The sequence below is a fragment of the Salvia splendens genome, chromosome 17, assembly GCF_004379255.2.
Source record: "Salvia splendens isolate huo1 chromosome 17, SspV2, whole genome shotgun sequence".
In the NCBI taxonomy this organism is placed as follows: domain Eukaryota; kingdom Viridiplantae; phylum Streptophyta; class Magnoliopsida; order Lamiales; family Lamiaceae; genus Salvia; species Salvia splendens.
The window spans coordinates 796,343-1,039,406 of NC_056048.1; the positions used below are offsets into that span (position 1 = coordinate 796,343).

At 38.3% G+C, this 243,064-nt stretch overlaps 32 protein-coding genes, 2 long non-coding RNA genes, 3 other non-coding genes and 2 pseudogenes across 61 annotated transcripts in view; 20 read left to right on the forward strand and 19 right to left on the reverse strand.

The window, feature by feature from the left end:
* Window positions 1-5,481, reverse strand: part of LOC121774084 (endonuclease MutS2-like) — an 8,075-nt gene extending 2,594 nt beyond the window's left edge. For 11 of the 13 annotated variants that reach the window (XM_042171002.1, XM_042171001.1, XM_042171009.1 and 8 more), the window contains exons 1-5: window positions 4,952-5,481; window positions 3,912-4,848; window positions 3,281-3,805; window positions 2,374-2,829; window positions 1-2,034 (exon numbers count right to left, since the gene is read on the reverse strand). The exon at window positions 1-2,034 is cut by the window's left edge. In XM_042171002.1, the coding sequence (XP_042026936.1) occupies window positions 1,714-2,034; window positions 2,374-2,829; window positions 3,281-3,805; window positions 3,912-4,848; window positions 4,952-5,400 (2,688 nt within the window). In that variant the 5' untranslated portion in view covers window positions 5,401-5,481 and the 3' untranslated portion in view covers window positions 1-1,713. The remainder of the gene's footprint in view (window positions 2,035-2,373; window positions 2,830-3,280; window positions 3,806-3,911; window positions 4,849-4,951) is intronic. The other 2 variants (XM_042171011.1, XM_042171003.1) reach the window with 2 other exon arrangements.
* A 4,723-nt stretch (window positions 5,482-10,204) lies between these two features.
* Window positions 10,205-13,680, reverse strand: LOC121773311. 2 transcript variants are annotated; one of them, XR_006044740.1, is made up of 2 exons: window positions 13,538-13,680; window positions 10,205-13,012 (listed from the first exon to the last, which is right to left on the reverse strand). It is a non-coding gene; the product is annotated as an uncharacterized LOC121773311 (long non-coding RNA). The 2 variants fall into 2 exon arrangements; XR_006044739.1 differs by having other exon boundaries at window positions 10,248-13,372.
* An 11,177-nt stretch (window positions 13,681-24,857) lies between these two features.
* LOC121775197 (60S ribosomal protein L8-like) lies at window positions 24,858-26,435 on the forward strand. The gene is made up of 2 exons (XM_042172230.1): window positions 24,858-25,340; window positions 25,955-26,435. Exons 1-2 carry the CDS (start codon window positions 24,901-24,903, stop codon window positions 26,295-26,297), a joined length of 783 nt encoding a protein of 260 aa, XP_042028164.1. The 5' UTR covers window positions 24,858-24,900; the 3' UTR covers window positions 26,298-26,435.
* A 171-nt stretch (window positions 26,436-26,606) lies between these two features.
* Window positions 26,607-30,557, reverse strand: LOC121773900 (organic cation/carnitine transporter 4-like). Its single transcript, XM_042170823.1, has 2 exons — window positions 30,088-30,557; window positions 26,607-27,814 (listed from the first exon to the last, which is right to left on the reverse strand). The coding sequence occupies exons 1-2, from the start codon at window positions 30,464-30,466 to the stop codon at window positions 26,655-26,657; spliced, it is 1,539 nt and encodes a 512-aa protein (XP_042026757.1). The 5' UTR covers window positions 30,467-30,557; the 3' UTR covers window positions 26,607-26,654.
* A 2,680-nt stretch (window positions 30,558-33,237) lies between these two features.
* LOC121774910 (chitin-inducible gibberellin-responsive protein 1-like) lies at window positions 33,238-35,714 on the reverse strand. Its single transcript, XM_042171814.1, has 2 exons — window positions 35,634-35,714; window positions 33,238-35,240 (listed from the first exon to the last, which is right to left on the reverse strand). Exon 2 carries the CDS (start codon window positions 35,138-35,140, stop codon window positions 33,398-33,400), a length of 1,743 nt encoding a protein of 580 aa, XP_042027748.1. The 5' UTR covers window positions 35,141-35,240; window positions 35,634-35,714; the 3' UTR covers window positions 33,238-33,397.
* Window positions 35,715-52,736: 17,022 nt separating this feature from the next.
* Window positions 52,737-55,055, reverse strand: LOC121775315. 2 transcript variants are annotated; one of them, XM_042172391.1, is made up of 3 exons: window positions 54,791-55,055; window positions 53,856-54,528; window positions 52,737-53,522 (listed from the first exon to the last, which is right to left on the reverse strand). In XM_042172391.1, exons 2-3 carry the CDS (start codon window positions 54,484-54,486, stop codon window positions 52,891-52,893), a joined length of 1,263 nt encoding a protein of 420 aa, XP_042028325.1. In that variant the 5' UTR covers window positions 54,487-54,528; window positions 54,791-55,055; the 3' UTR covers window positions 52,737-52,890. The 2 variants fall into 2 exon arrangements, with proteins under 2 accessions (XP_042028325.1, XP_042028324.1); XM_042172390.1 differs by lacking the exon at window positions 54,791-55,055 and having other exon boundaries at window positions 53,856-54,784.
* Window positions 55,056-64,837: 9,782 nt separating this feature from the next.
* Window positions 64,838-65,999, forward strand: LOC121775051 (probable histone H2A.1). Its single transcript, XM_042172006.1, has 2 exons — window positions 64,838-65,124; window positions 65,563-65,999. The coding sequence occupies exons 1-2, from the start codon at window positions 64,936-64,938 to the stop codon at window positions 65,773-65,775; spliced, it is 402 nt and encodes a 133-aa protein (XP_042027940.1). The 5' UTR covers window positions 64,838-64,935; the 3' UTR covers window positions 65,776-65,999.
* A 1,736-nt stretch (window positions 66,000-67,735) lies between these two features.
* Window positions 67,736-72,992, reverse strand: LOC121774933 (formin-like protein 5). The gene is made up of 6 exons (XM_042171845.1): window positions 72,405-72,992; window positions 70,654-71,308; window positions 69,897-70,566; window positions 69,610-69,809; window positions 68,874-69,109; window positions 67,736-68,788 (listed from the first exon to the last, which is right to left on the reverse strand). The coding sequence occupies exons 1-6, from the start codon at window positions 72,549-72,551 to the stop codon at window positions 67,934-67,936; spliced, it is 2,763 nt and encodes a 920-aa protein (XP_042027779.1). The 5' UTR covers window positions 72,552-72,992; the 3' UTR covers window positions 67,736-67,933.
* A 616-nt stretch (window positions 72,993-73,608) lies between these two features.
* TRNAA-AGC lies at window positions 73,609-73,681 on the forward strand. Its single transcript has one exon. It is a non-coding gene; the product is annotated as a tRNA-Ala (tRNA).
* A 3,542-nt stretch (window positions 73,682-77,223) lies between these two features.
* LOC121775083 (kinesin-like protein KIN-14N) lies at window positions 77,224-82,156 on the forward strand. Its single transcript, XM_042172052.1, has 17 exons — window positions 77,224-77,429; window positions 77,803-78,063; window positions 78,179-78,323; window positions 78,431-78,540; window positions 78,625-78,744; window positions 78,837-79,040; window positions 79,253-79,462; window positions 79,548-79,622; window positions 79,738-79,884; window positions 80,008-80,146; window positions 80,240-80,349; window positions 80,459-80,620; window positions 80,703-80,911; window positions 81,007-81,088; window positions 81,180-81,284; window positions 81,373-81,477; window positions 81,850-82,156. The coding sequence occupies exons 1-17, from the start codon at window positions 77,385-77,387 to the stop codon at window positions 82,030-82,032; spliced, it is 2,412 nt and encodes an 803-aa protein (XP_042027986.1). The 5' UTR covers window positions 77,224-77,384; the 3' UTR covers window positions 82,033-82,156.
* Window positions 82,157-83,038: 882 nt separating this feature from the next.
* On the reverse strand, window positions 83,039-83,698 carry LOC121775372 (protein NDR1-like). The gene is made up of 2 exons (XM_042172453.1): window positions 83,148-83,698; window positions 83,039-83,066 (listed from the first exon to the last, which is right to left on the reverse strand). Exons 1-2 carry the CDS (start codon window positions 83,696-83,698, stop codon window positions 83,039-83,041), a joined length of 579 nt encoding a protein of 192 aa, XP_042028387.1.
* LOC121775330 (ribosome biogenesis protein BOP1 homolog) lies at window positions 83,549-90,178 on the forward strand. The gene is made up of 19 exons (XM_042172406.1): window positions 83,549-83,822; window positions 84,815-85,144; window positions 85,450-85,524; window positions 85,802-85,963; window positions 86,327-86,481; window positions 86,620-86,737; window positions 86,868-86,969; window positions 87,142-87,295; window positions 87,399-87,507; window positions 87,605-87,707; window positions 87,815-87,965; window positions 88,045-88,171; window positions 88,244-88,350; window positions 88,433-88,503; window positions 88,626-88,686; window positions 88,921-89,148; window positions 89,231-89,315; window positions 89,611-89,789; window positions 89,872-90,178. Exons 1-19 carry the CDS (start codon window positions 83,697-83,699, stop codon window positions 89,955-89,957), a joined length of 2,529 nt encoding a protein of 842 aa, XP_042028340.1. The 5' UTR covers window positions 83,549-83,696; the 3' UTR covers window positions 89,958-90,178.
* Window positions 90,179-101,618: 11,440 nt separating this feature from the next.
* On the forward strand, window positions 101,619-104,181 carry LOC121773508. The gene is made up of 8 exons (XM_042170384.1): window positions 101,619-101,743; window positions 101,973-102,045; window positions 102,410-102,492; window positions 102,609-102,647; window positions 103,262-103,332; window positions 103,401-103,515; window positions 103,610-103,713; window positions 103,954-104,181. Exons 3-7 carry the CDS (start codon window positions 102,412-102,414, stop codon window positions 103,676-103,678), a joined length of 375 nt encoding a protein of 124 aa, XP_042026318.1. The 5' UTR covers window positions 101,619-101,743; window positions 101,973-102,045; window positions 102,410-102,411; the 3' UTR covers window positions 103,679-103,713; window positions 103,954-104,181.
* A 675-nt stretch (window positions 104,182-104,856) lies between these two features.
* LOC121773307 (polyubiquitin-like) lies at window positions 104,857-107,712 on the forward strand. Its single transcript, XM_042170136.1, has 2 exons — window positions 104,857-105,009; window positions 105,734-107,712. The coding sequence occupies exon 2, from the start codon at window positions 105,734-105,736 to the stop codon at window positions 107,561-107,563; it is 1,830 nt and encodes a 609-aa protein (XP_042026070.1). The 5' UTR covers window positions 104,857-105,009; the 3' UTR covers window positions 107,564-107,712.
* Window positions 107,713-109,110: 1,398 nt separating this feature from the next.
* Window positions 109,111-111,720, forward strand: LOC121773306 (COBRA-like protein 10). Its single transcript, XM_042170135.1, has 2 exons — window positions 109,111-109,804; window positions 110,192-111,720. The coding sequence occupies exons 1-2, from the start codon at window positions 109,225-109,227 to the stop codon at window positions 111,598-111,600; spliced, it is 1,989 nt and encodes a 662-aa protein (XP_042026069.1). The 5' UTR covers window positions 109,111-109,224; the 3' UTR covers window positions 111,601-111,720.
* A 3,386-nt stretch (window positions 111,721-115,106) lies between these two features.
* Window positions 115,107-129,073, forward strand: LOC121774701 (DNA-directed RNA polymerase III subunit 2). The gene is made up of 38 exons (XM_042171574.1): window positions 115,107-115,282; window positions 115,606-115,724; window positions 115,832-115,913; window positions 116,364-116,485; window positions 116,619-116,711; window positions 117,395-117,461; window positions 117,545-117,635; window positions 117,754-117,806; window positions 117,912-117,976; window positions 118,602-118,707; window positions 118,793-118,903; window positions 119,116-119,175; window positions 120,036-120,071; window positions 120,161-120,211; window positions 120,315-120,413; window positions 121,061-121,120; window positions 121,202-121,294; window positions 122,029-122,130; window positions 122,220-122,330; window positions 122,414-122,530; window positions 123,341-123,457; window positions 123,568-123,648; window positions 123,913-124,017; window positions 124,091-124,171; window positions 124,255-124,386; window positions 124,487-124,531; window positions 125,371-125,448; window positions 125,517-125,656; window positions 125,765-125,855; window positions 126,170-126,300; window positions 126,390-126,525; window positions 126,611-126,741; window positions 127,355-127,480; window positions 127,587-127,642; window positions 128,089-128,159; window positions 128,374-128,562; window positions 128,671-128,799; window positions 128,892-129,073. Exons 2-38 carry the CDS (start codon window positions 115,672-115,674, stop codon window positions 128,940-128,942), a joined length of 3,462 nt encoding a protein of 1,153 aa, XP_042027508.1. The 5' UTR covers window positions 115,107-115,282; window positions 115,606-115,671; the 3' UTR covers window positions 128,943-129,073.
* A 555-nt stretch (window positions 129,074-129,628) lies between these two features.
* On the forward strand, window positions 129,629-129,700 carry TRNAC-GCA. The gene has a single exon. It is a non-coding gene; the product is annotated as a tRNA-Cys (tRNA).
* A 624-nt stretch (window positions 129,701-130,324) lies between these two features.
* Window positions 130,325-136,629, reverse strand: LOC121774704 (TBC1 domain family member 16-like). Of its 3 annotated transcripts, XR_006044984.1 has the most exons (14): window positions 136,410-136,628; window positions 136,190-136,310; window positions 134,985-135,080; window positions 134,777-134,880; window positions 134,011-134,183; window positions 133,804-133,899; window positions 133,541-133,663; window positions 133,048-133,136; window positions 132,787-132,892; window positions 132,069-132,166; window positions 131,627-131,884; window positions 131,387-131,470; window positions 130,998-131,209; window positions 130,325-130,718 (listed from the first exon to the last, which is right to left on the reverse strand). XR_006044984.1 is itself a non-coding variant. In XM_042171577.1 (13 exons), the coding sequence occupies exons 1-13, from the start codon at window positions 136,412-136,414 to the stop codon at window positions 131,195-131,197; spliced, it is 1,365 nt and encodes a 454-aa protein (XP_042027511.1). In that variant the 5' UTR covers window positions 136,415-136,629; the 3' UTR covers window positions 130,885-131,194. The 3 variants fall into 3 exon arrangements, 2 of the variants coding, with proteins under 2 accessions (XP_042027511.1, XP_042027510.1); XM_042171577.1 differs by lacking the exon at window positions 130,325-130,718 and having other exon boundaries at window positions 130,885-131,209; window positions 133,804-133,896; window positions 136,410-136,629; XM_042171576.1 differs by lacking the exon at window positions 130,325-130,718 and having other exon boundaries at window positions 130,885-131,209.
* A 127-nt stretch (window positions 136,630-136,756) lies between these two features.
* On the forward strand, window positions 136,757-138,596 carry LOC121775373 (annotated as a pseudogene).
* Window positions 138,597-138,701: 105 nt separating this feature from the next.
* LOC121774702 (protein disulfide isomerase-like 5-4) lies at window positions 138,702-143,431 on the reverse strand. The gene is made up of 15 exons (XM_042171575.1): window positions 143,217-143,431; window positions 142,470-142,560; window positions 142,154-142,248; window positions 141,967-142,024; window positions 141,587-141,771; window positions 141,426-141,483; window positions 141,240-141,280; window positions 141,032-141,106; window positions 140,633-140,689; window positions 140,434-140,500; window positions 140,090-140,233; window positions 139,705-139,929; window positions 139,202-139,351; window positions 139,037-139,114; window positions 138,702-138,942 (listed from the first exon to the last, which is right to left on the reverse strand). The coding sequence occupies exons 1-15, from the start codon at window positions 143,255-143,257 to the stop codon at window positions 138,865-138,867; spliced, it is 1,443 nt and encodes a 480-aa protein (XP_042027509.1). The 5' UTR covers window positions 143,258-143,431; the 3' UTR covers window positions 138,702-138,864.
* A 509-nt stretch (window positions 143,432-143,940) lies between these two features.
* LOC121773722 (AP-5 complex subunit zeta-1-like) lies at window positions 143,941-150,589 on the reverse strand. 2 transcript variants are annotated; one of them, XM_042170638.1, is made up of 16 exons: window positions 150,347-150,589; window positions 150,109-150,249; window positions 149,565-149,656; window positions 148,637-148,733; window positions 147,902-147,945; window positions 147,721-147,809; window positions 147,123-147,214; window positions 146,905-147,051; window positions 146,531-146,678; window positions 146,321-146,397; window positions 145,934-146,005; window positions 145,430-145,477; window positions 145,215-145,342; window positions 144,962-145,118; window positions 144,653-144,860; window positions 143,941-144,328 (listed from the first exon to the last, which is right to left on the reverse strand). In XM_042170638.1, exons 1-16 carry the CDS (start codon window positions 150,446-150,448, stop codon window positions 144,279-144,281), a joined length of 1,692 nt encoding a protein of 563 aa, XP_042026572.1. In that variant the 5' UTR covers window positions 150,449-150,589; the 3' UTR covers window positions 143,941-144,278. The 2 variants fall into 2 exon arrangements, with proteins under 2 accessions (XP_042026572.1, XP_042026573.1); XM_042170639.1 differs by lacking the exon at window positions 143,941-144,328 and having other exon boundaries at window positions 144,743-144,881.
* A 768-nt stretch (window positions 150,590-151,357) lies between these two features.
* LOC121773270 (eukaryotic translation initiation factor 6-2) lies at window positions 151,358-153,436 on the reverse strand. Its single transcript, XM_042170084.1, has 8 exons — window positions 153,299-153,436; window positions 152,936-152,988; window positions 152,767-152,863; window positions 152,604-152,689; window positions 152,470-152,514; window positions 152,083-152,213; window positions 151,850-151,960; window positions 151,358-151,762 (listed from the first exon to the last, which is right to left on the reverse strand). The coding sequence occupies exons 2-8, from the start codon at window positions 152,943-152,945 to the stop codon at window positions 151,505-151,507; spliced, it is 738 nt and encodes a 245-aa protein (XP_042026018.1). The 5' UTR covers window positions 152,946-152,988; window positions 153,299-153,436; the 3' UTR covers window positions 151,358-151,504.
* Window positions 153,437-159,460: 6,024 nt separating this feature from the next.
* Window positions 159,461-159,925, forward strand: LOC121775374 (protein GRIM REAPER-like). Its single transcript, XM_042172454.1, has one exon. The coding sequence runs from the start codon at window positions 159,461-159,463 to the stop codon at window positions 159,923-159,925; it is 465 nt and encodes a 154-aa protein (XP_042028388.1).
* A 2,441-nt stretch (window positions 159,926-162,366) lies between these two features.
* LOC121774658 (protein CUP-SHAPED COTYLEDON 2-like) lies at window positions 162,367-166,267 on the reverse strand. Its single transcript, XM_042171512.1, has 3 exons — window positions 164,389-166,267; window positions 164,022-164,305; window positions 162,367-163,086 (listed from the first exon to the last, which is right to left on the reverse strand). Exons 1-3 carry the CDS (start codon window positions 164,546-164,548, stop codon window positions 162,649-162,651), a joined length of 882 nt encoding a protein of 293 aa, XP_042027446.1. The 5' UTR covers window positions 164,549-166,267; the 3' UTR covers window positions 162,367-162,648.
* On the forward strand, window positions 164,750-166,701 carry LOC121774659. The gene is made up of 2 exons (XR_006044972.1): window positions 164,750-164,874; window positions 166,266-166,701. It is a non-coding gene; the product is annotated as an uncharacterized LOC121774659 (long non-coding RNA).
* Window positions 166,702-172,237: 5,536 nt separating this feature from the next.
* On the forward strand, window positions 172,238-173,904 carry LOC121774025 (homeobox-leucine zipper protein ATHB-52-like). Its single transcript, XM_042170940.1, has one exon. It carries the CDS (start codon window positions 172,376-172,378, stop codon window positions 172,907-172,909), a length of 534 nt encoding a protein of 177 aa, XP_042026874.1. The 5' UTR covers window positions 172,238-172,375; the 3' UTR covers window positions 172,910-173,904.
* Window positions 173,905-177,070: 3,166 nt separating this feature from the next.
* LOC121774913 (uncharacterized exonuclease domain-containing protein At3g15140-like) lies at window positions 177,071-180,362 on the forward strand. Its single transcript, XM_042171819.1, has 6 exons — window positions 177,071-177,349; window positions 177,427-177,629; window positions 178,577-178,657; window positions 179,129-179,269; window positions 179,569-179,692; window positions 180,011-180,362. The coding sequence occupies exons 1-6, from the start codon at window positions 177,098-177,100 to the stop codon at window positions 180,206-180,208; spliced, it is 999 nt and encodes a 332-aa protein (XP_042027753.1). The 5' UTR covers window positions 177,071-177,097; the 3' UTR covers window positions 180,209-180,362.
* On the forward strand, window positions 180,077-183,071 carry LOC121774914. 2 transcript variants are annotated; one of them, XR_006045066.1, is made up of 6 exons: window positions 180,077-180,215; window positions 180,764-181,143; window positions 181,545-181,763; window positions 181,868-181,893; window positions 181,970-182,241; window positions 182,400-183,071. XR_006045066.1 is itself a non-coding variant. In XM_042171820.1 (4 exons), the coding sequence occupies exons 1-4, from the start codon at window positions 180,799-180,801 to the stop codon at window positions 182,169-182,171; spliced, it is 792 nt and encodes a 263-aa protein (XP_042027754.1). In that variant the 5' UTR covers window positions 180,243-180,798; the 3' UTR covers window positions 182,172-182,343. The 2 variants fall into 2 exon arrangements, 1 of the variants encoding a protein (XP_042027754.1); XM_042171820.1 differs by lacking the exons at window positions 180,077-180,215; window positions 182,400-183,071 and having other exon boundaries at window positions 180,243-181,143; window positions 181,970-182,343.
* LOC121774915 lies at window positions 182,297-183,716 on the reverse strand. Its single transcript, XM_042171821.1, has 2 exons — window positions 183,499-183,716; window positions 182,297-182,984 (listed from the first exon to the last, which is right to left on the reverse strand). Exons 1-2 carry the CDS (start codon window positions 183,670-183,672, stop codon window positions 182,451-182,453), a joined length of 708 nt encoding a protein of 235 aa, XP_042027755.1. The 5' UTR covers window positions 183,673-183,716; the 3' UTR covers window positions 182,297-182,450.
* Window positions 183,717-186,296: 2,580 nt separating this feature from the next.
* On the reverse strand, window positions 186,297-188,353 carry LOC121773977 (glutamate receptor 2.3-like). The gene is made up of 4 exons (XM_042170887.1): window positions 188,026-188,353; window positions 187,390-187,928; window positions 186,997-187,309; window positions 186,297-186,725 (listed from the first exon to the last, which is right to left on the reverse strand). The coding sequence occupies exons 1-4, from the start codon at window positions 188,258-188,260 to the stop codon at window positions 186,520-186,522; spliced, it is 1,293 nt and encodes a 430-aa protein (XP_042026821.1). The 5' UTR covers window positions 188,261-188,353; the 3' UTR covers window positions 186,297-186,519.
* A 2,365-nt stretch (window positions 188,354-190,718) lies between these two features.
* Window positions 190,719-192,947, forward strand: LOC121774183 (probable E3 ubiquitin-protein ligase ZFP1). Of its 3 annotated transcripts, none has more exons than XM_042171097.1 (6): window positions 190,719-190,772; window positions 190,957-191,028; window positions 191,765-192,156; window positions 192,295-192,393; window positions 192,507-192,635; window positions 192,749-192,947. In XM_042171097.1, the coding sequence occupies exons 3-6, from the start codon at window positions 191,779-191,781 to the stop codon at window positions 192,881-192,883; spliced, it is 741 nt and encodes a 246-aa protein (XP_042027031.1). In that variant the 5' UTR covers window positions 190,719-190,772; window positions 190,957-191,028; window positions 191,765-191,778; the 3' UTR covers window positions 192,884-192,947. The 3 variants fall into 3 exon arrangements, with proteins under 3 accessions (XP_042027031.1, XP_042027033.1, XP_042027032.1); XM_042171099.1 differs by having other exon boundaries at window positions 190,724-190,772; window positions 192,507-192,584; XM_042171098.1 differs by lacking the exon at window positions 190,719-190,772 and adding an exon at window positions 190,809-190,827.
* Window positions 192,948-193,068: 121 nt separating this feature from the next.
* LOC121774184 (ras-related protein Rab11B-like) lies at window positions 193,069-194,960 on the reverse strand. Its single transcript, XM_042171100.1, has 2 exons — window positions 194,394-194,960; window positions 193,069-193,612 (listed from the first exon to the last, which is right to left on the reverse strand). Exons 1-2 carry the CDS (start codon window positions 194,618-194,620, stop codon window positions 193,192-193,194), a joined length of 648 nt encoding a protein of 215 aa, XP_042027034.1. The 5' UTR covers window positions 194,621-194,960; the 3' UTR covers window positions 193,069-193,191.
* Window positions 194,961-195,611: 651 nt separating this feature from the next.
* LOC121775375 (basic leucine zipper 61-like) lies at window positions 195,612-197,438 on the forward strand. The gene is made up of 5 exons (XM_042172455.1): window positions 195,612-195,716; window positions 195,893-195,921; window positions 196,697-196,787; window positions 196,898-197,085; window positions 197,420-197,438. Exons 1-5 carry the CDS (start codon window positions 195,612-195,614, stop codon window positions 197,436-197,438), a joined length of 432 nt encoding a protein of 143 aa, XP_042028389.1.
* A 303-nt stretch (window positions 197,439-197,741) lies between these two features.
* LOC121773735 (30S ribosomal protein S6 alpha, chloroplastic-like) lies at window positions 197,742-199,246 on the reverse strand. Its single transcript, XM_042170650.1, has 2 exons — window positions 198,896-199,246; window positions 197,742-198,109 (listed from the first exon to the last, which is right to left on the reverse strand). Exons 1-2 carry the CDS (start codon window positions 199,208-199,210, stop codon window positions 197,867-197,869), a joined length of 558 nt encoding a protein of 185 aa, XP_042026584.1. The 5' UTR covers window positions 199,211-199,246; the 3' UTR covers window positions 197,742-197,866.
* A 486-nt stretch (window positions 199,247-199,732) lies between these two features.
* TRNAI-UAU lies at window positions 199,733-199,806 on the forward strand. The gene has a single exon. It is a non-coding gene; the product is annotated as a tRNA-Ile (tRNA).
* Window positions 199,807-201,183: 1,377 nt separating this feature from the next.
* Window positions 201,184-202,389, reverse strand: LOC121773814 (transcription factor TCP4-like). 2 transcript variants are annotated; one of them, XM_042170727.1, is made up of 2 exons: window positions 201,564-202,389; window positions 201,184-201,446 (listed from the first exon to the last, which is right to left on the reverse strand). In XM_042170727.1, the coding sequence occupies exon 1, from the start codon at window positions 202,336-202,338 to the stop codon at window positions 201,571-201,573; it is 768 nt and encodes a 255-aa protein (XP_042026661.1). In that variant the 5' UTR covers window positions 202,339-202,389; the 3' UTR covers window positions 201,184-201,446; window positions 201,564-201,570. The 2 variants fall into 2 exon arrangements, with proteins under 2 accessions (XP_042026661.1, XP_042026660.1); XM_042170726.1 differs by having other exon boundaries at window positions 201,568-202,381.
* Window positions 202,390-210,006: 7,617 nt separating this feature from the next.
* Window positions 210,007-210,702, reverse strand: LOC121775377 (phenolic glucoside malonyltransferase 1-like). Its single transcript, XM_042172457.1, has one exon. The coding sequence runs from the start codon at window positions 210,700-210,702 to the stop codon at window positions 210,007-210,009; it is 696 nt and encodes a 231-aa protein (XP_042028391.1).
* Window positions 210,703-224,864: 14,162 nt separating this feature from the next.
* Window positions 224,865-226,518, reverse strand: LOC121775383 (annotated as a pseudogene).
* A 2,084-nt stretch (window positions 226,519-228,602) lies between these two features.
* On the forward strand, window positions 228,603-233,374 carry LOC121773588 (ATG8-interacting protein 1-like). Of its 4 annotated transcripts, none has more exons than XM_042170480.1 (4): window positions 228,603-228,879; window positions 229,989-230,406; window positions 230,551-230,834; window positions 231,346-231,691. In XM_042170480.1, exons 2-4 carry the CDS (start codon window positions 230,022-230,024, stop codon window positions 231,448-231,450), a joined length of 774 nt encoding a protein of 257 aa, XP_042026414.1. In that variant the 5' UTR covers window positions 228,603-228,879; window positions 229,989-230,021; the 3' UTR covers window positions 231,451-231,691. The 4 variants fall into 4 exon arrangements, with proteins under 4 accessions (XP_042026414.1, XP_042026413.1, XP_042026412.1 ...); XM_042170479.1 differs by adding an exon at window positions 229,122-229,381 and having other exon boundaries at window positions 228,604-228,879; window positions 229,989-230,834; XM_042170478.1 differs by adding an exon at window positions 233,083-233,374 and having other exon boundaries at window positions 228,605-228,879; window positions 229,989-230,834; window positions 231,346-231,476.
* Window positions 233,375-243,064: the final 9,690 nt, after the last annotated feature.

Consider the following 243,064-nt stretch of genomic DNA (forward strand, 5'->3'; position numbering starts at 1 on the left):
CTGTTCTTCAGCTTCAACCTATAGCAATATCAGAAAATTGTGCCAGGCAGGAATGAAATAGCTTCTCAAATCTCAAGAGTATTTTTTGGCTATAAAGAGACCAAGGTGCAACAAGATGAATAAGTAAAAGAACACATTATCATGACAATTACATAAAAGACAATATCAACCTTCTTTTTACCAATACAACCAAGGCCATTTACACTGTATCTTTCAGTTTCTAACTCCAAGGGCTCTCATGAATATGATGATCGCCTCTGTTCATCTTCCATTTAGGTGTATCGGTTTTCAGACTAGCACTACAAACATGAACCATATGATTCGTCTCTCTCTCTCTCTCTCTCTCTCTCTCTCTCTTTTGTGTTTTATTGGAGAATAAAAAGAAAGATGTTGAAAGAGGAGCATTGGAATAATTGTAGAGCTTTACAAATTTTCTTGCTTCCAATTTGATTCTCTACACGAGATATGGCATCACGCATCCCATATCCCTTCACTTCATGGAAAAAGAACGATTATGGAAAGGGTTTGTTTTCTCTCGTGAATTAATATTTTAATATACATAATATTATAAATGTATCATATGTTATTTCATGCAGTAAATTTGAAGAGGTGCATGAATCATGTTGGATCTAGTTACAAGTAAGAACAAATTAATATCCAGTTATTGAGATAGTAGGAGGATCAACAACCCTTGCTAGAAAAAGGGTTGGGCTTTGGAATCGAACAGGAAAGCAAATTTCCCTTCCAGTTACTTAACGACGTGGTCAGGAGGCTAGGGTGCACGATCATGTAATAATTTTATAGGCCTCAACTATGGTCATGGCTTCTGTATCCTGCCTTGACAACCGTCTCATGTTAAAAGTGTTGCACAGTGCTCTGCAGAGTATGCAGAAGACATCATCCATGACTACAACAGACCTGAGCTTATTCCACAGACAAACGATCATGAAGATTACTGATATTTGAACACTGAGAGTGGAGAGCACCGAGTTACCATGGAATTTCTGGGTTTTCATCTTGATGCGACAAAGCCAAGGAAGTTGCATCCTGAGAGGTGTAAGAAGGTGCTCCATGATCGAAAGATTTCTATAATTTCTTTCGATATGTTCAAGCAGTTCCTCACTGGAAGGCACAGCTCTTCGGGTGGCTTGACTTCAAAACTGATTTCTCAAAAACTGCCAACATTCTGCTATGACAAAGAAAAGACGCACTAACCTGAATCAAGATCAAGATAATGATGGTTGCAACAATCTTTATCCAAATGGGGAGGGTGATGCAGTCAGTGTAGGTGGCAGCACCTCACAGCCTCTGCTCATCTGTATATTATGCTGTGCGTGTGCTAACAGGAGAAAAACTGATGCAATCATCAAGAGAAATGAGTCTTATCCAGTATAAGAATCTGCAACTAATATGTCCACGCTCTTCAAGAAAAATGAACTCTTCTGTGTCATTGCCGCAAGCAAAATAAATAAATACTAATATGAAACCATGCTCTACTGACTGGTTATCACACGGATTCACTCTCTTAATGCCGAAGCCAGTTCACCGGAAGGCATCACTCGTCTAAGGGCATCCAAACCAAATAAAAACTTGAGAGAAACTTATTTCTGAGTGTCAAATAAAAGATTTGGATATATTTAATGATATATACACACATGTGGTCGAAATTGCAATAAAGTTGAGGCTTTCCTTTGTGGCTAGACTGAAGCACTGTCACTTGATGAAGGCGACTGTACAGCCATAGTTCATAGGGCTCTCCTGTTCAAATTTTTCTATACAAGGATGTTTCTTTAGTACTTCATAAACACGCTCCTTCAATACCCCAGTGCCCATTCCGTGTATTATGAAGAGAACTGAATTAGGCCCTCTGGAATTAATGGCCATCTCAATATTGAAAGTAGCTTCCTCGAATCTCATTCCCCGCAGGTCCACGGTGTTCTTCAATGTCTGCACAACAGGACTATAAGAAACCTTCTCATCTTTCATGGAATCTGAAATATTTTTCAGATTCTCGAGTCTCTTTGTCTGCCGACCCTACAGTATCAATTACAAGAATCCTTTACGCATGAGATACATTCATTCTCAGAAATAAAAAAGTAAAACACAAAAGAGTATGACATGTATGACTCTTTAGTTATTAAAGCATTGAAAATTAGAAAAGGAGAAAGCATTGAAGATTAGAAAAATGACACAAGTATTTCTGGAGAAAACTATTCCTTTGTCGTCCACACTAACAATTATTCCTACGAGCATCAAGTATTATTGGAGAGTGACTGAGCGGATGAGGAGTAGCCGCAGTTACAACAAGGACTCAACCAAAATAGACGGAAATTGAAAATAAAAGATAAAAAAGTTAGCTTAATCCTAGCATACCTTTCTCCTCGGTTGTGGGGCTGATGCCAGGGCACCATTAGCTGCAACAGCATTTATACTACTTAAGTTTACACGGACTCTGATTTTTCCATATTGGACAAGGACTGTGTTATCCGCACTTGGTGCTTCAATTACTGTAGCCACCTTATCCCCTAAATCCTTTATCACGATTTGCTCTCCAATCTGTGGTACATAAAAACTACTAGTAGCATTTCTATCTACAAAATCATCACCAGAAGGCTGATGAGCTTGAACAATGGATGCAATGGCAGATTCTGATTCCTTCAAAAGAATATTGAAGTCCTTTGGCTCAGTAATTTTCAGTTGCTTCTCAAACTCTTGCACTACAGTATCAACTTCAGCCTTCACAACCTTCAATTCCTTTTGAATCATCTTGGTCTCATTTGCCTTAAGAGCTGCTTCACGCACATCAAGATCAACTGCCTCGTCATGAATCTTCAATAGGAGAAAGGAAATTGAGATGAAGGGATGCAATGCAGAATGATAAAATTGATCATGAATTAAAGCACATAATGATGAGCAAACAGAGCATTTGATTCTGTAGAGAAGAATGAATTTCTCACAATATGGAGCCAAGATACAAAATATTTACTATCATCCTAACTCAGCTATTACACGTAATTAATAAACAGCCCACAGGGGTATGGTTGACAAAAAAATCTGAAACTTCCAGCAGCATGCCAAAAACTAGTTACATATATTGAGTATGATGCATCAAATAACTTCTATGTAGAAGATGCAGACAATGTATCAGCATAGTTATTGGGCTAAGTCACTACAATTTACCATAGAAGCTTCAGAACACTGTCAGAATATTTATATACATATACCCACACATATAGAGATCTATAAGGGTTCAGTGCTAAAATTAATTATGAACTCTTACCTCATGATAAAGTCTCAGTACATCAGAATGTAGAGAGGCAGTTTTTTTTTCTTGAATTTCTAGCTTATTTCTCTCCTCAAGTAGAGACTGATACAACAATGTATTAAGCTTCTGCATCTTCTCTGGTGTTAGCTTCTTTACCCAAGATTGTGCCCGCTCAATGATTCTTCCATCAAAGCCTATTGTTTTTGCAATACTTAATGCATTTGACTCACCCATGCTTCCCCAAAGAATCCGATAAGTAGGCTGTAGACTCTCCAGGGAGAACTCCATAGCTGCATTCTCAAACTTTGCATCCTTCTCTTTTAACCGAGTTAAATCTGCATAATGGGTTGTCACAACAGCCAAGTTTACTCTTTCCTTGAGATAATGCATTATGCTAGCTGATAGAGCCACACCTTCTGATGGATCAGTTCCACTTCCAAGTTCATCAAGAAGGACAAGAGATCTTTCAGTGGCCACTTTCAGGATGTTACAAATTCGAGAGATGTGTCCGCTAAAGGTTGAAAGACTCTGCTCCAGAGACTTCAGTTGGAATCAATAAACTTTATATCAATAGGCATTCTATATCACCAAAGAAACAAGAAATACTGCACCAATACAAAAAGGTGCGGTGAGAAAATCAAATTACCTGATGGTCACCAATATCTGCAAGAACAAGATCAAACCATGGCAGCTGTGGATGATTTTGTGCAGGGAGGTACATTCCAGCTTTTAACATTATAGAAACCAATCCTAGAGTTTTCATGGAAGCGGTTTTACCTCCTGTATTAGGTCCTGAGATAACAATCACCCTTACTCCACTTCCAATTTTAATATCAATAGGCACAGGAAAATCAAGATCACCAGGCAGCATGCCAGATTTTCTTACACCGGTTTCCTGATTTGAAGAAGAGGACCTACTTGTTGAATGAGTAGATATATTTCTCAACGAAGACTCAAGAAGCAAAGGATGACGAATGCTGCTTACATTTACTAATAATGAGTTATGCTCAGAATTCTGACAACCTACAGCACTAAAATTTGGACAGACCCCATTCATCCACTGAGCATGAGCAGCTCTTGCAAAAGCGAGATCTACCTCCAACACTTTATCCAACAAATACTTTATCTGTACACTGGCTTCTGAAATTTCAGAACTAAGGTAACTTAAAATGGCTTGCTCCTCCATTTTTTCTGAATTTGATAGACTCACTTCCAGATTATTCAACTCTACAGCCTCCCTAGGTTCTATGAAGTAAGTAGCTCCAGAGCTGCTAGTGTCTAAAACTACACCATCACGAAGTAGATATCTATGTGTAGTTCTGATAGCAACACACATCCGTGACCTACGTTTGGTAACCAGAGGTCTATCGATTCCACCCGCCTGAAAAACTTGAGATGATATTTTCTTCAGCATTGCCTCTAGATTTTCCATGTTTAACTTCCTCTCTGACCTTATCATTTCTAGTTCTTCACTAGCTTGGCCGAGGACTAGAGAAAAATTACAGTCCACACAAAATTCTATCCTTCGCTCCAATTCGACCAGAAAATCACAGTCACGAAGAATTTCAAGCAGTGGCCAGCACCTGATTGGATGCAATAGGGCAGAAATAATTAAATGAAGCAGCCAATCACTAGTTCACAAAGCAAAGTCTCACTCAATCAACAACTAATAACTTACAGACTGACCTATGGTACGAGCTACTATGAGAAGCAATCTCCTCCAACTGTTGGATCAAAGATCTAGCCGACCTCAGCGTCCTACGCACGGAACAAAGCTCACCGATCATGAGCATCGTACCTGCGACGGACGCATCAACAATCTGAGAAACGTCTTGGATTCCGGAGAAATCCAAGGGGCGGGGCATCGTGAGGGCGGCGGAGGTCTGGTCGAGGAGACGGCGGGTTTCGGTTGGGGTCCGGCCAAGAGGAATCCGTGCAGATTGGGCAGCTGCGAGACCCATGGAGGTGGAGGTGAAGGCGGAGAGCTGGTTGCAGAGGGATGGCCATTCGAGGATTTTGAGAGCCTCCGATTGAAGTGAGTCCGCTAAACGGGGGTCAGGGGAAGCGGTGGCGCGTGAGAGATTCCGTAAGGGCGGAGGCGAGTTGGAGCGAAAGAAGGATTGGGTGAGTATCATGGAATTCGATTTGAATTTCTTTTCCTATCCACAAATAATTGGTGGGAAAACTTCCTACCTCTCTCAGTACCAGCAAAATGCTAGCTAGTACCAAAATGTTTACGGATATACATACAAACAACATCCACAACGCATCTAGTCGCCAGCTCTACCTCGTCCCGCTGAGACGAGACGGCGACGAGATAGCGTTGCAACCTCCATCTCGTCCCGGAGAGACAACCCAACTCGTCGCGTGTCTCGCGCAGAAGGGCATCGCGACGAGACAGGGCGTCACGCGCCAGCACCACGTGGCGCGCACTGGCGCTAGGCGGGACGCCGGAAGGGATCACCTCATACTTTGCATAATACATTTTATAATACACCATTAAATAGTTAACAAGTGGAACCTATTTTATGGTTAAAAAAGTTATTTCTAGAAATTATTCCCTTCACTTTCTTGCTACCATATTTAATCAAAATAATTTTGTTACTCTTGTTAAGCAAATATCATAAGTCAAATTCTACTTTTTTAAAAAGATTTATATGAGAAAATGTAACTTTTACGTGCTCTGAAAAATATAAAAATGTCAAAAATTTCCCTTTTTATTTTACTTTGATGATTTACCTTTTAATATCACTAAAAGAATGTCGCTCTTATATAAAATTGTGAATAAACTAAAGCTTGATCAAATTTTATGTTTTATATAGCTATTATCTCAATATAAAATTTATTATATATATTCTATAAAAATAACTGTAAATTTTTATTAAGTTAAAAAAGGTTGACATAATTAGTTGACTATATTTTTTAAAAAAATTCGGTTTCATTATAATAGAATCAACTAATTATATATAAAAAATTAATTAATTAAAATTTTGCAATTATTTTTATGGAGTACTATATTTTTTATATTATTTTGTATTTCGATAATAGCTATATAAAACATGATATTTGGTCAAATTCTAGTTAATTGCATTTTTATATAAGATCGACATCTTTTACCTATATTAAAAATTATATAATCTCAATAAAATTAGAAAAGAAATAAAAAAGAAATTTTAAATTTGATAGAATACATAAAAAAATTAATCTTTTTATATAAATATTTTGAAGTAAATAAAATTTGACTTATTAAATATTTTTAACAATTTACGTAGCTTCTTTGATTAAATATAATAAGCAAAAGTGCATGAAATAACAAAACTAGGGAATAATTTCCAAAAATAACTTTTTTACCCATAAAATAGTTCCACTTGTCAACTATTTAATGGTGTATTATAAAATGTATTATGTAAGGTATGAGGTGATCCCTTCCGGCGTGACGCCCACTCGCCGGCCTGCGAGTGGGCGTCGTAATTATGACGTCATATTTTGATCGACACTAGTAATAATGTAAGATGGAACAACTATAATTTTCAAACTTGAAATTTGTAGTTTTATTTTTAAAAAATCTCACATAAACCAAAATTAAACTAAATATCGTCATTATTTAGTACTTTGTCAGTAGGTTCACTAGCATTGATCCAATAAGGGCCCAACATATGTTATAAAACACATCCTCATAGGCTAAAGAGTGAACTACATAAGAAACACGGCCCAATAAGGGCCCAAAAAACATGTACGTCAATGGGGAAAAGAGAGTTTAACATAAAAATCCAATAAATAAAATAGATACTGACCAAATTGATATACTAGAAATACACTTCAAAAATAACACATTTTAAGTTCACAACATTCTATTAAATCTGGCCATCCAATATTAGAGACGTGTGCATGATATTATGCCACATAATCAGCAAAAATGTAAATTAAAAATCATTTCATATTTTGAAAAGGGTATTATTGGAAGTCACAGTTGGTTCAGTTATATTAAATCTCAAAACTGCCGTTTTTTTATGTGTGATAAATAGAAAGTTATAATCTCCCTACTTTTATGATTGTATTTTTCATTATTTTTCTCATTTGGAGAATATAGATTCAATCTTCTTCTGACTTGGGAAATACAGATTTTTCCAATCTTCAAGTATCTTCTCAACCAATAAATCATATACACTGGTTATTTTTATATATTATTCAGTAATACGAATTTGATATGATTTTGTATGCTTCTTTTTGGATGAACTTGAACTGTCAGTATATGTTTTTTTACGATATGAGTATCTTCGACATCAGGCGCTGGGGTGTTCAAAATGTTGGGGTTTGTATACTAAAAGATGTTTCGAGTGTACAAGCCTTTGTACAATTAGCTTGTGCATGTATACGAGAAACGCCACATCCACTTGTTTACCTAATTATGAGAATAAATAATATAATATAATGATTTATTATTGAAATATAATAAACAAGTCTAAGGCTTCTTACTAAGAAGATCAAGTAGGGAAATTCGATGAATCTCCTCATGAGTTTTCCAGTAGGGGACTTGGCCAGATCTAGTAAGAAGAAAAACGTTTTCACAACTTAGATAGGCTTTGGCTACCTATTGGTATGGTTGCGGTGTTTGTGATAATTCTCTCTTACCTAAGATGAGATTAGTAACACCGGTGTGGTAAAGCATTGAAAGGATCTAATACGAAATGTATTCTTTATTGCTATCTATTGTAATAATATATTTCAGAAATTTTAGTATTTTCTAGTCTATGGAATTAATATCAATATTGTTTATTCAGTCATACGCCACTTTGACTTATCAATATGTGAGAGTTTGTATTGGAATATTATTCCATAGAATTCGCGTGCCCAGTGTGGTATGATTAAATCCCCAAGAGATGTTTGAAAAAGGAATTTATTATTCAGAAATATGCGCAGTTGGAATTTATTCCACGAATAATAAATAAAGTTTCAAACTAGAAAACTGTTTGGAGAATTAATTTAATTCACGTCATATAGCAGACAAAGAATTAAATTGATGGATTAAGATAATCTTAAACTCGGGAAATATTATAAAATAAAATGGACTCAAGTTATTTGTAATTTGGTGATTTGGATGGGAGTGCAATATTATTCTTTAGTGGAACAAAATAATATTACATTGATAATATATTAAATCATGGGTCATTTGATTTAATTATATATTTATCTAATGGGTGAGCCCAACATCTAAGTCATTCCATGGATCCACATCCTAGCCTAACAAGTCCAAGTCTATAAATAGTGAAGAAATGGGAAACCCTAACACACCACAACAATACACAACACACACAAAACCCTAACCCTAGCCGCCTAGAAATCGGCGCCTCTCTCTCTCCCTCTTGGTTTTGATTTTCGTGCCTAGCACGTGGGAGAATTAGAGTTTTGATCTTTGTTCTTGTTTTATCCTAATTCATAGGATTTGATCAAGGCAATCTCGTGTTTGTGGTTGGTTTTCCCTAGATCTCATATCACTTTTATTTGGTTGTTCGAGAGCCGCCCACACGGATGAATAATCAAGGACAATGGAATAGTATGGAAGATTCGTGGTCGATAAATTAAGGATCTCTGGGTGGTACAACAAGCGACGTCGATCCTATGATGGATCAAGAGGTAACAATCAAGTTTACATCAAATAAGCATGATTATGTGTTATTGATGTGTTATATCTATAGATCTAGTATGTTTGCATGAAATTGGAATCGAATGCATAATCACCCAAATAGATCTGTTAAGGACCTGTTTGTTTTCCGTGTCTTCCGCTGAGGTAACAATCAAGTTTACATCAAATCCTCAAAACAAATGGAGCAAACTTTAGCAAGATATAAGCAATCTTTCAAACAAAACATGCAAACTATTAATGCAAAATTTTAAACAAAGTAAGAAAATTTTCGCTCAAATTAAGCAATCTTTCCAACAACTTCAGCAAATTCTTGCCTAAAATAAGCAATCTTTTAAATAAATTAAGCAAACTAATGACAAAATTAAGCAACCTTTCCAACAACTTAAGCAAATTCTTGCCCAAATTAAGTAATATTTCGAAGCTCCGTCGGCCTCGCCGAGGTGTACGAACTTTCGGGTCGTTTACCCATTTCGCGAATTCCCTGAGCAAAAACGTCGCGACCATAGCAGGCCTAACGTCGACCGCACCAGTCATTTCGTCGCTTCTTGGTGGATTAGTTTCTCGTTTAGTTAGAACAAAATAGACTTTTGGTGGAAGGAGATGTGTAGATTGCCGCTGCAATTTTCTAGGGTTCAAAAACTGAGTTGACTAAATTTAGAGAGAGAAGGAATGAGTTAGTGTGAGAAGAGAGATCATGGAATGACCGCTGAAATTTTGTGCTACTAAATCCGCTTAGATTGAATAATAATTGAATATATTCAAAAGAAATTTTTGAAAAAATTGAAATTATATGAAAGATGTTTTTTAGACTTATTTACCACTAATAGTTTTTTTCCTAATTTCATATAGTTTTCCATTACTTTTAATATTTGATTATTACTTTTTATAACAATATTTTTTGCTTATATGTAATAAGACAATTTTTAGTAAAGAATGTGAGTTCTCAAATTGTTATAAAAAATGAATTTTATATACTAGCTTTAATAGTTAAGCTGCATAATTATAACAAAATAATAGTTTAAAAATCAGAAAAATCAATAATTTAGTAACCACGAAGTTTAAATTAGTATGTAACCAAAATTTAGCATGTCACACTTTCATACAAATTACTTTCTTTTTTTCTTATGTTTGTGAGAACGAGAAACGGGTTATGAATACATGTCGAAAAGTATAATAATAGGACAAATGTTGACTTTCTCACTTTTGATTTATCTACTCAAGTTGTTATGTATAGATTTTTTCGGTGTACTTTGTTTCATTTTACGTTAAACTAAAGAGACATAAATAATATAACATTTAATTATTCAGGAAGAAACACTAATTAGATAGATGGTAAAATAATTGAACAACAAAAATTTATTAATGAAGTAGGTTCAATAATTGCAGCATAATAATCATAAAAATTAACCATCTTGAGATTATCATGCTCGAATTTCACAGTATCACTTATAACAGGAAACCCCCACCTCCCCTCTTGATCTCACTGTCATGATGAAAATACTTGAGATTTATTTTTCAAAAGAAAACTATAGTGAAATTGTAAAGATAGAGTCGATGTGGATTACCAATTCAACCACGAACACCTGTGACAAAAATGAAAACGACACATAGCACTCTCAAGATGAGAACATAACATACAAGAGTTCATTCCAATTATAATCACTGCACCAGATTATCTATGAGGCTAATACAGTATACCTGTGATGTTTGAGAAAAGGCTCCAAAAGAATGAAAGCAGAGCACCCCAAATCATATCAACACTAAGCAGTTGAAAACATCAGCCAGAAAACTCACCACAATCACAAACTCGCATAATTGTGGAGATGCCTTGATCAACGATGTGAAGAAGAGGAGGCTTTGACGGCAACGAATTATGCTAATTAGTTTCAGGGGAAACTGAAGTCTAGTGGAAATGGCACTTTCGATAAACTGCCTTATGAGTTGCTTATTAAGATGCATTCTGAGATGAATGTTAAAGAAGCGATCAAGATGAGTGTCCTTGCGCATAGGTGGGAACATTTGTGGAAGGATGCCCAAGACTCTTAGGTTTGATCCTAGGGATGCTGAAAAGGAAATTTTCTTTGCAAGTGTGTATGCTGTGGTGAAGCATCATAAAGGTAGTATTGAGGGCATGACTATCGTGCATCATTTGGGAGAAGAATTTGAAGTTTACGATCCGAGCTCTGCTAAGTGCAGTTGACAGGTTGGTCCGCTTTGCTGTTCATAGGGAAGTGCAGAGGTTTATGTTGAAAATTTCTTTTCCTTGTCAACATACATTCCTAGAACATGACACTTTACCACCTTCAATTGGCGGCCACCTTCCTTTTTACCATCTGAGAGACATCAGATTGGTTTATGTTAATGTCAAAGATGAGTTCACAAAATACATTCTTGAATCGTGTCCTAGTTTGGAGGAGTTGCTCATACATTGCTCTTTTAGGGTTGAGGGTTTTGGGTATAGAAAGTTGCCTTAATCTCGAGAGTCTGGAGAAATCGGCTGCTAAGCTTGTCTCATTGTTATTTTTGGGTATCGATGACATTTTGGTATTGAATGGAGTTCCGAGTCTTCGTGATTTACTTATTGGTGGTGAAACCTGTATCTCCTTTCTTTCACAGCCTAAACTGCACTCGAGTTATTCTGCTCAGCTTGAAAAGCTCGTATTGTATTTCTCCCCTCGGGAATACAGGGTACCAAATGTTGCTTTTGATTTTCCCCAGTTATGCTCCCTCAAACGGCTGGATGTGCATGTTCACACCGAAGGCCGTCAAAGCCTCCTCTTCTTGTCATCGTTGATCAAGGCATCTCCACAATTATGCGAGTTTGTGATTGTGGTGAGTTTTATGGCTGATGTTTTCAACTGCTTAGTGTTGATATGATTTGGGGTGCTCTGCACTCGAGTTTTCATTCTTCACATCGTTGATCAAGGCAACAAACATTAGATTAGTACAGTGTCATCCCACTGTTGACTCCAAAAGAATGAAAGCAGAGCATCCCAAATCATATCAACACTAACAGTTGAAAACATCAGCCAGAAAACTCACCACAATCACAAACTCGCATAATTGTGGAGATGCCTTGATCAACGATGTCAAGAAGAGTAGGCTTTGACGGCCTTCGGTGTGAACATGCACATCCAGCCGAAACTCACCACAATCACAAACTCGCATAATTGTGGAGATGCCTTGATCAACGATGGCAAGAAGAGGAGGCTTTGACGGCCTTCGGTGTGAACATGCACATCCAGCCGTTTGAGGGAGCATAACTGGGGAAAATCAAAAGCAACATTTGGTACCCTGTATTCCCGAGGGGAGAAATACAATACGAGCTTTTCAAGCTGAGCAGAATAACTCGAGTGCAGTTTAGGCTGTGAAAGAAAGGAGATACAGGTTTCACCACCAATAAGTAAATCACGAAGACCCGGAACTCCATTCAATACCAAAATGTCATCGATACCCAAAAATAACAATGAGACAAGCTTAGCAGCCGATATCTCCAGACTCTCGAGATTAAGGCAACTTTCTATATCCAAAACCCTCAACTTTGATACCTATGTTGGTAAAAGAGCGATGTATGTGCAACTCCTCCAAACTAGGACACGATTCAAGAATGTATTTTGTGAACTCATCTTTGACATTAACAGAAACCAATCTGATGTCTCTCAGATGGTAAAAAGGAAGGTGGCCGCCAATTGAAGGTGGTAAAGTGCCATGTTCTAGGAATGTATGTTGACAAGGAAAAGAAATTTTCCATAAACCTCTGCACTTCCCTATGAACAGCAAAGCGGACCAACCTGTCAACTGCACTTAGCAGAGCTCGGATCGTAAACTTCAAATTCTTCTCCCAAATGATGCACGATAGTCATGCCCTCAATACTACCTTTATGATGCTTCACCACAGCATACACACTTGCAAAGAAAATTTCCTTTTCAGCATCCCTAAGATCAAACCTAAGAGTCTTGGCATCCTTACACAAATGTTCCCACATATGCGCAAGGACACTCATCTTGATCGCCTCTTTAACATTCATCTTAGAATGCATCTTAATAAGCAACTCATCAGGCAGTGTATCAAAAGCACCATTTCCACTAGACTTCAGTTTAGTCTGAAACCAATTAGCATAATTCGTTAATAACAAGACAAAATTTATCCACAAAATATACAATAGGATACATAATTATTAAATTCAAATTAATCCAAATAGGACAGTTAAAACACAAATTAATACAAATGAAACAGCCAAATTCTCAAAATATAAGGCGAATATCCATTGAATTTCAGTTTCCCCTGAAATTACAGGCAGTTACATTTTACATTTAACCTAAACATTTATCGTTAAAATTCATATTAAACCTAAACACAAATCAATACAAATGAAACAACCAAATCCTCAAAATATTCGGCGAATGACCAATCTATAATTCAAAATACACAAACCGCCATTTCCATTGAATATCACTTTCACCTGAAATTGCACACACATCATGAATTACACACAGTTACGTATTTAACCTAGTAATAACTAGAATTGCGTTTTTGAAGAAAAACGAACAGGCAACTGCAGATTATAAACCCTACATTTATTCAAAGGCATAATCTTTGCAAGGTAAATGAATAAACCAGCCGCTACCTTGACTCTTGATCCATCGATTTGATACTCATCAAAAAGCAAAAGAGATTGACAGTAAACACTCAGCGAGGCGTCTCGATTTTTCTTGCTTTGCGCTTCTATTTCTGCCAAACAAAAAAACAAAAATGGTTAAAATTGGCAGATTAACCCCCTCAATTTTTTAGGTCTCTTTTCATGTGGGCTTTTGGGCCTCAAATAGTTGAATCGTAAATTTGTTAATATACAGCATTATCAATTTGGAGGGATTAATTTAATAATTTGATTAAAAAAATAGGTCAATAGTCAATATGATAGCTCCGTCAAAGAAGAGTGTCAAATAAAAAAGTTCTAGATTAAAAATCATATAACATGCTTAAGACCAGAAATGGACTTTAGTGTTTCCTAAATGTATAATTTATCTATACATGAAGAATGTATTTCAATATACTGATATATTTGTTTTCAAGAATAGAAATGGCAATATAGTTATACACTATAAATAAATATAAAATCATGGCATTAATTTAAAGAAAAAAGAAAAAATAAGTTGCGGCCGGAAAATGTGAAATGGTATCTTTCGAGACCATAGAATTAATAAAAATTGCATCCAACTAAACCATTAGCGAGTGCATCCATTCCATTAGATAAGATTGAATACAAGCATTTGAACAATAGAGATTCGTGGTTGATAAATCAAGGATTATCGGGAGGTTCTGCGAGCAACGTCAATCCTTCAATGGATCGAAAGGTAACAAAATAATACACATCGAATATGCATGATTATGTGATTATTTGATGTGTAATCTATAGATCTAGTATATTTGCATGAAATTGGAATCGAATGCATAATCACCTAAATAGATCCGTTAAGGACCTGTTTGTTTTCCGCGTCTTCCGCTGCGGTAGTCTCAACAATTGGTATCAGAGCCAATTTTTAGGCTCTGATTATGTATTTGATTAATTGAATTTTTCGAAAATTGTAGTGTGAAAACTTGGGATTTTCGAAAATAATGCAATCACATGTTATATGTTTATAATATGTGTTGGATCTATGTTTTTCTTGATTACATTTCCGGATCCATGATATGATGTTCTAGATCGATGATTGAATATTGAGATTATTGGATTTAAATCCTAAGATCTACAAAATATTCTAGATCTATGATGAACATCATTAGATCTATATATTCTAAGTAATATATACTAGATTACATGTTTGATTGTTGCATATATGTATATGTTTAAGTGAATATATATGTTTGAATCAAGAAATAGAGTAATCCATGATTGAATACTTAGATCGATGAAAGAATATTATGAATCTTGAATCTAATTCAAGTTTTTCATAAGAATATTCTAGATCTAAGCAAGTATATAGTTTTTATGTTCTAGAACAATTTAAATCGCTAAAAGCTAGATTATATGTTTGATTGTTACAATTGAGAAACGATTAATTTAAGATTTAAGATCGCAACTTATTTCTATCAGGGGAAGTATTACATATGTAGGGGTACGACGACGCACACCCAAACTTCACATTGGTATGATAGGTCACCACAAGTTTTGGTCGAGCTCACACAGAGACATCGGAGAACTTGCAAGCAATCGACCGAACCCCGAGCCACACAGGCCCGCCTTGTACTAAATTGGGGCTCAATTTAATAAGTAAAAGTCCAACAGGTTTGGCCCAAGTCCAACTTCCCTGGATCCCTAATTTGGCCCATCAAAACTATATATAAAGGAGACTAAATACAAGGCTAATTTAATAATTTTTTAGCTTAAAATTTCGTGCCCCCTCTCTCCAGAGGAGACGGAAATTTTCATCCCCTTATGGTGGGAATTCTGTCTTCTATTTAGTAAGTCATTTTCGATTCTGACAAGCTTTGTTCACTCAAAGGTCATTATCTGAGTTCGGGATACAGATTAGAAGATTTGTGGTCAAGTATGAAGATCTTTATGTGGAGAAGGAGAAAGCAATCGTCGATTCTTTGGAGAATCAAATCGGTAACCCTAGACCATGAATTAGGTTTTAATTCCTTAATCATGATTTATGTGCGTTCTTGTAAGCAATTCAATGTTTAACATGTGATTAATTGATCCTATAATCAGTCAAATAGATCTGTATGCATGATTTATTTGTTTATGTGTGTCTTCCGCTGTGCAAGGGGCACCAAATCCCAACATTTAAGAGGTTCAATTATCATTGGTTAAAAAATTATAGTAGTAGTATATGTTTTCATTCTTTTCTCCCTGGTGCGTGTCGAGTAAAATGCATTTCAGATTCCGGCTTCTTCGTACAAGGGTAAGATTCGAATGAAGACTCTATATAAACTTGAATTAAATCGATGAACACTTTTAACTACTGTATCTTTAATTTGTTGTGTTGGAACCTATAGGAATGATCTCCCTGGTGCCCAGGACATTGCCAAAGACTATTTTACAAGTGTAGTTAAATTCATGTAAGGATTTTTTGTTTATGTGACAATAGTACAAAGAATAACTATTTATATTATGTTTTATGGAGTATTATACATGGAACATTCTTTATTATAGAGTTTTCTCTCATTTGATACATGATTAAATCATCATCATTTTTTTTCAGGAATTTGGCAAATATTTGCCCGAGTCATGCACACAGAGATTGGCTCCAAAATTGGTAATTTATATATACTCCATATTAAGTTTTTTTGCTCTCATTATTATATTCGAAACATCACTAACTAAATAGGCTTTCATAAAAATTGTCAGTGCTAGCTTTATCCCGGGAAATGTCATTGAAGATATCTAGACGCAGTTGTTTTTGATACATTCGGATTTCGACTTATACCTAGGGGTAGGTCGATACGATATATCGTATCGAAAACGTTGTATCGTATATCGTATCGAAAATATCGATATGAAAGAATATCATATCGTTATCGTATCGAAAGTTTCGATATATCGAACTTTCGATATGGAGGATATCTATATCGTTATCGTATCGATATTTCGATATATCGTACCGAAATTCGATATATCGAAAATATCGATATATATCGTATATTCGATATAAACGATATATCGTACCGAAATTCGATATATCGAAAATATCGATATATATCGTATATTCGATATAAAACGATATATCGCGATATAAGAAAATTCATATCGTTATCGTATCGAAAACTTACGATACGGTATCGTTTCGTATCGAAAACTACGATATATCAAAAATTCGATAATTTTTCGATATTTTTCAATACGATACGAGCGATATATCATTTTTTCGATATTTTTCCCCAGCCCTACTTATACCAAGTAAGTTATTTCAATTGCAAAGATAAGAAAAGATAAAAAGGAATATACTTATATATAGATCCCATCCTACAATATGCACATAAATTATATGCATGTTTATAAAATTTAATTAGTTTGAGATTAAGTTCATATGAAAATTTTATTAGGAGTATTAATTATGTAATACTCCGTATTCAATACCAAAAAAAAGTAGTACTAATAGTTTTGAATAGGTAGATATTTAGTAAAGAATAAAGATAAATGTGTGTTCAGTTTTTTTCAAACTTAACGAATAACATAACATAAGTAACAACTCAGTATTTATTATAAGCAGCTAAGAATTATGATTTGTTTGTGTAATTTTCCAGATTTCTAAACTTGCAATACCAAATCATCCAAATAATGAAGGCTGGGAAAATTGCACGAAAAATTTTAGCAGCCTTCAGAGTTGCACATCCCATGGGTAATTTAATCCTTAATAGTATTTCAATTTTCAATTATAACTATATCTTCTAAAATTTAATTTTTGATTAATATTATCCTGCATAATTATTTGAATTTAATTTCAGATATTCATAAATTATTACTGAAGATATTGGAGGGATTAGATGATAATCCATCGAGAGGATTATTTATCATTGCGTGTTATATTCACGATATTAGTACTAATCTACCCAGTTGGCAAGGGACACCCACTTTGCAAAATAAGGCAAGTTTGGTTGATATTATTTGTTTTTTTGTTTCAAATTTTATACTAGCAAACTCGCTTTTTATTTAGATCTTGAATTAAATTATTCAGTTATTATGATATTTTTTGTTATGCTTTGGATTTATAGACAATTCAACAAGTAGCGGGTGATTGGTATTATGATCGAAGTATTGCTCAACTCATAGACACTCAACATTCATGTCCTATTAACTGCGACAAAACAATGTAGGCTTAAACGAATAATGAGCTATCAAGTCCGAATCCATTAATTTGATCTACAAATGTATATTGAAAGTATATTTGAATGTCAATTTGTGAAAGTTACCAAAAATGTTATCTAGCAAGTTAATATTCTCGCCTGATTAGAAGATTTAATTGTATTATAATCAAAGATTATAATAAAAATTTGAACTTGAGTTTAGGGATTTTTTTTTCAAACACCATAATGGCGAGTTTAGGGTTTAGGGTTTTTTTTATTAAGGGGACCTGGGTATCCAGCGCCTATTTTTGCCCATGGGGCAGTTAGGTTGGATGGGACCGGGGTGTCCAGCGTTCATTGCCACTAGGGCAGCTAGGCTGGATGGGAGACCTCCCCGTATGGGGTACGTCCCCGAGTCCAGCGCCCATTGCCACATGGAAACTAGACTGGATGGGATACACCCCCCCTCGCCGCAAGGGCAGGGGGAAGCACTTCATGGAAATTAAATTCCACAAACTGCACCTTGGGAGGATCGAACACGCAACCTCCAGGATGAGGGACCTGGGTATCCAGCGCCCATTGCCACTGGGGCAACTAGGCTGGATGGTTTAGGGTTTAGGGTTTTTTTTTTATTTTTATTAAGAGGGACCCGAGTGTCCAGCGCCCAGTGCCACTGGGGGCAACTAGGTTGGATGGGACCGGGGTATCCAGCGCCCATTGCCACTGGGGCACCCGTGTCCAGCGCCCATTGTCACATAGGTAACTAGGCTGGGTGGGGTACGTCCTCGTATCCAGCGCCCATTGCCACAGAGGCAACTAGACTAGATGGGAAACACCTCCCGCCGCAAGGCCAGGGGGAAACACTTCATGGAAAATTAATTCCACAAACTGCGCCCTGGGAGGATCGAACACGCGACCTCCAGGATGATGGACCTGGGTATCCAGGGTTTTTTTTTAAAGGAGGATCGACGATGGTTCCCCATCTACCTCCCGAAGTGACTCGGACCCCCGGGCTAACGGTCGGAGGTGAAGCGTCTTACCACCGAGCTGCGCTTCGTTGTCGAGATGGGAAGGAACGAGTCAGCCAACCTTTCCCCAAGCACGGTTCGAAACCAGTTAACCTATCAACCCAATCAAGGGGACGTCGTTAACCTATCTCCCCCAGCGCCTGGGTCCAGGCCAGGACTCAAGAACCCCCCAGAGGAAATTAATCCCCAAGATGCGCTTCCCAGGGGTCGAACTTGTGACCTCTAAGATGGCGTGGTATCCTTGCCTCCCTCCTCAACCACTTGAGCTAAGGGTTGAGGGTTTAGGGTTTTTTTTTAAAAAAATAACTCCTATATAAGGGAGGAAATTACAAATAAACTCTTATACTATAGATAGGAGGAAATTACAACTGATGTCAAGAGGGCTCGAACTCGGCACCTCATGCAAGAATGTCTAAGCTCCTTGCCGCTAGGACAAAGGCTCTGGACGGTTTAGGGTTTAGGGTTTTTTTTAAAAAAAATTAACTCCTATATAAGGGAGGAAATTACAAATAAACTCATATACTATAGATATGAGGAAATTACAAATAAACTCATATACTATAGATATGAGGGTTTAGGGTTTAGCGTTTAGGTTTTTTTTAAAGAGGATCGACGATGGTTCCCCATCTACCCTCCGAAGTGACTTGGACCCCCGGCCTAACGGTCGGAGGTGAAGCGTCTTACCACCGAGCTGCGCTTCATTGTCGGGATGGGAAGGAACGAGTCAGCCAACCTTTCCCCAAGCACGGGTCCAGACCAGTTAACCTATCAACCCAATCAAGGGGACGTCGTTAACCTATCTCCCCCAGCGCCTGGGTTCAGGCCAGGACTCAAGAACCCCCCAGGGAAAATTAATCCCCAGGATGCGCCTCCCAGGGGTCGAACTCGTGACCTCTAGGATGGCGCGGTATCCTTACCTCCCTCATCAACCACTTTAGCTAAGGGGATTGGATGGTTTAGCGTTTAGGGTTTTGGGTTCAGGGTTCAGGGTTTAGGGTTTTTTTTCCTCAAACACCATAATGGCCGGGGGTTAGGCGGACCGCCAACCTGTCCATATCAAAACATCAAAGTGTCATACATTGACCAAGCCCAAAAGTGACTTGGTCCACAAAGAGGATACATATCAGAAAGACTATCAAAACTACAAGGATATCCCCACGGACCGGGCACTATCCAACAGTGAAACAAAGGTATAAACACAAGTAAAACATGGGTGATGACCAAGAGGTGGCCAAGCCCAAAGAAAAAACAATGAGTACAAATCATGAAACAAAATAAAATGTATAGATCATCCATCTCGATTTCTGAATCTGAAGTTCGGATAGCCCAACTAGTCCATCACAAGTGACTTCAAATACCGAGGCGCTGTATCTGCATCATAGAAAATGATGGCAGGGGTCTGGACCCCCTACCTGCTAGAAAGTCAGCTGCCCGGTTACCCTCTCGGTGGATGTGAGAGAACCTAACATGCAACTGTGAAAGCAAGATGAGAATGCGAGCCATATGATGTCTCACATCCGCTGCTCCCCCGCGTCATGAAGTGAACACCGCGACCATTACTGCTGCATCCATCTCAACCCAAACCTGTGATGAGAACTCCATAGCCATCGCCAACCCGTGAAGAAGAGCAAAGCTCCGCCTCGAAGGCCGACGCAGCTACAAGGGGCGTGCAAAAGGCCCTCAGAAGAGAACCGTCTGAACCACGAACCACTCCCCCACCACCTGCCTGTCCCGTCGAGAAAGTAAAGGCGCTGTCAGTGTTCAGCTTCACCCAAGGATCATCGGGTGGATGCCAAAGCACACTCAAGGACCTGAGAACTCGCCGGCGAGGAGGAACTGAAGGCATGAAGTCGACAGCCGAGGTGCAACTGCGCCAATGAAGGGGGAGTAGCACACCCGCCGCCACCAAGATCCGCAAATGCCGTATCACCTGCCAAATAACATGGGAGGAACAAAAAGAAATGTTGCGATGCTTGCAGCTATTCCTCTTCGTCCAAACGAACTAATATACCAAGCAAGGAATGAGGAAACTGATGTGCAAGATGGGAGCCCTTCAGAGGACCTCCACCAGTAACCTAATCTAAGTGCAATGTCAGTGCACGTGTGAATGTGTGTGCTAATATCAGGGAACCAGCCATCGAAATAATCCCAAACAGATCTCGCCAACGGACTCAACACAAACAAATGCTGACACGACTCGACTGAGAAAGAAGAGACACAACACAGACACTTGGATGCGAGAGAGATACCACGAGACTGAACAACACACTCAACAGGGACCTTCTGAAGGAGGAGGCGCCAAATGAAGACAGAGACTCGCCATCACCAGTCAGGCTCCATCGCATCACATCCCGCCTGCCCCACCTCAATCGGAACAGCCCTGATAAGATCCAAAACATGCAAAGGCACATCATACAAAGCCAAATAATCATGCAATTTATCAACATGCCAAGTATGATCATGCCAAAACCTAGAGACCTCAGCGGCAGGAAGATCAGTCCCAGACGGGCAATAGGTCCTAAGGGGGCGATCCCCGACCCACACATCATCCCAGAAACTAATCCTCCCATCACCAAGGGACCACCTAATGTATGTGTGTACCTGACCCCTAATGCGAGTAAGACGATGCCATGTAGGACTGTCATGTGAAGAGTAAGGAGAAATAAAAACACGACCAGCATGGAAACAATACTTGCGCATAGTAAACTGCGCCCATAACAAATCATGTGCAAGAAATCTCCACCAGAGCTTGATGCTGAAAGCTTTGACGAGCTCGCGAAAACGACGGATGCCAAAGCCCCCATCGTCCAACGGTAAACAAATGTATTGATAATTAAATGCCCCACATCAAGCCTAAATGGAGATATACCAGATAATAGGTGGTTTGGCAGACAGTGTAGTTATGGAAATCTAAGGACTTTTGGCTGCAAGGCTTTTGCACATATTAGGCAGGGAAAGCTTGAGCCTAGAGCTATAAAGTGCATCATGTTTGGCTACCAACCGCGCGTAAAAGGGTATAGGCTCTGGTGCACTGAGCCTGGAAATGGAAAGATAGTTATCTCCAGAGATGTTGTATTTTGGGAGCATGATCTACCATTCAAGAAAAGGCCAAGTACAACCAATTCTGATGATGTTGCAAGAATAATTAGTCCTGAGATTACTAGAGTTGAGGTGGAACATCTGGGGACTCAAGAAATTGTGGAAGATGATATCACTGATGTAGGAAACAATCCACAATCACCTCAGCAGATGCAGCAGCCAAACTCTGATGTTGAAGGCAGTTGGAAGTTAGCCCGAGATAGGGTGAGAAGGAATGTGAAACCATCCAACAAGTATTCTGATACTGAGTACTTGTTTTTCTGTTTAATAGCTGCAGATGAAGTGGAATATTCTGAACCCAACAGTTATGAAGAGGCAGCTGACAGCAAGAACTGGGAGCTAGAGCAACTAGATGTTAAAACAGCTTTCTTACATGGTGAGCTCAAGGAGACTATCTATATGGCTCAACCAAAAGGCTTTGTGAAGCCTGGAGATGAGGACAAGGTTTGCTTGTAGAAAAAGAGCATTTATGGGTTGAAACAAGCAAGCCGTCAGTGGCACATGATGTTCAATGAACATATGATGAAATCTGGATTTCTGAGATCATCTTATGATGAATGTGTCTATATTAAGAATATAGATGGAGCTGCGGTTGCTTATCTACTCTTGTATGTAGATGACATGTTATTGGCTGGGGCCGATGTGAATGAGGTCCAAAAGGTTAAATGTGATCTCAGTAATGCTTTTGAAATGAAAGACTTGGGACCTGCCAGAATGATATGGCTTACTCAAGCTGATTATGTATCCAGGTTATTGAAGACGTTCAAGATGGATAGCATTAAGGAAGTAGTTGTACCAATGGGGCAACACTACAAATTGATAGCAGAACAGAAGCCAAAAACAGAGACTGAAGTGAAAGAGATGCAAAAGATACCTTATGCAAATATCATTGGTAGCATTATGTATGCCATGATATGTACACGGCCAGATATAGCACAGGCCATATCAGTGACCAACATGTACATGACTAACTATGGAAGAGAACATTGGTCTGCATTGAAGTGGCTAGTGAGATATTTGAAGGGGGCCACTGATTATGGGATCATGTTTGATGGTGATAGTGAGTATAAGGGAGATGCTTTGGTGGGATGGAGTGACTCTGATTTTGCTGGAAACTTGGATACAAGATGATCCCAATCAGGCTTACTTGTTCACATTATATGGCTCAGTCATCAGCTGGAAAAGTAGTCTGCAATCAGTGGTTGCATTGTCTACTACCGAGGCTGAGTTCATGGCATTAACCTCAGCGGTGAAGGAGAGTTCGTGGCTCAGAGGCATATTGAAAGATTTTGGTATACTTCAAGAATCAGTGAGCATAGGTTGTGATAATAATAGTGCCTTGTGCTTGGCAAAACATCAGGTATACCATGAACGAAGTAAACACATTGATGTGCGATTACACTTCATTCGGGAAAGAATAGAAGAAGGAGAGATAATGGTGTTCAAGGTTGACACATCTGAAAATCCAGCCGATATGTTAACCAAGCCTTTACCGAGGGCAAAACTGGAGTTATGTATGAAGCTAGTGAAGCTTGGAAAGGCTGGATGATTAGCAGTTGAATCATCAAGGTGGAGTTTGTGGAATGGATTGATGAATCAACTGCATTGAACCGTATATTACTTCATAGAGCTGAAATGGTTCAGCAACCGTTGGATCATGTTCATCATGCGGGATTAAAACACAACCGTTCGATTAGATTCGACCGTTGGAAAGTAGATGCTTTAAATAGTTTGTTAAAGTAGTTGTAACAGTAGCTTAGCTGAATTCATTAGTCTTCTTTGACGAGTTCTGAATAAAATCTTCTCTCAAGAATTCTCCAAACACCTTCTTCGATTAAACACTCAAACACACGCACACACACACGCAAGATTCATAATCAAAAGTTTACAATAATGAATTTTGAATTTTGGAGGTTTATTAAAGTTTAGTAACTTTGGTTTAATTTCTGTATTGCTGTTAATAATAACTTTGCTAAGAAAGTTGTGAAAGTGTCTTTTTTGGGTCTTTGCACATGAAATGTCGACCAACGTCATTGCACAAGTTTTAAAAAGTTTTATTTTTAAAAGTAAATTTACTAAATTTTAGTATCATTTTCCACACAAAATTCAACTTTCTTAATTTACGTATAAAAAACATGCCACTTCTAGTGGAATGAGAAAGTACGTTTTTTATGAGAAATAATTTATCGTACACAAAATTAAAAGCAAATAGTTATTATTGTTGTTGTTGTCGGTATTGGTATTATGTGTAAAGGTCTTCTAGTTTTTTATTATGTCGAATCTTCAATTCGCTAACTGGTTGGTTTTGAGCTTTTTAAACATAAAACAAACTGCTTAATTACAAAATATCGCCTTTTAAAATATGAAAAAGAAAGGAAAAGAAATTGAAATTTCCAATGTTCTGATTTCTATATATAGTTGTCATTTATGAGTGAAAATGAAAATTGATACGGTTAATGTGAGACAAAGAAGAGACGTTGTTACATACAATATTGATTGATTAGGCATATTGTTTTTCTCGAGAGGGCATATTGAAAATTAATAACGGGAAATGCATGTTTTTATATTACATATATTGCCTACTTTGTATTTTTTTTTTTGGCCAAATGCTTGCGTATTCAATTTGTTACCAAAGTTTTAGTTCAACATCACATTGAGAATGTGATTTGTATGGAAAGTTAGATTGGTGATATGGATTAAATTACACTTTATATGATTGGTAAGTTAATGAAATAAGATATACCTTGTCGATTTAAACTATAATTTAAATTTTTCTTCAATATTTTATATATTGCCTAAAGATAATGATTTAAATTTATGGACAGAATATCATAAATTGGTTTGTTAATGATCGAATTATCCTAATCTTTTAAAATTCATCAATTCAATACATAACAATTGCTTAACTATAGCACGAGCCCAATTCAAACAAAACATTGGGCTAGGCCCAAATGTGACCATCTCCCAAAACGAAGCAATTGGGAAACCCTAATTTCACCCAAACCCTAAATCCCTATATCTATATCCACCACACCGCTCTCCTCCTCCCTTCACACACTCATACACCAGCACAATGGGACGTGTGATCAGAGCTCAGCGTAAGGGAGCTGGCTCCGTCTTCAAATCCCACACGCACCACCGCAAGGGCCCGGCGCGCTTCCGCTCCCTCGACTTCGGCGAGCGCAACGGCTACCTCAAGGGCGTCGTCACCGAAATAATCCACGATCCCGGCCGCGGCGCGCCCCTCGCTCGCGTGACCTTCCGCCACCCCTTCCGGTTCCAGCACCAGAAGGAGCTCTTCGTCGCCGCCGAGGGCATGTACACCGGTCAGTTCGTGTACTGCGGGAAGAAGGCGAATCTCGTCGTCGGAAACGTGTTGCCTCTCAGATCCATTCCCGAGGGAGCTGTCGTTTGCAACGTGGAACATCACGTTGGAGATCGCGGCGTTTTCGCTAGGGCTTCTGGGGATTATGCGATTGTCATCTCTCACAACCTCGATAACGGAACCACAAGGTAAATTTCTCGCCGATTGTTTGATTTGGCTCAGCTATTGACAAGTATCAGTATGATGCCCTTTAAAAAACTGATTTGCTTTCTATTTTCCAATGATTCAATCCGTTGTTGTGAAGATTTCTCTATGTTTTTTTGTTTATATATCTGTTCACCTTGCTATTACTGATTTATTAAGCTGGAATTGATACTAAGGTGTGATATTAATGCAGAATTGATTAGCTTGCTATTATTGATTTTGCTGTAATTGGATACTTGGGTATGCTGTTGTTTTCAAGTTTATATCTTCAAGTGGTTATGTCATCATCAGTTTGAGATTTTGAAGGTTTTGACATTTTGATTTCATTAGATTTGGTAATGTTAATTTAATATGCATTAGATGTTGTAACAATCAAGTTTCATTTGTACTCTACAAAATGCTATATTATGATTGGTATCATTACTGAATTCATAGTTTGGCTGTTTATTTTAGTTTATACTCAATTATTGTTCCTGTTTTCTGTTTAGTTCTTATGAATCTTGCTTTGTAATCGTCATTTGTCACCCAATTCTCCTAATGTGTTGTTGGTGCTCGCATTAAAAGATCCACTTCATTGAGAAATCTGTTATTCCTGCAGGGTGAAGCTCCCTTCCGGAGCAAAGAAGATTGTGCCAAGTGGCTGCCGTGCCATGGTTGGGCAGGTTGCCGGAGGTGGGAGAACTGAGAAGCCGATGTTGAAGGCTGGAAACGCCTATCACAAGTTCAGAGTGAAGAGAAATTCATGGCCCAAGGTTCGTGGTGTTGCTATGAATCCCGTGGAGCATCCTCATGGTGGAGGTAACCATCAACATATTGGTCACGCCAGTACTGTTCGTCGTGATGCACCACCCGGCCAAAAGGTTGGTCTTATTGCTGCCAGAAGAACTGGTCGTCTCAGAGGGCAAGCTGCTGCTACAGCTGCTAAGGCTGATAAGGCTTAAGTATTTTAATCTTGTTTTCTTTTTTATCTATATTGAATTTGAATCGGAATTTGGTTGTTGAAATGCAACGTTTTGTTTATGGCATACTAAATTTTGTTTGGATTATTGAGTTCTATTATTCTAATAATTGCTCCTTTATTTGGTTGGATTTCATTTATTCTGTTTAATTTTGTTTGCATTATTCAGTTCTGTATCAATTAATACAAATAAGTATAGTCCTCAAAATTAATCAATGTCAATATTAAAGCCATAGCTTGTAAAGAAGTGATCTTTTTTATAACGCAAAAAACCTCATTCTTCGTTCCCAAAATGAATACTTGAAATTAATTATCATCCAAAGCATATATTTAAACAAAATCAACTCAATAGAGCGGCACCTTCTCCCTCTTCCATCCCGGCCATGGTATCATACAACGGCCGATTCAAAGTCTCCGGCAACAAAAACGCCAGCGTCCCTCCTGCCAACCCGCACACTCCGAACACTAGAAACGGCACCCTCTCCCCCATCACCACCACGAATGGTGCCAGTATCGCCCCCATCTGCGCCGCCTGCGTCGCGCACCCCAGCGCCGCGTTCCTCACCACCGTCGGAAACAGCTCCACCGTGTAGATAAACAGCAAGTTATATGTTCCCGCCATCCCGAATATCCCGAGAATCCCACACACCATCCTCACCGTCTTCCACGCGCCGTACGCCGTCATCATCCCCCCCACAAGGCAGAACGCGCCGCTGAACCACTGCGTCCCGATGCTCAGTGGCTTCCGGCCGAAAGTGTCGAGTAACAACGCCGTGAGGAGGAACGCCGGGATCTCCGCCACCGCGTTGAGGAACACGTTGAGGTGGAGGTTGGTGCCGAGGTTCACCACGTTGAGGCTCAGCCCGTAGTACACGACGGAGCAGAAGAAGTTGATCGCTACGGCGAGGAAGAGGCGGGCCCGCGTTAGTGGGGTCCGCAGCACGTCCACTAAGGATCCTGTGATTATGGCAGCTTCCTTAGTGGACGTGCACTTATGTTGACCGGTCTCCTCGTCCAAGGCGAGGAGGGCCGTCTTGGGCAGGTCCCGCCCGTTGGACCGCGCGATGGCGCGCATGGTCTGCATGGCAGGCCCAACCTCGCCCCGGACGAGGTGCCAGCGCGGGGACTCAGAGACAAAGGGGAGGACGAAGACGAGGAATAGGACGGAGGGGACGGACGTGGCAATGTAGAGGGCCCGCCACGTCGGGAAGATGTAGGCGATGCCGGCGAGGGCGGCGATCCCGCCCGAGAAGAAGTAGAAGGTGGACATGCCGGCAGCGCCGCGGCGGGTGGGGCCCACGGGCTCGGTGGCGAGGACGAAGGCGCAGAGGCCAACCCCGCCCGTGCTGAAACCCGTGAGGAGGCGGAAGGCCGCGTAGACGGGGTAGGTCGGGGAGAGGGCGGTCAGGCAACCGGAGATGGCATTCAGTATGCAAACAATTACTAAGGAGCCTTTCCTTCCCAATCTTGAGTCGGAGAGGTGTCCAAATACTCCAGCACCTGACCAAATTAAATTCACATTGTAATTAATACACTATAGTTGCAAAATAATAGTAGTAAATTTTCACTAGATTTAGTTATGGCGGAGGTATACACAAGCTCTCTCCAAAAAACAAATATGGGATAATTTAATTGATTATGAATACGTTCCATATACGGAGTATATTGCTACTATACTCAGCACTACTTTCCACATCCATATATATTTTACCTTGATAAAAATCAATAAAAAGTCGAAATAAATAGCAATATTAAAGTAGTAAAGTAAGGTCACATAATTAAATATCCTATGTAAGAAAAAGCAAAAGTTAGAATATACTACTAGTATTAGTACAAAGTGAGAAGCTTTAAAGATGAACACTACTAAAGCTATTCAATTTCTACACGCTAGCTATAATTTCGATTTAAATTTTCACGTGGAAAAGGGATTACCTGATCTAACTTTGCTACATGAATTCACTTGGCGAATTTTATTTTTCAATACTATGATAGGTGTCACAATTTCGAAAATTGGGTCCAATAAAATGAGGACAGTCGTTACAGAGGGATATGGATGCCTTCATCAAAAGCCTCGATTTACTTTTTCATTTATTTTACTGCTATTATTATATTGAATGAGATTAATATGCAAATTAATTTAATATTTACCGAAAGATTAATATGAAAATAATCTATACTAAGTCAAACTATTATGGACATCTCTTCCAATTGTTAAACATAATCTATACTATCAATAAATTGATTGCATAAAATGCCAAAATATGAAACATATCTCTAGATTCCTACCGTTTGTCAATCGGGTCAGTCCGTCGGGTTTCGGGTCAACCCTATTCGGGTTGCGGGTCAATCGGGTTGCGGGCTAATCGGGTTGTGATTTCTTTCGGGTTATAAAAGTTCAACCCTAACCCTAAAAGCTCGGGTTTCGGGCTAGCTCAGCGGGTTAATTGGGTTACTGTCGATAATATTAACATGCGATCAATCCAATAAATAACTATTAATATTATTTATATTTATACAATGGAAAACATTTAATTATGATATATTTGAGATATATGCTTAAACTCAATCATAAACAAGATCAAATACTAATATTTTAGATATTTCATGAAATTTTAATGCATGTTTTAGAAATTTAAATATTTTTTTTAGTGAATTTGAATTTTTTTAATGTATTTATCAATTAATATATTAATAAAAATTCAATATATAATTTGTATATTTAATATAAAATTGAATGTTATTTTTTTAGTTAAAAAATAGAATAATAAAAATTTTATCGGGTTTTCGGGTCTGTCGCTAACGGGTTGCGGGTTAATCGGGAGCAGGGTAATCGGGTTTTGATTTTATCAGGTTAGAAATTTCCAACCCTAACCCTATAAATTTGGCGGGTTATTCAGACCAGCCCACGGGTTGCAGACTATATTGACATCCCTACCCTTCACACATTTATTGTGCATAATTAAGCATTATATCTTCTATTTTACACATTTATCTTGAATCTATTATCTCATAAATTAATACATTAACAACCTTTTGAGTTTCACTAATATACCTAAGATAGACTAGAAAACAAACTTAAAATCTTAACATTATTAGAACGTTATAAGCAATTGTTAATCAACCTAAATATATAAATATTCCAAGAAATGACTTTCCAAAGAGATAACCTTTTTTAACAAAGCACCAAACCCAACACATTAAATAAAATTTCCCCTACACATGATGACATGATTCACTTGTCCATCGAGTACCAAACTCTGACCATGTCAATTAAATACAATAGAGTACTCTTACTACAAATCTATATAGTACTAATACTATTTTCTTAATGTAGCTATTTCATCACAAACTTAATCAATTTTTTATTAATAAAACAAAATGTAAAATCAAATAATATTAAATGGAGTACTGAATACTCGTCACTTCATCATGTTGGTATAGCTATTTCATCTCAAACTTAATCAATTTTTTATTAATAAAACCAAATGTAAAATCAAATATATTAAATGGAGTACTGAATACTAGTCACTTCACCGTTAATATGTCATATAAAGGACGTTTTTAAGTAAAAGTTAACGCATTTCTTTCTTGCCTATTTCTGACCTTTTTTTTTCCAGTCTTTCTATCTTCTTCATATCCTATTACTTATTTTATTTTATATAATTTTTTTAAATCTCGTGCCTAAAAGAAACATCGCCACTCCTATAAAACGGAGAAAGTACTATATATAAATCATCATTACCAAATAAAAAAAAACAGCCGGAAAAACATACCGATCATACATCCGGCGAAGAACAAGGCCTGAACCAACCCCACCTTATACTTCTCCCCACAAATCAATCCAAACTCCGCCACCGTCGAGCTCCCCTTCCCCTCCACCCACTCCCACGTGCCACCCTCCATCCCGCACACGTCGCAATCCCCGCTGCCGCCGACGCACCGCCACACCGGCTCGCGGTCGGCGAATATCACCACCATGGTGTGGAACGCCTCCAGCGCCCACGCCATGCTGGTTAAGACAAAGTGCCGCAGCTGCCACCGCCCGAACTCGCCGCAGTGCTTTTTCAGCATATCGTCCATGCATAATCTCTCCGTCTCCGCCGCCAGCAACGGCGACTGAAGCCCCGCCTCCGGTGCCGAGTTTTTTGACATTTTTTTTATTTTGATTTTGAGTTTAGGAGCGGTGGCTGTGGATAGGAATTGAGATTTTGAATGTGGGAATATACTATAAGAAAGATACTAATTGTACGTGTATCCCATCACAGTTGTAAATAGATATATACTCCCTCCCTTACACTTTAAGAGTTTCAGTCATTTTTCTCCGTTCATTTTATAAAAATAATAATAAATAGTTAAACTAAAAAAATAATAAAATAAAAGAAAATAATATTAAAAAGAATTATCATTTTTATAAAATGAGTATAGAAAAGTGATTGAGACTCCTAAAATAAGATAAAGGGAGTGATTAATATATGAGTAGTAAATTGGATCTCGACGATAGATTGGAATAAAAATTTGATGGTCAGGATAATTATCTAGTTAATAACAATTGTAAAAATTTGTATTTTTTTATTATTTTATCTCATTTTTGCAAATTGTGATTAGCTACTGACTGTCAAATTTTACCAATCAAACAAAATCAAGTGATTCACAAATAATAGGAGTATCACTATCAACTAATAACAATTGCGTGACATTTTTTTTCGGCTCGTTTTTTTTTCACCAATGGGATGTCATTAGATTAATATGGATGGCTATAATGGACACGTGGAGGGATCATAGCAGTTCGATTTGCTAATTTTGTTTAAAGAAAATCTTGACCGCCTACTTTACCTGTCATGGATGTGTACAAACTCTATTAAAGTCAAAATTGGTTATGGATTAAAACAAAATGCAGTAAGAATGGAGATAAAGTTGAGTACTTCATACCGAATATTCCACATTTGATTGGGAAAAGGGATGTATCAATTTGATATCTTAGTTTGTCAATTGGCAAGTGGGGGACTTTCATTATAGATCACAAATTATATTCATAGATCATATTATAAGACAACTAAAAAGTGTCAAAAAGAAACTATCCAAAATATTTAATTCTATACAAAAGAAAATGATTTGAATAAAGGAATACTCCCTTGGTCTCCCGAGAATATGTATTTTGGGTTCAGCACGAATTTTAATGTAAATTAGTAAAGTAAGAGAGATATAGAGAGAAAAAATAATTAAAGTATTGTTAGTGTAGAATGAGTTAATCCTCATTAGAGAAAAATACTTTCCAAAATTAGATAATGCATATTCTTGCGGGATGGATAAAAAAGGAAAAAAAATACATTCTTGTGGGTCCCACTATCGACCATCTGCCCCATTCCAACACTATGCAACCCATATCTCCATCTAACCCGCAACCAAGCAGGACCCAAAACCCGAAGTCCAGCACATAGCTCGAGGAAGCCCTCGCCCTCTTCGGCAATCAATCCGCCAGCCAAACTCTTGTATTCTATCTCATTCACAACATATTTTATCTATGTCTTTAGAATAGAATAATCTCGGGATTTCTTTGTCGCTTCTATTCTAAATGGATAAGGTTTCGTATATACTGAATTCAGGGGCGGACGCAGAAAATTTTTTCTGTAAGAGCTCCACGATATATAGATTTTGTATTATACTCTCTCTGTTCTAACTAAGTTGATATATAACTTTTGGGCACGTAGATAGTGGAACAAAGTATGAATGTTTGGATGTTTTAATTTTTGTTAAGGAAATTACTCAACTTAATTGGAACATCCCAAAGAGTAATACGACTCAACTTAGTTGAGACGGAGGGAGTATTATATTATAAATATGAAAAACAACAATCGTGCAAAAAAATCAATAACTATAAAAAGCATAAATATTTTATACATGAAACTAAACCAATGCATAAATTAAAATATTGCAATGCAATAGCTATAGACGCAGACAAATAGCATGGAAAACAAATTCAAGTTATTTAACTCAAACGGTTCAAACTCAAAGTTCAAAAAAAATTCTCTACTCCAAATATCTTAAACTCAAATGGAGTTGACAAAATTCAATTATTTTATCACAAAATCATATATATATTTAACAATACAAACCGTGTTTTTTTCATATTTACAATTTTTCAACGCAACGAATTGTAAACAAAAATTAAGATTTTGCATTATTGAACTAAAGAGAAAAGAATAATACGTAGCGAAAACTTATCTAACGAATTAATACGCTGCAAAATAGACTAAGTTATTGAGATTCTTTTTAGAAAATTAAGTTATGAATTTAATTTTGCCGACGCAAATTACATGCCTCTATTAGTGCAGTACTTAACATAATCAATGCAATTCTATTTTGAAATAATAAAAGGGTCTTGGCACGCTTTTTAAAGTATAAGTACTCAGCACTTTTGTGAGTATTTATAATATAATAATGTTATATAAGTAACATTTTCTAAGTCAGTCTTCTTCCTAAGAAGCATGACAGTCATAATTTTTTATTTTGCTCTGTAACTTTTTAATTTTAGCCCCTCTATTCATTCAACTTTTAGTAATTTATCTTCAAAAGCAATCACTTAGTAAGGGCTTAAGATAATTTTAAAATTTAAAAAAAAAACGGTAGTAGAAAAAATAAAAAATATCCTTTTTCGTTAAGGGCTTAAGCCCTACCCTCTCCTTGTGTGTGTCCGTCCATGTACTGAATCACTTGTAGTTATTCATAGTCAATGTAGTTATTCATAGCTAATCAATCAGCTATCAATTGTTGCTTCCATTGTGATTTCTTCCTCCGTTTACCATGGAAATGGAACTGGAACCGCTGATCAACTGCTGGTTCAAACATAAAAAGAATAAAACTCACATCAAAATCGAAACTTGGTGAAGAATCTATACATAAAAATATAAAATGAGACGATAAAATTATTAAAAAGAATGAACTCACTATAGAATTGAAAAAATATTACAAGTACACATATTATTGATGTATCATTAACTAAGACCACAACATCATCATCCAAATCCTAGAAAACGAAACCTTCGTAATTTTCGTAGAGGATCAATAATGGTTTCCCATTCATTCTCAGTGCCAAGCCGACGCCGACACTAAATTCCGGTCTTTCCACCCTAACAACATAGCTCCATCCTTCTCCACTAAAGTGTAATGCTCCGAGTAGCATCTCAACAATCCCCTAATCACAGAATTCACATAAGAGCTCAGCGGATACTGCCGGAATCCGGCCATCGTAAACCGCAGCCTCCACTTCCCGAACAGCTCGTGCCGCTCCACCCGCTCCCTCCCCTCGCACGCCACAATGTTCACGATGTCCCTCGCCAGGCACTGCTGCTCCACGTTGATCCGCTCCCTCCTGTCCCTCGGCATCGTCACGTCTATCGACTCGAACATGGCCGAGTAGTAGTCGAGCGTCTCCTTGAACCTCGTCGGGAACGAGGCCGTGTTCGTGTTCGACTCCTGCTCCACCAGAGTCACCACCTTCGGGTTCAGTGACCTCACCATCCTCAGCAGCCCGTCCCTCGGGTTCGACACGTCGACACTCTCGTCGGGAGTGTGGTGGAGCTGCAGCGGGAAGTTCACCGCGAGGCCTTCCCCGGGCCGGACGTCCAGCATCTCTTTCGTGATGTCCGGGGCGAAAACCGGGACCGCGTGGAACTCGACAGGGATGTTGAACTTCTCCGAGATGGCGGCGAGGCGCCTCTCCACCGCGGATAGACCATCCCCACGGGCGTGCTTCGAGACCGGATCGTCTATCCCGGTGATACGGATGTGCGGAGGGCCGCTAGGCCGGGCAGCAAGCGCTTGCAAGAGAGTCATCCACTGTGTGCCTTGCGAGATCTGGAAATCGATAATGTGGATACGATCCTCGTTCTTGCACGCCTTGGCTATCGCCCCGTTCGCGGCCATGTACCCGAATTTCAGATACGGGCATATCTCGTACAGAATGTGCATATACGAGAGCAAGTCCTTGCTCTCCGGCTCGTTGCATTTCAGGGCGCGGTAGATGTTCGTGCCAGATGACTCTCTCCGTGCGACCAGCCCTTCCACCAAGTACGCGCCTAGGCGCTGTATCGGCTCTCCGCTGATCGACACAGCACCACGAGCACGCTCCACGAGCTTCTCAAAGTCCTCCAATCTGTTCTCATGGAGTGCTCTGGCACATGCCATCAACAGCCCTTTCAGATCATTCGGGGGAAACCCTTGCAACGCGAAATCCTCCATCCCTCTCCCCGTACGATTCTCTTCGTAAACGCCATCATTCACCGAGGCAGCCATCCAAGAATCACGAGGCGATCCAGACACATACGAACGAGACCCCTGCGCCTCCTCCTGCCATGATCCCGCCCTCTGCTCGGGCGTCTGCGACTGCCGGTTACTGTTTCCCCCCAAACACGGCTCTGATTTCACAACCTCCTCGTCCATAAGAGCGCTCTCCAGTTCCAGCAACGCGTGTTCTATGCTGCGATTGCTACTTGCATTTGAGTGGAAAGCCGAGGCAACGGACGGGCTCTCCTGGTGGCCGGAGGGAAAGGGCCTCGAGTGATGCAAGTTGACGCAGTAATCCACTGAAGAGTCGGACGAATGAGTGGCCTCAGAGAGGTAACCTGACGGACTAAACCGCTCCTGACTATCACTATACCCGGTGGCGACAGAGTCGGCCTCGACGAGAGAGGCTAAAGGCGAGTTGGGCGAGCTTCGTGACTCGAACTTCAGAGATTCGAACAGCCTTGTTGGTATAGAGGAACCAGTAGGATATGAAGAGTAGGATGATAAGTCTGCTTCACTATATCCATGATAACCAGAGCCCATTCTCAACAACAAGCATTTGCTTCTAAAATCTCAAGCAGATTTCCAACTCTTTACCAAAAATACAACTTTAAAAGGTAATTAATTCCCTCAAATTATCCACCTGAAAAAGAAGAGAACCCATAAATATCATTCACATGAAAAAGGAAATGACTTAAATCCCAATTTTATCTACACAAAATCCCAACAAAATTCCTCTTCATAAATCAACACAAGATTCAAACTTTCTACTAATTGAGTGAAAAAATAGAGACCCCATATCAGAAAAACACCAAACCCCAAATCAAAAACATCATTAATTTATTACACAAAACATGTAATTGAAGATCTAGAAAAGCTCCAATCAAATCAAAAACACAATATCCCTTCTTGTTTTTCGTTCTCCTCAAACAAAAAAAAAAGCGAAACGTAAAAAAAAAAACTACAATTGATGATGAAATTGAATCAAACAGCGAGCAAATGAAACAACAAATGCGAGAAAATGTGTGAAGGTTACCTGATATTGTGTGTGGAGATGGGATTTTAGAAATTTTCAGTTGACGGGAGTTTGAAGAAGAGAGAAAATGTTTTAAGATAGAGTCGAAAGAATGAGCTGACGGGAGGAGGAGAGTATATATATAGGAGTAGGAGAGATGGTGAGCGGAAACAAGGAAGAAGTTAACGGTGACGGTAACGGTGGCTGACTGGGAGTGTCGGATTCGGATTTATGTTGACGGCATGGCTGACGAATTATGGATGGCGTTCTCGCCGTCCACACGTTCAACGTTTAGTCAACTAACGTGTTCTTCCACTCTCCTTTGCTTATAGCTTTGTTACTACTAGTATTTATTACTCCTATGTCTTTTAATTAGTACTACTACTACTATTATTTTAAATACAAGATATATAGAGTAATTAATAAATACTCTCCACAACATACATGGAGTATATATATATATATATATATATAGGGATGTATTCATTTCCTTTTCCTATATTTCCTCCTTTTTCCTTCTTAATATCAGCCATTAGATTAGAGAAATGGACGGTCAAGATCAACATTGGGTAATTAATCCCGTGTTGCATTATTTGTCCTATTTTGTGCATTATAAGGGTACAATAGTAATCTAATAATGGCTGGAAACCGCTACGAATAATGCACCACATGGTCACGAGTAATGCATATAATTGCCTATATAATGCACAATATGTGAACTGCAATGCATACGAACAAGATGTGTTGTGTTATGATGTTTGACACACGTTTCTTGTTTCCCCTAAGGGTTTAATAAGCTTAGGGGCTAGGGTATAGTACGTAGACATGTATGTAATCTTCACATGGTAACGAGTAATGGATATATTTGACTATATAATGCACAATTTGTGAACTGCAATGCATACGAACAAGATGTGTTGTGTTATGATGTTTGACACACGTTTCTTGTTTCCCCTAAGGGTTTAATAAGCTTAGGGGCTAGGGTATAGTACGTACGCATTAATAACAAATTATAAAACGATACGAATAATTCACCAAATTGTCACGAGTAATGGATGTTATTAACTATATAATGCACAATATGTGAACTGCAATGCATACGAATAAGATGTACCATGTTATGATGTTTGACACACGTTTCTTGTTTCCCCTAAGGGTTTAATAAGCTTAGGGGCTAGGGTATAGTACGTAGACATTACTAAATGCACGTATGTAATCTTCAATCCGTTGATTAACCCATATACACAATACCTCTAATAATGCATAATATACTGAGATAATGACAATTAACAGCTACATAATGCACTACCTAAACCAAATAATGCACATACGTATATTCCAATAACAACAATTTGTTAGTAATGTCTACGTACTATACCCTAGCCCCTAAGCTTATTAAACCCTTAGGGGAAACAAGAAACGTGTGTCAAACATCATAACATGGTACTTCTTATTCGTATGCATTGCAGTTCACATATTGTGCATAATATAGTTAATAACATCCATTACTCGTGACAATTTGGTGAATTATTCGTATCGTTTTATAATTTGTTATTAATGCGTACGTACTATACCCTAGCCCCTAAGCTTATTAAACCCTTAGGGGAAACAAGAAACGTGTGTCAAACATCATAACACATCACATCTTGTTCGTATGCATTGCAGTTCACAAATTGTGCATTATATAGTCAATTATATCCATTACTCGTTATCATGTGAAGATTACATACGTGTCTACGTACTATACCCTAGCCCCTAAGCTTATTAAACCCTTAGGGGAAACAAGAAACGTGTGTCCAAACATCATAACATGGTACATCTTATTCGTATGCATTGCAGTTCACATATTGTGCATTATATAGTCAATTATATGCATTACTCGTGACCATGTGGTGCATTATTCGCAGATACCAAAATGTGGCAGTTACTTTTCCGTCAAATGTCAATAATAACCCTGTAATGCATACAACCACCTTCTATAATGCAACACGGAACCAGTTTTATAGAATCAATCTGATCCATTGATGCCTTAGATCTAATGCGTAATATTAAGAAGGAAAAAGGATCCGTTGAATAATGCACACTGACTAATAATGCACCATTATTGTGTAATAATGCATATTTTCAGTTGAATAATGCACACCGACTAATAATGCACCATTATAGTGTAATAATGCAGATCATCTGGATCGTTGATGAATGAGATCTAACGGCTCATATTAAGAAGAATAAAGGATCTAAAGGATGAATAGGAGAATAACGCTCCCATATATATATATATATATATATATATATATATATATATCAAGAATGTTAGGAATTCTTGTAAATTATAATCCTATAATGAGCGCAGTTGAAATAGCATACAATAATAACAGATCTAGATTTATAACCATATTGCAAGTTGAGCATGTAAAACACAACGAAACAAAATCTTACTTGTTGTGTTGTTTTCTTCGATTGATTGAATCCTGCAGATTGAATCCACTACTATCGAGTTCCACGTACAATTCAATCCGATGCAGGAACTATCCTAGTACAATTGCTATGTAGAAGAAAACTAGGAAATCTCTCTACAAAACTTTACGTAGTATTTGTATTGTGACTCTTCTGTTCTTTCTAATTTCACTTAATCACCTCTTCTCTTATTCTCCACAATGAAGAATAAATAGTTATTATCAAGTAGAAGAAGAGTCAGGCAATTGAAAAGTCACTTGTGTTCTATGATTGTTGGGCTCATGAATTAATGCAATTGTAGTCCAACTATAATTACTTAATTCATATTAATCTAATTCTAACTCATTTCCTTTTAAAGAATTAATTATAAGTAGTATTTCTGTTGCAATGGTTGGAATTAGCATTTGTATAGGACGCTCTTATTTTCGAGTTTAATGATAAGTTGTGGATTTTCCCCTTTTTTATATGGGTTCATGGTAAATAAAATTATCTTGCAAAAGATGGAACTATATTGAAATATTGAGAAAAAAACTTATTTTTTAAGACTGGATCGATTTGCAGAAAAAAGAATGGTGCCCAAAATTTTATTATTTACTGAAACACTATAGAGTTAGAGAGTGGTAAAGAAGTAATAGAAGAATTTGTCGGTCGGTGCACATGTGATGTTAGAGCATTCGCAATGGCGGACTTCCCGCCGGACCGTCGGACCGGCGTGCCAGATGTCCACGCGGGACGTCCGCCATTAGGCGAGAAGAGACGGATGCGGACGTCCACTGCCTTCCAGCGACGTCCGTCGGGACGTCCGCCATTGAGGTGCCACGACGGATGTCCCGATTTTTTATTTTTTTAACTCTATATATACGGCTCGTTGAACTTCATTTCATTCGCACTACTTGTTTTAACGAGTTTCTCTCTCTACTTTCATTTCTTTTGAAGATAAATGGAGCATGACAGTGATTCTCCCGCCACGAGCGAGTCACAAACACAGGCGTTTCCCGTTGGAGGTGGGGGAAACGCCGGCAGAACTGCAGGAATGTCTGGGATGATGCCCGTAATGGCGCCGATGATGCCCCAACCTCAAATGGCGGGGATGATGACCGGGTACTACAGTATGTACCCTTGCTATGCAAGGATGGGTGGGATGGTGCCCCAGATGCCCGGGGTGAGTGGAGGGATGACGAGGATGGCGCCAGGGATGATGGGGGGAATGATGCCCGGAATGGCGGCGGGGATAGGGGGAATGATGCCCGGTATGATGCAGGGCATGTCTGCCACTGCGGGGGGTAGCAGACTGGGGGGTCCCCCAATCACCTGGGGACAATGTCTATCGCCCCTACATGGATTTATTGTCTAGCGATTCCTAGAGTACTCCTCTGGAGACTCAGTTCACCTGCATTGAGACTTTCTCTTTTGAGGAGTTGGGGATATCTCCGATCAGGGAGTCTCCCACTGAGATATGACCGGCGGTAGGGAGGTCGAAGAAGAAGGCAAAGGGAAGGGCAAGGGCAAGGGCACTACCTCGTCCTCGCGTGCGGGGGACGAGGGTGGGGCAGGGGACGGGACTGGCCACGGGGATGACGAGGAGTGAGACGGGGGTCGCGTTTGTCGAAGCTTTGGGTTGTAATTTTTTTTAACTATGTATTTTTTTAAAATAATTATGTATGCTTTTTACTATTTGAATAAAATCGTTGCAATTTTTCCATATTCGTGTCGAAATTTTAATTCCGTAAATTGCATATTTGTGAATTTGTGAATTTTTATTATTGTGGATGTCCGTCGGGATTTCCTTGGAGATGTCCGACATTGTGCAGTGGGATGTCCTTATGACAAGGTAGTGCAGTGGGATGTCCTTATGGCGTGGCAGGAGGTGTTTTTGGGATGTCCGCCGGAACATCCGCCCCATTGTTGATGCTATTACTCTCACTTATGTGATTATCCTGTGATGTTTTATAAAGGAAATGTTGATTGTTGTATTTTTTTTTTTTTTTGCATTGCTGCCTAAATTGTTCTTGTTATGTATATTATCTTTTTTTGTTCTTTTGCTACCTCAAATTTGTAGCGCAAACTAATTAATTTGCAAAAATGGAAAATAAATTATCGTTATACGGAGTATAATTTAGGTGATAAAAAATATACGTATTGCATTAATACATATGACAAGAACTTAGTTGGATAATGAAATTTTGTGATTTTTGCAAATTAAATTTGTTAGTAATATTTAAACGAAAAATATTACTCCCCAAAGCCGAGGGAAATGACGGTAACGTGACGGTTGGATGTTGTACAACTCACGAAAAAGTTGACGGGTGTACCCGACAGTTTGGACACGTCAGCCTTAAATCTCTTCAACGTTGACCATTTTGACCTGACATGGCAACGCGGTATGACTTGTCTTTCTCTCTCCTCTTTGTGGGTCCCACAAAGCATGAACCCTACTTCGAAACCACTTGACCCCTCAACGTGATATTATTCTTCTGAATCCAAATCCAGACAAAAACAAAGTTGCTTTTGATTTTTTTGATTTACAATATCAGTATTTTTTTGAATAATTCAGTGTACAAGTATACCACTCAGGAGTTTGGACCTAACATATTTATATTACTATACATTAATTTAAATTGATCACCTTAAGTGCATCCACAACGGTGGCCGTCCCGTTATTTTTTTTAACTATGTATTTTTTTTAACTATGTATTTTTTTTAATAATTATGTATGTTTTTTGTTTTAAATAAAATGGTTGCATTTTCTCCGAATTTGTGTCGAAATTTTAATTCCGTAAATTGTTTAATTTGGTGAATTTGTGAATTTTTTTTATTGTGGGATGTCCGTCATTGTGCAGTGGGATGTCCTTATGACGTGGCAGAAGGTATTTTTGAAAAGTCCGTCAGGACATCCGTCCCACTGTCGAAAAGTAATGAGAATATTGCTTTTTTGTCTAATTTTCAGATTCGGAATATGGAATATTATTATTAGAAAGAAGTAAGAAAATAAGAAAAATAAGTGTTCACATTGTTGCAAGCATATAGATCAAACCGCCTAACTTTATTATTATCGGATAAGGGTTGTTTAATTTTTATATTAAGTGTATCCGGTTGTATCAGAACTACTAGGATTTTTTAAGTGCGACATATAATTACGTGACACGCAAAAAGACTCGCTTGTCAACGAGATATATGAATAAAATGGATGTGTGCGGCGCGGCGCGGAAATGACAGCGTCATGGCGGAGTGGCCATCGTCGAGTCAACAGCGGAACATTAGCGTGAGTGTCGATTCATTTTTTTCGTACGCACCTCTACTTTTAATAGAGTTGTGCAAAAGTATGAATAAATAATTTATCTAGAGTATGAAAATTAGATTAAGAGTTATGGATAATAGGGGAGTGATCAATTGCTAACTAATTAGCGATCACAAATTAAAATCAAATCTTAGCCATTAGATTAGGAGATCTAGTGGTTAAAATAATGTCACATGGATTATATTTTAAATTAAAAAAAATATTAAATAAACTTAAAGGATATTAATGTCAATTCTCTATCATCAAAATCATTTTAAAACTTTAAATTTACGTAACTCTCTCGATTTAAATTATTTTTTAGCAAAAAATATATCAAATTAAAGATAATTTTATAAGGATTCCAACGAGATCTCAATTGCATATGTTCCGACGATGTTCGGGTGATGAAATTTGATAAATTCTATTTCAATTTTCGTACATGATGATAAACAAATTTTATCAACAAATGCAAAAAAAATCTTAATATAATGTAGGCAAAATAACAATAAAACTGTGTTGATATTTTATTGTACTTGTGTTGAGATTCTTATGTCATATTGTTGATATTTGTAATACACTATGTTGATATAAAAAAACACACACGAAAATTACCATATGATAACATAATGACGATATTGCCATTTTGTTGAAATTTTGTCTACTATTTATTGAAATTTGTGAGCTTTAATCTTATCCACTCATTTCAAAATCTATGGGTGTAGATTTAGTCTAAGTTTTGGATTATGGTATTATAAACATTAGAAGAGGACATATGGATAATAAACTTTATAGTTGATGTAGAGTATAAAATTTTACTCGTACGTTCTCTTTTGTTTGCTAAATAAAAAAAAATTAAGTACATTATATAGAAGTTCCATAATTATTGTTGCCAGGTTATGAAATATGCTATCAGAAAATATACCGTTGCATAGAATAATTATATGATTAAATGTTGTTGAAGCATCCATTGATAATGGTGATAATTATTAATGTTGGTTGAGTAGATAACAATCAAGTATGATTGAGAAAATGAGTATTGAGTAGTCATAGAAGTGAAAATTAACATTTAGATTATAATTTTTTGTTGATTTTTAAGCCAATCCAATAAACTTTAAATTAAAAATTACAGTTATAACATTTTAATTTTTCTCAAATTTCTCATAATAGTAAAAATAAAACTACTGTAACAAAAGCAAAACGACATCGTTTCGGATATATCGCCATCCTTTAATTACTCCCTCCGCCCATGAAAGTTTGTCACACTTATTTTCTGCACTAATTTTATAAAAATAATACTAATAAATAGTTAAAGTGAAAGAAGAACAAAATAAGAGAGATAATAATGTAGAAAAAAAAGTGTGACAAACTTTTATAAAACGAGTGCAGAAAAGAAGTGTGACAAACTTTCAGGGATGGGGTGAATAAATTTAAAATACAATAACGTCATTTAATAAAAAAAAATAATGTCGTTTTTTTGTCGTATCATATGATATTGTCATGTTAGTTTCGATTGTTGACAATTTTATGACAAAGGAGAAAAATTTTAAAGATTATGAGATTTATCAAAAGTTAATGAAAAATAATTTAAATGATAACTATTCCAAAAAGAAATTACAATGTACGATTTCATGATATTCATCATAATATGTCTATTTTAACAAAAGGAAAAAGAATAAATGGAGAAAATGCAGTTTCTTGATAGAGACAAAAGTAATGTAGAGTAACTTGACTAACTAAATGTGTACAAATTGTAATTAGTTGCACTTACATGAATCTGTGGGTATATATGAATTATGGTTTAATGTCTTAGCTGTAATTGGGTGCCCCAAATATGCAAGTGTAAACAGTGGCGGATCCAGGATCCGAAAATGGAGGGGGCGGAATATATAGTATTAGCTTGGTTTAGTGCGGACATGGCTATTTTTTTTGTTGTTCGGGGCGACGCCGGAGGCAAACGGAGGGGGCGGACATGGTAAATTTACATCCCGATAAGGGAAAAATAGTCGCACGGAGGGGGCGACCGCCCCCTCCTGCCCCCCAGATCCGCCACTGAGTGTAAATAAATCCATCATTTCAAACACAAAATGGTGTATATTTGGGGCTGTAAATCCATCATTTCAGACTCAAAAATGTTTTAAGTCATACATCAGTACCTAAGTATTCCAAAAAAAATTTCTTCAATTCATCTTTCTATCCCTTTTATTCATTTTAATTTGAGGCAAATTCGACCCCAAAATTATCCAAATTAAATTACGTATATATATTTGATCAAAGCTAGAGCATTTAATCAATTTTTTGTGATAAGCTTTTCCATTTCATTATAAAAGGGTATTTTAGTGTATCACATTAGTTTTCCTATGGTTGAAAAGTTTTAGTAGTTCTATTACTATACTAATATTAACGAAAACTAGCATTATTGCAGATTGAGTTGAGATTAGCATTTGTAAATTACGCCTTAATTTCTTTCTTTCTTGACTTCTTTATATTTCCGTACATATTTAGGTAGGCTTGATTTGAACTTTTTGAAGTTGGTGGACAAAGAATGAATTTATAAAATAAATTGATTTGTATTATATATATATTGTTTGTTTAAAAGCGAACAAGTCCACTAAGTTGCTAGTCGTAATTCTTTGGAAATTGCCATAAATATTTTATCTTTCGAGTTTGAATTATCTTTCTTAGTGGACGGTATCACTTCGTAAAAACAATAATCCAAATGCGTGATCCAATAATTCTATATTTTCTTAAGCTCTCAAAAAAAATTCCTCTTGTATCAGTTGATGTTATTTGACGGATCGAATAAAACTGAATCGTATGATTTATATAATCACAGTTAATTTCATATTAATTCAGTTTTCCGTAATTTCTAAACAATTTAATTTTAATAATGTGTTATTGTGACACAAGTGGGTGACATATTAGAGAGAGGAAAATCTTGACCCTATTTGAAATTTAAATATTTGAAATAAAAAGTCCTTGTTCTATTATATTTATTCTTAAAATTATTTCATGACAATTACTATATATTCTAGTAATAAATTAAAGATGGATACCCACAGTTTTTCCTATTAAAGCTGAGGAATTAAGATGGAAATTGTAGTTTCAACCTATTTAGAGTCTTAAAGTTTGACGTTTGACGTTTGACATTTGACCAAAATTAAATAAAATTCCTAAGTTCACTACTGCACTAGCAATGATATATATACTCCACATAATAAATTATTTTCATCGAGACCAAATGCACTACGACAAAATATGCTGTTTGATATCGATATGACTGGTCAACACAACTTGGGAACAAGTGTTAGGGAGTAGGAGTACTACTATTATTTAATGTTTTTAATAATATATTTTTGAGAAACATGTATGCTTATACTACAGTATAATAGTTGTAGGTCATGTGATGCACGTAAAAATAATAAATTAATCATATATATTGACTCAAATTAATCTTGGTACCACAATCTTATGTAAAAAAATGTGTGAAAAATGGCAAAAGTGTAGACTTTTTGTATTTTTCATTTGCACTTCATTGTCACTGATTATAAGAAATTACCATGTGAATTCTAAGAATACTCCACGAATTGCAATAATTGGTCACAAGTCGCGTAGTAGGTTTCACCAAAATACAACGACACAACTGAGATAAATCGAATTAATTTAAATAACTAAATAAATGTTATTAAACTTACTATAGGACTATATATATAATAGTAGTAACTAATGTTATGGAGTACTAATTATTCTATAACTATATATTAATTACATTTTGTAATTATATTACATATAATGGATTATTCTAAAATATTTAAGGCAAAAAAAATTTGGTCATACTAATAGTATAACCAAAAATGGTCCGATTGACTTTTTTCATAAAAAGTGGGATTTTAGTGGGTCAACTACTTAAAACATCTTTATCGATTTATAATCTGAAATTAAACTGACAAATATAGTGGGAATATGTGGTCATATCCATCAGATTGTCATATTCTATGATCAAAGTTTGGTCTTGGTTTTGCATTATGATATTATTAGTATATAGTTATGAGTCTTATAACCATATTGTTTGGAAAAATTAAATATTACTCCGTACTTAATTACTCCCCTCATCAGGCATGTGTACCATTTAGAATTATAGTGCTCCATGAGTTTTAATAGAATAAGATCCAATAAAAAGTTTGAGAGTGAATAAAGTGTGGATTAAGATTATTGGCCATAAAGATATTTGTTAAATAATGAGTACTATGAGTGTAAATATGAAAACTCGGACTATTGCATATATTTATTTTGAACACCAAATAAAATAGAGTGAACTACATAAAAAAATGGTATATGATCTTTCACTTTCGCACATAAATGGTACCTGATCTTTATTTTATATCGTTTTTTGTACCTATAAATCACATTTTTTGTACCTGATGCAATTTTCACCAAAAATACCCTCTAAACAAATTCATTTTTCCATTTGTGTCATAAAGGATATTTTGGGCATTAACAAAACTAGTACCAAAAGTGATATTATAATATCTTCTCTCATTCTCCTCACTCTTTATACTATTATTATTAATCAATATTAATATTATTATTTTGTTTTTATTGATTAATAATTTATTTATTTTTCATATCATTTAAATATACTTAATCATAATTATAGTTATAATTATATTTAATTATTATAATAATATTATTGTTATAATAGTAAAAAATAAATAATTATTATTATTTTATATTAAATTAATAACTAATCAATATAGTCTTAATCAAGTCTTAATCAAAATTTAAAATTGTGAATTGTATTTATAATGATAAAGAGTTTGAATATTTTTAGTTAGGTGTTTCAACCCTAAAATAAGTATAAATAATTTAATTAAAAATATTCAATTGATTTAATTACTTTAAATAATTAATTTAATTAGGTGTTTTGTTATTGATTTATATTATGAATGTAATTATATGTATAAAATACTAAAAGGAAAGAAGAAAAAGAAGTCAAAAGAAAAAAAGAGGAAACATAAACTAAGGAGAAAAAAGAAAGAAGAAAGGAAGATAAAATACTAAAAAGAAAGAAGAATAAACTAAAGAAGAAAAAAGGAAATAAGAAAGGAAGAAAAAAATCACATATTTGGTTCTATTTAAATGAAATTTTCAAAAATATTCTCCATAACAAAAAAACACATGTTTGGTACCTAGGGTTATTTTTGTTATAGTGTACCAAAAATGATATAAAATAAATATCATGTATCATTTATGTGCGAAACTGAAAGATCAGGTATATTTATGTAGTTCACTCGATAAAATAATTGTTGCACGTTCCGAAATTGACATGTCAACTCTCATTATGTATTGATTTCACAAGCATTATCGAATACTGATGACTATTAGCACGTGATAAGCATGAGTAATTGCATAATTAACACATGTGAACATTTAATTACATATAAATATATATACGATTAATCACGTCGGCAAGAAACAATATTTCCAGAAAGTTCTTGGTCAAACCCAACCATGTCAAAATACAACCAATATATTTCCAGGTTGGGAACTCAATTAATTAATAAAATATATTGCGTTCACACACAAACAAATCTATTTTTTTGTTGTTTATGAATTACAAGTATTAATTACTATAAGTATATATTTGACTAATCACAACCACATGTATTAACCAAAACTTGAATGGATAAGGAAAAGTAGAAAAAGATAATGTCATGAATATATTGAAAGTAACTAACGGGGTCGCAGCGCAGTTGGCTGCGCGGAGCTGTGGTAACCTTGAGGTCACGGATTCAAACCCCGCCACTCCTGGGATACTTTCGGCCTTAATCCGCAAGCCCGATCGAAAAGGATTACTCGGATTCTACCAAAAGGCGGATTCGGTATCCATGTGGTTAAACAAGATATATATATATATATATATATATATATATATATATATATATATATATATATATATATATATATATATATATATATATATATATATATATATATTGAAAGTAGGCAATCAAATCACTTTGCATTTTTCCCAAGACTAGACTATTCGAGAAGTCGGATTCTAATATATCTATGTCACATACTTCATAGTTTCTAGATTGATTTCCCACTATCATGTGGAGTATAACTTATAGATGATCCTTTTATGTTTTTATGAGTTTTGATTGTTTTTATAATTAGAAATTTAGAACATACGAAATACTAGTATGTTCATTATTTAAAATAGTGAAGGCTTCAATGATGAATGTAAATTAATCAAACAACTTTGCTTAATGGGAGAATCAATTATGACTTTCTATATTTCTATAAAAATGCGAAATTATGATAGTATTTGATATGATATTTGAAAATATTGGATTAAAAATTTACATTCAAATACTTATTGGGTATTTGATCTACTAAAGGAAAGGCCCAAAGTATAGCCATAATAAAGCCCAATAATAAATTTTATTTGTGACCTAAGCGTTTAGCTCATCGGGCTTATTGATTTCGTATTGAACTTTTGTAAAATAGTTAAATCCAAACTGAATAAACAAATCGAAAAGTTTGAATATAAATCCAAAACCGAAAAAACAAATTTGGCTCTTTTTTCGATTAAAAAAACAAATCTGAACCAAACCAAAAAATCATATTTCAAATAAATAAAATTTGATCTCATCATCACTATGATATATAGTAGTACATCATAAGTCACACCCTTATTAAAATGATATATGCATCGATAGAAGTCAGCAATATATAAAATTATTAAACAATTATCTTGGTCTATATTATAATAATGTTCCAATAGTGAGGATTTCAGAGGTGTTCCAATTATCTTGGTCTATATTATTAAACAATTATCTTGATCTATATTATTAAACAATTATCTGAGTCTATATTATAAAATTATCTTGTTTTATTACAACTATCAAATCATGTCTGAAACTGAGGATTTCAGAGGTGTTTCTTGGATTGTGATTTATGGCATTCAAGTGTGATATGTGTTCATGACTTGTAATCATCATCTCTTTTTGGAGTATGGATTTGGATGTATTTTAGGCTATAGTTGTTCTCTCATTGTAACCTTCAGTGGGAAATTATAGTAAATTTTCTGGCTTGGTAACGCTCTGAGACGTAGATATACATAGTATTGAACTGGGTAAACAATTTATGTGTTTGTTTTGTTTATGTTTGTGATTGCTTGTGTGTTTATTTCCTAACATCTCTATATTATATACTTTTCTATTATTTCAAAATGTGTGTTATGCAAAATTAAAATGTGTTTCATCTTAAATAAAAGTGGAGAAGATTAACAATTGTGTAAGAGGTGATGTAACATTGAGACATTCATTATGTAATACTAGAAACTACTACTATCATTTGTTAGGTTTAAAGGTTTGATTTTTGGCAATTTTGATGTTCTCTTTGTAGAAAAGGTATCCCATTTCTTGAAGGTGTGGCCAAGCAGGGAGAGGTTGAGGCTCTTCAGGGCTGATTTGCAGGAGGATGGCAGTTTTGATGAGGCGATACGAGGCTGTGATGGCGTGTTTCATGTCTCAGCCTCGATGGAGTTTGGGGTGTCGTCTGCTACAAAAGATCTCGGTAATGTCTATCTGCCCCGTCCCGCCCTGTTTGGAGGCGTTTACTTTCGATTGACAATACATAGATTGAGTATGTGATGTATTACTTGTTCAATCAAGCTTAGAATTGTTCAATGGGGTGTGGACGCCCTTGTAGCTAGTCTCTACGTTGCTCGTACTTTTTAGACATACTTCATGACGCGTACACAACGCTGCATTGTTTCGTTCTTACAGATAACCATGTCAAGACACAGATCACAGATCCAGCTATTGGAGGGGCTCTCAATGTACTAAAATCTTGCTTAAAACCCTCTGCTACCGTTAAGATTCTAACTAGGCTTTGAGATTCTCATGAAAACTTTACAATAGCATATCTAAGAGTTACTATATTGAGTTTCTCAACTTGTTCTTGTTATCGATAATATGTCGACACGATTCTAAGGGTGCGTTCTCTTTCGTAGCGAATTTATCATAAGAAAATATGGAAAATTTTATGACATTTTAGTTTTTCCTATCACCTTTACTATCTCATGTTCTATGTTGTGGAAAAATTACAAAAGTGGGGAATACGAGAAACGAAATGGAAAAGAGTACAATAAATGAAATTATTTAATTTTGTACTAGTATAATACTACGTTGTTTCGCTACCTACAACGTGGGGGTCTTTTAGTTAACGTCCAACGGTACTTCCACATAAATAAATCACCATGTCATACATGTGTCAGAATCTTTTCATTGGTTGATGAATCGGAATAAGTCAATAAACCAATAGTTCAATAATTATATGCAAATTATAAAGTTTGCAAAATCAGAATTTAATGAAATTTTTGGAATATATAGACAAATATCCCATACAAAAATAATTATTATATTAAAAGCAGTTGTTCATGTAAAAACAAATTCTGTTTAAAAATGTATAAATAAAAAATTTAGACCGGTGGTTCGATTTGCCTGAATTGACCGAACAACGCATCGGCTCACGGAATCGACGGGTCTGGTCGATATATGTGTGTGAGAGAGAAAGGGTAAATAGGGTGAGAGTTCAAAAAGGGTGAGTGAGACAAAAACAACATTGCATATAGATAAGGGCCACGTGGCAATACTTGGTTCTTTTCTAGATTTTTGGTTCTATATTTCGAACTCGACCACCCAACTAATTCTACAAGGACCACATGCCTTTGCAATAACTATTTCATTTCCCTTTCCCCAATGCATTTGTTGGTCTATAGTCACTACAAACACATGACAAAAAATTAATTCTCATCGTTTTCAAGAGACACCTATTTAATTATTAATCACATGGACTAACATCCAAAATTATATACGTCTCAAACTCTCAAGTAACGAGAGGGACAATGACTTGACTAGGCCAAGTTGGTTGGTGTACATGTATAAAAGCTACATTAACTTTATGGATTTTTAGTACCTATGTTCATCCAATTTGTCTTCCTATTGTAAATGGTGTGTAATTTTCTTGGTAGGAAGAACTAGATTGGTGCTCACCTAGCTACTGGACTTAGGCAATTCAATTCGGATTTACTTCAGAGGTTGTTTTATACTTCTGCCGTCCGCAAATAGAAGTCTCATTTTTTTATACGCAAATAGAAGTGCTTGTTAGGTTATTCAGTATATGCAAAATTGGAATTTCATAAAAGTTCGTCAATTTCGAGGCAATTATTGAAAAAAAAACACCAAAGGTAAGGGTGTCCACTATAAGGTGGACACGCCCAATAGCCCCGCCCCAGTTTTTGTCTATAGCCCCAGTTTTGTTGTCCATAGCCCCAAAATTCTATTTCCGCCACTATAGTGGACACCTCCAATAGCCCCAAAATTTTATAAATAAAATAATCGCATTATAAATAAATAGAAAACTAGGTAATTATTAGGGCCGAATATTCGTTGTATTTCAAACCGGTAAAATGTTACAACGAATATGTAAAATAAAATACAACTAAAAATTCCGCCACCGCCTACTCGGTGTCAGAGTCGGCTTCCTCGTCGTCGTCTTCTTCTCCTTCTCCTCCTTCTCCTCCTTCTCTCTCGCTGCTGCCGGCCGCGGTTTCCCCAGGAGCATTATCAACAGACCCCAGTCGACTCTCAATCCGAGTGATGAGCCGCTTGTAGACGTTCCTGAGGTACGGGTCAGTTTCCCCTGCGTATTTGCTGCATACGTCTTGCAGTTGTTGCATCAACTGCACGTCTATGGTATTGGCCAATACCTCGTGGGGTTGCACCGTGGGCAGTGGGATTGGGGCAGACTGGGGGAAGCGCGATCCGGACGCGGCCGCCGATATGTGGGAGGCACTTCTACCCCCTCTGGCGCTGCGGATAGAGGCTTGTTGTCCCGGGGGCCGTCGTCGCCTTATGTGAGTCGCGGCTGGCTCTTCTACTTGCTCGTCGGACTGCTCGAACTCGTGCGAGCCGCTCCCACTGCTGTATTGCCCGGCAAGGTTGTGCCTTGTGCGCTTCGGGCCAGGAGCTGTGCCCACCTCTTGCGCGACGATCGACCTGAATTTCGGACAATCCGCGAGGACAAGATACTCCTCCCACAAGGTGAACTTCGGCTGGCCCGTCTTGCGGTATTGGCCCTCCGACAGGGTCTTCACATCAGCTGCGCTTCGGCCACTCTCGGCGTGGCGAAGGTTGTTCTCGTAGATGGACGCGAACAGCTTGGTAGCCCGCAGAATCCTACCGACCTTTTTTCGGATCTGTTCTGGGTCGCGCTTCTCAGCGCCGTCGGGCTTGAATTCCTCGTATGCCCCACTGACGCGCCTCCAAAAGCTCCCCGAATCCTGATCGGTGCCCACCACGGGGTCCGAAGTGATAGAATCCCACGCCTTCGCCACGGCAATGCTCTCGGCTTTGGTGTATGGCTTGCCGCGGCTGGACCCCTCGCCACGGCTAACGCCGGCGTCACTGCCCGAGCTACTCGCAATGCCGGCCCAGCTGCCCGAGCGTCCACGACTGCCGCCGGTGCCACGACTGCCGCCTCCGCCCCTAAGGCCTCCGCCCCTACCGCCACCAGGGCCCCGACTGCCGCTACCTCCTCGGGTCGGAACGGGCGTTTCCACCCGCGCGGCCGGCGTGTCTGGGATGCCGCCAGAACTGAGCAGACCCATCATAGTATCAAATGCGTCTTGATCTGCTTCGGTGATCGGAGATTGGCTGGCTTGGAAAGGGGAACCCGGCCGCGGCTGGTGAAGCGCGTCTAGGTTGGGTCTGTAATCCCCAAATGCGGAACGACTCAGATTCCGCTGTAAAGGAGGCGGCGTTGGAGAAGACCTCCACGGCTGAGATGGAGGAATGGGTGGACTCGATGCCCACGGTGGGGGAGATTGATTCCAATTCCAATACTGGGACGGAGTCCCGCCATATCCGGCAAAACCCGACGGCTGTGATGGATTGGTGTCATATCCCGATTCCTCAGAGTCGGGTGAGTCGTCGTTTCCTCGATTCATTTTTTTAGAGAGTAGTTGTGTGGATAGTGAGTGGATGGATTTTGTGAAAATGGTGAAAAATAAGTAGAGGGGGTGTGGTATTTATAGAGGGGATGGTGGAAAAACGTCAAATTTCTCGTTGCCGGCGAAATCGCCGCGGCGGTTCAATCCACTATAGCCGCCGCGCCTATAGGCGCGGCTATACACCCCTCGGCGCGACATCGCCCCGCACACGGCGATCGCGCGTCCGCCGCTTCTCCCACCCCTCGCCGCGTCCAGCCCGCGGCTATCGACCTTCTCCACTATAATCCGCCGCCCCACCGCCGCCGCCGCGCGGCTACCGCCGCACCTAACCATAGTGGACGCTCTAACAATCCCACCTAGTTAGAAAGGCTTTTCAATGCAAGTGAATCCAATAATCATAACACAAGCTGCTGTTCATCACAACTATAAGCAGAATGCTATACACACATCATCAAACAATCCAACAAACCTCAAAACCAAAATCTTTCCTTACAACAATGTCAATTATGATGTTTTGGGATTGCTCAGGTCTTGCAAATAACCACAAAACAAGGCAGAAGAGCCTTGTGATTGAGCAAGTAAAGCTCCTCAATGTTGGAGTAGAGACCAACTTTCCCAGCCAGCGAGTCGAACCCCGTCTGCCCGGCTATGTCCCCGATGTTCTCCAGAGGGCGGTGCACCCTCCCCGCGATCACCCTGCACACGATCAACGCCTTCCTAACACCTGGATCCTCGTTCGGGATCTCAATGGACTCGAACGCCCTCCCACTCGTGGAGGTCGTGAACACTCCCACCCCGCCCTTGAGCTCCCTCTTGGTCGAGAACCCCTCCCGGATGATGCGACACACGCTGCACTTCTCGGAGATGCAGAGGCTCGACGAGCCGCTCAGGCCGAGGGAGCAAGTTAGTGTGGTGCCGTGGAACCTCAGGAGCTCGTTCCCGTCGGCTAGGCAGCGAGGGTGCTTCTTCGGGAGCTTGCTCGCCTTCGCCTTGACGCTCTCCCGGTAGTCCTCGAATCGAGCTAGGGTTTTCTGCATATTGTGGACTTTCAAAACCCTGTCGATTCTTACGCAGTGGCTCTCTGTTTTTAGCCAGCTTGATCTGCAGATTATCTCTACTATCTTCCTTGATGAATCTCCCTCAATTAGCTCTGTCACTGTACAAACACCATAGGTTTCAGGTTATTGGAAAAAAAATCTAGGGTTCTTACTTTTAACGCAGACCTCTGCCTATTCTTCAAAATTGAGAGCTAATTGAACAAAAGTTTAACCGCAATCGTTAACATTCTCTGCGTTTTCTTTAAATTGAGGGCTAATTGAACAAAATTGTAACCAAAATTTGGAACATTCTCTGCCTTTTCATAAAAATTGAGGGCTAAATCTTCAGTTCTCCAGCAAAAAGCAGAAACACTTTTTGGGAGAGAATGAAGAAAAAGAAAGCAGAAAAGAATTTAATAAAACACAGATTCGAAGGAGGAAAAAGGAATTACCAGCATGGTTGGAAAGGTGATGCGACTCAAGAGCTTCCCACTTTGAAAAATGCTCTCCACATTTGTGACATGTCACGCCATTTCCGCCGTTGCCGCCGTCTTTCTCAAAAGAGGGGCGTTTCTGCGGCGGAAGCCCTTCCCTCTCCGCCGCCTTCCTCGGCGGCGTTGCGGAGTTCCTAAACGAAGGGTTGAAGTAATGCATCGTGGGGTGGCCTCCGGGGCCAGGCGTCCCGGGCCTCAGCGTCCCAACATACGTCGATCCACCGCCATTTTCTCCGGCGGCGGCGCCTCCACCGCCGCCGCCGAAGCCGGTGATCTTCAGCTCGCACCTCGTGTTGCTCAGAATGACCTCGTGAGCTATCGGGTTGAGAAACTCGCTGCTCCCGATGGATCTAGGGCTGCAGCTGGGAGGGCGGTCGAGGTGCCTCTTGCTGCCGTGAATCACATCCTTCAAATTCGCAATCGACCTCGAGCAGCCCGATCTGCCGGATTTCCTCGTCAGGATTGAGCTCAGCTGCTTCTTCGTCTTCGGATTGTGGACATCCGACGGCTCCGATTTGCAGTGGAGCGACTTTTTCAGCGAGAACCAGACCGTCGCCGGCGTATCCTTCTTCTTCTTCTTCTCCCCCATTCCGAAGACTAATTCAATTCAATTCATCGCCATTGCTGCGTACTAGTACAAAACAAAGCGCAATTCACACAAAATCACACGAAATTGAGCTGACCTAGAATTGAATTTGGGGGAAAATAGAGGAGAGAAATGAGAATCTTTGTAGATGATGACAGATGAATAAAAAGGGTTGGGCGCGGCGCAGTTAATAACTGGATTGCAGAAAGAAGAGGTGCAGATACTACCTATGGTGGTGGGGGAGGGGGGGTCAGTGATGCAGGGTGGTGGTTGAAGTAGACTGTGGATTGTCTTTAATGCAGCTCACCTCAAATTTGAATTCAATGGCTGAGTGTAATGAATCCACTCTTGCTTTTGAAGAAGCAGTTACCAGTTTTGGATTTGCATGGTGGGAGCATCTTTGTCGTCGTCTGGCCGGTCCGGTTCTCGTTTTCAAAAATTTCTAACCGTCGCGGTCAATATTAGTTACCGGCGGTTTATATGTTGAGCTATATGGGGTGTTTTATCTAGGTTGGTTTTGTCGGAGCGTTCTTGACTTTCGATGTTTAGTGGGAAAATATATATCTAGTTTGTGTTTGATTTTACGAATAAGTTGGTTTATGTCGTGCTTTAACATGTTGTGGCGGTGGAATACTGAGTTATCTCGATTTAATGTTTAGTTGATAACACAAAAGTTGATGTGTTATCTACCCGAATTGGCATGTAAATACTTGGAATTTGGCAAGCCAACTTAGATGTTGTACAGATATGTAAACAAGTTTCGTTGTAGAAACTAGTCATCTGCAGCGCATCTCTTAGCCGTCTCTTATCTCGTCCCAGAGAGACGAGACGGATAAGAGACGGTGTTGCAGCCTTCCGTCTCCATCTCGTCTCAGAGAGACGCCCGTCCTGGAGGAACAGCTTGCGAGACGTCTCGCAACACGCGTTGGCGACGTGGCGAGCTTCGGTTCGTCCGTGACGCCCACTCGCCAACCGCGAGTGGGCGTCGTTTTTATCCTAAAAAATGTTTTTTTTAATTTTTTTAAAAAAATTCATGAAAAATTAAAAAATTTTAAAAAAAAAATCCCAAAAAATATACTAGTCGTTTATAGGAGTTTTTGCAAATTTTTATTTTTTTTTTATTTTTTAAGCCTCCAATCACTTCTATAAATATCAAATCATTCCCACAAATTAATCCACCATAAAAAATATGTTTTTTTATTTAAATTATGTAATTTTAATTTTTTTAGGATTTTATTAATGAGGTTTTTAATTTTTTTAGAATTTTAAGTTGTAATTTTATTTTATTTAATGAAGTGTGTTTTTATTAATTGAATTTGTTGGAATTAAAAATAAAAAATGAAATTGAATGAATAGTTAAGGTATCAGATAGTTAAGGGATGGATAAGAGATGGAGGGATGCAGGTGCTGTCTCTTAGTAAGAGACGGAAAAAAAGTACATTGGGGCCCATGAATAGTTAAGAGACGGATAAGAGACAGCGTTGCGGATGGCCTAATATAACAATAAATAGGTATGAGGCCACCCGCAACGCGTCACGCGGGTGGCCCGTATTCCGTCACTAAGGGACGAGATGGCGGCGTGACGCGTTGCAGCGCCCAGTCTCGTCCCCAGCCCGCTCTGCGTTTCTTCCCGCCGTGACGAATGGCGAGACGTCTCGCCACGCGCCGAGGCGACGTGGCGCGCTCCGGCACCATGCGTGATGCCCACTCGCCGGCCCGCGAGTGGGCATCGTCACGCTGATGCAATAAATCATTTTTAAAAAAAATTCAAATTAAAAAAAATTAATAATAAAAATAAAAAATGAAAAACGGTAATATTACCGTTATATTACCGTTTTTTCCCTTTTTTCCTTTTTTATTTTTTTACTCTGTAAATACTCCTAATTCATCCTCATTTCACACACAAATACACATCTATTCTTCTCAAATCATCTACATTTCAACTCCAATTTTCATCTAACCTCTCATCACAAAAATTCCGGCGATGAAAACTCGGGCGGTGGCGGCTCCGGCGGGTTCGACATCAACGCGTTCGGCGACTGGTGGGCTGATGCGAAGCATTTTTCCTATACTTTTCCCCCGTAGACTAAACATTTCTATGTTAATTATAACTCACCAAGTCGTGCTTTGAGTGTAGTTTCGGGTGTTAGAAGCTGGAAGTTCGTCGGAAATGCATAGCTGAGATTCCAGAGAGTTCGCCCGGTCGGGCGATTCTGAGCTTCTAAAACGCCCGGTCGGGCGTTACGCATGAGGATTCCAGAAAGTTCGCCCGGTCGGGCGATTATTGACGACACAAAACGCCCGGTCGGGCGTTTCCCCACGATACCTCCAGAAGCCTTTCGCCCGGTCGGGCGATTATCCAATTTCGCCCGGTCGGGCGTTTGGTGGTTCAACTGTATTTCAGCAGTTTTCTCGGCAGTTTTGCGGGGGAAATAAAAAGAGAAAGGACGGATTTTACAAAAAAGAAAAAAGGGGGGGAAGACAGAAGGGAGAAGAAGGAAGAAGAGAAGAGAAGGAGGAAAATCTACCCGACACTCCGACGATCCGACTCCGCCATCCAATTCTACTCCGAAAGAGCATGCCTTCTACGGTTTTAATCATTGAATTTATCATGTATCAAGGCTAGGCTCATTTGTTGCTCCAAGTTGTGAATTAGACTCGTTAGAATGCTTCTACACTTTTGAACTCACGTTTGATATCATTGATTGTGTTTAATGCGTAATTCTATTACTTTAGAGGCATCTGTTGTGATAGATATCTAATCCTTGTTTATTGTCTCTTTAACATAGACATGGATGGATTAATCAATTGTTATGCTATCAAATTAAAATTGTTCAGAGGATAATTTGATAGTGGATTAGGTAAGCTCGTATAGTAGTTGATGTTAGATTCCCGCGCTTCCGCAGGAGTTGAATGCCTTCGAAAATTAATTCATGGAACAAGTGTTCAGCTGACTGTGAATTATACGTCGCAAACATGTTCAGTGCAAGCGATTAGGTTGATAAGTTAATCCCAAATTTGTGTGTGATAAATGTGTAGAATGATTCGAGTCTAAGGAGCAACTTGGAGTGACCTGTTTTTCTCGTGTTTAAAATCCTTGCGTAGTTAGTTTGTTAACTTAGTGTCATTAATCATCAAAACCAAAAATCGAACCTTTTTATGCTTTGTTTAGTGTTAAGTTTTAATAATCATTCCCTTCCCTGTGGATCGACACCTAAAATACTACACACGAAGCTGTATTCTTGCAGTTAGTGATAATATTTGGGTAATTAAATTGAACTTGCGTGCGAAATTGATCTGTTTTACAAACCAGTATTATCCACATCATGGGCATGTACAATGTCCATGGTGGTGGATCCAGTTCGTCGACGCCGGGCACCCAGGGTTCGTCGACGCCGGGGGGGTACCAACCACCCCATTTTGATGTGGATGCATACGCTCGTCCCTCCGCCCCGAGGTATTCGCAGGGATTATCCCAGATTCGGGAGGATTATTCCGTTGAACCCACTCCGGAAGCAGGCTGAGGCGGGGGAAGCTCCAGAGCGGAGGCGTAGGCGGACGAGGAGGAGGAGGATCTAGGTCGGCATCCGTACAGCCCCAAAGAAACGCTGGCGGTGTACAATGTCTGGATCAACGTCTCATACGATCCCATCGTCGGGAATCAACAACCACAAAAGTGCTTTTGGGAAAAGGTCAGCGAGGCCTACCACGAGATTAAGCCGAATGGGTCCCGCCGCCGCACATATAAGATGCTCAGCGCTCACTTTGACCGCGTCGACAGAGAGGTCAAAAAATTATGTGCCATCTACAAGAGTGAAGCGGCTCATTACCAAAGCGGAGCCACGGGAGCCGACATTCTGAGGTTGGCTTTGTGAGTCTACTACGATGACACCGCCAAACAATTCAAATATGTCGATGTTTGGGAGGTCGTCAAAGACGAGGAACGGTGGGTCGGCGGTGTCCGGTCCACCTCGAGCTCGACCTCAAAGAGCACGAAACACACGACAGGTGGCCAATACTCATCTAGTGAGGGCGGTTCGGGCAGCGCCGTACAAGAGTTTGCCTCGCTAGAGGTTGAGGGCACGGCAGACGATGTCGGGGGTTCCTCCCGTGGGCGTCGTCGGTTGCAAGGGAGAAATGCGGCGAAGGCGGCTAGAGGGAGGAGGGGTCGAGCCGAATCAAGCCAGGCGGGCTCGGGCTCGGGGGCACCCTCGAACTCCCTAATGTCCATGTACATGACCGCCACAATGGCGAACACTTCCCGCATGACGCCTCCCCAATACCAAGCCTACATTGCCGGAATTGAGTTTATGGCAAGACAACTTGGTATTCCGCCTCCAGGTGGCTTCAGTGCACCTCCACCGCCTTCGGGGGATGATTCGTCGGCGGAGTAGTTTTTTTTATTTTCTATAAAATGGTATTTTAAATTATGTAATTTTTATTTTTTTTAGGATTTTAATTATGTCTTTTTTTTTTTTGAATTCTAAGTTGTATTTTTATTTTATGTTGTAGTTTCATTTTATTTTTAATGAAGTGCGTTTTTATTAATTGAATTTGTTAGAAATAAAAATAAAAAATGAAATTGAATGAATAGTAATTTAAGGGACTGTTAAGGGACGGATAAAGGATGAAGGGTTGCAGGTTCCGTCCCTTAGTTAAGAAATGGAGTAAAAAAGCACAGTGAGCCCATGAATGGTAATTTAAGAAACGGATAAGTGACAACGTTGCGGATGGTCTGAGACGGTATGCTAAAATTACGCTATATCGATATAGAAAAGGTTCTACTATCGAAAAAACGATATGATATATCTCACCGTATATTATGTTTCATACTTTCATACAATACTACTATAAATTTGGTATGCTAATTTTTTGTATGTTGAATAATTCACTACAATATCATTTTTAATTACTCCTAATATCGATCGAATAGCATGCTAGGAGGGGGCAGATGCCCGCACTCACCACTCACCCGTCATCATTCTACATTTGCATATAAATTTTCCTCACTGATTTGCCCTTTTTCAAATTTGAAAAATATATATACTTATATTTTTGTTTCTTTCAAATAGTACTCCATGATTTGCCCGTGAGGATCGGCGTCGGAACCGGCGTCAGCGCGGGAATCGGCATGGCGACGCCGATTTTGACGCCGATTTCGCCCACGCCGGTTCCAATGGTTCGGCGTCAAACCGGCGTGGGCGAAAAATCGGCGTGGCGGTGGTGACGCCGGTTATTGTGGATGCTCTAACATCAGAGACTCCGATAAATTAAGTTCATATATATATTAATTGTAATAAATAAGCTAAAATTGGAATTTAAGCAATACTTAATTCAAACTCTAATGATTAAATTAATCATATTCAAACTTATTATATCTATGACATATCATTGAAGACACTATGTGATGCATTGCTTCATCAAGTGGTCCATATATACGAGAATATGGTAGTACTACAGATAGAATAGCTCATGAGTTATTTTCTTTTATCTAATTTGAGTCTATTAATTTTACCTCAAAATTTCCTAGTATGGCATTGCCAATTGTAATCACCGTCTTAGAAAATATGTCACTTAAAAGAAAATGTCATATTTTTATATTTAATTATTTCACAGAAAATATCACATTTTTATTTTTTAAACAAGTAAAGAATTATTAAAAATATATCACTTAGAGAATATATCTATTTTTATTTATTTTACACAAAATATTACATTTTCAGTTTTGAAATTAAGTACAGAATTATTAATGCAACCAACCAAATTTTCACACTCCATTGATACATATATTCAACTAAGGTGTGTATATCTCTATTTAATGAATAAAGAATAAAATTTTAATGGTGTGTCTAGTCAATTTGCAGAAATAGTAGCTATCCTTTTTTTGTCATTTTCTACTGTGGTGATTGACTAGATATACTGTGTCACAATGTAAACACTATCTCCACTGAATCTATAAAAAATTAAATTGAAAAAAAATACTCCATCAAATATATCAATTTGAGATTTTAAAAAAAATAACATAATGAAAATACTATTTAGTCGATCCAAATTAGAGCATAAATTGTCGAGCTTCGGTGGAAAAGAATAATAGAATACCAAACTCCAAAAACAAATCGAAATGTGTGAAAAGGAAGAACTAATAATAACATTTGATTTGAACACCGATTTCCATGTAACTTTTTCAACTTTGGGGTAAAAGAAAGAGTAAAAGTGGCAATGAAATTAATGGAGATAATAATATACTAAATTTACTGGTCCCACGCTCATCGATTAAAGTTGGGATATTACATTAAATATTTTTTTTTCTTGGGTTTCTTGCATTAAATTTATAAGAAGTACTACAAAAGATGGGCAAATACGTGAGTCATAAATGTAAGAACATTGCATGAATAGTTATTGCTGATAAAAAGATGATAAAAATGAGGTGAATTTTATGATTTTCGCATCTCAATAAAAAAGTGATATCTTTCATGTCCACATTAATCATTAACACGGAAAATATCGGTTATAAGAATAACTTATTGGGAAATGCTACGTGGCCACACTATGGTTGGCCATAATAGGATATTTTGGTCAATATACATAATAAATAATTAATAAATTAATAAGTTTATTTATTATTTATGTGTCTTTACAAAATAACTCTTTACTAATAAAATTAATGGAGTATTAAATTCTTCAATGGAGTTTGAGTAATGGGAAATGGTGTGTGGGGAATGGGTCCGAGTGGGGATTTGACGGCATAAGTTTAACCATTATTTAGCCTAATTTATTTATTTTTAGGCACTTCACAGTACCGTTTAAAATTGAAATAATTTATAAATTATGTTATAATATTTGGATAAATTAGAATATGGTAATTAACCTTCAATAATTAAGTAAAGGCAAATAAAGAGGTGGACCATTGTGGTTTTGGGTTCAGCTAGCCAAAATTACACTTGAAACTCCTGCGTCTGCATGTTAGCAAGGGTAAAGTGTGGATAATATATTCTACTCACTAATTAATTGCTCTTATTTATTACTCCTTCAATTATATACCAACTAATTCAATAATGGTCCTAGCTTATTCTATGATTCCAGATATAATCTCACAATATTAAATGAAATAAAGGTATAGGAGCTTAATATTAATTATAAACCTAAAAGCATGTTTATAATAATTTTCTGGTATAAGTCAAAAATGGAGAATTGAGTTTAAAGTCTGAATTATCATATTGTTAGTTAGATACAAATGCATTTTATATGAAAATACAAAAACAATATTAAGATGGAGTATTGTATATTTAAGGGTAAATTAGTCTTTAAAATATTGATACTTTTTAGATGCACTAACTTCATTGATTTAGCATTAATTGTACAATATTTTATTATTTTTTTAGTTTTATGGCTGGCCATAAGGCCATATTATGGCCGTTTAGCATCACCCTAACTTATTTGCTTCCTCTTCAATAAAAATGCAAACTGATTATTCTTCAAATCAAAACTAACCATAATCACCAAAGTGTTGGAAAAAATATCTTGTTATTCACATCTTGAAATGTTTAAATCATCGTATAAGAATGTATGAATTTTTTTTAGACCCCAACAATTATAGTATGTTTGACTATCATTAAATGTTTCATTTTGTCATTTTAAATGGTATATTATTATATGTTTCATCAACTTTTTCTTAAAATACATTTCGATTCTAAATGGGACAGTTAATAATGGCGAACACAAAGGATTAGTAAGTTAGTGTTGGGCTGAAGGCATAGTTTGCGTTAGGCCCAAAATTGGGAGTTCATTTTATTAGGAGTGTTTCTGTTTGGGCCTTAAAAGTAATAAAACTTGGGCTAAGAGTGGACTGACCGAGATGAACAAAAATACTTAAATAAGTTTTAATTTATAAACTGAGGGTCAACTAATGAATAAAAATATCAATATTTATATCTATTTTAAGAAACTAATTTTTATGGATGAACTAGATTGAAAAAGTAAGAGTAGGAGTAATACTAATAGGTAGAGCATGCCCATCCATGCTCTCGGACCCACTTTTATTCATTTTTTACTCTATGCTCTTCCCCAAGAGCACAACACACACATCCATGTTCTTCCGCAAGGACATGCTCAAGGGTCCCACCATTTTATTATTCAATTTAAATGAAAACATTTCCACAATATTAGAATGCATTAAAAATACCCGGAATACTATTACAAATTACTAAAAAAATTAAAAATTACATAATTAAAGTCCTAAAAATTAAAAATTACATAATTAAATTCATAAAATAAAAAAAACCCACTACTCGTCGCCGAATTTCGCCCAAATGTGTTTGATTAGGTCTTCTTGTAGCTCAATGTGGGCTTTGGTATCGCGCGTTGTGTGTCTTGTTTCGATCCTCTCTCGCACCGTCGTATGCACACTTCGGCGTGGGGGAGACCTTGCGGTTGAACTTCCGGCTTCATCCTCGTCGTAAAAGTTAGCATTTTTATATTTAGTACTAGAGAGAAAGATAAAGAAAATATCAAATCTAGTACCTAGATATGAAAGTCCAAAAATGCTCTTCATGCCTTTGGACATTTTTGGTGCAAAATTATGATGAATAATGAAAAAAGTATAAAAATGTGATTACACTTTAGTTAAGGGACTACCAACGATATTTTTAAAGTTTAGGTATTATTTGCGTGCAAAACGCGTAGTTCAGGAATCATTTGCGTAGTTAACTCTTGAATCTAACAATAGATTGAACTTTTGGACTATTGGCATTTGTATTTTGTTGGGATTGACATCCAATACCATAAAATAATGAAACCTCGCGACACAGTTGAAGGAATATTGCTGTTCCCCTTCGGTCAATGAACTTTGTCGGTGCTACGTAAGGCCATCCACAATAGGCGCCCAGCGACCGCCCAGCCGAGCGCCGGCGCTGGGCGGTTCGCTGGGCGATCTATTGCAGCCGCCCAGCGGGCGATTGGAGAGAGAAACCGCGCAGCGCTGGGCGGTGCGCTGAACGGTCCGTTCGGCGCTATTGCAGCGCCCGGATCGCCCAGCGCACCGCCTAGCGCGAAAAATTAATTTTTTTTTTCGAAACACTATATATACGCGCTTTGTTCGTCATTTTCATTCGCACCACTTGTTTTATCATGCACAACATGATTGTCGAAGATGATGGGCGGCAATTAAGGGTCCAACGCGTTTGTGGGAAGTCCAATGCATTGCTGATATAATGTACGCATGTATTATCATGCACAACATGATTGTCGAAGATGAAGGTGGCGAACTGACCAATTGGGTCAACGACGATAATGAAGCCGGTCCAAGCCACGGCGTGGCCGCCCCCAACATACGGAGTGGGGTACCTCACGATGAAGCCGGCCTCTTACAAGCACACGCCGACATGCGCCAAACGGCGGCTCATATTCGACTCCAAAAGGATTTAATTGAAGAGTTATGGGCACGGAGGATTGACCGCCGTTAGTTTTTTTTAATTATGTAATTTTTTTTAATTAATGTACTTTTTATATTTTATTAATATTAGTGAATTTTCTCGTTTTTGTGTCGTAAATTTAATTCCGTATATTGTGTGATTTTTAATTATTTCGTTTTGTATATATTTGTTAATAATGATGTGGATAGTATGTGGTTGGGCTATGGCTGAGCTATTGCTGGGCTATTTGCTTGTTTTGATGATGTGGCAGAAGGATTTTTAGTGCTGATGATGTGGCAGTGGCTGGGCTATTGCTGGGCTATTCCTATTGTGGATGGCCTAAAAAGATAAATCAAACGACGAAAGAGAAAATATATTTATTATTTTGCTGCGCAAGATCTAATTGGATGAAAAAACATTGTACGTGATTTTTTATGCCTAGATATTTTCCACGTATTGTCACGTGTCAAAAATATACAAGATGATATCATTGCTCAGACAGTTAGATAATAATGATCACCAACAATATTCTAAAAAGTACTATTATGTTTTAATATCATAAATGAGACAAATGAAAACAACTTAATCAAACCAACAAGTAAATCTAATTATACATTTCATCCAACACTTCCTTTGTTTCATAAATACAATTCTTTCTATTTATATAATCATAAAACTATACATAAAATTTATTTAAACTATTCTATTTTTAAACGGTTGAGGCCTGAGGGCATCCCGCAGATAGTAAACGCAAATCCAAATTTTGAAAAAATACCAAATAAATTTATTCCAAAGGCGGTTAAATTTATCCTGCGCACCAACCATCTCCATATCCATCCGTCCACCCGCACGCTTATCGACGGTCACAATTCACGATCCGCTCACAGCTGATTGATTGGCTCATATGCATTCCCCCATCACTATATAAACCACTCACAGACCATAAATTCAACGTCATCGATTGGCTGAATCTCTTCTCCTCCGCCTAACAAATATCTCTCTCCATCTATCCAATTCTCTCTCAAAGCTCCAAGATATTGCAATGGCGGGTCGTGGAAAGACGCTGGGATCCGGAGCGGCCAAGAAGGCCACATCTCGAAGCAGCAAGGCCGGCCTTCAGTTTCCGGTCGGCCGTATCGCTCGGTTTCTCAAGGCTGGAAAATACGCCGAGCGTGTCGGCGCCGGCGCTCCTGTCTACCTCGCCGCCGTCCTCGAGTACCTCGCAGCTGAGGTGATTATCTTTAATTTTCGATTCACCTCTGTTTCTTAATCTAGGGCTTTGAATTTTTATTTCCCCCCCTTTTCTCCCAGTTTTTTGCTGAAATTGATGTACTCCGGTTGAAAATTTGGCTTCTGGATCCTTCGATTTCATGATTTTTGTTACTCACCGTCTTTCCAGTGCAATCAATTTTCTCGATTTTTGAAAATCCCCAAATTTTAGGGTTTGAATTATGTTTTACCTTCTTTTACCCGGTTTCAAATTTGGCCTCTGGATCTTTCGAATTCATGATTTTTGCTACTCAACGTCTTTTCAGTGCAATCAATTTTCTCGATCTGTGAAATTCCCCAAATTTTAGGGTTTGAAACCGTCCCTAGCTTAACACCCTTCAAAATCCACGGTTTGGAACATTTGTGACGTGATTTATGAATAATTTGCATTCGATTTCAGGTTCTTGAATTGGCCGGAAACGCCGCGAGGGACAACAAGAAGACGAGGATTGTCCCGAGACACATTCAGCTGGCTGTGAGGAACGACGAGGAGCTGAGCAAGCTTCTTGGAGATGTCACCATCGCCAACGGCGGAGTTATGCCCAACATCCACAACCTGCTGCTCCCAAAGAAGACAGGATCGTCGAAGCCGTCTGCTGCCGATGAGGATTAAGCTGGAGATGAGTCGGAATTAGTTTAGTAGCATTCTACAGTTTGTTGGGTTTTGTGTTTAGATGCAGTTGGTAGGGAGTGAACTGACCGGAGCTTTCTTTACATTCAGTCTTTGTAAATGGGTGGCTGGAATCCCAATCCCTTCTTTTGTTGGTTTAGCTAATAGTAATGGAAAAAGGTTACATTCTTGAGCGTTTATGAAATCAAATTCTGCTAAATTTTTAATCCTCTTTTGGTTTGTTTTGTTTTGGTTTTATTTCGACATGGGCTCTTATAAAGTGGGATGGATTTGATTATTATAATGTTTTCGGTGTTAGCATTTTTGAATGAATTTGGAATATATCAAAATCAACTAAATATTCGAAATTAAATGTGTCAAAGTCCTAATCTTTGTTATCTTTCTAAATATATTTGAATGATATAAATGTAAGTGCCATTCAATGATCACTCTTTTGTAGTACAAACTTATATTTTGAAATTGAGAATTATCATTAAAATAGTTAATAAGTTGTCGAAGTGTGTGAATAATTGAATATACAGGACATCATAGAGAATTAACTCAATTAAGAGTTGGAGATAAAATTATCGAAGAGAATTAAGAGCTAGAGATATATACTTATAAATTATTGAAGAGAATTTAGGCCATGTTTGGTTGTCAGGATTCTGCTTGGGAAAGTAATCTGATTCCTTAAATTTTAAAATCCTGTGTTTGTTTCGATTTTTAATCAAACTGGGAAAGTAATCAAAATCCCAAGAACAAGGAAAGTTAGTACAACTTTCCAGAATTCTGAATCCTCACTTTTTTTAGGTATTCTTTTTCCCAGTTTTAGGATTATTACATATTTAATTATTATTATTATTATTATTATTACAATGTTTTAAAAATAATTTTAAATTACAAACCATACTTAATTTCAGAATAATAAATAACTATAATTAAAATGATCATAATTATAACATTGTATTATAATATTTATATATAATTTTATTATCATAATAATAATTAATAACTTATTAAAAAATTAAAATATAATTATATAATATAAATTATATTGTAATAAATACTAATTATTATTTTAGAAATAAATAATTAATAAAATCGTAGTGAAATTCTAAATTATAAAATTTATTTAATTATAATATCCTTAAATATTATAATAGTAATAGTAGTAGTAGTAATAATAATAATAATAATAATTATTATTATTATATTATTATTATAATCATTTATGATTATAATACTCCATGTAACTATAATTATACTTGTATTATTATATATTGTGATGAATGATTCATATTTAAACTATCCATCATAATAATATATATAATAATAATATAATTGTCGTCATTTGTAATTAATAATTTATTAAAAAAATTATTATTCTTTTTAAAAATAAAATAATAATAAGTTTATCTTTAGTTTGGTGTTTAAATGAAATACAAAATTTAAAATCTTGGTATTCTCCAAACACAAGAAAGTAAAGTTATTAGGAATTATATTCTAGAGATTCATTTTCCTAGGAATCATATTCCTTGCCAACTTTACTTTCCCGCCAACCAAACATGGCCTTAGAGTTAGAGATATACTATAATTATTTTGTAAATTTACTGATAGCTTAGAAGTTGGATTAGAATAAACTATTTTTAGAACGTTTATAAATGTTGGAGCTTATTTTGATAGCTTAGAAGTTTGTGTTCCAAATACTTATGAAGAATTCATAATCTCCTAAATAACCTATAAACTACTTAAACTTAAAGAGCTTATAAAATCAACCAAATACTGTATATTTAACCCATATTATTAGGATGTCTCAAACTATTATTGAAAAGAGATAGTACTACTATGAATAAATAAAAATAAACTGACCATCTATTTAATCCATTATACTCCGTATTTCACATTCTTCAGTAAACAAACATATTAAACTGAGAAATATTCACTGTCTAAAAAAAATAGCAAGTTTGTAGAATAATTTACTGGCTAGTACTTCAGAATAATCAAAGTCAATAACAAATCATAAGGAAGAACTATAAACAAAACAGATAAAGTAACAAAGAATAATGAGTAGTTAAAAAGAGGTGTAGATCATATATTTCCAACTCCAACCTTGCCCAAAAACATGGTAGAGTGCCAATGCTCAGAGCTCGTACCTACATTTCTACGCTTCGTCCTCTGAACTCGACGTATCTACTCGCCTATCAGCGATGGCTGGGAAGAGTTGCTGTCGAGGATCCGCTGTAGCAGCCTGTCGCGGATCAGGAGCAGCTGCCGTTGCATCTCCATTCTTAGGCGCTCTGCTCGGCTTGAGCGGCGCAGCTTTCACTTCTCTGCATACTTTATCCAAAATTATGAGGAAATCGCGAACAATGACGAATAGCCTCAGGCCCTCATCCTTCCCGGAGTTCCCATGGAAGTAGTCCGCAGTGCTCTTCACTAACGCCATTATCCGCTTCTCTTCCTCGCGCGACCAAGTCACGTCAACCTCGGCGTTCTGCACGAAGCTCCTCAGCGTCTGATGGAAGCCATTTTCTGGAGGTATGTTCTTCAGTTCGGATTTCAGGATGTTACGAGCTTTATCCAGCGCGTGGTTGAGCTTGGAAACCGTTCCTGTTAAGCTGTCGGAGTCGAGTAGGGCGGCCCTCCTGACATTCTCGAGCTCGTTGCTCAGGCCGGAGACCACCTGGAGGCCGAGGCTCCTCAAATGCTCGTCCGAGGGTTCGCTAGAGGGGTCCTCAGCCGAGTCATCAGAGTTGACGCTTGACATGCTCCTTGTCTCTTTCGCTGCTCGTGCAGCTCTTGCGCCTTCGGAACGGATTATTTCCTGGACGACAAAGTGTAAAAGTGTAGTTTTTCCGTCTGTTCCTTTCACGTCTGCTAACTTGAGAAGCGTGTCGAGCTTGAATGCTTGTGCACCGCCACGAAAAGTCCCATCATTCATACGATTCCCGGTTTTGAGAACGGCCTCCAGGAGCTTGAAAAATAATCTGTTTTGTCGCAGCTCGGAACTAGCAGCCTGTACACGCGAACAAATATACACGATGATTTGATGAATATGATCAATAAAGTGTAGCAATCGAGATTTGACTTATTTTTCTCACCTCCAAAACCGCAAAAGATTCTTTTAGTGTCGTCATCTCTTCTTGAAGAGTGCTCATGAAAAGCAAGCATTCTAGCCTCTTAAATGCAAATGGAATATCAACCAACACTTTCAGAAACCGCTCTGCGGGACCCAGCATAGAAAGCTCACCAGCATAGAACCTCAGTTTCAGTTCTTCGTCGGATGTAGGTGTCATTCTTAGTAGATTTTGAACTAGTTCCGAAGGAAGCTCGTGACCTGTTCAGTCAAAAAGGTCAGCAATACTTTTGATGATGTGGAATAAGTCACAGAAATCCATACATCAAGAAACAACATCTTCGTTGTGATCATGTGCTACCTAGCTATATACTAATAAATTCACGCGATCGACCTCCAAGAGAACTGAACGACTACAATTTGCAAGCTCTGACCTAAGTTCATATGCATCTAATCAATATTATTACTTGGCGAAATAACACATAAATTGAAGCATGTGGTAACTAAGGATAGATTTTAATGAAGTGATCATTTCAAGTATCATGATAAATCCTAAACATGATGACAAAAAAATGTAGAAAGGGCTCGATTTTCTACAAGGCCATAATATAAGCAAAACTTCTTGTCTTCAGAGTTTCTAGATTTTATAATAATGTCAGGAGTCCCCGTTTGTTGAGTGCCGAGATATTGCCAAAATTAGACGATACGTCTTAGGCAGACAAAAAAATCAAATTAAGTAGAATGGCAAGGGAAAAAAATACCTTCTTCTAGTGCATCGCAAACTTCTTCTGTAGTAACATTCAACGCTTTAAGTAGAATTGCCAGATTCTGTGCCTTCTTGGGGTCAATTAATTGAATATATTGTGGTGCAGCATCTTGGGACGAGGACTCTTTCTTTGCTCCATTCTTGTTATTTGCGGGAGCATAACCAAATAGATTTTCTATCATCTCTTCACTGAACCTGCTCGTAACGAAATTTACATTTATAAGATGGGCCTAGCATGAAATAATCAATAATGTGAGTAACGAGGGAGGAAACTACACTTACTGGAAGGAACCGGATTTTATCTGATGCCAAACCATCGAATGATCAGGGTTGGCCAGCACTTTGTCCCAGAAGAACGGCTTCAGTTTAGTTTTACTACTACCAGCCTCGGGTTCTTGAGTTGAAACTGATGGAGGATTTGGTCCGGGAGGTTCAGGTCGAGGGGGTTTGAAGCCAATAGGTGGTGGCCGAGGTGGAGGGCCACCAGGACCTGGAGGTGGTGGTGGAGGTGGACCAGCCTTGGCACCAGACGGAATAGGAGGTGGAGGTGGAGGACGGGGGCCAGCGTTTGCACCATGAGCTAACGGAGGTGGAGGAGGTGGTCCAGGTGGTGGAGGAGGTGCTCCAGCAGTGGACTTCATCGGTGGGACGGTGAGTGGTGGAGGAGCTGGAGCAGCACTATTGGCCGGATGTCGTTTAGAATCTCGCCTTCCGGGGGGTGGCCTCAATGGAAGCAAATCAGGTTCATACATCAAAGAGTTTCCAGCTAAGTTGGTAGCAGCCCCATTCCTGACTTCCAATGGGATCTCGAATTTCGAATTGCTTAGTGTATGTGATTCTCCATAGTAGTTTCCACCAACTCTGTTATGGTTAACTTTAGTATTGAATGACTGATTACCGAGCTTTTGTTCATCCACGGAACTTCCTAGACCGAATGACATCTGTGGAGAGGCTGCAGAAGTCGAAAGCAAATGAGTAAACAACGAGCGAGTGCAATACGAGACTTAAAATGATGTAGTAAATAAACAAGGTATCGTACAAATAGAGTAATCGCTTATGCTTAAGCTGAGAAGAGGCCTCTCGTCATTTTTACCCCGCCCAGGACCAATCCCGCAGCATCTGCGACAGAAGATAAAGAGCACCACAACAATGACAAGCGTCACAGAAGCTGTTACCACGACGGCTATAACAACAGTTCTGTTGTGGGATTTATCATTGCTCGACTGTTGGTTAGAAGCACCTGGAGAAGTTTGTTCATCCAAAGCTGGCGGTGAACTGGAGTTTACATCCGGATGGAAAAATGGAAATACGGGAGGAGGACTGGATGGAATAATAGTAGGAGGTAGAGGAACTGAAGGTGCTGGACTTGGTGCTAAACTTGTTGGCGATGGAGCGGGTGCTTCTCCAGGAGTCTGAGCTAGCTTGCGTCTACTAGAAGACCAGGGCAGGTCGAACATGAATTTTAAGTACCTGGTATACCGAGAACCAAAACTCTTTTCTCCTTCCACATTACGAAGCACGAAACTTTTCCCTCTTGCACAATCTATAAGGAGTTGATGAACCTGAGGTAATAAGATACTGACAGATTGGTGCATTTCCGTTCTCGAAGATTTACCACTCACAAGTTCAAGATCTTGTAAAGTTTTTTGTGCTAGTTTCAACTGAGGCCGACAATTTTCGTTCAGTAATTCACCCTGCAGTACAAATACCATCAGATATTGCATATTGGATGTGCAGTATGTGTTATAAACAAGTAAACTTCTTGTGGAAACTAGAATAAACGACCCATAGGAAACGCTGAAGAAGATGAAAGTTCAATGCTCGAGTAACAGTTTAGCATAGATGCTATACTCATAAAAAACGATCAAAAGCTTCTAAAAAGAGATTAGTATTATCCAAACGTTCCTTATAATTGGAATAGGAACCAAGCAAAAATAGTTAAATTATAGAGATTTTCAAAGTTGCAATCTATTTTAGTAACAATGGATTAGGCTTTAGTATTATCTATGTATCTAGGCAAATATTCAAAAGTAAATGCCCCCACGGAGGTTACGTAGGTCCAAACGACAGTGAAGCATTACAACACCAACAAGATAACAAAGTAACATTTCCATAATCACCAGAAAAACTGACCACAGCACTATTGCACATTTCACAAAGAACTCAAAAGCCACAACATATCTTCTCAAAACAATTTTAAAACCATATCACATACATGTTACGTATAAACATGAACTTTGTATAGATATCCCAACTGAAGTTAGAGGTGAGGTAAAGGGATAATTTAGAAAGCTTTCACTCATTAAACCAGTGTGCTTACATTGATAAACACCCCACTCCCTTCACAAAAAACCCCCTTGATTACACATTAACATCCATAGGGGGTGTTTACTTTTCATGATTGAGTCTTTTTATATTATCCAAGCCTACCTTCTAATGGGATATTAATCCAGCCAAATTAGCTCAAATAAAAGAAATTATAGCACTGAGACATCCCAAAGTTGCAATCCATTTTAGTAACAATGGATTAGGCTATAGTATAATCTATCAATCAAGGCTAATTTTCAAAAGTAACGCGGTCCAAACAACAGTGAAGTATTACAACACCAATAAGATCATAAAGTAACACTCCATAATCACCAGAAAAAAAGGACCACAACACTTGCGCACATTTCAAAGAACTCTAAAGCCACAACATATCTTTTCACAACAATTTAAAAACCATATATCACACATGTTATGTATAAACACTAAACCAAACTCGAAGAAGAGCATGAGCTATATATATACCATTTCCAGATTTAAGAGCCCTGATTCTACTAAATAGGCCACCAAAGGATCTTCTTCTTCCTCCATCCTGCTTTGAGCTACAACCACAGCTGAAAGCACAGCAAAAGCCACAAACCAAAACACCCATTTCCTTTCTTGAATCTTCATCTCTCCAGCTACACACAATCCTTCTCATAACACATTCCCAACTAAGAAACAAAAGGGAGAAAACGAGCCTTTTTTCTATTTAAAACTGCCAAACTCCGCAGGAAACACTTCAAAGGTCGAATCTTTGCAACAGTTACACCAACCCAACTCAATATTTCTCAACGATTCCGATGCCACACCTCAAAGATTCCACAAAGATAAGCTCAAATCGCACTGGGGAAAGGCGGCGCAATCTAACAAGGCTGACAGGATATAAAAACAAGAAAAGGGACTCCTTGAAACAATCAAAAGATGGTAAAAAGTTGAATCGAATAAGAAAAAATCCTTGGTTTTTACATCGGATCTGCGTTATAATGTGAAGGGAAAGAGAAAGAAAAGGAAGGAGAAATGGGCAGACTACCGCGTGAGTTGACCTGGAGAATTCTTTCCACCAAAGATTAATTTAATTCTTTAATTAGATCTTTTAGAATATTTTGTCATTCATGTCTAATTCATTTCGTTACTTTTATTTTCTACTATATATAGAGTATTTATAATGGCAAGGACTAGTATTGATCTTTGTTCCTCTCTAGAATGCCATGTACTTCTGTTTTGACTTATAATTATAACTGAATTTATAGAAATAAAGTTTATATACTCCTAAATATGAGTACTGATAGTACTTGTTAGCCGAACTACGATAAGTAATTAATTATAAGTAATATGGACAAATCATGCAAGTTATATTGTTATCGCATCGATTGAAAACAACTTAGTCAAACATATATCTGATTCGTTAAGAAAACTCTTAACTTGAAACAATCGAAAAGATTATTTGCATATAATACGGAATTGTTAGCGATAAGAAAACGAACAGACATGTTATGGAGGAGATATGACCCGACAAGTGAACTAAAGTCTAGCAATTGAAGCACCATAGACTTTCAAGATTGACAAAGAAGATGGAGAATACAATAGATACACTATACAAATTGAGAAACTAAAAACATAATTGTAATAATAGTACAGTAAGAACAATATTATAAGTATAATGTAACAAAAAACTTTTACACAACAAGGGGATGTAGCTCAGATGGTAGAGCGCTCGCTTAGCATGCGAGAGGTACGGGGATCGATACCCCGCATCTCCATCTCAACATTTTAGTTTTTTAAAGGGTTATTTATTTCTATTATTAATTGTTTTAGGTTTTTAGTGTTATCATTGAGTCATCTAAATTTAATCTTCATATATGTTAATTATTAAGTGCGTATTGCACAATGCGATACATGTTTTAATTAAAATTTAAATGTATCAATGCTGGTATTTTACTTCCAAACTATGACAATCTCGTACAAAGTACTATGATTATTAGTACTTAGTATTAAACAAGCTGATTATAGGGTTTCAACTTCGGTCTTACCCTTAAATCTAGATATTAAAAGTAAAATGACTAGTTTTTGGATGTTCCGCAAACCTAAGAATCGTAACTAAAAAAATTATGATAAAAAGAAATTGACGGAAGAATCTCGATAGAAAAAATTGAAAGATTCACAAGTGGTCGTTGCCCCGCTTCCCCTTCCCTTCCCCATCTCCCTCGTTGTACTGCAAGATCGGGATATAACAAATCACATGTAAAGATTACGACAGATAAGTTGAAGAACAACGAACGTCGACTTCCTTTGCCCCTTCTATTTTTTGTCATTGTGATGTAGCATTGTGATATGAATACCAACAATCACATAGGATTTGAAGAGAATCATACCATAATTACCAAACACTAAGTTTAATCTATTAGTAATTTTATTTTGGGCTAAATTTGACCTATCAAACATGGCATTTTTATGTGCTCTTCAACTAGGACTAACAAAATAAGAGGGTTGAATTGTTATTGTATTAACTTGCCAAGGATCCAACTAGTCAGAGCATCCCCTTTCATGCCATTGCCAAAGAGCATGGAAGTGAGGCCTGGATCCACTTTTATTATTTTTTTATTCTCTGCTCTTCTCGAAGAGCACAACACCTACATCCATACACCTCCGCAAGGACATGCTCAATGATCCCACCATTCTATTATTCAATTTAAATAAAAAATATTTCCACAATATTAAAATGCATTAAAAATACCCGAAATACTATTACAAATTACTAAAAAATTAAAAATTACATAATTAAAATCATAAAAACTAAAAATTACATAATTAAAGTCCTAAAAGTTAAAAAGTACATAATTAAATTCATAAAATTAAAAAACCCACTACTCGTGGTCGAATTTCGCCCAAATGTGTTTGATTAGGTCTTCTTGTAGCTCAATGTGGGTTCTGGTATCGCGCATTGTGTGTCTTGTTTCGATCCTCTCGCGCACAGTTGTATGCACACCTCGGCGTGTGGGAGACCTCGCGGCTGAGCTTCCGACTTCATCCTCATCGTAAAAGTTAGCCGTCCTCGGCCCTTCGTCAGCTATATTCATGTTGTGCAAGATAATACACGTGTACATGATGTCGGCAATATTATTAGCGTACCACAGCTGAGACGGAGCCTTCACAATGTTGAATCGGCCTTGAAGGACCCAAAAGCTCTTTCGACGTCTTTTCGAGCAGATTCTTGACACTGCGGATAAAGAACCCGTCTCGGGTCTTGCGGATTGCTGGGCATCTTCATGAATGTCGACCACCTTGGGTAGATACCATCAGGGGCGTATCTAGATACAAGAAGAGAGGGGCAATTGCCCCACCTCACATTTTCATATTCATATATATATATATTGTGTATTTTACAATTTATTTTTTTCAATTTCTTCTTAAATGCCCCTCCTCAAATTCTTAAAATTCTCTCATATGTAAACTTGCCTCTCTCCCTACAAATTCCTAGCTCTGCCCCTGGATACCATCGGGAAGATAGTAACCCATGTGATATGAATTTCTGTTGACGGTGAAGTCGATCACCGGTGATACACCATTCAAAACATCATTGAAGAGTGGTGAAGAATAGAGCACGTTCAAGTCGTTGTTGGATCTGGCAACGCCGAAATATGCATGCCAAATCCATAGGCGGTAGTCGGCGACCGCTTCAAGCATAAGCATTGGGCCGCCGCCTTTGTGGCAGTTTAAGTGTTTCCCACTCCAAGCATTCGGGCAATTCTTCCACTTCCAATGCATGCAGTCAATGCTGCCAAGCATACTGGGAAAACCATGGACTGTTTCGTGAAGATGAAGCAACCGTTGACAATCTTCGGTGGTGGGTGCCCGAAAGAATTCCTCACCGAAAGCAGAACGAACGTCGGCGCAAAAATTTTTGAGGCATGAGATTCCAGTTGACTCACCCACATGCAAATACTCGTCGAAGAGGTTAGCCGTTTGCCCAGTAACAAGTTGTCGGAGGGCACAAGTACACTTCTGCAACGCCGAGATACTTTGCCGACCGATTGCGTCTCTACGTGATTGAAAGTATTCAACACGGGCGGACAATGTGTTGACAATACTCATAAACGACCGTTTTGACGTGCGAAAACAGCACCGGAAGTAATCTTCCGGAAATTGCGGCTGGTCGAAAAAATAGTCGGCAGCGAGCCTTTCGTGGGCTCCCTCCCGGTTACGTGGGATGTAGCAGCGATTTGATCTAGTTGGTCGAGGAGGAGGGGAGGGGCGGGGGGTAGCGGCGGCGACATAGGCTTCATAGGCGACACGATATTGTTCATAGTATTCTTGTTCTTCGCGCTCCGCTTCCGCAATGATATAGTTGAAATCCAATTTTGAATTTAGAGAGAGTTTGAATGAGAGAGGAAGATGTAGATGTGTTGTATGAAAAAATATGAATGAGAGATAATTTGATGTGAAAAATGGATGATGAATGTATGTATTTATAGATGATTTTGAGATTAAAATTTTTAAAAAAAATTCAAAAAACGTTAATAAAACAACTATATTTTTGGGAATTCGATTTTTTTGGGGGGGTATTATTTTCGATTTTTTTTAAAAATATTGAAAATCCAACGGCTAAGCCGTTGGCGAATAGAACACGCCACGTCGCACTGCTCAACGGCACGGACGTGCTCGATGCATCGAGCAGCGCCGTGCCGTCAGCAAGAGCACAACGGCGAACAGGGGGTGCCGCGCCAGCGGCGCGGCGCCGTCCTCCGCATCGAGCACTGATGCGGATGCTCTTAAAGCTAAGCCCTGACACAACAAGTAAACAAAATCCTTAAGCCAAATACAAACCTGACATGACACCATAATGACACAAACCAAACATGACAATCAAGCGATGATGACACGAAACAATTCAAACGTGATGCGATTGAGTATGACCAAACGACGACATGGTAGTGGAGGTTATGGCTGTGTGAAGGCAATGAATGAATGACGACGAGATATGAAAAGTGAACAAATGATAAAGTATAATATTAACCCAATCATAAAAAAATTTAAAGTAATTAATTATTAGCTAGTTATCCGAATCCGACCTGAATTTTATCATATATTTACCGGGTTGACCCGATAGGGCACAAACACGGTAAAGCTTGACACTATTTCATTAATTTCGCACCTATTCGTTGCATGTCAAAAATTTTCAATCATTTTATTCAACCACCACGCTTCAGTCACTTTGAAATAAAAATAAAAATGAATTAATATATAAAAAATTCTTGAAAAAACTTATTTGAAGTTCAATTTATAACGGATATTTCCTCTTGTTGCAAACTACCGCCACACTCAATTTTGAATTCCATTTCAAAATCTGACCCTCACTTTATCTTTGTCCATACGCTCTTCTCAATCCGGATCTCTTCTTCTTCAGCTCCCAATTTCCTGCTCTAGAGAGAGAGAGCTCCGTTAACCCCCCCTTCCCCCCTGCGTATGGCTTCCAAGAACCAGAACAAGCCTCCTCCCGCTCTTTCACATGTGAGTGCCGTTTCACTATCAATTATTCTTGATTTTAGGTCACTTTGGATTCGTTTATTGCCTCAATGTTCCTATTTCTTTAGATGCGTGTACATGATTAAGCTAATTCGGGGTGGTGGTTCTGTATTTGTGCGGTGTTTGTGCAAAATTAGGGTTTAAAATTATGCCTTTAAGAAATCCCTCATGTTTTTTTTTTAATTGTGCAGTGAAGACTGCCGGTATGTCTGATTGGATAATCTCTGGGGATAGTTTTGATTGAATTACTTTTCATTTTCGATGAGGGAGCTAAGACACAGTTGTTTCCCTCGGTAGTTTCGAGGGTGTGTGGTTTAAATTTCTGATTTTGAATTGGGGTTGCTATTGGTTTATGCAGAGTAAGCCCAGTGGCGATGAGGCTACGGTGGATAAGAGGCGGCGGATTGGAGGCACTAAAGTGACCTCTGGCACTGTGGGAAGGCCACAAGCTCGGCAAGCATTTTCGGTGGTGAATGGGGGACAGGATCCACCTCCTAACAGTAAGCTGTCGAGCAGCTCGGGTGCAGACTGTGGAGTTATTGAGTTCACCAAGGAGGACGTAGAGGCCTTGCTCAGCGAGAAACCAGCAAGTAAAAATAAATTCAACTACAACTTCAAGGTATTTTGAGTGGGATTTGTCTTTTAAATTTTTAATTGATCAGTTGGGTCACAGTTGGGTATGAGGTTGAATCTGTTGATTATATGTTGATTCGGGGCACTTCTGTTTTTTTCAGGAAAAGAAAGAACAAATGGAGGACTGCATAAAGAGGCTTAAGCAGTGTGTTAGGTGGTTCCGACATCTGGAAGGGAATTATGTAACCGAGCAGGAGAAGCTCAAGAATTTGTTGGAAGTTTCAGAAAAGAAATGCAGTGATGTGGGTAAGGATTAACTTTTTTCAGGTTTTTTGAACTTTCGATTATAGGGCTTATGCTGAAATTGTTTTTGCTAACATGAATTTTCTTTTAACTTTTGCGAACACTGTCAGAACGGCTGATGAAAGAGAAGGATAATGAATTGAATTCGATTATCATGGAGTTGCGGCAAAACCTAGACACACTGCAAGAAAATCATACTAAAGTGCAGCTAGAGAAATCGGTATGAAACTGCCATGACACATTAAACACAGTTTTGGGTAGCTAATGTTCCAGCCACTGCAAAGAACTAACTGTTAAAATACAGGAAGCATTGGATTCTTTAGAACAAGAAAGAGAGGCCAAACTTGCTGCTGAGAAAGTGCAAGCTTCCCTTCTAGAAGAGCTTAAGCGAACTCAAGAAGACAATGCTAGTAACATCCAGAAGGTATTTAGATGATACATAGGAGCATATTGGTAAGGATTGTTTATAAATTGTCCATCTAATGTGTTCTTCTGGGTGTTTAATGTCTCGTGCAGATACAATCACAAAATGATATGTACAAGAGGTTACAAGAGTACAACACAAGCTTACAACAATATAATAGTAGACTGCAGTCTGAACTTCATGAAACTAATGAGACACTAAAACATGTTGAGAAAGAGAAGGCGGCAGTTGTGGAAAACCTTAGTACACTGAGAGGCCATCATAGTTCTCTGCAAGAGCAACTTGCAACCTCAAGGGTGCGTTTTTTGTTTCAGTTTGTGACCTTTTACACTGAATTCAAACTGAAAGAACATAAGCTATCTTAAATATGCTATGTGAATGCGATTGGTTTATTTACTAGATCTTTGTGTTTCTTGAATATGCTAAAGGAAATGCTAGATGCTATTTGCTATGCTGATACATTTTCATCATATAATTATTTATGCTTGTATATGCTTGATCTTAAAAGGATTCGCAAAATGAAGCTATAAAACAAAAGGAGGCACTGGCTAGTGAAGTTACCAGCTTGAAAGGTGATTTGCTAAAAATAAGAGATGATCGTGATCGACAGCTGTTTCAAGTTCATGCTCTATCAGCTGAAGTAGTGAAGTACAGAGAATCCACTGGAAAGTTTGTTGCTGAGTTAGAGAGCGTCAGTGGCAAAATGGACGAGCTGGAGGTTTGTTTTTTTGTCGCTTGATATAAAATTGACGATTGGGAAGCATTGGAAGCATCTTCTGATAGCCATTCTTTTCCTTTGTCAGTCAACGTGTTGTAGTCAAACAGTGCAAATTAGACAACTGCAGGAGCAGCTGGCGTATGCAGAAAAGAAGCTAAAGGTTCTTCGTTGTTGATTTGGAATGTCTTTGGCATATATATATTTTATAATTAAATTAAGAAAATGGAGTTTTTTATTATTCTGGATTCACAACCGTGCTTTGTATATTGTGCCAGCTATCAGACATGTCAGCAACGGAGACAAGATCTGAATTCGAGGAACAAAATATATTTATTCATGAGTTACAAGACCGATTGGCTGATGCAGAGTTCAAAATCGCAGAAGGAGAAAAGCTTCGCAAAAAACTGCACAACACTATCTTGGTAGTATCAGTACCTACACTTTATCATTTTTCAGTATTTAAAAAAAAAATATTTTTGTCTATCTTAATTTTTGTAGTAGATTTTTCTATGTAATTTGTTCCTGAGATCAATTTGTCAATGCAGGAGTTGAAAGGGAACATCCGCGTCTTTTGTAGAGTGAGGCCCTTTTTGTCTGATGATGGAGTTGGAGCTGACACAAAAGTTATCTCTTTCCCAACAGCTACAGAAACAATGGGTCGAGGCATTGATGTAACTCAAAATGGTGAGCTTACTTGTTTAGTTTGAAGATTGACATTTTCGGTGGATTTATATTCTCTTGTTCCATTTCTCATCCATTTTTAATTCTTCTTGTCAGGGCAAAAGCTTTCTTTCACTTTTGACAAAGCATTCGTGCCTGATACGTCCCAACAAGAAGTTTTTGTGGAGATATCACAGCTTGTACAAAGTGCACTCGATGGCTATAAGGTGAGTCTATTATGCGCAATGTTCTTTGAGATAATGAATAGTTCATATTTGTAGACTTTTAATTTGCTGATAACTCAAACTGTTACTAAAAGCATGAGTGCATAATCAGGTTTGTATCTTTGCCTATGGGCAAACCGGTTCTGGCAAGACGTATACCATGATGGGCAAGCCAGAATCACCTGATCAAAGAGGTTTGATTCCGAGAACATTGGAACAGGTATTTGAGACGCGACAAATTCTGCAGGCCCAAGGATGGAAATATGAAATGCAGGTGACTGTTGCATCATCTCTTGTTTACTTCAAACATTTTTCTCTTCGTTGGCTTCAACTTATCACTATAATCAACTTTTCAGGTTTCAATGCTTGAAATATATAATGAAACAATCCGTGATCTGTTAGCCCCAAACAAATCAATCTCTGATGCATCTCGGCCAGAAAATGGGAAGCAATACACTATCAAACATGATGCAAATGGAAACACTCACGTTTCTGATCTTACAATCATGGATGTTCGTAGTAGCAAGGAGGTTTCGTACCTCTTAGATCGGGCAGCGCAGAGTAGGTAATAATATTCATGCTACCTTTATCCTTTTCTTTCAAGCATGAGCAGTTTTCAGTATCAAATTTATTTACATTTTCGTTATACTTGAATTTTAGGTCCGTAGGAAAGACACAAATGAATGAACAATCTTCAAGGAGCCATTTTGTCTTCACCTTGCGAATCATGGGTTTTAATGAGGTATTGCTCTTCAAATATCTTGTGACGATTCCAAACTTAGCATTCATACAACTGAACACGTATGGATATCTCTTTCTACTTGTGTTACTAGAGTACCGACCAACAAGTACAAGGTGTTCTGAATCTGATCGACCTTGCTGGTAGTGAGAGGTTATCCAAGAGTGGCGCTACTGGAGATCGGTTGAAAGAAACCCAGGTATCAGAATGACAACCATCTTTGTTTTTCTCAAAGCAAATCTAGCATTTCGACTCTGTTACAATCTGTTATCACCACCCTTACTCAGGCCATTAATAAAAGCTTATCGTCTCTAAGCGATGTTATATTTGCCTTGGCCAAGAAGGAGGAGCATGTGCCTTATAGGAACTCCAAGTTAACCTATCTTCTCCAGGTGATTGTTCAACCAAACACTGTTTCTCTGTCATATGTGTTATGAAAGCATTCATTCCACCTTTTATTAGACATAGGGCTAAAGAGAGAGCCAAAAAAGGATCTTTCGTGTCTATTCCTGCATTATCTTGAATATTATCAGTTTCAGTATGTAGACCAAATAAAACAATGCAAGCAAAAACTCCTAGATTCATACGGGGTGAATATGAAACTCTTCCGTTGTCATTTAGATTATTGAAGATTTAATTGGTTTCACTGTCATTAGATACAAACTGTTTTAGGCCCAACAGTATAAACCATTGAGCTTATATCTGCTTTGGCAACACAAATGAATCTCTAAATACGCCCTCTGGTTTTTTCTTGTCTGCTGCAGCCTTGTTTAGGTGGAGACTCAAAGACGTTGATGTTTGTGAACGTGTCGCCGGATCCTTCATCAGTAGGTGAATCAATTTGTTCACTGAGGTTTGCTGCAAGGGTCAATGCTTGTGAAATAGGCGTGCCGAGGCGCCAAACAAGCCTCAAGTCTTATTCGGATTCTCGTCTGAGCATTGGCTGATCTGATATTCACAAACTGTGTTTATTTTTTACAAGTACTAACCTAAAGAATCTTGTGTGATTTTGTGTTGTATAAGGTGTCATTACATTCTCATTGATAATATATGATCAAATCTTACCACAAATTCAGTTTCTCTCTCATATTATACATGATTTAGGCCGTTTGAATCATGACCTCTTAGAGTAGTGTGGTTGCTTCATAACAAACATTCTGCTTTCTTACTGCTTCTAGAAGCTGTCCAGAACAATAACAACAATTATGCTTCCTTATATTGAGCCTATGTACAAACTTTTTCCATAATCACAAGCTTTTAATTATGCTTCCTTATATAAGTAGTACTCCCTCCGTCCCGGACTACTCGCACAATTCTTTTTCGGCACGGAGATTAAGGAATGAGTGTATAGCAAAGTCAACAATTGCGGCTGTAGGTGATAATTTTTACTAAAAATGGAAAGAGTGCACATAACTTGGGACGCCTAGAAAGGAAATAAGTGCAAGTAGTCCGAGACGGAGGGAGTATTAAACTTCCTTTACCAAAAGGGTTATCTCTCTGTCTTTATGTAGTTGAGTCGTATTCCTTTTTGGATTGTCTCATTAGTCGAGTCATTTCTTTTGATTGAAAAAGCAAACATATTTCTTCTCTCTTACTTTATTTTTTATTTTTTAATTTTCTCTTCATCTCTCTATTTTTTTTTCTTCCTACTTTATTCTCCTTTCACTCAATTCAATTGTAACACAATTTCTTAAATCATGTATCAAAAAGAAACTCCTCTATTGAGGACAGATAGAACATTTTTTTAATACATGTGTCTTTTCCTCCATATCATATTATTGACATGTACTAAGGGTAAATTACTATAAAGATCATAACATTTTATCAAATTTTAATTTATGTTGCAACTTTGAAAACAAAAAGATCATTAAGTTTAGACTTATTAAAAAAGTCAAAGAACAAAATAATCAAATTAAGAAAAAGCAAATTGTTAACCAAAATAGAAAATGAATATCACAAACCACATTCCACAAATCTTGAACTACAAATCATCCAAAAAAAATCCATCACTAATTAACACTAATTCAAATGAAAAATCAACACAACAAAACAACATACAAACCAAAAACAACCACGGGCACCACCGCCACCCAGCCCCGCCGCTGACTTAAGCTTCACACCCTTCTTGCCTACCTTCCCACCGGTGGCGTCGACTTGAACATCTCCGGCAACCTCCAGCCTATGCCTCTTAGTATACCAAAACATAATCTTGAACTTGACCCTCGTCGCCACCCTCACCCGAAACCCCACCCCCTCCCCGCCCGCGACCGCGTCCCGGGCCTCGGCCCACGGCACCCCCGCCGCGCCCACCAGGGCGCGGCGGCGCGTGCTCTTCTTGTGGCCCTGGTGGAACCCCGGCCACGCGTAGTCGCCGACGGCGATCAAACCATCATCGGAGGAGGAAGAAGAAGAGTTGCGGCGGCGGCGGTAGAATGATAGGGTTAAAGTGGTGTTGGCGTAGTGGACGCCCTTGTCCTTCATGCTGTTGGCGAGCTTGACGTCGAGGAACACGGTGCGGTTGCCCCGGGCGGCGGCGTCGGAGGCGTTGAGGGCGGCGGCGTAGAAGCTCTCGACGGAGAGGGTCGGGTTGGAGGTGCGGAGGCTGAGCCACATGAAGAGGGCGGTGAGGCCGGAGGTGATTATGAAGCTGCAGCAGCAGCGGCAGCACCCGCCGCCGGCGCCGGAATCTGTCATCCTTTCGCCGGAGATATTTTTTTTTGGTATGATTGATGATTGGGTAAGTTTTGGATTTTTTTGAGTCTTGGTCTTTGGTATAAATATAAAGTGGAATAGTGGGGAAAGCCAATTGGGAGTACATGGATTTCCATCTCTTTCTAAGCAATTTCTTGAAAAAGCCAATTTGGCTTTAGCGTGAGAGAAGCATTCGAATGATGGTACGAATAAATCGGACTATTCGAGTTGGCCTTTTTAATGCAAAATGGAATAACACTCTCAATCTGTATAACTTTCTTTGAGTTTTAAAATAAACATAAAAAAATGAATTTAAAAAGTTAAATGGAATATGAGTTTCAATTTTTTTAAAATAAAATGTACGTAAAATAAGTTAGTATAATGTGAAACATAAATGAAAATGAATTTTTAATAAAGACATACTAAATGGACCTAGAAGTACTCGAAATGCTACCAAGATATTAATATCTTTTGTTTTGTATTCATGAGTATAACAAATTAATTTGTGCTTTTTCTTGCATTCATTCAAAGGCTAGGGTTAGGTTAGTGCACAAATGGAGACTTAGGGAGATAGAGATAATACATTTTTGGTGGCGTTCGGTTGCCATGACTAATATCATGAGACTATCCATCTAGGATTAAATGGTGAGATTATTTTAGTTGGAGGGGGAGGCTATGACTAATTAACATGAGACTATCCATCTAAGATTAATTTGAAGAGTTCAATCTTATGAACCAAACATGATATATATTTAATCATGAGATTTAATCTTGACAACCGAACACCCCATGGAGTATTTTTTTTTGAATGACTCATTTTTTGAATATACAACTTTGGTGGTTTTATAAAAATATCCCTAACAAAATGGAATATAAATCAATTTTTTTTACAGAGTAAAAATTGGGAACACAAAATATGGTTATTAAAAACTATTTTAACATTGTTAGTACTACAACTAACTATCATAATTTATTTATTAATAAATAAATTCTGCTATCAATATACCAAAAATCTAAAACCCTACACTACCTCTCCAGGAAGCCTCCGCCAAAAAACAGCTTGCTCTCTACCGGAAGCCTCCGCCACCGGTGTCAAAATCCTCCCTCCGTCCTAACCGCAGCCTAAAACTCAGATTTCTCTCTCTTTTCTCGGCGGCACGGCAACTCCTGCGACTGTTGTCAAGCTCTCAAACCACTAAAAAAATGAGGTCGAAGAGGAATCTCAACGGCTCAGACGAGAAAGACTTGCAGAAACGGAAGGAGAGTAATTTGGTTGAAATTGAGAAGAGGATTGAAGAAGCGGAAACGAGTTCTGATGATTCACCTTTTGTTTCGGACTTCGAAGATAGTGAAAATGACGATGATGAAGTACGTTTCTAGTCATGCTCACACCTAGTTCTGCTTTCATCAATTAGTTTTCGTGTTTTCATTATGATTGGGATTTAAATGGCTTTCAAACTTTTGTCATAACTTTCATTTTGCTCATAAAATTGACGCACCTGCTCACTAAATGGACTCTTAGGTTTTATGGAACCAAATGTCTATTGTTGAGCTATAGGAACTTCGGCGTTTCATATGTGTTGGATTGTGTTTGCTTTAGTAATTAGTATGCATAAATAGAATATCCAGTATTCCAGTTCATTGATGTAATCTTGCATTTGTAAATTTTGTAGACTCTGATGGGGGGTGAAGGCTCAAGTGATGAATCTGGATCCCAAGAAAGTGATCTCTCTGTCTCAGAGGATGAGGTACACAGTTTTTGGCAAATAGGAGTATTTGATACTTTGGGTCTTATCTATTTCTTAAGTTGTTGGAGCTGGTTTTTATTGTGAAGATATGTTTAGATCTCTGCTTGTCCACAACGTTTTTCAACAACGATGTCTAGATATTGTTGGAGACATGGTTTTTTGTTAAGTTGCATGTATACTGTATAGTTAAATTTGCAGCATCAATATGAGGAAAATCAGGCTATCCATTAAGTTCCTGCTTTGTGTACTTATATAAATATGAGTTTTGCTGTTACAGGATACTTTTCAATCCAGGTATGATGATGAGGACGATGATAATGCAGTCTCTCCCCACGGTGACAAAGCTGATGAACATGATAATGATGGGGTTGAAGACAACACTGGCGGGAGTGATGATTCACGTGAAATAGTTGAGGAGAGTGACTCGTCTGAAGATGAGGTATATTCACGACTTCACGTACCAGTTTTATTTTGATATCACAAACATCCCTTCTATCTTCTGAATTCCTTACATCCCCAAGTACCCAAAGGGGAAAAGAATAAGTAATTTGTCTATAAGAAAAGGAAAAGAAACTCCAATTCTTTATAGGTGTAAGACCATAAGTTTATGCTGACCTATTTTACAAAGTCCTTGCCAATCAAAATTGGTCTTTGTTCCTTTTTTTTTGCAATTTAGCATGCTTGAATATTTAATCAGCCTAACTTAGTTTGTTAGGTGACTGATGAAAAAACTGTCTGAGAAACTGAGAGTCATACAAACTGTTTGAAATGTGTTGCTTATGAGTTTACTTCTTCAAATCAGGTTGCACCTCGCAATACTATTGGAGATGTTCCTTTGAAATGGTACAAGGATGAAGAACATATTGGATATGATCTATCTGGAAAGAAGATCAAGAAAAAAGAGAAAAAGAGCAAGCTCGATTCTTTTCTTGCAAGGACTGATGATGCAAAGAGTTGGTGAGTCCATATCTGAAACCAGTGTTCTGTTATAAAGTGCAGAGTGCCTATAGTCTATTCCTACATTGTGTTTCTATGCATATGTACTCCTAGCAAGATGCATTGTGGTGATTAGTTTGTGTTTTGCATGGCATTCAGGCGTAAGATAATTGATGAGTACAATGACGAGGAAGTGGAGTTGACAAAAGAAGAGATCAATCTCATCCGGAGAATGATGGATTCAAAGGCACCTCATGCTGATTTTGATCCATATCCTGTGCGTAATATTCTCATTTTGATGATCAAATTTATTGGTTTTGTACTTAGGCATTTGCTACTCTCACTTCAATTGATTATGTATGTTTTGTTGATTGTGGAATCTGATTATTCTTTGTCTTGCTCTGCAGTCTTATATTGACTGGTTCACTTGGGATGGTGCCAAGCATCCACTATCAAATGCACCAGAACCAAAGAGACGTTTCATTCCTTCTAAGTGGGATGCTAAAAAGGTATGTGGTTTCATGCTTGTTAGTTCTACTACTCCATATCTACTTTCTGATCTTGTGGTGATTTGTTGCTTTCCATATTATCATCCTGTCATGCTTTGAGCAAACAGATGCAGTTACGAGCTGCACTTCCAAAACTTTTTGATTTTGTGTGTAACCTTTTTTAATATTATAGGTTGTCAAGTATGTCCGGGCCATCAGGAATGGGCAGATTAAGCTTGATGACAAACCAAAGGAAGAGCCCAAATTTTATGATTTGTGGGGTGAAGCCAGTTCTGCTGATAGACAGGGATTGGCATATATTCCTGCTCCAAAACCTAAGCTGCCGGGTTTGTTGGCTATCTGAATTTTGAAATGAGTGGATATTCTTAATTAACTAGTATTTCTTCAAGTTTTCACGATCTCAAGATGGATTGTGTTATATATTTTCAGGTCACGAGGAGTCTTATAATCCCTCTTTAGAATACATCCCGACACAAGAAGAAATTAATGCTTACCAGCTCATGTTTGAGGAGGACAGGCCTAAGTTTATACCAAAACAGTAATTTTTCCGTTCTATGTTCCAGTAGATGATCTTTACTTCTGTCAGAAGCGTTGTGCCAGGAGTTCTAATTATATTGTTTCGATGTGAAATTTAGATATACTTCCTTGAGAAGTGTTCCTGCATATGAGAAAGCTGTCCAAGAGACGTTCGATCGATGTTTGGATCTCTATCTATGTCCAAGAGTTCATAAGAAACGTGTACGTATTACTTACATACTTAGATGAATTCTGAATTTAGTTTGGAAAATAATATTTGATGGTAAATGTGAGATTAATCACATATTATTTCCTGCTCAAATTTCCAGATTAATATTGATCCTGAATCTTTGAAACCAAAGCTGCCAAGCCCTAGAAATCTTAAACCGTATCCAACAACTTGTTATCTCGAGTACAGAGGTCATAAGGGCCCAGTGGTGACTATTTCTGCAGAGGCCACAGGACAGTGGCTTGCTTCTGGTTCGATCTCTAATGAGCTTCAAGTCTAAAATATAAGTATTTAGAACTGGTATCTAAACGAACTTTTTCGTTGATTAAGGTTCAAAAGATGGGACTGTCCGCATTTGGGAAGTTGAAACTGGCAGGTGTCTCCAGATCTGGGATATAGGTGAACCTATCAACGAGGTTGAATGGAATCCTGAGCTTCCTATATTAGCTGTAGCAGCGTAAGAAATATCTGAGAGCCTTAACTTAACTTCCATTTGATGGTATATATCAGTAACTTACTCAATCTTCAGGGGCCAAGATGTGTTCATTTTGAAAACCAGTTGTGGAAGTGATGAACATCAGAAAAAGATCGAAGATCTTCTCCATGTTCAACCGCAGGTGGAGGCTGATGACTCCAGTAAGTATAATGAGTGAACTCGTCAATTTTTATGCACAGCAGCACAGTGCCTTTTTCCACACACTAACAACTTTTTATTCAGATACAAATGAATCTATTGTCAACTGGCTTCAGGACGATACACATGGAGGAATCAGACTGAAGCATTTTAAGGTGCTTTTTTTGCTTTATTGCTTTCCACATCTCAACTTATATTTGTCTCATGCTTCTCCGCAATCTGTCATTTATCAACGTTTTCTATTACGGGATAATGACGCATTGTTGCTCAATTGCAGACTGTTACTAAAGTGGAATGGCATCGTAAAGGAGACTATCTTTCAACTCTCATGCCATCTGATATCCTTTTCCCGGCTATATATATGCAGTAGTTGTTTCAGTATGTTTTAATTTTTGAAAATTAGGTCTCCAATAATAGTAACTAACATATACTAGAGTGAATTAGAAGAGCTTGTTATATATACAAATAGTTATATGCGTTACAAATGCAAGAATTTGTAGTTTGCTTGCATCCCGGTTTTGTAATGGTAGCTATATGCTTGCTCAGATTGATATTCCTTAACTTAAATGTACGCGAATCAAGATCAGTGTTAGTTCACCAACTCTCCAAAAAACTTACACAACGGATTCCATTCAAGACAAAAGGAATTCATGTTGCAAGTGCTTTCCATCCTACACGCTCCATGTTCTTTGCTGCGACGAAAAAGGATGTCCGCGTCTATGATCTGTTGAAGCAAAAACTTGTCAAAAAACTTGAACCTGGTGTCCGTGAAATTTCTTCCCTAGCTATCCACCCTGGTGGTATGTCTTTCTCTTTCTGACTGACCCCCCGCCCCCCCAACACGTGTTCGAGTACACAATGGTCTGATCCCTTATAATGCAGGTGATAATGCCATTGTTGGAAGCAAAGATGGAAAATTGTGTTGGTTTGACATGGACCTTTCATCCAAACCTTATAAAGTCCTTAGGTAATGACTCTGAGATGAGTTTGGTTATGGTTATTTGACTCTTTTTCACTCTTTGCTATGCAGTCCCGTATTGTATTTCATGATAGGGCCGCCTAGTATTTCTCCTCGTTGTCCTGCTCCAAACTCTAATTATCTATACCTTCAATTTCTATCTATCGTGCAGCCTTCTTTTTTATGACCATTTTCATCGTTTTGAAAGATTGAAATCTATTTTTAGCCTGCTTGCTTGTTAATAATCACAAAAAAAGCTGGATCCAGATTCTTGCCTGCTTATCGTGCCTGTCCAATTTTGCAGATGCCATGGAAAGGATATCACCAGTGTTGCCTACCATCGTTCCTACCCTTTATTTGTGTCGAGCTCAGATGATTGCACAGCATACGTTTTCCATGGGATGGTGTATTCGGATCTTAATCAAAACCCACTGATAGTTCCCCTGGAGATTCTTCGAGGGCATTCCAGTTTCGATGGAAGAGGTAACTAGCGGATTTTTATATTGGTAGGGAGGATGTTTTACATGTTAATAATCGTTGTACTCGGCTCGGGTGGTTTGTGCAGGAGTTATGGACTGTAAGTTCCATCCAAGGCAACCTTGGCTGTTCACCGCCGGCGCAGATTCCTTGATTAAGCTCTATTGCCATTAGCTCTTCATACACCATTCATACCCTAGGCTGCTAAGCTCCCTTCACACCTCTCTTGAGGTTGAGGACAAGTTTTGATTCGATTTGATGAGGTTGTTTGACGGTTATTAACTTCAGATTGTAGCATTTTAATATATTGGCATTTAAAGATGTAACTTATATAGCAAATATGTCGATTGTATCTCGGTATTTAGAATTTATCAATTTGATCGCAAGTTTTCAAATTTCGTACTACATGAAATTTCACTAACCATTGTGTCGTGACATCATCTGATCTGAGGGTAATATTATTTTGCAAGTTATATATGAAGATTAATATTTCAAATTAAATTGATTACTTATAAACAATAATTACTAAAATTTGTACAAATTAGAAAGTTTGTAATAGAATCAATAAGTAGAAAATCTTGATATGTTAACTTTTTATATTCAAGGCTTCCTATTTATCGTTTAATTTATTTCATTTTTTATAATTCAGCCAAAAGACCAAAAATAGGCGCAATACTCTTCATTAATTAACAACCATTCATTTATTAGTATTTCTCACTTCAACACAGCTCATCTCTAAATCTCAATAATCTTCTATTTTTCTGGCTATAGTCGTTCGCCACTTCATCTGATCCAAGGTAACTACTTTGTTTTCTGTTTTGTTTCAGTGTTTTCTAATACAATTAATTGAATTCGTTCTGATCGATGATTCTATTCCTGTTTTTAATGTGTAATTTATTGGATTTTTGTGTTTGTGTAATTTATCGAATTTTCGAGGTTAATTTCTGTGCGTTTGCAGTTATGGAGCTCGCTCTTTGCTGGCCTTCTTCTTCTTCCTTCGTTTCTGCACTGATGGGGTACGAACTAAACCCTAATGGCAAGCCCAATAACAGTGACGGCCCATCAGCCCAGAGCCCAAGAAAGAGTATCTGTTCGGCACCAAAGAGTTCGGCTCGACCAAAGAGTTCGGACTCAGCCTACAGCTCGGTAAAAGCCGACCAGTCAAGCTCTCCTCTCAGATCGGCAAGAGCTGATCGGTAAAGTCCAGCAGTTCGGTCTCAGCATTCGACCGAACTAGGAGTTAGTGGACTCATGAAAGGCCTCCACGACCTCCGCTATACCCACGATCTATTTAGTGGTACGAAGCAGTTATTGAGCAGTTATTGCTCACCCACGATCTTGTTAGTGGGGCTGCAAACCACGACCTTAGTTCAATGTATAAATAGAACTTAGATCAGATAGTAAAGGGTTAAGCTCTCTAGAGATAAAATACCATATAGCAAGTCTGTGTAGTAAGCTGTAATCCCAGATCAAGCAATACAATCTTGCCCTCCCTTCTTCCCGTGGACGTAGATTTACTTCAGTAAATCGAACCACGTAAATTCTTTGTATCGTAATCTTCATTCTCTACCAGCATTTACTAACATCAGAAATTCGCGGATCCATCACTGGCGCCGTCTGTGGGAACAGAGAACAAAATTTGTGATAAAGCGAATTTTTGATCCATTTTTTCCACCCAAAAAATGCATACCAGATCGCAGAGTACCCGTATTCCTGCCCGTGAGAACCAGGAGGAAGCCAATCCATCCCACAGGTCTGGAAAACAGCCTAGGGATAAATCCACCACCAGTTCTCATGGCGAAGGAACAAGCCGCTCCAAAAATCGTCCCACTGAGTCTTCCCAGCAGCCCGATTTGAATGAGGCTGTCAAGCAGTTTTTGGAGGCGAAGCAGGAGGAATTCTTAACCTTCCTGCGAAAAAGCCAAAAGCAGCCGGAGACGAAAACGGCGGATTCTCCTTCTCCCTCCGCACAAGAAAGTCACTACCGCAGTAGTGTCGCATCTCCCAGGAGAAAGAATCCCCGTCCCCCACATATTCCAGTTCCTCCTCGGTACCGGAATCACAGGAGAACTCAATCTCCTCCATACCGACGAGATATCGGATTCGCCGTGTACGGAGCACTGAAGACTCCGTTCTCGGACGACATCACCCGAACTCCCCTACCACAGAACTACCGAACTCCGTCGATGACTTACGACGGGCTCGTGGACCCTCACGATTTCTTGGGGCGCTATCAATATAACATGGCGAACCAGGGTCTCAACGAGGTCCACATGTGCAAGCTGTTTCCCGAGCTGCTCATCGGGAACGCGAGAAGGTGGTTCGATAGCCTCCCCCAGGGCAGCATCAGATCTTACCGAGATCTAATGGATGCCTTCCACAGGAGGTTCTTTCAGAAAGCGGAAGCCCGAATCACTTCGGCTCAGCTGCTTTCCATTCGTCAAGGTCGCGACGAAAAAATCAGCGACTTTATGACAAGATTCCACAAGGAATGCCTGCAAGTAGACGATCTCAACGATCTGCTTGTCATCTCGGCATTCCAAAATGGAATCCTGCCCGGAGCTCTCTACAGGAAGCTCGTTGAGTGCGGTCCGCAGACAGCTCAGGAAATGTGGGACATTGCGGACCAGTACTCCCGGGCCGATGAGGCAGACCGTCGCAAACGGTCGTTAGACAGCTCATCGACCCGAGGAGACAGAAGGAAGCCCGATCATAGCGATCAGGGGCATCCTCGCCGGACTCCATTTGAAAGAATTCAAAGGGCTCCGGTGCAAGACAGATTGGGACCTCGTCTCAATCCCGAGAAGCCGCCCGCTCAGTTCGTACCGCTGAACAAGCCGAGAGCGGAAATTTTCGAACTGCACTCTGACCTGTTCGAAAAGCCAAAGCGGATGACGAAATCAGCCGCGCGCCGACCCCAGGATAACTACTGCTCCTACCATCAAGACCACGGTCACGATACCGAGGAGTGCAGAAACTTGGCTGCAGGTATCGATGTTCTTGTGAGGGCAGGGACATTGAAAAAATACCAAAGCAAGCAGTCAAAGAAGAATAAAAAGCAGAGTGGTGCGAACTGCGCTCCTCAGGATCCGAAAAGGCAGCCGGATCCCGAAGACGATGACGAGCCGCAATATGATGGAGTAATCCAGACTATTGACGCGCTCCCTGCCGGGAAGACCAAGTCGTCCCTAAAGTCAGAACGCAGAGGCTCCAATCGAGAGGAGCCAACGCATAAAAGGCTGAAGCAGGACGAAGTGATTACGTTCTCGGCTGCTGATCCCGTCCCGGCCATCTCTCCTCACCAAGACGCCATTGTCATCCAAGCCGGAGTGGCAAACAAACTGATCCACAGGGTGTTTGTGGATACAGGAGCGTCGGTTAGCATTCTTTTTAAAGAGTGCTTCGACAAGCTAGAAGTGGACCCAGCTCGGCTCAGTCCGGCTCCGCTTCCCCTGAAGAGCTTCACCCAGGAGGACACCCGCCCTGAAGGTATTATCAGCCTTCCGATCACGGTGGGGAAAGCGCCTACTAGCTCCAGTACGATGATTGAGTTTTTCGTGGTGAAAGCTCGGTCCCCGTACAACGTCATCCTGGGAAGAGACTGGCTCAACACAGTTCGGGCCGTTTGCTCCACCTATCACCTCACCATCAAGATCCCTACTAAAGGAGGGATAGCGGTCATCCGAGGTGACCAAAAGAGAGCAAAGGAATGTCTGCAAATTGCGCTTAGAAGTGCCGAACAGTCAGATCGGCACCACCAAGCATAGCAATCACAGCAGCCGGAGTCAGAGGCGATGACCGAAGTCATACCGGAGCCGAACTCGATGACAGTTCAGCTGTACGAAGACGATCCATCCAGAACGGTTAAGATCGGCTTCGCGGGAACGCCCCTACTTCGGGAAAAAACCATCCAGCTCCTCAAGGAGTATAAAGACGTCTTTGCATGGTCTCCGTTGGACATGACCGGAGTGCCCCCCGAGGTAATCACTCATCGGTTAAATATTGATCCTTCAGTCCGGCCGATAAAACAGAAGCAAAGACTCTTTGCGGCAGAACGAAGTCAAGTCATCCATGACGAAGTCCGTCAATTATTGAAGGCGGATGTGTTATTCGAAGTGAAGTATCCTTCGTGGGTGGCCAATCCTGTCATGATCAAGAAAAAGGAAGGAGGATGGCGGATGTGCATAGATTTCACCGATCTAAATAAGCACTGTCCCAAAGATTGCTATCCCCTTCCGAACATAGATAAAAAAGTAGAAGCTTTGATAGGCTTTGAAATTTTTTGTTTTCTTGATCTGTACAAAGGATACCATCAAGTTTTAATGGATGAGATTGACGCTTCAAAAACGGCCTTCATTACTGATTTCGGCATTTTCGCTTATAAAAAGATGCCATTCGGTTTAAAGAATGCCGGAGCCACTTATCAAAGGATGGTAGACAAGCTTTTTCGGCACCTGATTGGAAAGGAGGTCGAAGTGTATGTTGACGATATAGTCGTCAAAAGCAAAAGCACTTCGGAGTACGAGCACAACCTCAAGTCCACTCTCAACGTGCTCAAGAAAGCCAACCTCAAACTTAATCCCCAAAAGTGTACCTTTTTGGTAGATTCGGGAAAGTTTTTGGGTTGTTGGGTTTCAAAGGACGGACTCAAGGCAAACCCCTCAAAAGTTCAAATCGTTCAGAACATGGCAATGCCGAAGTCCATACATGACGTGCAAAGGCTAACCGGATGTCTAGCCGCACTGAATCGATTCCTTTCCCAAGCAGCCGAAAAGCAACTGCCGTTCTTCAAGGTGTTGAAAAAGGCACCAAAGTTCGAGTGGGGAGCCGAGCAGAAAAAGGCCTTTGACGAGCTCAAAAGTTATCTAGCCGAGCTTCCTCTTCTCTCTGCTCCAACCGAAGCCGAAGTAATATTCTTATACTTAGCGGCATCGGATCAAACCATCAGCGCGGTGCTTGTACGAGAAGAAGGCCTAAAGCAGCTTCCCATCTATTTTACAAGCCGAGCATTAAGAGGTCCAGAAACCAGGTATCAACCTCTGGAAAAGATTGCTCTGGCATTAGTAAATGCAGCAAGGAGACTGCGGCCATACTTCTATGCTCACAAGGTATGCGTCTTAACTGATCTGCCACTTCGGCAAGTGTTGACCAAACCAGAAGCATCAGGCAGAATCGCCAAGTGGGCTATAGAGTTGGGAGAGCACACAATTGAATATCTACCTCGGAAAGCCATCAAGGGACAAGCCTTGGCAGATTTTCTTGCAGAAGCAAAGTTCGATCAAGCAATTCCTGTTATTGCCGAACAGAAGAATTCTGCCAATGCCGAACTGGCACAGCCCTTGGAATCCGAAGTAGAGCCGCCGGACTGCTGGAGCGGATTCGTAGATGGAGCTTCAAACAAGATGGGAAGTGGAGCTGGTATTTTACTTGTCGCTCCCGACGGACACGAGGTAACCTACTCACTTCGGTTCCTATTCCCCACTACTAATAATGAAGCCGAGTACGAAGCCCTCCTGGCCGGACTCCAGTTAGCGCAAAGTCTGCTCGTCAAATCTCTCAAAGTCCATTGTGATTCACAAGTCATAGTAAATCACATGTTGGGTACAAGTGAAGCTCGTGACGAGAGAATGAAGAAGTATTTGGACAAAGCGCAAAGCATCAGCCGAAGTTTCTCCTATTTTCGGATAATCCGCATTCCCAGAGCGGAAAATAGCCGAGCAGATACCTTAAGTAAGTTGGCCTCAGATCCGAACTCAAAGGCGGAAGAATTAATGCATCGAAGCATTGATGAAGCCGAGGTACATTCAGTATCCAGCTCGCCGAACTGGATGACGCCGATCTTGCAGTATCTGGATCAAGGACAATTGCCCGAGGATAAGAGAGAAGCTCGGAAGATCACATGCCGAGCACTTCGGTACGAACTTCATGAAGGAGTCCTCTTTAGAAAGTCTTACCTCCAGCCGTTATTGCGGTGCGTAGGACCAGAAGAGACGGACTACATCCTCAGAGAAGTTCATGAAGGATCGTGCGGTAGCCACATCGGAGCCAGAGCTTTAGCTAAAAAAGTTCTGAGATGGGGATATTATTGGCCAACCATGGTACAAGAGGCAGTGCAGCTCGTCAAGAAGTGTACGAAGTGCCAAATTCATGCAAATGTCCCAAGGATGCCGCAGACCGATCTATACACTATGCAAAGCCCTTGGCCTTTCATGCAATGGGGCATAGACATAGTGGGACCACTTCCTCAAGCTCCTCGGCAAATGAAATTCCTTATCGTTGCCGTGGACTACTTCACGAAGTGGGTGGAGGCTGAACCATTAGCTACGATAACGAGCTCAAAGGCATTGGACTTCGTCTGGAAGAACATAGTGTGCCGATTTGGCATACCCCACATCCTCATCTCGGATAATGGGACTCAGTTCACCGACAAGACGTTCAAGAATTGGTGCCAAGAGCTGAACATTCAACAGCGGTTCACTTCGGTCTCCCATCCCCAAGCAAACGGACAAACGGAAGTAACGAACCGGATTCTGGTGAAAGGGTTAAAAGCTCGGTTAGAACAAGCCAAAGGACAATGGGTAGAAAATCTCCCTCAAGTCCTATGGTCCTACCGAACTACGCCCAAAACCTCCAACGGTGAAACTCCGTATAGTCTGGTGTACGGCACTGAAGCCGTAATTCCGGTGGAGATCGGCGTACCCAGTCCCCGAACTCTAAATTTCTCCTCAGAAATGAATGACGACGGACTGAGAGCAGAACTAGATCTCGCCGAAGAAAGAAGAGAATTGGCGTGCATAAAAGCAGCCAAGTATAAGGAGCAAGTAGCCCGGTATTATAACCAAAGGGTGAAAAAGCTTCAATTTCAAGTGGGAGATCTCGTCTTGAGAAACAACGAAGTAAGCCGAGCAGAAAAGCTGGGCAAACTCGAGCCCACATGGGAGGGTCCGTATCGGGTGTCAGAAGTCCTCGGCAAAGGGTCTTATAAATTGACTCACATGTCAGGAGAACAAGTACCCCGAACATGGCACGTCTCCAACCTCAAGAAGTTCCACTTGTAAGAGACAAGATCGATTATTAAAGACTATTGTGAGTCCAAGCTTCTAAGGAGGATATAAGACCACAATTCAGCTTAACAAGCAGTCCGTCTGAAACGAACTGCAATAAGCCAACGATTGTGAGTCCAAGCTTCTCAGGAAGATACAAGACCACAATTCGGCTTAAGAAATAAGCACTTCGTCTGAAACGAACTGCAATAAGGGAAAGTCCGATCCACGCGATAAACCTCGCCGAATTAGGACGACCAAGTTCGGTCAAAGAAGTTTACCTCATAAGACCGGGGACGACCACGTCTAGTCAAAGAGGTTTACTGCATAAGACCACTTCGGTTAACTGGGAAAGTCCGATCCACGCGATAAAACTCGCCGAATTAGGACAAGGGAAAGTTCGATCCCGGCGACAAAAATCGCCAAATTAGAACACAAAGACGAGTCCGGTCAAAGATGTTTATTTCATCAGACCAAAGACGAGTCCGGTCAAAGATGTTTATTTCGTCAGACCAAAGACGAGTCCGGTCAAAGATGTTTATTTCATCAGACCAAAGACGAGTCCGGTCAAAGATGTTTATTTCATCGGACCAAAGACGAGTCCGGTCAAAGATGTTTATTTCATCAGACCAAAGACGAGTCCGGTCAAAGATGTTTATTTCATCAGACCAAAGACGAGTCCGGTCAAAGATGTTTATTTCATCAGACCAAAGACGAGTCCGGTCAAAGAAGTCTACTTCATAAGACCAAGGACCAAGTCCGGTCAAAGAAGTTTACTTCATAAGACCGAGGACAAGTACGATGAAATTTTTTCGCTAAGCTGTAAATACAGTGTTAGAAGCGAAAACAAAATTTCATTTTTCAAATCTTGTTCGGCATACAACTCCGCTACCCTACAAAATGGCATTACGCTATTACAAAGGACTATTCTACTGTCCAGGGTTGCTGAAGCTAAGCCACCTATCTGCAAAATCCTCTGGAAGCCGAGTTCGGTTGTTCCGAGCAGATGAAGAATAAGCAGGTCGACGAGATGCTATCCTCGACCCAACGCCTCTTCCCCGAGCCCGAGAAGTCCTAACACCTCGGCGATGAAGAGTCTCTGCAATAATCATCTGCTGATCTTGCTCGCTCATAGTCACAACTCCTCGGCGAATTTCAGTCCGTCCCTGTCTTGACGATTCCGGTTGCTCCTGAGCCCGTTCTCGTCTTGACGTTTCCGGCTGTTCCGGAGTTCGTTGTTGACTGGAAGTAGGATTTTGAACAAGGGAACCAGAGGCTTGATCTGGAGTGCGAGCATCTGTTGGCACGATATGCCGAAGGAATCTTTCTATGGAGGGGCGCCGAGAAAGAACAATGTCGTACCGAGAAGCCCAGCGCCGTAATGATTTCACAACTTGTTGGCAAGCCGAGCTCTCCAGCGCATTGCTCCTCCGGAGTACATGATATTCCTCCCACAGTTCGTCAACTCGACTCTGAACATCTGATATGGTCAAGCCCCCGCGCACACGGATATAATCCTCGTACGCAGTCCTCTCAGCAATGGTCGTATTCAGCTCGGCCTCCAGATCCTTCTTATCGGACTCTAAGTCCTTATTATCGGCCTCCAGCTTCACTAAACGAGCCAGAAGCTCGTCATTCTTCGTCTGATCGGCTATAGCTCTTTTCTCAGCTTCGTCTAAAGCCGAAGAGTACAGCCGTTTCCAGTGAAGTATCTCCATCTCCTTGAGTACAAAGCAGCTATATTAGTTCGGCAGCTGTACCGAGCAGATAGTAAAATACAACAGGAATAAAGGCAAGTACGAAAAGCTATACGAAGACAAGTGTAGAGAATTTTTCATTCACAAGGAAAATTTTTTACACTAGGAGGGCTTCAAGGCCATTTTACAAGGAAGAAACTAGACTAAGAGAAGGGAGACGAAATCATACTCCACCAGCTTCGTCTCCGGCTCCTTGGTCCGGTTCAGCTTCTTTCTCCTGAGCTACCTCAGCCTCGGCCTCGCCTCCTGCCGGCCTCGCCTCCGCCTCCTGATCGGCTTCCTTCTCCGGATGCCCGGCCCGCTCGATTTCGGCCTCCAGCTCCAGCGGCTCGGCCTCACCCTCTCCGTTGTAAGTCGAAGCGGGTGAAACGGGTCCCACGGAGGCAAAGATAGCCTCCAGGTTCTCGTCCCGATCAGCTCGACAACTCCGGACTCGGTCTGCAGAAAGCAGGACCGAGGATGAAGCGAGCTCCTCAAGAAGCGGCAGATTCTGAAGCCGAGCTGCTATCTCTCGGCTGTACAGAGGCAGCACGACGTCGGCCCCCTGCTCGCCCTTATCGGCAATTAGCCTTACCAGACTACCGACAAAGGCCGAGAACTGGCTGCTCAAAAAGAGTTTCTCCGTGTAAACACGGAGAGCCTCCCCCTGGGCAGCCACGGCGGCAGCATCCCTCCGTTTCGTCTGCTCTCGCTGGATGACGAGCTGGTTTTTGGCAAACTGAGCTTCATCCTGGGCCGAAATCCTAGCAGCTCTGGCTTTCTCAAAGTTAGCCTCAGCCTGTTCGGCCCGATGACAAGCAGCCGCCAACTTCCTCTGCATCTCAGCATAGTCATTGGACGCTTTGGAGAGTTCGACGGCGACGAGCTTGGAGAGCATATCGTTCCTCTAAAAATGGATTAAGAAAAAAGTCAACAAAGGGGCCACAAAAAATACAGGAAAAAAGCAAGGCCAGAAAATCAAGAAGAGAATTCACCTCGGCGAAGTCCGTGGGCCATAAAAACGGCTCACAGATATGTTCCGAAGGAGGCGCCAAGACCACATCTTTCTCTGGCGCTCTCGGGGGCTTCTGGGCCTTCCCCTTCCCCTTTGCCGAAGTCGACTCCGGCTTCTTCGGATCCGAAAAGGTTTTTTGCCTTTTCGGAGTCCTCTCGGCATCAGACGCCGAGCTGGTGGTTTTCGGCCTCTCCGGCTCCTTGGGCTCCGAAGATTTGCGGCTAGCCTTACTCAGCATGTACACTGCCAAAAAGCAAGAAAGCAAAGTCAGGTTTTCTTCGTTAAAGCAGTAGAGCATAAAGATAAAGAGAAATCCTCACCCTCGGCCTCTTCGTCCGAAGACGAGATGTCGAACACGACGTCGCCCTTGACGAGCTCAGACTCCGTGTATTGTTTCCTAACTATGGGAATCTTGTTGAGCTCGCCATCGAGCTCGTCCAACGGTTCAGGCCGAGGATGACGGATAACGGACTCCGGCCCTCTCCAGGGAAAACTAGGAGCCGCGGTCCTATCATAGTAGAAGAAGCGATTTTGCCACTTCGGCCACTTCGTTTTACAAAAGGCCCTAAAGGGCTGTAAAGGGATCAAGTAAAACCAAGACCCCTTCCTCTTAAATTGAAAGAATTTAAGGATCGCCTTCAAAGACAAATCCCTTCCTAACCTACGGAGTTCGGCAGCGAAGGCCGACAAGTGCCTCCAAGAGTTCGGAGTCACTTGGCCTAAAGGAAGCTGAAAAAAATCTAGTAAATCTATAAAGGCAGAAGGGAGGGGGAAACGAAGCCCGCATTCTAAGCAGGCCTCGTACACGGTGGCGTACCCCTCCGGCGGGGAGTCAGCCCTATGATCACCGTCAGGTACCACCGCCTTCCCCCCAGGAAAAAAGTATTTTTCGGGTAGGGATATCACAGTATCCTTACTCAAAATACTATGGAAATACTCTACGGTCTTCTCCCCGGACTCTTTCCGGCCAGAAGACCCCTTATCCCCTTTCCTACCGCTACCCGACTCCGAAGAAGAAGAAGACATTTTTCTTACTTTTTGAAGGTGAAGAAAGTCTGAAGAAGCTCTTGAAAGCGGAAGAAAATTTCTCGAGAAAGAGAGAGTACAGAAGACGCAACAGCAAAGGTGTTCAAATGAGGAAGAAAGAGCATATTTATCAGATTCGGGAAAGATTTCGAGATCGTTGCGCCGTTTCGAATCCCACCTTTTCAGGATTCAACGGCCGGATTTTACTGTCGCATTTAATGCAGGCACGCGCAAGGCACGTCCCCTGACGTCAGCCTCCCCCTTACCATTATCCAGAATGCCGAAGTGACTCACCTCGCCGAAGTGATTCACTTCGCTTTTCGGGGGGGGGTAGTGATGGGGTACGAACTAAACCCTAATGGCAAGCCCAATAACAGTGACGGCCCATCAGCCCAGAGCCCAAGAAAGAGTATCTGTTCGGCACCAAAGAGTTCGGCTCGACCAAAGAGTTCGGACTCAGCCTACAGCTCGGTAAAAGCCGACCAGTCAAGCTCTCCTCTCAGATCGGCAAGAGCTGATCGGTAAAGTCCAGCAGTTCGGTCTCAGCATTCGACCGAACTAGGAGTTAGTGGACTCATGAAAGGCCTCCACGACCTCCGCTATACCCACGATCTATTTAGTGGTACGAAGCAGTTATTGAGCAGTTATTGCTCACCCACGATCTTGTTAGTGGGGCTGCAAACCACGACCTTAGTTCAATGTATAAATAGAACTTAGATCAGATAGAAAAGGGTTAAGCTCTCTAGAGATAAAATACCATATAGCAAGTCTGTGTAGTAAGCTGTAATCCCAGATCAAGCAATACAATCTTGCCCTCCCTTCTTCCCGTGGACGTAGATTTACTTCAGTAAATCGAACCACGTAAATTCTTTGTATCGTAATCTTCATTCTCTACCAGCATTTACTAACATCAGAAATTCGCGGATCCATCATGCACGTTGTGAGCTTTGCGCGATAAAATAATTCGACATATTCTATCGAATAACTAACTCTTCACAATTCCTATCAGATCACAACAAAGGCGATGCTTTCAAAAGCAAATTTCCAAGTTCGTTTACTGGAAAGTTGCTGTACAGCAATTCCATTTCCACCAGGAATGCAGGAACAACACCAACACGGCGTGCCCTTATTTCTTCCGTGGTTCGAGATTCTCTACTTTTTTAGTTAGTCTGTTTCCGTTGATAATAGTATCTCTTTTGTTTGATATGAATGGAATTAGGTGTTTGTTATTAATTTAGAACAAGTTTCTTCATTTCTCTTTGGGAGCATTTGCTTGCAGGCTGCACCGTTTAGGTTTAGGTAAACATTATTCGATGAATTAAATTAAGTAGAATGCAAATATAATTCAGTGTCAAATTTTATGGTGCAGCTTGGTCGGAAGGCGGAGAAAGGGACTACTGTTATTCCTGACCCTGATTATCGAATTCCAGTTGTGGTTTTTGGTGGGTTTTGATGGTTGGAAGTGACAAATTATAAATGCTTTTGCAATCTGCTACACAATTTGAATCATGTATTATAGCACCTTGTGTTGCTTGTCATTAACAGAGAGAGAAAAAAAAGATATACGAAGCTCCTGCATTAGGATATTTGAGACGGTTGTTGATAGGATGTATAGATAATAATATGGGCTAATCCATTCATGGATTGATTAATTTGAACTTGCTTCTTGATTTCATCCTTCACATACTCAATCATATATTTTTATCTATGTATCCTAATCCTACCACACAGTAAAGCCCCCTTAAGGAATATAAGTTCTTGTATGATGGTTACAGTCTGAAAGTTTGAGTCTCTGAACTTGAGCAGGAATGGCTGGTGGTTTTGTTTATGCTGATAATTTAGTAGCAGCAGTACCTGTTGGCCTTCTGGGGTTGCTCCTACTAGTCCAGGTAGTGTCAAGTTCCTTAGCTAATTAATTAGTCTAATGTTATTGCTAGATTAGAAACATATATTCGTATAAGTCTGTCATGTGATATGTTTTACCTCTAGATAACTCTTCTTTCAGGCAACAAGAGTGAGATTCGTCTTTGATAATGAAGCCCTGGTTTGTTCTCTTATTCTTAATAACTTACTTCATTTGTAACTCATATATTCATTTTGTCTTGCTTTGTGTTAGTATTGTTCTTGATGGTTGGAATAGAGTTCTCCCTTTGATCTATGTTGTATACCGGTTAATAGGACTTTTGTCAAACTATGCTTCTATCCAGAGTCTAGAGACTCTAGACTACAGACCAACTTATTTGTATTGAGACGATTTTTCAAAAGATGCCAATGTCCTGTCTGTCATATTATATTTTCTACTAATGGTAGAGTGGTTCAGTTGAACTATGAGCCTCAAATTGAGTGTGATATATGTGTTTATGACTTGCAGTTGTGATGTTATGAATTTAGCTGTCTCATAATTTGGAAAGTAAGTAATATACTAGTAGCAAAGGTAGCAAATTCAAATGTCTGGCACATTTGAACCCAAAAAAAGGGAAATGACTCTACAATGGTTGAACTTCCCAAAAATTGAAAAACGACTCAACTACCGTAGAACGGAGGGAGTAGCTGTTTTCTCAGCGACACAGAGAAAAAAACCATCCTTTACATTTTGACCATAGTCCATATCATTCTGGTTTGCTATATATCAATCGCTTATACCAAACCTCATTACAGGAAGTAAAAGTTGGAGATCAGCTTCAAGAGTCGGGTGAAAATGTTTTTGTAGGTGGAAAAAACCGGTGGAAGTGAGTGGAACTTTTCTTTAGCTGATTTTCTCATGAGATCAATTTGATTTATCTCAATAAATGATCAGGTATTCAACATTTGTAAACTGGGAGCTCTGGTGGCCATCGTTCCCAATCCTGGTTTATTTCAAAGAGACACAGACAAAACCTGAAGGACAAATCCATTTTTTCCCTGTAATATTTGTAAGTGTTCTGTATGTGGTAAAGAGGCAATTTTGTTTTGAAGCATGAAAATTTGTATCCAACTTCACCTCACCATCCTTTTGGTTTCGTGTAGAATGGGAAACAACTCTATAATGCTTTAGTGGAAAGATGTGGTCCTTCAAAAACTAGCGGACCCAGCTGAAATGAGATGGGCAACTGTGTTCAAACAATAGCAAGGTATGAAATGTTACACTTTCACATTCAACCACTCTTTTTTGCCAATGATAGTATATCTTCATCAAACCATCCCAAATTTTGCAAATAGAATAGGGAAGTAATTATCAAAATAAAAGGGGCATGCCAAAATTGATAAAAACAAGTACTAAAACTCACATAATCTATTGTGCCCTAATATACAGTATGTGCCTTCTCTCTCATGTTTTTATTTCTGATGATGTGATGGAATTTTGTGGACAGAGTGGAAGCTGAGATTTGCAAAGTTGAAGCAAACAGAAGAAATGAACCAAGAAGAGGAATGTATCATGTTGCTACTGTGTTTATATGCATATAGAGGAATGTTATGTTGTAATTCTAATATCTTATGTGGAAGGATCAATTGGAAAAAAGAAAAAAAAAAGTTATGTATAATACAAAAGGATAGATAATTGCTTGAAAATTATCACAATGATTGAAACTTTGCCGCTACGTCGCTTTAAAAATGCATATCCACAATAACTACATTGGTTTCGTCTATCCTAAGTTGTTGAATGTCCAATTGTTTTTAGTTCAAGTTGCCTCTACTAAACAATTATTGGATAACAGTTATGTGATCCAAATTTTGCTGAATCATAAATAGAGGTCTAAGATGATTTTATACATTAAAATGGATGCAAAATACATAAAGTTAATTGTCAAATATGCACCTTAGTAGGATTTTATAAAATGTACTATAATACAGTAATATTGAAATATTTAACTCAACCACTTAAAGTGGTGAAGATTATTTCAAATTATTGGGCACACCAATTCAAACATATAAAAATAAGCATATTGTCAAATGTAAAAATGTTGTGTGGCAAATTAGGTAATTACTTGTTTTTTCATTAATGAATTTGCATTTTCTCTAACAAAAGAAAATGAAGTGTAGAAAATTGGGTCGCAATGAATTAGGTATAATAATCACAAATATATGGTCATAATTGGATGACATATATGATATTCCTATTAATTGATTAGATACATTTGAATATTGAAAAGGTCTTATTCGCCGCCTCCAATTTCGATAAGTTTGTTTCCTTTTCTTGAGAATATTATTTTAACAACCGTTCAATTATTAGTATTCCTCAAATATCTATTAAAAATTTTAAAAAAATTGGTCAACCGGTTGATTCGGTGACCGGTTTGAGTCGGTCTCCTGCATATATATAGATGAGCTCCGATCCCTCTTCCTCATATCATCATTCAGCTCATCTCTAAATCTCAATATTCCTCCATTTTCTGGTTATAGTCGTTCGTCAATTCATTTGATCCAAGGTAATTACCTTGTTTCCTGTTTTAGATCCGTGTATTATCAATTCAATTGAACTCGTTCTTATCGCTGATTCTATTCATCTTTTTAATGTGTAATTTATCGGATTTTTGTGTTTCTGGATCTGCGAACGAGATTATCGTATGCAAATGAATATGATCCGTCGCATATGTTGACTTCGTTGTTAATTTTAGTTTGATTCGTATGTTTGATTTTAGTTGACTGATTCGCATATTTTGGGGATTTTTGGGGGAAATAGACGAATCTGTTCGTCTTCGGTTGTTTTCTTTGGTTTCTGTTGATTTTTAGGTTTTTGTTTAGCTGCTGTTGTTTAAAATACAGTTGATTTTTGTCTGGATAAATCTGTACATGATCGTATCTAGCTTTCTATTTTGTGTCAAGAAAAATGTGCAAATGATTTGTATGGTCCATTTCTGATAAGGCTCCATGTGTTTCTATGCAAACGTATTTGATACGTCGCTTGTCCATCATGTTGATTTTGTTAATTTTTGTTTGTGGTTGATGAATCCACTGGTTCTGCGGTTGTTTTCTTTGGTTTCTGTTGTTTTTTTTTTGGATTTTTGTTTAACCACTGTTGTTTTTTGACTCAATTGATTGTTGTCTGGATAATTCTGTACATAATCTTATCTAGCTTTCTATGCGTAAGAAAAAAGGTACAAAAAGTTTGTATGATCAGTTTCTGATGAGATTTGTATTTGAATTATACAGATGCAGATCTTTGTGAAAACCCTAACTGGTAAGACAATCACCCTCGAAGTTGAGAGCTCAGACACCATTGACAACGTCAAGGCAAAGATCCAAGACAAGGAGGGGATCCCCCCAGACCAGCAGAGGTTGATATTTGCCGGCAAGCAGCTTGAGGATGGCCGGACTCTTGCAGATTACAACATCCAAAAGGAGTCCACCCTTCACTTGGTCCTCCGCCTCCGTGGAGGCATGCAGATCTTTGTTAAGACCTTGACCGGAAAGACTATCACCCTTGAGGTCGAGAGCTCAGACACCATAGACAATGTCAAGGCGAAGATACAAGACAAGGAGGGGATCCCCCCAGACCAGCAGAGGTTGATCTTTGCTGGCAAGCAGCTCGAGGATGGCCGTACTCTTGCTGATTATAACATCCAAAAGGAGTCCACCCTTCACTTGGTCCTCCGCCTCCGTGGTGGCATGCAAATCTTTGTTAAGACCTTGACCGGAAAGACTATCACCCTTGAGGTCGATAGCTCAGACACCATTGACAACGTCAAGGCAAAGATCCAAGACAAGGAGGGCATCCCCCCTGACCAGCAGAGGTTGATCTTTGCTGGCAAGCAGCTCGAGGATGGGCGAACACTTGCTGACTACAACATTCAAAAGGAGAGCACTCTTCACTTGGTGCTCCGCCTCCGTGGTGGTATGCAAATCTTCGTTAAGACCTTGACTGGAAAGACCATCACCCTTGAGGTCGAGAGCTCAGACACCATAGACAATGTCAAGGCGAAAATCCAAGACAAGGAGGGCATCCCCCCAGATCAGCAGAGGTTGATCTTTGCTGGCAAGCAGCTCGAGGATGGGCGAACACTTGCTGACTACAACATTCAAAAGGAAAGCACTCTTCACTTGGTGCTCCGCCTCCGTGGTGGTATGCAAATCTTCGTTAAGACCTTGACTGGAAAGACCATCACCCTTGAGGTCGAGAGCTCAGACACCATAGACAATGTCAAGGCGAAGATCCAAGACAAGGAGGGCATCCCCCCAGATCAGCAGAGGTTGATCTTTGCTGGCAAGCAGCTCGAGGATGGGCGAACACTTGCTGACTACAACATTCAAAAGGAGAGCACTCTTCACTTGGTGCTCAGGCTGAGGGGTGGCATGCAAATCTTTGTGAAGACTCTGACTGGTAAGACGATCACGTTGGAGGTGGAGAGTTCGGACACCATAGACAATGTCAAGGCTAAGATCCAAGACAAGGAGGGCATCCCTCCAGACCAGCAGAGATTGATCTTTGCTGGCAAGCAGCTCGAGGATGGACGAACGCTTGCTGACTACAACATTCAAAAGGAGAGCACGCTTCACTTGGTCCTCCGCCTCCGTGGTGGAATGCAAATCTTTGTCAAGACGCTTACTGGGAAAACCATCACTTTGGAGGTTGAGAGTTCGGACACGATTGACAACGTGAAAGCAAAGATCCAGGACAAAGAGGGCATCCCACCAGACCAGCAGAGGCTCATCTTTGCAGGGAAGCAGCTTGAGGATGGTCGCACGTTGGCGGACTACAATATCCAGAAGGAGTCCACCCTACATCTGGTGCTGAGGTTGCGCGGAGGGATGCAGATCTTTGTGAAGACTCTGACCGGGAAGACAATCACGCTGGAGGTGGAGAGTTCGGACACGATTGACAACGTGAAAGCAAAGATCCAGGACAAGGAGGGCATCCCGCCGGACCAGCAGAGGCTGATCTTTGCTGGGAAGCAGCTGGAAGATGGAAGGACTCTAGCAGACTATAACATACAGAAGGAGTCCACCCTCCACCTTGTCCTGCGCCTTCGTGGTGGTTTCTAAAATGGTGGCTTTGCCTTTGTCTGATTTGTTTGCTTCTTTTGATGTTGGGAGTTTCAGTTTCTAAAATGGTGGCTTCTGCCTGTGTGATTTGTTTGCTTTTTGGATTATAATGTTTTGTTTCAGTGAATGCTATATGCCTATATTACTTTCGTCTTCTTTGCAATTATGCATATCAATATCTTTGGATTTTCATTGTCTTTAATAGGAGTATATTTACTACAGTACTGTATCTATTTTCTCACTTATAATATCCTATGGTAGGTGAGGTTATTTTTTAAATGTGTCAACCGCTTTTGTTAAATCATGTTATTAAGGAATAATATGACTAGTTCTTAACTCATAAATTATTTATTAATTATTACTAATAATATTACTCCATAAGGTCAGACTATTTGTTCACTTTATCCAATATTAAAATATGTTTCCATACTACCCAAGAGTAGTAGTAAAATTATCAAGAATTCTTTATTTTGCTTCTGCAATTTTAAAAATTAAGCAAGAGAGACAAAGTTGGCGCAACCATTTTACAACATATGTGTGAGCTGGAAATTGTTATGTTTAATGATATCGTCGATATCTGTTAATTGAAAAACAGAAACATTATATTTCACGTATGCGTTCATTTAATTATGAACAAATTCAAATTACATAATTTTCGATTATTTTTAAAAATTGCATATCTCAATTCTCAAACTTGAATTTGATCATATTTTTCCGATATTGGGCAATAATTTAACACCATAGTTGAGATTATTAAAATTTATGCTTCATCTGCGAATGAAACAAATACACATCCTGCAAAAGTAAAACCATCAATTCATCACCACGACTCTCAACGAACACCATGCCCAAACTCACCGGCACCGCTCTCCTCCTCCTCCTCGCCGCCACTGCCACCAAAGAGGTTCAGCTCCGGCTGCCGCTGCGAGGCCCTGAGGATGAAGCGGATGGCCTGCTCCCTCCCCAACAAGTGCGGCAGATTCTACTGATTAATCATCACATTACGATACTAGACATGCCGTTTGTTCAAAAACCGTCGATTCCGATCTGAAACTAGCCCAATAAGAATTGAGGTGGTTTCAATTTAAAATCAACAATTTGCTTTTCCGATAGTTGAGTTGAATTGATGATTTTTTTGTAAAAAATTGCTTTCCGATATCACTCTACAAGTACAATTACAGTTCCTAAACTAAAACCGTCATTCAAATTCCAAACTAAACCAACAATTATGATTTAACCAATAGTTGATTATGAGAAATCCCAATCAAGAGGGAGCCAAGTAACATTTTATTTGCTAATGAATACTTTTGTCTTTTTTTATTGGACAATACGATCAATCAATTTGGATACAAGATTATATAAAGAGTGATTAAAAAGAAAGGTATGTACTAGAAATAAATAAGAAGCAAGAAATACCGAAGAAATAGTTAAAATAGAAAATCCTATATCCTCTCGTGACCTCGCAACATAAAAGAGGGCCATACTTGAATATAGCCGCCCACAAATTTCTACCTCTATTCCAATCCTTTCCTTAACAAACTCTCTCATCCTACTCTCATCACTTTTCATTTCCCCCCTCCTCTCCAACGGGGCATTAAAGCCATCGTCGGCACCGTGCCGCGCCCCGTTCTAGACAAATCAAATAAAATCAAATCAAATCGATGTTCATAACACGATCCCGCGCCAGGATCCCATGGCCCCTCCTCTTCCTCGTCCTCTGGGGCGTCGCAGTGGCGCAGGACTACGACGTCCCAGGCACCCCAGGCATCCATGAGGGCCCCCCTCCCCCACCCCCAGAGATCAAGAAGTGCAATGGGATATTCTTGTCGTACATGTTCGAGGGGCGGGAGAAGGAGTACCCGCATGTGAAGAACGCAACGGCCCAGGCATGGGCGTTCAAGGCCACGGCCGCGATCCTGAACGCCGGGGCCCAGGAGCTCAAGTCATGGAAGATGTTTGTGGGCTTCCAGCACGACGAGCTCCTAGTGGCCGCGGAGGGGGCCATTGTGGTGAACGGCGAGGGGTTCCCTATCCGTGTGGGGAAGAACGGGACCGTGCTGGCCGGGTACCCACAGGCGGACCTCAAGACCGCCATCGAGACGGCATCGGATTTCGGGCAAATGCAGGTGCAAGTCACCCTTAAGGGGACCCAGTTCGGGGTGGCCGAAAAGGCCACCCCTATGCCTAAGTCCTTGAAGCTTGTTAATGAAGGTTACAAATGCCCCGCCGTCACTCGCAAAGGTGCCTTCATTTACACGACATTTTTCAGTAGTCAAAATTCATGACTATATTACTATACTACCTCCATCCTATAACAAGGGTCACATTTTGCTATTTCGGTTCGTCCCACCATAAGAGTTATATTTCACTTTTACCATAAATGGCAAGCAGACTCCACATTCCATCAACTTATTCCACTCATATTTTATTATAAAATAATTATATATAAGTGTGACCCTTAGTCCACTAACTTATTCAACTCACTTTTCTTTCCATTTTTTAAAATATGTGCCCACACCAAATGTGATTCCTATTGTGGCACAGAGGTAGTAATTATTAGCAAAGTATAAATTTTTAAAAATATAGCCCATACTAATTATTTTTTCTGCGTCTGCCCTTGCTCGCCAGACAAGTACATGCACGTGTGTTGCAAAAAGGATCCGAAGTTCAAGAACAAGAAGCAGAAGACGAAGTACACCCCGCGCACGTACGGTGACCTCCACTTCACCTACGACGTCCTCAGCGCCTACGAGAACAAGTACCAAGCGCAGGTGACGATCGACAACGTCCACCCACTTGGCCGCGTCGACCAGTGGAACCTCACGTGGGAGTGGATGCGTAACGAGTTCATCTACGACATGCGCGGCGCCTTCACCCACCGCAAGGACCCATCGGAATGCATCTTCGGCCCACAAGGCCAGTACTACAAAGACTTCGATTTCTCGACCGTCATGAACTGTCAGAAGAAGCCGGTCATCTCCGACCTCCCCCCAGAGCTCGAGAACGACGACAAAGTCGGAAAACTCCCATATTGTTGTAAAGACGGTCTCCTCCTCCCCATCACCATGAACAAGACCAAAGCCAGAGCCATTTTCCAGATGGAGGTTTTCAAACTCCCACCCGATTTGAACCGGACCGCAATCAGCCCGCCTCAGAACTGGAAGATCACGGGCCGGTTGAACCCGAACTATGAATGTGGACCGCCGGTCCGGGTCGAACCGTCCGAGTTCCCTGACCCGCGGGGGATCGAGTCAACCGGGTCCGCCATCGCCAGCTGGCAAATCAACTGCAACATGAGCCGGCCGAAGCCGAAGCAGAACCGATGCTGCGTCTCCTACTCTGCTTTTTATGCGGACGGGGCCATCCCGTGCAACACGTGCGCGTGCGGGTGCGACGACGAGAACCCGCGGTGCGACAGGAACGCGGCAGCGCTTCCTGTCCCACCCAGCAGCTTACTGGTTCCCTTCTCGAACAGGACAGAGAAGACTGTCGCGTTCGCGAAGATCAACCATGAGAAGCTGCCGAGGAAGCTGCCCTGCCCCGACAACTGCGGGGTGAGCATCAACTGGCACGTCGACTCCGACTACAAGACGGGGTGGACGGTCAGGATGACGGTGTTTAACTGGGAGGAGGACGCGTTCGTCGACTGGTACTCGGCCGTGGAGATGAAACGGGCATTCCCCGGGTTCGAGAAGTCGTACTCATTCAACGGAAGTGTGATGCGCGGAGTGAAAAACACGATATTCATGCAGGGCTTGCCCGGGCTGAACTACCTTGTCGGGGAGGTCAACGGGACCCACCCCGGGAAGGATCTGCCCGTGCCGGGGAAGCAGCAGTCAGTGTTGTCGTTCTCGAAGAAGCATATCCATGGATTGAAGATAGCGCACGGGGACGGGTTCCCGACGAAGCTTTATTTCAACGGGGAGGAGTGCGCGCTTCCGAAGGTGTTGCCGAAGGCTGCTGCCCCGGGCTTGACGCCCGCGACGGCTGTTTCGGCGCTCTTGCTTGCTGTGGTTGCTTTGCTTCTTCTTTTTTAGCTAGCCGTGATTTATTCCGTTGATTTGTTCATCTAATTATATTAAACCTAATTAATTTCGCTGTAAATGCAGTCGGATGTTTATTATGTTGTGAGATTTATGTTACGTTCTCATAATATTCTCTCTGTTTCAAAATAGTAGAATAAATAGTTAATTTGAAAAAATAATAATGTAAGAGAAAAAAATCATGTAGATAAGGGTCTATCTATATTCTTCTTCTCTTTGTTTATTCTCTTTCCACTTTAACTATTTATAATCATTTTAGTAAAACTGATGAAAAAAAAAGAAACAACACAACTACCTTGGACCATATTGAAATGTGAACCTTATTTGAAAAAATATACAAATGATTAAGATAAACTCAAAATGGCATTGGATAGCTAATCAAAATCTACCCACAAATTGCTAGTTGGGCCTACATAAATATGACCCAGTTTTATATCCAAATTGGGCCTCTACTTAACTACTTTGGCCCAATATCGACTTAGCTAGGTAATGCACAACTTAGCTCATGAGCAGGCCCAATAACTAATCAAATTATGAAATTAATCACTCTTAGAATGCAAATAAACCACATAAGTATATTGTAACGTTTTCCATAACTTTGATTGTGTTTGAGATTTCTCGCAATTGTCAATCCCGAATAAATCGAATCATATACAGCTTGTCGGGGGATAGGAATAATAGGATCATCTGAGGAAACACAGTACCCTACCGTGCAAATAAAACGACGTCGCTTTACTCTTTCATACTATTTTTTTCCTTTTTATATTTCCTTTCTATCTATATATAGTAATTTAATATACTAATTGTGATTCTTAATAACTATAATTAATCAACTATGCTGCATTCTTTTTTTATGTGTTTCATTTCTTCCTTTTTATATTTCTGTTTCATTGATAATTAAAGTTGTGAATCTTGTGATGTACTATTTGTTACAAGGAAATGAAAGCTTGTTTAGTAATACGTGCATAATAATATCTTCTCTTGATTATACTATATGTTTACAATATTTAAGTTTAATCAACCATTTTACAACATTTGTTTACAATAGAGAAATGCAAGCTTGCAAAGTAGTTTTTTTAATATATTAAATTACTAATCTGAAATTTCAATTTAATAAAATAAAATCACAGAAAAAGAATTGGATCCCCTAATTCCATAATTGCTTTTTACTTTTAAATTCAGTTCAGTTTTTTGGTATATTAAAAAAAATACTATTATCACCGATAGTGCTGAGCTGTGGAGACCTTAGGATCACGGGTCAAACCAACCACCCGCTAGAAAACTTTTGGCCTTAATCCGTAAATCCGATCGAGCAGAATTAGTTGGATTCCGCCAAAGGCGAGTTTAGTACACATGTGATTAAACCCAAAAAAAACTAATATTTCGTAGATATTACTATTAAACTAACTTTTGTTTATGTGTTACAAAATATATTAAAATAACTAATTAAAATATTAATTATCAAAGAATCACTAATTAACTATTAGTATAATACACTAAACTAACTTTGATTAATTCAAGTTACCGAGAATCGCTACTAAAGTACTGTATATAGAAAGAAAATGTAAAAAGCAACAAAAAAACATGGAAGAGTAAAGCGGCGTCGTTTTATTTGCACAGCAGGGTGCTGTGTTTCCTCCCGCTGCAGAGGATCCTATACCGCTTGTCGGATTTATACGTGGCTCCTCGAATAATTTAGGTGGACGCTGATTAATTTCACACTACTTGCATTGAAATCCCATTCCAAATAAAATTAGGGTCTAACATCTAAATATTTTTAAGAGGGAACATCATTTTAGGTCCACAAACTTTGTCAAAGTATCATTTTAGGTCCGTGAACTTTGAAAATCTTATTTTAGGTCCGTGAACTTTGAGTTAGTATCATTTTAGGTCATTTTTACTATTTCCAAGTTTTTTTTTACGAAAATACACTCAATACATTAAAATGTATATATTTTTAATAAATTTATCATATACTCATATTTTTTTGTAAATATCTTTACAATATATTTTTGACAAATTTTATAAATATAATTTGACCTTAAATATTATCACTTAATTTTGTGACATGCAAGTAAAATTGCTTCTTCAATTTTTAATATTAATTTTTTTTAAAATTAAATAAAGAACTTTTCTTTAATAATAAAAAAATTGAATAAAGATCTTTTTATAAATATCTTTACAATATATTTTTGACAAATTTTCTAAATATAATTTGACCTTCAATATTATCATTTACTTTTGTGACATGCAAGAAAAGATCTTTATTCAATTTTTTATTATTAGAGAAAAGTTCTTTATTCAATTTTAAAAAAAATTAATATAAAAAATTGAAGAAGCAATTTTACTTGCATGTCATAAAATTAAGTGATAATATTTAAGGTCAAATTAAATTTAGAAAATGTGTCAAAAATATATTGTAAAGATATTTATAAAAAAATATGAGTATATGATAAATTTATTTAAAATATATACATTTTAAGGTATTGAGGGTATTTTCGTCCAAAAAAATTTGGAAATAGTAAAAAGGACCTAAAATGATACTAACTCAAAGTTCACGGACCTAAAATGAGATTTTCAAAGTTCACGGACCTAAAATGATACTTTGTCAAAGTTCATGGACCTAAAATGATGTTCTCTCTTTCTCTTTTAAGACGAAATTTAGGTTTGAGTGTTTTGTGTTCAAGTTTGTTAGTCATATTCATCGAATTTTCTCGTTTAAGACGAATGTATTGATTGTCAATTGCGGGAAGTCCAAAATACAAACAAAGTTTGTAAATTTTACAACCTAATTTTAAAATTTATGAACCCGTGCAATGCACGACTCAGGTGATTTTTCACAATAATTTGATATTATCAACGAGCAAATGAGATTACCAAGCAAGTATCAAAATATTACTCCATCCGTCCCATTTAAGATGACAAGTTTTACTTTTTGTTTTGTCCCAACTAAGATGCCACATTTTTTGGAAAACTTTATCTCCCCAATTAACATATCCAACCACTTTTTCTCACTCATATTAAAATATTCATCTTTTTTTTTTCTATTTTAATACTTACACCCACATTTTTCTCTTTAATTAAACATATTAACCAATAACTCCTAAAATCTCGTGCCGGCCAAAAAATGTGTCATCTTAGTCGGGACGGAGGGAGTAGTTTTCACAATTCGTCTTTGCCGAATTTAAATTCAATACAACAATATATAAACACGTTTCAAGATTTTGAGATTCATAAAACAAGATAAAGGGATCAAAGTCTTAAACAACAATATATTATCTCAAAAAAATTAAAATTACTTCAATTTTAACTACGTACGCCGTTTAGTAATTTGAATATAACTATATTCATAAATTATAGTACAACTTGTGTATCTAATAGAAATAAATAAATTCATTTATAAATATAAACTTTAAATAATTTCTACTAAGGAAAATATATACCTAAATTATTTACTTAAATAAAAAAGAATTTAATTCGTAAAAGCCCAAACTGATGAAAGTTACGCCTCCATATACTTCTTCTCTCCCCGTTACCTGCGAAACCCCCCCTCTCCTACTCTCTCACCTGCGCCTCCCTCCGCCGCCGCCGTCTCCTCTCCCAGCGCCGGCCGCAACGAGCTCTCCTCTCCCAGCGCCGCCGCCCTCTACCCACGTCAGCTCGTCCAGCAGGGAAGGTTAACATGTGATCATTTTTTGTTTGCAGGAATACTTAACACATTATTCTCGTAATTTGGATTATGAGCATTGTTTATACATGCCGCAAATATACTAAGTTCCTGCTTCATTGTGTTTCTTCACAATCACAGCAGCTTTTGTCTAGCCAATTTAGAATATGTCTAACTCCACTTTTGATAAATCTGTGGCTAACTCTACTGTTGTTAAATCTACGTTTTGAATTTGAAATAATTTTTTACAATATGCTTCAAATACAATATAACCAAGCTTTTTGAAGAATTTCTGAATATAGTCCCAAAGCCCTCTCTTTATATTTGTATAGATTTCGACTATTGGAGGCGATTTCAAGCTTCAAATTCGAGCGTAGATTCACCCCGAGAAGTACAAGATGGTAGTGAGAGAAGACGATGCTGATTTGTTCAATGGTTTACATGAGAAAGGGTATGCATATTCAGTCAATATATGAAAATATGCCTAATTTATATAGGCAGTTGATATACAAAGATGGGCGTTTTTAATATTATGATCACTTTAATTTGTGTAAGTAGACTGAATATCGACAAACAAGCTCTTGCTGCCCCGGTGAAGAAGGCCGTGGACAAATTCAAATTAGTCCCCGAGTTTTTGAAGGTATGATCTTCTTTGTCATTGTTTATGTTTGTAGTTGCTGTGCTTATAATATTTTTTCCTAATTGTATGAGGAAGTCAAGTGTATTGGACATTGGTTCATATAAAATAGGTGAAAGTATTTGTTTTTTTACTTTATAGTGATCTGCTGTTCAATTTATTGATGATTCCTCCGGTTGAAAATGCTTCTGAATATCCTTTTTTTTTCCTTCTTGTTCATGCACTCATAGGGTATCACTTGTTTTGTTTATAATTATTTTGTACTAGCTCTACATAAGAACATGATACGATTAGGATGATGATACAATGATAAATAACCGGGGAGGAGGGGAGGGGGAATTATTGCTAATTCCATGTGAGACGGCTCGTGAAACAACATTTCGACTCATTAAATTACTTCTGAATGAATTATTTCTCACTATGTTTCGGCTGCTGGTTTATGTGTTTATGTAGGTGAGAGGTCTCGTCAAACAACATTTGGATTCCTTTAATTTCTTTGCACGGATTGGCATAATGAAGATTGTTCAAGCCAATAATCTCATCACCCATAGCCGAGACCAAAATATTTTTTTGAGGTGAATAAGTTTATATTGGTAGTTTTATTTGCACTATGCTACATGGAAATATGCATATCAGGACATAGATTTACTAAAGTTTGTTGTTCTTTACATTATATTTAACAACCTTTTACTATTAACTTTGTTGCAGATACAAAGAAGTAATGGTTGGTAAACCATTACTGATGGGTGACTCTGTCACTGATATGCTTACCCCCCAGAAGTGTCGTCTGTACGACATCACGTGAGTCCCATTCGTCATAATTTTCTACCTCATATGTGACAGAGTGAAGATAAAGTTATCAATAAGTGTTAACTTTCAATTTTTGACATGCCCGTTAAATAACTTAATGAGTCTTAAAACACTCCTTTTTTATTGAAAGAAGACATGATAAAACATAAGATTTCGTGCTTATATGAAAGATAGTTTGATGTTTATCAAATGCAGATAGGTATATGCATCTTCTCAAAGTTACTTTTACTTTTTTTTTATCTTGCAACGTAATCGAAAAGGTGTGTCCCAGACTCCTAGTACGGAACTTTTGGGAAATTGCATGTTTATAAATTATGAGAGTGATATCTTTGTTATTAGTAACAAAGAACTAGTTATCACGTTATTCCTTTTGGTATTCTGCTTGTAGCTCATCGCTAAAGTTTATGCAGAAAATTTGAAGTAGAAGTTTCTTTATGCAAAGCTCAATTACTCAACTATTACACCTCGAAGCTACCTTTTCGTTGCTGCGACATAGTCATGTGCACTATTAACTGCTCTTATGCAACTTGAACGTAGCATCCATGATTCTCTGCTCTATCATTTCTCTGCTCTTAAGTCATTCTTTTGATATGCTTTTTCACAAACTTAAAAGCCAATTGTCATTAGAACACACAACAATTCTCAACTTATGCATTTTTTCTCTATTTTGTCAGCTATGCAGCTCCAATATATGTGAACATAGAGTATTCGAATGGAGGCAATGAAGGGGTTCAAAGGAAGGTGATTTCACGCTTTATGATTGTGAAATGTGATTTTTGGATCAATAGTATATGCACACTAACTATTTATGCTAAATTTTACAGAAAGATGTCGTTATCGGGAGATTGCCTATCATGCTAAAAAGTTCCTCTTGTGTATTGTATGAGAGGGATGAAGAAGAACTTGCCAGATATGGTATAATATCCTATGGTTTCGTGATTTGATTTTTATTTATTTATTTCAAAATTCATATTATATCCAAGAGCTAGAACTATTTTCTTTACTTCTTTGCTTGTCTGCATCTGTTTCTCAGGTGAATGCCCACTTGATCCTGGAGGATATTTCATAGTTAAAGGGACAGAGAAGGTGACATTTATTTATCACATCATGGCATTTCTATTTTGATGCCCAAGATATTTTTCTAAGATCATCAAATTTTGAACTGTGTTTATTTTCCATCTATTCTTTCAGGTGATTTTGATGCAAGAACAACTTTCAAAGAACAGAATAATCATTGATACTGATCAAAAAGGATGGTGAGATGTTTTTTTTTTTAATTTGAGAGGGGATAGTGAAATGTTTGGTGTTTATCTTTCTTAAAGCACCGGCAGTTTATAAATGCATACTGTAGTTGTTTAAAGCAATAAGCATAATGTTTCTGAATTCAGATTCCCTAAGAAGTTAACGCTGGGATAATAGCTAGAAGAGTCCCTGTATATTGGAGAATGGGCAACATGCTCAATTCCGTCAGTCGTACAAGAAGATCCATTTCATTGAATCATATATGGAATAAAATTTGATATCCATCTGTTCCACCCTTTTTATCATATACTTGAGACAAAAGTAGACAAGTTGCAACGGGAAATAGATCTTGGCTGCGGACTGCACTTAGCTTCTTCCACAGAAATCAGCATAGTTCTCAGTGCTTGTTAATGGCATTGTCTAATTACTATCACATATTTTGAAGTAATTTGTTATCATGGGGACTTTATTGTTGGATGTTCTAAAAAATAGTTAAATGAGATCACATAGCCTAGCGGCTGGATTAAGGAAATTCAAAAGACAAGAAAAATCAGAACAACTTAGCTTTGTGATAACTTTGATTTCCATCTTGTGATTGTTGTGTTCTCTTACTGAATTCCTAGCTCCTTTTCATTTCAGTGTGCAAGCATCTGTTACAAGCAGTTCAGAGGCCAGAAAAAGTAAGACTGTCATAAGGATTGAGAAAGAGAAGATATATCTTCACCTGAATGGGTTTACAAGCAAGGTTGGCATTACTCTTTGAATGTTGCATTTGAAATATCTGAATCTTATTGAGTGTTGCACTTCCTATTTCCTGATCATAATTGTAGGTTCCAATCATGATAGTCCTGAAAGCTATGGGTATGGAAAGTGATCAGGAGGTTGTCCAGATGATTGGAAGAGACCCTCGATACAGTGAATTGCTATTGCCTTCAATTGAGGTATAGACTGAAGTACTCTTCTGATAATTTTTTTCTTTCTTTGCTTAATAAAACTCCGATGGACCTCTTAAACAAGAGCCTGGATTATTTCCAATGCAACAGAAATTGGCTTTACGAGAGCCTTAACTGCTAAGATAAGCTCCAGAGTAATGTTGTTTGTACCGTCTACAGTCTGAATATGTACTTACATAAGTATCTTGTCTTGATTTCAGGATAGCGTGAAGGAAGGTGTACATACACAATCTCAGGCCCTGGAATTTCTTGACCGAAAGGTTTTGATCACTGAAATGTTCACTTGGTTCTTTTCTTTTTCCAAATAACTGAGAGGAGAAAAATTTGAACTGATAGGCTATTGCTATATAAAGATAATCAAGCAATTATATGAATTAATTAGAGTACGAAACTGCCAATGTCTAGATTGATCATTTCATTTGAATTATGTTTGCAACATAAAGCTCTTGAAGAAGTTATACTGTAAGTTATTCCGATACAATGACTTTTTATTCTTTTGATGAGCCTTTTCTTTTCTTTTTTTTTTGAGATATTTGGGAGAACCTTTGGGTAGCTACTAAAGGTTAAAACATAACGAGATGAATATAAATATGTGAATTGCCTTGACACACCTTAATTGCTCTATTCTTATTTGGTTCATCTAGCTGGTGGCTCGGTTAGAGTTGTAGATATATATTTATAATATTGAATATAATGGTGGGCAGATGTAAAAACAAATTCAGGGTGCCACATGTGCATGTATCATGTATGTAAATTGTGCATTCATAGTCATGTATTGCATGTAAACCTAAGTCTTGGAAATTAAAACGTGAAGATCTGACATTCTTAACCCTAGGCCATTGTTATAACTGACTTTGAAATGTATGGGTTTATGTAAATGCTTACTCCTTTACTAAGGGGATGTTTACTTTAAACCATATGATGAATCGTTAAAAAATAATTGAAGTTAATCTATCATTTACTTTGATAATTGATTATTTTTTAAACTTGTTTTGACCATCTTATCCTTCAAATACTCAATCATATATTTTTTTATCAATTCATGATACCATTCAAGTAAAAGCACTCCTAGAAGTATTATCTCGATATTTAACACTAATGTTATTGTTTACTGTTGTAGGTTCAGAAGTCCCAATTTTATACACCAATAGTCAAGGTTGGCTTAGTCATATCATAATCCTACTTCTGCCGACAATTTTCTCTTTAAATTCTAAACACTTTTAGGATTCTTCTTTTGCCATACAGGAAGGGCGTGCTCTAAAAATTCTTCAGGAAACATTTCTTGCCAATGTTCCTGTAAGCTCATTTGAATATTCTTTTGCCATTGACTTATTAAATATAGTAATACGAGACCCACTCACTTCCATACCTCTCCAACCCAAAATACCCCATCTCACAGGTGCATGAAAACAATTTACGTCCAAAATGCATATATGTTGCTGTAATGCTGAGACGCATGATTGAAGCAATATTAAACAAGGATACATTGGATGATAAGGTACTCTATCCATCCATACTAATATTTCTTCACATAATGACCATCAATCTACAGTCTTATGGTTTTGACTAACTTAAGCTGTCAAAAATAATGCTTGGGTGTATTCAAAGTTATTGTATCCTAGTTACTGCCACAAAATTCCCGGAAGCAAGAGAAGAAATCTTGGTAGCCAACAAGATGTGGCTATTTTCTGTTCTACTAGTTTGGGGGAATAACAAATTATTTTGTTCGTATTTTAGCTTAAATTCTAATTACTGAATTGGACATTCAATCTTTGCTCAAACATTTCATGATTGAGAGACATCAGTGCATATTTAGGCTATCATATTATCCACCTTTCTCGTGCACTCCTTTGGACATTTTCGTAGAGACTTCTTGAGCAATTTTCTGTGATAATCTTTAGAAAGAACCAACTAACCCAGAGGAGCAATCAAGATTTTTCTGTTTCTTGTGTAGTTGTTTGTAATCACACATTGTTAGTGACTGGACTCTGACCATCTTGCTTTTCTGTTTTTCTTTGTTTTGTTGGAGCGGAAATATATTTAAGGAATTTAACCTCTATATTATTGTTCAATTGTACGTTGTACTTCAGAAGAACCTCTTTGTGCCATTTTTTAGCATTGTCATTTGTTCATCATTCATTCCAGGATTATGTGGGCAATAAAAGGGTGGAGCTATCTGGCCAATTGCTGGCACTACTTTTTGAGGTATGTAAGTGGTCTTATCTTTAAAATATTCCACTTATATGATAAATCTGGTAATCTCTCTTTCTTTGATTTGTATTCTAGGACTTATTCAAGACAATGAATGAAATGGCCCAACAAAAGATTGAAGCCCTCCTAAATAAGACAGCACGTACTTCTCGGTTTGACATTTCCCAGGTTTGTCCTAATGGCTTTAGTTAAGATATCATTACATTGTAGAAATGTCTTCATAAATGTTAGTATTACTTTACTTCTAATTTCTAACCATTATATGCATCTAATGTTCTTTCATACCTTAATAGGAGGTATGAATCTTTCACGAGTTAGGCAACTGTTGGTGTTCATTTGCACAATTATGCTGTATCTCATATATTGCTCTCAATAAGCCATGTCCATAATTAACAAAGCGAAAATCATGCTGTAATCTGATAACGATACCCGTATTCGCCTATGTGATCTCAATCTTTGTTAGATCAGTTTTGTCTTTTCTAGAGCAGTGGACCCAATTCCTCCATCCCATTTGGTATGTTTAAGGGGGGGTGTGGGTGGGAACCAATAAACCCCAGACATCAAGTTAGAAAAACCTGTCTTTGTAAGGTAGCTACCCACTACTACTTGAAGTAAAAAATCTCGCTTCTTCCTCCCTTGTTGTGCACTGCATTCCCTTTTTCACTTTCTTCTGTTTGGTAGACTTAGCAATCTCGCTCCTGTCTCTCTACTATCCCTTTACCAGTTGGAAGATTTCTTATTACAATCGCTCCATTTTCCGTAAATGTCTGTTCTGCTTCTTTCTATTAAGGCAAACTTCTTTCTGTAATCATCATTATGTATGTCCTCAATTACTACAACAAAGTACACATCTGAACCTCATTCCTCTTTTATTCATTTGGTAATTTGTTGCGTGCTTCCAGCATATAAGGAATGACTGCATTACTAATGGTCTAGAAAGAGCTCTCTCTACCGGGAATTGGGATATCAAAAGATTCAGGATGAACAGGAAAGGCATGTCACAGGTGTGTATGACATTGGATGTTTATCCATCTTCCTCTCAAGTGATTGTAATTATTATCGATTTCTTTGTTTCCTTTGCTTGCTTTTACAGGTTTTAGGTAGACTCTCATACATAGGAACTGTAGGGCACATGACAAGGATCGCTCCACAGTTTGAAAAATCTAGAAAAGTCAGCGGCCCTAGAGCTTTACAGCCTAGTCAGGTGAACTGATAACATTCTCAGAGTCATTATTTATTTTAATCATTTAATATATTGTTTGAGACACCGAACAACTTCGTCTGCAGTGGGGAATGTTGTGCCCTTGTGATACTCCAGAAGGTGAAGCTTGTGGGTTGGTGAAAAATCTGGCACTGATGGCGCATGTTACAACTGATGAAGATGAACGCCCTCTCATTGCTCTGGTACTCAGCTTTAACTTGGCCTGAGATTCAGCTTGGAGTTTATTGTCGTCAAAGTCACATCATATTCAGGCCCCTCGCCCCACCTAAACAATCATGGATAATTATCCTTTGGCACGTTACACGTGAAATAATTTATTAGAACTAGGGGTATCTACAGTCCCCGACTTATAAAGTGTCTTGCATTTTGATCTGTCGTTGATTGAGGGAATTTTGATTCTGAAAACCAGGCTAGCACTACTATCCTAAACTTAGCAAACTATATGGTGACAGAACCTAGAGTTATTAGATATTAGTTTTACAGAGATCAAAATTCTAATTTAAGCTATACTTTAGGAAGATGTCTCTGACATTTCTTTCAAGTATATCTATTGATTTGAAATTTGTTACTTGTATGTAGTTACTATAATGCAGGCAGAATATATCAACACAAACTGTACAATTTTGCTTCAATTTTTCTCTTTTATCCTCTCTTCCTGGGCAATGGAGAAAGACTCTTGCTCTAAGTCTCTAACTAGAACATTTTCAAAATAAAAGGAGAAAAGCATGACTGTGATCTAATTTTTGGGTTAAAGAGAGTGAAAATGAAGGATTTGATAAGTAAGAGGCACACACTAATTTGCTAAGTCAAAATGTATGTCTTCTTTACATGCTTTTGTTTTCACCCTTCGAATTGGCAACTATGCTCATTGCAATATGTCAACTTTGCTTCCATACTGCTATTGTTGGATGACAAATCATATTGTTGGCTTTATGTTCCAAACTATTATGATGGTGCCGTGACTTGATAACACATACATGCTCATGTGATAGTGCTACGCTCTTGGGGTGGAAGATTTGGAATTGCTCTCTGCCGAAGAGCTTCACATGCCAGATTCGTATTTAGTTATCTTCAATGGACTTATTCTTGGAAAGCACAAAATGCCACAAGTATGATTCTACAAGCAAAAAGTCCTTATATTCTATGTTCAACTGCACATATTGTCATAATCTTTTCTTGCCTTTTGGTGTTCATTTTTAATATTCACTCTCTTTATCAGACATTCGCCAATTCAATGAGAAAACTGCGAAGGGCTGGGAAAATTGGCGAGTTTGTAAGCATTTTCGTTAATGAAAAGCAGGTTAGTCTTTATCCTTTCGAATCCAAATTAATATACACGAGAACCGAGCATCCTGACGTTGATCTAGCTGTCAATTGTATTTCAACATTGATCCTAAACCTCAAAATCAGTTTTACTGCTTGTTTCACTCTTTTCTTATTTTGGAGCAGTTGCTCCCAAAATGTGCTAGAGATTTCTCATGTGTTGATCACATATGAAAAAGTTTAACCGTGCCAAATTTTAACAATTACTGCCTTGGGATCAATAGAATATATGCTCTTGCAGCGCTGTGTTTACCTTGCTTCCGATGGTAGTCGTGTTTGTCGTCCACTTGTAATTGCCGACAAAGGTGTATCAAGAATTAAGGAGCACCATATGAAAGAGCTGAGGGTAACACTACCGATGTTCTGTATTTTTCTTATATGACTTCGACCACTGTGCTGAAAAATTTGTTTGCATGAAGGATGGAGTCCGCAACTTTCAGAGTTTCCTGAAAGAAGGCTTGATTGAATACCTTGATGTAAATGAGGAGAACAATGCTTTGGTACGCACCTGTCTCTTATTATTAGACTTGTTTAGTTATTAGATTCCCCATCATAGCATATCTTACCTATACATCATTGTTAGATCGCCTTATATGAAGAGAATGCTAGAGAAGAAACGACTCATATTGAAATAGAGCCGTTTACCATATTGGGCGTGATTGCCGGGTTGATACCTTATCCTCATCATAACCAGTCACCAAGAAATACATATCAGGTACTTTTCGTTCTTTCTTTCTTTTGTTCATTCGTTCTTTCATACCTTGAACTTCCCCAAGTTTCCTATCTAATAATTCTGTGCATTGTTACATTTGAAGTGTGCTATGGGGAAGCAAGCTATGGGCAATATTGCATATAATCAGGCAAGTTACTTAACATGACTCGTCTTGTTAGTTAAGCTGTATAGTGTTTGTTTGAACTTTAAATTTTTAGTGATTTAGTGTTTTGACTGCTTTATAGAATATACATGGCTTTCTCTTTTTTGTTATTTTGGCACATAATGGCCAGATTCTTGATGGATGTTGTTGGTTTACTTGAAACTTGTCATGCTCAGATTTACTGGCGCTTGTTCGGAAAATGAAATAAGTGAGTAGATTACAATTTCTGCTTGTGTAACAACATGGTCTCCAAACTGCTTGTATATGGCTTAAATTGGTCTATGTGATCTATGGACTAGAGAAGATTTCCAAATGTTGAACTTTTGCTACTATATTTTAGACAACTGAGAAATGTATTTAAGGACTCCTACCGTCCAAATTTAAGGACTCCTACTGTCCAATTTATAATTTAAATCCTGATTTTTTGCATTTCAGCACAGACTTCATCATGATCTTTTGCTTAACGATATACTCCCTCCATCCGCCGTTAGGAGTCCCATTTTGCCATTTCGTTCCCTCCGCAATTAGGAGTCCCGGTTCACTTTTACTATAAAAAATGGTATATGGGACCCACATTCCATTATCTTTTTCCACCCATTTTCCTTTATATTTCTAAAAACCTGTGCCGAACTCAACCGGGACTCCTAATCACGGACATGTGGAGTATTTCTAAGTTTTACCATTAGTCAGAATTCCTGATTAATACTAGTATTCATTTGATATTTTAGTTTTGTTTTCTGTTGCTGTACATTTTCAGTGAGCTATCTTCCTGATTTATATGTCCTCTCTTCTCCAACCTATCTTGAAATTGTTTGTCTTTGCAGTTGTGTAGGTTTGACAGTTTAATCTACCTCTTAGTTTATCCACAACGGCCATTACTAACTACACGAACAATTGAGCTGGTTAGTGGATCCTATTTTCCTTTTGTAATACGGAAGTCGTGAGCACACAACTAATGATTTCTTCTCAGGTCTCCTATGATAAACTAGGAGCTGGACAGAATGCTAGTGTTGCAGTTATGAGCTATAGTGGATATGACATAGAGGATGCAATTGTAATGAATAAGTCATCATTGGATCGTGGTTTTGGTCGATGCATTGTAATGAAAAAGTACGTGCGCATCTCCATAATTAATTTTTAGCTATCAGTTGAAAGGGTATTTCCTGTGCTTTGTGTAGACAATTCTGATATATGTTTGGAATGTGTTCTGGCCAACAGACTGGTTGCAATTAACCAGAAGTATGCAAATGGCACATCTGATCGCATTATTAGACCCCAAAGAGATGGACATGATGCAGAACAAACACAGGTATAACGTCAAATGACGATTGCTCTGTAAATTGAACTACAGAATACGAAAGTAGGTTAATGCTATATGCTTTATAGTTTAGTGTCATCTCTCGAAAAAGGTTAGTTGGGAGGTCCAATGACTGTATGAGTAAAATGTGGTATAAAATCCGGTAACTGAGCATGATTAGGATGCTAGTAGTCCCATAATTAATTAAACTAATCACACATAGTATGTTCTGTGGTTTGAGAGCTTAAGGGACTTTATCTTATCACACTGATTCAGTAGCAGTTCATGATATTTTTCCGACTTCAGTTCATATTCTTCTTGTGCAGATTTTGGATGATGACGGATTAGCATCTCCTGGAGAAATAATTCGTCCCCGTGATATCTATATCAACAAGCAGTCCCCCATAGACACAAAAAGCGGAGGCAGTATCAGCAACACCGTAAAGCTTAAGGATAGGTTCATTCGTAGCTCTCAGTCAATATGTCATGATTTCTTCAGTAGAAAGTAGAAACCTGCAAACTTATTTTGCATATTGGTAATTTCAGTCAATATAAGTCAAGTAAACAAACATACAAAGGTACTGAAGGAGATACAGCTGTCGTGGATAGAGTGGCACTCTGCACTGACAAGAATAGCAACTTATGTATCAAATATATGATTCGTTCTACTCGTAGGCCAGAGGTAGTAAATTTTTTTTGGATTGGTGATTTTTTAATTCTCCAAGTGCTTTCAAGTATCTTCACTAAATAAAAAATCTTTTACATAGGTTGGTGACAAGTTTAGTAGCCGTCATGGACAAAAAGGAGTTTGTGGCACCATTGTTCAGCAGGAAGATTTCCCATTTTCTGAACGTGGAGTATGTCCAGATTTAATCATGAATCCTCATGGATTTCCAAGGTAAGAAATTACTATCTGCTTGAGCTCTTAAATCTTGTACTTGAGTGTGTCGACTGCTGAAGTTAAGCTTGCTCCATACTTACCTCAGTCCTCAAATAAAAGCAAAGACGTTAATAAATTAAGCCTAGGTGCTGTGGAGGGTTACCATTGGAATGAAAAATTCTGGTTGGATATGGATATGGTTACTATTAAGGCCTTTTCCCAAGAATGGAATGCTACCAATTGGGTCAAGGCTGTCAAAGACACGAGGCACACTAAAGTTGCAGTGTCTTCCATGCATCCTGAGGTGTAAGGTGCAAAAAAGTGGTTGACTACTGGAACATGGCATAAGATTTTTAAAATTATTAGTAATTTATTTATTCTTTTTAATTCAAGGGTCTGGTTCCATCTGAAGAAGAAACATAATGGTAATTTGAGGTGATGTAGTTGCAAATTTGTCAGTTTTCTCGAAAGAGATAATGGTCTACTGTTAGAGACATAAAATGTGCAAATATCTAGAGGATGTTAAATCCTACACTATATATTGTGTGATTATCTTGTTTTAGATAGCTTGGTGATAGAAAATCAGTCTCTAACAATGTAATAATCCACATTATTATGCTGTGTACTACAGCCGTATGACTGTCGGGAAGATGATAGAACTTCTTGGTAGCAAGGCTGGCGTTTCTTGTGGTAGGTTTCACTATGGCAGTGCATTTGGGGAGCCTAGTGGTCACGCAGATAAAGTTGAGACTATAAGGTACAAAATGCTGCTTTACCTATTAGACCTCCGTTTTTTCTTATCTTCGGATGTCTGCATTTTCATTCTTTTTCTCTTGTTTCACTCGCCTCTTCTAATTTGTCAGTGAAACCCTTGTGAAGCATGGTTTCAGCTACAATGGGAAGGACTTTCTCTACTCAGGTTTTTCTATTGTACATTTTTACTTACGTGAAAGAACTTCTCATATGACTTTATCTAATCAATACATGTATTGTGTTGCAACTTGTTTGGAGGCAGAAAAGTACATACTTTACGATGCATGCATAGTCTAACTTCTTTTAACTTATTTGGTAGAAGAAGAAGAATGCATACTATAATGATTGTTAACGTAGTTTATGAAATATTAATGTGAATGTGATATTTTATGTCCATGACTGAATGCTAACGAAGTTAAAGAAGAAAATATTAAATTTTATCCAAAGTATTAGGATCGATATTCTACTTGCAATTTCTAGTATTTGTAGGTCTTAAATAAGCACATTTTTGTATGAATGTTCTTCGCTTATGGATCAACTGTCTGTTGTTTATAATAGTTCACCTTTACTAGTTCTTGAGTTGCTTTGGTAAATGTTATATTTCTTTTACAGGCATCACCGGCGAGCCGCTGCAAGCATATATTTTCATGGGCCCCATCTACTACCAAAAGTTGAAACACATGGTAATGATTGTTTTCTCAAAGTGTGCATATAGAAAAAGATCCTCAAGGATAGCATATTTGAAAATTTTTTGTTGGCTAGAAATGTGTGAAATAATAGAAGAAATTTCATGTGTTTCACAAAGAGCAATTCAAGAAGACACTTCCTAAGTGCATTGTTTGTTTGTTTATGACGTTCTGTTTATTAGCTACCTATAACTTCAAATTTTTTTGAAAGGTCCTAGATAAAATGCATGCTCGAGGCAATGGGCCACGTGTTATGATGACTAGACAACCCACAGAAGGGAGGAGTAAAAATGGAGGCCTGAGGGTGGGTGAAATGGAACGTGATTGCTTAATTGCGTATGGAGCGAGTATGTTAATACACGAGCGCTTGATGCTCTCAAGTGATCCTTTCGAAGTTCAGGTAAGCTTTGTGGTTTTAGCTTATATGGCATTTTGTTTGTTATTGATCATTCTCTGATCAAAATAATTGTAACAATTATGTTACACCGTTTGCCAAATCGTGATGCAGGTATGCCGGAAGTGTGGGCTCATGGGGTATTACAACGAGAAGCTTAAAACGGGAATATGTTCCATGTGCAAGAATGGCGAGAATATATCCACCATGAAAATGCCATATGCTTGCAAACTTCTATTCCAGGTAATAATGCTTGTTTTGTGTAAATTTTCACTATGAATAATTTTGAATCGAATCGAACACTTATAAATACCATGGATTTGCATGTGGCTCAGGAGCTCCAGTCAATGAATATCGTTCCTCGTTTGAAACTTACAGACGTATGAACGTGACATCGTATGCGTCACACTGTATATGATAATATACCTTGTGTTGGACCTTCTTTTCATGAATTTTGTGAAATATTGAAGGATTAAATTATGTTTCTTTTGTTCATATTTTGGGATTTAATAACTTATTTTTAGTGTTTTGCTCTATTTACATACGGCCAGTATATGATTGGGAGGTATTCTTCTATAATTTAACTTGAAAATATCTTCTGTCATGATTGTTTCTTTGAAATTTAATTCAGTCCATAAGGTTTAACATAATTTGGTGGAAATCGACGTTACAAGTTCTACTATTTCTTAACATAAGGTTAAATTTCATCTTGTTAGTTCAATTTCAAAGAAAATCAACCCATCAACTCAGTATATCATTTTTAAGATGTGACATCCTTGTACAAAATACAGTATATTTTTGACGCAGATAACAGCTCATCATGTGACATTATTATGTTACAATTCAACCATTGAAGTGAAATATCGATGATAACATTGATGGAGTTTGAAAGATGTTCATATTGTTATATTATCATATTTGATTTTTGCTACATTAATTTCAATTTCGGCTACTGAAAAAATGGAAATTTGAAATTTTATTTTCTTGTTACAAAACTAATACTAATTGAAATTATTATAAATTTATCAATCGAACTCTTGATTTACCTTTACAAGCGTATCAGGTACAAAAAGGGTCCATAGCTCAGTGGTAGAGCAATTGACTGCAGATCAATAGGTCACCGGTTCGAACCCGGTTGGGCCCTTATAATATTGTTTGTTTTAATTTTCTGTTTTTGACTCAAATAAATTCCAAACCAAACTCTACTTGGTTTGGTTTAGTTTATTTTCTTAAATCTAAATAATAATACTGTGTTTGATTTATTTTCTCTTTTTGACTCAAATAAATTCCAAACCAAACTCTACTTGGTTTGGTTTAGTTTATTTTCTTGAATCTTTTATGAAAAATAATACTCTGTTCGTATTCCTTTAAAAGTCTCAGTTTATATTTTATAAGCGAGTATTGTGACCGATTAAATCATTTTATAAGAAAAATACTTCATCCGTCCCATACTAGGAGACATTATTATTGTGAGCACGAGTTTTAAGAAATGTAAAAAATAGTAGGTTGAAAAAGTTAGTGAAATATGATACCCACTTTTTTATATTAGTTTATAATAAAATGTGAGCGAAGAAGTGAGTTAGTGGAACAGATCAAAATGGCAAAGTGTGATTTTTATTGTGGAACGAAGAGAGTAAGATTTAAGTATATTTCATTATTAAGACATTAATAGCACTACAATTTAATACTTAGAAGTCATGCTTCCTACCATTATTTTGAATCAGTAAAAGATTAATATTCCATTACTTTAGGTTGAATATTTAACGACCAAATTTGTTCCTCATCTTCGTCGAATTACCTCACCTTCTTCAATTAAATTTGTTCCTCATCTTCGTCGAATTTCCGCCGCCGACACACCCACATCCTCTCTGACTAGGGCTGACGTCAGAATTGAGTATATTTAAGGTGCAATGGTGGCTAAATCTCTTGATTTTGAGAATGTTAAAGAAGAAGCAAAGGTTTCAGAGGCATTTCAAGAGATCTAAAAAAAGCCACATTCAACAATTTCTAAGGCAGAGAAATGTGAATCACGATGTAGATTCACAAATTAAGCAAGAGGAGAAGATTAATTTGATTGCAAGTGGATTTGAAGGGAGGGTGACGGAAATTGAACAATTGCTTAGGATATTAGAGGCAGGTAGGTGTATTGACGTGCTTCCCTCCTAAACAAAATGGAACATTGTAGAGTTAGACTTGTTCTTTAATTTCGTTGTAATTTTTAAAGCAAAAATTGAAACTTTGGATACATTTATGGAGTAAGATGAATGCTCTAGTAACATATTCGATAAAACACTCAAACGATGAGACAAAATCGAACGAGAAAAAGAATTGGTAACGTGATCAAAGTTTGATCCTCTTTCATTTCATTGATGTGAAATATATTCTCTCACACACAATTACCACTTTCTATATCTTAACTATATGTAAGAATATGGCCTTACCAGCATCAAAAGAATTAATAATGTCACACACAACAGCAGTAGTAAAGCCATCTCTGCTCTTTGAGATGAAGCAGTATGTAGTGTCTTTAGGCATGAGTATGCCCAATCCAAGTTCCTCTCTCATTTCAGAAAACCCACGTGTCGTTGTTCGTTGACGAAGCCAGGATTCGACTCCAATGGCTGATGTTTAGCCAGCATTATGTCTGTTTTGCCTACAAGGAAAAAGTGACGGATAACGAGGAATTACAAGGCAGACAAGGAACATGTCTCGTAAGAACGTCCAGAATGTATTTTCAGCTAGATAGCTTGTAAGCTCAAGTTAGTCGAACAGCTACTACTATACAGAATGGCAAAATTATTCTAAAGTACTAGATTTTGGTATCACACACCTTTTTCAGGTATTTCTTGTGAAGCTTCATTGCACTTGCACAAGCTTTTTTGGCATCCAAGCTACCAGTAACGTCGTTAAGAATCTGAAAGTGCAGAAGAAGAAGATAAGATACATCGAAGTATTATCCAGAATGTCGAAGACAATATATGCAACAAAACCGAAAACCATAATTTTTAATTGTAAATAAGTTTCAGAAAAAAATCCATGGTGCGAGGAGACTGGGGCAGGTCGGTCTAACCTTAATAACATCATCTAAGCCCCGAGCTTCGGTTAACTTCGAACTCTTGTGCTTAAGGACGCCGGCCACTAGAAAAACAGAAATAGGGAGAGGTGCAGCAGCATTTTTGCCTCCACGCCTCAGGTTTTCTCTTTCAAATTTTCCACATTGCCTTCTTGACTTGGCCTTCCCTTTAGATCTCTCTGTATTTTCGTTGGTTAGTTCATCATCCTCATACGAGGACACTAAATCAGGGTCATACTCTAGGGCCCACATCATCTGTTCAATAGATCAATGAGTAAAGGAAGTGAAGGGGAATAGGTTTAAAATCATATCATCAATTATAAACTCAATTGATTCTTGGTGGGCCAGCTGTATTGGTACCTTTGGATTTTGAGAGAGAACTTTTAAATATTTCAGAGTTCATAAGAGAAAGGCAAATGAGTAAGTTATGGAGAAGTACCTCCCAAAGATATAATGAATCACCAAAAGAAAATTCTCGGCGAAACAAAACCATGAGCATTCTGAAGGCAAACAAATAATCCGCGCCACCTAGAGTTTCTGTTCTCGAAATTAAAAGGAATAATCATAAGTCACCTGCTTTATTACAAAGTCATAGAGGAGTGAGGAGAACAAATATATATATCATTAAACCAATTTAAGTCAGCAACGTCATAAATGGCATAAAACTACTAAAGTGTTTATAATGAAGTCCTTGGCACCTAAAAGGCTTCCATGTTTGCGTTTCCAAAAGTCTGTGGTGCAATGAATTTTCATTTCATTTCTTCTTTTCTTGCTTATAGTGCTAAGTGATCAGTTATAGTGCACAACAACACTCAAATTAATAGACAATCTACTTTCTTCTGTTACAGAACTTAAAATGCAAAACTATAAGTAGAGGCAAAGACTCAACGAGGTAAAAAAGAAATTAAGAATAATTAATCTTATCATGAAACATCTAACTATAAATGGCAATACCTCTCAGTTGATGGCATAACAAAACATCAAGCAAAAATATGTCAACGTGTGGGCCCCGTTGTTGGTATCATAATTACACGAAGTTTTACATTTGGTATATCATCTCACCAGAAGCAGCGAAAGGTATATAGCTTCGTGTTGCAAAAGTCTTAGTAAAAAAGGGGGAAGAAAGACAAACCACACAAGCAATTTATATGATATACCTAGGTGGTGATGAAGCTTAGGATCAATAACTTGTGTTATGGAAGCTAGGTTACCAAGCTGTGCCTCCACTCCTATAGAGTTCCCAATGCATCTGAAATTTCCTCGCTTCATAGAAAATTCTAATTACCAACAAATATTACAACCATAGCGAGCTTGCAACTAGGAGAAGGTTCTTCGCTTATAAAGATAATAGTTGAAATATAATTATATGCTGAGAGGAAAGCTTCAAAGGTAAAAATAAAAGGAACAGAAGATGGTACCAGTCTCCGCATTAAGCGTTCAAAGCACCAAAATGCATCTGCCTCATCCTCAAGAAGAATAATCATCGGCGAGCAAAGATCACTCATACCTGTTCAAAAATGATATTAGAAACAAGCGGTCTTGCATGTTGCATCATGCACTTGATTATTCGAGTGCCAATCCAAATCCTCTACAGTTATGAAATTGTTTAAAGGTCTTTGAGATGTCATGCAGAAAAGAATTATTTGACGGTTGTGTTAGTTGGGTAAATGCTGCTCAATCAGTTTACCTTACTTTACACAAAACAAGAATATTTATAATTTTCTACACTATGAACTTTGTCACATGAGCTACAACTTATGCATCATACAAAGGATTAGCAAATTGTGTTGATGATAAGGTAACGATCAATGGAGTTGCAAACACCTTGTGCTCTTGTTTTCAATCAAACTAAAACCAAAGATCAAAAGACATGAGCAAACATTGAAGAATAAATTAGTTCTTGTGACTCACCTTGGCAGTACCCAATATCTGGGTCAAACCAGGAATAGACAGCCAGGATATCCCAAAGTTTTGACAAATTTTCTTGCTTCTCATAAAATACCAACGCTCGGTCAGTGCGGATTACATCAAGACCTACAATGAAACCAAGTAAAAGTCACCCAAACATATATGCAACTCCAAGTTCACAATATTATGCATACACCAAGCAAGGCTATCTGAGAGTTAAAAAAAGAGAGAGTAAGATAAGAATGTGCTTATCTATCACTAACAACCTATTTGATGTAATGTAAGTTTCCACTGGATCTCTTTCTTGTCCATAGGACCACGTCCATTTGAGAGTTTCGACACTTCAGAACTAGAAGCATCTACTGATGCAAGATACAAGATCAAGGTATTAGAATTAATCTGCCGCCATAGTTGAGTTTGTAAATTCTTAGTTTGATATATATTATAAGGATCAGCTGAGTTTCCTTTAGTACCATCCAAATTAGTAAGAGGTGCAGGTTCATCTTCAAGATTAATTTGTTGGAGTACAATGGGTTCCCGTATAGGTTCACCGTCTTCTGTGATAATTGGCGCAGTTACAAATTTCCCCATCCCAACTAAGGGAAACATTTCACGGCACTCTTCTTTCAGCAATGCATATTTTACTCTGAAAGGATGTACATTGAAAACATGTACAAACTTTTTAAACAGAAATTTCTTGAGTGTTCTACTAATTCAGTGAAAAAAATGATGGGTTAAGCTTTAGATCTAAAAGGAGCAGAATTTGTTTTCAGAAGAATAGTGCATAGGTAGAACCTATCCAATTTTTCTTGCAACACCCCCAAATCCTATATTGCATTGGATGTTTTGACTAAAAGGAACTCCCATATAGAGCAAACAACAAGAAATAATAAAAAAAGAAAGAAACTAAAGAATCATAGCAGCTGACTGCAAGAAAGATATAGTTAGAGCACTGAATACAAGAAAGATATAGTTAGAGCACTGAATATCTGAAGTTCAGAACAAATGTTGATTGGTAGAGAGCTCTGCTCTCATTGTTCACATATTTTATAGTGAAAATGAAGGCACCATATTTGAATACATATATGCATACATTTCAACCCCTGAACCAACATATACCTAACAGTAGTATGGATTCACTCATTGTTACATCTCCAAGCTTACTTGGTCAAGATGGTCGGATATCATGCTTCCAAACACAAGAAAAAAATCATTCTAACATTTTCGAAAGGAACATACCTTCGACGCTGTCGTATTTGCTCTCTTTCGTCAAAAGTGCTGTTAGGATCATAACAACCCAATAAAAATTTCCAAACTTCACCTCTAATTGATGGATGAACACCCTATTATTCATCAAATAAAAATGAAGAATTACTTTCAAAACCATATTTTTAGGTAATTGAGCAGTTTCAATACATTCAACGGTAGAAACAAAAGAGTGGCTTACCCCACGCTGGACTCGACTGAGAATTTTTTCAATATCAAGATAGCCTTCAGGAGAGAAAGCAGCATGCCATTTCCGTGCACTTAAAGTTCTACCAGCCTAATTGCATATAGATAATCCCATACATGGAAAATGTAGGAGTTAAAGGGACATGTAACTGAGGAAAATGAAATATTAAAAGGCTGGATTCAAATTTGCATTCTTTCCATGCTCAACATATTTCCCATGACCCAAAGAACAAAGAACTGAAAAATCAAAATTGTACAGGAGAGACGGTCACACGCTTAATAAAATCACCCTGGTCAACAAGGTATTTCATAGTTTCTGTAAAAGACCCTTGGTTTGACTGATCAAAAGACCACCATTTTTCTTATATTCTCCCTGCAAACTTCCACCCTTATCAAATATTTCCTTGCATCGAAACGAACTATTTCCTTTAATTGAATTCATGCAAATCAAATTAAAATGCTTTAGATTAATATTGGTTGGTTCAAAAATATCTGCATATACCCATAGACCACAAATATTAAGGTGGTTGATGCTAAAGTTTTAATTTTTTTGCTTGCTGAACGTTGTGCAGCTTAAGATACTCCTACTCATCCAATACTGTGCATTATTTGTATTGGTCAACATAAAAGCAACAGCAACAACAACAACAAATACAATAACAATAAGCAATTTTAGCACCTAGTCCAATAAATTCATCACAAATGTTCGATGTAAAGAGAAGGCACACGTCTTTCACACATTTCACTTAGCACGGATAAAATTATCATGCGGCATTCAGTACTATTATCAGTCCAATTGGTTGAACTGAACCTTCTGTGAGAGTACTCTGAAATCCATCACCAAATAAATTGAGCTGAAAACAGTTTTCATCAGCTACTGTTTCAACAGCATGAACCAATGCATCCTAACCTAATTCTTAAAAAACTTCATAACATATATGTTTAAAGCAAATCCAGCCGTCTATCGGTCTATGAGTTATCCTGTACAAACTCCAGATCTGCAAATCATTCCGAAATTGAGATAAAAACAGATTCTAAATCAAATATATGATCCGATCGTTTCCAAAATCAGCATATAAAACTTAAACAAAAATGAATCAAACAGCTTGATCAAGCAACCGTAAACTCGAAAAAATATAAAAACAAACGAATTCAAAACCAAAAAAACACACAAAATAAACAAAGAAGCAAACTGTAAACCTTGATTCTAAACTTGCTTTGGGGCACATCAGTGCAGTCAGGGTGCACTTGATAGTATGAATCGGCTGGAGTCCCTTCGTCCTTCCACATTTTCCGCGATGCACACCGAAAGATCCTCTCCCTACAACACATTGGAAGACAAAGCCGGCTTCAGTCTATTGATAAATTAAACAAATTGAGCTGTGTATTTCACAGAATTCAGATCAGAATTCGACACTACAGCATTCCCCCGGAGATCACTGCCTTCTCCTTCTCCTTCTCCCTCTCTCTCTCTCTCTCAGCAGATTTTCAGGTGGAGAAGAATTGAAGATCAAAGAGAAAAATGAATATTGAAAAAACCGCTGGAAGTTGTTTTTCTTTCGCTGGTCTTAATTCTTATTTAATTATGAATTAATTTGATCAGATTGTTGAATGGTGAAGAAGATCGATCAATAAATCAAATAAAAAGAAGTCTTTTTTGTTAAAAAAAAATGTAATAGAAAATGATTAAAACTAAGAGAGTAGTATATTATATTATGGCTATGAATTACAGTTTAGTTGTTCAATAATATGAAATAATTTGTTAATATGGGGAAAAGTTCAACTGGTCGACTTAATTGTGTATGCCTTTTAGTAAAGTATTTATTTGGTTTGTTTTTTTTCTAGAAAAAGATTTAGTATTTACTTAAAGTAGGTTGAATTGTTCTTCATGATTGGGTCAACATAGAACGTGGAGCTTCACAACATGCCATCATTGGATGTTCCTATGTTAGATAGAAAGAATTAAAATTGCCTTGGATGATCTATATATTATAATAATGGAGTATTTATTATTATAAGGTAATTCTAGATGAAATTTGGGATTATCATTATAAATTTATAATAATGTTTATTATTATTTGTCCCAACACACATAATTTTTGGGATTTTTGTAATATAGAAAATGTATCATGTTAAATTTGAATACGTAGGTTACTAACTTTATTGGGTATTTCGATTAATTCATGTCCTTTCTCACTTCAAAAATAGGAGCGGCTAATTGTACGTGTCTATGCATCAACGATCACTCATTATTTTTTGCGTGAAGTCAAGGGATTGCAGAGTAAGAGTTGACATTTGGTTGAATTGCTAGATAATTGAGACTGCGAAGTTGGTCCTACGACTAAGCTAATATGACGATATCAAACATGCATGATCCTAGCAAAACTTAGTGTTTTAATAGTCAAATCTAGGTCCAATTTAAGTATAATTGTGCAACACATAACAAAAAAGTGTACCTTTAATCCTTTATATATACTTTGCACTCGAAGCTAAGAAATCACGAGCCTTTATATGTATTGAAGTTCAACCCTCAATAATCATTCATAATCTTCACCATCAACAACTTAAATTTTGAGGGGAAAATAGCTCGAAAATCATATCAGATTCTCAGCCTGGTATGTTTGTTGTTGCTAGTCGAGACGAGCAACGGGTTCGAGTTCAAGGTCGGAGGGCCAACTAGTAGTTGGACAGTTCGTAACGATCCTAGTGTTGCAATCTACAACCATTGGGCGGAGAAAACTCGCTTCCAAATAGGAGATTCATTGCGTAACTTTCTTCACTCATTTCCCTTTCTTTCAACTATGCATATATAGTTGCTTAATTTGCTACTAACAATACACACACAAATTGGGTGAGCAAAATATTTTAATTCAAATAATCGAATTCGACCAAACGTAAATGTTATTCGGATTAGATATTATTCTTATATAAAATAGAATTATGTTAATTTTATTTCTTATTTATATAAAACTCTCTATGCATTAAGAATTTTTTGGATAATTTGGTTCGAATCGGATATAGTTATAGAACTTTTGGATTTTCGATGGATTTTTGGTTATATCATACATGTTTTGGATTTATACTCTCTCAAAATTTACTTTCGGATAGATTTGGATTAAGAAAAATTGTAACCTGAAACTCGAATGATCACTCCTAATAAAAAATTATATCATACAAATAAATGATTCAAGCGATTGCACGATCAAATTATTTTCATATTTTAAATTACTGTTACACACATCGTTGGTGCAGTGTTCTTGTACGACAGTAGCCGAGACTCGGTGTTGCATGTCACCGAAGATGACTACAACAACTGCAACACAGCATCACCCCTCCACAAGCTGAGCGATGGCCGGAGCTCGTTCCGTTTGGACCAAGCCCTTATTACTTTATAAGTGGAGTGGCTGAGAATTGCCGGAAAAATGAGAAGTTGGTGGTAGTGGTTATGGCGGATAGAAGCAGCAGCAGCAGCCATAAGCCGGATGACACAGCATCGTCGCCGCCTCCTCCCGAAGAGGAAACCCCTTCTAACAGAGCTGCCTTTGCCACAGCCGGCGCGTTTGCAACTCTTCTTGGCTTTTCACTTGTTTTAGTCATTTCAATTTGAAAATTTATCTCCTGTTGTAATAAATATAAGTTTATTATTTGCTTAGAAATATATATAAATTATTCCGAATTTCATTATCACATTAGAAACTAAACTCTCGTCAGATAAATGAAATGGGCAAATCTATGATAAACTTTAAATTTCATCAAAATTTTAACAAAATGATTCTCAATCTAATCGATTTTAGCTTATATCTAAGCATATATAGTCAATGCTGTATACAGAAATCGGTTTCCTCCGTTACATGTTTGCTGATTTCTACTTTATATCAGAAGTTCTTCCCCAGTTCGATTTTTTTCACCATCCGAATCGTGTTGTGTAGAACAGAGTCCAAGATACCAGCAACCTGCAAAAAATCAAACGAATTTCGACTTCGGTAATCTTAAAGGAGAAGAATCCAATGGATGTCAGGAGAGGATAAGGAAACGTTGAGCACGAACCGTGAAAACACCTCCAATAATGGCACATACGTTTGTGATGAAGTGCGAAAAGGACTTAGTGTTCTCGGTTATTAAAACCTGATAGGGGGAAGAGGGTAAAGAAAACGGGAGACGAAGAATAGACACAATTGAGAAGAACGATTGCTAGAGCAGCTTAATTAATACCTGCATTGGTGATGGCTCAAAATGAAATTTGGCAACGGGGACTTGAGGACTGTGAATCAAGCTGCTATGGGCAGTGTACTCGTATTCCTCAACTAGTCTATAAGATTTTGTCATCACCTCGATTTTTACAAGTTGAAGATAATGCTCAATCTGCAAATGTAGAAGAAGTTAATGAATTTACTGGTGGATCATCCATAATGCTAGGTTAAACAGTTGAACGTTATCCACGAAAGGGTAAACATGCAATCTCGTTTTGTCCATAATTAGCAAAGATATCCATTAAGCAAATCAAACAAAAGATAGTGTCTCCTAAGCAATCACCAAGGAGTTTCCTTATACGCAACCCTTTTGTGACTGGTGTTGCTCATCTTTCTTTCAATGGTCGGATCCAGTTTCAGTTTTATATTACACATACAGCGCAAAGACACTGAGTTACACTGAAAACAGCGGGAATAAACTATATACGATATGGAAGGATACAAAACAACGAGATAAAAACTTACAGTTACATTAGCATGGGAATCACTTGGATTAGTGATGTACGACAACCCATTCAAGCGGTCATGACTTCCACCCAAATGTGGCAGCAGCCGCTTCAAATCACTCATTACCCGTGGAGTGATCTTTTTACCAAAAGAAAAATGGGAAATAACATGTGACATATTCATTTGAGAAGCTTCAAAAGAATGGGAAACAGAATGAGCAGATATGATAAGATTCCCCGGAACCTGCCCAATAGAGAGAGAAGAGGAGATTTGATATTAAAAATAAATAAATAATGCACTTGTATATTTTATACATGCGAGTAGGCGTGATTCTAGCTTTGAGCCATCTCAAGTAATGTATGCAGTTCTGCCACATAAAACATATCGAATAATGTGTTCCTACCTTCTTCACACGTACAAAACCCTCGATTCTACAGCCTCCTGCTGAAGGTGCAGGCCTTTTCGCATCATCTTTTATCTCCGTGGAAATATTATTGGAAGCACCTTGTGACTGCAACGGAATTGATGCTACTATATCCTCTACCATCTGCAATGACAAAATATAACTGAATTCCTCATAGGAAGAAGTTATTGGCTTGAGATCACCAAATTTTTCTTAAAAATCCCACTCTCATGATTTAGCAAGGAAAATTGCTGGCCTAGATTGAGATCAGTGCATTATAATTTCTCATTCTGTAACTTCTCCATCCAAACATACTTTTCCATGCAGAGTCAAAGCATTCTTACCTTCACTAGACTATCGGTATCTCGGTCGCCATAATATGACTCATGCTCATGGTGGCCATGATCCTCCCTGCATAGGGAAACAGATTTTAAAAGTGGTCAAGTAACTAATTAACAAATTATTGAAACTCTTTTGGTCAAGTAAATAAGCTGAAAGAAATCAGGAACTCAAAGGTATAAACCTGAAGAAATGATAGCTGACCTTACATCAGTTCCTTTACGGAAGATCCGAATTGATGGGTATCCTTGTATGTGATTCCTGCAAATTTTGTATATAATAGACTTAATACCCAAAACAGAAAAAGGACAAAAGAAGAGAAACATAAGAAATTTAAATATATAACTTAGGATCACGGAAGTGCAGAAATTCATACAAGGTGAAACACGAAACCTATAATGTGAAACAAATATGACAAGCTAGTAGGTGTGCATATACTTGTTAATCGTGTTAGTACAATAATAAAAAGAATATGCAAATTCCTCTCCCCCACACCCCCCACCCAAAAAAATATTAAACTATACTAACAATAATAATAAAAGAAAAGAATGGTGAAGAAGAAAAGTAATTGGACTAAGTAACAAAATATTATCTTGAAAGTACCTTTTACAGATATCAGCTTCTTCTGTGCAATCAACCTTGCCCATAAGTATACGTCCATCAATTTCAGGATCATATCTAAAAGAAAACAAATGATGAGCTTCTACATGTGTTATTTGATAAAGATGCTAGTCACTCTATCAAGCATATAGTGCAGTAGTTACAGGTGACTTTCTTTGACCAAGTAAAAAAGTAATATGAGAGACGACACCTTTCTCTTATAATTTTGGCTGCTTTCTCCCATGAAGGTTTCTGAAATGAAAGAAAGGAGGCAGATGTGTTACACTATTTACAACCATCCATCCATTATTTCATTGATTTCCCAAGGGAAAGATAAGAAATTATTGGATTAAGAAATAACTTTGCAGAAAGACAATGACTAGTGAGGTGCTGATACCAGGCGATTGCTCCAAGCGCACCAAGGGGCATAGAAGTTCACTACCAAAACAGCATGCCTGTCGCATGAATCAGGAATATCAGAGGTGCACGTGTCGTGTAGTAAAAAATAATAATCTGATTTTTAAATGAAAATATGGTATATGCATACTCATTACTCACTTGTGTGAAATTCTATCAAAATTGAGTCCATTGAGTAAAACAGAACCTTCTCCATGTTCTTCATCAGTTTCTTCGTCATGCTTAACAGCTTTAGTAACTGGTCCTGAGCGAAACTCAGGACCAGTAGGGTTTAATCTGGAATCTATTGAATACTTTCGTATAGTCTTAGTTATGTTCAACCTATTCTGAGAAAAACAAAAAGTGGAGAAAGTCAAATAAAAGTACAATCTGATTTCATTACAAGGAAACGTATACTAGAGCATGAAACTATAGGAAATCTCTTTGCTCGAAATAATTCAAAAGAATACTTAAAGAATTGGAAAGAATGCTTTAAAGAATTCATAAAGATAGTGTATTTGGAGTCAATGAAATAAACTTACTGTTCCCAGGACGTCACTGACATCAACCGAAGCAAATTCACAAGACAATGCTGGAAAGCTACAATAATATTTAAGAAGATATCACCATAAGATAAATGGTGAAGAAAGCAAGAAGAGGAAAAAGAAAGAACAAAGGAAAGAAGCCATAAACAATATCAAATAATTTGACATTAATAAAATAAATTACCTCATATTGAAACTAATTTTTAGAAAGTCCGCATCAGAACTCTTGTCAACAACAATTGATGTTGAGGTGCTCACTCTCATATAATCATTCAATTCCTACATAAGACAGCACAATCATAAAAAGGACCGGCATTTTGTTGCACCACATGGTATGGGATGTGGTGCATGAAAAAACAATAAAAAACATTTACACAGCAGCATGATAAATAAATAAATAAATAAAACGGGAGTTGTTCTGACTAAAGATTGAATCTGTTTTCTTAGTTTGACACTCCACGAATCCATCAATCAGTGTCCAATAAAGATTAGTTTCCTACCATTCCAAATAAAAAGATCATGGAAAAGGCTGCTAGAATTGACAATCCAGCCCCTGATAATGATGCTTCAGTCAAGTCTCTTGGAATTTTCCTGCAGATATGAGAAAAAAGGAAATGGAATTTTAAGTAAAAGGAGCATTTACACCAGTATCAATGAACAATTGAACATTCAGGACATACTATTCCAAAGCATCATATCTTATAATATTATCAAAACCAGCAGCAGAGTACTTGAGAGCTACACTAGACTCGGTAATAGTAGAGATTCATACTCAATTCGTGTACACTGTCTTCGATTAAGGCAGTATGCATACATCTAACCACATCATATATGCGAATCACTTATGGTAAACAACATATCTAAGAAACAGCATTAACATTAACTATTTCTGACTAAGTTACAACCATTCCCTGCTTCAAATTGCTTCTTCACAAACCACCTCCGCCAACAAAAACCATAGCAAAGAAAATCCATATAGTAAATCAGATGTCCAATTACAAGCTTAAATGTGAAAATACAAAATCTAGTATCACTTGCAAAGACCTTATCACTTGAAAAAAACAACGTAAAACACTAGCTCAGATGCGGGAAGAGAAAGAGTATCTAAACTCAAATGCTAGAATTCAGTTAGCTCAGCATCAGAAAAATGATCCAAATCAACACAAGTGCATAACAGAAGTTAGAAACAAGAAAAAGACATGAATTGCAGTGAAATGCGGAGACTAAAACAGAAAAGGGAGAATCACCTGTAAAAATCGACGGATTTGATTTTACTGGTTGAGAACATGATTAATCAATCGTCGATTTCTCGGATGGATGAAAAAGGGAAGCTAAGATCAATCAAGAGAAACGAAAACTACTCAGATCTGTGGAAAGAAGTTAATGTGATTGAACCGAAAGCAAAGGCATTAGCTTTCGTCAACAAGGGGGCAGACGAGCAAAAGGAGTTTTCAGCTGGAGAAATTTTATGTTTTCACTTTATAGTTTTAATATTTTAAAAATTCTTAGTAATATTGTTAATTTTATAAAGAAAAATAATAATTCGATTTTACAATTTTTTTAGTAATTTATAGAATTAATAACGCCAAATAATGTAATCGGGTGTGAGAGTAATATATTTATCGATTATAATAACTAATTAATATAGCATAATTGTCATTCAAATTATAACTTTCAACTTTTGAAATGTAATATAAAATCACATATTTTTCAAAATTTCAAAACTGTCATAATCAAATTGAAACAAATATAGTACATAAAATGTGACAATACAACTACGTCATTTTGAAAACATTGATATATTTTAATTAAAATTCAAAATATAATAATATCGTTTTACTGTCATAGTACTTCATTATATTTTATATCATATTAATTTTAATTTTGATGAACATACAATTGAGAAAAATTTAAGAATACTATGATTTAATATTTTATATAAAAAATTATGAAATTAACTAGAAATCAAGAAAAAAAAATGGTAATCCATAAATTTATCAATTTATCAATACATATTTGAATAAAATATTATAGCAGCAGTCATTCACATGTTAGATATGCTGATCTAAATATAGAAAATAAAAAATTAGTATTAATTCTCTTTTTCAAATTCGATCCATAAATGGCTGAAACTCTTTTAGCTACATCACTTCTCCGCCCAACCTCACCTAGCTCCACCGTGGTCCGGCACCAGCAAAGTCCCCACTGGGGCAGCGGCTTGGCCTACGCTGGCTCCATCATTGTTTGCATCTGTATTATGATCTCTACTCATTCAGAACAAGGAGGTGGTTCTGGAACGGGAACGAAGACTATTCTGTCGGAAGAATGTCCAGAATCGAGAAGTCGTGGGGAGGGGGACCTGCCACAAGAAATTAGTACATTCGTCGGTTAACATGATATGCATGGAAATGCAAAACTATGTTGTAAATGATATTAATGGACGTTCAATCATATAAGTTTGATAATACTCATCGTCCACGACCAGTAGTCATGTTTTTCCATTTTTGTTCGTCCATCTTCTATTTTTAGCAACTAAGAAAGTGAGTTTTATTTTCACTAACAATACTTCAGCCACTTTTTCTACCTATCTCTATTTCCTATTTTACCAATTTTGCAGTAAAATATAAAAAAAAGGGCAATTGTGATAGTTACTGAAGTAGTCATTTTGAATATGAATGCTTACCTTCTTGACCACCTATGATGTAGAACGGAATGTGAGCGATCATTTTCTTATGGCCTTCATTCCAGTTTATGGTGCCTGGGTGTTGTGTTAATTTGCCCGACGTAGAAGGGCCCAAGACCGATAAACATATTGCAGGCTCGTTCATTAAACCCAAATAATCCTGGGCGCGCTTCCACACCCTCGCATCTGAAAGTCGAGAGCGTGCAACCTGCAGATTTGTGCCAAATCACTAACAAATCAGGTTTATTTAAGAGGCAAACATAAAGAAGTTTGGCAACGAAATAAATGACCAGTGCTCACGGTTCTGACCTTTGCTAAAGATACACGGGCCCTTGGAAGTAATTCTCGGTGATAAGTGGCAAGTTTTGCTATGGCAGTCACAACAAAGCATAGAAGCCTTGACTGGGAGGATTTTCTGAAACTAGAGCTCCCTGAGCCACGCGCTGCTTCACCTAACCCCAGGCGACTTCCCAAAATCGAGAAGGACAATATGTGTATCAGCCTATCGGGATAAATGTGAGAGCATCCATATCATGCGATTTTCTATGAATATGATACATACCTTGCTGATAGATTTTCGTATAAAAGTAATTCCAAACTCTCAAATAGTTCACGAGCTGCATCCTTGTGAGATTCACCACCGCCTCCATACTCCCCAATGGCCCAACAGAGCTGTAATCCTAACTCAGTCTGTACAAGAATAAGAGGAGAGTTTGATGAAGCAGAAACGCGAGAATATTTGTGCGTTCGTAAGAGAAATGAGCATGCTCTGCAGACCTTTCCAGGATTGTCAAAAGCTTCCCCAAGCCTGTCCACGATAGGCTTCTGCGTTTTTTACAAATTAACATCTCACATGAGTCAAAAAACAATTTGATGCACAATTTTAATAAGAAACGAAATTACCCAAACTTCTTGACATTTACCATGTTAGTGCAAGCATTGATTTCTTTTAGGAATAGTCTGCTACAAAATATGCTGGCTTCTCTTTCAAATTGAAAAAGAAGCATTTTCCACTAGTGCTTTAAGAATGTTTATGGTACAAATAAAGCTAATGCCTAATCATACTTTTGGGGAAAAAGTCATAGGATTAAGCACTATTTGTGGAAGTGGTGGTGAATATAGGAGGAAGTGACTTAATGTGGTGCCATCAATCAATGAAAAGCAGCGCTATCAAAATTTAATAAGCAGCATCTAACTTAACTACTTTCATATAAATGAACTTGAACTTATTGCTAGATTTTATATGGTCTAATTTTCAAAATAGATAATGTAAGAAATTACCTTAAGAAGTGCAATGAAATGAGGAGATCGATGAAAGGCAGAAAGCATAAATTCTAAGAGCCTCTTCTGTACCTGCATTGAACATAAGACAAGTCATACGATTCATTACATAACACTTTCATCACTGGAGTATTCATTAAAATCTGTATTATGTTCATAAACATGTATGGGGAGGTGGTGCCACAATGGAGGTAGGGGATGAGGCCCAAAAAGGAGTAAATGAAAAGAGAGAAACATTATAAGTGAGGCTGATAAAATGCTATTATTGTTTATATAACATGGTAGTATTACATGGAATATAAAATTAAGAGAAAATATAATTAACTTCATACAGATTGATATGATAAGGATGCAAATATGAAGAAGTAGAAAAAAGAAAAAAATTACCTCATAGCAAAACATTTTGTCTGGAAATAAGGTTGAATATCTCGCCATAATCAAAGGAATCAGAGCACATATTAACGCTGCCATACAGATTAGTTAGAACCAACATCAGAGTCCAAGAAAAACACTCTGCCCAGATGTACTTACGAGCTTAATTCAATAAATCATATTGTGATAAAGATATGATAAAGAATAAGCAATCTATATACGTACAATCGTTAGCATCGTAAACTGCTAGTTTGAAATAGGAATCGAGAAGCTGTGGAGCTATTTTCAGCGCTTCTTTCAGTCTATTGGACAAAGGGGTACTTATGACTGCCTGCAAAGCTGATGCCATAGCGGGAGAGGTCCAATGACGTTCCTGAAACATCAGAGAAAGAACAATAGATTTATTTTAGTATGCCTGACTGTAAGCATATTCCCTAATACTGGATTTTCTTCCTCAATTGCCAATTTCATCTAAAATGATGGATGGGGATCAGATGTTTCAGTAGAGGAAGGAGTTGATAAAATGGATGCCGAGTTCGATCAGAAAAAGGGGGAAAGAAAAGCAATATTAATTCTACCAATTACAGAAAGTACCATACAGCAAGGCCCTCATTCTCATCCTTGAGGAGATCAAGAAAGATAGGGTCAGCTGCAGCCATAGGAGCACTATCTTCGGATTCAGAATCTGCACCTCCATCTCCTATCATTGAGCCAGTATATGCCTCATCCATGAGAGCAAGCAGCATCTGTTTCATGTGGGAATAACTATCAGTTATAAAAAAAACATAAATGTTCACTGTCATCATTTCTTACACACCTCGGGTGCAGCACTTTTCTGAATTGAAGCTATGCTGCTTCCCACAAGTGACCCTGAACTTCTTTCCACCTTTTCCAATGCCACAACCAATACTAGTTAAAACATAGAGAAAAGGTGTCAAGGTCTAGAAACATAAAAAACAAATTATTGAAAATAGTAGTGATGTGAAAGCAATAATATAGGTCTCTGTCACTTATTCACTTATAAGAATCCACACACGATTCAATATCAACCAATGTCAGTACATTAAAAAGAATATAACAATAAAACAAGCTGTCAAAGATCTCTCCTTCTTCTTGTCAGCTACTACATTTTTTGCATGAGAATCATTACAGGCATCCTTACTATGCCAACCCATTTAATGTTGGTGACTTTAACAGGAAACAGAGAGATATGTTTCATTTCATTGTAAAGTAATATAAACATAAAATATATGGTTTGAAACTTGTTCTTATTCTTAAACAAATATGTACACTAATACACACACACATATATCGTAAGATGCTAAAGTAAGCCCTCTAAGTTTCAAAGTACAAAGGAAGGCATCAGAAAAGAAAGCATAAAGTAGATTCCTTAAAGTCAAGATAAATGTACTTACTAGGTAAGTCTACAAGGGCAGGAAACAGGGGAATGAACGACCCAGGAGAGATAAATCCAGAGAAAATACTCAGGAATAAGTTTTTTAATCTGTGTGACAATGGTGCAATATAAATGGACTAACAAGAAAATGACAATCAAAATTCAATATTCAGAAGACAATAACATGGTATGAGACTTACTTCTCTCCATTCCATGCAATCAGTTTCAGCATTAAAGGGAAGAACTGCAATTTTCAATGTAAGTAACAATGTGACATACATAAGCAATTGAGACAAACTTTAAGGGGGGGGGGTGAAGAGTTCAATTCATTGTTTATATTTTGACTATTAAAGATGGAACTGATTGACATGATTTGCATCAGGAGCTGAATTTCAAGAACCTCTCTTAACAATATACTACATATATATGAGATAGATCTCAATTTCTGGCTGTTCACACAGAAATCAAAACAATGTGTTGAATCTCTGTGCCACTGAACTTCTAACAACAAAGTACGGCATAAGAGCTGACATGAGTTAAAATGTCCATAATGTACATCACTATAATAACTAATTGAAATTTTTCAGAAATTCAATTGTACAATGCCACTCTAAAAACCAATTGATGTGCCATGCCACCAAATGGTTGCACTGATTCACAAATACGAACAGAGCTTTTTGGGCATAAGTCTTATAGAGTTAAATCAGAAGTGTTCTTCAAAAATCTATTTCTGAAGTTTTTCAGTTCCCCAGTATAAGGGATTTGTAAATCCAATCAATAAGTGTCTAAGATGAGGAAAATCATTGGATTGGATGAATCCTCAGCTGCTGGTACCTTTAATTTTTATTTTGCACTTATCATGGGACAGATCATTGATGTCAAATTTATCGTATGAGTTACGATAGTGCCAGTTATAAGAATTATCCAAAATATACCTGCGGAAATAATGTAGGGAAAGCCTTCAGAAGTTTTGTTTTGTTTGAGCTCAGAAATGCGAGTGATGCTTCTGCAACAACAGGGTCTGCAAACTCACTGCACCAAGAATTAAAATGATAGGAGTATAATGACAATCAAATTAATGATTTGAGATCTATGTGAGGGCATAAGATAATGACTGTGAAAATACATAAGATTAGAAAATTGATAGAGGAAAGATACTTACTTTCTTTTAGCTTCTACTTAGCCAAAAAGGAATTGCAAAATTTAGCCAAAAAAATAAAACTTTGAAGTACCCTTATTTCACATTTTATTTTACTATTTGTTTATAAGAAACAAACAAGTTTTATTGCTAAAGAAGATACTACTAGTCAAGCCTAAAATATAGATATCATTTAATCCAAGCAATACAAGTCCAGTCATGGTTAAATCTGATACGGTGAAGGCTTTTTTAGCTTGTTATGATTTGACACCCACTAAGAAACTTAAAGCTTAACCCTGTTCCATACCACTTGAATCCCTTCCAAGTCAAAGAGACCAGCATAGTGCTGAATGATTAGCCCCCATAAGGATGGGTTCACTTTTTTTTCATAATGAGACCCATAGGACTCATTTGACTGTTAGTTGCTTGATAAACTGAAATTTTCTCAATCCCTCTATGTGAGGATAAAAAAATATCTGACCGTAAGTAATCATGTTTATTGATTAATCAAAGTTCACAACCAACAATGATCCTAAGTGAAACCGTAAGTAACTTACTGCGCTGTTCATACTTGCAATTGGCATTACTAATCTTTTGTATAGTATTTATTTAAAACTGGACTTTTAATTAGCAAAGCATACAACTCGACAAAATATATTGGTCAATGCATATGCCACTCTCCCAACTCTATCTTAACCTAATAGAAGGGAAATTAATTTGCTTACCGGCTCAAACACGAGCGGAAAAATGTCCTCAGACTAGGTTCAGCATCGAGTAAAACTATATCCCCAAAATCAAGAAAAAATTGTAGAATTGCCTGAATGACAAAAGAAAAAACAAACAATGAGAAAACCACTAGAGGAAGCATGCATAAACCAAAAAGGACCTGCACACATGATTACTGGCATGCTGATATACTATTAAACACCTTATCTAAAATTGAAAACTTGAAATGTCTATGAAATTCTATACAAGCATACAATATGTATTTAGATGAAAAGTTATAGGAAATTCCAGAGCGATAAGCCTAAAGGTACAACAAATTGTTTAGCCAGGAGTCTCTTCTAGCAACATCGTAACAAGGATAACATCAATAATCCTCCAAATACCTCATCCAAAATATGAGATTGACCTTACCATAAAAAAATTCAAATAATGAGAGAATCTGAGGACGAACTATTGACATAGCTTAATCGAAGGTAACAAACAGTTAGGAATATGATTATACATCTTGAGAAACAGCGGCGATTTAACAAAAAGGACATGTACCAGCAAAAGGAGGCCGCTGGAGGCTTGAGTCTGCGAAATTGAAGCAACACGGCGATGAAATATCTTATTCAGTAGTGGATAAACCCTAGCTACCAGCTCGTCTGATTTCTCGCCTTTGCAGAGCTCGTAGAGGCTCTTGACCTATACAATCCACATAAGAACTCAGCAAATCTCGAAGAGGATCACCAAAAATAGATACATACAGCAGAAATGTGGAAATTGTGATACAAAATTCAACCGAATTAAGAAGGGAAGGATCGGCGGCGGGGTCGGCGGAATCTCTGGCGGCGGAAGAGAGGGATCGGAGATGAGATTCCCATTCTTTATCTTTATCCCCCATTTTTTCCAGTGAAGCTGAAACTGCGTTTACCTTGCTCGATTATATCAATCGAGGCGCGCTGGTGAAATCTTCAATCTTCGAAGTGAATCAGTGATCATCACTGTGCTTTCTTCAGTTTACAGTTTTGGTTATTCCGTGAAATTCAACTGCTCCATTTTTTTAATAAAATTTAAAACATATTAGTAGCATTTTCAATTTTTATTTCTAATATTTTACTATCTTTTCCTCTCTTTCACTTTATTTTTTCTTTTACTATTTTCTCTCCAGTTTAAACTTTAATAATCAATTTTTTAAATCTCGTACTCAAAAGAAATATTTCAACTACCTTCAGACGGAGAGAGTACTAGTGACGTACATACACATGTGAAGATTAAAGATGTGTATCACTATGTATATTAAATTATGTCGTTTAAGTAACCGATCATTTGGTCCATCTAGTATTTTCAGCTTGTTGCATCATACTACTATACATAATTTTCCCTAAATTCAAGATTATGAGATAATTAAAAAAATTCAAGATTATATATTTTTAAAATTGTGAGATTAATCACCATATTTGATGACAGTTATTTTTTGTAATTTGTCCTTTAATCTGTCTGACTTAAACGTTCTATTTGGACATACTATTTTTCTACAAAATTCTTATTTCAATAGTATATTTTTATACATTTATATTTGATTTTTATTCCATAGAATTTATAACATACTCGCATTATTTTCACACGATACCATGAGATACAGTAGTTTAAAATTTGACACATACTCCTAAATAATTTTATCTACTTTCAATTTTTACCAAATCAATAGATAAAACATTTTCTTGCAATCAATAAATAGGGATTCAAATACCTGCTTAAAAATTTATGATAGTTTATCACAATCAAAACGCCACAACTTCGTAAATCGACATGGGACAAAAAACAGCTGATATATATTGATGGATAATATCGTATCACAACAAAGAAAACATGTTTCTCCAATTCAAACACTAACAAAATCTGGTCATACCGCTTGGTACAAAAGCAAATTATTGCTTCAGGCACAAAAGGATGTGTTTCACACATAGGTATCGATCAATGATTTCCTCATTTCATCGACCAGCGCACTAGGTTTGGCGTCTCTCAGCTTAAACACGCTCTCGATGACAGACAACTCGGTTGCAGTCGTGTCTGACCCACAGAAAGCTGTCCAGTCATTCACGGTCAACCCAGCAGCTATCACGTCGCTACCACGGTTCACAGTCCCAGCGACCAAAGGAACTTGGAGGAGTGTCGAGAGCTCATCCAGATCTTCGATCGATGTATGAGGGTGGACCTGTCACAACGAATAAAATTTTAACAATGAAGAAAAATTATCCAGATCAGTTGCAATTCTTGCTTCAGGAAAGAATTGAAGTCTTACCAGGCCACCTCTGTTGGAAAAAGTACAATAACTCCCGACGAGAATATTGCCGGCTACAGTCTGACGGAAAACCTCCACACCAAGCACATCTGCGATCAATTCCTCGGTTTCCTAACAGATAATATTGAACATAAGTAACTTTCTCGAAGTGCATCGAGACTAATGATTGGCATCAAATTCAATAGTAGTACTAAGCAAGAGCAAAAAACTTTGTAGTTCCTAGGAATGTTTACCTTGTCGAGGTCGGGATGTGAAAGAGCAACGTGATCATTGCAGGAAATGCAGTTACCTAGGGCAGATAATCTCTCCTCAATTCGCTGAACAACAACGGAATCAGGGAGACTGTTCCTTAAGTGCTGAAGCTCTATTATAAGCACAATACACAAACAACATCAGGTCTACGAAAATCAGAACATCAAGTAATATTCTTATTCGCAAAAGGTCATATCATAGAGAAATAATCAGAATTTTGCAACACAATGACACAACAAAATCTGAATAAAAACAATTAAAGTGAGCTGCACAACTAGGGCTTCCAGCAATTGCAACATCCAAAACAATCCTTTCGCAATCCTAATACAGCTATGACTCCAAATTATTACTATTAGTTTTGGGATCACCTTGATCAGTAGTATTGTGAGGCAAAAGCAAACCATTCTTATTTCCTGCACACATAGTAAATTTATTCATGTAAGTCAACAAGTAGTGTGACTAATTCAAGGAGTAAATAAACAAAACGCAACCAAACGCTGACCTGCACATAGACGTCCAATAATTCTAGTACCTGCAACCGAAGCTTTCACCACAGGAATTACATCAGCCAACTCAGCCTCAAATGTGCTGCCACCAAACACCAAGTATTACCCTAACGAAATAATTTTATAAAAATTGTGAAAAGGCGCTAAGAGTATGATTACCTGTAGAAGTTCTCCGAACCCCCAATCGCAACCAGACAGTAGGCATTGGTTAGTTTGGAGAAAACCCCAATCTCACAGTTATTCTCGTATTGCAATCCTGTGAATCCAAACAAAATTAGCAATGACTCTTTTCTCTAATACTCGTTTTTAAGCAGCCAAAAATACATACTTGTTGCCATAGTAAAGGATAAGGAGCTGGACGATGAACACAAACGCTCAAATCTGCACATCAAACAATAGATAAAAACCGAATAAAAATCTCCACTACAAAATAAACCGCAACTTGAAGCTGAATACACTATGCAGGTATTGAGAGACAATAAACCTAAAACCCTAAATCCCAAATACTACTAAATTCCAGCTAGAATTGTACAATCGCCGCTATATAGAAATTAAATTAACTACTCAAATTGCACTGCAAGATCAATCCAACATTAGAATCGAATAGTTGCATTACTACTGTTTCAAACACATACACCTTTCTAATTTTTGAAAATGTTGCTTAGAAAAACAAAGAAGGGGACAGAAATACCTTATTAAGAAGAAGCGATCAATCTCAAGAAGAAGATAAAAAGCGGCGGTGCGGTTCCTAGCCGGAAGCAGAAGCTTGGAGATGGAGGAGATGGAGATGAATTTTAGGTCAAGATTTTATAATTTTATTTAATTTTCCTTTATGGCTTTAAATATTATGGGCTTGTTTGGGCTAATAATTTAGTTTCAGTAAAAACCCAATCAATTGCCATTGGAAAAAAGAAAAAAAATCTGGTTTATTTCACAAATTTAAAAGTTAGTTGGAAAATTGGTAGTAATTTTTAACGGGATGCTGTTTTATGTATAAATAATCGACACATTTTGACTAACACAGTAACATTCATTATGATTTCCTAATATTAGATATATAGTATTTATTAAAAAAATTATTGTAAGACTTTTACATTATTCCCTCTTACTTTACTTTCCTTCCACTTTAATTATTTATTATAATTTCTAAAAACACGTGATAAAATGAAATGAATCATCTTAACTGGAACGAAAAGAGTACGTAATATGACTAACTCAAACAAAACATAATTAAATTCTAAAATTGAATAGGAAATTGGTTTAATAATTTTGTAAATCAAAACAAGATCATCAAAGTATGAAAAATACGTCTCAATTGCATAATGGCTTTGTAAATCGTATTTTTTTTCTTAGAAAAAATGTGTTTCCAATCCTCTTCTAATGCGATGGTGTTTGTCACTTATCATGCAAAACGGTTTAACAACGGTACACATTTTAATGGAAATACAACAAAAGCCATAAGAGGAAAGATTGCAGGGCAATATTGTAACGCATGAGAGAGAATGGACTATTTTGTTCATGATTTGTTTTTCGATAATTATATCATGCCTAATCTGATATATATACATATATAGCTAACAAGAGAAAGATTTAGAAATGATGCGCACACATAAAAATCCTCCAGTGAATTAATGTTGTTGTAATTTGATCACACTTTGGGCTCGTTTGTTTTCCATAATGGTCTAACATATGTTACAATATTGTAAACTCCAATATCATGTTTAGGGTTGGAGTTAGTAATCACATACATTTGTTTGTGCGTGCACACACATATCCCACGTTTGTAAACACTATGTTTGGTATGAGGTAGCCAAACCGTAGATACACACATGAATTTACAAATTTATCCTCATTAATTTTTCATAATTCCCAGATTATCCTCATTCCCCATTATGAACAAATTTGTGTAATCTGAAATAGTCCATCATGTTGAACCTCACCTAATCCATAGGTTAATTCAAGCTCCCCATTATGAACAAATTCTCTCACAACAAACTTAAACGAGAAAATACCAAGCTGACTTAAATCCCATCAATTTAAAATACAGCAGCAAATCAATTCAATTAGGTGAAAAAATACAAATAATCACACCCCATACACATATAAACCTGCAATCGTCCATAAGGAACAAATCGTGAAGGCGATGGGTGCTTAACGGGGAAAAATTCCATATCTTATTTACAAAATCACAGGCGTACACGAATCGCAATATAATCTTCTGTGTGGGTTATGAAAAACATTACCTCTTCTGTGTGAGTTATGAAAAACATTACTTTCTGAATCGCATCTTGGTCAGACATGGGTCGTCGGCGTTCGATTTTGCCGGTTCAATTGGATCCAACCTTCAAACAACGACAAAGGCGATAATATCTTTAATTGGATTCACCTTCTCAATTTATGAGTTAAATCCAACAAACAAGTATGCCCACCAAGATTTTCGAATTGGAGTGTCAAAAATCTCACCGCCGATCTGATTTACTATTTGGGGAATCTGGAGGTGGAGTAAATGAAAGGGGTATTAAAGTCATTAGTTGTTGGAAGTCCAATTCATTAAATTGTTGATGTTGGACAATCGTAGCTTTGGGTGGAGTTAGAGTTATCTATATTTTGGCAATAAGAATCGCCAACAGTGTCGGGTTTTGGTTTACAAAACTGGGTTGCAGGCTATCTATGACTAACATAGAAAACAAACGAGCCCTTTGTGTGTGTGTTGAGCACGTCCATTGCCAAGGAGAACTTCCTTCCGGCTAGTATTATGACATGGCAGATCTTCTGTTATAGCTGTGGCCTGTGGCGATAATGTTCTCGTGCATCACGTCTTGAATCAGAGAAGTTGAGCTTGCATCACAGTACATAGCTTGAGTGCTTTCTATACATAGGCTAACACATTTCAATGCAATTCATATTTCATAATATATCATTGGGGGTTCTTTATTAAGTTAACAAATTATATGTTTTTATTACAGAACATAAAATGTGTGAGTAGAAATATTATTAACTCGTTTTGAGGTGGGCCTCAAGAGGGATAGGTTGTATTGGGACTAGGTGTTTTGAAAAAGGCCCAAATAGCGCCTATTTCACAAGTGTCATAGCTAAGCCCAATTGCTCAATCAGATTTACTTGGTCTCGGTCGAGCTGTGTTGAATAGACTCGGTTTGTTTAACAAAGCCCATAAACATAGGACTATGTGCTATGAGATTTCATTAACATCTCCAAGCATTTTTTTATGAATAAGTACAAGATTGTAGTAGGAAATTTTTTCTATGTTGTTTGGTGTTGTTTAAGTTAGTCATTGATAATAATAATAATAATAATAATAATAAGCTACAACAAAATATGGTCTATGATAATAAAAATACATTAAAATTTACTTCATAAAATATTAATTATTATTAATGTTCTAATTATTATAGGTTTCTTTTTAAAAAAAATATTGAATATGTAAATAAATAAGAATTCTAAAATTGAAAAAATAAAAGTAAGGGAAAATATAGAATGGTGGTAATTCTAAAAGAATGCACTACTTCCATTAATTTTAGAATTCTTATCATTTTTTGTTGAACAAAAAATAATCAAACACTTATTCAATTTATTTGCTCACGACATAATAATGCCAAAAAAATCGACCTACATATTTTATTTTCTTATTTTTCAAAGAGCTCAAACACCGTATTATGTTTAGAGCGCAACAAAACAATTCAATACCAAAAATTTTGTGCATTGTAAATTTTCATAATTCCAGGACAATCAATAATTTTTTCACTTCTTGAGAAATTCTTTCCTTCTGATTCGGATACGAAAAAGAACAAATATTTAGTGGAATGTTTATTTTGATTAAAATAGTAATTTTATTTAGGGTATATAGGTTGGTAGAGAGTCAACTTAGAACATTACGATAAGTATGTTAATATGTGGCCATAATGTGGCTGGCCATAAACGACATTTCAGTAAATATAGGAATTTTTAGATATTAATAATTTAATTATCTCATTTAATGCTTAATTCAGTTGACAATACTACCCTTTGTCTTTAATTGTAGTTTCTTTTTAATTTATTTATTCCGCTCTTTTCTAGAGTAATTTATTACAAAAATCAATAATAATATTTATATACTATAAATTATGAATATTATACATATATAATAAATTAATTCATAGTATCAAAATATGATATTAAATTTTTAATATTGAAGTACACTTCTTTGAAAAATATTAAAATAATATTTTTGTTAATACTAATATTTATACATTGCTTGAATATTATGATTAAATGTATTTTAAATAAAAAATTAGTAAAATTAAATTTTTAGTTATTAATTAAAAGAATTTATCCAATTATGGGAAGATTAAACAATTGTTGCTGTGTAAATTTCATTATCAATGCATGTCTTTAATTACATTAGATTATGTTGTTAGAATTAAATATTACTAGTGTAGTTAAAATTGATTAAAATAATAAATTTATTTTTTGTAATTATCATTTGAGATTAATTCAGTTAATGTAACTTCAAACTGTCTGTAGCATAAGTCAACAAAGAATAAATAGTAAATTGAAAAAAAAAAGAATTTGAATTATATTCTTAAATTGAGAATTTGTTTATAACATAAGACTCCTTGCAATTTTGTCGTACAAGTATATTGGGTCACTTAAAAATATTTATAAATATAATGTCCTTACATTTTATTTTACTTCTACATAAGTAGTATTTAATATTTAAGGGTATATTAGTCTTTAAAGAATTGCTAATGCATAAATTTCATCAATTCTACATTAATTACACAAAATTTTAATATTTTTTTAATATTATGGCTGGCCATAATATGGTCATTTAGCACTACTCTATTTTTTATTAGTATTGGCCGGTCTGCCATGTTGTATCATATTGTGTCCCCGTCCTGTTTTACGATAATTTTTTTAACAAAATGTAATATAAATATTCAACTGCACAATTTAGTGTGCTAGTTCAATTTCATGATAATTAATTTAATCTGCATTTGTCGAAATATAACGTGAAATATTTAAAAACAATTATCACCAGGATTGATTATTTTATAGTATTGGTAATGTTTAAGCTCCAAGTTTGTTACGATCGATAAATATTTGTTAGGGTTCATAAATAAAAGAGAGATTTTATTGAAATAGTTAAAATAAACCATATGTTAGATACAAAATTGCGGAATAGAAAAGATAATAATTCATATAGATTTGAATTCTATACATTTGTAAATCATAGATTTAGTGTGTTTGTTTGTTCAAAGTCGATCTGGACGAATGTATAAACAATTAATATGCAAAGCTATCCACTTCATTAATGCTTTGGGAAATGAAAGTATCCCATATTGAAGAAATAAAGGAAAACAGCCTTTTTATGTTTAAAATTCGAAAAATTATTGTATACTAATATTTTTATAAATATCCATTTAATTATAGATATGTATATTTTCCATAATATTTCAATCTGGTCATTTCAATGATCAGATCCATTCGATCGATTAAACCATGAATGAATAGCTTTATTTAGGGAATTTGATAAAATAAATTTTGAGGATCAAATGCCTAATTTGGCAGAATAATGGGGTCCTTTTTTTTGCACTCAACAAGGTCCGGGGAGTGTTAATCAAGCGATGATTAATTTAATTAAGTCAATAGTAATTCTGATTAATTAACTAAAATCATGTCTACTTATCCAATTATAATATCAATTTTAAATAACTATATTATTCTTTTCATGTGGTTCTTTTGTCACGATCGTAGGGCAATAGACATGTGCTTACATGGAGTACTTATTATTTATCCAGATTACGTAATTGAATAACGAGTATACTAATTTCCAACATCGAGTTATATGCATATATATTTATTCTTACAGTATACTTATATAATAATGTTTAGGCAAAATATCTAGACAAATATGCTGAGAATTATAGTAAGGCCTAACTAGGTTGATGCCAATGGAAATTAAATTGTCAGATGTTGAAGAGTTACAAAAGGCTGAAATTGCATGAAGAAGAAATAAAGAACAAAAAAGTAAAATATAATTTTATATTAATATAATCATTCACATATATAATTATAAAATATAGATTTAATGGCAACTTATATCAGCATTTTTTTTGTTGCGTCCAATCCTCCAAATAACCTCTTAATTATAATAATAACAACTTATCATATACTCCTAATTAATTTGAAAATATTAGGCATAAGATAACTGTTAAGGATGAAGTTCCTTAACTCGTAGATTTTGCGTCGAACGTCGCGGGAGCTTTTGCCCGTCGATCAATCCGGCGTCAAAATTAGGGTTTTGTGCGTTTTGCACGTTTGAAAGGAAAGAGAGTAAGAGAAAATAAAATAGAAGGATAATTGATATTTGTTGAATGATCAAAATGACTAACAATGTCCACTATTTATAATAGTGGATACTAACTTAATGAGCAAGACAAAAGATATGGAAAAGATATGCAAATCCATAATTAACTAACTAATTAAATAATAATAATAATAATAATAATAATAATAATAATAATAATAATAATAATAATAATAATAATAATAATAATAATAATAATAATCATCGTATCAATAACCTAGTTGATAAGTCAATTCACCACCAATCAAAACATATAAGATTGAACTATATTGAGTTGAGATCAAATGTCTCGGATTCGAGTCTACAAGATAAATAAATGAAGAACCATTATCGATTATTATAAAAATAACATCTACAAATATATTATGCTATAACAATTATTTATCCTCAAACTCTCACAAAAAAGAAGCTATTTAATTAAATCCCCACATTCAACCCTTAAATTCATATCCACTCTAAACTCAACCAACCTCTCCATGCTTTACAATGGCCAAAACCCTAACCCTCCTCACCATCTTCTCCCTCCTCCTCTCCCTACCACTCTTCCAAGCCTCCTTATCCTTCGAAAACGGGGAAATCGAGGGGGAATACTACCTCCTCGACTCCCCTATCCCAACCACCAACGCAGCCAGGTCAAGAACCAGTTGGTTCTTGGCCTCTGCAGTGAAAAAAGGCGCGAGCTGCGGCGCCGCGACAGTGAGCCACCACAGTGTCGCGACATGCAACGGGGTGTGGGCGAACAACGGCACGTGCCTCCTCTACTGCTGCAAGAAGCACTGCCGCAACGTGCTCGGCGACCACAACAACTGCGGCGTCTGCGGCCACAAGTGCCGCTTCGCGGAGCGGTGCTGCGGCGGCGTTTGCACGAATGTGTTGGGGAACGCCGCGAATTGCGGCAGGAAATGCCCTCGTGGGGTCAACTGTGACTTCGGTTATTGTGGTTATGCATAAAAGAGAGAGTTTTTTTTTATATGTAATAAAATTATACTATAAATTAGTATTGATTTTGTGTGATACTATATTATTAATTCTCTTTTTATTTCTTTATGCCATGGTAATTAACTGTAGTAGCGTAATTGGCTTTTTTCATTAATCGTCGAAGAAAAATATAACCATTAAGACAAAGAAGTGCGAAAATACCTTATTAATGATTTTATACTTACTGTCCACGAATTCATCAGCAATCGCGAATGTTAGAATCAAATTTTTCCAAGACTAGTATTTTTATTAATGTTGTTTTCATAATAAAGGGCTATGATGAATGAAATATGAGCTACATATAAAAGAATTATCCTTATTAAATTGGCATATACCTGAGGGCATGAGGTTTTCGGACCGAGTAGTCTTTGGAAATTGTGGAGCCCAAAAAGACTTAGTACAATACACTTACCCGTTCACTTTACTGGTTTGGTTATGGCCAAGATATAATTCTTGGGCAGAAATTAGAGGTGGGACCCACCATTAGAGAATTGATTACGTGTGTTCACTTAACAAGTTTTGGCCACCTGTTTTGGAAAAGGACGGCGCTTTTTTTAGTGTATTGACCAAAAAGCCATCACTCTTTCATCTCCATCTCACTGTGCCCATTTGTCATGCGGGGGTATATTTGTAACTAAGTCCCCATTTCTTGGGTTGATTATTTGTCCCAGATATAATTACCACCTCATCCGGCAGATTTGTTTCTAGCATTTTTGGTATGAACAGTGCGGGCCTTGACAAAATTCTCGGGCTTGAAAAAATAAAGCTGAGAAACTGAACAACAGATATTGCCCCTATATTAATATGTATTAGACATAAAATTCCAAAATTTCCTCAATTCATTATGTTAAATTTCCCAAGTTCAATTTTCCAAATCCGTTACTGAATATATGTATGCATATCTAAGAAAGTAAGAATGACTTTCAGTCGTATTTAAGTTCGCCATGAAATTTAAGAATTACAAAAGAAATTAGTAGGTGAAAAAGATATATAGAGAAATATGAGAATCATTTTATATATTAGTTTTATAATAAAGTATGAATAAAATAAATTAATTAGTACTCCCTCCGTTCTAAAGTATTGGAAGCGTTTCTTTTCGGCACGCGATTTAAGAAAACGTGTATTAACTGAGTTAAGTAAACGAATAATAACATAATAGATGAAAAAGATAGAGAGATGAAGAGAGAATAAATGTACTGACTTTTGTTAGAAAAGTAGTAATTAACTCCACTATTATAAATGTACTAAAATGATAAAATGACTCTACTATTGCAGAGTAAAATGTAACAATAGGAAAAAGAATCTAAATTGTCACAATTTATACTTAGGGCATCAATAACCTCGTCCCCATTTCCGGCCCCAAGTCTCCTCCACGTCATCATTCCTCTACAGTTGCGGCCCAGACCCCTACTGCTCTAACCCTGCAGACCCCAACCCGGACCGCAACTAATAAATGACACTATTCACAACTCCAACTTATTTTACTCGTAAAATAGAATACGTTGAGCAATTATAACACGAGAAATTCATTTTTAATACAAAATAATAAATTATAAACTAAAAATTTAAAAAAAAAAATTAGAAAATTTTAAAAAAGTGCAAAAAAAATAAAAATAATAAAAAAATGCACATAGGATTCGGGCCCCTCTCCCTCTCCATCTTCTTCTTCTTTCTCCTTCTTCTTCCTCTCCCCTCCCTCTTCTTCCTCTTCCACAAATCTGCAAATCCGTGAACAGTAGTGGTCGGGCCTCTTCTTCCTCCCTCTCCATCGCGCGCCCAGGCCGGGCCGCGGGACGGTCACCAGGCCGGGAACGCGGCCCCAGGACCGGCCCAGGCCGTGCCGCTCTTCCGTGTAACGCGTGGGACGGGCCGGGACTCGCGATTTGAGGCCCGACCCCTTGCGTCATTCATGCTCTTACGTACTCTCTCCGTCCCACAACTATATACACTTTTTATTGGATACGAGGTTTAATGCACAATTGGCAAATTGGGAAAAAAGATAGAAAAAAATTTAATATATTGTTAGTAGAGAATGTGTCACAGATCAAAAGTGAAAAAAATATTTCTTAAATTAGAATGTTCATATTCTTGTCGAACAAACTAAAAATGAAAGATTATACTCCCTCCGCCCCATTAAATATGCAATATTTGATTTTCGGCACGAGATTTTATGTATTGTTGTTTTGTGATCTAATGAAGAGAGAGTAAAGTAAGAGAGGAGAAAAAGTAGAAAGAGTTGTTGTTTCTATTTTTAAAAATGTTTCATTTTTAATGAAACGCGAAAAAAATGAAAACATTTCATTTCTAATGAAATAGAGAGTATATTCTTATAAGACAGAGAAAATAGATCAGAAAATAGGCAGTATATTTGTGCATATTAAAGAATTAACAAAATATGGGAACATGAATCTCAATTGTCACCATAGGAACATGCACAGGTCCAAATAAAGCTACTACTACAAGGTTTCAACATGTATAGAAAAAGCTAATTACTCGACATAAACTACTGCATGATGCTAGATAACCAACACAACGAGTTAACAATAAGTTCTTACAACAAGCCCCACAACATAAGTACTAACATAAAACTGAAAACATTAAATGTCTCACACACACACATGTTTCACATTTCCATAACATGCTAGAAATTAACGACCACTCAAACTAACATAGACACCCATATTCCTAGGTCAGGATTAACGCCACATGCAATCCAGCTCACTCCCAACATTTCCATAACACCCCATTTGCTCGGCGCCGCCCTCCCCAGCCGGCGGCGGCGGCGCAAAGAAGTACGGCAGCTGGAGATTCTCCTGCAGCGATCTCAGGCTCGGGAAGGCCGGGCCGTGCCTCGGCCAATACGAAGCATAAGACGACGACGGAGGAAGCTCCGAAACCATTGGCGGCGGCGGAAGGAAAAGAGAGTTGTTGGAGAAACAGGACACGTGCTCCTTGACGTCGTCGTAGGAGTAGCTGGAGGCCGTGGAAGGCTCGAGAAGGGCAGGTAGGGAGGCGGACGACGCTGAGCTGATTTCAGGGTTTGAGCTCACGGCGGCGGCGGGCCGCTTCTTGGCGGCGGCGGAGGAGCTGCCGACGCCAATCTTTTGAAAGAGGCGAGAGATCACCCACTCCCCCTATATATATTGCCACGTGGCACGTGGAAAAGTTGCATCAAAAACTTTTTAAATTATCGAAAATTGATATATTGATTGACATGAATCAATCAAATCTACTATTCTTGACAAGGCAATTAAAAGATTGATAATATCTAAAATGCAATCCGAAACCGGATTTGAAAGACAACACAATTTACATGTCACGTCGCTTGAGCTGAAAATCAAGAACGTAATTGAAAATTTCAAATATGAGAAATTAGTTTGATGAGCATGTAAAAATGACATTTCGCTATCGTAATAACGCTCCATAAAAATGAAAAGGATAGATAATTAATAAGCAGCTTTAAAATCACTGCTGCCATTAAAAAAGCAGCGCAAATGGCGCACAATTATTTTCTTCTGAAAACTCAATAATGCATAATTAATTAGGATGAACAGATTTTAACTGAATGCTCACTCAATAATGCACAATTATTTCCTTCTAATAAAAATTTAGTAACTAAAGTGTCAGATTAGGTTGAATAGATTTTAACTGAATACTAAAATAACCAAAATAGTAAAAACATCGCATAGCTTTAATCATTACGTTAATATTATTAATTTTGTCATAAAAATCCTTAACTTTTTTCTTCAAACATTTTCAGCTAGAGACACAAGAAGTATTATTCTATATATTGTGCTAAAAATACTAACATATATGACTATAAAGTATTATATCATCCATTCCACCCTAATTCAAAATATATTAAGCTAAAAAAATACTCCATCAATTAATTTTCACATTATACTTCACAACATAAATTAGGCTAAAAAATATCAACTTATTCACACATTATTCTTCACTAAAAAAAAGATGATTACTACTTTAATATATCTCAATTTAACTCAATAACGAGCTTACAATATTTCACCTATGTTACATAAAATAAATTAAAAAATTATAAAAAAATTACCTTAGAATTAGGAGACAAGTAGTGGTAAGCAAACTTCCCTTCAAGGCGATACTCATGCATAACCCAATCACTCTTCTCCCCTTTAGGCGCCCTTCCCCTATAGAAAACTAGGGTTTTCTTCATCCCCACCATCGCTCCACTCCTCGAGCTGTTTATCTCCCGATCCTTCCCCGTCGCCTTCCAGTACCCCGCCTCCGTCGCGCGGTTCGTCCTCAGCCCCGTCGGATACTTCCGATCGCGCAGGCTAAAAAAGTACCACTCCTTCTCCCCCATCTTCGCCCTTCCTAATCCCCCAAAAAAACTCAATTCCATAAAAAAACAGAAAAATCGCCGAATTGAATAAGAAATTGAACCTAATCCGACCTACCTGGAAGCTGCCAAGGCTCCGATTTGTTGAGATCTACCTCGGCGATGGCGCGGCTGGTGAAATCGCAGTCCAGAACCTTCTTCAGGAGGTAGTACGTGATCAGCTCCTCGTCGGTTGGGTGGAATCGGAAGCCAGGAGGTAAGGCGGCGTTGTTTTCCATTTCTCTCGTCTGCGATCGGAAATTGAGATCGGATTCTGCGATTTGGAGTGTTGAATTGTGGCTTTATACGGGGAGATGATGGAATTGGGGAGAATCAGAGGCCTGCAATCGGCAGCGGGGATAGCGTGTGTGTGTGTGTGTGTGTGTGAATTTGTTTGAATATGCGTGAGGAAGTGTGCAGGTAATTCTATGTCAGTGGGGGGAAATGAGGAGAGAGGGGGAGAGGTGATGATGAATTTCACCATGGATCGATAAAGCTGATGGATATCTTCGGGTGTCAGCGGCACAGTACAAGATTGGAAAATAATCGTGTGGACAGAGACAAGGTAAATCCATCTCTACCTTTTTTCCTTTTTTTTCTTCGTTTTTTCTGCGATTCACCGCTGTAGATTCACTTTGTCATCACATGCTCATCCTATACCTGTTCATCTAACTAGCCACGTCACCCTCTTTTTTTTAAATCATTATTTTCTGGTTTTTTTCGAACTAATTCATTATTTACTTTATTTTCAATTGTCTCCAATAGTTAAAACTGAAGTTTATAAAAAAAAAATATAACAATGATAAGATGTTATTTTGAGTTCTGAATAGCTAGGTATAATTTGCTGCAATAATTATGAATCTAAGTCCAATTCTAGCTTGTTGCGTAATTTTAAAAATCAGTTATATAGTAAATTTTAATGTTTTTATTACTTTTTTACATAATGAAATATTCTGATTTTTAATATGTACTGTGTTATTGATTTGACACTCATATTGTAATGCCAAAAACTCTGATAATTTGAAATTATAGTTGCAAAAATGTACTACTATAGTAAAAGATTAATCCATGCTTATGGCCTATGGAGTATTGTTTTAAATTGATAACATAAATTTTTCGAATATGGCGTAGTACAATTTCTCCAAAACCAAATCCCAATTGAAAATTAGAAAAATACTAGGAGTATTAAAATTCTTGGCTTTTATAAGTCCCATAAAAGTATACTCCTATAAAAAAAATACTGTAAGAGATTTGCAATTGGTAATGGCTAGGTAAGGCTCTACTCAGGGCTATCATTTACTAACTACCATAAGTTTTTAGAAAAAAAAAACTTGTATGTTATGCGATTATTAGTCACGAATTATCCAAAAAAAGACTACTATTTTTCTTAACTAGATGGTTAAAATTTCGCCATCACATTAACTAACTAATTAATGTCCTACCTTTTTTGTGCCTAATACTAGTATTATGCTAGATGCAAAGACATAACCCTATTTTCAGTTTTAAAAAATATTTTTCTACTTTCACGTTAATATTTTAATTTTTTAAGTCATAACACCTGCATTGTAGTGTTGCATCATCTTCTGCCTAAAAGTCAGCCATGAATTTAATTTTATATTGCCATATGATAAGTAATAATAAGCTATACTATAAATTCGATAGATACTGAATTAAAATAAAAAAAATACATTAATTAAATATTGAAAATTACCTGATTTAATTTCCTAAAATTACATAATTCAGTTTGAACATGCTCAGATTTCCAATAACCTTCATATAACTACATAGTGAATGACCTATGAATCCTTCATATAACTACAAGTGTGTGTTGTTTCTATTTACATTATGTATGTATAGTGTATACCCTCAATCAAGCACATATGAAATGCTTTAGATGTGTTCTCTTTGATGAAAAATAGGAGTACTACAAGTAAAATTATTTTTCTTCCTCCATAGACCATAGGTAGACACGAAACTTAAAATCAGACATCCATTCGACCAATAGTTGACTTTGGAGAGGCATGAGAAAAGACAAGAGATATGCAGCTGTAGCATCGAGATAATTACTTATAACAAGTTATATATGTATATATATATATAGAGAGAGAGAGAGATGACGACAAGTGAAGTAAGGTGCGCGCCGCCCTCAAGTTTAGGTGTGGCAGTGGACGTAAAGCCCCAAATATACACAGATATTGAATATGGCGTGACCAATTGGTATTCCACCTGCTGCTCACTGTAATGGGACCACACCATCACACACCAGAACCCCTCTCTCTCCTCTTCTTTTTCTTTTATTGTATTCAGTAAATTGTGAAAAAAAAATCATGACTTTGGTTGAATCCTTGTCCATTCTGTAATTTTAATTTTTTTAAAAATTTATTTATACTTATGTCCTGGTGAAAATTGTTCCTAGAAATGTATCTCATATTTGCATATCATTGTTGATTGTTGATGAATTAAACGATGTCATTTATACATTGTTTGATTTAAAAAGCATTAACAATAAATTACGAGCTTATTTTTTCATTGTATGGAAAATGTTAATAATTTTCTTGAATTTTTATTCGAGTAATTTTTAAAATCGTGGGATAAACTAAAATTTATTTTATTTTACTATACTAGGTATGGGAAACTATCAAAATTAATAATTTAATTTGAATCCTGATCTGTTGCGCAATTTTCAAAAAAATCCGAAGTTTGGATTTATTTACAATCAACTCATGATAAAAGCTCTCGGGTAAATCGTACTGTGATATGAAAATCATTAAATCATACGTGGACATCATCCTCGGGTCAACTTCTTTACTTTTCGTTTTATTTATATTATCCTATTTTTTATTTAGGATATATTATCGGAAAAATCATGGAGTTAGGGTAAATGCTAGTCGGTCGAGAAAATTTAAAATCCAGCCAAAAAAAATCATAAAATTTGATATGTTTGCAGTTATTCCATATTGAGATAGTATTTGATATGACATACGATAAATCATATATGATCATCATGAAGAGTGGAGTAATATGTCATCACTATAGGTCGCCGCCCCGGAAACGAGCAGCCGCTGCGACCTATAGTGGGAAAAGCGTCCACCCCGGCGTGGACACTTGGGAGGGGGCGGAAAGGGCCATCGCCTAGTATTCGCGGAGGACGAGCCGGTGGGGAGCGGCGCGGCGATAGGCGTGGCGGTCCGCAGGTTTTTTTTTCTATAAACTATGGAAGTTTAATTTTGTGCAGGTTATGGAAACAAAATCTGGGGAAGATGAAGTGAAGAGAGAGATGGAAATTTGGAGGAGATGAAGTGAAGAGAGGACGGAAATTTGGAGAAGATGAAGTGAAGAGAGAGAGTGTGTGTATTAATTTATGTGTTTTAAATTATGTGTTTTAATTTCTTTAAAACACAAAATTGGGTGGGCATAAATTATGTGTTTTAATATTTTAAAATTAAATTGTGTGTATTTTTCTAATTATTATAGTTCGGTTATTTTTTTTTGTGGAGAAGCGGTGGAGAAGAGGCGGCGGATTCCGACTCCGCCACCGAGTAGACGGTGGCGGTATTTTTATTTGTTTTTTTAAATGTTTGTTGTATAATTTTCCCGTATCCATAATACAACGAATATTTGGTCTCAATACTTTTTTTTTTATTTTACTATCTCGGTTTCTAATTATTTACAGTCCGATAATTTTAATTATAATTGAATTAAAATATACAAAAAATAAAATAAAGTGAAATGTGGCAAAAAAAGTGTCCACTACTGATGTGGAAACTTTTTTTTGTGGCCACAGACAAATCAGAAGTGGTTGATGATAAAAAAAAGTGGCTTGTCTAGGAGAAGTATCCTACCTATTGTGGATATCCTAATGACACCCTTTTGTTAGAGTACATTGTTTGGTTGGAAAAAACATCAATAAAGTATTGTATGTAGGTGAATAATTTTTTATTTTTTATATTATGAGATAGATAGATCATTTGACCAAATTTTATGATTTTTACCACAATTTAACTAATAGTATTACTGTATTAGATAACAAGATTTATAATGAAGCCCAGTTTACAAATTTGCTTTGATACCTCGTCTCATTCAAATTAGACTACCCGCGGCTCTTTGGGCTCGATGTTTGAAATGCTCATTGAAAAACACAGGATGCCCAAAATTTATGGGTCCAAAATAAATTTATGGTAAAACTGAAACTGTCACAATGAAAAATAGTGGAGTATTCATTTTGTGATGTTTTTGGACTTTGTTTGAGCCTTTGAGGTAAACTCTAATAAATGTGAATATAATGCAAGGTATTAATACTATGTTTAGTTACATACATCAAGTTATATGGCACAATTAAAAAGTGAAATTATGATGGTTTATTTCAGGTATAAAGTAGTAAAAAGTAGTACTCAAAGCACGATTTTTAGAAAAATGATGCTCCTACTTATTAAATAAGTGGAAAGAGAGTAAAATAAGTAATAAACTAAAGAAGACTTTTTGGTAATTTATTCATGTTAACAATTTTTTTATATAACTAAAATGTTAAGAGTTACTATATGTCTAGCCAGTAGATCAAAAGTGAAAAATAAAAAAATTAATCAAGATACAACAACAAAGAAGGTTGAAGGCATTAGACAAGACATAAAATAAAGTAGCATACGCCTTTTATGTCGTTGAATTAATGGGTTCTTTCTAGTACATTGAATTTAGCACCAATATGTAATCTCACAAAGTTTCCAATAATTAACAAAACAATTTTTAATTGGTCCATTCAAGTTATAAATGTTCCCAATATGCAAAAATGTGGGAGCCAGTTGATATTAATCCAAACGTCAGGTTTAGGAAACCCTAGATTAGGACCACCTCAAAAAATATTTTGGCAGATGCCAAATTTAAGTTCAAAGTGCAATCATGGTTGCTTGCTATATTGATACATGAACTTAGCTTTTATAACATCAAGTCTTACGTATTATGTGGGGATAGCATGTCTATCCACCTGCTATATATATAGTACAAATATATCATGTTGTAACATACCTAATTTAGTGATGTCGGAGCCGCGTGCTGATCGCACATGTACGTTAGTACGTATACGAGTTGTGCTGAACACGCGGCACCAGCAGACGTATGCCTACTTGGGCATGCGAATTCACTGGATAGTGAGTGGACGACATGAGACCGTATATTTTAATTAATTAATTTATTTATTATATCGAATTTTAATAAAAAAATTTTGAAATACCCAACTTCTATAATTTACAAACTGCTACTTTCTCAATTTTTGGTTTCATCTATGTATACATTCACACTTCGAAAAAATTATGTGCCTTTGTGTAATTTTTAGTTCTTTTAATAAAATTATGAATTTATGTTTTATTCATAACTCTTATTACAAATAAGATTTATTAAATCTCGTACCGTCCTTGATATTTTTTTTGCGTAGGAAGAGAGTTATTTATTTGAGATTCAATATGTATTCCTTTTATTGCAATTCAATCAAAATCTCAACTCAAAAGTTGGAATAAAAAATAAAGTAATCCATCCCCACATAAAAGTTAAATTTAGACATCAATTTACCCACGGGAACTATGGACCCAATATCAACTAGAGATTAACAGTACCATTGTTCTTTAACAATACATCAATTCAAATATATTGTGTTGAAGTCATAAAACATTTATAAATTACAGCCCAAATTTTAATTTAATTATGGCGATTTTTAGTATGGATTTAAATAATTTATAAATATAATTTTCAATTATCTTGGTATTTTTAGTTATTTATTACTATATCACTATTGCATCACTAAAAAATGGCTAAACACAATTTTCTATTTAATTACACGTAATAATTTAGTACTACTATGTTTTTAAGTACTTCATATATGCTACAAAAATGTGATCATTCTTAGTGTCTTAACTAAAATTAAAAGATACAAATGAAATCATCCCAAAAAGAAAAATATTATGAAGTGAGTGTTATTATTCTTGGGGTCTCATTTGAAATTAAAAAGCACAAATGAAAGCTTCTAAAAAAATTAAAATATTAAAATACAATTGACAAATGTGCTCTCAATTTGAAGAAATTTTTTTCGCATTGCGTCTTTAATTTTATTTACTTGGTGTGAAATGAGAAGTTAGATGTGGGACGCATTTAATTTATAGTAATATAATATTCTCAAGTATACAATTGGCTGTCACATACATCAAATAAATGCAATTCCAAATTTACTTGTCTATTTATGCAAGGATGAAGAATAAAAATTGTCAAAAAGGTTGTGCAATTTGATGTTAACTTGCCGGCGGCGGTGGCGTCAAACCTTCTAAGTCTTGGTCTGAATTCTGACCGCAATACCCATTGGCTTAACCATTCTCAATCCGTACGACTTTTGATTTTCATTAAAATAGCATTAGGAAAATAGAGTGCATCTTTAATTAATAGAATATGATATAGTAATACTTTCCAATCTCTTCGAATTAGAATTATCTCATTTTAAAGATAGTTTTACTGTTTAATACTGATTAAAAATGTATTGTGGGTAGAGAAAGTAAAATAAGTCGAGACATATTGAGGATAACATGTTGCGAGTAGTGTCTACCAATACTAATAAAATGATTACTTTTTAATTAGCGACCGATCCAAGTTCGGTCTGGGGTTGTCTGACTCCAACCCCAGTACATGAGGACTTGAAAACTCCATTAAATTAGAACCTTGGAAGTTGGGACTATCGCCGACCCCACATTGTGGCAGCTCTGAACCAAATCCTCTCGGGTTAGGACCCTTATGCTCTTCATTGGACATGCATTAAACAACTACAGTTGTCGCACCATATGCACCATGTTTGTCTTCATACATTGACGCCTTGGCGGCGATCTTCTTCACTACAACCGATAATCGCAGATACATATATGTATGAATAATCGCAGGTTCCACACTTTTGTTTATTAGACAATTTATATTTTATACATGTATGAGAACAAAGGCGCCTATAATGCCATGACGCGTCCTGCTCTTTTCTGTTCCTTATTTTTGTGTGATTTTAGATAGAACATTTATTTTTGTTATTTCGTTTATTTCGTTACTTTTTCTTGCTGTTATTATTCCTAACTCTATTTCGCAATTGATGTTATTACACAATGAATCCATGATTCTCGTTTGCTTCTATTTTCTTGTTCTCGTGCAGTTTTTGATAGAACTCTTACCTTATTGTTTGTTGATTTGTTACTTTTCTGAATGGTTTCGTAATTGCTGTTATAACACAACGAATTCATATTATGATTCATTAGATTCGAACACCACCCCTTAATCGTAATTTTCCGTAATCTAAGGCTTGAAACTAATTCTTATCTGATATATTTGCACAAAAATTACATGCAACACCTTCAATCAGACATCATGTCATCAATTGAACCACACATTAACTAACTTCAACTTAAAAACAGTAACACAAACTATTCAAACAGTTTTATCTTATCCAATTCTCCATAAATAAATGGACATGATCTTGTTACTACAGTTGTGTAACCAACTCTATTTTATGCTAGTGACAAAAGCAAACTACTACGTATAATACACATATATCCATCTTATTAATTCAAATTCATTTAAAGCAAAACCAAGTTCATGCTCCAAACTTGGAACTCGATCTGTATTGCTATATTATAACCCAATTATTCATCTTAATCCCAACTAGATAACCTATTTTATTAATTAGAATATAAATATCCCAATCCCAAACCCCACCCCAACCCCACAAACCCTAAAATCAAGAATAGAATAATAAACAATAAAAAAGATAGACTATTTCTAGACTTTCCATTGTAGGACCAAACCCACGTGAAAACAGTTCCCTCATGCATGAGAAGTCAGCCACCACCACCTATATCTATTCATTTAATTAAATAAAACAACCCCAAATCCCTATTTTTTTCAAACCCCCACTTAAATACTCATTAATTAGTACTTGCCTTCCCACAACAATCACCAATTTTGACATTCCTCCCTATTTATACACTCTCTCACACACTCCCCAAATCCCATATTCAATCCCAAAAAAAAAATTTTAAAAAGAAGAAAAAAATAAAATGAACCCTCAGGTCTCAAAAACATGCAAAATCCAGAAGAAGCGGCTGAGCCAGGAGCAGGTTCGGCTCCTGGAAGCCAGCTTCGACTCGGGCAAGAAGCTCGAGCCGGAGCGGAAATTCCAGCTGGCGCGGGACCTGGGGGTCCCGCCCCGGCAGATTGCCATCTGGCACCAGAACAAGCGGGCGCGGTGGAAGAGCCATAGCCTGGAGCTCGACCACGGCGCCATGCAGCTGCGGCTCGACGCGGCGCTGGCCGAGAAGAGGGAGCTGGAGAAGGAGGTCGGCCTGCTCCGCTCCGAGCTGAGGCGGGCTCAGGACATGCTAGGCGCGGCTCGGGGCGGGGGCGGGGGCGGGCCGCCCGTCTCGTCGCAGCTGTCGAGCTGCTGCGACGAGACGGGCGGCGGAGGGGGCAGCTCGAGCCTCAATGAGGACGTCGGCTGCTCGGCTAATTGGCCGAATGTGGAAGAGCTGTATGCTTGTTTGATGGCTAAGCCGGTTTCGGAAGTTGTGAATGAAAGAGATTATTGGGTATAATAAACCAACTTTTTTTTAAAATTTATTTTATCTTTTTAGTTCCAATAAAGTTTCATATAATATATAATTGAGTCGATCTCACTAATTTAATCAGGTAAATTATCAGAAAAATCATTTGTTAAAATTCTAACTTTAAAAGTCGAAAAACCATGATTTTATTTTGTGAAATTGTATCTGGTCATCATTAGTAAGTTAAACGATGTCATCACATATTAAGAAAACGACGATGTTTGCTTGAAAACTCTACAATATATACACGCAGACGATCGGATTTTTTTGCAGTAGGGTGTTTGAGAAACTTCATGGTTTTGCGACTGTTTTTAAAGTTATGGGAGGGATATGAATTTGACAAAATTTTATGATTTTTTGGTCATTTGTTGGACTTAATTTGGATCATATTTGGGTTGTTTGTTTTGTTCTTTCGGTTGGGAATATATATGTGGCAAGGTAGATAAGAATTTTTTAGAGTTGATTTCGATCTTAGTTAAAAGAATTCGTGGAATATTCATCATGTAAAAGTTTGGTGAACCACTATGGTATTCGATTCTATGAAGGATGCAAATTCTTTTGTACTTGGATTCCTCTTGAAGAAAGGTTGAAACTCGAGATATATTGATATTGGTTTTTCACGAAGATATATTGATAAAACACAGTACTATTATTCAATATTAGACACGGATTGGATGTTATATTTTGATATTGTCTACTAAAATAAATGGGGATTGTGAATTCTTGTGTTGGGGCACTGAGTTCACTGTCGAGATTGTTTGAGGATTGTATATGTTCGAACTGACTAGATCGTGGCTTGTTTTCATGGTTTGCCTCTCTTATAACAAAAAAAAATTAAAACTAATTAATTTATCTTTAATGTTATTTTTATATATGAAAGCGAGATCGGCGCGAAATGCATTTGAATTGCTTTCTACCCTTAGAGCATCTGTAACGCCATGGGCCGGGCCGCAAATCGTGAGTCCCGGCCCGTCCCATGCATTACACGGAAGGGCGGCACGGCTCAGGCCCGTCCCGGGGCCGCGTTCCCGGCCTGGGGAGCGTCCCGCGTCCCGGCCCGGGACGGGGTTGCACGGTGACGGGCCGAATGTCCCGCGTCCCGGCCCAGCGTTACACGCTCTTCGGGCCGGGCCGCAAATCCAATTTTTTTTTTAATTCGATGTCTATAAATACGAGCTTGCGTTCCATCCATTTCAATCCCGCGTTCCATTTCAATACTCTATTATACCCTTTGTTTTGGCGCCAATGGATTGGTTCAACGGCGATCAACGTGAGATGGAGGAGTTCGTTAACTCGAACAATTGGTACATACCGTCGTCACAACCATCGCAGACACAACCTAGTCCGAGAGTCGGTAGCAACGTCGACATTACATCGTCGGTCAACACCGAAGAGTTCGAGCTCAGTGAGATGGAGCCCGCTCAAGAGCGGGGAAAGGAGAAGGTCGGGGAGGAGGATGGGCCGAAGAAGTACACTCCGCACGAGACATTGTGGCTTGCGAGGAACTACATCGATGTCGCCGAGGATCCTATCATCGGCAACCAGCAGACCGGCAAGGCTTTTTGGGGGCAGATTGCGCAGAAATATAACGCTGGCCGTACGGAAGGGTCGATCGAGCGTAGCTACGTGAAGCTGCGCAAGCATTGGGGCCGGGTCCAGGCGGATATGAGCAAGTGGAACGGAAAGTGGGCCAACGTAGTCCGTATGTGGCCGAGCGGGCACAGCGAGGCGGACCTCGTCGAGAAGGTGAAGGATGCGTTCTTCACTGACGGGAAGAAGACCTTCAAGTACTTTGAAGTTTGGAAGCTCGTCGAGAAGAGCCCGAAGTACACCAGCGGTGCCGAGCCGGCGGCAACAGGTGCGGCGAAGAGAACCAAAGTTTCCGCCTCCGGAAACTACTCTTCGAGCGAAGGAGGTCCGGCGATCGACCTCAACGTGACGGACGACGATGTCTTCTGCTCCTCTCCTAGCATTCAGAGCCGCCCGATAGGAACAAAGGCGGCCAAGAGGAAAGCAAAGGGGAAGGCAGCTGCGAGCAACTCCGCTATGGTGCCACCGCCGACCAATCCGTCTCTGGATAAGATGGCCGACACTTTGTTGGAGATGAATATTACATGGCGGATGAGCCAGTTGACGGAGTTGACATCGAGGGATACATCGAAGATGTCGGACGAGGAGATCGAGTTGCACCGTGAGATGATCGCCTACCTTCGCGCCCAAATGAAGAAGTAGTAGTCGTTGCCCGGGTTTCTTGTATTTCAAATTTGCTTCGTCTAGTAATGTAATGTTAATTTCTAATGAACAATGCATTTTTCCGGTTTCAATTGTTCAACGAATTGCGTTTACGAGTTAAATAGGTTGGAGTTGTGAATAGTGTCATTTATTAGTTGCGGCCCGAGCCGCAACCTGCAGGGTTACAGCAGTTGGGGCTTGGGCCGCAACTGTAAAGGAATGATGACATGGAGGGGACTTGGGCCGGAAATGGAGACGGGTTAATGATGCCCTTAGATCGTGATTTGAAGATCTACAGTATTTCCCCCAAATCCGGTGTTGAGTTCAACCAATAAAGAGCAAACAGTCCAAATTTTGAATCCATACATTTTCACATCATAATTTAACACATATTCCAAAAAAAAAACTACTAATTTACTTATATTCCTTTGAAAATTCATGATTCAAAAGAGGTTATATTAGGTGAGGAGAGATAATTAAATTCATCTATATTTCCATCAAATTCACAAATAATAAATGAAGTGCATTTTCTTCCTCATTGCTGCACACTGCAAGGTTTAGTCCTCATCATGGCAAGAATTCAATCATATATCCCACTTGACAGTTGACATTGCCATATTTCCCCAACCATATTAAAATAAAATGAATATAATTTTGAATATATTTAAGCAATTTTTTTAATTGAGAAAAGTGCATAAATCTTTCATTTTAGAAATTATATAATTTCATAATTTATATTGATGGATATAAAAACACATATCCATTTCTTTTATATGCAACTCTATATATAAAACAAAACTTACCTAATAAAATAGTGTTGTGTTTTATGCTGAACGTTATTTATCCAACATTACAAAGAATATGAAGTACACTGCAACAAATAAAATATTCGGAAACTATATTTATTTTTATCCTAAATATGAGCAATGTTTCCTATAATAAATTATTTAACAAATAAAAAAATTAAAATATTTATTTAAATAAGTAAATTATAAATTATAAATATAAAAACATCTTTGAAGCCCTTAGAGCATCCGCAGCGGTGCTCGCGCCGACGGACGGCGTCCGTGCCGCTGGCGCGGCACCGCCCTGCTCGCCGCTGCGCTCTTGCCGTTGGCACGGCGCTGCTCGATGCATCGAGCACGTCCGTGCCAGCGAGCAGCTGACGTGGCGTTTCTTGATTGGCCAACGGCAATGCCGTTGGCAATCTCTCTCTCTCTTTTTTTTTAAAATAAGATTTTAATTGAAAATCCGAATAAATATATAAAAAATATTTTCCCACTTCCGAAAAATTTATATCCGTTTTCACCATACTTTTAATTTATTTTTTAATTAGGGTAGTGTGGGTAGCCCCGAAGCCGGCCCGAGCAGTTCCCAACGCCGTCCGCAAGGAAGGAAGATGGCGACGACCAACCGCCGTAGCGCCGCGACTCCATCAGCCCCCGCTCCCTTTGTGCCACCTTAACCCCCACCAACTCATTGTGGACCCTTTTGGCCTAACTCAATTTGACCGATAGGTCAAATATGACCCTCGAGCAACTTGATTCACATTTGACAATGATACGGGGTCTCGGAAGAACATTGAGGATAGGGCCAGAGGAATAGTCTTCCACGAGGTATTTTTAGCCTTTAATTATGTATTTTTTATTTTTTTAGGATTTTAATTATATAATTTTAATTTTTTAGTATTTTAATTATGTATTTTTTAATTTTTTTAATTTGTAATAGTATTCCGGATATTTTTAATGCATTTTAATATTGTGGAAATGTTTTTATTTAAATTGAATAATAGAATGGTAGGACCCTTGAGTATGTCCTTACGAAAGAGAGATGTGGGTGTTGTGCTTTTGCTTAAGAGCAGAGAATAAAAAATTAATAAATTCAGGCCAAATCCGTGCTATTTGACGAGAGCAAGGATGAGGATGCTTTAATTTTAGCTCGACGGCCATGGCCACTCGGTGCCTTCCCCTGCTTCGCCGAGCTCCTCTTCTCTCTCCTCATCCGCCGCCTTTTCTCCACTTCTCCTCACTCTCCACTTCCATCAATCAGCCCAAATTCAAGCCATCAATCACTCGCTGCTGCGCCTCAATCGAAGAATCCGCGCCGTCTACTCTCACGCAATCAGAAATTCCAACAATGCGCAGAAATTCAAACTGGAAGCCAATGTGCTTGTACTACACCCAAGGCAAATGCACCATGGTAAACACGCTCGAATCCTTTCGAAACATGTTGCTAATTGATAGATTAGTTGAATAATGGGCAGTGATTTTGTGTAGATGGATGATTCTATGCATGTAGAGAAGTTCTGCCATAGCTGCTCGATTGAGCTGCGGGATGGAATTCCGGAGCTGAGGAATCTCCGGGAACAAAAGTTCGATTACTTTCTGGTGCTCGATTTAGAGGGCAAAGTTGAGATTCTGGAGTTTCCTGTGCTGTTGTTTGATGCGAAAACTTTGGATGTGGTGGATGTGTTTCACAGGTAACGGACCTTTTTCCTGCAATTGGATAGATGGTTGTGTGTGATTGTACCTGGTGTTGGCTTACTTGTACCTAGATAGTTAGCTTGTTAATTTGCTTTGAGGGGATGGTCACTTTGGGTGATAGATTAGGGAAAAATTCCCAATTTGGGTGATTTTAGAAAAGCGGTTCCACCTTTTTTGTATTGTATGAAGGTAAACATGTCAATGCCAACAGCGTTTTTCAGTGTCTATAAGCGTGTTTAAAGAGAAGACGGAGGTTTACACGCCATGAGAATTGGCGTGCTGTCGTATTTCCCTTTTGTAGAATGCAAAAAAAGGTTCACATTCACGGAACCTTTTTTCTAAAATCATTCAAAACGAGAATTTCGCGATATATTAGATTGACGATAAATGGGGCTGTGTCTTTGAAGGAGGTGTTTAATGTTTATTTTGAGTGATAGATTAAACGTAGGATTGAGTATTCTAAGGTTTTGGATGATCAAACAAGCTCAAAATTAATCAATCCATCACATCACCTAGAGGAAACACCCCCTCATAGTCTCCTTTTCACATGGAAATTCTTTTGCTTTGAGATTCCTCCCTATGCTCAAGATGCTCACGTCTCCTTCAGCCACCAACTTGCTTCCTTACTATAACCCTTCCGCACCATCCTTCTATCATGAATAAGATGTTTTCTTTTTATCAAACGTCGAGCTGGTATTCACATCCATGTTCATCAAGTTCCATCACAAGGAACTGTGCCTTTTGATGCCTTCATTCGGACTCACCATTGCAACCTTATGATTTATCTATCACATGATTTTGTTTGTATATTTTGTTGGGTGCTGTTTGACTTTTTCTGCTGCTAAATCTGGGGCAAGCATTGGTTGTATACCATGCACCGTGGTATTTATCAAGATTAACTCACTACTTATCAGTTTTCTGTACTTTCTCATTACTTCTTCAGGTTCGTAAGGCCTACAAAGATGAGTGAGAAAAGAATAAATGAGTACATTGAGGGAAAGTATGGTGCTTTCGGGGTTGACCGGTATGGTCTCTCTCTCAAGAACTTCGTTCTATTATTCTTCTTAGATTCAATTATTTTCTTTTGCTCTGCATTGGAGGGTTATAACATGGATTATGTGGATTTAAGGACTGTCTTTGCAGATTACATAGAACACATTACTAAATTATCTCATCGTCACTCAAATGCTGGTCCTCTTCTCCTTCATCAGACCCAATCAAATTAATATCTTTATGCTCATCAGCTTCATCCACAAAAGTATATGCAGGCATAGAGTTTGAAGCCTTTTCCATATATTTGTGTGACTACAGTGTATGTACAAGCCTTCACTGCCACTTATCTGACATGATTATTTTTTCAGCCGCTTTGTTCTTCTTATCTCTCTCTTCTATTAGCTCCTAGCCTCCTATATTTCTAAGAGATAATCACAAGATGCATAATTTTGATCATTGTTGCTTGCTTCAAAAACTTATCCAAATTATGTGATGTTTGCAGTGTCTGGCATGACACAGCCATAACGTTTCCCGAGGTCATTGAACAATTTGAAAGTTGGCTGAGAGTGGAGCGAAATGGGGGTAGTAGGTTATGGGACGAAGAGGGAGATGGGCGTCTCAATGGTGCAGCATTTGTAACTTGGTGATCTGCTTGCTGAAATATCTATATTCTTGGAAAATATACAAATGCAAGTCGTGCTGTTTGGTTGATGAGTGTGCCTTTGCATTATCATATGATAATATTTTATACCTCTATGAAATCTTCTTTGCTTGATGATTCATATGCTCTGTAATTCTATTTACTTTATTTTTTTCGTTTTCTTTTGCTTGAACAGGAAACCCTTGATAGTTCCAAATGGCACGATTATTGTGGCATTCTTGAATTAGTTCGATTCATTTGCTTATATTGTTTTGACTAATGCAATTGGTCACATGCACCAGTGGGAATTGGGATTTGAAAACCAAAGTACCCCAGCAATGTGAAGTATCCGGGATGGAGCTTCCACCATATTTTATGGAATGGATCAATCTCAAGGACATCTACCTAAACTTCTACAACCGAAGGGTGAGTAATCTACATGCTATGCTCCAAGTGTCAATCTGGTAATCAAGATTCATATTTTTTCCTTACTAGCTTGTCTTAGTGACTTGATTGACCCCCTTATATATCCAAGCTTGATGGAAATCAATACCTTTGTGAATTCATGCATCACTTGTTGAATCCATATAACAGAGCCTGATCCTAGCTTATGTCAGTCCCAAAATATATGTTGTTGGTGCTGTATGATTATGTTGTTGAAGGACGATGGCTTACTGCACTTGTAGACCTTGCTTCTTGCTACGTCTGTCCATATTCACTTGGACATTGCTTGTCTGGATGCAGGCACCGGGAATGCTTTCAATGATGAGGGAACTCCGTTTAAAACCATTAGGAAGCCACCATCTTGGCATCGACGATTCAAAAAATATTGCAAGAGTGTTGCAGCATATGCTCACAGATGGCGCCTTCATGCATATTACCGCGAAAAGAAGTCACAGCTCGCCTAGCGCTGTCAGATTTCTCTTTCAGAATCGCGTCTAGTTTCCCGGTAAGTAATGAGGTCGACTTACCACTCATATTCGAGAGTAATGTTTAGCACTTTGAGCGAGATTTACGTATGCTAGAGAAATCCGGGGGAGGAGTCTATCAAGCATGTACTCGACATAAATTATGCTAACTTATTGATTTTGTTGCCCGTGACAGTTGGACTTCCGTCGAAAAAGTGAAAGAATTTGTGTAATACATGTACATGCTAAATAGAATTTCGATAAAAAAGATGCAGGTAATGTTGATGAGTTTCATCAAGAAATTTACTCCTTGGTACAAAAGGAAATACTGGCTTAATTTGTAAGACGACTTCTATCTTCGATTAATAAATTAGGCACCATCACTTTGGATAAATAGGAAATTGTTATTAATTATGTATATTTTAGAAAAATAAAGAATCTTGAGTCGTCCATTCTCTGACTAACAATATTGTATCCATTACATTCTTTCATACAAGTATTGAAATAAGCCTTTTAACACTTGTACCACTCGCTGTCAAGATAGTACCGCCATTGTATCGCTAATGTATAGAATCTCGAAATTCAACAGCAAAATTATCCAAGAATTAAATCACCCACCACCAGATGTTGCTTTCTCAGCAGCAGCAGCTCCGCCTCTTCTCCGCCACAATCCACCTCCTCCCCCCCTTCCCATTCTCGCATTCCCTCAATTCCCCCCTGAAATCCACCAAACAATGCACTCGCTGCTCCGCCCCCAAAATATCGATTGCGCAGCTATCCGAAGCCACCACCGCCAGCTCGCCGCCGGAGGAAGGCCCCGTCGAGATCCCACCCTCAATTTCCCCACTATTCGCCACCGACGACGACCCCACACCTCTCCAAACTGCCACCAGCGTTCTCCTCACCGGCGCCATCACGATTTTCCTCTTCCGCTCCCTCCGCCGTCGCGCCAAGTGTGCGAAAGAGACGGTAATGTTTCTGGTTTTCTCTCTCTAGAATTTCCTTCATTCTGCATATATTCTGTTTGATAAAAGTCGCAGCTGAGTTTTCTTATTTTTAAATTGATTCGATAAATTAATCTAATTATATTAATAATTGATGATTAAAGCTATCATAATCACTAGTATTGAACTGGCTAATAAATTTGTAATTCCAATATTAGTTTATTGAATGTGTTAAAATTTGAGATATGTTTGTTGGAATAGTTTAGCAATGTGTAAATATATGATATACATAGTTAATTTTACTTGTTTATTTTGTGAATGAGAGAATTGTTATAAATGTATACATTGTTGAATCCACATTTAACTGGTGATTTGTGCAGAGTTTGTACAGATTTCAAATAATAACTGGTGATTTTTTTGAAACAGAAATTTAGATCATCTGGTGAAAAGAAATCGCTCAAGGAGGAGGCGTTGGATAGCTTGAAATCCGTTACTCTTTCGCCAGCTGATAGCAAGTCTCCGCCTTCGCCAGTTCAGGCGTTTTTGGGCGCAGTAGCAGCTGGCGTGCTCGCACTCATTCTGTACAAATTCACGACCACGATCGAAGCTGCTCTCAACCGCCAAACAATTCCAGATAATTATTCAGTATGTCTTCTCTTTGATTCTTAGAAATTGCTCGAGATAACAAATTTGGAAGGGTTCGTTCACGTGAATTCTAATGCTACTGTTGTGTGATTTTCCGTTTCCAGGTTAGACAGATAACCATAACCATAAGGTAATTTCGTTGTACTGCTACGTGAATCATCTTATTCGAACTAAATTAATTGTTTTTCTGATCAACTCTTGCGCAGGACGATCATCAATGGTTTGTGCTACCTCGCTACGTTTGTTTTTGGTATCAATTCTCTCGGATTGCTTCTTTACTCCGGCCAGCTTGCCTTCAACTCGTTAATGGACGAATCCGAGAATGAGGACGAAGCGCCACCAAGACCAGATGATGACTCTGGATTAACGAGTGCCACCGAGGATCAAAGCTCCGATGAAACACAGTAATAGATACGGCGATTGGACGGCCATATTCGTAGAATTCGAGAACTCTGTGTCGTGATTCGGTAGTGGACAGGTTTGTGTCTTCTATTTGTATATGAAGAATCATTGAGCTTCACACTAGAGAAGAATCACAAACTTCCCAATTATTTATATGAAATTTTTGGTATTATTGTTATTGCCATTTCCTTTGTGTTTTGACTATGATATGAAGCAATAATACATGTGCCACAGAACAAGAAAAACACGAGAAAATCGAGTGTCCATCGATCTTCCTCCTCAGGCTCAGTGATCGTCGATCTTCGTGTAAGGGTCGCAACTCAGTGGCCGAGCATACTGAGGCAGTGGGGTTGTGTTCCTATCCAAGAACTGCAGAAGCGTCACTGTGATCACTGAGCTGAGAAACATCGGAATCGGGCCAAAAATCCACAGCATCAAATTGGTGGCTAAATAGAGCGATCGGAGCCCGACCACCCAGAAATTACATCCCGTTATGACTGCATTCTCGACATTGCCCGCGAGCATTACGCAGTTGGGCAAGCTGATGAGGAAACCGGCGTGAAGGAAGCTCGTTGATGCGTGGACGAAACAAACAAAGGCAATCACGAAGCTGGTGAGAATTGCCAGGTATTTGGTGTAAATAATGGTTGGACTCATGTTTCCATAGACTCTCGCTGCTACGGGTTCGTTGTTGTACGAGTTTCCAATCCACGCCACGAGCAACGAGCAGAGAACAAGGGCGATGGATGCTAGAGACATCGCTGCAAATAAGTAGTTCCCTGTCACTGTAAGTGCTTGATTTCTATCCTTTACTTCAACCTGCAAATTTATTCATCTAAGCTTAGTTATTGTGCAAAAGTCACATAATTGGAATTTATATTCGGAATTCCAAATAGTTGCAAAACACACAATACACACATTGCATTTTGCGCGCGCACACGCACAACAGTTAATTTTTACCGAACAAAATATTTGGAATTGAAATTAGAATACAATTCCTTCAAATTCAATTCCATAGTACTACTAAAAGGACCCGAATTCCATGTTTATCCAAAATGTCCCCAATTTATGTTTTAATCTTAAAAATCATTGGCTTCGAAAATTGTTCGATCTATGTTATCCAGCACCAAATAACGAGTCACCTCGCCCGTAACTGCACCATCCAATGTAAAAGTGCATAAATAACCCTAAACTCTCAAGACTCCGGCAAAAGGTGACTCGTAAGGTGGGACATGAATGAAACTATTTTTTCGTCTCTAAAGTGAAAATGTACGTTGAGGACGATTTTTTCAACTTGAATTGGGGACACAGACTAACTAAAACAATATCTAACCTCCAACAATCGCGACACCCAAAGTCTCCGGTTGTGGTTTTCGTATCCGACAACCGTGGTCTCAGCCCGATTGATGCATCTGTGGAGATGAAACAAATGATATCCGACCATGATCAGTATACCAGCGGGGACTAGAACGAAATCCAAGTTTTCTTTCGCCCATGTCGACCCCATTGCTGAATCTCCTAGTCTTAGATGAACCTAGTTTGTGATCCTTCATTTATGATCCATAAAGGTATCACTGTTTGCCTATGTAATTAATCAGCTGTTGATTAATATATTGGTTAGGTTTAGGTTACGTTAAGGTGGCTTGAAATAATCTACAAGTAATTCGCCGCCGATCATGTTTATGCATAAAGTGAAGTGAATGTTACTATCAGTGAGGTAATTGTTGAGAAAATCGACCCCCTTTTTTTGTTAATTACAGTCTTTGAATGGATTAGGTGAATGTTAGTAGTAAATTGTAGTTCATGTCCCTTTCCATGCAAATCTTAAATACTAGTAATACTTTCTCCATCTTAGGCTAATAGCAGTAGACGCATGTTTTAATGTGAAATTGATAAAGTAAAAGGGAGAAAAAACTAGATTGAAATATTGGTAGTTACATAATATAGAAAAAGTGGAGGCTAATGTTATGAAAATAGAATGGTCCCAAAACCCATATGTATATTACCGAGCACATCTAAAGCTAATTAGACATCTGTTGAGGTATGAAGAATCATTTTAAAGATATTTTGAATGAACCCAAAACCATCAATTAAGATAAAGGTCCAAACACGCACTAAAATCAAGAATTAGAGTGTCCACTATAGTATAGGCGCGCCTGCCGCCCCGACGGGGAAAGGCGGGACGTCCGCCCCGAAGCGGACAAAAAAAGAGGACGGAAGGCCTTCCGCCGAGAAATGTGCGAGGACGCGCCGGCCTATAGTGGGGGCGGTTTGCGGCGGGGCGGGGCGGACGATTGTTTTTGTTTTTTTTTTAAAATTCAATTTAATTTACCTATAAATACACCTCATTTCACTCATTATTTTCACACCATTCCAATTCTTCACTTGCTCATTCTCTCACTAAAATTTGTGGATTCCATTGGTATTTAAAATGGACGATTTGTGGAACGAGGAGTAGAATTCTCTGATTCAAGAGGTGCAGAACGACGCCGCGCGGAGGATGCGGCGAGCGCGGAGGCCGCGATTCCTCGTGCGATTACTCGTCGTCGGACCATCCAACGAGACCATAGCGGAGCGCACCATCATCTAATGGCGGACTACTTTGTGGATAACCCCGTTATCCACCCGAGATTTTCCGTCGGCGATTCAGAATGTCGCAACGGCTCTTCAACCATATAGCGACGAATTTGGCGGAGCGGTACCGGTGCTTCACCCTCCGAAGTGATTGCACTGGCCGAATCGGGCTGTCTACTCTTCAGAAGTGCACCGCTACAATTCGACAGCTTGCCTACGCCGGACCGGCTGATATGTTCGACGAATACCTACATATGGGTGAGACGACTAGCCTAACGGTGCTCAGGTAGTTTTGTAAGGGGATCTGGGAAATATTTGGTGGGGAGTTCCTACGAAATCCCACCCCTGATGAGTGCGAGAGACTGCTAGATATGCACGGTGCGGTTCACGGTTTCCCAGGAATGTTAGGAAGCATCGATTGCATGCATTGGGAGTGGAGAAACTGCCTGGTGGCGCGGAAAGGCTAGTTCACTACTGGTTTCAAAGGCAGACATCTCTCGATGATCCTGGAAGCCGTTGCTGACTACCGTTTGCGGATCTGGCATGCGTATTTCGGTGTTGAGACACGTTCTCCTCGATACAGACCAAACAGGAGAATTCATCCCAAAAGACTAGCATGTTAGGAGACATAGCCTATTTAGGCTATATACGTCACACTAGTTGTTCTCACAACCAATGTGGGAATTGAGTCCGTAACATTCGACCCTCCTTTAAAGGCCAACGTCCTCATTGGTCACGACCACGTTGCTCACAGCTGGTTCTTTTTCAGGCCACCACTCCGAGTTCTCGTTGGTCACGGTCGATTCTTTGCCCGGCCACCACTCCGTGAGTCACCACTTCGAGTCGGCCCCAAACGTACTCATTGGTCACGACGAGTTCTTTGCCCGGCCACCACTCCGAGCCAATACTTTTGGAAATTCTTTTCCACAAACAATACTTTCATTACTTTTTCTCTCTACCTTTATCTTACTTTATCAATTTTGTATTAAAACTCGTGCTGAACACAAAGTGCATATTCTTTGGGGACGGAGGGAGTAGTTTATAATAAAATGTGAGTGGAATAAGTTAGTGGAATGTGAGACATACTTACCATTTATGGTAAAAAGGGAAAGTAGACAATTAATATGGGATGGACGAACATAACAAGAGTAGACAATTAATGAGGAACGGAGGGAGTACATAATATTAGATAATATATAAATATTATATTGATGTCGGTATATGTACGGTATTGTAATTTACGGTATATACTGAAATCTCTGTATGCGACATTATACCGCGATTTATGAAAATTTATACGGTAATCCTACCAAAATATTTGAGTAAGGTATGCGTCGGTATACCACGGTATATGAAAATTTATACGGTAATCCTACCAAAACATTTGAGTAAGGTATCTTATCTTATCGAAAATCTCACTATATGGAAATTTAGTGTTTTTAATATTTTTTCCGATACGAGAAGTTAGGTATATTGGTATTTCGATATTTTTACCCACCCCTATTCCTAGTTTTGATTGAATATTTTTTTCCTAATTGAGAATATCAAGACTTTTATGGTACAAAAATAAAGATATTTTTAGATAAATACATCAAATTAAATAAAATACAAAAACGTAGAGAATTCTAAAAGAAGGAAAAAGTAAGAAAAAAAATACATCTATCTCCATTTCTAACAGCAGTTGCGTTTTAACAGTTAAAACGCAACAGAATCTTGATGAATCCAGCAACTGCAGAGTTCAAACTCAACTATGAATCTTCCTTGTGCAATGAACCTTATGCTAAATCCATTTCTCCACTAGTTTGTTAATGCTTTGATGCATCATCTTTTTCCTTAACCATAAATGCACTACCATATTGGTCGACTTGAGCTGCTGCATTGTTAGCATGGATGCCAAGTTTGCAGTGTAACTCGATGACAAAACAAGCACCACGAACACCCATACAATCACCACAAATCTTGTTAGGTTGCTCTTCACTTTCTCTCCTGTCATAATAATAGTCAAAACTTCAAACTAGTTAAAGTCATGACAAAAATGAGGTCAAGAACTATAGAGCGGTTTATCTAAAATGAGAACTATTAGTTAGAAGCATAATACCTATCAGTTGATGGCACAAATCATATCAGTTTGCAACACAAAACATATTAGTTGGAGCAACTGATACGTTTTGTACGACCAACTCATAGTTTTCAAAGTTCTCATTTTAAGATAGTTATGAATTGATACATCTTTGTAAGGACTATATACATCACTTACTATGTGCATAAACAAGTGTTGAGAAAGAGAACCAGAAGATCATCCCGACTTGCTTCCCAGGTGGGCCTTGGAAATGTTCGTTTACACGATGCTCATGAACCCACACGACACATCCAATGAAGATGAAAGATGCCCCAATCGTCAGCCATAGGGCAGTCGTTAGAGGTTTCATGAATATCCAAGCGCTCTTCCTCTCGTCACCCTTGATCGGGACGACAGTGGCAATACCAGATTCAGTGTAAGGGACGGTGAAATCAACATACTTTGATCTGGTCGCTAAAATGGTCACGTCTCCCACAACAACGTCATACCTCTGTCATTGACACAAGGATTAGTACTTCAATGAACAAGTGATCAATGGAAAAAAATCATGACTAAACAACGCTTGCTTACATCGAGATATATTTGATAAACGAATTCGTGGTAATATTCGACACTCCATGCATCCGTGGTCTCCAAAGGAACATACTCAAATGGAACAGTATAAGGCAATGATCTGATGACTTCTTCAAAAACATCAATGCAGAAACCAGTTGCTTCAACAACATTAGTTTCTTGATTCCTTACAACCTTGATGTATTCATTGAATCCCTTTCTGACAGGAACTCCAACTCTCAACTTCTTCCCACTTGCTGGAATCTCCCAGCCTTTAGGCACGTTGCTCGTTTGCCCCGGCCACAAGATGCCTCGAAGATTGTACTTTTCCGTTGTGTAAACCGCCTCATCACCATCCAACTTCACTTCCTTTGAAATCCCATATTTCTCTGTCCAAAATCCTACATTGTTGTCCACTTTTCCAATCACATTCACTACCTCAAACGCAGACGGCTGCAGCTCACCGTTGGTTATGCTAAAATCGCCACTTAACCCTTTGGAGGCAAAGTTTCTGAGCACACGAGCAAGTGATGAATTTCCTCTAACTCGTTCGATAGCTGCAAGAACAAAAAAAAAACTAAACAAAATTAGTCCTTTTTTTTTTCTTAATCCAAACTGTTTCATATCACAAGTTGAATAGCAACATAGCATCACCAGCAGAAGCTGCAGCAACGACATCGCCCCTCGAGTCCCTGAAGTGAGGCACGATCACCGTGGTGTTAGAGTTTCTATCCTCGACTGCCATCGATATGCAAGCCTTGCACATCTTTCCAAGAGGCGTATCGAGATCAAGAATCACTCCTACGTTCGCATTCCCACATTTCGACAAATCAATGCAAAAGCTCATCAAGATAAGCAAAGCAAAGCAACACAGTCTTGAACTCTCCATTGCTATATAGTTCAAACTGAGATAAAAACATGAGTTTTTTTAGATAACTAAGATGAAATCCTCAGAGATTTGAAAGGAATCAAATTTTCCAGATTCCCTTAAATAAGTGCTCAAACTTTGCTTGAATTCAGACACTTGGTGGAGATTTTATGGCTCTGGATTTGCCACGAGATAAAATTACTTTCCAAAAAGGGGAAGAGAGAGATCATGATAACGACATTACCGACCTTTTTTTTTACTCAAAGAGACTAATTTCATGTTTCACACCATATTCAAATCCATCATATAAACAAAATGTAATAGAAAATCCCCTAACTCTTCAAGATACCTTTGCATCTATCTGTTTGAGAAAGCTTCTGTATATACTCAAAAGTTCAAAGCTGAGTTCATACTTTGTCCAACTTGAAATTTGAAATTTCTACTATGTGAAAATCATATAATTAATTTATATTTATCATATTCTAAAAGTCCAAAAGTGAGTTTTTTAATAATGTCACGTGCAAAATTAATTATATAGTAATTTTAACCCAATTGAATATTGACTAATTTAAATTTTCTTAAGAGTCCGTAGAAAATTTGACCCACCCAATTAGGAGGTATACAATAAAATAAAAATATTTTCATTTTGAAAAGGTTAATTGCCTATAATTCATAAAACTTGATCAAATTGTGATTAGTCCAACCCTTTCTAGAATTTAAATAATAAATCATGAAAATTTAAATAAAAAATAATTGTCACAAGGGTTATTCTTGTGATAGATGTTTCTTGTGGGTTACGACTTTATTGTTTAATGTATGCGTTGATGTGAAATTCGATATACTAGTAGTATATGATAAAAAATAATTAACATGTAGCTTAAGGCAATAAAATAGACAACGATGATCTATAATTACCTAACATATAATTTTAACTATTCATGCTTTTGTTCGGTTAGTTGACTTAAAAACGTATTAGCAATTCTAAGAGCATTAGCAATGGGGCACCCTAAGGCGCGCCCTATGGCGCGCCACGTCAGCAGTTTTATCCTCCTACCTCCCCACCTGCAGTGGGGCACCCTAAGGTGCGCCCGCGCCACATCATCATTTTATTGTTTTGTTTAATTAATTTAACTGTTTTCAAATAACAAGTAACGAGTCCGTACTGAAAATCGGGATCCATGTCAGACAACCCATACGATTCCGTACTGAAATCGGGATCGTAATGGGTGTTGGTGTCGAACGAACGATAATCGCCGGGTTCTGTACCCGGCCAATGCGCCCCAGCGCTAAACGTAGGACTATTGGGACTTGAATCCATTTCGTAGTAATTATGTAAATGTAAGTTTCGAAAATGAAATCGCGTGAAATGAAATGTTACAAATGAACGGTATTTATAAAAAACGAAACCGCGTGCCATCGTCCGCGGTCGATCGTCCGCGACCTCCACAATGGGGCGGACGATGGCGCGGACGATGACCATCGTCCGCGGCCATCGTCCGCGACAGCCGCAATGGGGCGGACGATGGCCGAAGTATAGGGCTCGACTATTGTCCGCGCCCTATGTCGCGCACCCGCAATGGGTGCGGACGATGGATGGCGCGAACGATGCGCGTCATCGGGCGTGCCATCGTCCGCCCATTACGGATGCTCTAAGTGTAATCAAGTCATTCCATTCCGAACACCAAAACAGAGAGAACTACGAACAACGTAAAATTAAACATGTCTAATAACAAAATTCGAAAATCACATGCAAAAATTAAGACAAACACTCTTCTGCAGGCGTGTCGCACTACCCCGCCGCAATTCACACGCATTGTGAGTGCACGCTCCTTAGGGCATCCACAGTGGGGCGCCATAAAGCCCGCCCTATGCATCGCCACGTCAGCATTTTATCCTCCTGTCCTTCCTCCTACACTGGAGTGCCCTAAGGGGCGCCCTATAGGTTTTATATAAACAAAATTTGAGAGTTGAAAAGTGAATCGAAAAGTTACAAATGAAATATGAGGATGGAGTATTTATATAAACAAAATTTTTCAAATTTAAAAAAAAAACTAAAATGCGTTGCATCGTCCGCGTCGTCCACAGTTGGCGGACGATGGCGCGGACGATGTCCTATCATCCGCCCTTCGTCCGCGGACTAAGCTTAGGGCACTGACGATGCATCGTCCGCGCACCCACAATGACAGCGCGCCCGATGCATCGAGCGCGCTATCGTCCGCCCCATCGTGGATCGTGGATGCTGTTATAGTATATCTTTCAAATCAATCAACGCTGCTTCGTTTCTGAACGCGAAGTTTTGAGCTCAACCCATCCACATGTATTTACCAAAATACCCTTGACAGTCATATCCACTCTATAGGATGGAACTGATGAAATTTCGTCGAGAAACTGAAAAATTAAAACATAATAACGCATCAATTAACGGTAAAAGCATAATTATATATAAACCTTATAATTATAATTAATTTGTGATTTTCCTTTCAAATCCATTTTCCCTCCAAATTGCAGAAAACCCCATCTTTCATTCACCTCGGTAATCTTTTATCCTCTCTTCACCCTTCAATTCGATCAAGAAATCATTTCAAAATGTAGTTTTTGATTTTTCCGATAGTTTTCTACTTCAGTTTTCAACACACATTTCACTATTTAGATGATCAATAATCACTACTCATTTCATGCATCTTGATTAGGGTTTTCCGCCCCCTTCTGTTTTTCAGTTCATCGCAGGAGCTGTAATTGGCTATTTAATTGATTGCTTGTGAAGAATCAAAGATTGGAAGCTGCAAAAGGTTAGTTTGTTCGTTTTTTTTTTAAATTTCTGTTTTGCATTTTCACTGCATTTAATCATATGTTTCATATCTGTTAGATGTTGAATTCAACCAATTTCTTGTTTAATTATGTGTCTGTGGCTGTATTAACTTAAAAAATGAAATGTAGATGTAGAAATTATCTTGCAACAAAGATTAGCAGAGATGGATCTGTTTGCCCTGTTTCTGTTAAGCATTAGTTGATAGAGCTGATGAGTGTTATAGATTCTTGGTTTCTTGAGTGACGGCTAATTTCGTTCGTTGAATGGATATACGAGGACTTCAGAGAGTTTCGGGATTTTATACTTTTTGAGCTATATGTGTTGATTGTTTGCAGTTTCTGCAATTCACCATTTTAAGCACATTTAATTTCACCTCTGTTTGATATAATGATGAGTTATAGATGCCTCGTTTCTTGGAGTAACGGTTAATTTGGTTCGTTGAAAGGATCATACTAGGACTTAAGAGAGTCTACCGGACTTGATACTTGTTGAGACTGTATCTTGGAGTAGTAGTTAATTATACATGTTGATTGTTTGCAGCTAAGTTTTGTCGATTTTGAGCATATTTACTTTCACCCTCGATTTTAAGACACGTGATAATGTAAACGAGGATGTTTCCCCAAAAGCACTTCCGGCCTGAGTGGAAACTATGAGATATTGCTGATTGAAGTAAAGGCGTAAACTGACCGTGCTAAATTTGTATCTGTTCTGTATAGGCACCTGATTAGATATGGAGAATCGGAACATACACCATCCAGAAACAGGTCAAGGCTCTGGCCAGCAACACCCTCAGCCTCAGCCTCATCCTCCCGTACCTAATCCCATTGTCCCGAATGTCCCTCCGCCTAACCTACAGCTAGTTGTTCCTCTGATTGCAGTATATCAATATAGTGCTGCTGTCTTCTATGGCACAGCTGCCGGTCCACCATTCGTCTATTATTATCACCATTATTACCATTATTATCATTATTATTTGTATACGGTACTGCCAAATGGAGGAGTGGTTTTTTGGCCTACATTTCCTGCCCCTTTTCCGCCAATAGTAAACGTAAATGATCCAAATATCAGACATCACGACCCTCCTCGTTTAGAAGCAGTGCCAGAAGATGTAACATTTTTTATCCCCCTTGCTACTTCACCTCTTGTTTTCAAGATATATCTGTTGGTCATAAGTTATGCTCTTGAGATGGACTAAATGAAGTTATGGTGATTGTTTCGAACCTTTCGTGTTGGCGGCCATGTTTAGGAGGTTGTGGCTCCCGAGATTCTTGGCCATGCTGAAGTAGATGAAGATGCGGATGAGCTAGAAGTTCCGCGTTACTATTTAGGTGGTAACTCGTATGAGGTAATAAGGGAGTTTATTGCTCTAATTTAACGCGTCCTGGATATGTCGAAGGAAATCCCGACTGACTGCTAATGAGTTTTCCTAAGGACTTGGTTTTGGCATTATATTTGCAGGAGCTTCTTGCATTGGCAGAAATGATAGGCAATGTCAGCATCGGATTATCGTCAGAGTTCATTGAACGTAATTTGAATGTACGAACGTATGAATCGTTGCCAACTCATGACGAATGTGTCATATGCTTGGTATTATTCCACTGCTGTCTGATATTCATTCTCAGTGTTGCTTCTTGTTTTGATTTTGGTTAGTTATATATGATCATCTACTATTGTGACTGATTCCGGTTTTCTATGTTTAGGACGAGTTCAAGGCCGGAGAAAATATCGGAACCCTTGAATGTAGCCATGAATATCACAAGCACTGCATAAAGAGGTGGTTGCTGGGCCATAATACTTGCCCGTTATGCATGTCCCCGGCCCTTAGAGTCGATTGACATTGGCCGGAACGTTCGAACCTCATCAAGAGCATTCATTTTTGTATATACATTTGTTTGTTGTGGTTATCATGAAATACAGTATTTTAGCTGCCACCACACTATCCCGAGAAGAAGTATCGTGTATCGGACTGAATCCATTCAACCGAACAACATTCATAAGACTGGATTCATTCAAACCGAACAATGTAAAAAGGCTTGTAGGTATAGATATTAATATGTAGTTCGACATACATTACAAAAGCAAAAAAATCAAATCCATGTAATTTCTGTTCACTTGTTCTTTAATTTGAAGATGAATTCCGGGATCACGCGTTGCAGCAACCGATCTTTTTGACTGGTGGAGCATCGACGTTGATGGTTCGACCTTTTGGAAGCGCTGCCGGATCGTCGCCAACCTCAAGAGCTTTCCGGCTGACCACAGAGTATATCTGTGTGAGCACTTCCGTGAAAGCATTCTCAACATTCAAGGACTCAAGTGCCGATGTCTCCATGAAATAGGTCTTCTCCCTCTCGCCGAAACCTTGCCCGTCTTCGATCGAGACAGCCCGGAGGTGGCGCAGATCCGCCTTGTTGCCAACCACCATGATCACGAGGCTCTGGTCCGTGTAGTCTCGGAGCTCCTTCAGCCATCTCTCGACGCTTTCGAAAGTTACTTGCCGGGTGACGTCGTACACGATTAGCGCCCCGACCGCGCCTCGGTAGTAGGCACTGGTGATCGCGCGATATCTAGAGGCATAAGAAATGATAACAAATTGATTATATTATACTAACTTTCAGCATTTTCTAGAAAATATTCTGAATTTACGCATTTTCTCTTCGAAAACCGAGAAGTTTATGTCCCGTCGTACATAGTCTGGAACGATGAGCGTGACACACGGTTTTGTCTAGAAAAAATGTTTCGAATTTACGTTATACTATAGACTAATAGGTTAATCGTGTTATATGTTCCCAACCTTCACATTTTCGATATTTTTCCAGAAAACGCTAAATCCACCTAAGAATTTGACAATCTGACTCGTCATTTTGTTGGCAAGTCACGTCAAGTGGAACAATAGCCAAAACGATGAGTCAGCTCGTCGAATTCTTAAACTATTCATGTTTTTTATATTTTTTAGAAAATTCTAAATCCACGTAAGAATTTGGCAATCTGAGTCATCATTCTCTTGCCAAGTCACATCAAGCAAAACATAAATCAAACTTTTCGCAAAATGAGGGAAATTATCATGAAAATGCAAAAAATTAGTGAAAACGTGTTTTAGCAAAAAAACTGACCAAATTTATACAACCAAAAAGTCAAATCACATTTCATTCTTAAACATCAATCAATGAATCTCTGCTACTGTTAAATCAGCTAAACATCCAATCAAATCAACCTGATCTACATTCTACAAAATCACGAATTCGTTTGGAAAATACAACAAAAACGAAAATCAATCTGTTCGAATCCCCAAAACCCTAATTCTTCCCCCAATTGAGAAGAGAAATGAGAAAATAGAAGAACGATTACCGTTCCTGGCCGGCGGTATCCCAAATCTGAGCCTTGATGACCTTATCATCGACGCGAATGCTGCGCGTGGCGAATTCGACGCCGATGGTGGACTTGGAGTCCAAGCAGAACTCGTTGCGAGCGAATCGCGACAGCAGATTCGATTTTCCGACGCCGGAATCGCCGATCACCACCAGCTTGAAGAGGTAGTCGTAGTCGTCCTCCGCCGCTCTGTAGCCGCCCGCCATCTCCGCTTATCCAAATGCGTGCGTGTATGTGTGTGTATATATATATCGATTGGATTTGGATTTGGATTTGGATTTGCAAATTGCAATATCGTAGGGAATTTCCCGAGAGATTTGTGGGGATTTGTGAAGATGGTAAGTGGGAAAGAGCGATGAATGCGTAGTGCGAAGCAAAATTCTTGTAGATTTAGCGCCATTGATGCCAGAGTTAATGAACTCCATGTATATGTATAAAATCCTTGAAGAATCGTGAATAGTCAATAGTCTTTGTTGTTCAATGGTATGTTGAAATGAGAAACTATTGTATGCAGAATTATTTTATTACAGTTTAATTAAGTCTTGATTCTCATAGAATTTGATCCAATTCACTTAATTTTGCATTTAATGATGGAGTACATCTTATGTTACAATGCTGTGAATTTTATATTATGACTATGTATTTTTTTTTACTAAAATGACACATGTGTTATTCAATGACAATTATAATTAAGTAAATTTAATATTATGATAAATTAAATAATAATATTAGGATAAAGTAAATTCAGTAGTATTACAATGAAATGCAATTTCAAAATTATAAATGCATCACTAGATGTGAATATGGATCGATCCAATTGAAGGATTTTAACCTGTCACACCCACCCTCTTAAATAGTAAAGTTTTTGTATAAATGAACTAAGTACTTCCATTTCGAACAGTATTTAGAAAAATTCGATGAAAAGGAAGAGTGGCTTAATAGAGAGCGAGCCTATTAAATCAAAAACATAATGGATGAATTTAGTTAAAAAAATATAGAGTTTGTTATTTTTTCTTTTCGAAAATTTTAAGTAGATTCAGAGTAGAAAACTACTATTTCTATACATTTCCAGAATATTGATTGTAGTAATATTTGGTTAGGGCAGTGCAGCACATGTTAGTATCATATGTCCACCCCATGTGCACTCTTTGCATTTGAGAAAATACTGAAATTACACTGAGGACTAAATTACACCCCATGTGCACTCTTTACTTTGCATTCACTGAGGACGGTCACGGCGGCGGGTTTGATCCGATCGACGACGAGGAGCTTCGGAACATGTTTTCCGACGAGCTCGTCGCGGTCGGATCGTAGTCGAATCCGTCCAGCGTCAACCCCTCCACGCCGTCCGAACGAAGGGATTGAGAAGAGGGCCGCGACGGAGCTCCACCGCGTTCAGCCAAAGGCTGAACCGGTGGAGGTCGACAGCTCCGATAAAGCGGCGGAGGCGCCGCAGATAAATAAATCTTCCGGCAAAGCCCCCCGGAGATCCTAAGCGAATCAAAAGGTAAAATTCTGTTAAATTAATTTTGTCACTGTTTTTCTTTTAATAAATTGCAAATTTAATCAATAATTTTTGAAATCTTTAAACGAATAATTTTATTTTGACAAAAATCGACCATATTAATTTTTCGTACTTTATTCTCTTTTATATTTCATTTCATTTTTTTCTGTTTAGCAAAATACACTAAAATTAATTTTTCTCTATTAGCTTGAAAGGAAGAAGAAAATATTAAATTGTGCTAGGATCGTCGACTAAAATTAATTTTTCTCTATTAGCTTGAAAGGAAGAAGAAAATATTAAATTGTGTTAGGATCGTCGACTGCAACATTAGTTTGATATTGTCCGCTTTAGGTCAAGCCCGCACGAATTTGTTTTTGGGTCACTCCCAAAAGGCCTCAAACTAATTGGGGTTGGACATGAATTATATACACCTTCCAACTTCCCTCACTCATCCAATTGTGGGATAGGTTTGTAACCCAACAAATTGATCCCTCTATTAATTAGTATATCTAGATAAATAAATATTTACACCTTCTCTCCAAAAAAAAATTGTTTGTATTTTCATTTTGGTTTGCACATTAAAATTAGTCACATTCTATTAAACGAGACATGACTCATATCCACTATAAATATTGAAAAAATGTTTTGTAAATATTGTATTGTCCACTGCAAATAGTTTTGGTAGTGGACGGAAGCAATATTCATTATGTTAAGTATTTTGTCAATTATTCAATTTTAATATGCATAATAGTAATAATTTTATTAAACTCTCCTGCAGAATCATGGCAAACAGGCAGTCAGCCCAGAGGTCAAGAGTGAGAAAGCTGCAATACATTTCCGAGCTTGAAAGGAGTGTTACAACATTACAGGCACATCAAATAATTAAATAACATAGTTAAATGTTTATTTCATAGTTAAATGTTTATTTCTCTTTTCATGCTAATTAATTGCCAAAAAAGTAATTATGATAATATTATAGACAGAGGTATCTGCATTGTCGCCAACAGTAGCATTTCTGGACCATCAAAGGCTGCTATTGAATGTGGATAACTCTGCTATTAAGCAGAGGCTAGCAACATTGGCTCAAGACAAAATATTCAAAGATGGTAACCATATTCTATTTTTCAATTATAAAAAAATGTTCTATAATATTTCAGCTCGTCTTGGGTCAGAAGTCTCATTTTTATTAACTCAATTCATTGCATTATAAATTTTGTAATATAGTAGGGATGAGGCTCACCTTTCACTCGTTTATTTCTCTTGGATTACACACCCAATTAATTCATTAAAATCTACGTGAAACTATGAAATTTAGTCAAATTTAGTGATATACACACCCAATTAACAACCCATTTAATCTGTGAAATTTAGACAAATTCCAATAGTCACAAAAGATTTGAAAGTGAAATGTTAAATCACGAAGTTTTAACTTTTTTCAATTGTCTCATTTGTGTACAAATTGACATCTTTTGGTGATACTCAAACGATACCGATGTTTCAGATACGATGTCAACATATAACAATAATGTCAATACAATATCTTATTTAAACTCGGTTCGCATTTATATGATGCAAATTGATGACATTCGTATGTTTTTATCATGGTTGACATTTTTATAAAGAAAGTTGACATTTATATATTTTAATCTTGGTGATTCATTCTCGTAAATCCAACCATCAATATTAGATTGTTATCCACAAAGATAGTTTAGTAGGGCTCTACCTAACTATTAGTGCCAATATTACATGTTAGCATACTTATAAGGGTAACATATGTTGCTCTTCATATTTTTTATTTAATAGTTTTGTAACACATCCAAAAATTAGGATTGTAGAACATGAATATGCATTTACCTTCCAAAAATCCAAAATAAATCTCTCTCTCGCCATGGAAGCACACAATATCTAGGCTAACATTACAAACAACTTAACAACACATTCCACATACCTAAAACAGCTTCCTTTTCCTGATCATGAAACTGGACGACCGGATGACCTCATCGTCGGCAAGTAGTGTGTCGGAGAGAATTTTCAACGACTCGGGCTTGGTGAAGTAGGTGAAGAGAAGGTAGATCCCATCCATGTACGTGTTCGTCTCTCCGGCCTTGTTCTTCTTCTTGATGCTGTACGCGAGTGGGATCACGCCACGATTGAACACCTCAACGTACATCCCACCACCTGCTACAAGCAACTGCAAAACAACCCACATTTAACAGAGTTTTACATACACCATAACTTGCTTAAATGAATATTCGCCCTAAATTGGTCAGGCTGAAGCGCAATTTAGTTGGTAAGACGCTTCTCATTTGCTAGCTTAAAGTATTGTTTTGCTCTTAAATAAGATGAATTTGCTTTAGTTCACAATGAGAACCTTCGTGACCGTCAATAAATACAACGTAGAGTTGATCGTCTTACAAATGATACATATATGAAACCACATAGAGAAAACTATTGATTCTCATTTTGAACTTCAGATTTATAGGAATGAGATACTATCAACGTATTTACATCAATCCTACGAAATTTCCAACCACCAAAATGTAAACATTGGAAACCACATTCCCCACAACCTCAATCCCATCCAATTTCACACCAACACAAAAACTATAAACCCAATGTTGTAAAATTATAACATAATTCACCATAATCATCTAAAGGTCTATTTGTAAGGGTAGATGACTCCGCTATCTTGAGGTTATCTGATCTAAAATGACCTATAATTTTTGTTCTTACCACGTTTTTACCTTATCTATCTATACTACATTTATGACAACTATCTATCAATCGACTCAATTTCTCAATTAATGGTTCCCTAAATACGTCGATAGAATCTCATTCCTATAAACCGTTCTCTAACACTCACTTGGAACACGATCAACTCAACTTCAAATTCATCGATAACAGGAACGCAATTACACTTCGTTCTTGATTCACCCAAAACTTCTTAAAAATCAACAAAATAAACAAAATTCATTACCTCTTCATATTTTTGAGTGAATGTGAGGCGCTCGTCCTCCGACATGTCGGGGCGGAGGACGACCATGGTCTCGTACTTCCGGAGCCCGGGTGAGCACTGCGGCTCCTCCTTGTCCTCCGCCTCCGGCGGCGCGTCGCCGCCTTCGAGGTCCCTCTCGAAGTAAGCGAGGTCGAATTCGGCTGTGAAAGCCGAATTCGGCCTCGCTCTTCCCGGGGTTCGGATTTTGAGGGAGGAGAAGGCGGAGAGGGAAGTGAGGGAGGGTGGCGGCTTCGACACCGTGAGAGCACACGACGGTGGAGATGCTGAAGAAGCCATTGTTGTTTTGTTTGGATTTGGAGCGGTTGTGATTTCTAGTTGGTAGATAAGGTGGTCAAAGTTAAACGCGACTTTACTTTGCTCAAAACGCGACTTTTCTATTGGAATCTCAAACTCATTCTTGTATAGTAAAATAAAAGTAAGAATTTAAAGTTAAGGATTGAGGAAATAGAACTCGTGACATTTAGACACGATTGAAAAATTAAGTACTCTGGATATACTATCATAATATGTAATTGGTGTTAATTTTTATGTTATTATTTAATTAACATATTTGTTTCATAAACTAATATATTGATTTATGTTTTTCATCACGCCACACACCAATAGGCACTCGAACGACCCTTATGAAAATTGTATGTGACGACAATCTTCTATGTTATAGTAATATTAACAAGCTTATATTTTTTACTATCTTTTACCTTAAAAAGAAACAAAACAAGAAAAAAAATCCTTAAACTAGACAACTAATTGCTTTATTAATCTTAGAAATATCTCTTTTGCACATTATTTATCATCCAAGGTCCCGTAGCTCAGTTGGTTAGAGCGTTGGTCTTATGAGCCGAAGGTCGCGGGTTCGAGCCCCGCCGGGACCAATCGGATCTGTTAATATTTTTTATTGTTTTAAAATAAAATAATATAAAATACTACACAACTCTATTAAAAAATTTTGTTAGCATTTTTTCCTATATTACAACCTTGGGCTTCCATAATGTTTTATTGGGAAAATGATATAAAACATTTGTCACCTAAGCATCAAAACAACGTGATAAGGAACCAAAAAGATAAGGAGATTGAGCTGCGAACAACAATGAATATGACTATACCACATAGCATGATTAAAATTTCTATAACTACTAAGTATTTTTCCAAGTAAAAGAGACTATGGATCAATGGCGGATCCAAAAAATGGAAACTCATGGAGTCAGAGACAGGTCATTGCTTATGTCGGAAGGCAAAGAGAGTGCGATAGTCGTTGCTGGCAATAGAAGACAAATGGCGAATAAAACTAAAAATCAGTCCTATAAGGTTGGGATAGAGCCACCGCACCATGGGGTCAACGACATCTCCAAATTACGAATTAAGATGCTATTCTTCACTCTTCTAGGACTCATGCGGCGAATTAAGATGTACCAACAACCATTGACAGATAGTCACCATGCCTATGCAAAACATTTTATTTATCTTTTTTTAAATTTACTTCTTGTTGTTTGTGTGTGAGGTAAGACAGCATTTAAACTAGATTTCAAAAGATTTTAAAGGCACTGCAGGGTAGGGGACCATGAATACATTGATGACTAAGTTCCAAATATTGATGTGTGTGTAATAAGAGGGCATCTTCTTTATTTTGCCATCTCATTTCTTAGCCCATTGGATCTTCTAGTATTGTTCACTGAGGCACGATGCAAGTCTCATTTACTGAAACATACCTCATATTTGAAGAAACTAGTTGTGGTCTTATTTATTGAAAGTGTATCCCACAAGTAGAGGAGAGATACTAACTAAATGCGGTCTCATTCATTGAAGCATACCCCATACATAGTTCAATTTCTTTTTACTTCACAAATTCGATACAGTATAACTCAATTCGTACTAGTATTTAGTTTGATCTTATTCGTTGAAGCATATCTGACATGTAAAAGGAGATCAATCAAACCTAGGGATGTTCTATCTGAAAACTAATTGATAATAGGAGGAGCGACCCTTATCCGGCCTGACTCGGGGGGCTTGATGTTGGTGGAAAACGACCATTATCCGAACGCTCCCCAACACCCGAGTACGGATGGAGACGGGGAAGGATGAGTAGCTTTACCTATTCCTTTTGTTGGACTAAAGAAGTTGATGAGCTTTCAAGTAGTAAAAGCAAAATAAGAAATAATTAATGACTTCCAACTATCCCTTTGACACCATTAATTTCTCTTCAAGAAACAACGTAATTATTCCTAGTTGTCTCATCTAAATTATAATCCTACTAATAAACAGCTCAAAGTAATTGTATTTTTTTCATAGAAAATGCCAGATTAATGGCATTCAATAAAATAAAATTCAAACTCACTTGATCAAACCTCAAGCAACATGACATAACACCAAATTAAAAGCAGTTATTGAGTTGAATACATGACACTAAACATACTAAAAACAAAGTAGCAGACGAGAAACGAAACAATACATTACACGTAGACGATCAGAGTATCTCGATCTTCTTCCTCGTCTTCCGCACAAATTCTCGATCGCTCTAATTAAAATTATTGTAATATCCATTAGACAGACACGAATAAAGATCTAGATTCATAACGGATACTATTCCATATTTAAAATTTTAAATTTTAAACACAACCGTTAGAGAACTTACTTACTTATCAGTGACGAGAGCCGGAGGAGGCGGAGGACGGCTTATCGGAATAGCCGCTGCCGCGCTCGTCCTCGTTTCGCGCGTGGATGGCGAATCCGGAGAAGCCGGAGGCGAATGGATCGGCGGCGGATGAATCCATCCAGGCGCGAATTGAAGGTGTGTTATTGGACTGAAGGGTTCCCCTCTGTGAAACAAATTGATTTTGACCTAACATTTGCTGAAATTGGTGGTGCTCCGCCCATCCTTCGATTCCGATCTGAATCGGATTCTGCTGCGGCGGCGGCGGCTGGTGGTGGTGGAGGAGAATCGGCTCCTGAAAAGACTGCAGCGAGAGCCTCAAATCCTGGCTCCGGAGCAAATCGGAGTCGGCGAAGGTGTGAAACAGCCGCATCGCGGCGGATCCGCCTTCCGCCGCCGGGAAACACGAATTGGCGGCGTCGGCGGCGGCGGAGGGGTCGAGAGAGGGCGGAGGGAAGGCGGAATTGGAATTGCCGGCGTCGGCGGAGGGGGTGGGGTGCCAGGGGGGGAGCTGAGCGAGGTCGTCGATGGCGGATTTGGCGTGGCGGAGGAGCCAATCGACGGCCTTGCTGGGGCGGTCGTAGCCGAGGCGGTCCTGGACGTCGTAGAATTGGATGGCGGTGTTGGCGGCGAGGCGGACGCGGCGGTCGCGGGGGCCCTTGGCGGTGGAGACCTTGCTGTGGCGGTCCTTTTTGCCGGTGGAGCGGACGATGTAGCCGCCGTCCACCGCCACGATCTCGCCGCCGGCGTTCCTCATAAGCGCGAAAAAATCAGCTGTGGAATAATGTTTGGATTATAAAATATTTCATTTAAAGTGATGAATCCGCGAATTTCTGATGTTTGTGAATGCTGGTAGAGAATAAAGATCACGACACAAAGGATTTACGTGGTTCGATTTACTGAGGTAAATCTACGTCCACGGGAAGAAAAGAGGGCAGAGTTGTATTGCTTGATCTGTTTTCTACAGCTTACAAATACAAACTTGCTATTTGATATTTTATCTCTAGAGAAAAATGAGAGAATCCCCTAATCTATCTGATCTAAGTTCTATTTATACATTGAACTAAGATCGTGGCTTGCGTCACCACTAATGATGGTTGTGGATGTCGTGGAGGTCATGCGATCCTGCATGGGCCCACTATCCTGCATGAGTTAATGACTGCTTGACACCACTAAATAGATCGTGGGTGTAGTGGAGATCGTGGAGGTTCTGACATGAGTTGACTACCTCCCAGTTCGGTCAAATACTGAGACCGAACTGCTGAACTATTGCCGAGCAGCTTTTGCCGATCTGAGAGTAAAGCTTGATTGGTCGGCTTTTACCGAGCTGTAGGCTGGGACCGAACTCTTTGGTAATGCCGAACTGATTGGTTGGCTTTTACCGAGCTGTAGGCTGGGGCCGAACTCTTTGGTAATGCCGATCTGATACTCTTCCTTGGGCTTTGGGCTGATGGGCCGTCACTGCTGTCGGGCTTGTTTAGTCCGTACTCCATCACTACCCCCCCCGAAAAGCGAAGTGAATCACTTCGGCGAAGCGAGTCACTTCGGCATTCTGGATAAAGGTACGGGGTAAGTTGATGTTTGTCCTCGGTCTTATGAAGTAAACTTCTTTGACCGGACTCGTCTTTGGTCTGATGAAATAAACATCTTTGACCGGACTCGTCTTTGGTCTGATGAAATAAACATCTTTGACCGGACTCGTCTTTGGTCTGATGAAATAAACATCTTTGACCGGACTCGTCTTTGGTCTGATGAAATAAACATCTTTGACCGGACTCGTCTTTGGTCTGATGAAATAAACATCTTTGACCGGACTCGTCTTTGGTCTGATGAAATAAACTTCTTTGACCGGACTCGTCTTTGGTCTGATGAAATAAACATCTTTGACCGGACTCGTATTTGGTCTGATGAAATAAACATCTTTGACCGGACTCGTCTTTGGTCTGATGAAATAAACATCTTTGACCGGACTCGTCTTTGGTCTGATGAAATAAACATCTTTGACCGGACTCGTCTTTGGTCTGATGAAATAAACATCTTTGACCGGACTCGTCTTTGGTCTGATGAAATAAACATCTTTGACCGGACTCGTCTTTGGTCTGATGAAATAAACATCTTTGACCGGACTCGTCTTTGGTCTGATGAAATAAACATCTTGTTTAAGCCGAATTGTGGTCTTGTATCCTCTTTAGAAGCTTGGACTCACAATCGTTGGCTTGCAGCTCGTTTCAGACGAACTGCTTGTTTAAGCCGAATTGTGGTCTTGTATCCTCTTTAGAAGCTTTGACTCACAATCGTTGGCTTGCAGCTCGTTTCAGACGAACTGCTTGTTTAAGCCGAATTGTGGTCTTGTATCCTCTTTAGAAGCTTGGACTCACAATCGTTGGCTTGCAGCTCGTTTCAGACGAACTGCTTGTTTAAGCCGAATTGTGGTCTTGTATCCTCTTTAGAAGTGTTAAGGACTTAATCCCTAACGATCCGATAAAACGGACAATAACGAGATAAAGATAATCCGGCGCCCGTGAGGGTCGGCGGAGATAAAGATCTGGGCGGCTGTGCGCGGGTTCCAACCCGTCGGGCAACGGCTACAGATCAGATATACGTTCCGGCTGTGCGCGGAGACCTTCCGTCGGGCAGCAGGTAGCGTAGGGAATTATGGATTCAAAGCATAACTCGAGGCATTTGGCCAAAATAATATATTTGTTGATGGATGATTAAATATGATAACAAGCTCTCCTATTTATAATACTAGAATACTACCCTAACTTATTGAATAAGAAAACTAAGATATGGAAAAGATTTGCTAAATCCCTATAATATCTAAACTAAATAAATATAATATAGGTTCGTATCAACTCCCCCACGGTTAAAATCCACCTTGTCCTCAAGGTGGGAACCACGAAGCTACGAAGAGTTGAAAGAAGCAGCTTTGGCGATTTATCTCCTCCTGGATCAAATGCCCACCGAATAGTTGGGCGTCTCCCTTCATCATTTCCACCCAAAATCACCAATAGAGAACCGTGTTGGGTATAAGATATGGTGGACACCCCCGCCACATTGTTGTCACGACAATTCAACGCTGAAATGAAAAGTTTTGCCACACCTCCATGAATGCTCAAACACGGCGTGTCATTTCCCGGAGGAATCAACCTTGCATCTTTGTCGAACGATGTTGATCGATGATTCATATTTGGATCATCACTGACATTCAAATCCACATTGACACAAGCAATTACGGGCAAATCGGTATAAGCACTATCTCCTTTCTTGCCCCAACAATTTCCAACGACATTTTTGGATGACACTTGAACAACATTGAGTGAGGCGATTATCTTCTCCACTTCACCAATAGAACCATCCTCCTCTTTATCTACTAGCAATGTCTCCTCCTTTTCACCAATCTTCTCATCATATACCCCAACGAGCACTTGTGGTGGCTCATTGTCGTTCTTGACAATCCCTTTGTTCTTGATGAACTCTCCAGGGGACTCGTTGTTTGGAACATCAGGAGGAGCGCCATCATTGTGAACATCGGTAATGTCATTGGGAACCTCAACACCGAATACTATCGTGGGAGTATTATCAGTTTTTTCTTCGGCTAAATTCTCATCTTGAATGTTCTTCTCAAACGACCCGTTCAAACTGGCGAGCAAAGCGGCTTGCTCTAACCTATAAATACGTAATTTCTCATTGTAATCGTCTAAGGCCGCTTGTTGGACAGGAGTGAGTGATTGAACCATGAGATTGGGAGTATTGGGTAGACCACACTGCTTCCCCGAATCAATAAACTTGCTGGACTGTTGTGGCCGATGCGTGACGCCGGACCGTGGCGGGGCAACGACAGTCAACGGAGCTGTGCCGTGACTCAGAAATCGGTCGGACCGCGGTGACCGGTATGTAGGCTGCTCGGCGCGGCCATTATGAAGATGTTGGTGTCGCCTCGGATACTCCTCAAGCTTCTCGAAGCGGTGATCTGTGTCGTCGCTCCAAGCCTCGAATTTGTCCAATATGTCCAAAACGCGATCTAGTTTACTGGAAACGGGTTCCTGCCTGTACTTGGGTGGCGGCTGATCATACACCGAGACCTCGTTGAAGGGGCGTTGCCTTGGTGTCTCTCGATAGACAGGTGTGTCCCAACAAGTAGGTCGGCGCTTGGGCGGTGATGGTGAGTACATATCTAGCTCGTAGGATGAAGAATGTTGATATGCAGTGGTCCGACGGGTGCATGGTGGGTCCCAGCAAGTGGGCTGTCTCCGACGGGTGCAGGGTGGGTCCCAGCAAGTGGGCTGTCGGGTGTGGCAGGGGTAAAACGGCTGCACGGGTTGAGGGAAATTGTATTTACGATGGCAATAGCCGGCGTAGTCGTATGACATGTCGACGGACTGAATCGTGGTTGTGGTAGAAATGGTGGTGATGATCGTCTGACTTCGACGCGGCACGCGGGAATCCTTCACTTCGGGCGTTGCAGAAGTAGAGTTGTCCGGCGGCTAGAGCTCGGCGGACAGGCGGGGCTCGACAACCAAAGCAGTTACTGTCGCGGAATGTTTTCCGTCGGGCAGTGGTGTAGCTTTGGTTCGAGATGGTGGGAGGGTGAGCTCACGATGAAAGCACCAGTTGTTAAGGACTTAATCCCTAACGATCCGATAAAACGGACAATAACGAGATAAAGATAATCCGGCGCCCGTGAGGGTCGGCGGAGATAAAGATCTGGGCGGCTGTGCGCGGGTTCCAACCCGTCGGGCAACGGCTACAGATCAGATATACGTTCCGGCTGTGCGCGGAGACCTTCCGTCGGGCAGCAGGTAGCGTAGGGAATTATGGATTCAAAGCATAACTCGAGGCATTTGGCCAAAATAATATATTTGTTGATGGATGATTAAATATGATAACAAGCTCTCCTATTTATAATACTAGAATACTACCCTAACTTATTGAATAAGAAAACTAAGATATGGAAAAGATTTGCTAAATCCCTATAATATCTAAACTAAATAAATATAATATAGGTTCGTATCACTTGGACTCACAATCGTTGGCTTGCAGCTCGTTTCAGACGAACTGCTTGTTTAAGCCGAATTGTGGTCTTGTATCCTCTTTAGAAGCTTGGACTCACAATCGTTAGCTTGCAGCTCGTTTCAGACGAACTGCTTGTTTAAGCCGAATTGTGGTCTTGTATCCTCTTTAGAAGCTTGGACTCACAATCGTTAGCTTGCAGCTCGTTTCAGACGAACTGCTTGTTTAAGCCGAATTGTGGTCTTGTATCCTCTTTAGAAGCTTGGACTCACAATCGTTAGCTTATTGCAGTTCGTTTCAGACGAACTGACATCTCTTCGGTACGGAGGAGATGGAGTTCTCCTGTGGTTCCGGTACCGAGGAGGAACAGGAACATGTCGGGGTTGAGGATTCTTCTTCCTGGAAGACACGGCACTACTGCGGTAGTGACTTTCATGTCTGGATGAGGAAGGAGAATCCACCGTTGTCTTCTCCGGCTGTTGGCTCTTCTGCAGGAAGGTTAAGAACTCCTCCTGCTTCTCGGCCAAGAACAGCTTGACAGCTTCATTTAAATCGGGCTGCTGGGAAGACTCGGTGTGATCTGGTATGCATTTTTTTGGTAGAAGAGGATCAAAAACTCGCTTTATCACAAATTTGGTTCTCTGTTTCCCACAGACGGCGCCAGTGATGAATCCGCGAATTTCTGATGTTTGTGAATGCTGGTAGAGAATAAAGATCACGACACAAAGGATTTACGTGGTTCGATTTACTGAGGTAAATCTACGTCCACGGGAAGAAAAGAGGGCAGAGTTGTATTGCTTGATCTGTTTTCTACAGCTTACAAATACAAACTTGCTATTTGATATTTTATCTCTAGAGAAAAATGAGAGAATCCCCTAATCTATCTGATCTAAGTTCTATTTATACATTGAACTAAGATCGTGGCTTGCGTCACCACTAATGATGGTTGTGGATGTCGTGGAGGTCATGCGATCCTGCATGGGCCCACTATCCTGCATGAGTTAATGACTGCTTGACACCACTAAATAGATCGTGGGTGTAGTGGAGATCGTGGAGGTTCTGACATGAGTTGACTACCTCCCAGTTCGGTCAAATACTGAGACCGAACTGCTGAACTATTGCCGAGCAGCTTTTGCCGATCTGAGAGTAAAGCTTGATTGGTCGGCTTTTACCGAGCTGTAGGCTGGGACCGAACTCTTTGGTAATGCCGAACTGATTGGTTGGCTTTTACCGAGCTGTAGGCTGGGGCCGAACTCTTTGGTAATGCCGATCTGATACTCTTCCTTGGGCTTTGGGCTGATGGGCCGTCACTGCTGTCGGGCTTGTTTAGTCCGTACTCCATCATAAAGGAAATGCACTAAAATTGCATTGTGTGAAATTGTGCTGCTTTTATTCATCTGTGATATTTGGATTTTTAGAGTATGTAAAGAGAGAGAGAATCGAGAGATAGATTTGGAGTAGCATCACTGTCATGTTGAGAACGACGAGATACAGCTTTTGTGGTATTTGTGGCCACTCTTTTTTAGTCGAAAATATCTTAAATTTTGGCTCAAATTTGTTATTTTTGCTGAATTTTGAATTTAATCTTAATAATTTAGGTCGTTATGTGAATTTGTTATGATTGGGCCGGTATTAAAAATAATGTGACCAAATTTAAGCTTACGTGGTAGTCTAGTGGCATTATATAAACATGACATTTTTTTTCCGGTCCTATAAGAATATAGTATATTTTTTAATTTTAGAAAATTTTTTTCTTATTTGAGGGATGAGTCCTTCTCCTCTAGTAATATTTTAATTTTTTTTCTTTACCTCCATCTTATTTTGCTCGACATAATTACAATAAAATAAAATAAAAGAACCGAAAACTTGTGAGCTTATGTGTAGTCTTGGAGGCCGCTTTGTGGCGCGACGTTTCATCGCAATGGACGGCCCAGGTAGTTGGGCCAGGTTACGTTCTCTTGGCTTGGTTGTCTTGTTTTATTAGACCTGCTCGGGCTTGTTCATAACATAATCTCAAAAAATAACTTTGTTTTTAATATACCAAATAGATGATATGATGTAGAATATGAAAATTCAGAAACTTCTTATTGTAATAGGAGTTCTTAATAAAAGGAGTATACAAACTCCAACTACAATATAAACCACATCGTCGGCTCTTTGGGTATAGAGAGAGTATATTCCATCGTTCGCAACAATAATATCATAGATCATATAAGATTTTGAGGCAGAAGATAAATTATGGTCGGTGCTAGCTCATTTAGTTAGTGCTAGTTTCTCTTATGATATTGGTTTTCTATCGGTTAGTTGATTCTTCCCTTTTGAATGATTCCAACTACCCAAAAAGTACGTTAAAACAAACAAGATAAGCATAAATTGAAAACAATGGGAATTAGTGAGTGATCCAAAACAAATGCTTTTTCCATAGTTCTATTTTGAGTTTCGTTAATTATATAAAAATATTGCCACTTTTTGTGGTGGGGTGATACGGTTCCACAACCGCCACCAACGACACCAGCTGAGCAGCGAGAAGGAGAGAGGAAGTCGCTGATCGAAGGGCGAGAGGCAGCGAGGCCAACTTCGATCGCGACGTCAAAGCCGTAAAGGAATGTGAGACCACCGAACAAGCTCGACGAGTTCGTGTCCAAGTAGAAGACTAGATAGCAAGTTATTTTAATGTTTTTATTTATTTAGTTGGATATTAATATTTTATTATTTTATTTTGGGTTTTCTTTGTTGGTTCTTTCCCGAGATGTTTTGGGGATCGAACCAACCCTAGGGTCCCTAGAATATAAATAGGGCTATATTGTTCATAAACACATTATGAATGAAAATATTATTTTGCCTACAAACCCTAGATCTTGTGCTGCCCGACGGAACGGACTTCCGCGCACAGCCAAATCTTCCCTCCGCAGATCCTACGATTGGACGCCGGAGAGGATAACGATCGCCGAAGGTAGTCGTCGATCATAGTTAAGGGAAAAGCTCTTAACATCTGGTGCTTTCATCTGTGTACTCATGAAACGTTACAACAACAACACCGGCAAGGCGACGTGGGGAGCGCCACGTCCGGATAATTTCCCAGCAAACCGCTTTGGGGGTCGTATACGAGAAATTTCAGAATTTGGGTCTTAATGCTGACCTTTCGAAATGAGGGATTAATTACGCTGACCTTTCGAAATGAGGGATTAATTACGCTGACCTTTCGAAATATGGGTTCGAGGCATGCAAATTTTTCGGAATAAAGGTTTTTCACCTTTTATATTTATTCTCTTCTTTTTTCTTATTAATTTACTTTCAATAATTATAAATTATCTAAACTACCCTTTAACCCAATTTCTCAAAAATTTCATTCTACTCTAAATGATTTGCGCTCCATTCTAAAAACTCAATCTTCTCTCTCAAATTCTCACATTTACGCGCCTCCGCCTCCGCCTCCACCCTCTACTTTGCCGCCATCTCTTCCCGGCGCCTCTTCACCGTCTTTGCCTCCACCCTTCGCCACCTTCGCTTCCTTTTTGTTCATTTTGTTTGCGATCTCGTCTCCAATTAACTCGACGGCAGCCAGGAATCTGTCGCCTCCTCTCAACTCCGCGTGCGTCGATTCCACCAAGCCCATGCCCACGCAGTTTCCGAAGTAGGCGGCGGGGACTGGCAGATCCGTCCGCGATCGCCCGTCCATCGCGAAGGCAAAGTACTTCGGCTCATCGGCGGCGACTTCCTCGTCGGATTCCGCCATGGATCTGGCTAAGCCGCTCCAAACGTAGGCGGTCGTGATCGTGAACGAGGATAAGTGCGTCACGTGCGGTTTCTTCGCCTGAGCGAAATCCCTAAGTTTCTGGATGTCGCGCTTCTGTAGAATAAACGTCGATCGGACGTTGTTTAAGGGGAATTCCAGCGGCCGCGTCTCAATTTTGAAACTCTTCAATTGATTCCAGAGGTGATTCAGCAATCCGGATGGATCGCTCACCACGAATCGGTCGTAGAGCGGAAGCGAATCGGATGAAGACAGTAATTCATCGTCGCTCCCGAATTTAGCAGCGGCGCACCACGCTTTGATGAACCTCACGATCGAGCTTGCATCTCCGACGATGTGGTGGGAGTAGAGCATATTGATTTGCGCTCCATTCTAAAAACTCAATCTTTTCTCTCAAATTCTCACATTTACGCGCCTCCGTCTCCACCTCCACCTCCACCCTCCACATATAAATTTTTTATAGATTAACTAAATGAGGTTAAAGTGGGAGAAACAATCATAAACAAAAATGCGAAAATGAGGTTAAATATAATTAAAGTATCAAATTTAATAATCACTGAATTCCTAATCGTGAAGCATTTTTCAAAAATTCAAAAGCGAAAATAATTTGTGGTGTGAGAATATGAGAGAGCATATTGATTTTTAGGACATTTGGAGGGAGTAGAATGAAATTTTTGAGAAATTGGGTTAAGGGTAATTTAGACAATTTATAATTATTGGAATGGAAATAATAAGAAAAATGAAGAGAATAAATATAAAAAGGTGAAAACATTCCGAAAAATTCGCATGCCTCTGACCCATATTTCGAATGGTCAGCGTAATTAATCCCTCATTTCGAAAGGTCAGCGTATTAAGACCCAAATTCCGAAATTTTTCGTCGTATACCCACCGGAGGCCGCCGCGAAGGTGGCGGATATTACCGCTCGTCGATGGATGAGGGTGAGTTCGAGAGTCGCCCAGTGGACGACGCTCACCAGACCGATCACTTGAATAACAAACTCGGTCGATTATTAGAGAAATTTGACAAATTTAACGCGTGGAAGGACGAAACTGATCGCAAATTTGAGACACTCGAACCGATCCTTGCGTGTGAAGGAGAACCTCCATCGGGGTTTGAGGACGGGGACGAAGAAGGTGTTCGGCGGAGAATGGCATGGGATAGAGGGTATAATGCCCGAAACCTTAATTTTGGTTTCCGCCAAGGTTCGTCAAGGGAGTACGACCGTCGTGAAGTCAAGGGCCGCGCAGGGTCTTGCTGGGATCCGCCGTGAAACTCACAGCCCCGCAATCGATTCAATGGGTACGAACAGTCTTTCGACCGACCGACTTCGTGTTGGGACCCTCCCCAACGGTTTCGGTCAGATGTTTCGGGATACGACAAGCCTCAACATGTAAAGATGCAGGCTCCGCATTTTAACGGTTCCGACCTGACAAATTGGATATCCAGAGTCAATACTATTTTGATCACTTGATGATGCCAGATGCCCATCGCCTGTACTACGCCGTAATGTTATTTGATCCACCGGCGTCAGAATGGGTATTCAACTATTGTGCGAATAACGAGTTCGTCACGTGGCATGAATTTTTGGAGGACGTTAGACGTCGCTTTGATAGATAGAGCTTTAAAAATTATTTTGGTTTGATTGCCAAGTTGACGCAAACCGAAACGGTTGAGGAATATCATAACACGTTCGAAAAGTACCTCAATCGTGTCAAAGGAATTCCAGAATCGGAGTTATTTACGTTGTTCGTCGTTGGCCTTAAACCGGATATGCAAGAACGCCTACAGTTGCATCGACCGTCATCCCTGGCAGAGACGATGGCAGTGGCTTTGGAATTGGCAGATTCCCAGGTGGACCGGGGACAACAGCTTCAGTCAGCACACAACCCGCGTCGCTCATGGCAGAACAGTGACAATCGGGTTTCCCGCCGGCCACACAGATCGTTCAACCCACGCCGGGGTCGACCCAACCGCAGAACACGCCAAGACGCCCAATGGAGCAGCAGCGCAGGCCTCTAATTAGAGTGTCTCAGGCTGAGAAAACAGAACGTTCAAGGCAAGGCCTGTGTTACTATTGCCCGGATAAATGGGCGGTAGGCCATGTGTGTTTCACAAATGAGGTGGACTTGGAGGAGTTGGAAAGTTTCACAAATGAGGATCCAAAGAGAACAGAGGTTGCCCATATCCAGGCTCTCCACGGTGGTCAACGCTCACGACCCCTGCGAGTGGTTGGCTTGGTTCAGGATAGAGAGGTGAGCATCGGAAGCGACCGCAACTTTCTGCACCCGCGGATCGCCGAGGCTTTACACCTCCCACTTTTACCAATTCGCCCGTTTAGAGTCCTCGTTGGCAACGGGGCGGTTCTACTTTGTACCCATGTCTCAAGACAGACGAAGCTGGTGATTCAGGGCACAGTTTTCATGGTAGACCTCCATATTTTGCCTGTTCATGGCCCATACATCATATTGAGAATGGATTGGATGGAATCTCTAGGAAAGGTTACTGCAGACTTCGCAGGCAAAACGTTGGAATTCAAGCAGTGGGCAAGGCGATTGTTTTGAAAGGGATCCTTCCACCACCACGGCGAATTACTTTACAATCGTTGATCTCGCTGATACCGGCACGAGACACGCTGGAATTTTATGAAATTTTGTTCTTACAGCCGGATCAGCAGGCTTCAACATCAGCTATACCAGAGGAATTTCCAGCCAACTTACCACCAGGTGTGACAGCGACGCTGGAGCAGTTTCGCCCCGTGTTCAGCCTACCCTAGGGTATGTCGCCCAAAAGGCCATTTGACCACCGTGTGCACTTATTGCCAGGTACCAATCCCATGAACGTACGTCCCTACCGTTATCCTTATTTTGAGAAGAATGAGGTTGAACGGCAGGTCCGAGAAATGTTAGAACATTGGATCATTCAACAGAGCAACAGTCTATTCTCGTCGCCAGTACTCCTTATCCGCAAGAAGGATGGTATATTCCGTTTCTGTATTGATTACCGCGCACTAAAAAATGCAACTATCCCAGATAGGGCTGGCAATTTTTGATACGACATGATAACACGACACGGATCCGACCAAAATTAACACGACACGAACACGCACGTTTAGGATTTGGGTCATTATATGGTCGACCCAATATGAACCCGAAGATAACGAGTTGGGTCGGGTTTGGGTTATACGTTAAGAAAAATAATAATTGTTTTTTAATAATTAAAAAATTATTAAACTTTAATTTTAGTTATTTTTGTTGATTAAAAATATTATACTTTAATTTTAATTAATTAAAAAATATTATAATTTAATTTTAATTATATAAAAAGTACTATACTTTAATTTTATTAATTAAAAATATGAATTAATTTTTTATGATTTTTAAGAAATTATTATGCTTAGATTTTATTAAAAATGAAAATTTTTAATTATTTAATTTATTATTTAGATTTAATACTACTATACTTTAATTTTATTATTTTGATTAAGAAAATAATTATTTTAATTTTGTAATTTTTTATTTTATCGTGTAATATCATGTTTAAATCGTATAATAACATCATGTTTTAGTCGTTATCGTGTCGTGTCAAGCTAACTTACTATCATTAACAGATAGTTGACTTTTTTTTGGATACACGATAACATGCACGAACCCGACACGAACCCATTGGGTTGGGACACGATAAGAACCCGATGATTTCGGGTTGGGTTGGGTTGGGACACGATTGGGTTGGGTCGATAATGGGTTGACACGATATCGACCCAACCCGCACGATTTGCAAGACATAATCCCAGATCACTTCCCTATCCCGACGGCTGATGAACTTTTTGATGAGTTGGGAAAGACACGGGTTTTTACTAAACTGGATCTGCGCTCAGGCTATCATCAGATCAGGATGCACGACGAGGATATATTCAAAATGGTTTTTCGCACACACGATGGACACTTTGAGTTCCTAGTAATGTCGTTCTGTCTAACAAATGCTCCGTCGACGTTCCAGGCTGCAATGAACGCAATTTTTCAGCCGATGCTTCGGCGGTTTGTCATTGTCTTCTTCGATGACATCTTGATTTATAGCCCGTCTGTCGAGGCTCATGGAGAGCATCTTGCGGAAGTATTAGGAGTTCTGCAGCAACACAGTTTTTTTGTGAAGCTATCTAAGTGCTCATTCTGCAGCGCAACGGTAGAATACTTGGGTCACTTAATCGGTGAGGGGTTGTTGAAGGCTGACCCAAACAAGATTGAGGCAATGACAGCATGGCCGAAGCTGAAAACAGTAAAGCAGCTGAGGGGGTTTCTTGGTTTAACGGGGTATTACCGCCGTTTTATCGCACACTACGTGGATAGAACTCCTGAAAAGGATGCCTTCGATTGGTCATCTGAAGCGGATTCGAGCTTTCAGGATTTAAAAACAACCATGACAACTGCTCCGGTCCTCCGCCTCCCTAATTTCGAACGACCATTCTGCATCGAGAGTGACGCCTCGGATGTGGGCATCGGCGCGGTTTTATTACAAGACAATCATCCGATCGCTTATTTCAGTAAAAAGTTGGGCCCTCGTCGCCGTGTCGCATCCACATATCACAAGGAGTTGTATGCAGTCGTGGAAGTAGTTCAGAAGTGGCGCCAGTACCTTTTGGGCCGCGAATTTGTTATTAGGAGCCTAAAGGAATTACTCCAACAGGTGGTCCAGACGCCGGATCAACAGTTGTACGTCCGGAAACTCATGGGGTACAAATTCTCTATCGAGTATAAGAAGGGCTCTTCTAATAAATCGGCTGATGCGTTTCCCGGTCGCTAGGAGCCGCCGCGCGACGACCTTCGAGAGGCCGACGAGTCTGATTCGTAGAGGCCAGAGCACCTCTGTGCTCTTTTGGTGGCGGTCGCGCGCCCTGTTCCCCATTTAATTGAGTTATTGCACAGCGAAACGACGTCATCCCCTGAATTAAGAGAGATTACGATGCAGATTAAGCAGGGTTGCGCTCCGCCGCACCTTACATGGGTCGAAGGTTTGGTATACTACAAGCGCAGAATTTTTGTAGGATCGCGTTCGTCAGCGAGAGCGCCCATCCTGGACGAGTATCACAGTTCACAGTCTGCAGGACACCAGGGCTTTGAACGCACTCTTCGGCGTATATCTGCAGAGTTCTATTGGCCTAACATGAAAAATGAAGTACGACGGTTTGTCGAAGCGTGTGTGGTTTGTCAGACGACCAAATATTCCACTCAGAAACTTGCAGGCTTGCTGCAGCCATTGCCGATTCCTTCTCAGGTTTGGGAGGACGTATCCTTGGATTTTGTTACGGGCCTTCCACAATCTCGGGGATATACGACGATAATGGTGGTGGTGGATAGACTATCCAAATATGCACACTCTGCCGCCCTCCCGACCCGTTTTGATGCCTTAAGGGTGGCTCATTTGTTCGTTAGTACAGTGGTGCGTCACCACGGTTTTCCCAAGACCGCGACTCGGTGTTTTTGAATAAAGTATGGGAAGATATCATGCGATTGAGCGGAACAAAGCTGAATTTTTCGACTGCCTAGCACCCACAGTCGGATGGGCAGACGGAGGTGAGAAATATGGGCCTCGAGTGTCTGAGAGAGTTTACGGTAGATCGTCTGTCCAAGTGGGCAAACTTTTTGCCTTTGGCAGAACTGGCACTCTACTACTTTCATCACGCCGGTTTGGGGATGTCACCTTTCAAGGCGCTTTATGGAAGGGAGCCACCAAGTTTGGTGTTTGCGCCGCCTTCGGCCGCGATGCCACCGTATGCGGCTGATCTAATCAGACAGCGGGGAGAGTTGCTGGTAGACCTTCGTCGGAATTTGGAGCGAGCCCAGCAGAGGATGCGCGACTCTGCAAATAAACATCGTCGCAATGTCGAGTTCCAGATGGGTGACAAGGTTTTGCTAAAGTTGCAGCCTTACAAGCAACATTAAGTGGCTAGGCCATTATCGGCTAAATTGGCGCGCAGATATTATGGACCATTTGAGGTGATCGAGGGGATTGGACAAATGGCTTATCGGAGGGGAGCAGAATCCACAACGTCTTCCATGTGGGTCTTCTTCGGCCTTTTGCCGCAGGAGGTGATGTCGACCTAGGTATGGACCTTCCTTCGGAGTTTTTCGGGGATAGGCCGATGGTTTACCCTGTGAGGGTGTTGGATAGACGTATGCTTTGGCACAATGATCAGCCGCCCGAACATGTGCTGGTCCATTGGTCGGACGGCTCGGATTCACCTACTTGGGAGCTGCTGGATGTGATCAAGAGCAGATTTCCAAACGTGCTCCTTGAGGACAAGGATGTTGCTATCGGGGAGGAGGTTGATACGGTTCCACAACCGCCACCAACGACACCAGCTGAGCAGCGAGAAGGAGCGAGGTAGTCGCTGATCGAAGGGCGAGAGGCAGCGAGGCCAACTTCGATCGCGACGTCAAAGCCGAAAAGGAATGTGAGACCACCGAACAAGCTCAGCGAGTTCGTGTCCAAGTAGAAGACTAGATAGCAAGTTTTTTAATGTTTTTTTATTTATTTATTTAGTTGGATATTAATATTTTATTATTTTATTTCGGATTTTCTTTGTTGGTTCTTTCCCGAGATGTTTAGGAGGTCGAACCAACCCTAGGGTCCTTAGATTATAAATAGGGCTATTTTGTTCATAAACACATTATGAATTAATATATTATTTTGCCAAACTTCTCGTTGATAATTTTACAAACCCTAGATCTTGTGCTGCCCGACGGAAAGGACTTCCGTGCACAGCCAAATCTTGCCTCAGCTGATCCTACGATTGGACGCCGGAGAGGATAACGATCGCCGAAGGTAGTCGTCGATCATAGTTAAGGGAAAAGCCCTTAACATGGGGATTGCATTGGTCGGCATTTTATTTCTTTGTTGAAATTAAAACTTAATAATTATCATGCACTAATTTTCCCTTGCCCAATTTTCTTGGTAATAGTAAGGGCACACGCAATGCAGCCGCCCGGACACGGCTGCATTGCACACCCCATTTCTCGTCCAGCTGCCCGCCGTTCCACCTCGACCGCTGATGGTCGTCTGGCCTCTGATAAAATCTATGTTTAATTATTTGTGTTAATTACCTTTTTAGTAAATTTTTCATTGTTCCATTAAGGTTTGTTGAAGACTTGAAGTGCATATTACATTAAAGAGGATTTTAATGTTTCCATTCAATTTTTAAGTGCATGTTTTAGTGCTAGTATTATTTAAGTGGTTCACAATGGACATAAAATCACTAAGTGATAGGCTATCTATGTTCTAATTTTATACATATGTTTTGCCTTTCTGTTTTCTTTGTTGTTTTGTGTAGAATATGAAAGTGCTTCTCTAGAATCCAAAAGTCACAATGTTTATTTTAACAAACATTTAACTTTCGAACTTTTTACGTAATCTTGTATGTTTTATTTAACTTTGTTTTGTTTACAAATTCGAAACATATTATCTCTAGCTAGCTGGCATCCATACAAATTTTGCCTTAATATATTCTGCATTTTTTCTACAACCTCCTTTTATTATTGGACAAATTCCTATTAGTTCCATATGCAAATGAATGTCTATATTTTCAAGACCAAGAAAAATATTTGAATTTGGCTGCCCTAATTTCTGAAATGTAACCATCCAATTTCTATACTTGAAATTGTAGGTACATGTGTTATGGTATTTGGTATTTGTGGTATTTAATTTTATCTAGTTTTTCAATAGGTCTCTACTATTCATGTGTAAAATCACCCTCTCCCAAATTTTATCACAAACACTAACAACACAGCCACGGATATGTAGTACTAGTAGACATGTTCATGTCCTAGTTTTTTTTTTCATACATAGGAGTTCGAGATACATTCGGCAAGCGAACTAGTCCGCCACAGCCCCTCGTGGCTCGAATACTTTAGCTTCCCTCCGACGGGTTCGGGCGTGAACTAGCCAATGTTGGCTCGTAGACTGCACTCCCTCCGACGAGTTCAGCCCCGGTAGACTATCCGCCACCCTCAGACGCGTCCAAGCTCAAAAGCTTGCCAAGCCCCAAGGAAACAACCTTGAACAGACCCACAGGGAAATTAATCCCAAAGTCGCGCCATCCAGGAGTCGAACTCAAGACCTCCAGGATGGTGCCATATCCTTGCCACCCTTATCAACCACTTGAGCTAGGGGGCTTGGATATGTCCTGGTTTTTTTTTTTTTTTTTTTTAAAAAAAAAAATTAACTTCATATATTTATATCATATATATGAAGGAGGAAATTACAAATCAAGGAAATTACAAATCAACTCCTATAACAAGGAGGAAAGACAAATTACGCCACCCAGGGTTCGAACTCGAGACCTCCAGGATGGACGCGGTATCCAGCGCCCTTTACCGCTAGGCCAAGGGGCTTGGATGCTTGGATATGTCCTGGTTATGGGCCCACTATTTACTTTTTTATTTCATTATTTTAATTAATCTTCTATTTCATATAAGTACTTGATACAAAAGTCTAAACACTAAAATTATAATTTAACTTCAAATACGTTAACAGACCAAAAAATAATAGTAATAAAATAAAATTGGCGCGAATTGCACCATAACTGTGCCGACCAGCCCCACAACGTCAGCCGCGAGCCATTCTCTGTGATCTGGCAGCATTGCATTATGGATGCCCTTACATGCATGCAACCCTCCACCCATAAAAATAGTAATTATTGGTGGAAAATCGTTGCCCTTAACAACATGATTCATAACGTCGGCATATCTGCAAGAATTCAAACTAAGTGACTTGGCAAATGCTTTTCTACTATTTATCTACTACTTACTCAAATTTTCACCTCTCTATTCAATTTTTATATATATATTGGGATGAGGCAAGTGTCATGGGGAGTCGGAGTGCATTGCATATCTATCTTACTTTCACTCATGGAACTTACCGTTAAAATTAATTTACAAATATTAAATTAAATTACTAAGCAAAGTTCACTTTTCAACTTGCTAATATTTATATATCCTCTGCCAAACAAGCTGCCCTAGCTAATACCCCTAAATATTTAATTAAAAAACAAAAGAATATGATAAGGATAAAGATAGACATAAATAAACTAACCCTTTGAACTAACTAACTTCAACCTTACCCTATCCATGAATTATAAGACAATTAATTGGCTTTCTCCACCGGAAAGGCGGCAAAATATTGGCAATTACGACTAAAGGGAATGAATATATAACTTTTAAATCCACGTCGGCAATTGAATATACTTCAAATGGCAATGATAGCCTTACCACTAACTCCACATCACATGCATAGACTCTAAACCCCAAACCGAAGGAAGCGCAAGCTTAATTATCATATCCAATCAATCAACCGTGACCAATGGCGGATGTAGAAAAATATTAGTATGAGTTTTACTACTTTTGTAGGTATCATTTCGATTGAGATATTTAATTTTAAAATTGATATATTTAATTAAAATGATAACTACTCCTTTTGTCCCATTAAAAAAGAAATGTTTTCTCTTTTAGGTTGTCCCATTAAAAATGAAACGTTTTTTTAAAATGAAAACAACATTATTTCCATTTTTCATCTTTCTTACTTTACTCTTTCTTCATTAACTCACAAAACAACACTGCATAAAATCTCGTGTCGAAAACCAAATGTTTCATATTTATTGGGACAGAGGAGTATATCAGTAGCTAATAATATCAGTTGACATTCATGAATATGCGAACTGATATTGAGTTTGTATTTGATATATTTAATTAAAATGAAAACTATAATAATTTGTTGATATAATATCAATTCACATCACAAAGCATATCAGATACTTACTTAATATTAGTTTGCATATTCATGAATGTTAGTAGGGTTTTTGTAATGCCGCTTGATATAAACAAGTGTAGTTTTCCTCATGCAAACATGAGCCCACTTTGAATCTCAAGTGGAAAACCTTCCTCTAAATTTGGCTTCTTATTCTCTTCTCCCTCTATAAATAACCTCTCTCCAACCTCCACATTTCTACCTTCATCACTATCTCCTACACACACTTGTAATTGGCATATACACACAATAAACAACATGGCTGCCCTTAAATTCTGGTTTTGCTTTGCCTTGATAGCATTCACATTCTCCGCCACTCAGTCGCGTCTCCTCCCTCGCGCCTCTGCACCTCCCGAGAGACGGGCATTGATCGACAACGCCCGAGAGGCGATCAAGGAGAGCTTGAAGAGGAAAGAAATGGCGGAAAAGTGGTACCACGACGACCGGGTCAGCCCGGGCGGGCCCGACCCGAAACATCACTAATGTGTTATAGCCTATATAGTGCTAAGAGTTGCTGTAAAGATGGAACATTAGATACAATGGATGTGTTTTGAGAGAGAGACATTTTTTTCCTTTTTTTTATTAAAGAATCGATAATATTTTCTCCTTTTATCATGTGGATGTGCTGATTGAAAACTTGATTTATTAGTTGGACGAGAAATGTCAAATTAAAGGCTTTTATAATTTCCTATAGTTTTTCATTTTCAAATTACTTTTCCTTTTCTCTTTTTCCCCTTTTCATTTCCTTTCCATTTGGTGTGCATTTTATGCTCTTTTAGTTTGATTTAATTATAGAAAGGAGTCGTGATCACTTGTAATAAATTTAATTTTGAGGGAACATATTTTTAGGTCCACGAACTTTGCCAAAGTATCATTTTAGGTCTGTGAACTTTGAAAATATCATTTTAGGTCTGTCAACTACAAGTTAATATCATTTGAAGTATTTTGAACTTTTTTCTGACGAAAATGCCCTTAAGGCCTTCAAAGGGCAATTTTGACAATTCCTTCACCGCTGCATCTTTGCGTCAGAGACGTCGCTTCCTTGCGTATTCCATTAGTCTCGCAAAAATGATTACAATCATTTGAGCAAAACTCACCACCCCTATCTGTACGAAGAACCTTGATGCTCTTCTCACTTTGCTTCTCCACCATTGCCTTTAAATTTTTGAAGTTCTCAAAGGCTTTGGATTTATTTTTCATAAAATAAACCCAACTCATGCGACTATAATCATCGGTAATTAGAAAGAAATACCAATTTCCACCAATCGACTCTGTATTTATAGGGCCGCACAAATCAGCGTGAATGAGCTCAAGACAGTTAGAAGCTCTCCACGATACACCACTAGGAAAGGATTTCCTCGTCTGTTTTCCATAGATACATCATTCACATAAATCAAAATCATCAATTTTAGGCAGCTCGACGCCTCTTGCGTGCCATAAACAAGAGCGTATTTCTCCACATTGGACATTCACAGCGGAAACATTCTATTCTCCATCATGTAAACCTTTGCAATAATTTGCCCCGATTTCTTTTCTTTGATGACACAGAAACTATCATCAAACACTACCATATATCCAGTAGATATCAATTGCCCAACACTCAATAAATTATGTGCCAAGTATGGAATAAAATAGACATCATAAATGAGTTTGGTGTTACCATGGCCATCCTTTACTCCAACAGTACCTTTCCCCTCAAATTGAATAGATTTGTCATCACCTAGCCTGACTTGAATCTTGCGAGATTCATCAAGCTCTTTGAACATCTCCTTGTTGAAACACATGTGATTTGAGCAACCACTATCCACGAACCACACATCATTCGGCACATCCACGGCGTCTGCTACTGCCATGAATAACTTGTTATCATTCGTCTCTTCTTGGACGCATTTTGCTTGTTTTTCCTTCGACCAACAATCTGCTTTCACGTGCCCATATTTGCCGCAATTATGGCACTCAATATTGTTGTCCACTAAAATATTGTTTTACATCAGATCGACCACCACGACCTCGACCTTGGCCACGCCCGCGACCTCGGAAACCTCATCTGCCTCGTCCTCTTGCTGTAGAGAAATCCTTCTGATTGGAGGATTCACCTTTCACTTGAAATGCTTTTTCATCAGACTTTTCAAACGATCGGTTAATCCTTGACTCATGAGCTTGCAGAGATCCCATCAGTTCTTCAAATGAAAAAACCGATAGGTCCTTTGATTCTTCATTGCAGCTACAACATGATCAAACTTTGGAGTCAAGCTTCTGAGCACCTTCTCAACGATGGTCTGGTCTGTGATCTTATCTCCGCAAGATCGCATTTGACTGACTGCTGCCATTGCCCTCGACAAAAAATCAGCCACATATTCTCCATTCTTCATGATCAGCGTTTCAAAGTCACGTCGAAGTGATTGCAATCTCACAACGATGACTTTTGAATCTCCTTTGAATTCTTTCTGCAAGGTTGACTAGGCTTGCTTCGAGGTGTTCGCCGTTGCAATTCGGGAGAAGACGCTATCGTGGACTGCTTGCTGGATGATCGCCAACGCCTTCGAGTCTTTATTCTTATTCTCCCGCAATCTGTTCGCCTCGTCGAGATCTGCATATCCCTGCTCTACGAAGTCCCACAGATCTTAAGACTTCAGTAAAGTCTGCATCCGAATGCTCCAGTATTCGTAGCCTTCTCCTTTGAAGACTGGAATGAGTGGTTGTGTAGCACTCACCGAACTCCCGTTGGCCATCGTAATTGAACCTGGCTCTAGATGCCACAAATGTTGGAAATAGAAAGCAGAGTACGGCAAGAAGAAAGAAATAAACGTAGCCTTTGTGTATTAGAACTCAAAAAGACTTATCTTATTCCATTGAAATGAGGTGCTATTTATAGGCACTCTACACAGAACTGAATATAGCTAAGGAATAGGACCACTACGAAAACAGAAAATAGCTAAACATTGGGAATTTTGAAAACTAATAAAGACTAAGTTTAGATAAGTCTTGAGCTTTGAATTACTGAGTCAACAATCTTTATTCAACATGTTTTTGTAAAGATAAAAGGCCAGTTTTACCTTATGGTCGGGAGTTTACTTGAAAATATCTTATTTTTGGTAAACAAAGCCTTGATATTTTGATCTCTAAGATTTTTTGTGGGACATTTTATCCCCAAAAATAAAACAATGAATACTAAAAGTTTATTACCTAAATGATGAGACATTTTCGTGTAGACGCTCCAAATGATAGGATAAAAATTCATTTCCCTTTGATAAATGGATCTCAAATTCGACTAATTCATCTAACTCATATTTTATTATAAAATTAATGTACAAAAATATGATTCATGTTTCGCTAACTATTTCCACTCATTTTTCTATATATTTCTTAAAAGTTGAGTCGAGTCAAAATTAGACCATTAATCGCATACAGACACATAAATATTCCCTCCGTCCCCAAAGAATATGCATTTTGGGTTCGGCACGGGTTTTAATATAAAATTGATAAAGTATGAGAGAGGTAGAGAGCAAGTAATTAAAGTATTGTTAGTGAAAAATGGGTCTCATCTCATTAGACAGAAAAGACATTCCAAAATTAGAAAGTGCATATTCTTGTGGAACGGAGGGGGTAGTAGCAAAGTAGAAAACAAGGAGAATATGTTTTCTTACTACTATAACATTAGCATCCTCCTATTAAAGAAGACATGCGCGTAATGTTTTGAAGAGTTCTATAAGTTCGGTATTTACTTTTTCGCATTTCAATTCTATTTTTCAACACCTGCAAGTGCAACACGAGGAAGAGGTTTCGCTGTCGGGATCCACAACTCTTTCAACTTTGCTAGCATGTAAAATTTGTGTTGCTAGAGGCTGGTGTCTATCGAACTCGACATAGTTGTCCAGGTTATAATCAGATTCAGACCGGACCGGATAATCTGTTCATGTCTTTTCCGTGTAAAGAGATCAGTCATAGGCATTTTAGGGATGGGAATTGTATGAAAGGGGATATATGAAAAGAGGTGCGATTTTTTGGATTTCCAAACGACAATGGTGTAAAAACAACTGAAAATTCCTAACCTAACTACAAAGGAAAATCCGATTCTCTCGGGTGATGATTCTTTAGGTTTTTCTGTTCATGTTTCTTTACTATTATTCTACGTTTAGTATATATATTGAATACTTCACCATCTGATATTGACATGAATTATTTATTATACGGAAAGGAACAAGAATCAAAAGATGTAGAATATGTGTGCTGGCCAAAAACTAGAGTAGACTAAGAGTTCGAAGCCACTGTGGCGCGGCCCTTTAAGAATAATTATGAAATGACCTGAGTCCATATTAAAAGAAAATCCAAATTTTCGATTAGACAGGAACGGATCCAAGTGGGTCGGGAGGGGTTGACTGACCCACCAGTTGACGCATATGTTTCCGAACTAGAGGCCCGAACTAGAACTAGTGAAATGGTAACATTGTACCTTCTTAACCAATTCAATACTAGGCGTCCATAACATGGATCTAAGGGCTAGGACTAGTGTTACGGTGTCACTCTAAACATGATGTTACATTAATGCGACCATATATAAATTTGAATGGACCAAGTATAAATTAAAATGTGATTATTAGGCTACAATATAAGAACATTATACAAATATAAATAGCAGCAACAAAACAAATTTCACTTTATAACACCAATAACACCATACTAAAAAATCAAGAAAATTATACATTCAATTTTATTAAAACTACAATCTTCTGGTCTTCAAACTTCTGCACCACAAGATGAAGAAATAAAGCAGTCTATATCCCACAACAAACCCAAACATCACCCCCAAATTGCTCCATTTATGTGACTCTTTCAACCCTTGCTTCCTCAAATACTCATCCCCAGAAATCACACACTCTCCCACCACTCTCTCCACACATTCCCTCCCTCCATACTCATTGATCACCAAGCACTCAAAAGGGTACTTGAACATGCTCAAGTAGTGCATGAACACCCAGTACTCCGGTATCCTCTCCTCCGCGATAAGGGACGCCCCCATGATGAAGTCGGGCACGAGCGCTGCGCAGCACGCCGTGAGCGAGCTCGACATCATCACCACCGCCCACGCGACCAGGCCGAAGTAGAGGAACCCGCCCGGGTCGCGGCGGAGGCCCACCAGCCAGTAGGCTGGCGCGCTGTAGAACAGCGCGACCGCCCCCAGGAACGGGAGGAGCACGAGCGCGTTCGCCAGAGCGTATGAGGACACTCTGTAGGCGCCTCGTACGACCTCCCGCACGAAGATCCTCCTCTCCTGGAGGAAGATCGGGAGGCCCTCCGTCGTCGAGGAGAGGAGGAAGACCCGCCTCGGATTTTTCGCGGTCCCTGCCGTTGTGGACGTTCATGTACACCGTGCCGAGGATGGACCCCACGGCGAGGGCCTGGCCCTCGCCGTGAAGAGCTCCTTCGTGCGGAATATATTCCGCGCAAATCTCTCTCCTAGAACCGCCACCTCCTTAACATGCGAGTTCGCATAGGATGATGTGGCGGTCTTAGTGTTGACCGAATCATTTTTCCTGCAATTACTGCAATCGCGACTATCGAGGTCGTGACCAGCAGCAACCTCGATCCGCGGATCGATGTTGCCACTTCTACTGGCGACCTCAATGGCGAACTCAAGCACGTTTATATGAGGGGGGATGCGGTGGCCGGAGCTAACGAGACGCTCCTCGAGCGACTCCAGGGAGCCGTGGTGGAGCGCGCGGCCGCCGTAGAGGAGGAGGAGCCGGTCGATGAGCTCGAGAATCCGGAATCCGGGCTGGTGGATGGTTAAAACAACCGTCTTGTGTTTAGTAACCGCCATTGATCTCAACAAGGAGACGATGTGAAGCGCCGAGGCGGAGTCCAAGCCGGAAGTCGGCTCGTCGATGAGGAGCGCAGCCGGGTCGTGGATCAGCTCCACGCCGATGGAGAGGCGGCGCCTCTCCCCACCAGAGATGGACCCCACTCTGGACCTCGAGATGTGGTCCAAACCGAGGTCCTTCATAAGCAGCTTCGCCCTCAGGCGCTGTAGGTTAGGGTTTCCTCCACATTGAGGAGAGGAAACAAGGCGTCGTCCTGTGTGACGTATCCTGAAACCCGGCCAAACCTTTCAGGTTCGGCCGGGTTTCCGTTAACCAGAATCTCGCCGGATATTTTTCCTGAAGGGATTTCTCCGGCGAGAATCTGGAGAAGCGTGGTCTTGCCGGCTCCGCTGGGCCGGCGATCGCGGTGATCTCGCCTGGCCGGGCCTCGAGGCTCACGTTCTTGATTATCAGCTTCGTCGCCGGGCTGGCCCGGCGAGGGGTGAGGGTGAAGGATAAGTTGTTGGTTTGTAAGGTGTATGATGAAACCGGTGAAGTTACCGGCAAATCCATGGATTGAATAGTGGAAAGGGGCAAAGAAATGGGAGATGGGATATTTAGTATATGTGAGAGAAGGAAGGTGGTGAGCTAACATGCACCAAACCATGGATATATTTTGCAAAGAAGAGAGAGAGGAGTGTGGAGAAGTAGCATTGGCTTGACTTGAGAGTGTTTCTTGTGAGATGGGACAAGAGTTGGGGGTGATTGAAGTTATGTGCAGGTAAACTGTCTGTTGACCATGCAAGGTCGGTGTTGGTGGTTTCATTTTTTTTCTAATCTATAAAAATCTAACGTCTCTACTATGTTTACACTTTTTTTATTTTTATTTTTTACTCCTATATGTTTTATTGATGTATAAAATTATGTGCCACCATGTCATTCTATTAGTTTAAAAATATTGGACCATAAGAGTTAAATTAAATGATTAAATATAATTATAGATTAAACTAAAGAAAAGTGAGGCATCAAATTTGGTAGATTGAATCCAATATACCCCTCACCAACAAACTTATTAAATCATAATCTTACTGACACAATGGAAAAATGATAGCATATAGGTAAACTATGTTTGTCTAAAAACAATTGTTTGGACAGATATCACAAGTTTTTATCCAAAATTAATAAAATAATAGTAAAATATATAAAAATAATTATGATAAATAGATAAAGATTAATTTAAATGAATAATCAAAATGTAGTTACATGACTATTTTTCAAAAATGAAATAATATTAAATTGACTAATAAACAAGTCTCAGACTCTCAGCATATGTTCATTGTGCTTTTTCCTTTTCCTTATTGAATACATTCGTTGTTGGTGGTTTGAAATCATTGAACCTTGTATTGACCAAAATTTTTGTAGTCCAAACATATTGTCTTATAATGTATCTAGTTGATTACAATTGTAGAAAAAGAGAAAGAAAATGGGGAGGAAATATTCATGTTGTTATGAATGACTAGACATATTTGACAATATATTCGGAGAACTAAATTTTTATATTCCTAATACTCGAGGTTGAAAGCAAGAAATTTTGTTCGATTTTAATTTGATGGTGTTGATTGTTTCATTAAACTCCTACTCTATAAAGATCTGACATATATCAATATTCTAATTGCAAATAGTTGATTCATTCTTTTCTTGGGTGTACATTTTATGTTTAAGCTCAAAAACTCTCATGCGTTAGTATATCGATGTTCTCTATTGCACATATAATCTTACTTTAATTCGTTACACCTATAAAAATGCTGAATTTTTCCACTATATATCTACAATACCTATTTAAAATGGACACCGAAAAATACTACTGTATATGTTTATTCATATTTATGGCTATTCAAAATTAATTATACAAGAATCGCATAAATGTACTCTCTTCATCTCTAAAAATAATTTTTATTATTTGATCCGTCAGCAAAAATTAGTCAACTTTATTTTTGAAAACTTTCCACTGTTGGCATTTAACTACTCCATCCGTTTCACAAGAATATGCATTCATTGCTTTTTAGTTCGTCCATAAAAATATACACTTTGGAAATCCTTTTCTTTTTAATAAGGTGGAACTCATTCCCCACTAATAATACTTTAATCACTTTTTTCTTTCTATCTTTCTCTTAGTTTATTAATTGTGCATTAAAACTCATGTTCAATCAAAAATGCATATTCTTATGTTACAGAGAGAGTATATTTTTTTCTTTTTCTCTTTAATTTTACCAATTTCACAACTAAATTTTCTAAAATCATTATTTTTAGAGGGTGAAGGAAATTTATTTCTTTAATTTTTAGTTATAAGACTTTGATCTTGTTTCCCTCTTATTTTACTTCTTTATTTTAATTCAACTTATCCAATTCAAAAATTTTAGAGGCTAGAGGATTAAGAATTTTTAAATTTTGTGATTTGTTATTCAATTTTTTTAAAACAGATTAGATTAACTAAATTTCAAGATTTTATAGACAATTTACTCTTGTTTTTACCTTTTGATGTCTCTTCCTCTTATTTTTCTTCACAATATTTCCAATTTTGTTATTTATTTTTCCATTAAAAAATAACTCTTATTTTCCCCATTACAAATTACGATGTCACTATCTCTAATTCGACTTTATCCAATGCACTTCCATCGCCGCGCACGCAACCGCAGTAACCGGTGGCGGCTTTCAACTGCTACGCATCGAAGCGACGCCGTTTCACCCCCACAGCCGGTAACTTTCAGCTCCTCCATCACCGGCTACGCCGGTACCTCGTAGATTCTAACCCCCTCCATATTTATCTATAATATTCTTTTATGTCGTATTATAATACTTTCGATAAATCTCCAATCATTCTTCTCCCTCAACCTCCGTTTCTTCCGCTCGATCGTTATCTCCACTCCTTTTTCGGTAAGTAGTCTCCTCCAATTCATCGGTTGATTGTCTTTTTTGTGGTGATCCTGGATCCTATTGATTGATAATTTGATGGTTTGACTTGATCCTAATTTTGTTCTGTTTTGGTCGGATTCAATCCTTAATTGCGGATCTCCGATTGTTAGTTTTAGCTGTTTCGTTGATTTTAGCTGGTTTTTCACTTTATGATTCTTTTTTTGCTTGATTGTGTGTGATTACGTTTGTTATTGTGATGGAAGAGTTGCTGTAGGCTATGTTGAGATTGGATTTTTGGGGGAAATAATCGTGGAAGTACTTGTTGGCTGCGTTACTTCCTGATTTGGGGAAATGAGAGTTTCTGTGTGCTATGTTGATGATCTTCTGGATTCAACTAGCTAGCATCAAATCAAAATCTATTAGCATCGCCACCGGAACGTGCTGAGAAATGAACAATCTTGTGCTTGAATAGCTATGCTAACTTTTCCAGCTCCTTGGAAGATATGAATAAGCTACGTAGGAGGTAGCGATCCGAGTGAATGATAGTTGATACCGGGATGCCATATGTGGATAATTGTTATGTATAGTTGTACTATAAACTATACTGTTCGTTGTCGGATTCAAGTTCACTTTCAGGAAAATGTTGTTGAATAGTTAATGTATTGGGATATTGATTCCTAAAGCCAAGAACTTTGGCTTAAATCTGGTATTTCCCACCAACTTCAAAATTGGTCCAAAATAGCACAAGCTTTACATTCCTTATTTTATTTTCCAATCCGACCCAAATAAGATATTTTCAACAAAAGCATATTCTATGTGGGTAACCGTGAAACGTTTATGATATTTTAGACCGCTTTTTATAATCGTGACAAGTAGGATAGAAAGCCACATTAATTTAGTCGTGCCAAACAGGATAAAGAATCCATGTATGGTAGTCAGATACGGTGATTGACCCGCCTTGTGAAATAACACACATAATGTAAAGTTTAAGTTTGTGATATTTTAGACCATTTTCAAAGTTCGTGGAAATAACAGAATTAGGCCAAAGTTCATGGTTTAATATCCATGATGTATTTCATGTTTCAGGCAATTTTTTAGGACTAATATTTTTGTCATATATCATTCTGTAGATAGGAACTGTTGGTGGGTTGGCAGTCCTGTAAATGGCCGATAATGAAGAAGCGAAGGAAATTGGTCCAAGGGGAAATGAGTGGGAAGTTGTGTCGCTCACTGCGTCAGCATATGCTGCTGCTCCTGGACCCGAACCAGTTGACTCAAGCGAAGATAGCATAATGAAGTTAGATAAGCATGAGGGTGAAACGTCAAATGCCATGTTTATGTCTGGCCACTTTGTTTTTCCTCCAAACCAGCACGAGAATTTGCCAATTGAACCTGAATTCAGCGACAGTGAAAAGGGTGGAGAAGATGATGTTTCTCAGTTGGGTATAGATGATAGAGTTAAATCAGATCCGAAGGATGAAGACAGTGCAACTATTGAAGGACTCATGACTGAGGAGTTTCCTGGAATTCACGTACTTGATTATAAAGGTAACACACTATCTCTCGGTGGAGCGGATCTGGGAAAAGATGTGGCCTTTGACAAAGCGCAAAATGTTTACACCCCTTCGGAGTTTAGTTTGTTTAATAGTGAAACGACCATGGGCATATCCAATAATAGCGGGGACGGTGCAGGAACTGATGATTCAATTGAACCTCTTGATGGTTATGTGGATCCTGACTTGCCAAATTTCCAGAAGGCCGCGGAGGGGGACAAATATGATGATGCTGACCTTCCTTGTGAAGCTTGGTGGAAAAGACGGGCCTTATCTGTGTATGCTCATGCGAAAGAAGCAAATACGGTCTGGTCTATTTTCCTTGCAGCAGCTGTTATGGGACTTGTAATTATCGGCCACCAGTGGCAGCACGAGAGGTGGCAGATTTTGCACCGAAGGTTACAGTTTGGTATTAATGATGAGGTATTCCCTCTTGACTATATACGCTCATTTAGTGACTGTTCTTGGAATTAGGCAGTGAATTGTCATCCTTATGAGTACTTTTGAGCTAGGCTGGTGATTTCTGATTTATTTAGATGATTTTTACTCCTTAAGATTTTTAGTAGAATATTAATCTAGGGATGCCTTGATATTCCTGTGGAACTTATAGCCTGATGATTAAAGAAGGAAACTAGAATGTTGAATGAAACGAGACAAATTAGGAGCAAGTTTGTCTTTGTTGAGGGCTTGAGGCATTCTATCCCTAGCCATTGTTCTATCAAAAGTATGAAAGTGTAAAATTATAGATAATGGGAAAGCTGATTAATTGTAGAAAATTATTGTGTTCGGATAAGTGAAAAATTACTAAACATACAAGTTGGAATATCTTTTAAAATCTGATATTTTTTTCCCCATGAAAGCTATATATGATGCTGAAGATCTACCTATTCGCTCTGTGTTAAATGACTTGATTTTGTATGTGGTTCATGTGCAGAAGATGAGCAGGTTGCTTGCTCCCATATCCCGCCTTAAAGACGTGGTAATTGGTAGCCACAGACGGGGTTCACTGATTAGAGGGAGCGCCTCATCAGAACGCTAAGATGATGACGAAAAGTTTCATTAGGGGTAAGAGTTCTACCGCATGTCATACGCAAGTTCTATCAAATTTGACTGTATATCTCTCGAGTCTCGACTAAGCCTGTTAATATTTTCTTCATCATGCTTCCATCATGATGAGTTTTTCTTTGATATTTGAAACTGTGGTGTTAAAGTAAGTTGTCAAATTGCTCATTTTCCAACCTTCTGCGCTCTGATTTATTTATATGGCTGTTGTCTCTGCTTCTGCTGGGCTTCATATTGATGCATCTTTATGTTATACTACTACTCTAGTATGTGAGATGGGATGCTAGTTTGTGCCAAATGATGTTGAAGTTCATCATTTGAAGTATTTTAGATATAAAATAAAGTGATTATAGATATTGAAATCATGGAGTTTGGTTTGGTCAATTCTTGGTTAGTTTGAAAACAGAATAATGAAGTTTCAATTGTTCTCAATTATCTTATTTGCACACAGAACGACATCTTTTGAGGATGCTCAAACCGTACTTATTTAAAGAAAAATACTTATTTTAATGATACATCATATTGAGCATTTCTAAAAGACGTCGTTTTGTACATGGATGATATAATTGAAACTTTGGGATTTAATATTATGTTTTCAAATCTTATGAGACTGATTAGAATTTGATCAAACTATGTGATTTTAATAATTATTATTCCTAAAATAAACATATGATATTTGTAAAAAATTGGTGGAACAACCATCCTTGCCTAGCTCATCAACTAATTGCGCAACATATATACCATAATACCATCTTTATTTTACTGTCACATGCATGTGAATTGCATAAAATAGATGGGGGGGCCTTAAGATTATGATTGTAGGAACAAATAATATATTTTGGAATCATGTTCATGTGAGAAAATAAAAGGGCCTTTTTATTATGATTAGTTGAGGCTTTTTCAAAAGGATCCCACAGATTCCTCATCTAAAATATCCAAAACAATGCAAGAAACGATAAAAATGGCCATTTTTTTCTTCCAATTCCCATGTGATCTTCACGTGACTTTGCAGCCCGTTTCATGAAACTCCCTATCCAATGTGTTTGTTCTCAATTTGTGATATTTATGTAGTCTTCATTTTGCATCATGTGGAAATATTTAAGTATAAATTGAGAGATATAAAATGTAGAAGATTTTGTTTCTGTTTTTCTGATGAGTTTTTCATAGCTCAATTTATAATTTGATAAGTCATAACAAAACCAAAGAATGATTTGGACTGGCATTAGCTCTTGATTTATAAAATCTTATTTTAGATTAATTTTGAGGATTATGAAGCACTTCATATTTTTTTATTCATGAGTCGCACATCTACTTTTACATTATATATGCTTCTAAGTATTATGGAGCAATTCACATATACTCCCTTCAAAGCTCATTTTTCTATTTTGATGCCTCCGCTAATAGAATTCTCGTTTTTATTTTAGTTCATCCGTCAAAAAAAGCATCATTTCACTTTGTAAAAATAGGATACACATGACACTATCTCTTGCAATTCATATTTCTTAAAATTCGTACAAAAAAGAAATGACTCATGTTCTTGGATAAAGGGAGTACTATTCTTTTTTTTTTCTTATTTAAAAACGGATGCTGAAATTGAAATCGGTTGCAGAGGGAAGGCGTGTGCCGATGCCATACCATTGGTCGAGACATGTCAACAATTGTACACGTACAAGTACAACAGTATTACGTGCTTTATCAGAGATTCTGCAACGTTGTGTAAACATATTTTTATAGCACAAATATGCACATGCTCTAAGAAACATTGTGTTCACACACAAACTCTCACTCATGTGCATAAACATGGTGGATTCTGAAACATGATTATTGGGTCTGCAAAACCATACATATTTTTAATATAAATCCGTACACCTAAACACTCTGATGTTAGGTATTTCGATGCATTCCTAGTTGCACTTCTTTCCACATGGCACCTTCACTACTCAAACTTCTCATTACTAGATGAAAAAAAAAATCTTTAAAATATACGCCACAAATTTAACGTAAAAAAATTGACAATTACTACTCCATAATAGATAGAATAAATAGAGATTAATTTGGTGGAGATATTAAATGAAAAAACATGATTATTTACATGGACATTAGATAGATAGTACTATTAAAGATATATTCAATCAAGTACAATTGACATTTGCTTCCTTTCTTTAAAATTATTGGCAGGTTTCTTTTTGGTATCAAATTTTAAAAATGGTGTTTTGTGAATTAAATGAAAAGAAGTTAAAGTCAATAAGTGAAAAGGATAATTAGACGGTATTGAAATAGATTGATTTTGTCAAAATAAAAGATGATTTTTTTTATTCCGGACATTCCAAAAAATAATATGAATGTATTAAATTGGAATCGATTAAATTGAGACGGAGGAAGTACGATATAGCTAAGTAGTAGCACAAGACTTAAATATATATGGGGACGGGTTTGGGAGGGAATAAATTAGGTTGGCCAAAGAGGAAACAAGCTTTTTACATGGAACGTGGGGTTGCTTATATATTAAAAGAGGGCCACTATTTACATAATTATTGAACAAATCATATGCCACATAATTCTACATCGTCACCTCATAATTATTTTGGCATTATCTTTGTCTTCAATTTCTCTTTTATCTATATTTCTTCAGGATGATAGTACATGTGAAGAATAGGATTATAGCTAGTGATGTCAATTCATTCCAAATTCTAGTATGAATAAATTCAAAAAATTGAAAATCATTTAACTTGATCGATCCATCTCGAAACTAGCCCAATAGAGATAGCATGGTTAATTGATCTAGGTTTGAGGTTTATATAGGTAAGTATGACTATAACTAAAACATACTGAATTTAAGAAACGGAACTTGTGAGTACAACAAAGTGAAGAGGGTCGTGGGCCGAAAGCAGTATACTGATAAAGTGAACACAACTCAAGGTGAGATAGCAACCGACAACGTAACAAAGATGAGCAACGCAGCAAAAGTAGTTTTTCGGATATTATTGTAATTTAGTTTAATAGAGCCAGAGTATATCTATGTATGCATAAAACTGTATTACTATTATGAAATATCAAGAAGAATATCCTATATATGTCGTTTTGTATATTCTTCATCTCACTTTCTGGGATTTGAAAACGTTTAAAACTTATATTTCATACTTTTACAAGAATAAAACGTATCAATTGATGTTTTCACTAATGTCGAACAGAACGAATCCTCAACAAAGAACTCACTTGCTTTTAAATTTGGATAACTCATTATTCCTCAAATAATACACTGCTCGCTTTCCTACACCCTCATGCCTTCCTGGACCCTAGCTGGCAATACACATGTTCATCTTTATCCATATATACATTTTATATTTTTATTTAAATAAAACATTTATACTCCATCATTTGATCTTTTTTACACACATTGATTTAAATGTTGACACTTTTTTCTGGTCGGTTTGAACTTTCCTTAATTTTCTAATTTTACACTTCTTATCTTATTTTATTTATATAATATATGTCAAATTTATTTTAATTGTCTTAAATATTTTCCTCTCTATGTCCCCGGGACTTGGCTCTACCACAGACAATTTAATTTAGTAAGTATGTAATAACCAAATCTAATTGGAAGTATTAATCATAATTCTTTTCATTGTTTTTTTGGGTAAATAATCATAAATTAAAAGGTCGCATCATGCTGGATTTAAACCAAAAATCTTTGGGTTCAGACGTTAATCATTTTATAGCTGATAACTGACATACAGAATAATAATTCTTCAGTTCTTCTCGTGTGATAACTAATGTAGGTGTATATGTATATGTGTTTTTTAATACAAAAAGTTTAATCTAAATTAAATTTTCAGTTACAGTGGTTAGTGGTATTTGCTGTTGTATTTAATATGAAAGTGTTAGTGGGCCCACAGTTAATAAATAGTGATGATACATTGACACGTTCATATGGATACATTTTATTTTATTTTATTTAAGAATATGGACACATATTGTGTTTATGCGATTTTGGATGCATGTATATACAGATAAGAAAAAATATCAAATAGAGGTCATACAAATAGATGCATTAATATTGTATGTATAAAATTACATTAAAACTAATCCTAAAACTCTATGTCCATTGATATTGTTTTGCATGAAAGTCAAGTCAACCCTACACTATCATAACTAAATGAATCTCGATACAATTTTAATTCTTCGATAAATATATTACTCTAGTAGATACGAATATTCGCAGATACACATGGGTTATGCCACCACCAATCCAATTTTAAAATTTTGAATTTCACAAAATTTGTTATGCAAAAATCCTGTTAATATACACATTTGTTTCTTGAAAAGGAAGAAAATATTAGTTTCTAAATGAATCTCAAGACTTAAGCTGAAAAAATATATCTATAGATCTAAGCACTTTCATTAAACATCATAAGCTTAAATCGAACAACTCAAAATTATTTTATTGTATCTGGTTCCATATAAATAAGTCAAATAAATAATTTGTGGGAATTAAATTTATTCTGACTTGTTCAAGAAATTAATCTTAATTAAAATAGATGGGGTTGAAAAATTAACATTAAAGTGTGCTGAAACGGTCAACCCATATCGTCATTAATTGATGGAATGGAACAATTAATTTATTTGGTGCATGATTATCTGTTGATCAACCCCACAACCTAGTATTTAATCCTCAATTATGGTTGCACTTATTTCTAAATTATCCCACTCTACTAAATAGAAAATGAAAAGATTCCATTACACTTTACGCTACTCTAACATTATATAATTATTTTTTATTTATTGTTACAATTGATTTCCTCCTATCGTAATCGTAATATTATAATGCCAGATGTTAACCTACTATTTTGTACAAACAAATAAGTTATTACGTTTTCATATTTATCTTCTCATCATAAACAATCGTCTAATAAATAATTTATACAATTTGAAAAAATATGATAGATATATTTTCTCATGAAAAATGCATAATTTTGCGAGAGTTGGAAAAGGAAAAAGTAACACATCTCATCTTAATGCACGTGAGTGTATATATTTACAGACATAGAGTACTATTGATATTCTTCAATCATAGTAAAAAAAAATATGTACAATTTGTGTAATTTTAACTTTAAACTACAAATTATATGTGCAATTCTAATTATTAGTTTTCAGAAAATCATGTCTTTTTACACATCAATTGAAATCTTGATCTCAATTTGTTTGTCAATGTTCTAAGTTTTTCCTCCCAAATATAAAAAAAGAAAAAAAATGGAAAAGAAATATCAGAAAAGGAAGCAAAATTAGTACTACTTAGTACTACTATAACAAATAAAAGTGGAATAATATTTTATCAAAATAACTAAATCTCACGTACATTCGATTATTAATCTTCAAATGTGATAGAGATCAAGTTTCGCATTTCACACGAAAATTACTTAATCTTGTGAAAACTGCAAAAGAAAAAAGTAACATCTTGTACTATGATATTTAGTCAAATAATAATAACACATTTTATATTTATTATAATTGCGTGGTATGAATTTACAGATATGATTACAATTAATTTCTGTTACATTATGCGTCTCACAACATGAAGTGTTATTAGAAGGGGGTTAATACCGTTGCTTCATGAGGGTGTACGTGAGGATCTATGCATGGGATCGCAGCTCATTGATTCGGTTAGAGTGTGAGTTATATAAGATGACACAATAACCGTATGAGCTCGAGAGAGATTACACAATTCACAACAGCAATCAGAGCACGAGAGAGTGAAAGGAGATCCTCAGCCGGGTAAAGGGTTTGAGGAGCATCGATCTTGAAGAGTATCGATTGGAATCGCTCGTCCTTGCGTGTTCATGTTGGTCAGTTGATTAGCTACTGCGTTTTAGCTTAATTCAGCTTGTATAGAGATTGTATAAAGTGTATGTGTGGATTCTTGAGTGTGCAACATTTGTAATTCTCGATCTTCATCATCAATACAAAGAATACTAGAGTTCTCCCGTGGACGTAGATCATTCCGATCGAACCACGTAAAATCGCTGAGTTCATTGCTTGTTTCTTGCATTCCATTTCGGTTGATACACTGTGTGTTGAATTCGGCCGATCTTGTTACAAATTGGCGCCGTCTGTGGGAAGGTGCGAAGTCGAAAATAATGGCTGCAGCGAGGTTTGATTTTGAGAAGTTTTCTGGTAAAAATGATTTTGGATTGTGGAAGGTAAAGATGAAGGCTATGCTCATACAGCAAGGCCTGTGGGAGGCGATGAAGTATAAGGCTCCGGATAAAGGTGCAGATACGGATGATAAGGATGAGATCAAGAAAATTGATCTGATGGAAAGAGCCCATGTGCCATAATGCTGAGCTTAGGAGATCGAGTATTGAGGGAAGTGTGCAAGGAGAAGACTCCATCTGATGTATGGAGCAAGCTGGAGTCAATCTATATGACCAAATCTCTAGCAAACCGGTTGTTCTTGAAGCAAAGACTTTACTCCATCAAGTTCCTTGATGGAAAGGGGATCTCGGATCAGCTTGATGATTTTGTGAAAGCAGTGGACGACCTTGAGTCCGTGGATGGGGAATTGAAGGATGAGGATAAAGCTATCATGTTGCTTAATGCTCTTCCTAAAAGTTTTGATCAGTTAAAGGATGCAATACTTTATGGAAGGGATTCTTCTCTCACCTATGAGGAGGTTCTCACAGCATTGAAGGCAAAGGAGTTCCAGAAATCCTCTACATCAAGGGCGTTGGATCAAGCTGGTGAGGCAATGGTGACCAAGTTCACTGATAAGAAAGGCTTCAAGAAGAAATGGAATAAGAAAACCAAGTATGAGAAGAGGGATGAGAAAGAGTCCAGATCATGCTTTTATTGCAAGAAGTCCGGGCACCTCAAGAAAAATTGCCATTCTTGGAAGAAGAAGAAGGCAGAAGAAGCTGAGGAGCAGAACATTGCTGACATTGCTCAAGATGTTGAGACTGCACAGGCCTTGAATATTGCAGATGCATGCATTGCGGAGCAGTGGATAATGGACAGTGCATGCAGTTTTCACATGTGTCCCAAGCTCGAATGGTTTCAAGATATGGAGCAGTCAGATGGCTCGGTACTTCTTGGAAACAACCAAGTTTGCAGAGTGAAAGCAATGGGAAATATAAAGCTGCGAATGAAGGATGGGCCTGCAAGGCTGCTTACAGAGGTGAGGTATATCCCAGACATTAAAAGGAATTTGATCTCACTCGGAGCACTTGAAGCAAAGGGATATTCCTTCTCTTCTTTTGGTGGAGAGCTGAAAGTCATGAGAGGATCAGAGATCATTATGGTGGCAAAGAGATTCAATAGTCTCTACTATCTGCAGGCAGAAGTGATGGTGAATGAGCTCAACACAACAAGTAAAATGAATCCCAACATTTGGCATCTCAGATTGGGGCATGTATCCATTGATGGAATAAATCAACTCATCAAGACTGGGGTTATAGAAGCTGACAAAAAGTTGGTTTCCAGAGAATGTGAGGTGTGTGTACTTGGAAAAAGCAAGAAGCTAGTATACCCAACAGGGAAACACAATTCAAGATCAGTCTTAGACTATGCACATAGTGATGTGTGGGGACCAGCCCAAGTTGTATCAGTGGGAGGATGCAGGTACTTTATGACAGTGGTGGATGATTACTCAAGGAAAATCTGGCTATACACCATGAAGGAGAAATCTGAAGCTTTTGCCAAGTTCAAGGATTGGTGCATGGAAGTTGAGGTTGAGAAGGGATCATCATTGGAGTGTTTGAGGACTGATAACGGCCTAGAGTTCCTCTCACATCAGTTTGAAGATTTCTGCAAGAGTAAGGGAATGAAAAGGCATAGAACAGTTCCCAACAATCCTCAACAAAATGGTGTGGCCGAGAGAGCTAATAGGACCATTCTTGAGAGGGTCAGGTGCATGTTGATAGCTTCAGGGATGCCACATAAGTTCTGGGGAGAAGCAGCTTCGACTGCTGTGACATTGATCAACAAATGCCCTACTGCAGCAGCTGGGAATCAGACACCAGATTATAGGTGGTTTGGATATCATGGGAATTATGATATGTTGAGACCTTTTGGATGTAGAGCCTACTCTCATATCAAGCAAGGAAAACTACAACCAAGGGCTCTCAAATGTGTACTCCTTGGATATCAAAAAGGAGTTAAAGGTTACAGATTATGGTCTCTGGAACCAGGTAATCATAAGGTGATAATCAGTAGAGATGTAGTATTCAGAGAATTGGAAATGCCATTCAAAGAGCTAGCAGAGGCTGAGACTCCAGAGAAATCAGATACCCAAGTTGAGGTGGAGTTTCTGGACAGAAATGAAGTTCAGAAACCTGATACTGATTCAGATTCTTCTGATGGAGGAAACCAAGTTCATGAGATTGATGCGGATGAAAACGAAGTCATGTATGAAGGTGGAGGCTCTACTGATGATAACATTCAAGATTACATGCTAGCCAGGGACAGAGTAAGGAGACAGAATATAAGAAGACCAGCCAGATACAGCAATGCCAGCCTTGTATATTATGCATTCTGTGCAGCAGAGGAGATTGAATCTGGTGAGCCTGGAAATTACAAGGAGGCTATAAAATCCAGGGAGAAGGACAAGTGGATCAAAGCCATGAATGAGGAGATTGAATCCTTGCTCAAAAACAAGACATGGATTCTTGTGACAAGAAAGAGGCTGCAAAAGTTAATTGGATGCAAGTGGATCTTTAAGAAAAAGATAGAAGCATCTGATGGAGATAGAGTGAGATATAAAGCCAGGTTAGTGGCTAAGGGCTACAACCAGAGGGAAGGGATAGATTATAATGAGATATTCAGCCCAGTGGTGAAGCACACCTCTATAAGGATGCTCATGGCTTTGGTGGCTAAAAATGACTGGGAGTTGCATCAATTAGATGTAAAAACGGCCTTCTTACATGGTGAGCTTGAGGAGAGTATCTTCATGGAACAGCCAGAGGGATTCGTGAAGAAGGGTGATGAAGATAAAGTGTGTTTGCTTAAGAGAAGCATCTACGGCCTCAAGCAGTCAAGTAGACAATGGAATCTGCAGTTTGATCAACACATGAAGCAGATTGGTTTTGAAAGCTCCAAATATGATAGTTGTGTGTACATGAAGAAAAGGGATGGAAGGGCAGTAGCATTCTTGCTTTTATACGTGGATGACATGTTAGTCACTGGGTCAGATATCAATGAGATTCAAAGGGTGAAGCATGACCTCATGGGCAGATTTGAAATGAAAGATTTGGGGGAAGCTAAGAGAATCTTGGGGATTGATATCATAAGGGACAGAAAGAGAAGGATTTTGTGGCTAAATCAGCAGCACTATATAGAGAAACTGATCAGCAAGTACCAAATGAGTGAGTCAAGAACAGTTTCAACTCCTTTGGGACAACAGTTTCAGTTATGTGCGAGTCAAGGGCCGAAGTCTGAGGAAGAGCAGAATGAAATGAAGAACATCCCATATGCAAACATCATTGGGAGTGTGATGTATGTAATGATATGTACGAGACCAGATTTAGCTCATGCAGTGAGCATCACAAGCAGGTACATGAGTAATCCAGGCAAGGCTCACTGGCAGGGTCTCAAATGGATGCTGAGGTACTTGAAAGGGAGCTCGGATTATGGGATTATGTACAAGGGATTTGGAGATCAAACTAAGGACATCGTTGAAGGGTTTTGTGATTCGGATTATGCTTCTAACAAGGACAACAGAAAATCACAGACAGGATATATCTTCACTATGTTTGGATCTGCAGTGTCATGGAAATGAATTTGCAATCTGTTGTGGCTTTATCAACCACAGAGGCTGAGTATATAGCTCTCACTGATGCAGTGAAGGAGAGTTTCTGGATCAGAGGAATGTTAGGGGACTTAGGAGAAAGGCAGGAAAGGGTTGCTGTGAATTGTGACAGCAGCAGTGCGATTTGCTTGTCCAAGCATCAAACCTTTCATGATAGAAGCAAGCACATAGACGTGCGATTGCATTTCATTCGTGATGAAGTAAGGAATGGTGTGATAGAGGTCAAGAAGATAAAGACTGAGCACAATCCTGCGGATGCATTGACTAAGGTAATTCCAGCTTCAAAATTTGCATATTGTATGGAGTTGGTGAACATTCTGAGGAAGTGAGGATCGTGGTGGTGTTGGAGGACAAGGACAGTAGTTGATGTTGGAGACGAGGTGGAGATTTGTTACATTATGCGTCTCACAACATGAAGTGTTATTAGAAGGGGGTTAATACCGTTGCTTCATGAGGGTGTACGTGAGGATCTATGCATGGGATCGCAGCTCATTGATTCGGTTAGAGTGTGAGTTATATAAGATGACACAATAACCGTATGAGCTCGAGAGAGATTACACAATTCACAACAACAATCAGAGCACGAGAGAGTGAAAGGAGATCCTCAGCCGGGTAAAGGGTTTGAGGAGCATCGATCTTGAAGAGTATCGATTGGAATCGCTCGTCCTTGCGTGTTCATGTTGGTCAGTTGATTAGCTACTGCGTTTTAGCTTAATTCAGCTTGTATAGAGATTGTATAAAGTGTATGTGTGGATTCTTGAGTGTGCAACATTTGTAATTCTCGATCTTCATCATCAATACAAAGAATACTAGAGTTCTCCCGTGGACGTAGATCATTCCGATCGAACCACGTAAAATCGCTGAGTTCATTGCTTGTTTCTTGCATTCCATTTCGGTTGATACACTGTGTGTTGAATTCGGCCGATCTTGTTACAATTTCTTTGGCTAAAGCAAAATCTGTATAATACGTGTAATTTTGACTTTCAACTACAGAGATCATATATGTGTTCTTGCCAAAACTAAAAAAAAAAGAAAATTGCATCACATTCATTGTATATTGTATGAAGTTTAATTGAACATTAATAACACATTTTATATTTAATGCAAGCGTGGTATAAATTTACAGATATAGTTACTACCGATTTATTCAAACAGAACCAAATGCACATAATCTTGTGTAATTTTGACTTGCAACTATACAAAATATGCATATTCTTATTAATAAGATTCGCAATACTATTAAACAAACGGTGGATTTGAAGAATAATTTCAAACACATCAACTAAAATCATGATATCATTTACTTTGACAATGTTCTAAAAGTTCACCAAAATATAAAAGAAAAATTAGATGAAAAAAATACCACTCCATAGAAATAAAGTAGTAGCATTATATTTCTAACAACTCTTCCTTAGAAATGAAGGATTATCAAGATGCCTTTTGAAAAGAAACAAAGAAAAATCACCTTCAAACCCACTCTACCTATTGTAAACTATAGTATTTATTTTCTATTATATGAATATCATTAATAATAATACTATTATATGAAAACTACCCCCACTGAAGCATATAAAAATAATACTATCCCATCCATAATACTCCATATTCTTTTTCGATTTTGAATAGTTCATAAAAAATAATCAGTTTCTCACTCTAATAAGGTTAATTTTTTATGAATTTCATGTTCCACTAGTAACACTCTAATCAACTTTTACTTATATTCATCTCTATCTTTTCACCAATTTTGTATTAAAATTCGTAATATTATCATTATCAAAGCTATCAATACATT

Bases quoted from the DNA above. Each gene is read 5' to 3' on its own strand.
- LOC121775377 (XM_042172457.1), bottom strand. From the start codon at position 210,702: ATGCTCTACTCCCACCACATCGTCGGAGATGCAAGCTCGATCGTGAGG.
- LOC121775375 (XM_042172455.1), top strand. From the start codon at position 195,612: ATGTGCACTCTTTACTTTGCATTCACTGAGGACGGTCACGGCGGCGGG. The intron at 195,717-195,892 runs GTCGGATCGTAG...CTTCCGGCAAAG, and splicing joins TTTCCGACGAGCTCGTCGCG to CCCCCCGGAGATCCTAAGCG. The intron at 196,788-196,897 runs GCACATCAAATA...ATAATATTATAG, and splicing joins GGAGTGTTACAACATTACAG to ACAGAGGTATCTGCATTGTC.
- LOC121773307 (XM_042170136.1), top strand. From the start codon at position 105,734: ATGCAGATCTTTGTGAAAACCCTAACTGGTAAGACAATCACCCTCGAA.
- LOC121774913 (XM_042171819.1), top strand. From the start codon at position 177,098: ATGGCCACTCGGTGCCTTCCCCTGCTTCGCCGAGCTCCTCTTCTCTCT. The intron at 177,350-177,426 runs GTAAACACGCTC...GATTTTGTGTAG, and splicing joins CCCAAGGCAAATGCACCATG to ATGGATGATTCTATGCATGT. The intron at 179,693-180,010 runs GTGAGTAATCTA...GTCTGGATGCAG, and splicing joins TAAACTTCTACAACCGAAGG to GCACCGGGAATGCTTTCAAT.
- LOC121774025 (XM_042170940.1), top strand. From the start codon at position 172,376: ATGAACCCTCAGGTCTCAAAAACATGCAAAATCCAGAAGAAGCGGCTG.
- LOC121774910 (XM_042171814.1), bottom strand. From the start codon at position 35,140: ATGGGCTCTGGTTATCATGGATATAGTGAAGCAGACTTATCATCCTAC.
- LOC121774702 (XM_042171575.1), bottom strand. From the start codon at position 143,257: ATGTTCTCAACCAGTAAAATCAAATCCGTCGATTTTTACAG. The intron at 142,561-143,216 runs GTGATTCTCCCT...TCATATCTGCAG, and splicing joins AAATCCGTCGATTTTTACAG to GAAAATTCCAAGAGACTTGA. The intron at 138,943-139,036 runs GTTCGTGCTCAA...GATTTTTTGCAG, and splicing joins TTATTGGAGGTGTTTTCACG to GTTGCTGGTATCTTGGACTC.
- LOC121775315 (XM_042172391.1), bottom strand. From the start codon at position 54,486: ATGGGGGAGAAGAAGAAGAAGAAGGATACGCCGGCGACGGTCTGGTTC. The intron at 53,523-53,855 runs GTAATTCCTTTT...GTGTTTGTACAG, and splicing joins TCACCTTTCCAACCATGCTG to TGACAGAGCTAATTGAGGGA.
- LOC121773270 (XM_042170084.1), bottom strand. The intron at 152,690-152,766 runs GTAATCATACTC...GTTTGGTGGCAG, and splicing joins GGTTCGGAGAACTTCTACAG to CACATTTGAGGCTGAGTTGG. The intron at 152,515-152,603 runs GTCAGCGTTTGG...CTATGTGTGCAG, and splicing joins TATTGGACGTCTATGTGCAG to GAAATAAGAATGGTTTGCTT.
- LOC121773977 (XM_042170887.1), bottom strand. From the start codon at position 188,260: ATGGAGAGTTCAAGACTGTGTTGCTTTGCTTTGCTTATCTTGATGAGC. The intron at 187,929-188,025 runs GTGATGCTATGT...TTGTTCTTGCAG, and splicing joins CGTTGCTGCAGCTTCTGCTG to CTATCGAACGAGTTAGAGGA. The intron at 186,726-186,996 runs GTAAGTGATGTA...TTATTATGACAG, and splicing joins AACACTTGTTTATGCACATA to GAGAGAAAGTGAAGAGCAAC.
- LOC121774184 (XM_042171100.1), bottom strand. From the start codon at position 194,620: ATGGCGGGCGGCTACAGAGCGGCGGAGGACGACTACGACTACCTCTTC. The intron at 193,613-194,393 runs GTAATCGTTCTT...TTATGCCTCTAG, and splicing joins GATACCGCCGGCCAGGAACG to ATATCGCGCGATCACCAGTG.
- LOC121775197 (XM_042172230.1), top strand. From the start codon at position 24,901: ATGGGACGTGTGATCAGAGCTCAGCGTAAGGGAGCTGGCTCCGTCTTC. The intron at 25,341-25,954 runs GTAAATTTCTCG...TTATTCCTGCAG, and splicing joins CTCGATAACGGAACCACAAG to GGTGAAGCTCCCTTCCGGAG.
- LOC121775372 (XM_042172453.1), bottom strand. From the start codon at position 83,698: ATGTGGCTCAGCCTCCGCACCTCCAACCCGACCCTCTCCGTCGAGAGC. The intron at 83,067-83,147 runs GTTTGTATGTTG...GATGATTTGTAG, and splicing joins GGTGCCCGTGGTTGTTTTTG to TTCAAGATTTGTGGAATGTG.
- LOC121773508 (XM_042170384.1), top strand. From the start codon at position 102,412: ATGGCTGGTGGTTTTGTTTATGCTGATAATTTAGTAGCAGCAGTACCT. The intron at 102,493-102,608 runs GTAGTGTCAAGT...CTCTTCTTTCAG, and splicing joins GGTTGCTCCTACTAGTCCAG to GCAACAAGAGTGAGATTCGT. The intron at 102,648-103,261 runs GTTTGTTCTCTT...ACCTCATTACAG, and splicing joins TCTTTGATAATGAAGCCCTG to GAAGTAAAAGTTGGAGATCA.
- LOC121774915 (XM_042171821.1), bottom strand. From the start codon at position 183,672: ATGGGGTCGACATGGGCGAAAGAAAACTTGGATTTCGTTCTAGTCCCC. The intron at 182,985-183,498 runs GTTAGATATTGT...ATAAATTTGCAG, and splicing joins GGGTGTCGCGATTGTTGGAG to GTTGAAGTAAAGGATAGAAA.
- LOC121774914 (XM_042171820.1), top strand. From the start codon at position 180,799: ATGTTGCTTTCTCAGCAGCAGCAGCTCCGCCTCTTCTCCGCCACAATC. The intron at 181,764-181,867 runs GTATGTCTTCTC...TTCCGTTTCCAG, and splicing joins CAATTCCAGATAATTATTCA to GTTAGACAGATAACCATAAC. The intron at 181,894-181,969 runs GTAATTTCGTTG...ACTCTTGCGCAG, and splicing joins CAGATAACCATAACCATAAG to GACGATCATCAATGGTTTGT.
- LOC121775330 (XM_042172406.1), top strand. From the start codon at position 83,697: ATGAAGAGGGCGGTGAGGCCGGAGGTGATTATGAAGCTGCAGCAGCAG. The intron at 87,708-87,814 runs GTACGTATTACT...TCAAATTTCCAG, and splicing joins CAAGAGTTCATAAGAAACGT to ATTAATATTGATCCTGAATC. The intron at 88,504-88,625 runs GTGCTTTTTTTG...GCTCAATTGCAG, and splicing joins TCAGACTGAAGCATTTTAAG to ACTGTTACTAAAGTGGAATG.
- LOC121774704 (XM_042171576.1), bottom strand. The intron at 135,081-136,189 runs GTTTACAGTTTG...ATATGCAATTAG, and splicing joins AAAGCAAGTTTAGAATCAAG to GCTGGTAGAACTTTAAGTGC. The intron at 131,471-131,626 runs GTTAGACCGACC...CTGCACTTTCAG, and splicing joins GCTTAGATGATGTTATTAAG to ATTCTTAACGACGTTACTGG.
- LOC121774658 (XM_042171512.1), bottom strand. From the start codon at position 164,548: ATGGAAAACAACGCCGCCTTACCTCCTGGCTTCCGATTCCACCCAACC. The intron at 164,306-164,388 runs GTAGGTCGGATT...TTGGGGGATTAG, and splicing joins GGAGCCTTGGCAGCTTCCAG to GAAGGGCGAAGATGGGGGAG. The intron at 163,087-164,021 runs GTAATTTTTTTA...CAATATATATAG, and splicing joins ACTTGTCTCCTAATTCTAAG to GGGGAGTGGGTGATCTCTCG.
- LOC121773900 (XM_042170823.1), bottom strand. From the start codon at position 30,466: ATGTCAAAAAACTCGGCACCGGAGGCGGGGCTTCAGTCGCCGTTGCTG. The intron at 27,815-30,087 runs GTATGTTTTTCC...TAATTTGGTCAG, and splicing joins CTTCGCCGGATGTATGATCG to GTGCTGGAGTATTTGGACAC.
- LOC121773735 (XM_042170650.1), bottom strand. From the start codon at position 199,210: ATGGCTTCTTCAGCATCTCCACCGTCGTGTGCTCTCACGGTGTCGAAG. The intron at 198,110-198,895 runs GTAATGAATTTT...GTTGTTTTGCAG, and splicing joins TCACTCAAAAATATGAAGAG to TTGCTTGTAGCAGGTGGTGG.
- LOC121775051 (XM_042172006.1), top strand. From the start codon at position 64,936: ATGGCGGGTCGTGGAAAGACGCTGGGATCCGGAGCGGCCAAGAAGGCC. The intron at 65,125-65,562 runs GTGATTATCTTT...ATTCGATTTCAG, and splicing joins TCGAGTACCTCGCAGCTGAG to GTTCTTGAATTGGCCGGAAA.
- LOC121774933 (XM_042171845.1), bottom strand. From the start codon at position 72,551: ATGAAGATTCAAGAAAGGAAATGGGTGTTTTGGTTTGTGGCTTTTGCT. The intron at 70,567-70,653 runs GTACGATACCTT...CGACTTCTGCAG, and splicing joins CATAAGCGATTACTCTATTT to CCTCTCCACAGATGTCATTC. The intron at 68,789-68,873 runs GTGAGAAAAATA...TCGCGTGTACAG, and splicing joins AATCTTTTGCGGTTTTGGAG to GCTGCTAGTTCCGAGCTGCG.
- LOC121774701 (XM_042171574.1), top strand. From the start codon at position 115,672: ATGGTAGTGAGAGAAGACGATGCTGATTTGTTCAATGGTTTACATGAG. The intron at 118,904-119,115 runs GTATAGACTGAA...TCTTGATTTCAG, and splicing joins TGCTATTGCCTTCAATTGAG to GATAGCGTGAAGGAAGGTGT. The intron at 122,531-123,340 runs GTACTCAGCTTT...CTCATGTGATAG, and splicing joins AACGCCCTCTCATTGCTCTG to TGCTACGCTCTTGGGGTGGA.
- LOC121773814 (XM_042170727.1), bottom strand. From the start codon at position 202,338: ATGAGGAACGCCGGCGGCGAGATCGTGGCGGTGGACGGCGGCTACATC.
- LOC121773306 (XM_042170135.1), top strand. From the start codon at position 109,225: ATGTTCATAACACGATCCCGCGCCAGGATCCCATGGCCCCTCCTCTTC. The intron at 109,805-110,191 runs GTGCCTTCATTT...CTTGCTCGCCAG, and splicing joins CCCCGCCGTCACTCGCAAAG to ACAAGTACATGCACGTGTGT.
- LOC121775083 (XM_042172052.1), top strand. From the start codon at position 77,385: ATGGCTTCCAAGAACCAGAACAAGCCTCCTCCCGCTCTTTCACAT. The intron at 78,541-78,624 runs GTATGAAACTGC...GTTAAAATACAG, and splicing joins AAGTGCAGCTAGAGAAATCG to GAAGCATTGGATTCTTTAGA. The intron at 80,147-80,239 runs GTGAGCTTACTT...TCTTCTTGTCAG, and splicing joins CATTGATGTAACTCAAAATG to GGCAAAAGCTTTCTTTCACT.
- LOC121773722 (XM_042170638.1), bottom strand. From the start codon at position 150,448: ATGGGGGATAAAGATAAAGAATGGGAATCTCATCTCCGATCCCTCTCT. The intron at 147,052-147,122 runs GTGTGTAAGAAA...CACATGAAACAG, and splicing joins AGAAAAGTGCTGCACCCGAG to ATGCTGCTTGCTCTCATGGA. The intron at 146,398-146,530 runs GTACGTATATAG...TCTGTATGGCAG, and splicing joins AGTTTACGATGCTAACGATT to CGTTAATATGTGCTCTGATT.
- LOC121773588 (XM_042170479.1), top strand. From the start codon at position 230,022: ATGGCCGATAATGAAGAAGCGAAGGAAATTGGTCCAAGGGGAAATGAG. The intron at 230,835-231,345 runs GTATTCCCTCTT...GTTCATGTGCAG, and splicing joins AGTTTGGTATTAATGATGAG to AAGATGAGCAGGTTGCTTGC.
- LOC121775374 (XM_042172454.1), top strand. From the start codon at position 159,461: ATGGCCAAAACCCTAACCCTCCTCACCATCTTCTCCCTCCTCCTCTCC.
- LOC121774183 (XM_042171097.1), top strand. From the start codon at position 191,779: ATGGAGAATCGGAACATACACCATCCAGAAACAGGTCAAGGCTCTGGC. The intron at 192,394-192,506 runs GTAATAAGGGAG...TTATATTTGCAG, and splicing joins TAGGTGGTAACTCGTATGAG to GAGCTTCTTGCATTGGCAGA. The intron at 192,636-192,748 runs GTATTATTCCAC...TTCTATGTTTAG, and splicing joins ACGAATGTGTCATATGCTTG to GACGAGTTCAAGGCCGGAGA.